We start from the raw sequence: 236064 nt of genomic DNA on the forward strand, positions 1-236064 counted from the left end.
GAACCATGAATTTTAGCCATGGAGATTGACTTGGAGCATTTATACGTGATACAGATTGCATCATAACATTTCAAGGTGCTGTGCCCCAGTTAATCCTATAAATAGGTCTTCCATAGTTGATTCCAGCATTCTTTAATGCCAGTCACTTGGATTTGGTGAGGATGGGATAAGCCTGCTGGCTATCACCACACAGCTTTACCCCATTCACAGGGAGCCGGATTTCTTGGAAGCTACATTCAATGGGATATCATCACGGTCATCATGGCATTCAGGGACTCTGCTGAGATGAGCAGAGGTACGACAGGCAGGAAAAGCAAATCCAAACTCAGAATCAGGGTCTATTGTAGTGAGAACAGAGATCTGCCCTTCCGTGCTGGAAGAAGCCCATGTAATTGGCCTGACTCCAGGCGGCTGTCTGGTGTTTCCCACGTTGCAGTACCACAGCGGGGGCTCAGGTTTGGCAAGTTGAGCAAAGGTGTTAGTCAATCTTGGTGAAGGGAAGCCCGACCATAACTGAGTCCCCTGCCTTGCCCGCTGGCATGGCTGGCAATAGGAGCCGGCTGGCATGGTCAAAGCAGAGCCTGCTGTTCCAATGATTTTGCAGTGGGCCTCTCCTGGAGGGCATTGCATGGGATGATTTTTTTTGTGCTGGGCCCATTTGAAGAGCAGCAGTCCATCCACACACACCCTTCTCCAATCTCCCTGACACTTGTTCCCCATCCTGAGCATCTCTCTGGTGAAGCCACTGACCCTGAGCAGGTATGAACTGAGGTTCTCACGGGAGGCCCTGGCAGGCCAACCATCATGTGTGCTCATCCTCCCCGAGATGATCTTTCTCCTCTATTGCACCTCAGAATGCTCTGAACTGGGCCCCATGTCCACTTCCAGCTCGGGCCAGCACAGTGAACTGTGAGCTCTTTGAGGCTAAGTCTTCTCACCCTCATCAGTTTGCACAGAAAATGCCCAAGGAGCCATGGGGTTGGGTTGAGATAGAGCTAAACATGCTGGAAATGTGAGCAAACTGTGTATGCAACTTACCAATGGTTCCAGGCCCGCTCAGGTCTAGGCCTGAATGTGCTGCCTAATTGATGATGAAGTGAGGATAAGCGTGCCCAACTTTAAGACCACATAGGTCATGTAATACCTTAGTCACGCTGTGCATGATTGGCAACTCAGCTCATGCATGTTTGGTCTTCAGTGGACAGGCTATAAATACCAACAAGAGCTTGACCCCCAGATCCAGGGACCTGCTCTGTGGTTTCCCAACTGGGGCCTCCTTAGTCTCCTTTTGATGTTTCCCCCTAGTGCCCCATAGCCTCATTCAGGGGATCCTGATCCACGGAAGCCACTTGGGGCTCACAGCACCTCTGGTCATCAGAGCCTGGGAGCAGGGTTATCTAGCCTGGGCCACTCTGGGAATTCTCATCTTGTCCTCAGACCCACAGAAAGCTGGCCTCTTTTCAAGTCATCAAGTAAATGGTTTGAATAAGATAATCAAATATGTTGCTTAAAAATCCAAAGAAGGGCTGGGTGCAGTGGCTCACACTTAAAATCCCAGAAGTATCACTTGAACTCAGGAGTTCAAGACAAACCTGGACAACATGGTGAGATACTGTCTCTAAAAAAAAAAAAAAAAAAAAAAAAAAATCCAAGGAAGCCTCGACAGAGTTCAGCCTTCTCCTTAATAGTAAGGAATTTCAATTCTGGATGCCTGGATCTGCAGGAACAACTCCAAGAACACAGGCCCCTTTGAGACTGGAGGATTTATTTCCCACCCTCTGATCCACGTGTGTCTTTTCAAAACAACACAACTTTCTAATCCTGTTTGCTCAGCAATGAAAGCATCACTGTAGTGCCCAGTGTGATGTCTGAGAGGCTGTCCCTTGACTAGCACTCTTCCTTTCCGGGGACACAGATGACTAAATTACCCCAGTTGGTAAAAAGTCCAGTGAGCCAGTGTAAGGAGAAGAGCTGAACACCTCCCTCCAACTTCACACTTACTGGGAGAGCTTCAGAAGCTCCCACTGGGATGTGGAGCGTGGAAAGACACATTTCTAGGGAAATGAGGTCTCACGTATTAGTGTGGAGCTTGGAGCTTGGGGATATCTGATATCTGGTGTCTGCTGCTTGTGTGCTGCTGTTCCCCAGTTTCTAGCATTACTCATGGCCCCTAAGCCACACTCCTCTTTCTACTCGAGGCGTCTGATTATGAAATTCACTCCTCTAAAGCCCATCCAGCATATGTCACAATCATGCAATAGACTTTTACTTAATGTGTGGGGATGGTGGAGGGATGCCTATGTTGTAGCAAAGGCCAGGACAACCTGAAACTAAATATGAGAAATTTCTGCCTCTAAATTCCTGTTATTATACTATGCCAGTAATATCTCTCCAACTCCAGCCTAGATTGACCTGTGGGCCTACATTAGCAGATTCAAAAGCATCCATTAGCAGATAATCCTTATCAATAAGGAACAGATAAGCCCGCAGTTACTTCTCTTATCTATTGTACCACCCAAGGATTCCCAAGAAACTTGTTAGTTTTTGCTTAGCATTTTCACTTTTCCACAAATATAGCACTCTGTAAAGAGGCAGAGACTGGCAGCACTAGTTATTATTTGGGCTCTGACTATACTGAACGTGGGCTTGCTGACTAAATATCAGAGTATTAGAATGGACTTGGTGTGTGAGTAAAATAAGTGAGGGTTAAAAGGAATGAAGTGCTGCATTCATAGATGATAGTATTAGGTTGGTGCAAATCTAATTGTTGTTCTTGCCATTACTTTTAATAGCAAAAAACTCAATTATGTTTGCACCAATCTAATAAAATTTCATAATTAATTTTCCTGAGATGTGGCAGGGGCAAAATTAACAAAAATAATGGGAAATTTAAATAAATTATGGGTGATAAAAACCACCATCCATTTTTAAAGGAAGCAAGGGTTTTGATCAACAGTATTCTTACATTTGTAGTTGACACCAAGGACAATGACATCCCATCCTGATATAGTCCTTGGAACCAAGTTAGAGACAATGCCCTGGGTTGGATAAACCCCATGTCTGAAACCAGATGGGGAGCATCCCGCTGCCTTTTTTTTTTTTTTTTTTTTTTTTGAGACGGAGTCTCGCTCTGTCGCCCAGGCTGGAGTGCAGTGGCCAGATCTCAGCTCACTGCAAGCTCCACCTCCCAGGTTCACGCCATTCTCCTGCCTCAGCTTCCCGAGTAGCTGGGACTACAGGCGCCCGCCACCTCGCCCGGCTAATTTTTTGTATTTTTTAGTAGAGATGGGGTTTCACGTGTTAGCCAGGATGGTCTTGATCTCCTGACCTTGTGATTCACCTGCTTCGGCCTCCCAAAGTGCTGGGATTATAGGCTTGAGCCACCGCGCCTGGCCATCCCACTGCCTTTTAACTAATCTGTCATTGGGCCACCGCTAGAATGTTCTGGGGACTAGGTAGTCTTTGGAGGGTTAGAAGGCAATGCAATACGTGTATCACCCCGCCCTCAGTCCCCAGCCCCTTCTCTGTCTTACTCAGTTGGCTAAACCACAGCCCTTGCTGAATTCACCTCTCCTCCTACTCAGCTACTGCACCTACATGACTGAATGCGTCTGAAAAGAGAGAGAACATCGTGGCGACTGCTTCATTTTAAGTTTATGGCTGCTGACTGGGCAGTTAGAATTCTCTAGCCCCTTGCTTCTCTCTCTTCCTGGATGACTGATTTATTCCTTTTCCTTTTTTCTGAAAACTAGGATGCCTCTTTTTCCATCTTCCCCCTCAGCGGATGCCTTGTTTCCCTATTTCCCTGAGAAGATAGGAGCAATCAGAAGAGAGCTCCCATGGCCGCTCACCAACACAGTCACCTGTCTCCCAGCCTCTGTGCCCCCGGGCTCCGTCTCCTCACCTGCCACGGGGGAGACCAGCCCCATGCCTGCCACAGCCCCTTCTCCAGGGGGTGCACTGAGTGGCTGCCCCTTTGTCTACTTGACAGACACTTCTCCGTTCTCTTTCCTTCACAGTCAGCATTTTCCTCTTTACGGGGTCATTCTTACCAATATGACCCAATCTTAAACAAAATATGTTTTGCTCCAGTGTCATCTCCAGCTGAGACCCGTGTCTGTTTCTCTTCACACAGCCTCTCTGGAATAAATATTTACATTCTTTCCTGTGTTTATCCCTCTCCCAGTCAGGTATCCTCCCACACCCCACCACGCCATCGAGCATGACCCCACGCGGCACGAGAAGCTCATCTGGTTGCCAGGTGTGTGCCAGGCGGGGCGGGTCCCAGATGTGCCTGCCCTGTGGGTTCTCCAAGTCTTCAAGGGCTGCTGGGTGGGGGCTCTGAAGCTTGATCTTACTCCAAGACCACAGTGATCTTCAAGTTGCTACATGCAGTGGTCAATTTTCAGTTTTATGCTGCTTGTGGTCAGCAGCATTGACATAGCAGGACGTTCTCTCCATCTGGAGGCGCCTGCTCCTCTTGGCCATCTGCTCTCGCTGCCTCGGTGACCTCATCCATCTGCATGCTGGTGGCTCCTCAGTGCACGCCCCCTGCCAGAGCTCCACCTTCAATTCCATTTCTCACTGAGCACACCTGATATCTGCACTGGAATCTTCTTGTTTATTCTTTATTTTGTTTATTTATTTATTTTTTGACACAGAGGCTGTCACCCAGACTGGAGTGCAGTGGTGCAATCTCGGCTCATTGCAGCCTCCACCTCCCAGGTTCAAGCGATTCTCCCGCCTCAGCCTCCTGAGTAGCTGGGACTAAAGGCACATGCCAACACGCCTGGCTAATTTTTGTATTTTTAGTAGAGCTGGGGTTTCACCTTGTTGGTCAGGATGGTCTCAATCTCCTGACTTCGTGATCTGCCTGCCTCGGCCTCCCAAAGTACTGGGATTACAGGCGTGAGCCACCAGGCCCAGCCTAGTCTTTATTTTTAATCGACAAATAATCATTGTACATATTTATGGTGTACATAGTGATGCTTCAATAGGTGTGATGTACCGTGATTAGAGGAGGGTGGTTGGTATATCCATCACCTCAAACGCTTATCATTTCTTCATGTTGGGAAAGTTCAATATCCTCCTTCTAGCCATTTTAAGTGATATGATATAAATTCTGATCATCCTGCAGTGGCGTGGAACACAAGGACTTATTCCTCCTGTCTAGCTGTGATCTTGTGTCCTTTCACAAAACCCTCCCTATCCTCTTCCTCCTCCCCTTCCCAGCCTCTAGCATCCTCTGTTCTCTTTTTGCTTCTTTGAGATCCACTTTTTTTTTTAGCTTCCACACATGAGTGAGAACATGCGGCGTTTAACTTTCTCTTCCTGGCTTGTTTAACTTAGCGTAACGTCCTCCAGTTCCACCCATCCTACGGAGCACGCCAGTAGTTCCTTCTGTTTTCTGGCTGGGTCGCATTCCACGGGTATAGACAACTCATTTTCCTCACCCATACCTCTGCCGATGCACACATCGGTTGGTTCCATGTCTTGGTTCCTGTGAATATGCACCGGGATGTTCTGGGGGCTGCTTTAATGTCTCAATTTCTTAACCGGCTTCCTGTGAACACACCCTCCCACCCCGGACCCGCCTCCCCCTCATATTCCCATCGTGTTGAATGAGCACCTTTTACTGCACAGGCCAGAGACCTGGACCCATCTTCTATGCTTGTCCTTTTGTCAAATCTCACATCCAGTCTGCCAGTAAATCCTGTTGACTTTGTTTCCACAACACTCCCCTCATATCTTACCCGGATGTCTTCCTAATTCTGCCTGAAATCCCTTGAAACCATTTTCAACACTGCTGACAGAGCCATCCTAGAATGGAAGTCAGATAATGTCACTCCGAAGTTCTAGTAGCATCCCGTCTCCTCTGGAGGAGGCAAAGTCATGCAGCGGACTATGAGGCCCTGCGACCAGCCCCTAGTCTCTGACTGCAGCTCTCATCCCTCCCTGGCTCACCTCACCCTCACTGAGCTCCTTCATTGCTTTGAACATGTCAGGCAAATTCTGCATCGAGGACTTCACCCAAGGTGCTTTTCCTCCAGGTACACACGTGGCTCACTCCTTCCCCTCTTCAGGGGCTCTATTTAAATGCCGCATTCACAGTGAAACCTCCCCTGTTCACCCTCATTGAAATGGCAACAGACTCAACAATCCCCACCTACTTCCCTGCTTGATTTTTCTCCATGGTATTGGCCAACTTCCATACTACATATCTTTTCATTCTTTTTTTTTTTTTTTTTTTGGTTATTACCTGTGTTGCATGACTAGAATGGAAACCCCATGAGGCCAAGACTTTTACTTGTTTTAGTCACTGCTGTATCCCTTGTGCCTGGAGCGGTGCCCAGCACACAGTGGGCATCAGGAAGTGTTTACTGGAGGAATCACTGAACTGCCGTGTAGTACAAAGAGGACGTGGAAGACCTAGGGCTTATTTTCTGAATTCACTACTCCTGGCTCATACCTTCTTGGGAGATTACTCAACGCATTTTGTGCTGATTTCTTTCCATCTACAAAATGAAAGTCACAATGTCCATTTTCCCAAAATTGTTTGTCAGGATTAAATGAAATAATAAACATGATAAGTACTTTCTAAATTGTATTACAAATGCATTAACAATGCTATTTATAATCATTTGAAAAATGATTTATAATCATTTGAAAAAGGAAGGAGAGGGGTGGACGAACTAGAGTTGTAGACTCTCACTTCTGTCCCTGCAGAAGCTGTTGGCTTTGCCTATCAAGAGATAATTTTTGGACTTTCCTTAGGGGATTTATAGCTTGTTTATTGTAGACCTAGGTGGAGAAGGTAACCTAGATTTCCCCTCAAATTACAAGGTTATTCTTAAACTGAGGGCTGACAGTTGCCTTGGGAGTATGGAAACTCAGGGTTTTCTGTGTCCTCAAATCAGTTAAGTTGTGACATGAGGCCACAGATTGTAGAAAATGGCTAACAAAACAACATGAGTATTTTGAGGGTGGAAACTCTCCTTTACACTTGGGGTATGCCTTCTTTTGTGGCTGCCACTGACCTGCAGTGGGATATTGGTGGGATACTGATTCTCTATTCACTATGTGTTTACTCATAAAGCATACGTCATATGGTATTTTCAGGTTTTTTAAATTCTCTTAAGAAACCTGTAGAGCCTTTCAGAGAACTTTACAATCATTTGAATTAATTCATAATTTCCAAGAAGAATCAAGAAATATTCCACAGATCAATAATTCTGAAACAAAGAAAAATTTACATCTGAAATTGAAATTACCAAGTGACCTAGTTACATCAACCCATCTTCCTTCCTCCACCTTATTTGTCTTCTTTCTGTGATCTGAAGTATGTGCTGAGGAATAAAACTTGTGGTGAGGAGGGCAGCCCAGCACACCACCCAGTGTATGGGTGAAGGAGGCAGTAGTGCGGCCGGAGAGGAGAGCTGGGCTGGGAGCACAGGAAGGTCCCCAGGACTCCGTGGTCATCAGTAAGAGAGGGCCCGCATGTATACGCTGGTGAACAGAAATCTCAACCTTTTCAAAGTCTGACATTTAAGAGAAAAAACTGTGGCTGCTGGTTTGTGGAACAGACACCTTCTTCTTTATTGGTAAGTTTTTTATTTTTGTCTTGGAATTTAGAAAATACTGTATTTCTTTTGTCTCAGTAATTGTTTTATGCTTTGGAGGTAATAGAATATTATAAACGTTTATGTTATCATATAAGTCATGCATTGTAAATATTTATTTATTTAGGCTACTTTAGTCATGCCAAAAAGAAAGAAGAGATGCTAACCTTTGGTGAGTCTATTATGTGACATGCTCTATTCTAGAGACTTCGGTACGTGTTATTTTACGTAATTCTGAAGACAATCCTGGCAGGTAGGTGTTGGGCTACTTTAAAGAGTTAGGGAGGTAAAGTTACACAGCCAGAAGATGGCCGTGGAGGGTTGGGAGGCAGATTTTTCTGATCCTATCTGTGTTCTTTCTATCTCACAAAGACATTCCATACCATCTGCAAGTCACTTTTGACTAGCACTAGAGAAAGAAGTATAGAGACATTGGAAATGATCTAATAGACCACAATCACCTTTGAAAGAGCAGTCATCTCTATGAACCATAACTATAAGGAAGAAATGCAGATCCCACAAACCAAAATGGAACATGCCTCCCAAACTTAGGTTTTGAGCTCACCCTGGGGGCTGTGACTGCTGCAGAACAGGGGGTGCTGGTGGATCTAACATGAACGAGGCTCGGTGGAGGGGCTGGCTGTGTGTAGGGAGGTTGGGATGAACAAGGGCAGCAGGCGGCATCACAGGTGAGGAGGACAGGCCAGGAGGGAGGAAAGAGCCACAGCGTGCTGACAAAGGTGGGGTAGGGGTGAGGTGGGGGAGACACAGACAAGCCCAGAGCCAGCTCCATGGAATGCACAGATGTGTCTGGAACGTATGTCCCTGGATACATGGATGGTTCTGCTTCAAGAGAATTCTTGATGCTGTGATGCATCAGAAGGAGTTCTAGTGATACCATCGCCTCCCAAGTGAAAGTGATAAACAAGTGACAATCAGTTTCACTGTGTTGTGGGTGAATGTATTTATGTCATTTAACAATATTGCGATTCCATTTGCATGACAATCTCAGAGGCACTTGCTTTAATTTTGCATTATGTCTTCCCTAATTAAACATCTGAAACCTCTAAGGCCTGACTTACCTGGAGCTCTCCTATCTAATAATACCAACCTCTAAGGCAGCCTGAGAAAGAGGAAATGAACCCAGAGAGACTCTGCCCCAAAATAGATACCACAAAGCCCGTACCCAAACCTGGTGTGCTTTTCTCCCAGGGGAGACCCTCAGGTGCACATTCACATACACTGGCTCCTATTTTAGGCGCAGTTCTGATAAGGGGGCTGTTTGGTTTCCCAGCGCAGAGCTTATTGGAAGTGGCACATTCAGTGGGACTGTCACCTGCTGGAGTCAGGCATGCTGGAAGTGATGAGGAATGGCAGATGGCCAGGTGCAGTCAAGAGGTGCGCTGGAAGAACCCCAAAACACAGAGAGGGCAACTCAGTCGACCTCACATGAACCCATTTAATGTGGAAGCAGATACAGTAGTTCCAAGTATTGGAAGGATCTCAGTGTGGAACCTGGTGTGCTGCTGCAGATGAGAAAGCACACGTCCCCAGCGGCTCCACGAATGGGGCCCAGGCAGGGTTGGACAATGCCCAGCTCCCCTGGAGACAGCCAGAAATCTCATCATATGTCTTAGCAATATTTTCACCCATCAGGTCCCAAGTTTTAAATGTTTAAAATGATCAGTTGAAAGTTAATTCGGAATAGGCTTCCCCAAGACCAAAATGTTGGTTGGACATTGCTGTGTTACTGAGGAAAATATAGTAAACAGCCAGTGCATCCTTCAGTGTTCAGTTGACTGTCAGAGAGGACGGAGCATCTAGGTAAGACATGCCTTCCTCTTTACTTTTAAAAGCGCTCCTATTTTGGGGGGTGGAATGAGAAGATTGATAGATGAAGAAAGGGAAAATGGAACAAAGAAAGGAGAAAGGGCAGGGCAAGGCAGAGGTTCCAGGATAAAATAGACAGGAGATCTTATGAGCAGAGGTTGTCAGGGTGGGGTGGGGTGGACTGGCCAGCCATGACCCGGGTAGGGGCCAGATCACACAACTATGACAGACGCGGCTCTGGGCTCTGACAACCGCATTGCAGCAGACAGGATCAAGATGCAAAGCAGGGGCTGGGCGTGGTGGCTCACGCCTGTAATCCCAGCACTTTGGGAGGCCGAGGCAGGTGGATCACAAGGTCAGGAGATTGAGACCATCCTTGCTAACATGGTGAAACCCCATCTCTACTAAAAATACAAAAAACTAGCCGGGTGTAGTGGCACGCGCCTGTAGTCCCAGCTACTCGGGAGGCTGAGGCAGGAGAATGGCGTGAACCCGGGAGGCAGAGCTTGCAGTGAGCTGAGATTGCTCCACTGCACTCCAGCCTGGGCGGCAGAGTGAGACTCCATTTAAAAAAAAAAAAGATGCAAAGCAGGGCCCTTCGCCAGCCCGCGCCAGAGACCAAGAGCTGGGTGTGGGAGGTCTCTCTGGCAGCTTCTGTCTCTTCCTCCTCACCTTCCCTTGATTAGGCTCATGTTATGAGGACATCATCCTCCCTGTGCCGTCCCCATCTCCTGCCACACCAGCTGCCTGAGATCCTAGGGGCTGGTGGAGATGGAGGTTTGACGGGTTATAAATCACGTGACTTAGCTGAGAAGGTCTAGCTCCCTCCTGCTCCCAGGTGGTCTTCTGAGCAGTGGTAGACCTCAAGAGGAGTTCAGAATCACAGGACTGCAGGACCCAGCCCTCGTCTACCTAGTCAGAACCTGCATTTGAACCCCAAGGAGAGGCAATTCATTAGCACAGTACACTTGGAAATCCTTCCTCCAGGCATAGGAAACCCCAGTCCAGAGGCATCACTTCATATTTCAGAGGAGTTACTGCCATTGAGTAGCCTAAATTTCAAACCCTGGCACGGAGATGAGCAGGGCCCTCTTCTCTATGCAGAGCTTCCTGGCCGAGGCTTGCTGTGACGGCGGCTGTAACCAGCCTGTGGCTCTGATGTCACTGTGCACACGTCACCTTTTTTCATTTCTGTAGCAGTTTATAAGTCAGTGGGGCTGTTCCCGGCAGACAGTAATGGAAATTAGCACTCTGAATCTGGGTCACTGAGCAGCGCTGTGAATCCCAGGGGAGGCCCCGGCCCTTAGATTTGCGTCCAATGAGGACCTGAGGCGAGAATGTCTTCACAGATCCAAGGGAGGAGGCTTTAGACACATAAATTTGTGTAATTATCCAACTGCAAGATCATTCGATAGGAGGTCCCCAACTTAAAAAGAATGGAGCTTTCAGATTTCTTTCTGGTAGACAAACAGATGTTTTAGTAAATTGAAAAATCAGCCTTGTGAGTGTAATTAAATGACTATGTAATAAAATCAGTCATTTTCCTTTGATCTTTTTGTCAGAATGAGTCTTTTCAGGTTCTGTAAAGAATCTGTCTGCTCCCACATACATCGCCAAGACAGCGGCGGCCTAACGGGGGCTGTGCTGCCCCCTCCTCAGACGCTGGGTGGGGGTCTCACTGGTCCACCCTGACATTGGCTGGCGGGTCAGAGAGTGCGCCAGCCAGACCCCAGTGCCTGGCACCCTCTAGATCTTGTAGAATGGCAAAGGAGGCTTTCTGCGGTCCTCATTCTGTGAGTGGACCTGTCCTTTCTGGCAGTCGAACACAACTTTGTGGAATATGATTGCGAGATTTGTAAGTAAGTCAGAGGAAACCTGATTCTGCTGGAAGTCGGTTTTAGAGCTTTTGAGAGCTACTTCATTAATCATAAAGTCTTGTTGGTTCAACAATAAGTCTTTTTCCACATTCCTGGTGTTTAAGCAGGGTGCCTCGTCCAAAAACCTATATTTTCTATATCTCACTTGAAGCAAAATAGTATTGTACACTGTTCTGGAAACTAACACAGAAAGAAATTGTGACTATGGCCGCACTCAGACAATAGTGTATCTGGAAACATCTAGAAGGTGTTATTTTTCCAGCAGTGAAAATTAGTGATGTCCATAATAGTCACTGTAATTAGTCCTTTTGCTTTCCTTAGAAATTCTGTTTCATTATACAACCAACTTATTTTGTTACTAAATGAAAGCACAAAGAGAAATTTGTAATTATTACATTTCTTACATTTCTACCTCCTTACACAAACCCCATTATGATTTTCATGTCTCTTCTCATACTTGTGTCAGTTTCTCACTTTTATTGCTAAAATTTTGCAAAACTGAGGCTGTATCTAGAATGTCATGGTCAGGGTTGGAAGTTTACATTTGAGACCTCAAAGAAAATTTTTCAAGAGGGATGCTCTGAAGAGCTCCCCATTTTCCTCCTAGTTCAAAGATCCTCAGGCATTATAAAGCGAATGAGTACTGGTGAGGTGGAATTCATTTCTGAAGCCGTAGCTGCCACCAGGAGGGAGCAGCCAGCAGGTGTGGATGAGCATTGTTGTTGTGTCTCCTTTCTTTTTTTTTTTTTTTTTTTTTTTGAGACGGAGTCTCGCTCTGCCGCCCAGGCTGGAGTGCAGTGGCCGGATCTCAGCTCACTGCAAGCTCCGCCTCCCGGGTTCACGCCATTCTCCTGTCTCAGCCTCCCGAGTAGCTGGGACTACAGGCGCCCGCCACCTCGCCCGGCTAGTTTTCTGTATTTTTTAGTAGAGACGGGGTTTCACCGTGTTAGCCAGGATGGTCTCGATCTCCTGACCTCGTGATCCGCCCGTCTCGGCCTCCCAAAGTGCTGGGATTACAGGCTTGAGCCACCGCGCCCGGCCGTGTCTCCTTTCTTGAAAAGCTCCAGGGTTCCACTGCCAGAAGAGATCACGAGAGACGATGCTGAACTCCTCGCTCTGTCTCTGGAGAACATTCCCGAGGTTGTGCTGGAGCAGGACGGAGCGCTTTCTTATGCCGCCGTCTCCTTCCTGAACTCTCCAGAGCCTTGGAGTCTTTCATAGGGGCCTCCCCGCCCTCGCTCCCTCTTGGGAATTCTGTCTTTCCAGCACCCCGGACGCTTTCTGTTTTAGATCAAATTGACCTTTCTGGCTTGACACCCTTTCCTTCAGCACAAGAGGCAGCTGGGCCTTTCTCTGAGGCCTCCTCTCAGCCCACAGCGCGGCAGATCCGTGCCGGGAAACGTGTCCTCCCTCCTCCCAGCCCAAGCCACCTCCTCCCACCTGCATGACTTTTGGCCAGAGTTTTTCTTTTGCTTCAACTGAGAGTAGAGCTGCTATTTCTCCCTGTGGGCACCCTTCACACACCAACGCAGCCGCTCCCGCGGTCTCCCGCTCCACCCCGCCCCTCATTTCCACCGACCCTCTTGCTTTCTCAGGTGTCCGGGCTTCCCGCCTATGCCACCCCCTAGCAGAGAGGCACCCAGGGGTACCCTAACCATTGCAGAAGAGAAGGGCGACCGCCTCCCAATCCTGGACGCCTGCACTTCCACTAGCCCCAGAGTAGTCGGCCTTCCTGCTGTGGCAGCACTGTCCTGATTTTAGCACAGACGTTCCTACTCTCCCGGAAGTCTCTGGAAAACTGGGAGAGTTGGCCCCGTAACCCTGGGAGTCCAACAGGAAGAGCCAGGAGGATAATGCTGCAGGAGATGCTGACCCGTCCCATGGGTGAGGGTTCCCTACCCTCCCGTGGTGGGTGGAGGGTGACTCCTGTCGTCCTCCTGTGGCCGGAGGGCTGTCCATCATCTGTCACTGATTCCTGTCCACTTCTGCGCTGTTCCCGAGGGCTGAGCACAAAACCTTCTTAGAAAACCAGAGTTCTGGGTGCTCAGATGGAAAGTGTCCGAGAATACTGCTGCATCTCCGACCACCACAGCCTCTTTATCCCTCCCCACCACCGTCCCCGCATCCCTCTCCGCCCCAGTCCCCGCATCCCTCCCCACCACCGTCCCCGCATCACTCCCCACCACCGTCCCCGCATCCCTCCCCACCACCGTCCCCGCATCCCTCCCCACCACCGTCCCCGCATCCCTCCCCACCACCGTCCCCGCATCCCTCCCCACCACCGTCCCCGCATCCCTCCCCACCACCGTCCCCGCATCCTTCCCCACCACCGTCCCCGCATCCCTCCACACCACCGTCCCCGCATTCCTCCACACCACCGTCCCCGCATCCCTCCCACCACCGTCCCCGCATCCCTCCCCACCACGGTCCCCGCATCCCTCCACACCACCGTCCCCGCATCCCTCCCCACCACGGTCCCCGCATCCCTCCCCACCACCGTCCCCGCATCCCTCCCCACCACGGTCCCCGCATCCCTCCACACCACCGTCCCCGCATCCCTCCCCACCACCGTCCCCGCATCCCTCCCCGCCCCGGTCCCCGCATCCCTCCCCGCCACAGTCCCCGCATCCCTCCCCACCACAGTCCCACATTCCTCCCCACCACAGTCCCCGCATCCCTCCCCACCACCGTCCCCGCATCCCTCCCCACCACCTTCCCCGCATCTCTCCCCACCACAGTCCCTGCCTGCCTCCCTGCTCACCACTGTCTCTGCATCTCTGCCTACCACAGCTGCATCTTTCATCAGAAGAGTGTTGGAGAGATCTGGGTTGAGGGAAATGGAAGGTGCTACCTGCTTGTTTTCACAGTTAACGAAATAACCTTTCACTTGTGTTTGCTCTCACCATACCTCTATTCTCTTTTTTGAGTCTCCCCGTCAGTCCTTAAACGTTTTCTACCTCTGTGGTCTCTATTCCCTCAATGTAGTCTTCCTTCTTAAACCCTTTAGTTAAGCTTTCACTCGGACATTCTAAGAAATTTTGTCTCAAAGAGCACTGAGAGCAGTAGTGATGAAACACACATGTCACTTTTCAGTCCTCAAATTCTTCGCTCTGCAGGGGGTTTTTTTTTTCTTTAAAGACACTGTACTAATATTTTGGGACCTATCCTCTGGCTGCTTCTGAAGTGTCTCTTTTCCAACTTGAATCTGTCCTTCTGCTTTGTAAACATGAGCCCAACTTCCCAGCGGTTCCATCTGCATCTCTGAGTTTAATTACAACCTCTCCATGCGAGACTGTCCCTGCATCTCTTGCTAAGCCCCTCTTTATGACTCAGTAGCGGTAACTTCCATCCCATCTCCACCACCACCACAATCATCATAGTCACAAAGCTGTCACTGTGCACCTAATGCTGTGTGAGGCATGAACTTTGTCTTTGATCTTCGCATGAATCATTTGCAAATCTAAAATCCTTATGTATTGATTAGAAGACAGACATCTAGAGGTTAACTTGAAAAGTGACTTTCGATTCTTGACATGAATCTAAAGTCATGTCAAGAATCTCCAAGAATTTTCAGTTACACAAAACATCAATCTCTTCACATTCCAGGTACTTCAAATGACATCCGTTTTCTTCCCTCTTAGACCAGTTTCTGTAACTGTTCTTCCGTGTAGAAATAAATTAGTAAATAAAAAGTAAGTTTTCAGTTTGATTTCCGTATTTCTGTCCCGATGTAAAATTTGGCATCATCTTGATTCCCTTTCTGCTTGTTCCTTACTGATATTTTCCAAAATGTCTCCCTAAATCATTTTCTCTTCACATGTATCCCAGAAAGGTATGAACTTTGGATCAGATGACATGGCTTTGAGATTGGCTGCTCAACTTATTGGCATATGAACTTGAAGAAGCTGTGTTTTTCCTCCAAGTTTCAGTTTTCTCATCTGTCACTTAGGGAGGACTATGACAACCTCAGGGCCCCTGGGCCTGTAGGGAGGATTAATGAAACCGAACAGGTGAAATGGCGAGGGTCAGCCCCACATGCTGGACGCCCATGGTCCCGGCTTCCTTCCCTGCTCTGTGACGTCGGGCAGGGCTGCCGCCAGGAGGAGGGTGCACCTGCCCTGTGCCCTGCTCTTCTCCCTACTGTAAACTTGCTCCCCGTCCCTCTACGGCCCACAGACATCTGTGTCTTTGCATTGTCGCCAGCATTCCGGTCCTGCAGTCACCCTCCCCAGTTCCCCACTGAGGGCTGGTGCCCCTACCTGTCCTCACTGCTCTCCACCTTGGTGCCTTTCTGCCTCCCCACCCAGGCTCATGCTGTTTGTCCCCGAATTGCCTTCCTTCCCCTGCCTACCTGGTCAGATCTGAATCACCTTCCTGGTTGAGTCCCAGCCCTTCACTAAGAGCCTGAAGTCCAGGAGGCTGGAGCTGAAGGGGCTCCTGTGTGCTCCCTCCTGTGAACTGGACTCTCCCTGTGGCATTTCTTCACGGATTCATCACACACAGGCTCTCTGTGCATCACATGTTGCTTGTATTGTCATGTATTTAGGCCTCAACTTTCCAACTATATGAATTCCTGAAAGGTGGGAAGCAAATGGCACACTTTTAACTATTTCTGTACCTTGTGTGCTGTACACAGTAATTATCTGAACAAATGATTTGTATCTGAAAAATAATGTATAACAGGTGTTCTCCTGGCTATTTGAGAGAGTAATTTTCAGGCCAGCTACTTTATGGGGTAGAATAACACAGAGTGTCTCCCCAGGCCCGAATGTATTAGCATATGCAGTGAGCATTGAAGGATACACCATTTGACGTCTTTGTAAACTCCAAAATTCAAGGTGTCAGCACAGCTTGTACTTCCTCCTATAAAATGTGTTTTTGTCCCTACTAGAGAATTTGCTGACATAATTTGTTAAGTAGTCTTGTTTTTTACTTTATTGTTGAGAAAAAGATATAGATCCAAACCACGTAACACAGATCCAAGCACTGCTGGGCTCGGTGGTCTATGTTTTTGCAATGTGTGAGCCTGTGGCTGCCTGCCCGCCGTCACTGTTGTAGATTTCTTCTTCCTGTCCCTCCACTCCCAGCACCTGTGCTCACTCTAGGCTTTCCTGGGGAGGGTTTTTAAAAAACACACAAATGAGGCTTTTATTTTAATTTGTTTTGTTTTTTTAAAAAACATGTTCATTACTTCAGAAGTTTTGTGCACACAATGAGAGTAGAAAGCTGTCCCGCTTATTCATTGTTGTTTAGCCACCACCTTGAATCATGGTGGCTTTAACAGTGATTTATTTACAATGTCTCATGGCTCTGAAGGTCAACTGGGCTCGGCTGAGTGCTTCTCAGTTGGGGCCCCCACTGTAGGTACCATCAGAGAATGGGTGGGAACCATGTCATCCGAAGGCTCGATTGGGCTGGGGGGCTCCCCCATGTGGCTGGCACATGGGACACTGCTGTTGCCTGGTATCTCAGCAAGAATTCCCAACCAGTTCACCACATTGACTTCCTCAAAGTCTGTACAGAGTGTTACTTTAGGGGTTAACAAAGCATTTACTGTCTTTTCAACTTTGCTGATAATTTCAAAAGATGACTGACACCCAGATGACCAATGTCCACAACATGGTGTGCCATGGCCTCCAGTGTGTGTGCTGTGGCCTCCAGTGTGTGCAGGACCTGTTTGTGAATTAAAGGCAATCACAAGGAGAAACGGTCATGGTGACCCATTCTGAACCGTACACAGCGTCCTCTGTAGGGTTGTAGCCAGAGGCAGATGACTTTCCTAGAAATGCCTCAACGTGAGTTTTAAAGCAACTCCTTATGACTATTATCTGAATTTATCAAACTGTCCCTGGCTTTTGTTCGGAATGAACTTTTGACATTAATGTGGAATTTTCTGCCTGGAAAATTATTGTTATGAAACATGTGACTGTAAACCACATTTCTTGCCTTTCATGTGCCTCACAGTGTCTATGCAAATGAACGGTGTGATTTTAAACTTGAGGAAGGTTCAATAAGAGTGAGATCTAAGAGGATCTTTAATATGGGGGCATTTTTAGAGAGAGAAAAACCAAATGGGTCTCAGTTTTCTCAGGGTGACATATAATTTGGATTTGACTTGGAACTACAGAAGGAATATGGGGTAAAAGACATGAGAAGCATTGCAGAGGTCAGTGCCATGTGGTGCATCTGCCTCAGCTCTCAAAGGAAAGGCAACCGGTCCAGGCTGGGAGCCAGTCAGCAGCAGGGTCGCAATCTCCATCCACTGCCTTCCCTTCTGGGGCAGGGAGGGAGTCACAGGGAGGAGGCCGCTCTTGGAGACCTCCAGATCCCTGCCTCTGTGCAGTCTAACTGAAGGGGCCCCCACAGTGGCAGTGAATCTCTTTGCTCTGCAAGGAAAGGGGTGTCATTGGGCCTCCTGGGTCCCTCACCCTCTGCGTGGCCACACAACGCGGTTTTGTTCAACACGTTACATTTCTGGTTACTTAATGTTCATTTTTGGTCCCCTGCAGAGTCCAGTCTGTTTTTCGTTTTCTTTCTTTTCTTTCCAGGCAGGCATTGCCAGGGCTAATCATCTATAAAAGGGCTTACTTTCTTACCTTCACACTAAGCAAGACCATCCAAGGGCAGTGTTAGAGGGCACCTGAGAACGCAGGAGGGGTGTTCCCCGGCAGCCTGTTTCTTTCTCCTGTGGGCAGCCCTTCTACAGGAAGCAGAAGCCTCAGGGGAGATGCTGGAAGTGAGGAGAAGGGGATGGAGCTGAGGTAGCAGGGGAGGGGTTGGAAGATCAGAGGGGAGGGTCTTGCTTTGTTCCCCACCCAATAACAAGCAGGTTTCAGGTTGGGGTGAACTACTGGGGAGCAGCGCCCCTGGGCTCCTCTCAGATGGAGGAGGGACAGGCCACCCAGGGTGAAGGAAGTTGTGAGCTCTGTTAGAGGAAAACAGCCAGGACTTAGTTAGGAGAGGCTTTGTTTGGAAGGATTGTTGTAAGGCAGGGAAAGGGATGATGGAAGCAAGAGGATCCCATGACCGTACGTCTGCAAGCGCTTCAAATCGAAAAGGCCCTTCTTTTATCCAGTAAGGAGAAGCCACTGGGGCCAGCAGGGTCTTTGGAGGAGACCCTGTACAAGCCCAGGAAAATGGCCAGTGGGGATGAGCAGAACACAGGTCCTGCTGTGTCCAGCTGGCTCCCCAGAGAGATGACAAGAGGTGCACTCCAGCTTCTCAGGCTCGCTCAGGCTTGGGGACGTGGAGCTCAGGGCTCTGCAGGAAGGAGAGACCCGGATAAGGTGTGGTCAAGACAGAGCAGATCTGGGCAGCAGTCAGTGGGGCCTTGTGGGCAGCCTGGGGTGGGGAGGCACAGTGCACTGGGAGGTGGAGAAAGTGTGAGTCCATCAGCCTGGCTGCGAATTGATCATGAACCTCTAGTCTGTAAAACTTTTGTTATTTCCTGAGATGTGGTTCTCAACAACCCAGGTGTGAACAACCTTATGATTCTAGGGTTCTTTTCTATTGTTTTAATCACTTGCATCTAAAAATAAATTTCTGAGTGACTTGTTGTCAGCTGTTTTTCTTGATATGTCTAATGATGGGGCAGTGACTCCCACTGTCATCCAGAGATTATGTCTCTGTGCCACATGAAGATTAGGTGCCCCGCTTTTGATTGAGGGGCTCATCTTGGTCTCAAAGTATCCGGTAATAATAGCTGATATGCACGGACAGCCACCTCTCCTCCAGGCGCTGTTCCTGGGCTTCCGTGGATGGGCCTGGCTATTTCTCGGAACCTTCTGAGGTTAGAGCTGTCATGGTCTTTCTTCTAAAAGAGGAAACCGAGGCTTGCTGGGGCTCAGTGGCCCTTCTGTGGCTGCACAGCTTTCAGGGTGGAGCCAGTACTGACTGACTCCAAACAAAAGTGCTCCCGACCCAGCTCTTTAACTCACATGGCCTCTTCCAAGCATTCCCGAATATTCCCAGTCGGCTTGCAGACACTCCTTGCTCCCAGGAGATAGTCGGGTAAAGGAGTATGAAAGTTTGGTTACAAACTCATTGCTGCAAATTGAAAACCAACACAAAGGCTGTCTTCCTCTGGGGAGCTACAATGCCTCCCACTTTCTCACCACTTTACCATTGGTAGGGCTTTGATTTCAGGGATCCTACGATTACTCAATACCCTACAGGATATACATGGTTAACCATTTGCATTTGGCAAATAGGCGTTACTTTTCAATAGGAAGTGGCGATCCAGAACTTGCTTTTGGGCAATTCTAGTAGCTCACAGCTTTTTTCTTAATGACCGCTAGAAGCTGCATCTTGTTGACAGATGGTCATCACGTTGGGGACCTGGAATCATCAGATTGTGAGGCTCGGAGTGAGGCTGAAGGGAGTGGATCAGAGTACTGCCTGAGGTGAGCATGCCAAGGCCCCTGAAACTTTTCTTTCAAAAATGTAACCTCTTTGATTCCCCTAGTCTGACAGGAATGGGACTGTTTGACCCATTAATCTTCCAGAATGCTGGCATATGGACTGTGTTTATGCTTAACGACGCAGACCTCCTTTCCTGAAAGCATTGACTTTACGGTTTTAGGAAGCCCCCTTTTCCTCTAAGTGGATAGTAAGGGATTTCATACTCGCTCCCTGCACTGGAGCTTGGGTGATGGTCTGGGCACCTGCTCCTCACACAGGAGATATCCTCAGGGCATCAGTGTGGAGAGGAGTGTGATTCTTTACTTGATCAAATACACTGAAAGATTTTGGAAAACAAAAAAATTAAGCTAAGAAATATTTTGGAGGCAGTAAGTCATTTATGCAATGAAGGCTGATGAGTAGGCATCCAAGGCAGCCTAAGATCGAGCAGGAAGGAGTTTGTGAGGGGGGTTAAGAGAAACTGACAAGGTGGAAATTTCAACAAGTCTTAGTTGCAAAGCTCTCATGAGGGCTGCCAATGCCACTGTGATTATGAAGCCAGTATCTTATGACCAGAAAATAATACACGGTGATATTAAAAGGACCCAGGCTAGGTGCAGTGGCTCACACCTATAATCCCAGCACTTTGGGAGGCCGAGCTGGGTGGATCACCTGAGGTCAGGAGTTCGAGACCAGCCTGGGCAACATGGTGAAACCCCGTCTCTACTAAAAATACAAAAATTAGCCAGGCATTGTGGCATGTGCCTATAATCCCAGCTACTAGGGAGGCTGAGGCAGGAGAATCACTGGAACTTGGGAGGTGGAGGTTGCAGTGAGCCGAGATCACACCATTGCACTCCAGCCGGAGATCAGCTCCAAAGTCCACTTAGCAGCAAGACATAGATATTCTAGAGATCAGCGTTACAAAGAAAAACAAAAATGCAAGGCCGTAACTAAAGCTATCCTTTAAATGGTTAAAGATGTAATTTCTGCAAATAAAACAGAAAACATAAAAGCAAACTTCCAAAGAAATAAAAGGAACTGAAAAAAAAAAAAAAAAAAAAAAAACAACCCACAGAAGCTTAATAAACAAATCACCGGGGGAAAACAAAAAAAAAATCAAACCTCCTGGTCTCCTCCTTAGCCACCCTCATTCAAAAGCAGAAGGAAGTCAGTCTAGAGTTTCAGCTCCACTGATGCTTATCTAAAAAAGCATAAAATGTGGTGTGCCCGTGATTCAAATAAACTTAGAGAACATACACGTATTGAACACCTACCATTATAGTTTGTGAAACTCTGATATCAATAAGATGTTTTAAAATAAACACATTATTTCAGATCTTGTGGGAATTCTGTGGCATTTCACTAAGACCTGCTGGTGGCAAAGTGAATTAGAATGGCGAGTAAGAGACAATAATGGAAGTCTCACCAGGACTCACAGTCCTAGATGAGCTACAGGCTCGCTATCTGTAAAATGGGTATGATGTCTACCTTAAAGGGTTTTGTGAGCTTAAAAGCGATACGCAGCTGTAAACCAGTGATTTTAATGCCCAGCAGGTAACTAGAACTTAATTTACAGCATATGCACACACACACAAACACACACATACACATATGTGTGCATATATACATACATACACGTCCATATGTACACACAGAGTTATACACATACTGCACACACATGCATGTATACACACATGTATGTATACATGCAGGCACCAATATACACCCATGCACACACATGCATACACACACATACACCTGTATACACACATGCGCACACCTATATACACACATACCTATATGCATACATGATGTAAACACATGTATATATGCAGGCATATGCACACTGCACAAACGCACACATGCATATATACATACACACACACACCCCCACATATGAACACATACACACATACTCTAGTTCTTGCTCCTTGTTTTGCAGGGCCAGTACTCTTTATGAAAGTAAGCACAAATTTAAAACTGCCTGACAACTTAATTTTAACGCATTGTTAAGCTAGTTATTAAATGTTTTTAAATTATAAGTTAACACAGTTTTTATTACCAGTAATATTTTGATAACTATTGCTAACGTTTTCCCCATATTGAATTTTCTTGGGCAGAGTCTGTCGTTGGCCAAAGGGATGAACAACGGCAGTCGGTCTGTTGCTTGGTTCCCCCAACCCCTGCTCCTCTTGAGGAGCGCCCCTCCACAGCTCTCACTGGCCCTCTCTCTTTGCTACCACCACAGAGCCAGCCCCAGTACTGGTCTCCCTGAGAGTGTATGCTGCGGCTACCCACCTCTTCTGGGGCCATTTGCCTGTGATTAGAGTTCTCCCAATGCCCTCAAAGTCCAAAAACATAAAAGGTAGAGGCACGGTGGAAGGCCGGAGGGAGATGAGTGTGGCTGTGTTTGGAGAACTGAACACAGCCTTAAATCCTATAGTGGGGGCAGCCCCTCCCTCTTTCCACTGGTTCTGCTTTTTAGCAGAACGTATAATTAGGTATTCTTTTCATTTCTAAATGAATTAATAAATTAACGATTACTTTCTGAGATACGCTCTTGCATATTATACATAATAAAAATTGTACTAGGAAGCCACATTACTTTATTGCAATAAAAATTGAAGTAACCTTTTTAAATGCTATGTTAGAAATATTATTCTGGAATTAAGTTTTTCTTAAAGTAACACTTATAAAAATGTGTGATAACAGGATCTTTGAAGTGTTAAAATTGAAATTCAGAGGCTAAGTTATTACTTACCATGTGCATATATTTAATCTTCATGAGATGTTAGTACATCTGCATTTCATTTAAATGAGCAGGGTGGTGGCTTGTTGTCCCAGCTACTCTAGAGGCTGAGGTGGTAGGATAGCTAGAGACCAGGAGTTTGAGGCTGCAGTGTGCTATTATCGTGCCTGTGAATGGTCACTGCACTATAGCCTGGGCAACATAGCAAGACCCCATCTCTAAAAAATGGTAGTTTATTTATATGATTTCAAGCCTAAAATACAAAATACATATTGAAGTATAGCTTATCATTATTTGCCTCTAAGTAAGGCGAGAAAAAGCCTTTAAAAATATCTTTTAATACAAGTTTGTTTCTAAGTCTAACATATGTCCACAATGAGAAGAGAATCAATCAGATGTGAGGCCTGCACGATTTTGTTTCATGCAATTGCTAGGGGAATGGAGGCACTTCAACTCAGAGGCTGGTGTGGGGACCAGCACACTGTCTAACAATTCCTCCTGTGTTTGCCTTGGTGGCACCCTTTGCCACATTCCCTGGGTCAGGTGATGCCAGCCCTGGGGGGCCTGTGAGCTGCTGCAGTCAGGTGGTGGGTGCATGTAGCCATCTTCTCGTCTTCCCTCTGCTGTTGCCCCGAACAGGGATTGGCCCCTAGGAGCTGCTCAGACCTGTCTTTGGATGAATGAATGAAGAGTCCTCTAGGTCGGTGTTATGCTTTGGCTGTGTCCCCATCCAAATCTCATCTTGAATTGCAGTTCCCATAATCCCCACGTGTTGTGGGAGGGACCAGGTGGAGATAATTGAATCATTGGGTGGTATCCTGTTCTCGTGATAGTGAGTGAGTTCTCATGAGATCTGATGGTTTCACAGGGGGCTTCCCCCTTTGCTATTCTCATTCTTCTCCTTCCTGCCGTCATGTGAGGAAGGATGTGTTTGCTTCCCCTTCTGACGTGACTGTCAGTTTCCTGAGGCCTCCCCAGCCATGCTGAACTGTGAGTCAATTAAACCTCTTTCCTTTATAAATTACTCAGTCTCAAGTATGTCTTTATTAGCAGCGTCAGAACAGACTAATACAGTCGACTTATTGATTATATGGTTTATATAATCATATATATGTGATTATATAGATTATGTAGTCAGATTATATGATTTATATCATCATATAATAAACTACCTTTTTTTTTAAAGAGATGAGGTCTTGCTGTGTTGCCCAGGCTGGAGTACCCTGGCCATTCACAGACATGATAATTGCACACTGCAGCTTGGAACTCCTGGCCTCAAAAATTTCCCAAAGTGTTTCCAAAGAACAGGAACTGAAAAGGTTCTGTGAGTGAGAAGGTTTGGGAAATACTGAGTTATTCCAGCAGGGCTCTGAAGGACCATTGATAAACAAGCTCTAATAGGAATAAACCAGGGAAGGATGTAGTTAGCATCTTATTTATGTCTTAATATACCAGCCACAGAGAAATCATTTCCCACCCCTGTCTGTCTCCCTCCCTTCTTTCTACCCAGAGCATCTCTTGGAACTCACTTTTAGATGCTGGATGCTTGAATTCCCCAAGAAGCAACAGTTCCTAAATTGAAGTATGCATTAGAATAATACAGAGATTGTGTTAATGCAAGGATTTGAATCTTTGAAGCAGACATCCATAGGATCTATAGATCTTACCTAATGTCAAACTTTACTAATGATTCAATAACAAAAACACTAGGCAGAGAGATGCATCCCATGTTGGCTGAGCTGTTCTCGAACTCCTGGCCTCAAGTGATCCACCACCTCAGCCTCCCAAGGTTCTGGGATTACAGGTGTGAGCCACTGCGCCCAGCTATTCTGTGCTTTTATATAGGGGCTCCCAGGCTTCTTTCCCCTAATAAGTACTATTTGCATGTTTACAAGGAGATCTGGTCCTCGCCCAATCCAATCATGGGCAGAGTTTAGTGCTTTGTGACTGTAGGACTGCGATCCTCATATTCACTCTTGGCTGTCAGCAGAGGGCCTTTTTAGCTTCTCAGGGCAACCACATGGCTCAGCTTGTGGTCCCCTCTTCTGTCTGCAACTCCAGCAACAATACATTGAATCTCTCACCTTCGAATCTTTTCTTCTCCCATCTCCGGGGAGAAGGACTCTTCACCTCTAAGGACTTGTGATTGCAGTGGGTCCAACTAGATAACCCAGCATGATCTCTGCCTACCTCCAGGCCCTTAGATCTTTAACTTCATGGCATATGCAAAGTCCCTTTTGCTGTGTAAGGCAACACATGTACAGGTTCTGGTGCCTGTGTCAGGGCCTGGGCATGGAGCCATGATTCTGCCGACAAGTGCTGTCCCCTGTATCAGGAGCCTCTGCACTCTGTGTCTATTATTGGGTGGGAAAGCCTTAGTGACCAGGGTGGAGAGTATCCAGAGGTGAGCAGAGCTGGCTGGCTTTCCGGCTGGCTGCATGTCTGTGGCCACACAGTACTGATTCACCAGCCTCTTGGTGAGCTTACTAGCAAATAAAATTCTTAAGATTTTTGCGGCTGCTGCATTTTCATTTTATATCTGTGTAGTTCCTTATTTATTTTTGTATTTTTATTTTTTATTTTTGATAAGGAGTCTAGCTCTGTCACCCAGGCTGGAGTGCAGTGGCACGATCTCAGCTCTCTGCAACTCCGTCTCCCGGGTTCAAGCGATTCTCTTGCTTCAGCCTCCCAAGTAGCTGGGATTACAGGCGTGCACCACCACAGCTAGCTATTTTCTTTATATTTTTGGTAGAGACAGGGTTTCACCATGTTGGCCATGCTGGTCTCAAACTCCTGTCCTCAAGTGATCCGCCTGCCTTGGCCTCCCAAAGTGCTGGGATTACAGGTGTGAGCCAATGCACCCAGCCTGCTTGTGTAAATCTAAGTGGAGAAGCTTCTATTTTCCCTACTGAATTTTACCACATTAGATTTACCCATTGCTTGATTCTGTCCAGAATATTTGTATGTTGATTCTGTCATCCAATATATTAATTATCTTTTTAGGCTTCTTGACGTTTTTAGACCTAATGAACTTGCCTCCTCTCTTTTTGCCTCTCTCATCAATAGAAGCAATGGGCAGGACACAGCTGAAGGCCGAGATCAGTGCAATGTCAGTAGGGCCTTGTGCCAGCCTGCCAGCAAAGTGGTATCACAGAGCCGATTGTCCAGACACCTAGCAAGCCACCTAATTGTACTTGCACCTGGATCATGGTTCCTCTTCTTGATTGCTTATAAGTTTCAGATTTTATCGTAAGTGTTCAATGTCTGTAACACCTCCCTGATCTGCAGTTTAGTCACTGTGACCACCACGGCTTGGAAATCAGTGTGAGAAGACTGAGTATCACCAAACCCACGCGGACCCCCAAGGGCTCACCACTTCCATTCCAGACGCTCCTGCACCGGCTTAGAATGCCCTCAGCACCCTGCTGGGAACCAACACCCAGCATGTTGGAGGCATTTGTCTTCTTTCTCTCTGCAAATGGGTTTTGAGCTTCCTTGCTCCAGCTCTGTGCTCCTGGACTTCACAGGCACCATTCACTGGAGTCAGGCAACTTCACTGCAACATTCTCTGAGTAGCTTTGAAATGATTTTTTTAAAAAAAGAGTAGAGAGATGCAAAACAGGAATCAAGAAATTCTGCCTTCTCTTGTTTTCAGAACATGTGATAAAGCTCAGCCAACGAGGCATGCCTTCCTGGTGAAGGAGATACTCAGGGGATGTGACATGATGAGTCTCTCATTTGGTGTCAGGCTCTCGTGTACCTGCCCTACAGGGTACCCCAGGGGCCTGAAAGGATTCACAAGTCCTGTGAGAGGCTAACATTCAGATGGGGGGTGCCAATGAGTTACGGGGACAGCAATAATCGACACTTTACTTGAGGCAGCTGAATATTGGAAAAGAAGCCTCTCAACTGCAAAAACAAATTGAGTCAAATGACATTTCTAAAGTGTGTCATTAGATGAGTGTTCCTTAGAGCCCCTGAAACTCCTCCTGCAAAGAACAGTATGCCCTACAGAAGCTCTAGAAGTATTTCTCTGCCCACTTGTTTGGGAATACCTAAATTCCAAAGAGAAGAAAATTACACTTTAAGAATCAGTTGAGCCGAATGTATTTTACATGTGATTTAATGACATCACAGTGAGATCTGGTGAGAATGGTCGTCATGGGGACCACGTGTGAGATAGGAAGTGCTGAACCTCAAAGAGACGGCGTGAGATGGGCTGCAGGGGCTGCTTTGCAAGGGTGGGTTCACTGGTTCCCAGGACTTAGCACATTTCCCTGCATCTCTCATCTGCCACTGGTAGATAACAGGGTATATTGTTCTCAGTTCATTAAAGAAGGAACATAAATATCTACTAAAAAATTTTCTGACTGTCTTCACCATCAAAATTTCCTTAATAGGAAATCTGCAGCCTGTTTCTCCAAGCTGCTGGTGACTGCTGCCCGAGATTTGAGATGATGGAGCAAGTTGTGAACAGGATTCTTTACACGTTGAGGTGACACCCATGCCGATCTGTCACCAACACAATTTCCTTAAAACAATTCACACAATTTTTCCTGTGAAAACAGTGGATTGGGGCAGGCACAGGCCGAATCATTTCCAATGACTGTGGCTGGCATACAAGTAAACTTGACAACCATCTTTTTCATTGAGAATCCTGATTCTTAACCACAGTAACATTAAATTTGTCGTTGTTTATACCTAACAGGTGCATAGCACCATCCTAAGAGATATGGAATTTATAAATTTCGGTTCATTGACGTATTCTGACATGAGAATAAATGAAAGGAAATTAAAGTAGTGTCTTATGAACAGGACAGAGTGGGCCAGCTTGTCATATCTCTGCTGGGAACTTCCTGCCCTGTGGTCTGTGTATCTGGCTCCCTCCGGGCCTCCTTCTCTCAGGGACCCCTCCCTCCGGGCCCCCCTGCCTCCGGGACTCCTCCCTCTGGGACCACCCTTCCTCTGACTCCCTCCCTCTGGGACCTCTCCCTCTAGGACTCCCCTTCCCTCTGGACCCCCTCCCTTTAGGACCCCTCCTTCTGGGACCCCCATCCCTCTGGATCCCCTCTCTCTGGGCCCCCTCCCGACTCCTTCTGCTGACAGGGATCCATCACACAGGCTTCCCAACGCTGGCTTTCTATTCTAGCATGGTACTGTTTTGTAATTATTTGTTTACCTGGCAGGCTTTTGAAGCTCAAGTATGTGTTTGATTCATCTCTGTACTTCAATGCCTCTCCTCAGTAGACAGTTCATAAACATTTGTTGAACTGAGTTAAACTTAAATTCAGAAAACACTGTGTGTCACGGTGCAGTTAAACAAATATTTACCTTAAATGGGGGCCCCGTTGGGCATTGAGTGCATGGCGTGCTGGGCCGTCCCTCTCTTTTTGGCCCCTGCTGCCCTTCCCATCATCATCAACTCAGCCTCCACATGATGGGGAGGTTACTCCCTCCTGTCCCATCCCAGCCCCACTCAACTGGGAACCTGTGCTACTGACCCCACCTTGGCCTGGCATCTGTCCAACCCTCCAGCGGCCGCTCCCCATAGCCCCTGCTCCCTTGTTCTCCAGAGCCGCGCCCCTGCTGCAGGTCTCCCCTTTGCTGTCCCCAAGCCCCTGCCTTCCACCCACACTGCCCACTCCTTCCCACCGTCCTCACCTCAGTCCTTAGGGAGTCCCCAAAAGCTCTTCTTGCCCCAGAACCTCCCATAACCCCTCAGTGCTCAGCAGCAGATCCTTGCTTTGACTGTTTATGGCACTGTCTGTTCCAACACATTTGTATGGAAGAGTATGCAGGTATTTTTAAATTAACTTTATTGAAGCTAATTTATATGCAATAAATGTCACCGATTGAAGGGTACAATTCAACAGGTCTTGACAAGGGCACACAGCCATGTGCCACCCCCACAATCAGGACAGAGGACATTTCTGCCCCCACAAAAGCCCCTTGTGCCGCCCAACCCCAGCCAATCCCTTCTTCCCGTCCTGATGACAATCCCTGATTTTATTCCTGCCACTGTTATTTTGCCTTTTCTAGAAATTTTAGGGATGGAATGATGCAGTGCGTGGCCTCTTCTGTCTGGATTTGTTACCAAGCGAAGGTTTTTAGTCACCCCCATTGGAGCATGCATTAGTCGCCCATTCCTTTTCATGGTTGAGTAGTATATTCTATTGTATGGATACACTTCAACTTGGTTATCTGCTCACCAGTTGACAGACATTTGGGTCTTTTTCAGTTTGGGACGGTTAAGAATAAACCTGCTGGGAATGTTCCAGTGTTAATCCTCCCATGTCTCTTGGGTAGACATGTAGGAGTTGGTTGCAGGTTCCTATGGTGGGTGCATGTTCGGCTGTGCAAGAAAGGACCCCACTGTCTCCTTGGAGTGGCTGTGTGATCTTGAGGTCCCACCAACAAAATGTGAGAGCCCCAGATGCACCATGTCCTCTCCCAGCTTCCTGCCCCCTGTTTAATCGCAGTCCTTCCAGTAGGTGTGAAATGGGATCTCTCTGTCTCTCTCTCTCTCTCTCTCTCTCTCTGTGTGTGTGTGTGTGTGTGTGTGTGTGTATGTGTTTCAGACGGAGTCTCTCTCTGTCACCCAGGCTGGACTGCAGTGGTGTGATCTCAGCTCACTGCAACCTCTGCCTCCTGGGTTCAAGTGATTCTCCTGCCTCAGTCTCCTGAGTAGCTGGGATTACAGGTGCATGCCATCACACCTGGCTAATTTTTGTATTTTTAGTAAAGATGGGGTTTCACCATGTTGGCCAGACTGGTCTCGAACTCCTGGACTTAAGTGGTCCGTCTACCTCGGCCTCCCAAATTGCTGGGATTACAGGCCTGAGCCACTGCGCCCAGCCTTCATTGTGGTTTTAATTTGCATTTTCCTTATGATTAATGGCATTGAGCATCTTTTTTGTGTGTATATTTTTTGTGTGTGTCCATGTGTTTTCTTTGGTGAATTGCCTGTTCACATTTCCCCCTGTTTCTTATTGACTTGTTTATGTTTTTGATAGGGAGTTGTAAAAATTATTTGTATATTCTGGATATAACCTATTATCAGATATAAGCTTTAAAATACTTTTTTGTATTCAATATATATATTTTTCATTTTCTTGAGTGCCTTTCAAAGAGCAGAAAGTTTACATTTTGTACAATCAAGTACAATTTATCAATGTTTTTACAGTTTATTCTTTTTGCAATTTATATAAGAAATTTCTTTTTCCAGGGTCACAAAGATTTTCTCCCGTTTTTCCTTCTAGATATTTTATGCTTTAGCACTCACATTTAGATTTATAACTCATTTGAGTTAACTTTTGTAAATGGTGTGAGGTAAGCAGTAAGGATCAACTTTTTGTTTATGTCATTCCAGGACCAGTTATTGAAGACTGTTCTTTTCCCATGGAGTTACCTTGGCACCTAAGTTAAAAATCAGTCTGCCACCTATATGTGGGTCTATATCTGGACTCTGTTCTGTTCCACCAATTTAGGAATCTGTCCTTTCAGAAATCCAACACTGTCACACTTAGTGTAGCTTCCTTGTCAGCTTTGAGATTGGGTAGTGTGAGTCATCCAATTTTTTTTATCTTTTTCAAAATTGTTTTCACTATTTTAATTTTCTTGAATTCCTATATAAATTTTGGAATTGGCTTGTCAATTTCTCAAAAAAAAAACCCTACCATAATTTTGATTTAGTTTATGTTGTATCTACAGATCGATTTGGGGAGAAATGATATTTTGAAATTGAATCATTGATAAATTTGAACATGAAATGAGTCATTGAAAATTGAACATGATAAATTTCTCCATTAATTTAGGTCTTATTCAATTTCTCCCAACAATGTTTTGTAGTTTTTAGCATATAAATCTCACATACATTTTGTTAGATCTATCCATAACTATTTTACATTTTATGATACAATCATATATGTAATTGTTGATACTATTATGTACATTATATATGATATATGTGTGTATATATAGTTTTAACATCCAAATGCTAATTCCAATTGGTGTATTTTATTTTGCATATTGTATATTTCACCTCCCATACCCTCCACCCCTGCCATGCTCTGCAGCTTAGAAAGAGCGTGTATCATTTCTCACTGTATTTGTTTTCCTCCTGCCAGGAGCCATAATCTCGTGATGCCTAGTGCCAAGGTCTGAAAATTGTTGTTACATTTTGCAGGTTTTTCTGGTTGTTTAATGCAGCAGGGTGCCTTTGGTCTCTGTTAATCCACTGTTAGCTGGAAGCTGAAGTTTAGCAGTGGTGTTCTGATTGCTGTGCTTCTTCGGATTGATATCATTACCTCTTCACGTGCTTTTGCAACACAGGGGTCTATATTATGCTTCTTCTGCATACTCTAAAGCACTCAACTGTATACCTGCTGGGATTACAAAAGTGCAGAGGTGACTCCATGCCTTCCTCCGGCTTTTTAGGTCCAAAGCAGTGACTGAGGGGCAGTGAAGAATTGATCTCTGAGTTGTGACTCCAGGCATCAGGGAAGGAATGGGGTGGAGTAAACAATGAAATGAGAATCAAAATTATGGAAGAAATAGGTTTGGAAAATAATTTAGGGTGAACTTTGTTTTACGTGGGCTTCGTCTCCAAAAGGTCAGTATCCATGTGGACTCGTAAGTGAGGACTGATATGGCACAGTGTGGGGGGCGAGGAGGGGAGTTCTACCTTTTCTGCCTGTGCACCTTGGGCTGCGCTTCCCTAGCTGCTCCCGCTTGGCATGGGCAGGCCCACGTGGTGCAAGAGCAGGGAAAAGAGGAGGAAGATGGGCAATTGGCTGGGAAGCACATCCAACATTAATATCAGAGCATTTCAGGCCATGGATGTTACTGGGGGGCGTCCAGGAGGTGTTAATAAACAGGACGATGGACAATGCTGGAAAGGAGGAGTGAGCCTGAGAATAGCGAAGAGTTTTTCTTTTTTTTAAAGTTTGCTTCAAATGGTGGATTTCAAAGCCCTTCGTCCTCAGGCCCTCCACAACTGCTCCAGCTCTTCCTGGTCTCCTGCTAAACTTCTTCAGCCTGGACCCACGCACGGCCACTGCTGGCATTGCCGGCATGTGGCATACTCCATACGGACCCACGCACGGCCACTGCTGGCATTGCTGGCACGTGGCATACTCCATATGGACCCACACACGGCCACTGCTGGTATTGCTGGCACGTGGCATACTCCATATGGACCCATGCACCGCCACTGTTGGCGTTCCCAGCACATCGTATACTCCATTGTTTCCTAACAATCCAGTTGATTCGGCCAGGCTAGTTGCTCAGCTGTTTCACAAACATAAAGGGCTCATGACTCAGGACTGCTCTTCGGTCTGAGATGAGCTGGTCACTTGAAGGAGATGGCCCTTCTCTGTCAATCACTGGCCCACAGCCTCCCCATTCTCCAAGGACCCTGATTGGAGCCTCCTCCTCCAGGAAGCCTTTCCTAACTGTGCCAGCCTCTACCTTTCCTCTGGCACTTGGATTTCTGATGATTAGGATGCCTCTGCCACAGCGGATTCATGCTTGTGACCTGGAATGTCTACTGGAAAGGTCTGCGGCTGTGGAGAAGCAGGTGCATTTCTCTCCAGCGCCTTCCCAGGCTGGAGCAGCTTGTTCAGTGTGTCTTGAGAACGGCACTCATAGTCAAACTTTAAATTCTACTGGAGATTCTCGCATGCCCATAGGGGTGAACATCTCTGACGTATATTGTGAACGATTGAAAGCCCAGGACTATGAATTATACATTTTCTATGCACATTCACACTTCTATTTGTTGAATGTTTTTAAATTTTGCATTAAGATTTTTGTGTAGATCAAACTTGTGGATTTCTGAGAGCACCTTATTTAAACTATAGATAAAGGGTTGGCAAATTATAGCTTCTAGCCAGCCGAGCCCGGTGAGGCCTGTTCAGTTATGTAATTGTAGATGCTTTCAAGCTCCAAAGGCAGATTTGAGGAGCTGTGACTGAGACCATATGGCCTGCAAAGCCTAAAATATGCACTCTGTGGCCCTTTACAGAAAGAGGTTGCTGATGCTTATTCTCAATAAATATTTGTATGTAAAATAGTGTGCTGTGCACTCTGTTCACACGAGATGGAATGCTGGTCACGTAAGTGTCTGGCTCTCCAGGGATACCTGTGTTAACTGTAGTGCCTTCTGCCTTCTTTCCTTCCTAGAGTCACTTCCACTTTCCTGCTACCACTGCCTGTGAGCTGACGGGGCTGCACCATACCCTCCTTTTTCTACATCCAGCCTGCATGTTTTTGCCCACAATGAGCGGGGTAAGATTTTAATTTTTGGCAAGGAGTATAATTTGGGTTCATTGTGGCTGCTTGAACATTGCACTGCCGCTAACTCTGTCTTTGTTTCCTTTCCAGGAATCAATGAATTTCAGCGATGTTTTCGACTCCAGTGAAGATTATTTTGCGTCAGTCAATACTTCCTATTACACAGTTGATTCTGAAATGTTACTGTGCACCTTGCACGAGGTCAGGCAGTTCTCCAGGCTGTTTGTACCGATCGCCTACTCCTTGATCTGTGTCTTTGGCCTCCTGGGGAATATTCTGGTGGTGATCACTTTTGCTTTTTATAAGAAGGCCAGGTCTATGACAGACGTCTATCTCCTGAACATGGCCATTGCAGACATCCTCTTTGTTCTTACTCTCCCATTCTGGGCAGTGAGTCACGCCACCGGTGCGTGGGTTTTCAGCAATGCCATGTGCAAGTTGATGAAAGGCATCTATGCCATCAACTTTAACTGCGGGATGCTGCTCCTGACTTGCATTAGCATGGACCGGTACATCGCCATCGTACAGGCAACGAAGTCGTTCCGGCTCCGATACAGAACGCTGCTGCGCAGCAAAGTCATCTGCCTTATTGTGTGGGGAGTGTCAGTCATCATCTCCAGCTCAACTTTTATCTTCAACCAGAAATACAACACCCAAGGCAGCGATGTCTGTGAGCCCAAGTACCAGACCGTCTCGGAGCCCATCAAGTGGAAGCTGCTGATGTTGGGGCTTGAGCTACTCTTCGGTTTCTTTATCCCTTTGATGTTCATGATATTTTGTTACATGTTCATTGTCAAAACCTTGGTGCAAGCTCAGAATTCTAAAAGGCACAAAGCCATCCGTGTAATCATAGCCGTGGTGCTTGTGTTTCTGGCTTGTCAGATTCCTCATAACATGGTCCTGCTTGTGACGGCTGCAAATTTGGGTAACATGAATCGATCCTGCCACAGCGTAAAGCTACTTGGCTATACGAAAACTGTCACAGAAATCCTAGCTTTCCTGCACTGCTGCCTGAACCCTGTGCTCTATGCTTTTATTGGGCAGAAGTTCAGAAACTACTTTCTGAAGATCATGAAGGACCTGTGGTGTGTGAGAAGGAAGTACAAGTCCTCGGGCTTCTCCTGTGCGGGGAGGTACTCAGAAAACATTTCCCGGCAGACCAGTGAGACCGCAGATAACGACAATGCATCGTCCTTCACTATGTGATGGGAAGCTGAGTCTCCCTAAGGCATGTGTGAAACATACTCATAGATGTTATACAAAAAAAAGTCTATGGCCAAATATGCATGGAAAATGTGGGAATTAAGCAAAATCAAGCAAGCGTCTCTCTTGCAGAACTTAATGTGCTCATGGGCTGTGTGATCTCTTCAGGGTGGGGTGGTCTCTGATAGGCAGCAGCTTCCAGCACACTTTACAAGGAATGTTTTGTAGCTCTGGGGTATATATCTGCCCGGGCGTTTCACAAAACGGCCTTTGGGAAATGCTGAATTAAAGTGAATTGTTGACAAATGTAAACATTTTCAGAAATACTCAAGAAGCGGTCACAGATCACAGTGTCTTTTGGTTACAACACAAAACGATGGCATGGTTTGAAAAACTAAAACAGAAAAAAACAAACGGAAGCCCGCACATCACTCGTTTTAGGCAAATGTTTAAACGTTTTATCTATCAGAATGTTTATTGTTGCTGGTTATAAGCGGCAGGATTGGCCGGCTGGTGTTTTCTCATTTCCCTTTGATACGGGCAATAATCTGACCCTGTAAAACGGAGGCGGAAAGACAAGCTCAAATGTTCACAACCTGGAAGCGCTTCAGGAAGATGGGGACAATGGCAGAACAAGTGTTGGTGACAATCGTCACCAACTGGATAAAGCAGCTCAGGTTGTAGTGGGCCATTAGGAAAGTGTCAGTTTGCTTTTATTTCCCTGGGAGCTGTTCTCTGTCATGAGTGACTCTTTTCTCAATGTCTGTTAGGCTGAGAGTGCTACGAAGACAGGAGCTAGAATCATCTTGCTCACGGCTGTCCTCTGAGTGCCTAGAGGAGTTCCAGCAAACAAAATGGACTCAACAGAGATTTGATTAATGAATTGTAATGAAATTGGGATTTATTGTACAGTTTAAAATGTTAGATGTTTTTAATTTTTTAAATAAATAGAATACTTTTTTTTTTTTTTTTTAAAGAAAGCAACTGTACTGAGACAATGTAGAAAGAAGTTTTGTTCCATTTCTTTAATGTGGTTGAAGAGTAATGTGTGGCAGAAGACTTTTGTTATAAGGAGCTGCAGATTAGCCAGGGGACAGCTGGAATTATGCTGGCTTCTGATAATGATTTTAAAGGGGTCTGAAGTTTGTGATGGAATCAGATTTTAACAACTCTCTTCAACGACATAGAAAATTCATGGAACTCATGTTTTTAAAGGGCTATGTAAATATATGAACAGTAGAAAAATATCAACTTGTGTTACAAAAATACAAACACGTGTTAGGAAGGTACTGTCATGGGCTAGGCACGGTGGCTCATGCCTGTAATCCCGGCATTTTGGGAAGCTAAGACAGGCAGATCACTTGAGGTCAGGAGTTCAAGACCAGCCTGGCCAACATGATGAAATCCCCTCTCTACTACAAATACAAAAATTTGCCAGGTGTGGTGGTGGGTGCCTATAATCCCAGCTACTTGAGAGGCTGAGGCAGGAGAATTGCTTGAACCCAGGAGGCAGAGGTTGCAGTGAGCTGAGATCACGCCATTGTCCTCCAGCCTGGATGACAGAGCGAGGTTCCGTCTCAAAAAAAAAAGGAAAATAAATACTGTCATGAATTACAAAAATACCGACATGTTTAAACCTGACAATGATGTTATTTGAAACTTTATATTGTTCTCATAAGCTTTAACTGTATCTCTCTTTAAAATGCAAAATAATGTCTTAAGATTCAAAGTCTGTATTTTTAAAGCATGGTTTTGGCTTTGCAAAATAAAAAATGCGTTCTGTACATGAAGTAGGACTCTTCTTTCAGCTTCAAGGTTCAGAGTGAGGGGCCCACTGTCCGGAGACAGTGGTATTCAGGCTTTCTCATGTCCTTCAAATCTGTTAGTGTTTGACTCTAGAAAGCAAAGAAGAGGAGTTGTTACCCAGACACTTCTTTCGGTGTGATCAATGCACTGATGTGATCTAAGAAGATGATTCATGCTTGAAAACTGGCACAGAAACATTTTGCTTATTTGCCAAAACTGGGAAATGACCTTCTCTGCATAATTTAAATGTTCAGATAAGTGAAACTGACTTCTTTAAGAATAACTTTTTAAACATTTTAGCTATGATGTATAAAAATGTTTCTAAAATATACCACATACTGTATTTCTTCTTAAATATAGTACATTAGGTAACATCATTTTTCTTGCTGTCTTGGGCATCAGAACAGGTGCCATGGTAACTTGACACTCTTAGGAGACATTAAGATAGAAGGGGCTGTTCTTCAGTGGTTCCCATTGATTCTCCCCATATCGTTTCGCTTTCATGCTCTGACCGTCTCTTCCTGAGCCTTAACTGTCTGCCGTTAGTCCTCCTCTCCACTCATTGCAAACATTATTCTATATGTTTGGTGGAGAATTTAGCTCTCTGCGCTTGTCAGAATTGTCTGTTAATAGTGGCAATGTGTTAGAACCTCCCAGTATTCAATTATTTCTAGATACGTGAGATCTTACTATATGTAAATCTCAACATCTAGGTTCTTAAGTATTACCTTGCAAATTGTACATGATTTGCTTCTAAGGACAGACAGACTGGATTTTAAATGAGGCCAGGAAAACACAGTATTTTCAAATCCTTTTAAGACTTGTGGTAATGTGTGCAAATGACAGGCATTCTGGAGATATAGGTACAGAGAATGTGGTCTCCATGAATGTAGTATATATGCTAAAGTACGCTAGAACGTTGGTTTGCTGGGGCTGCCCTGACAAAATACCACAGACTGAGTGGCTTGAACAGCACATTTATGTCTCACATTTTTAGAGGCTGGTTAAGGTGTTGGCAGGGTTGGTTTCTCCTGAGGCCTCAAATGGCTTTTCGTCTGTGAGCTGAAACTTCTTATAAGGACACTAGTCAGATTGGATTATAGCCCACCCAAAAGGCCCTTTTCAACTTAATCACTGGTCTAAAATGCTTGTCTGTAAATATCATCACTTTCTGAGATTCCGAGGGTTAGGACTTTGACATATGAATTTTAACGGGACACCATTTGGCCCCTAACATCTATTTCCCTGAAGGTAGGGCATATTTTCCTATTAAAGTTAACCTAGACACGTGAGAATTTCTTTCTACATAGTTTCCTCCTTTCCAATAAGTTATGTTCCAAACATTCATTCCCATTTTGGCTTTTCAGGTGCAGATCTCACAGAGAGACAGCAGAGAAGGGCTGTGGTCCCTGGTGAGACAACACCTGCCTTTCTAACCTGCACAGCCTTGAGCTCCAGCACCCACCCATGCACAGCCTTGAGCTCCGGCACCCACCCATGCACAGCCTTGAGCTCCGGCACCCACCCATGCACAGCCTTGAGCTCCGGCACCCACCCATGCACAGCCTTGAGCTCCGGCACCCACCCATGCACAGCCTTGAGCTCCGGCACCCACCCATGCACAGCCTTGAGCTCCGGCACCCACCCGTGCACAGCCTTGAGCTCCGGCACCCACCCGTGCACAGCCTTGAGCTCCGGCACCCACCCATGCACAGCCTTGAGCTCCGGCACCCACCCGTGCACAGCCTTGAGCTCCGGCACCCACCCGTGCACAGCCTTGAGCTCCAGCACCCACCCGTGGTGCAAGTTTCAGTATCTGATCCCAGTGGTTCACCTCCTGCCTTGGTCCCTGCCCTGAGGGGTAGCATCTCCTCCCCTCCCAGTTCTCTGGCAGGGAAGTGGGGAATTTCCCCAAGTCTGAGTGGCCTCCATATTCAAAGCAGAGACGTCCCCCTCTCAAGGACCTGAGGATGGTGATCTCAGCTGTGACAGCAGAAAGCAGCTGTGATAGTCCGGGGGGGGCCAGGCCCTGTTGTGCCCCCTATTTGTATAAACAGAGCATTCAAGACTCATGACTTCAGGGGGACTCTCTCTTGTCTTAATCTCATTCTTGGGGCACATTCTTCTGTAGGACACAGAAGGAGGTGGCATTTTACATTTACCATTAGACGATTTGAGTCATTGCAGCCTCACAGAGCACAGCTGCCCTAATGCATTCTACATTCTGCTGGCTGCTCTGTGGAGAACCCGACGTGTTCATGGTCTTTGTGCTCAGGGATTTCACGGAATAAAGAGGCTGCAGCATTCGGATGAAGGCCACCCTTGCTCTGGCGTGTTTGCAGAGCTTGGGGTGGTCTGCATGCTACATTCTGCTGGCTGCTCTGAGAACCTGACGCACTCACAATCTTGTGATTTCACAGAATAAAGAGGCTGCAGCATTTGGACGCAGGCCCCTCACTCTGGTGTGTTTGTGGAGCTCAGGGTGGTCTGTTGTGACCTGATTTCATGCTTATGACTCAATATGCACAGCTGCAATCTTCTTCCTTGCACTGCATTTGCCAATAGATGATATTCCTGATGCCTTATTTTAGTAAATTCATATAAGAGCGAAGGCAGGAATGATGATGATATTCCTGTGCCTTATTTAGGTAAATCCATATAAGAGAGAAGGCAGGAATGATTTATATTTTCTACTTCTTGGCTGATTCCTCTCTCGAGTCCAGGTGGACAGCCGGGGATGATGGGCAGAGTACTGTTCTCCTTACCTCAAGGCTGTCCTCAGCCCAAGGGAGCTGCGGTACCTCCTTCCAGCCCATTTCCATTCTAGACAACAAGAAGCAGGATGGGGGAAGCAGGTGGCCTTAAAGACACAACTGGAAAGCTGTGGAAGTCATTTCTGCTCCCAGCGTGGGAGCCTTCACTTAGTCACATGGTTACACCCAGGTGAAAGAAAGTCTGGGACGCTCTTTAGCGGGTGGTCATGTGTCCACGTGCACTCAGTAATCACAAACACACCATGTATGAAGGGCGAGAGATGCTGAGAAAAGCAGTTTCCTGGAGGGGAGGCAGCCGGACTCCTCTCTTTAACCCGAGGGGAGGGCCTGCCTCTCCACAGCAGTAGATGAGTGGTAGCCGAGGCAGCCTACGAGGCCAAGGCCGTTCAGGAGTTACGGCTGGCCCTGTGCAACGAGGCTGGGGTCACCTGGGATGCGCCCTGTACACAGGAGCCTTTTCTCCTGTAGCCCACTAATAATTACCACGGTGCCCGCGGCCGGGCCATCTAAATGTTCAGAACAGTGTATTTAGAATTAGTGTTAACATTTGAAGAAGGTTTCATTTTCCTGCCTAACATTGAAAGAACTGGATTCTTGGATTTCACATGACATTTTGGGTCCCCTTTTCTGAACCTGGAATGTAAACAGATGAGCTCGCACTTCACGCCAGTGGGGAGCAAATGTGATTCCTAAAGTTCTGGCTTTACCAGGAGCCGAGCTCCTGAGCCGGCCGAGAGTGCCCCTGCCCTGGACGGGGTGCTGCTGCCCTCTGGTGCACGAGCCGCCTCCCAGTGCCTGCACCTTTTGCTGGAGTCTCTCACCTTCCTTAGTGGGGAAACTCTACAGCTTATTTTGGATAACAAGTATGTGAAATTAATAGAATCTTATACTAACTTTTTGCACCCGTGGCGAAAAATCTTCAGAAAAATATCCCTGCACTATTGCTCCTGTTCATTTTTTTTCTTTGTTGCTTTTAACATTCGCAATAGTAGATTGGCTCTTTCCTTTTTATTTTATTTTATGTTTTTGCTATGTGAACATATACGTAGCAGAATAAATATATATTTATTCCTGTGTAAATCAGGAAATACAGCCTCTCTATATTTTTATGGCAGATAATGTAGAATGACATTTAGGATATTAAGTTAATAAAAAGAAGATATATAAAATGATGTGATCTCTACTCACCAAGAATTCATTATACAAGTCCAAAATTAAGGAGAAAGGTGAATAATCATTCCAGGCAACCTCTCTTTTCCAGCTTGGTGAATCCTGGCACATAGGACTATTTTCCTCTGATTGTGCACTAGGACGGCAGAGGAGTGCGTGTGGCCCTGGGCGAGCTGGCTTTCATGGTTGTCCTTGCTGTCTTTGGGCCCCCAGGTGTCCGGGTGGGGCGGGAGAGGTGGTTCTGCCTGGAGGCAGCCTCTCCTTAGGAAAAGCCTTCTCAGGACCCCTCTTTCTCTAGTCCTCCGCAGACCTGACTTGACTCTGTCTCACACAAATGCATCAGAGGCCGTGGCCAGGGGTGCCCTCTGAGAACCAGCACCCTGGCCCTGTCCCTCAGCCTCCTGGGCCTCCTCACTCACATTTCTCCAGGGAACGTGACAGAGACAATGTGGCTGTGTGGCGGGGCTGGGGGTGCAACCAGGGAAGTGTTCATGACCTGAGATCTCTCCTATCAGCTGTTTGCTCGGCTCGCCGCTCACTCTAACCAGCTACAGAGCATCTATTTTGCGGCGTGGACAGCTGCCCACCACCCTTGCCTCCTGGGCCCATGGCTGAGCCACCTTGCCCAGCCCCTGGGGACTCTGTGGGGCATGGGACTGAGGTCTGGCCGGAGATGCTTGAACACAGGTGAAATGCATCATTTCCAGGTCTGGTGCTCAGAACCACTCACGGGTGCGCCTGCTGGCTTTCTCCTGATGGCCGGAGGGAGCAGGCCCAGGAGATCTTGGAAGCAGCTGCTGGAAACAGCAGAACCTGAATACACTGACCCTCCACGTGCCTGGTGCTCCTGTGTGAGCAAGAAATGAACTTCTGTTGGGTTTGAGTCAACCTACATTGAATTTTGTTTCATGATTTACTCATCTGAGGCATGGGCCATCGTTCTGAGCTGTCCCCAGGCCTGATGCTCCATGGCTTTGGCCAGGGTCCTTCCACCTGCCCCCCTTCTTCCCCACTCACGTGTGCCCATAGGCCTTGGTGGAAGCTTTGCACAGGAGATGTGGCATTGTAGGGGCTCTGCCATCTTCTGTGGCCAGTTCCAGGGCCCAGGGCTTTGGCTCTCCCCTGATCCTTTGTCGCCAGCTTCAAAGGTAGAAGTCACCCTTCCCAGCAAAGGCCGACCTGGTCTGGGCTTGGATGCACCTGTGGTGCCTGTTGATTGTCCTAAACTCCACTCCCAGTAGCGGTGCTGCCACGCCCACACCCCTGCCCCGGGCCTGCCGTGGGTCAAGTGGAAGATTGTTCCCATCTAATAGTAAAAAGGAAAGTGAGATGGACACAAACTCTGAACCCCACTTCTGTATTCTGCCCTCTCTCCTGGTCTTCTACCTGTTTCCAATGCTCCCATTCACTCTGGAGCCCCTGAAGTTTGGCTCCTGCCCCTATCCCACCAAGCTATCTTCGAGAAGGCTGCCCTGTGCTTTATGCAGCCAATGCAGCAGACGCCTCTCAGCTGCCTCCTGCAGGTAGCACGAGCCCCTCTCCAGGGCCTGGGCAGTGGGCTTTGCTCTCCTCCCTCTTAGGTGGGCAGCTCCATCTCTGCCTCACTTTGGCCCCTCCAACTCTATTTGACCCTGACATGCAGTAGTGGTCCTGATGCCAGGCTGGGTTTCCCTTTCTCCTCTCCCTGCATGCTCTCCCCAGGCCACCCTGTCACCCCTGGACTTCAGGACGGCACATAGGCTGATGGCACCAGCATGTGCACCTCAACTCTAGACCTTCCTCAAAGACCCTGCCAGGCCTGACCCCATGCAGTCCTCACTGCCACACTCATCTCTGGCCCCTTGGCATGGATCAGGTGGGCTCACCCTGTAAGGTTTTACTTGAGGACCCTCCTGCCAATGCTGTACCCTCTTCTTGGCCTCCTTGCTTCACATACACTCGCCTATCTGCCTGTTCATGGATTTGTCCTGTGCATCTTACCTTCCATAGCCTATGTCTCCCATGGAGGTGAAGCAAAGTTAGGGCTGCATTGTGTCATGCAGAGTCATGCACTCAAGACCCATGTCTAGTTAATATGCAGGTAAAGAAAAGGCTGTTAGTACCACTTCAAGGGCCATGTCCATCCAACCATCCTTGACTTCTTGGTTTGGGCTGCACTTCTGTTTCCAATGTGCTTTGTAAATAAATACCACCTAGAGCAATTACAAATGCATCACCTTTATTTTCGTTTGCATGATAGGAGGCCCCTAAAGTGAGTTCTTTGGCAGGGAATAGCTTTTCAACTCTGAGTCCCTAGTTCGTCCATCAGGCATATAATTGTCACTCAGATGTTTCTTCTCTATAAACTCTTCAGTCCAACCTACAGCACCAATATTGCTGTTACAGGCTTGTCTCGGTAAGATGAGTCACAGGGGTGGGTGAGATGTTTTGAGGTTGCATCATGGAATAAGCAGTGAATTTATTAAGCCATGGTTAGTAGTAATAAGTTGAGTGTGAGGTGGGTCAAAGCAACATGTGCTATTATATGAGTCTGTTTTGATGCCAAATTTCTCCGAGAAGCAAATGTGTAACCCTCTTTTTGGGTATTACGTAGATCTTGTCTTTTAAATGGTAGGTTTGGCTTCCTTGACTCTTGTCTGGAGATTTTCAGACCATGTCAATATTTTGCAACTGAAGAAGGGATGCTGGGCCGGCCGGCTGCCAACCACGGCTACCCTGAGGCTCCTGCTGGCTGTTACAGTTGCCATGGTTCAGAGGGCAGCTGGGGCCCCACAGGGTCCCAGTGAGGGTGGGCTGGGCTGAGGGGAGGGTGCCCACCTACCAACCACCAGCGCCCCGTAGGGTCCCTCCATCTGCCGTCTGGATATGAATGGGTGTTGCGCCTGTGGTGGTTCCAGATCAGTCTGTGTCATCTTCTAGTCCCACCCCTCTGCCACCCATGAAGGGTGGTGGGTATCCTCTGCCCCGTCTGCCAATGAAGCTATTTTCATCAGTTCCCTCACCCACACACTCCTTACGTACCAAGCAATTCGATGATGAAGTCACTTGTTGTCAGTATATTTTGCCTACATTTTAATTGTTTCCTTCCTTTGTTTTTTTTTTTTTTTTTTTTTTTTTTTTTTTTAAGCAGGTTTTTATTTGTAACCTTACTATTGGCAAAAGAAACAAGTAATGCATTTTTCTAGACAGCAAGCTCTTAAAATTGTGGGATTCTGGTGTTCGAAATTTTTTGAAATACAAAATGTTTTGGAATACAATAAAAGCTCTAATTGCTTTTAGAGCAATTGTAGGTAAAATAATGCAATCACACGTGTGCTCCAGGCACCGTGGACTCCTTATTATGGAACTGGATTGGAGTCTTTTGAAAACAGATATATGAGGGCTTCAGAGTTTTAGTAAATATGAGAAGAAGGAGTCGTTAAAGACGAGAGTGTTTCCTTTCCCGGAGGAATTCTCCTAGCCACTGATGTGCGCGTTAGAAACCAAATCCCTCCTGGCAGGTTCTGCCAGCAGCACAGAGGGGCCATGTTCCGGCAACACGTTTCCTGCTCTAGAACGTCCAGTGTGCTCCAGCCCAAGTGCCTGCTCTGGTTTAAAGGGGGTTCCTTTTGCCAGTACTTAAAAAAAAAAAAAAAAAAAAAATAATAAATAATAATCACTATTGTTAAATAGATCTTTAATGTGTTTTAAATGGCAAAAGCACTTCACTCAGAATTGGTGATTCATTTCACGCATGTGTTAAGTGGGGATAGGTTTGTGGCGAGAGTTGGCTGCTTTTATCTTGCTGAATGAAGAAAGTATAATATAAATATATAGCTAATAGAGCAATTTGAGTTTCTGGGCCCTGTCCAGAGGTCAATAGGAAATCTGGTGAATTTCCATTTTTTAATAGCACTATACAAATATACGACTGGTGTGGTGTTGCGTGAGAACTGTTTGGTTTTGTGTAGAACAGAGCCATGCCACAGCTCTGGGGGCCACAGAGCACAGCATAGTAGGGGAGTCTGGGGGTCACCATGCTGTGTGATGCGGGGGGCACGGGGAGGGAGGAGAGGAAAGCCTGAAAGTAAGAGGCACAAAGTACACGTGGGTGAGAGAAGCTGGAGGTGGTGAAAATGGAAATGAAGGGGTAAAAGGAAACCTTTTGAAAATCTGCACCACCAGCCATCCCCGAAATCGCTGCCTCTGGTTGCACAGCACATTCCTGACTGTCAGCCGTGGCTCTCCAGGAAGGCAGAATCACAAGTGGTGCATGTAGATTACGGGATTTATTTAAAGGCATTGGTGCCCAAGCTTGAGGCAGGCGAGTCTGAGACCCGTAGGGCAAGCTGGCAGGAGGGAAACTCAAGCGCAGATTGGAGGCGGGATTCCTTCTCCAGGAACCCGCGGATTTTGCTCTTAAAGCCAAGGGATGGGATGAGGCCCACAGGCATTGTGGAGGGTCACCTGCTCTACTCAGAGTCAACTGAGAATAGGCGCTCATCACAGCCGCAGTGAACCTCTGCCGCAGCGTCTAGACTTGCGTCTGACCATCGGGCACCATGGCCCAGCCAGGTTCACTTATGAAATTAAGCATTATACTTCCCAAGGAAGGGACACCAAAATGATGTTTGAAACCCAGTGAGGTGTGGTCCACACACATACATGCCTGCAGGGATGAGGCAGGGACCTGAATGGGAGAAGGGTGAGCACACCCCACCTCTGGGCGCCAGCTCCTCGGCCCAGCCAATGCAGAGCGGGAGTGAGGGCTCAGGGCTTGCAAATCTTCTGGTGTTCAAGAAGAGCTGAAATCTAGCCTTTTAAAAATGCAGAGACTCACTTGAAAAACAAAAACAACTCAACTAAATATAATGTGCACATTTTAAAATTATTTGTGAGCCAATCAAAATTTGTCGGTCAGCTGAATTTAGGCCTTGGACAGCCAGTTAAAGGGTTGTGAGATGAAAGGTATTTAAGTGGCCAATACACAGCCGCCAGCCCGGGAACTTGCTCCCCACCCTAACTGCCAGGTCTGTGACGGCAAAGCAGGTGTTCTGGGTCTAATAGAGAGCGCATGTCTGGGTCTGATGTCTTCTCTCCTTCCCTTTCATCTACTTCCTCCTCCTCCCCCTTCTCCCTCTGTAGACAGAGATGCCTCTTGCCTGGAAGGGCTGCCTTGGCATCTAGGAGCAAAGGGAAACTCTCTGGGGCTGATTTCCATCCCACTCTTGTCTCCAGAAACTGCTAGAGATGTAAAGTGAAAATGGTAGCAGAAATGTCACAGAAGGAAGACTCAATTCCCTTGTTGACTCAAAGTGGCGCATTAAGCAAACTGTCCCTTTTGAATGAAGATGTGGGGAGCATTTTGTTCTCCTTTCTATGGGCTGAGCTGGGCTGACAGAGAGGATTCCCTCATGTGCTCCAAGCGGCCACAGCCTGAGTTGGCAGCCACATCCCAGGGGAGGAGGTTGACACACACAAAGTTAGTGGTCTTGGCCCAACTCATTTCCTTGGCAAACTCAGTTTTTTTGGTCTTTGTATGACTTTTGGAAGCAGGTGGCTGCTGGGAAATGCAGTCCGTAGGTTTCACCAGCAGATAGGAGAGAGGGCAGAGCCATCCCCTAGAGCCTACATCTGGCATTTGAGTCCTAGTCTTGTCCCTTGCTGGTTGTGTGAGTTGGTGTGAGTTATTCCAACCCTCACATTCCCAGTTTTCTTATCTGTAAAATGGGCATTAATGATAGTACTTATCCCATGTGTGTTTAAGATAAATAAATACTGTCTTAGAGTAAATATGTCATAAACATCATCACAATTCAGACAAGAGCATCCTGGGGCCTGCATGGGAAGGTGGGGTGTAGGCAAGAAAGTCAGGGTGGACAGGGTGGAAACTGGTTACCAACTGCTAATGAGCCATGGAGGAGACCCACCCTCTTCCCCAATTCCTACAATTCCTACCATGTTGGACTCAGTTGGCTTAACTTAGGAAACAAGAAGTAGTTTGGGCCCAATATTAATGCTGCTATCCTTTATTGGAATGTTAAATACAACAAAACAACTGTTCCATGTTATTGTATACTTTTGGAAGAAAATCTGTAAAAAAGAAATCCTGCAAAAGAGAAATCTGTAAAAGAGCACTTTTTGGTTGCTCTTACATGTCTAAGTTTTCTTTTCACTTAAAATATTCCCTCAAAATAAACTTAATTTCCCATATCCATAGATGCATTGCTGTTTTATTCACTCATTACAAAAAAGCAGAGTCTGATCCATTGAGGGTGCAGAATTCAGTGTTTCCCAAACATACTTCATCATGGAACTTTCCTGTGGGGCATCTCCAAGGACAAGCGTTGGCATGAACTCATGTTGAAGGAGGCTGCTTTAGCAATTCAATGTTTCCAAGAACCTTACTGGGTACAGATTAGCATGACCTCCCTTTTATAGGCATGAAACAAGGTAGTTATGTGACTTACTGAAGAGTGTAAGTTACAACTGACACATGGAGAACCTGAAACTTTAATCCAAGGATGTCTGGCTCTATGCACCATCTATCTCAGCCTCTTGCCTTGTTTCAGTTCTTTGGAAATCAAAGGCCTTGCCTTTGTCATCCTCCAGTTACTAAATGATAAAGCTGTGAAGCATTTCACTGAGTTTCTTCTGGGTGCCTGGGTTTGGTGACTGTATGGTGGCCTTTAAGAAGATATTTCATGGCAAGATGTTTCCAGGTGCAGGTGATGCATTTGAGTTGACAGCAAGCATGTTGCCAGGGTCAAATGCTGGCCAGGACCACCGGCTTCCGGCACCTTTCCAAGTCCAAGCTCAGCATCTGTTCTCCTTGCCAACACTTGTAGACGGTTTTCTATTGGGGTCTGCAGGCAATTCTTCTTTGGATGCCTTTAATATATTTCAGTTCTATTCTAGTCTTCTATTCTGCACGGGTGACAGCAGGTCAAGAGTGGCAGACACACAGCTCTTGGGGACTTGATGGCACAGCAGAGAAGGGGTCATAGGCAGTGACGTTCTGGAGAGTCGGCTGTGAAATATTTAGAAATTTGGACAGCCAGTTGTTAAAACTGCTGGTAGCTTAACATCAGCCATGCTGGGAGTATATATACAATGGAAACTAGAAAATGCTACTTTTCTACTACTTTCCTTTTTCTACAGAGAGTCGGTTTGCCAGAACACCTCTGGATATAAAGAAAATCAAAATATAAGTGAGCAAACATAAGCCCAAAGACAAAGGTGACAAAGAGGAGAAAAATGGGGTCTATAGTCTGAAGGTTAGTGTTTCCCACAAAATTCATGTTAAAACCTGTGGTGGTAGGATTGGGCATGGTGGCTCATGCCTCTAATCCCAGCACTTCAGGAGGCCGAGGTGGGTAGATCACTTGAGGCCAGGAGTTTGATACCAACTTGGGCAGCATAGCGAAACTCTGTCTCAACTAAAAACACAAAAATTAGCTAGACATGATGGTGTGCACCTGTAATCCCAGCTGTGTGAGGGCACAGCAACATGGTGCCATCTTTGAAGCTGAGAACAGCCCTCACCAGACACTGAATCTGCTGGCACCTTATCTTGGACTTCACAGGCTCCAGAGTTGCAATCAACCCATTTCTGCTATTTATAAATTACCCAGTCTACAGTGTTGTGTTAGAGTAGCCCAAAGAGACTAAGACAAGAGGAGACCACAACATAAGAGCACTGGAGCAGTTCCAGGAGATCTAGGACTGCATCTCGGTTTTGTCATTTAGTGGCCATGCAGGCTTGGCCAAGCTCCTGAGCCTCTTGGAGTATCAGTTTTCTGATCTATAAATGAGGATATTGATACCTTCCTTGCTTATCTCATAGGTTTTGTCAACAACAACTACTTATTATACCACAATACTGGGGCCTTTTGCATTTTGGCTGTGCTGGCTTATGGAAGCAGACATACATAGACTGTCTACACTCTCAAACCATGTGTCTGATTTATGGAAAGGTGTGTCAGTGTATGAGTCCGTTTTCTCTTGCTGTAACTGAATACTACAGACAGGGTAATTTATAAAGAATAGAGGTTGATTTAACTCATGGTTCTGGAGGCTGGGAAGTACAGGATCAGCAGCTGCATCTCATGAGGGCCTTCTTACTATGTTATCTCACAACGGAAGAGTAGAAGGGCAAGCAAGTGTGTGTGAAAGAGAAAGCCCAAGGGGCCCATTCTTGCTATAACTAACCCATTCATTCATGTGGGTGGGGCCCCATGACCTAATCACTTCTTAAAGTCTCACCTCTCGCCCTGTTAGAATGACAATTAAGTTTCACCTTGAGTTTTGGAGGGGACATTCAAATCACAGCAGGCTGATTATGAGGAATCAAGATAAAACAGCCAGGGCCATATAGGAGTGCCTGTCACATTCTCATAAAGGAAGGTCATTAAATGAACTGGGTTTTGAAATGTCAGAGAGTGAAGGAGTAAGGGAGCATTACCTGAAGAGAAAGAAGAAAACAAGAGGGCTGGGCTCTCTGTGTAACAGCAGCATTGCTGCAATGCTGGGAGGAAGAAAGGTGAAAGGGTCCTACCCAAGGAAGACAAAAGAGAAGATCTTTCGCTCTTCTGTTTTCACTGTCCCTTTGTTTTCTCACCACAACCCACAAAATATTTTTTAAGGGTCCCCTTTTTATTGAAAAATCTTGTGCCATTTGTGGAAAGGAGAATGTGGCCTTCTAAGTTACACTGAGGGAAATGCTGATCTCTTCTCTGCATGTTGGGCAGGGTCTGGCCTGCAGGCAGCTGAATCCCCATGGTTGGTTTTGAGTGGTACTTCCATGTGTTTGTTCAGCCGTCTTCACAGTCCCTTGAAGGTGTCACTGTCTTCATTTTTTCAGATAAAAAAGTAGACACCACGTGATGATGTGCCCAAGATGACACAGCTACAGAACAGCAGAGACAAGACCCAAACTAAGGGCCTACAAACTTCCAGTCCAGGGAACCCACAAACCAAAATGTGGAGTATGAGATGAGTGGAGATGCTGCAGTTTCCTGGACTCGAGGCCTGTAGGCCCTTAGTTTGAGTCTTATCGCTGCTGCTTTTTAGCTGTGTGATGGAACAGGAGGTTCAGGCTCCTATTTTAATTGCAGAGCTCGGGGGCATGAGAGGAGATGATCCAATGGCACATGGAGCTGCCACGAGGACACTCTGCTGCTGACCACGGTCATGCTGACAGAATTCCTGGATACACTTGTCCTCTAACTTGCGATTTCAGTGACAAAGGAGACTTAAAAATGGAAATGGCCTGTGATCTCATGGACTAGAGTGTGGTGTGGCCACATTATACACTTATTGTTGGCCTAGTTGTAGTGTCCAGGGTCCAGCTACAGAGATTTCTTCTTAGTTTCTGAAGATACTAAGCATTTCCTGATTTTCAAAGAAGCATTTCTCCACCTCACATCATTAGGAGAGCTACTGTAAAAACAAACAGACAAACAAGCTGGAGAAGAACAAGTGCTGGTGAGGATGTGAAGAAACTGGAACCCTTGTGTGCTGTTGGTGGGAATGCAAAAAGTGCAGCTGCTGTGGAAAACAATATGGCAGTTCCTCAAAACATCAAACATTGAATTGTCATATGACTCAGAAATTCCACTCCTGGGTAAATATGCAAAAGAACTCAAGTAGTTTCCAAGAGATGTTTGTACACCTGTGTTCACAACAGCACTATTTACGACAACCAAAAGGTGGAGATAACCCACGGATGAGTGGATAAGCAGAATGTGGTGTATGCAAGCGGTGGAATATTATTCATCCTTCAAAAAAAGAGGAAATTCTGGCATAGGCTGTCACATGGGTGAGCCTTGAGGATATTATGCTCAGTAGAATAATCTAGCCATAAAAGGAAAATCCTATAGGTTTCCAGTCATAGAAGGAACATGGAGCGGTCAAATCCATAGCGAGAAGAAGTAGAGTGGTTGTTGACGGGGGCCGGGGAAAGGGAAGTCTGGGGTTGCTGTATAATGGGGCAGAGTTTCAGTTTTACCAGCTGAGGAGAGTTCTGGAGGTGGCTGGTGGTGGTGGTTGCACAGCAATGTGAATGTACTTAATGCCAATGAATTGCACTTAAAAATGATGAGAATGATACGTTTTATGTGTCTTTTACCACACATGCTAAAGAGGCATTGTGAGGATGGTTATTATTTGAGGACCTCACAAGCACTTAGTGGAATGTTCTGGAAGCCCCTGAGAGTCTCAAAATGCATTTCACAGTCCCCAGCCATGCCCACAAGCAAATGCAGAGTCCTTTTATTGTCCTGACCTTTAAGAAAATCAAAAGCGTTTATTTTATTACTGGCAGAAATGATCATGAGAAGACAGACGACGAGCTTTCTCTAGCTGTTGCCCAGTAGGTTTTAGAAAGAGAAACAACTAGCGGAGTTTCCTAGCCGATAGCATTGCCTCTGTACGGAGAAGAAATTCATTCCTCCCGTGGAGACTGAAGCTCCCAGCGGTCCTTCCTGGATCTGCCAGAATTCTGACCGTGCTGATTTGCATGGCTCTCAGACATGACGGTGCCCTTGCCTCATCACAACAAGTGAGTCACAGCAGAAAAGAAACTGGAACTTGCTACTGGCAGCAAAACAGTCGTGGTCCTGAGGCTCGCCACTCACCGTCTGTCCACACTTCCCTTTTGAGTCATTTCCTTATTCAGAGACAATAACCTGGAGAAAATAAGACCCTTGCTATCTCATCTCCTTGAAGAAGAAACACCATCTGTGTGCAGTGCTGTGGATGCTCCTTTGATGCTATGGGGCTGGACACGTGAGAAATAGCCCCAGAGGTGGTGGCCACTCACGTGATCCTCAGCCTCCTGAGGGACAAGAAAAGTCCCATTTCATAGATGTGAGAAGCAAAATGAGGCACATGGAAGGACCACAGAAGATCCCAAAAGGATCTGCTACCCAAGAAGAATGATAATCAACCTTTGATTTCACAGAACTTGTCAACTTCCAGTTCATAAAACACCCTTCCCATGCCAGGTTCTGTGTTGAGAATACAGAGGGGAAAACTATGTCCCCAAAGGCCCCACAGTCTGGTTGGGGAAGTAAGCAATGAAAATAGAATTGTGTGATCACTGAAAAACAGCAAATTAGTATTTACTGAACGCTTATGACATACCAGGCTCTGTGCTAAATGTTTTGTGCTATTTTACCTCATCCCCACCATAATCCCACAAGGTACATTTTTATCCCCATTTTACAGAAGGGGAAAGTTGAGAGTAGTGAAGTGATTTGTCCCGGGTCACAGAGCTAAGAAGTGATGGGGCAGGATGTTGTTGCCCAGGCCCTGAGCCACTCACCCGGTGAGTCTCAGACTTGGCTGCCCATGGATAGAATTAATGAGGGGACTTCAGACCTACCAGGGCCCAGGCTCCTCCCCAGGCCAAGTGAACCAGAACACCTGGGGCTGGCCGAGGTATCAGGGCCTCCTAAAAGCTCTGGACCCCCTAGGCTTGCAGCACTGCATCAGGCACACCTGTGAGCAGAGTGGAGGGCGGCCAGCTCCACCCAGGCGATGTTAGAAAGAATTCGAGAGACAGCAGTGTGGAGCTGAGACCTCCCCAGAGACAGGGGATTTCGCCCAAGCTAAAAGTGCATGCAGTGAGGGCAGAGCATACAGAAAGTCGCAGCATGCTGGAGAAAAGACAGTGCACCCCTAGGGAAAAAGGCATAGATCACGGCGTTTGGGAGAGTTGGTAGCCCCATGAAGTCCCCGTGCAGAGTGCTGACCTGCAGAGCCTTTCCTGTGAGTGGAGGGGCGGGCTGTATCCCTCCTGTGGGGGTCTATTCCTGCAGGGCGCCTGTCCCCATCTGTGGGGGTCTGTTCCTACAGGGCGTCTGTCGGGGGGTCTAATCCTACAGGGCGTCTGCCAGGAGGTCAACTCCTACAGGGCGTCTATCGGGGGGTCTAATCCTACAGGGCGTCTGCCAGGGGACCATGCCACTTCACTGCGTGGATTCCACCTGCGCAGAGTTACGGATCTCAACATCCAACAGCAGAAACACAGTTAAGAAACACCCATGGTGTAGACTATTGTGAATGCTTATGGGGGATTTATTATGATATAAAAAATGATTCTGTTAAATGTTAGGTTTTTCAAAGCGGCATTTAAAATTTATATATGCGTTAAGATCAGGGGGAGAAAAACGAAGATATTTCTTTTCTGTTTCAAGGGGAGAAAACAGGCACAGCGTAGAACATGTCCACCTTAAAGAATTTTATTCAGCCATCTCACAACTATCTGGTCACTGTTCCTTTCTTAGCCCTTTGAAATTCTTTTAACTTAGGAGGAAATAAAACCTCAGACAGTAGCAAAGTAATGCTGGTAGAATTCCAAATGATACTCCTTTTGTTAGGCAGATTTTTACATCCTTTCTTAGAACAGGCGGAACCCACTCCAGCATTTCAAATTTGGTTCTGATAAGGAACCTCCCTGGCAAGCCGTCAGCTCTGCAGATGGGAGATTTGCCATTTTCTGTTGCCTAAAGCCATCATTTTTGGCCTCGAATTTGACAGAAAGCTTGGGACTACCCCTGTGGGATAATCGAAGGCATCAAAACACCATAGAACTGATATTTAGTACAAAAGTGTTGTATCGTGTTAGGAGATAAAGAATAGCTTCTGCACACGAATAACAGGAGTGCAGCTGCAGGGAGGCTGAAGGGAGGCTCAGGAGGCCCATGTCGGTGACAAGGCAGGCCTTCCACCTCCTCTGGGCATGGTGGTGACTGCTTTTTGGTCCTAAGCAAACTTCGAGGTTTGAGCAGAGAATGAGAGATAAGGCAACAAGGAAAGTGACTTTGGAAATCTTTTATCATCATCATGAGACTCAGTTTTGGAACACAATTCACAAGGAATGAGATGAAAAGATGGAGCCATTGTAACGGCATCCAGGGGCTGGGGTTGGACACCTGCCCAGCCTCACACTGTGGCCCATGGAACCCTGGCAGGTCCCGTGTACCGTTGTCCACCAGCTGTGCCAGCGGGGTTAGAAATGACCATTTCAAACGCCACAAGATATCTTACATTGTGTACTTCTCCCAGGAGGCATAAAGTTCTGTGACCCTTTTTTCACATCAGGGGAAGCAAAGTACATTTCAAAAGCCTTTTAGGCATTCAAACTTAAAAAGCAGCTCTAGAGGCAAATTCCAGAAATGTATCAGGAAAAAGTTTCTTACAGTAAACTAGAGAACTCACTACATTTTCCTTAACATGATGTATAATCTAGAAAAATGAAGCAAAATTTTATGAAAACAAAAACGTTATGCTCCAAATAAAGCCTAGCATGGACAACAGTACCTTATAGACAGCAGAGCCTCCTTTTAGAACCAGGGCACTTTCTGATGTCGGTCATCCCCAGTCTGCATAGCAGGTGAGAAGAAAACATAGATTTTTTTGCATTTAAAACTGAAGCACAGTAAATGAAAGTGACTTGCTGAGACCAAGTAGAGTTGGAAAGATGCCAGCACCCGGCTTTCTTCTCTTCCTTCACTGATTTAGCAAATTACATTTCTTCAAGTGTGGAGATGCAGTAGCTGCCCGACTTTTCAGTTCAGCGACTGAATCTGCATCATAGTTGGGTAGGAAGAGGTTCTGGCTTGTTCATTTTGATTTGCCACTCTACAAGGTAAAATCACAGAGGACCATCCCGGTCAACAAAGTATAAGACCACACCTGCAGCAACTGTGCTCATGTTTATGCTCTGATCCTTGTATTGCAGTCTCAAGATTTCCTCTTCTTCCAGAATCCCAAAGTAGGAGTGATTATGATTTAGGTCGCAGGTAGTTCCATAAACACGGGTGTTGAGGACGCTGGCTGTTGTCAGGAATAGGAGTCTCTGGGGTCGAAACCTGGGGGCTCTGCTGCCTGCCCTTTGCCTCGGAGGGTGTGGAAGACCCTCCGATAGGAGCTCCTGAAGGTGGGGCTGGAGAAGCAGTACACCACGGGGTTGAGCACACTGTGCAGGTAGGTGAGGCTGTCCGTGACTTCCGAGGTATGAGCCACTGCGCACAGGGCCCTGAAGCTCCCCAGATTTTGGAAGATGTGCATCAGGACTCTGGTCAGGAAGCAGGGCAGAAAGCATAGAGTAAACAGCACCACCACCACGGTGACCAGTGCCTGGGCCCGCCGAAGCTTGGGCTGTTTCTCAGGCTCCCGGAGTCTTTTCTGGAGAGCTCTGATGATGCCTGCATTGCAGAACACGATGAGGCCAAAGGGGAGGACAAACTGAAGGCAGGAGAGTGCTTCCTGCCAGACGACGCTGAAGGAGCCATCTGCCGTGGGGTAGAAACTGTGGCACCTGGTGAAGTTCTGGGCGGCCTCAGAGATGAGCAAGCCTGGGCAGGTGAGGGCGACCATCAGGAGCCAGACGAGGCCCGAGACCCCCAGGGCTGCCCGAGGAGACAGCAGGTTGACCTTAAGCTGACGGTGGACCACACGGAGGTACCGGTCCAAGGCCACGGCGGCTAGGAAGGCCACCCCCACGCCGCGGCTGAGGTCCAGCAGGAAGCGCAGGGCCCAGCAGCCCACGTGGCCCAGATGCCAAGCCTGGAGGCTCAGGTAGAAGATGGCCAGGAACGGCAGACACGAGGCCAACAGCAGGTCAGCCAGGGCCAGGTTGAGCAGGTAGACGGCATACGGCTTCCACACCCTGACCCGGAACAGGAAGGTCCACAGCGCCACCGCGTTGCCCAGCAGACCCAGCCAGCACTCCAGCCCCAGCAGGACACCCACAGCTGTGGCCACCACAGTGTTGGGGGCTGAGCAGTTTGGGAATGGCATCACCTGGCTGTGCTGGGCTGCAGGCACCGCTGGAGCAGATGCAGGAGGAACTCTGTGCTCTTCCTTACAAAATGAAAGAAAAGGCCTTTTCCTGCCACAGAGTAGGCAAGATCTACATTTCCCCATCAAGAACAGTTCCTCAGCCAAACAGGGTTCACAGCAAACCAAAATTCATTTGGGGAAAGAGGACGAGCAGAGGGAAAAGCCCCTTGCTGTTGTGTTCTGTTTTCTTCCACCATAAGAAAGGGGAAATCGTGTTTCGCTTCACATCACCAGGCTGCAAAGCTGAGGAGTAACGTCCTACGACGTCTGGGGGACCAGGGCTTTGCATCCAGTTACGAAAGAAGGAAAAGTTTAACTATGCAAAGACCCCTATGTCTGTATACAATTAAAATAACAATGGAATCAAAAAGATTGTTCTCTACTTTGAGTATGTTTCACGGGGAAATGTTCTTCTTCCTTTTCATACGTAAAGGACGCTTGCTGGAATCCTTCTGCATGGGACTTGATTTTACACACTGGTCAGATGTGGTCTCCCCATTTACTTGAAAGGGGAATTGAGACAACCTGCTCATTCCATAGTCGATGGTTTCATTTGTACTTCTATTTTGTTAAATACAAATTTATCTTATTTTCTCTGCTGGAGTCTTTCCTGCCTAGTATACTACTTGGATTGGGATCTGGACCAGCAGGGCCTGGAGTGGGCTCTGGAAGCATGGAAAAATCAATGGCTTGTAAAGATGCATAGAATCCACTAGAAAGTTAGGTTCGTCAGCCAGGGACATACTCCACATATCCATGTGTCGCTAGTGACAAACGACGCCTGGCACACAGCATTATCAACAGGTATTTCTTGGATGAATAAATGTGTGCAGTCATCATTACCCTCTGGTGACCCTAATACATCTCAGTCCTTATCCATCGATAACACTATTATGCTTGGTTCTCACCCAATGTTGAACCTAATTTACCTTGGTCCTTACCCACTATTGACCCTAATTCATCTTGGTCTTCACTCAACGTTGACCCTACTTCATCTTGATCTTTTCCCACTTTTGATCTTACTGCATCTTGGTCCTTACCCACTGATGATCCTAATTTATCTCAGTCCTAACCATTCTTGATCCTACTTCATCTTGATCCTTACCAACTGGTGACCCTACTTCATCGTGAGTCTTACCCCTGTTGACCCTAATTTATGTTGGTCCTCTCCCACTGTTGACTCTAATTTATCTTGGTTCCATTCAGCCTGGTTTGAATTTTGGAGTTAAGTAAACTTTAGTTATAATTTTTGTTTCTCCACTTATTAGCAGTGTGGTTTTGGGAAAGCAAGTTAACTTCTCTGTACTCCAAGTTCTTCACCTGAGAGGTAAAGATGGTAACACTTCCTTGCAGAGTTCTTTTGAGTAGTCAAGGTACTGTTACGGGTAAAGCACTTAGAGCCATGTCTGGGCATTGTGAGAGCTTGATGCTTCTACTAGAATATTTATTAATGCCTCTCTGAGGCATAGGCTTAAAAAAACTATTCTTATTATCTCCAAACACGATAAAACACTTTTGTATGAAATATCAGTTCTATGGTGTTTTGATGCCTTCAATTATAAGATCCAAATTTAAGACTTTAATAATTATTATTACTAAAGTATACTGCATGTTTATTGCATGTCAATAATTGTTAGTGCTGGCCTAAGTTATTTCAATGAACCAAACAATAGTGAGATGAAGTAGATACAATGTGAAGCTCTATTTTATGAATAAAGAAATGGAGGCATGGTAAGATTAGGTAATTTGCTCAAGGTCACAGGCAGGTAAGTGGTGGGACCAGGACCCTCCCAGCCCAAATTTCAACCAGAACTGGGTTCATAGCTTCCCTATAGTCCTATGGCTAATGGGTTACGCTTCACTCCTTTTCAAGTCCCACAGGGCTGTGAATTTGTATGATATCGAGGTAATTTGACTTGCATTCTTCTTGCTTTCATTATTCTGGTATTTTTTAAAATGAGACTACCAGCCCACATATCATCCCATTTCTGTGTCATACAAATCCGCATGCCTTTTCGTTTTCTAAGGAGGTGAATTTGGAGAGCCCTCCAAGCATCTGGAATTGTGGAAATGTCCCAACTAGTCTCTGCACAGTGACACCTTCTATGAATGAGGATCTCTGGTTGCATGCTCATTACGACTTGGTTCTTGGAGAGCAAGAGGATGGAGCACAGCACTGACCTTTGGGTGGTGTGGTTAGTCTCATTTGGACGAATGTTGTCAGGCACAAAATGACCCTCAGAAAAGCTGGCAGCAAATTCAACTCTTTAGTGCTTAAAGTTTCATAAATGCAGGACAGAAATGGATTGAAATATATCTCTTGCAACACATTAAAAACTTTAACAGACATTAAAAACTACTCCTTAATTTCAGATTTCAGTTTATACCAATAACTTCCTAAATTATAAATATTTTAGCTCAACTGGCATGTGAACATTAATAATTACATATTTTCCTTTTTAAAAACTTCTGCACCTTTTTGAAGTATTTTGATTCATCTTCTTAACTTCTGAAAGACACTAAATTGTTTTTTCAGACCATCTCTTTTAAAGTTATAATATTTGAGCTTCTCCCTTAGGGATTTTGATTTATTAAACCTTATCACCCCTAGAGACTATTTTCAGTCATTACTACTATTTCTTCAATACTCTACTTGTTTAGGAAACTTCTTTGTGCTCATTTCAATTTTTATGATGTATATTTTATTTACACGTGTGCCTAACTTTAAATGAAAACTAAATTATTGCTTAAACCCACATATACATTTAAGAGTTTTTTGTTTGTTTGTTTGTTTAGAGACAGGGTCTTGTTCTGTTGCCCAGACTGGAGTGCAGTGGCACTATCATAGCTCACTGTAATCTCCAACTCCTAGGCTCAAGGGATCCTCCTGCCTCAGCCTCCTGAGTAGTTAAGACTACAGGTGTGTGCCACCAGACTCAGATACAGAAATTTAATTCTCTGCATTTTTCCTTTCTAATTTTTCTGTTATATCTTATAATAATCAGAGAGATGGTTATTCATAAAGACTGAATGAATACTCAGACTTAGATTCTCCTGCTACTTATTGTGAAGTTAGCCCGCTGTGAGGTCTAGGGAGACAATACAGTTCCCACAAGACCACCTTCTGCCTGACATTAACTTAAAGTTTGGGGATCCCCAAGACCACTCTCAGGTTAGATAATTCTCTAGAAGGACTCACAGAACTCACAGGAAGCTGTTACATTCTTAGCCATATCTTTTTTTTACAGTGAAAAGACACAGGTTAAAATCAGCCAAGGGAAGAGGTACATGGAACAGGATAATTGTAAGCATGGGGCTCCCATTGTCCTTTTGCTGTGAGTCAGGACAGTGTTACTTTCTCAGTATTGATGGATGACAGTGCCCAGACCACTACCATGCTGGGAAGCTCACCTGGGTCTCCTCATCCAGAGTCTTTACTGGAGTCCCTCACCTAGGCATAGCTGGCCACCTGTGAGGCTGTCTTTAGTCTCCAGCTGCTCTGGGGGCTGAGCCAAGGCTGCAGGACCAAAGCCCCCACCCTAAACCACATTATTACTGTCTGTCTAGCTGAGGGTCCCCAGGCAAACAAAGACATCTCCATTGGGCGTGACATCCTAAAGCCTGGGAGATGACCTCCTGGCTACTGAGGGCCGGGATCAGACCTCTTTAACGTTGCCTTTTGGGAAAAGTTAAGCTCTTTTCTTATTTACTCAACAAATTTAGAACACATTGCATGTTACTCATTTCATACTGAGGATACAAATGCTTACAGTGTTACCTGAAAGGGGTCCAGATCCAGACCCCAAGAAAAGGTTCTTGGACCTAGTGCAGGAAAGTATTCAGGATGAATTCAGAGTAAAGCGAGAGCAAGTTTATTAAGAAAGTAAAGAATGGCTACTCCATAGGCAGAGCAGCCCCAAGGACTGCTAGTTGGCTATTTTAATGGTTATTTCTTGATTATATGCTAAAAAAGGGGAGGATTATTCATGATTATTCCTCCCCTTTTTAGACCAGATGGGGTAACTTCCTGATACTGCCATGGCATTTGTAAACTGTCATGGCACTGGTGGCAGTGTCTTTTTAGCATGCTAATGCATTATAATGAGCGTATAATGAATAGTGAGGATGAGCAGAGCTCACTTTTGTTACCATCTTGGTTTTGGTAGGTTTTGGCCAGCTTCTTTACCACATTCGTTTATCAGCAAGGTCTCTGCAGCCTGTATCTTGTGCTGACCTCCTATCCCATCCTGTGACTAAGAATGCCTAACCATCTCGGAATGCCGTCCACTAGGTCTCAGCCTTATTTTCCCCAGCGCCTATTCAAGATGGAGTTACTCTGGATCAAACGCCTCTGACAATAGTACACTCTGACTTTAAGGGGCTTATGTTCTAGTGGGAAAGACGAATGTGGGAACAGACTTGTAGAGAACAATATGATACAATTAGCTAGAAGGTGCCCCTGCAGTGGGGGTGGGTGTTATGGAGAGAGGTGTCATGGAGAGAGGAGAATGAAGAGATGTCAGCTAGGGGGCCGAGGGAAAGGGGAAGCTCTGGACAGGGAATGTCCAGTTGGGCATAAGGAAGGAGACCACCCCTCATATCATCTTGTGCCCAATTTCTGCCTCCAAAGAAAGAAGAAGTAAAAACTAAAAGGCAGAAATGAAATCCACAGGCAGACAGCCTGGTGCCACACCCTGAGCCTGGTAGTTAAAGATTGACCCCTGACCTAATCGGTTATGTTATCTATAGATTACAGACATTGTATAGAAATGCACTGTGAAGGCCGGGCGCGGTGGCTCAAGCCTGTAATCCCAGCACTTTGGGAGGCCGAGGCGGGTGGATCACGAGGTCAGGAGATCGAGACTATCCTGGCTAACATGGTGAAACCCCGTCTCTACTAAAAATACAAAAAACTAGCCGGGCGTGGTGGCGGGCGCCTGTAGTCTCAGCTACTTGGGAGGCTGAGGTGGGAGAATGGCATGAACCCGGGAGGCGGAGCTTGCAGTGAGCCGAGATCACGCCACTGCACTCCAGCCTGGGAGACACAGCGAGACTCCGTCTCAAAAAAAAAAAAAAAAAAAAAAAAGAAATGCACTGTGAAAATCCCTATCCTGTTTTGTTCCGATCTAATTACTGGTGCATGCAGCCCCCTGTCACATACCCCCTGCTTGCTCAATCAATCATGACCCCCTCACACGCACCCTCTTCGAGTTGTGAGCCCTTAAAAGGGACAGGAATTGCCCACTCAGGGAGCTTGGCTCTTGAGACAGGAGTCTTGCCGATGCCCCTGGAAGAATAAACCCCTTCCTTCTTTAACTCGGTGTCTGAGGAGTTTTGTCTGTGGCTCACCCTGCTACACTTAGGCAGTATTTGAAGGACTCCTATGGGGATAGGGAACATACTGGGGAAAGGAAAGACACAGTGTTTTTCTTAGAATTTGAAGAAATTTCTGTAATTGTTTTTTGGAAGAAGAAGTAAAGTATGGGACGCCATAATTTAAAATGAGATACTAAATTGTACTCTTTGGTTATAAAAATTAAAACACTCTCATCGTGATGCAGAAATAGGAAGATCCATGGAAGAGAAGAAAAAAGAAAATAAAATTGAGAATGTGGAATATGATAAAGGTGCCTCCACGTGCATTGTACTTGTTTTAAAGAATGTATTCTGCACATTGTTTTCTGTTCCACAATACAGAATTACAGATGCTTTTCCAGGTGGCAGACCTGAGTCAGTCAGGAACTGTCAACCTGGAGATGAGGTACCTCACTGGGTGGCCTGTGCATCATGTGTGATGAGGGAAGTGCCCCTGCTGTCACCCAGCCATGAATTCCTGCACATGGTGGGTTCCAGCAGTCAGCCAGAGGCCATCATCAAAATTGTTTTGCTTTGTATTAAATTAAACTCTAGAAACAGTACCAGGTCAGGAAAGGCAGTCATCAAGGCCATCAACCTCTAGGACTTTACATTTGCTGTGAGTAGACCTTAGTGTGCCAGAAGAAGTTACTCATCGAAACCCAGCTTCCACCAGCAAAGAAAGGAGGAAGCCAAGTCAGGACCAGAGCCCCCTCTCTCCTGCAGATGGAGGATACATTCAGGAACTCAGAACCTGAAAGAGAGGTGAGCGGGGGTTAGCAATGATATGGTTTGGATTTGTGTTCCCTCCCAAATCTCATGTCGAATTGTAATCCTCAATGTTGGAGGAGGGGCCTAGTAGGAGGTGATTGGATCATGGGGGCAGATTTCCCCTTTGGTGCTGTTCTCATGATAGTAAGTGAGTTCTCAGGAGATGTAATTGTTTGAAAGTGTGTGTCCCCTCCCCTTTCTCGTGATAGTGAGTTCTCAGGAGATCCAATTGTTTGAAAGTGTGTAGCCTCTCCCCCTCCTTGTGATAGTGAGTGAGTTCTCACGAGATCTAATTGATTGAAAGTGTGTGGCCCCTCCCCTTTCTCTCTCTTCCTCCTGCTCTGGCCATGTAAGATGTGCCTGCTTCCCCTTCACGTTCCACCATAACTGTAAGTTTCCTGAGGCCTCCCTGCTGCCATGATTCCTGTGCAATCTGTGGAACCGTGAGACAATTAAACCTCTTTTCTTTATAAATTACCCAGTTTCAGGTAGTTATTTATAGCAATGAGAGAATGGACTAACACAGCAATGATGTCTGACATTGCAAATAACTCATAGCTTCCCTTTCCCAGAGAGTGTGCTCCCACAGGAACATAATTCATCAAATGGCACAATTCCTGTGCACTCGATCTCATGGGCTGAGGATTCTGCCACAGCAATTCTTTCTCATGTTTAAACTCACCATTCTGTAACTTAATTTTAAAATTTATAATTGGTTTCTTATTATCAAGGTAATGTATTCTGTTATAGAAAATATAGGAAAGTGTAAAGTGACATAGAAATAATAATCATCATTTGTAATCCTGCTACCTAGAGATAGCTTCTTGCTAAGATTTTAGTAAATTTCCTCCTAGTATTTTATATAAAGAAGCAAATTGGGTGCTACCGCACACATAATTTGCATTGTGACTTTTTCCCCTCCATTTAATCTGTAATCTTATATAACTTATCATATTAATGTTATTTGAAATATTTAGAACATGAAAAATTTAGTACCATAAGCACAGTATAATGCATATCCATTCAGCCACATCTTTGTTTATTTAATTAGCTTTGCTTTATGAAAGATTTCAATAACTGGAATTGTGTGTGAAAGGCTCTAGAAGAATTTTTTGCATGTGTTTGATTTTATTTTTTTCTGTTTGCTTTTAAATAATTAAGTGTAAAGTCAACCAAGAATATTTTACATTCCTTTTGTATTCTTTCTACACTTGCTAGGCTAGGAATTGAGGAAAGAAAATAGTACTTTGGAAGAATTTGCTGAGGAACAACTTAAGATGGATTCTCTGACAATAGAAAATTGTGTCCAGCTACACAGGGCACAGGTGGAGCTCCTTGGTGTAGACGGGCTATGGGGTTGTTTTGTCCATCCATGGGGAATATGTTTGTATCCTGTACAAAGTGTGGCCCTGTCACCTTGTCAGTGGCCTGAAGAGTTGTGGCATGAAGAGGGATGTTTTAAATTCTAATTGAAACTGACTTTCTGTGAGCCTGGATTCCGAGAGGTGCTGCCTGATTTCCATCCAGCTCGAGGCCCTTGGATGCTGCATTTTAGGGACAGGCCCTCATTTTTGTTTCTCTGACTCATGGCTGGCATTTCTTCCCCAAGCTGTGATGCTCCATGAGTCAGGCCCTTGTATGGTTAAGTGGTGGGTTGCCACAGGGGTCAGGAGGAGCCCCAGGGCTTGGAGGTCAGGACAATTTTTAAAGACAATCAGATTTTATCAATCAAATATTCATTTTCATGTATCTATAGTCATACAAAAACTGAAATGACACTCGTACATAAGTCCTCACAGTTTGGGAGGCTCAGGGAGAAGGAGACTCTGACTTGATACTCAGATGGCAGAGAGTGATGTCTGGGGGAGGTGGGCCTGCCCCTAATATGGCCAGCTTCCACAATAGAGAGCTTCACTATGACAGAGGAAAGGAGAGGAGAAGAGGAGCTGGTGCTCCCAGAGGACCTCATGCAGGGCCAGCAGGGCCCCTCAACCTGAGATCTTCCGTGGGGTGGGGGAGTCAAGGGAGCATTTTATATTGTGCCCTAAAATACAACATCTTGGCCACAGTAAACTAGACATTCTCCAGTGCATTTGAAGAATGTTATGATCTGATTTATGAAATTGTTCTTATTGAGGAGATTATAAGGCACAATTACTATATATTATTTTCAGTGTTTTTTCCTCAATGGTCATCCTTAACCACAAATGATCTATTAAATCATAGAATCACAGCTTTTTGGAACTAATTGAGGTCTCAGAAATTAACTGAAATCTCTCACTTTATAGATGAAGAAAACAAACCCTGTGGAGATTTATTGCTTTGACTTTGACCAAGTTCCCTTGATTCATGTCTTTTTTCTCCTTGCATCTTCCTAGAATCCTCGACTGCATCCAATGCTGTGGACAATACTCTCCTGCAATGCCTGGTGCCCTCAGGGCCCGCATGGCCCTGATTCTTCTAATCTGCTGTTTTGTTGGCCAGCCCTCTCTCCTCCTCCAGGTCTATGGTTCCCTGTGGGCAGATCCTTGCCCTGTCCCTCTCTCCTTGTAACTCCAATAACCCGATCTAACTTCTTCCCCTCGACTATCAAACTTGTGCAGCGAGTTGACTCTGTATCTTCAGTATCCTGCTTGTAGCTTAGCTTCGAGCCCACAGTTTCGGATGCTTCCTGCATTAGGGCACCTGGTCAGCCATGCTGCAGACCCAGTGCAACCAAGAGGGGACTCTCCCCTCTGCGGGCCTTTCCTCTGTGCAGCCACTCAGCCTCCTCCTTCCTCTCTGGCTGGAAACGTGAGACCCATCCTGGCCCAGGTGCTTCTTCATCATCATCAGAGCCTCATCGATTTCCGGAACCTCCATTTCTGTCCGCCTAGAGTTAGTAGTGGTGGCTCTTTCTTCATATTTCTGTTCCTTACCATCAGCCATGTTTTCTTAAAGTGTCATTCTTGGCACTTGGTCAGAGTAACTTGGGGCACTTATTCCAAATTCATATTCTCAGCCCAGAACTATTGAATCAGAATTTATGTGGGTAAGGCCTAGGAATGTACATTTAAAAAGAGTTTCTGCTGTAACAAAGTACTGAAACTTAGTGGTTTAAAACAACAATCATATGTTCTCTTACAGTTCTGTATGTCAGAATCCTGGCTGAGTCTCGTGGAGCTACAGATCAGGCCTTGGCAGGCTCGTTCCTTCCAGAGGCTGGAAGTGGGCTCTGCTTTCTTGCCTTTTCTGAGGTTGAGAGCTCCTGGGCTCCTGGTCCCTTCCTCTCTTCAGGCAGAAGTGGAGCCTTCTCAAACCTCTCTTTTCCTTTTTTCTTTCTTCTTCCTTTATTTCTTCTTTCTTTCTTTATTTCTCTCTTTCTCTTTCTTTCTTTTCTTTCTTTCTTTTTCTTTCTTTCCTTTTATTTTCTTTCTTCTTCCTTTTTTATTTCTTCTTTCTTACTTTCTCTCTTTCTTCCTTTCTTCTTTTTCTCTTTCTTCTTTCCCCTTCCCTTCCTTCCTTTCTTTTTCTTTCTTTCTCCTTTTTGTTCCTTCCTTCCTTCCTTCCTTCCTTCCTTCCTTCCTTCCTTCCTTCCTTCCTTCTGTTCTTTCTTTCTTTATTTTCTTTTCTCTCTTTCTTTCTTTCCTTATTTATTTATTGAGACAAGGTCTCACTCGTCTGCCCAGGCTGAAATGCAGCAGCACTATCTTGGCTCACTGCAGCCTCTGCTTCCCAGGCTCAAGTGATCTTCCCACTCCAGCCTCCCAAGTAGCTGGGACTACAGGTGTGCACCACCACACCTGGCTAATTTTTGTATTTTTCATAGAGATGCGGTTTCATCATGTTGGCCAGACTGGTCTTGAACTCCTGGCCTCAAGTCATCCACCCACCTCAGCCTGCCAAACTATTGGGATTACAGGCATGAGCCACCACACCCGGCTGCCCTCCTTTCATTGTCACATTGTCTCTGACTCTGACCCTCTGGCCTCCTTCATGTAAAGACCCTAGTGATGACATTGAGCCCGCCCAGATCATCCAGGATAACCCCTCCATCTCGAGATCCTTGACTTCAGCACCCCACAGTCCCTTTTGTAAGGTGACATATTTCCAAGTTCCAAGGATTACGATGTGGGCATCTCTGGCGACCATTATTCTGTCTATCACACATTTTATGCACTAAATATGTAAACTTGGTAGCTTAGACCTTTTTCCCTCATGACTGGATTACTAAGTGGTTTCCTAACTGGGCTTGGCTTCTCTCTCCTCCTCTTCCAATTTCTTTATATGCTTCTGCCAGAATAGTCTTTTATAATCTACAAATTTCATCATGGTAAACTTAAAACCATTCTGTTGATGACCATGTTAAGTCCAGGTTGAGTGTCTGAATTTTGAAAGGATCATGATCTGAGCCATACTATACCTCCAGGTTTATGTCCTGAAGAACAGCTCCTCTATCATTGGGCCAGTCTTTACACAGCTCCCCACAGGTGAGGAAGCACAGGAGGGGAGGTACAGGTGAGGAGGCACAGGTGACGAGATGTAGGTGAGGTGGCACAGGTGAGGAGGTGCAGGTGAGGAGGCACAGGTGAGGAAGTACAAGTGAGGAGGTGCAGGTGAGGAGGCACAGGTGAGGAGGTGCAGGTGAGGAGGTGCGGGTGAGGAGGCACAGGTGAGGAAGTGCAGGTGAGGAGGTGCAGATGAGGAGGTGCAGGTGAAGAGGTGTGGGTGAGGAGGTGTGGGTGAGGAGGTGCAGGTGAGGAAGCACAGGTGAGGAGGCAGGGTGAGGAAGCACAGGTGAGGAGATGCAGGTGAGGTGGCACAGGTGAGGAGGTGCAGGTGAGAAAGTACAGGTGAGGAGGCACAGGTGAGGAGGCGCAGGTGAGGAGGCGCAGGTGAGGAGGTGCAGGTGAAGAGGTGTGGGTGAGGAGGTGTGGGTGAGGAGGTGCAGGTGAGGAAGCACAGGTGAGGAGGCAGGGTGAGGAAGCACAGGTGAGGAGATGCAGGTGAGGTGGCACAGGTGAGGAGGTGCAGGTGAGAAAGTACAGGTGAGGAGGCACAGGTGAGGAGATGCAGATGAGGTGGCACAGGTGAGGAGGTGCAGGTGAGGAGGTGCAGGTGAGGAGGTGCAGATGAGGAAGTACAGGTGAGGAGGTGCAGGTGAGGAGGTGCAGGTGAGGAGGTGCAGATGAGGAGGTACAGGTGAGGAGGTGCAGGTGAGGAGGCGCAGGTGAGGAGGCACAGGTGAGCAGGCACAGGTGAGGAGGCACAGGTGAGCAGGCACAGGTGAGGAGGCACAGGTGAGGAGGCGCAGGTGAGGAGGCACAGGTGAGGAGGCACAGGTGAGGAGGCGCAGGTGATGAAGCACAGGTGCAGAAACACAGGTGAGGAGGCACCCACTGCTTCCTCCTGGGCTTTGGTTGACCACCTTCCTTTGGAAATATCCCTTCTCTCTCTCTGATTCTACAGAAAGCTGCCTCAGCTCAAGACCTGGAAAGGTGTCCCCTCTTGTGTGAAATATTCTGCTCAGCACCATGCTATTAATATCTAGATGCTAATTGTCCTACTGCAGTCTCTTTGTCTCTCTTACTATGCCCTGACTTCTCAGGCACCCGGGACCACATCTCATACTCGTCTTTAAGCCTTGCAATGGCCTGCACAGTGCTGGGCACTGGAGATTGTCGGTTAGTTTACAGTTAATGAATTAGAATATAACAAGTAACAGAATAGAAACATGTTGCATTGAGCTTTTACCTTCACTGATGACTCAAAAGTCCCATGATTTTGTAGTATTTCGAGACTAATATTATGAGCATTATTTTCATTTTTCTGGCAACTATTTTAGTTATGTCTAACAGAGCTCTGACTGGATAAGTATCAGGTCACAGAATATTTACCATGGGTTCATATGATGGAGTAAACCTGTGTCTTTCATGGGGGCTTTTAGCTAAAGTAGTAATTAGAGGTATCTGTAAGATGAACTCCTTAGCTAATTGTTAAGCTGTACCTGACGTCTCCCGTGAAGACAAGCAGTTAGATCCTGACGTCTCTCATAGTGACGAGCAGTCAGATCCTGACGTCTCCCGTGAAGACAAGCAGTTAGATCCTGACATCTCCCATGGTGACGAGCAGTCAGATCCTGACGTCTCCCGTGATGACGAGCAGTCAGATCCTGAAGTCTCCCGTGGTGATGAGCAGTCAGATCCTGACATCTCCCATGGTGATGAGCAGTCAGATCCTGATGTCTGCCATGGTGACGAGCAGTCAGATCCTGAGGTATCCCGTGGTGACGAGCAGTCAGATCCTGACATCTCCTGTGATGACAAGCAGTCAGATCCTGAGGTCTCCCATGGTGACGAGCAGTCAGATCCTGACGTCTCCCATGGTGATGAGCAGTCAGATCCTGAAATCCATGACGGTGACTTGTGAAAGTCTAATGGATATTCTGCAATGATGTGTCATGAGCCTCTGTCATTTCACCTCACTATCATGCCACAAATTACTACTCACAGCTGAGAGTTTAGACCTAGAAGAGGCAATAAAATTGAGTTCAAATACTGTATTAAGGGACTTGTTCAAAATTACATAATTCTTTTGTGTAAAGGCCAAATTATACAAATCCTTAGATTCTGAGGTCAGAGTTTCTTTTCCTATAACATGTTTCTTCAAACATGGCTGTATCCACATTTCATATCGAGCAGATCCAGGAAAAATCATGAATAATCAGATAGCATGAGATGGACACAAGGTCATGAGCAATAAAGGGTTTGGATAGAGCTATTAGGAAGAGCATGAGGCCCATGAGCAGTAGGAACATTGTTCTATGTATTTATTGGCCTTGTAACTATGGTTTAGAAGTGGTAGGGATCCACAGAGGTATACCTACAGAAAGACTTAAAAGAAGTAAAACTCCCAGCCTCAATGTGGTATCATCCCACCTTAGTACCTCTATCTCAATCTTGGCCTTCATACACATATCAAGAAACTTTCCACTTCTTGTAATACAAGAACTTTCAGATGTTAAAAACCTTCTCGGGATTCTCTCTCCTCTGTGGCCTCTTGAGCACTGGTATTGGAAGCCATGGGTTGATGTTATCTGGCTGCGTGGCTTATCTAGAAATGTCTCCTGACCCCGGTCCCTTTAGGTCTAAGTTAGCTTCTTCCCCTGTCCGCACTCATTCTCAGCTGGTCACTGACTATGTGATATCATTTCTAATCACTTGGGTCCTACTACAAAACAAAATAACACAACATAGAGTAAATACATTATCGGGATGGCTAACAATCATTGGACATTCTTCTCTGTTCATTACCTTGAAGAGTATAATGTGCTCTCCCAATTCGTTTTAAACAAAAAACTTTAGAATGTAATTATTGTAAGTACTCACTAATGTGGATTAAGTAGTTTTTGTATGTTGCCTTATCACCTTGTTTAAAGGGGCAATGTCTTTTCTTATTCTCAATTTTTACAAAATATTGTACAGAGAACATGCTTAAAGAGTGTGTAATCCCAGCACTTTAAGAGGCTGAGGTAGGTGGATCGCATGAGTCCAGAAGTTCAAGACCAGCCAGTGCAGCACCTGAGAGGAGCACAGAAACTAACACAACCCTCACACACCTCAGGACACACACACAACACCTCACACACCTCAGGACACACACAAAACCCTCACATACCTCAGGACACAGACACACACACACACAACTCCTCACACACCTTAGGACTCACACAACCCCTCACACACCTCAGAGACCCACACACAACCACTCACACAGCTCAGGACACACACACAACACCTCACACACCTCAGGACACACACAAAACCCTCACACACCTCAGGACACAGACACACACACACACAACTCCTCACACACCTTAGGACTCACACAACCCCTCACACACCTCAGAGACCCACACACAACCACTCACACAGCTCAGGACACACATACGACCTCTCACACACCTCAGGACACACACACACACCCTCACATACCTCAGGACCCACGCTCCCACGGTTAGAATGACGCTCAGGGACAAAAGTGCCTCTGTTTCCTCTTTGTGGTAGTTTCTTCATTCATTCACGATGTCGGTGTTTACAGCCTATTGCATATGAGTCGCTTGCAGAACTATCCGGGTGACACACAGCATAAGCAGGCTCAGGGGAGCCCCAGGTGTATTTTCCACAGGCAGCATGTGGATGAGAAGGACGGCCAGGGCTTAACAGGAACATGGACTCTCACTTGCTCCTCATTCTCTTCTCTATCACAAAAATCACATGACAATTCAGATGGAGATGCATTTTGTGAAATGATGAAAATTTGAATCCTGTCTCCTATTTAAACTCACATATAGTATTTTCCCTTCATAAAATTTTTTTCTAGTAAGTAATTTGACATCCAAAGAAAGTTTATATTTCTTCAAGAATGTATGCTCAGAGAAATGAGCTCTTACTACACGTTGCATATTGAAGACCTGACATTAAACACATGGTTTTTGTCAATGAGAAGGAGCAGTTTGACTCTTTCCAATGTCCTTTGTGGATGGATGGACTCCACTGACGAGCTTCTTTGTTCGAATTGCAGGTTTGGGATGTTTAATTATTGTCTGAGCTGGTCCAGCGGTGATGCTGAGTGAGACGCTCATGCCCCTTTAAGACAGAAAGTCCGTTGGAACCGTCTGCTGCTCCCTGGTCTCCGGAGATGAGGCGGGAGGACTTGGGGACAGCTGTGGGGACATGGCCCAGATGATCCGGTCCCGGCAGAAGTGACTGGCGGGGATCAGGTGAGGTGATGAGGTCTGGTGTTGGGGCTGAGGGAAGGGGTCTTCCCTGGACTTAGGGGTCACGAGTTTGGGGTCGAGGACACTGGGGTATCCCCTCGGAGGAGCCGGAAAGAAGGAGCTTTCTCAGGGCTGAGGACCCGCCCACTTCCGCAGAAACTGTCCCAGTCCCCGCGGGGAGGGAACGGCCAGGGATCCGCTTACTGGTTGGTCTTGCTCTTGACCTTCGATTCGCTTCCATCAGGAGACTCTCTTTTAAACAGCATTTCTGCGATCACTGTGGTTAAACTGTTCATTCTCAGGTTTGTATACAGTGAGAAGTTTATGAATAAACAGTCGGGGTTTTGTTGGGGTCACTCGCTTCCTAAAACCGAGAGATTGAGGCAGGGGTGGGAGCGACTTTCAGAGAGGACCCTGCGGGCTTGCAGGAAGCTTTGCGTTTTCTCTTTTGTTTTAGTTTTCTGATTGCTGTGAGCTTCCTAGAACTGGCATAAATGCTGTACCTATAAAAAGGTTTCCTTTCCGCGTCTTCACCACGAATTCACAAAAGACATCTGATGGTTCAAGACTTAGACTCAACACAGTGGAGGGCCTGCCTGTGTCCTCACACCCTGTGACCATCCTGCTCACACCCGCTCACACTCTGTGACCATTCCATTCACATCCCACTCACATCTGCTCACACCTGCTCACACTCAGTCCCTCCGTCTGTGGTGTCCTTTCACCTGGTCAGCTTCAGGTTTAGGAATGTGCACAGGACCCCGGGGGAGAAGAGCGGCTGTGGTTCCTGCTCACCCTTAGGTTGAGGTTGGGGCCTTTAGCCCACACTGACAGGGTAGCGGGGGTCCATTCAGGCCTCACTGTAGCCCTTCACTTCCCAACCAGGATGCTGGAGGGTCAGGTCAGTTCGAGGCCGGGGAGCCTAAGGAGGGCACTCACCCGGAGGACCTGTGCCCAGGAGCTGGGGCTGCCATGGATAAGACAGCTGCAGCAGCTGAAGTCCCCAGGGAGGATGGCAATGCCAGGGAGATGCTGGTGAGCTGAGCTTTGTGGGGACAGTCAGTCTCACCAGGCGGGACCCTGATTCCTGTCCCTGAGGCCTGTCATCGGAGTTTCCCTCGCTGGGCCCCTGTAGGAATGATCCACCCTGGGACGCTGATGCTGAACTTCCTCTCCGAGGGGCACGTGGCTCTCTTCCTCTCTGCAACCTTCTCTCTTGGTGGATGGGAGGCAGGGCAGGGAGTTAAAGAAAATATTAACATTCCAGCTTTGCTCCTTTAATCCAGAAGAAGGCACCAGACTTTAAAAACTTCATTAAAGAAAATCAGAAGGTTGATATGCCTCACATCATCCCAGCACCACCTTCCTCACCAGACCCTGTTGGACAGTGCTTGCTCTGATGAAAGTGCCACGGGTCCCTGTGGCCAGGGCCACGCAGTGCAGGGCTGTACCTTTATCACGATCCTGCTTATTATTCAAAAAAGGAAGGAAAAAGAATACCAGCCTCTTATTGCTGTAGTAGTGTTTTAACAAAGAATCATAATTCACTAACCATCTTTATCTGGTTATAGTATGTGGACTAACTCATAATAAACACTACTTAATAAGAATAAAGTTGTGGCCAGGCTTGGTAGCTTATGCCTGTAATCCCAGCACTTTGGAAGACTGAGGTGGGTGGATTGTTTGAGCCCAGGAGTTTGAGATCAGTCTGGGCAACATGGTGAAACCCCATCTCTACTAAAAATGCAAAAGTTAGTCAAGTGTGGTGGTGCATGCCTATAGTCCCAGCTACATCAGAGGCTGAGGCAAAAGGATCACTTAAGCTCATGAAGTTGAAGCTTCAGTGAGCTGAGATCATGCCACTGCACTCCAGCCTGGGTGACAGAGTGAGACCCTGCCTCAAAAAAAAAAAAAAAAGACTGCGATTGTCCTGTTTATCTCATCGGGTATCTTTTTGTCTAGAAAGATGTTGGTCTTACATCAGAGAGGGCTTAAGTATTTTGCAGATGAATGTGCTGGTTGTGTGTCTGAGAGATTTTCTGGTGTTCTTTTCCCAATAACAGCCATTACAGCAGCAGATCACCAGACTCCACCAAGAGCTCGGGAGATAGGAGTCTCTGTGGGCTGATGTTCACAGAAAACTACAGAGTCAAATAGATGCTTTGAGGAAGCAGAACCTGGAGCTCTGAGAAGAGCTGAGAGGTCTGCAGTGGCAGAGTGGAAAGCCAGGAAGAAACCTGCAGTGTCCCGACACGCAGGGCGAGAATCACACACTCTGGTACCAAAAGTGCATTTCCGTTTTTGTGTCGTTTGCATTATGTAAAAATAGCGTCCCCGTAAAGATGTGTATTTTATCGCTGGGTGACGTGGTATCACTCACGCTCCAGGTGGTGGGGGGTTCCCTATCTTTCCATCAACTCCATTTCCCATAAGTTCCCATGATTAAAGAACTGGATACATCAGGCCTCTCAGCTGGCGCTCCAGCAGGCAGAAGCACAGCCGCCTCCAGGCTGCGTGTCTCATGTCTAGAATTCTAAGACATCTCATAATGCTTCAGGGCAACAGCAGCAGACCCTTACTGTGGACTTTACATGGGCTAGGTAGGGAGCTTTACCGTCTTACTCTCTACGACGACCCTATGAAATGGATATTATTACTAACTCCATCACAGTCATGGGCTGGAGAATGCAGAGCTGGGATTCGAACCCAGACTGACTCCAGAGACAGCTCAGGGGCCTGGTGTCCTTCTGTTCATCCACTAGGACAGCTGTGTAGAATGCAATAGAGACCTGTTGAAATGGGAAAAGTTCCCTTGTACTCCTCACAGGGTGTGCGATGCGGGTGTGGCTCGCTTCCTCAGTGTCCCACTGCTCAAACCTCCAGGGGAGCGTAGAGACCGGCAGACTGTGCAGCTCCAACCCCACGGCAGTGTCTCGGGGTGAATGTTTGCAGCTGAAGCCCCAGTGGGCGTGTGTTACAGGGCGCTCTTTCAGTTTAGCTGTCTGTAGGCGGCTTGTGTTTATCAGCTCAGTTAGACCCTCTGCCCTATCACTAGGACAGAGGGCTTTCTGTATCCTGGGTTCTTGCTTTGGTGTACTGGAAAAATAAGATCACATGTGGGCTTGGAGGATGGGTGCAAGGATTTTTACTGGGTGATGGTAGCTCTCAGCAGAAGGGGGAACCAGAATGGAGATGGAGTGGGAAGGTGGTTTTCCCATGGAGTTGGGCTGCCCAGCGGCCGTGCTCTCCTCTGACTGCCCTGACCAATCTCGGTGTCATTCAGCCAGTCAATGGCTTGCTGGCATCTGCCAATGTGTTCCTCTGGATGCCAGCCACTTGTGTCTCTGCCCGCTAGGGTCTTGGGGATTTTATAGGCACAAAATGGGAGTGTGGCAGGCCAGGGTGGTCTTGGGAAATGCAACATTTGGGCACAAAAGCAGAAATGCCTGGGTCCGTGGGCACAGGCCCGGGGGCGGAGCCCTAGCCAGGGACCTGCCCTTCTCTACCCAGGACTTTCCTGCCCCCGTCCTGTGTCATTGTCCTGCTCTCTCCCAAACGAAGAACCAGCATTCTCATGCTGAAGTAGTCAGTGCCTCCCAGCACCCGCCTGCCTTTATAGAACACTGAGCTTTCGAGTTTGATCACATGTGGCTCAAAGACCGAGCCTAAGACAGTGTGAATGTGGCCAGTGTTACCACTGCCTTGTCTGGGCTCTGTTTCCCGCACATGGGTCTAAACAGCTTGAATCATTAAAATTGTATGTACAGGTAACGACACATGGAACCATGTGAACAGCCTCCAAATGTAAGTGGAGATGTTTCTCAGTGGGTTAAGAAAAGTACTAACATTTCCTATCCGCACTTATGGTGTGAACTTTTAAATCAGTACTTCCAGGACTTAGAATAGTTCCTATATGGCACAGTGATTACAACACATGCACACACACACACTCTCTCTCACACACATACACACACACGCGCACACACACGCATGCACACACGCACCCACGCACCCACGCACCCACGCATGCACACGCATGCACATGCACACACGCACACGCATGCACACACGCACACACGTGCACACGCACGCACGCATGCACACACGCACACCCGCACATGCACGCACATACACGCACACATACACACACACATACACACAGGCACCCACGGAATACATTCCAGAGGAGCTTGCTCTGTGGTCGGTTCTCCCAGCATGGCAAGAACAGCCACAAATTCCTCTACAAGAAATTACGGGAAATCTTGGAAGTTACTCCCACTCTTCGGGAGCTCTGCGAGAGCTTTTTCTCCATGGAGATGGCTTCTGTTGCCTCAGAAAGAAAGCGGGTTTAGCCTCTCAGCACAGCAAAGCACCCAGTCCTTCGGTGGAAGGAAGAGTGGAAGCCGGGCAGGCTGTTCCTCCGTCAGAGGTACAGAGGGGGAAATTGCCACAAATACTGGCCGGGATTGTTTGCCTTCTGTGGGGAGACCCTGAAAAGACCCACAGGGACTTTTTTCGCGTATACTGTATGCCAGTTCCTAAAAAATAGCATCTACTGCCCCATTTGCATCATTGTATGTTGGTCGAAATGTTACCATAACAATAACCCCAAGAGTCAATGAAGTCTCATTCTGTCTTCACACTCCCTGCAGTTTTGATCATTCTCTTATTTCAAGACTAGAGTTTGGTGAATTTCCAAATGTTTTTGATTCTGTGCATTGTACTGGCCACCATGGGGCTGTTTATGAGAAGAGGATCTATGCTCACAAGAGCAGACCTGATGTGAAGAAAGAGGACGGGACATGTGAATCCCACACTTCAAATATGCGTAGGTGTATCTGTGTAGTCGCAGTTTTAGGGACTGAGTATCTTAAAGGCTGAGGCACGAGCACCCACGGAACGCGGGCACGGCTGTGTGGGTGAGCCACTCCGGATCTGGTATTAAGGGTTCATTCATAGCAACCCTCTCCCCTTCTCACTCCCTCCTCCTCCTCAGAGGGGACAGCGGGGGATAATTAAACATTCCAGACCAAACACACCTCCTCCCACCTGAAGGATCATGCTGTTCCAGGTCAGTCTGCTGGTAACAGGGAAAGTTGGGAATTTGCATTTCGAATCTTAGACAAGTTACAAAGACAACACTAGAATGAGCATCACACTTTCCTCCTCCGTTACCACATTCCCCGTTGAAGACACAGGAGTCTAAAGGAAGATATGTTGGGTATTGTTGATTCTGTGGCCTTTGGGAGCCTGTGATCATTTTGAAACAGAGAACCACAATAAGAAACACAAAGCAAACATGGGCTCCGCAAAGGTTCCTTCACAAACGCTGGGTAAGGGTTTGTGTTCTTATCAACATGTTAGGGGGAAAACCCAGTCCAAGTCCCCCCACCTTGTACCCTAATATTTTCTAGGACAGTCCAGTTATTTTTGATTGTATTAAAATTTGAATTTATTTTCCCTTCGAAAATGTGAACATTTTCCCTGCATTTTGTCTTTTAGGCATGGGAATCTGCTTTTGGAAAAATTTCATCTCTGTCATTTGATGAGGAGACGATGCCCAAACACATTTGCCACAAGAGTCAGAGTGCCACTGTCCTGAGACAAAGGTCGTCATCTAACAACTTAACTCCTTCAAAGGTGACCCTTCATGCTTATCATCTATAAAGAGCAGCAGAGGTTCTGGACGCAAACACACACACCCCGTCAGCTCCTCACCACACAATCTCACCTCCCTGGGCGAGCATGGTGCTCCCTGGAGTCCCGCGTTCTTCTAAGGACCCGGGTGCATGCCTTTCAAACAAGATCCTAACCCACAGCACTTCCGCTGTAGAGCACATTCCAAGTCCTCCCAGTGGCTTCCCTCTGAGCACTCACAGCAGCAAGTGTCTGGCTGGGGCCAAGTGGACTCAGGGCTTTGCTTCCGTGGATGCCACCCATGGAAGTGACATGCATGGTGCTCTCTCCACACGCCGTGGCCCATGTGTCTTGGGGCTCACAGCCTCCTGAGCTCCCTGCTTCTGCACTGCGGTCTTGCACCTGCTGCTTGTCAGCGTGGACCCCTCAGAATGGGGGCTGTGCTGCTTGCTTGGGAGCCACAGTGCAGGATGCTATTTTGTCTCCATCACATTTTTCCTTGTTAAAATTAGCTCCTCTTTAGAACATTCTGCTGGCCAGTGTGTCTCTTCCCGTCCCAGCTTTGTGTCACCCTCACACTTGGGAGGAAATCTCGTGAGTCCTCAGCCAACAACTGAAACTAGTTGATGTGGATGGAGAAGACAGCCCCCCAACTCCTGAAGATGATTTATCCCCTCGCATTCTTTCCCAAAGCAACTGCTGAGCAGATAATACTTTATTCCCTGAAGGAAGATCAGATCTACTCCAAGCATTTGTCACAAGTAGGAAAATAGCCTTTTCAGATCCTATGAGTACAAAACATCGAAAGTCTCAGGATGGACTGCATATGTCCAGCCTCCTGTGAGATGTGGACTCCTCTCACACTCCCTCATTGACCTGAGTTAATCACACGTGTGCCGGGCAATGTACGAGTAAATAGATAACTGAATGGGTGGCTTATCCACGCCTCGAAACCATGAATTTTTAAACAGCAGAAAAGGTAGAACATTATTTTCATTATGCATTTTTGAATTGAGTTTCAAACACTTTATTTCACTGTTGACTTTATTCTACAATATCAGCCATACAGTTCCTGAATTCCTCAAGAGCGTGGAATGTAAAGTGTAAAATGTAAAATGGGGAATGAGAGACACCAAGTGTGGATGCCTCGTGTGTCCTTCTGTAGGAAACGGGGATAGAATCATCTAGATTCTGTGGTAGCTGGTGTGATGTGTTGCTTAACATTTTAAAATAATATGATGGTTACTAATGCAAAAATATTCCCACATTTATTTTCAGCCAATGAGTTTAAAGACAGAAAGAATTAGCTTGGGGAAAACACCACCACAGGAAGATAGACAGAAAGGTCCTCCTGGGAGACATCAAGACGGAAGTCCGACACCCACTGGAAGGCCGACTTCCGGTGCAGAAAGACGGGGGGTGTCTGAAGACGGAAAGGTGACCTCGGAAACCTGGGTCACTCTACACTGGCCGCATGGAAAATTCAGATTCAGATAAACTTCCACTTAGGTCTATTAAGAGTACTCAATTTGGTATTCAAAATAGACCTAGTATTAACCTAATTATGTTTTTATTTACGTATTAATATAAATAAATAACATTATTTATTAACCTAAATATGTTTCTATAGATAAAACCTTGAATTTCTTCAGACATGTCTTTAATGCTAAAAAACTGAACAACTTGAATTGGGTTTGAAAAATCAATTGCTTTCTCGAGCTCTGGAGTTGGTACATTTCTGCAGAGTCTTTAAAAGAATTGACCTACCTTGTAGTGTGGAGTGCAGGGCTGTTGGGTGAGCCCTGGGTTCTTGCTGGAAACTGTGGATGGCTGAAGATGGCTTCATGCTCCCAGCCTTTGGGCACGAGGCATTGCCGGCTGCAGGGACCTTGTGACAAGGGGGGCCTCTGACTGTCGTTGCCCCAGGTTATGCACCCATCTTCCCGAAGTCCACAGAACTCCAGTGGCAGAAAATCACCAGTGCAGGCTTCCCAGGCCGCCACGCTGCAGGAGCAGACGGCAGCAGCTGGAGGAGCTGGTGAGCAGGGTCGGGGACTCCTGTTTCCATGCTTCCTGTAAAATGTGGGGCTTTCTTGTCGATACGCGTGAGTAGAACATCCTACTATAGCAAGGACATGTCCTTCATGGAGCTGCCTAATTTCTGGCCACTTTTTGTCTGATTCCCTCATTGGGTCCTCACCTGGGAGTCTTGCCGACACCCCCAACTGCCACCCCACACACAGCCCACATGCTGGTCTCCAGGGGCTGTGGCTGCAGATTCCGAATCCTACTGGCTGCTTCCCCCTGAGCACACTCCTAGCAGAAGGCTGGGCCTGGGTGGCCTCAGGGGCTCTGTTCCGTTTTCTCTGTTTGCCTGCGCATGGCATTGCTGCCACCCTGATGGAGTGCCCTCTCATCTGGCACCTGCCTGGCCCCTTTCCCAAGCCCCAGCTCTGTCCATGCAGCCGTGGGTGCTTTCTGCATCAGGGGTCCCAGCAGGAGGAGCCAAGAGTGCCCCTGGGAGAGTAGGGAAAGAATTCCTTCCTCACGTTGCTGCCAGAAAATGACCATAGCAGCTTCACGAACCCCACAGGAAACTATCTTGGTAAAGAAACAGAGGCCTTGTAGTGGGCAAGCCTCAGGTGTGGTCCTTATGCACAACACAGCCCAACCCCGTGGGCACCACATCCCCTGGGCTGCCTGGCACCTGGACTCCTTCCCATCCTTGGCCCAGGCCTGGGTGGCCCTGCAGGGCAGAGCCCAACACTGTTTTCTTCCCAGGTCTGCTCCCTAGGCCTTCTGTCCCCCAGGCTGCTTCATGGCCTCTGCAGGGAGCTTCATAGAGGTGAGGCTGGTGCCATCTATCCGCTTCAGACCACCCCAGGCTCTGCGTGCCCTCACAGTACCCTCTGTGCTCCTCTGCGGGGCAGGGAAGCCCTTCCCATCGGGTCTGCACCAGCCTGGCCACCTTGTTCCTGCCGCCCCTTTCCCTTCAGGTGCCCGGAAAAGACATTAGTTTACTTGCTGGTGCCGGGCAGAACGGGAGGCCTTGTCTCCCACATACCTGCTGGCACCTCCGCAACCTCCAGGCATCATCTCAGCTGCCAGTGAGGCCATCCTGGGGAAGCCCCCGCTGATCCCTGGCTCTCCTGGAAGCCTGTGATGCTCCTTCACCACGGCCCTGTCCCTTCGTAGGTCCCGTAAGCCAGTGGCGCAGGGATCCGGCTTTTCTCTCCTGTGTCTGCCTCCCGCAGGACCAGGAGAAGCTTCAGGGCCGAGGCAGCGCCTTTTCATCCATGAATCACCTGATCCATCAGAATACTCGAAAGAGAGCGAGGCCCAAGAAATACTGACTGAGTGTATTCATTAAAGAAGTAATGTTCCTTACAGGATCACCTGTTGTTGAACTGACCTGACATGTGTATGGTGATCTCATGAACAAGAGAGAACCTGTTCACCCATTCACTTAGCAATTGCATTAGAATAATGATATTTCCACAATATATATGCATTGTCCTTCTAAATTTAACTTTTTGCATTTTAGACGGAAGCTCATCAGTCTTAGAGAGTTCTGAAGGCAGATTTCTCAGCCACGTTCAAGCTGACGAGTTGACCGGTTCTTCCCCAAACATTGAAGAGCTGCAGGTAGGTGAGCTGAGTGGCTTCTGCGAGGGTGGCCAGCCCAGCTCCCCTCAGGGAGACCTGAGAAGGTGACCTTTTCGTCCTGGGGAAGTGAGATTCGGAGCGGGTGTCAAAAGACGGTTGCATCTTCCCATCTTCTCGACAAGAACAGAAAATTAAGATGATTCCAAATGTCTCTTTATTTCCTGAGGTTCAGCCTTTCAAACAGAGACTTTCTTTTAAAGCTTTAAGTTGGTTGCGTTTAGCACATAGTCAAACAAGATTAATATTTTTCATGACTTATGAGTTCCCCATGTCAAAATTTCATTTTTTATCATTTTGATTTACAGTTTTCAGTTGACATTAATAGACTGGAAGGCAAGAATAGCAAACATACTTCTAAGCCCTAGCTAGTGGTCCACTTGTAACATGCTATATTTTACAAAAAAGTGTCTGTAAAATGAAATTATTTTCTCTATGGCAGGAAATTTGGGCTGTGAACTTACATATGATGTAAAAGTAGGCACCTGGCAGAAGCCCACATTCTGTTCTGCCCTTTCCGACATCTTCAGTTGGGGGATAGGTAGGAACATCTTTCTTAGGGTTTTGTTTTGTTTGGAGATCCAGCTAATGAGTTCACCTGGAAGCCTCAGGGCTAATAATCTGCATTTAGAAAGGGCGGTAGCCACGGCAGGTGGTGTCTGTGTGTTGTTTGTATCAGGTGTTGAATGGGGCAGTTGTCACTGTGGCCACCCTGGCCCCAGGGCAAACATACAAGTAGGAGATAAGCACTTTAATAAAACATACAAGTAGGAGACAAGCACTTTAGTAAAACACAAAACATAGTCCAAAGTCCTGGTGCTGATTGTCTGGGGCTCAGCTGCGCCCACCGACTTAGAGGCAGAGGCTGCAAAATGCCAGGGCGAGGTGCATTTCTCCCACCTCATACTGCAGTGTTCATGGAGACCATGGGAGACTAGGATTATGCTCTTTCTGCAGAATCTTCCTGTAAACCCACCCCCTTCCCTAGAAACAGCACAGGCTATGGACACTAAGATGAAAAAGGAGGAAATACAGGAAGAAAAACGACATCCAAATGGCAAGGCAGATGGCAGCCGGTGGTCCGGTTTCCCCGAGTCAATTTCCAGGAGCTCTGCATGCCGCTCCCTCCAGACAGGCCACGGGGCCCTGACCTGGAGGCCAGACATTTCTAGCATTGTTGACTGCCAGTTTATTTCCAGCAAATAAAGCAATACACTTTTCAGGAGGAAAATTTGTTTTAAATACTTAAAAATTCCCCAAAACTATAGCCTCAAGTATCTTCCAGCCACATTTTAGCCCTTGAGGAGAGCTCAGTTCCGGAACACGTCAGTTCCAGACACGTCAGAGTGGCGGTGGTCGGCATTGACTCAGGAAGGGGTTAGAAGAGGCACCGGCTGAGGCTGCAGCCACGGTGTTTTGTGAGCTCTGAGGCGACCCAGTCCTGCTTGGGGCAGCACATCATTGCTGCTTCTTCAGCTCGACAGGTCATTCATCTCGCACCTCTTGTTGGTCTGTTAGAAACTGGAAGTCGGCCTCATGCTTGCTTTGCTGAGTAAACTCTGCCTCAGTGAAGGCGAATTTATGTCTTGCAAGCGCATAAAGCATTTGGACAAGTGAGCAACAGGGAATGCTACTTGCAGTAACAGTTTGAATTCACTGAAATGCTTTTGTCTTTAGTGCAGTGGTTGTAGCAGTTTGTCAGGGGAAAAGGAAACCCACATCATTTGAGTACCTCATCTTGCCGTCTCCATAGGTAGGTCCATGAGACATAAGTGATGTTCCTCCTTGGCTAAGTGCATGGAGGAATCAATCACTCAAGCTCATGAAACTGTAAAGGTGAGGACATAAAAACTAGGTAACGTGCTGTGCCCTCTGCTAGTGCCATCCTTCCCTTCTCCCCACAACCAATGGTCTCCCACCTCTGCCTGCCCCTATGTCCGTGGCTCCCCCACCCTCCCTCCCAGGTCTTCATCATGTTCCTCTTCTCGTGACTCATCTTGCCTCTACTTCTTGTGTATCTTGCACTGGATATGCCAAAGTTCTTTCCGTGTTTTGTTTCTTTTAATAATATAAACTCCAAAATAGATTGTATGATTCTTTTCATGTGGAACGTTTTAAAAATTATTTGTGCTTTATTACTTCTGATTCTTTAAACGATGCTGGAGTTTTTAGTGTTGGTTAAAAATTCACCTTCGGATACAGAACTGAACACATCCTTGCTTCATTCACCGAGTTGGTTTGAGAGTAGGTGAAGGAGTCGTCTTGGTTCAAACCCCATCAAATAGGAGGCTGCTGTCCCGGCCAGCAGGTGGCGCACACCGTCAAGGTTTGTTTGGTGGATGGTTGAAGACAGTTTAAGCAGTCAAGCATTCGCTTTTATTCCCTTTGTGTTTTCTCAGCTGATTTAACGCCTATATTTCTGAGCTATGGTTAAGAGTGACAGTGTGATATAAATAACGAAAACACATTTTGCCATTTGGAATTTTCAAATGCACTTATCTTAACTCCCCAGATCTTGAGACTATTTCTCTCAGATATTTTCTTTTGCTAATTTTCACGAGTAATATTTTCAATGCAAAGACAAAGATATTCTTTCTACATTCCTTGTCAAGCATTATGCATATGAGGTTATATAATATTTGCTGATAGTTAATGAGAATCAATACATCTTTGGGATGGGCCGTAGGAGCATACAGATCAGAAGAATGGGATGAAAAGGAAAGAAAAAGGTGCCAAGAGTAATTTTTACATAGTAATTACCACAATTCCTATGGCCCAGGATTCTAAACTCACCAAGTCACCAGCCATGGATGATCTAGACTGATGGCCACTGTGTGACACAAGCTCATAAAAGACGGATGTTTGTGGGACAGATTGTAGCACTTATTCATTACTGATAACCACCCTCATGGATGGGAATTTGGACCTGATCTATTCCGTTAGTACAATCTGGGGGGAAATATCACAGCTGGTGTCAAGAATGCTATGTAGGCGATAATCATATAACAATTCTGAATAGGAGAAAAAAAAAATGAAACCACAATAATCAGGCTCTACATCATTTTTCATCTTGGAGTTTTTGTGTTTCCATGAAGGTAGGACGGGCACCGAGCGAAGGTTGTGCCATCACCACCTTCCCCGACACCAGCCAGAAGGACCCGAGCATGGATAAGAAGACGACCATCATCCGGTTTTCTAACGGCGACGTGAAGAAGGTCAAACCCGATCAGAGAGTGGTGTGTACAATGGATCTTTTTTTTTTTAAAGAGTCTTTTTTTTAAAGAAATCAAAACTAACTCAGTTATTAGGAACGATTTTGCACGTCCCATACCCCTTTCCTCTGGGTGTTCAGGATGGGTTGAGGGGGAACAGGCAGAGCACAGGCTGTGGAGTCGGGTGAGCCTGTGTGTTAGCCTGGCTGTTCTGCTTCCTCGGTGCACTCAGGCGAGTAAGACCCTGTTGTCAAGACCCTCCAATCTGCGTGGTGACACAAGAGTGCACCAGCACCCCTCCTGGCTCTGAGTTCAGTCATTGTTTTCAGCTTTTCTAAACCTCTGCAAAATGTGGTGGATAATTACGAACTAACTCAACAGATGGCTATGGAAGTTAACTAACATAGTCTACTAAATAAAGTCTCTTCTGCAGAACTCTCTAGAAACACAATGGCAAACACTTAGTAAATGTGCATTGATTGTAGAACTAGCATTAGTATTGCAACAAAGTTAGAGTCAGGAGCTAATCCCTGGTACAAGCTGGAGGTGAGATCCAGGGAGATGGTTTTTACAGCCGGGAGGAGGCACTGTGCCCGGCAGCCACCTCGCAGGTGGAGCAGAAAGCATGGACTTGGGGTTCACAGGCTTGGCCGACTCGCAGCTCTGCCAGACCAGCTGTGCCAACACCAGCCAATTAATTGATCTCATCAATTTCTGCATCGAAAAAAATCAGGAAATATTCCCAGGTCTTCTTCTCAACTGGGGGCAATTATTCTCCCTGCCTTGAGGGCATTTGCAATGTCTGGAGACATATTTGGTTGTCACAACTGGGGGTGGTGTGGGTGCTACTGGCATCTAGATAGTGGGGCCTGGGGATGTTGTTAAATATCCCAATGCCCAGGACAGCCCCCCCAACCCCACAAAGTTATCCTGCCCAAATTGTCAATAGTTCTGAGGCTGGGAAAGCCCCTTGTAGGTTATTATAAGGACCAAAGTTATGCCATGCATGTATTGCTTGGCACACAGCAAGTACTCAGCAGTTGACAGCTGCTGCTACCATGACGATCTTCACTGGTCAAAGCCCATGAGGTGTTTGTGGAAGAAAAGCCGCAGATGACAGTAGTTGGGGCCCACTTGATGCTGAGGAGCTGTGAAGACACTGTGACCCCTGGTTCCCACTACATGTCTCTGTGTGTCCAGGGGTCACAGACGGAAAACACAGACGTTGAGGAGTCTGGAGGGTTTCCAGTCAAGGTCTCCAGGGTGGTAACACTTTTGTCCAGATAATCCAGGGTATAACTTGATTCTAACTGAAGAAAACCTGGGTAATTTACAAAACAGATTGTAAATAAGGTGAGATAAGGGAGGTTAGGGCAGGGCTTGTAGTGCATTGAGAATAGTCTCCTAGTACCCACACATTACCAAATTGTATTCTAAACATTTCCTTCTTTAGAATGATCAATTTCCCTGTTGTTAGCCAAGCTTTGGGTACAAATTTAGAGGCACAGGGTCCAGGAGTTCCAAGAGACTGCAGAGCGCGTCTCTGGTTTTTGTGTTACTTGCTTTAATGAGAGGTGCCTATTTGTGGCTCTGTGATTTTTATCCCAGCTGAGCTTCTCAACCCTTCCTGAGGGTGGATGCTAGAAGCCCTGAGTGTGGACACAGGCGTGGTGTGCCCATCACGTGCTCTTCCACCAACCTGAACTAACTCGCATGCTCCCTTTTTCACAGGGAAATGCAAACAAGGAGAGCTTGGATGACCCCCTTTAGACGGTGGCCTGTGTTATACCACGGCCCAGTGGAGGAATCTGTGATACTGATCTCATAGCCTGCCCCAGCCTTTCATTGTGAGGTCTGGGTTTCTGTCACTTTAGAGTAGGAAATAGCTATTTCTTAGCCAGACATGCAGGTGTAGAGAGTCAGAGTGTGACAATTTAAGAATTGATGAGGTGAGGATGAGTCAGTGGGAGAGAAAAGGGCCTGGCACAGGTCTTGGAAGGACATCCTCGTGTTCCAACCTTTTGCGTAGTCAGAGGTAATGGCCACTGCAGGCTAGTGAGTGTGCACCTCCCCAGGTCTCCTGAGGGCACCTCCATTCCCTTCAAACCTCTCTGGTCTCCTAAGCAAACCTCAACCCCAGCAAGGAGCCAGAGCTTGGACTTGATCATTATTGGAATGATGCAGAATTGAGCATTTGTGGCTTTCTTCTGACATTTGGACAAATTTCCCATGTGAGAAAAATGCCTTTAAAATAATGGCACAGAAATAGTTCCTTCGACTTCAGTGTGGTGGTTTTTCTAAATAAGTCACCTCTCCTATTCTCTCCTGCCTTCTCTCAGCCTTTCTTTGATGGGCAGCGATGCTCTTGCCATGATAGATGCAGACATGCAGTGACCCGCCAGGGTCCCAGAGCTCGGGAGAGAGTGGATGCCTGTCCGTGGTCCCTCTGCAAAATGAACATGTACTTCCCACGGTTTTCTAGTTCTGAATCCTTAATTTTTAAATAATTCCCCCTCCCCTCTTGGATGACTGTCCTCTTCCAAAGCAGCTCTTCCCCTCTTTTTTTCCCCAGTTTATTGGAAACCAGAGGGGGTCACAATGGTGGGAAACTTCACAGTAACATGACAATTCGAGGCACAACCCGGGGACAGTTGATGACTGGAGCATTTATGTTGTTTGGAGCTGCTGGGAGACCCTTGGTCTGTGAGCTGTGGGGTTTGGGTCTTAGGGTCTTAGCTTTAATTTTGAAGATTATATTGATTTCATTTGCTCTTTTTCAAATCCACCAAAAATTTTTTCTCTTTCATTTTTAATTTTTAAAATATTCTACAAACATTTGCCTTATATCTGTTTCTGGTAGCATGATACTTGCTGTCTCGGAGCTCTGTGTGGTGCTGGCTGCCACTGGCTTGTCTCTGCTGGTACTTCCTCATGGTGTTGCATTCCCTCACCTATTTTATGTTTGTGCTGGCAGCTTGTGTTGGTGGCAATCCTATGGGGCCCAGTCTGGGAGATACTATCCAGAAAGCTTTGTGTTTGCTTCTGCCAGGTGGCCCAGGGCACGACCAGCCTGGAATCACTTCACATTAGCTTCTTAGTTTAAGGTGTTCCAGGTACAGGTAGCAGAACTGCAATTGCTGATGGTAAATGAGGGTCACCCGGTAGTGACACATTTTTTGGAAATAGCTCAGAGATAGACAGCCACACTCCTTGTGCTCTCCATCTGCCAGCAGGGAGATATTTTCTAGTTCCCTCTTTCCTTGGGGCTCTAACCTTCAGAGAGTGTCCTCTTTAAGCATGGACGCAGTTTCAATTCCCAGACAAAGCCCTTCATCCTATCCCAGCAGAGCGACTAAGGGCCAAACCTCCTGGAGACTGCAGAGGACAACAGGGCAGTCGCAGGTCAGGTTCGGGTCTGCGTTCCAGCACCCTCTGGGATTTGTGGCCCCTTCCATGAACTTGGGTATTCATTTCCCAGGATTTTTGTGATTTGCTTGAGCATTCCTCAGGATTTGTAGTGGATGTGTGGGTGGGATGTCTGATCTGCCCACTGCAATGGCAGAATCAAGGCCTCTGTGGGTCATCTGCTCCTCTGTGACACAACAAACCTCCAGATGGGCCCTTGAAGCTGCTGAGACTTAGGCTGTCCTACGAGTTCCTGGTTCCCAACCCTTTTTCTTTTTGTCCTAATATTTCAGCCAGTGCAGCTGTGTGTCTTGTTAGAATTTTTGCCGTCATAAACTGTCATTTAGGCTCTGACTGGGTATGTAGCAGCAAAGTGGGCACTAGAGCAATTATTTTCTTGAGTGACCTCCAGCAAACATTCAACAAAGAAAAATTACACTTGCTAGTTTGCAAAGGCCATGCTGAGCGATTGATTAATATTAGTGCCGGTCTTTTGAAAAGTATTTATAGGTCTGTATTTTATTTTTGTTTAAAAGGCCTAAAACTGACTCTCAGCTGGTCCATGTAGAAGGTCTCTGATCAGTTCATTTTCCAGCAGGAATTCTAAGTTCTGTTACTATTCTTGGATATATTTGTCATACGTTCAACAGTTTTGCCTATGGCTGACATTTCCAGAACAGAGTGAAGCAGAAGTGCCATTGTTTCCACTCCTTCCATTTTACAGGTGCAATTGTGTGTGACGTGCATGGTTCTTATACATTCAGTCAAGAGTCGTGCATTGATATGGACCAGGCAGTGAGTGAATTCATTTGCTCTCAGCTGTGGACACAAAGAAGAGCCCCCCGTTTCTCCAGGGTGTTCCATTAATACACAACAGGAAAACAATCTTTTACAATTTTGTGCTAAAAATCATTTTAAGGGGTAGAATTTTTCCTCAGTTGTCAGGTTCTTCACTGTATTCATTTTTCTTAAATATATTTTGTGGGCTGGGCACACACTTAAATATATTTTAGTGTGTGGGCTCACACTAGTTATCCTGGTGCTTTGGGAGGCCACAGTGGGAGGGTCTCTTGAGGCCAGGAGTTAGAGACCACCTGGGAAACATAACAAGACCCTGGTCCTACAAAAAATAAAAAATTAGCTGGGCATCGTGGCATGCTGTTATAGTCCTAGCTACTTGGGAGGCTGAGGCAGGAGGATCACTTGAGCTCTGAGTCTGAGGCTGCAGTGAGCCATGATCACACCACTGCACTCCAGCCTGGGCGACAGAGCGAGGCCTTGTCTCTAAACACACACACACACACACATACACACACACTAAAAAAGAGGCAAATGGATGTTAAAAGAACAAACGGAGGCCGTGCATGGTGGTTCACACTTGTAATCCCAGCACTTTGGGAGGCTGAGGCAGGCAAATAACTTGAGATCAGGAGTTCGAGACCAGCTTGGCCAACATGGTGAAACCCTGTCTCTACTAAAAATACAAAAATTGCCAGGTGTGATGATGTGTGCCTGTAATCCCAGCTATTGGGAGGCTGAGGCAGGAAAATCGCTTGAACCTGGGAGGTGGAGGTTACAGTGAGCTGAGATCACACCACTGCACTCCAGCCTGGGTGACACAGTGAGACTCTGTCTCAATGAAAAAAAGAACAAATGGAAACTCATCAATTAAGTTTAATTTGGCAGCTTTTCTTTTGTTCACAAACACATCAAGCAGCTGTGCATGTACCCCACACGCAGGCACTGTAATCACGTTCCTGTTCCTATAATGAAATAGGCACAGTGCAGCAGTATTTCAGCAGGCTCCACAGCCAGTTCCTCTGCGTCCAAGGGTTCTGTCTCCAGTACAAGGTGAAAATCACTGTTAATCATCCCTGGAAGATACTGTAGAGGGTGAATTGTGGCCCTTTCCTACAATTTATTATCCAGCTGTAAACTGCAAATCAATATGAAAATGTAAAGTTGAATGTTTACCATAGTGAGTCAAAAGCATTCAGAAGCAGAGGGCACTGACTGTGCGGTTAATAATGGACCTTTGACCTCAAACACAGGGACTCAGGGAGTCAGACAGCATATGGGAGGGAAAGGAAAATTTCAGCCAGAGATCACTCAGCAAAGTTGGGAGAATCTAAATTTTGTGTTTTAATGAGACCAAGATCATTCTGCCTACAGCAAGATGTTCAAGTGTAAATAAAAAATGACAGAGCAGGTACAAAACTGCATGTTGAATATCGGTTCTTTATGGCGTGTGCCTTATCCTGTTCAGGCTGCCATAGCAAAATGCCACAGACTGGCTGGCTTGCCAACAACGGTGTTGGGGGCTGGAAGTCCATAATGAAGGTGCCGGCAGCTGCACTGTCTGGTGAGGAGTGCTACCTGGTTCACAGATGGCATCTTCTCTTTGCAGCCTCACATGGTGGAAGGGGCGAGACAGCTCTCTGGGGTCCCTTTAGTAAAGGCGTTAATCCCATTCATGGGGCTCCACCCTCATGACCACATCATCACCCAAAGGCCTCATCTCCCAACACCATTGCTTTGGGGATTAGGTTTCAACACAGGAATTTGGGGAGGGCACAGCATTCAGCCCATGGTAGAGCAGATCACCACAAAATATATTTAAGCAGCTAAGTGACACACAAGTGTCCTGGTTTACAAATACAAATCTACTGAATTTGCAAAGATAGGTGTGTACGTTATTTACATCCTGGTTGAAACAGTGAAACACAGTAAATGCGCTCGCAGATGTTCACACAGTTTTTCTTCTTGAGTATTTTCATATAGTATTGAAGTCCTTAAACTCTTATTATAAGTAGGGTTGCCAGATTTAACAAATAAAGATTCAAGTCCCTCACTGAATTTGAAATATCAGATACACAACAAGTAATTTTTGGTATAAAAGTATGTTCCATGCAATATTTGAAATATACTTATGTTAAAAAGTATTCATCATTTGGCCAGGCACAGTGGCTCACGTCTGTAATCCTAGCACCCTGGGAGGCCGAGGCAGGTGGATCACCCGAGTTCAGGAGTTCAAGACCAGCCTGGCCAACATGGTGAAACCCTGTCTCTATTAAAAATACAAAAATTAGCCAAGCCTGGTGATGCATGCCTGTAATCCCAGCTACTCAGGAGGCTCAGGCAGGAGAATTGCTTGAACTGGGGGGGCAGAGGTTGTAGTGAGCCGAGATCATGCCACTGTACTCCAGCCTGGGCAACAGAGTGAGATTCTGTCTCAAAAAAAATAATAATATAAATAAATTATTCATCATTTATCTAAAATTCAAACTTCACTGGCCATTTTGTATTATACCTGGCAACCCTAGTTATAAAGCCAGATGATTAGAAAATACTCTCTATATAAATCTCAGGAATATTTTATAGATTACTAGGATAGAACATGTTTCTAAACAGATTCAATGTAACATACACTTAAAAACTGCATTCTGCAGAAAAATTTACCCCGATGGCTCCAAAGAAATTGTGTTTCCTGCCGGGACAGTGAAACATCTCAAGGATGGACAGGAAGAGACCTTATTTCCTGATGGGACAATCGTAAGGGTGGAAAGGTCAGTAATGTCAGACAATGCGAACCCGAAACATCCCCAGTTTTTATTTGTGTATTTAATAATTTCCTTATATTAATTTAGATTTTTGCAAACATTTAAGTGCTTGTATAAAAAAATAGAAAATAATGTCATTGACTCTAGAAGTTTTGTCTTATGGCCTTGATTTAAATCCCTTTATAGAGACTGTGGGTTTCAAATGGACTTTTAGGTATTTACTTCACCGACATTAGCTGCCTTTGAATTACAACCGTAAAAATCACTCCAGTTTTCAGTGCCCACTTCAGACCACGTGGTCTAGAAGCCCGAGTCTATTGCAGAACATGTGCAAGCAAATATTTAAGGCACACCAAGGAAGAGCTCATCAGAGCTACAATTTCAATGCTAGTTTGTGCAGAAAGTAAAGATCCACCCAGCTGCCTGAGGGAAAGTGTGGGAAGTTTAGACCTTCCCTTTCTTTCCTGATATCAAAGTGAACACCGAGCGCTGTGGGCTCTGTCTCCTCGCTGCCCCACCTCCACCCTTTCTTTGAGTTCTGCCGTCTCCCCCTCTCACCATTTCTCTCCTGGACAATTACAATAGACTCCCATAGCTTCCTCATGGCAGTCAGAATCTTTTCTGAAATGATTCAACGTGTGTCTCTGTCACTCCCTGTGTCAACCCTGCTGTCCATCTCACCATCAGAGCCAGCTGTCAGCACAGGCTTCAGCCTGCAGGTGAGCAGATGCGACTGACCTCCCGCCCTGACTCCTGGCCCTCCCCACCTGCCCCCTCTCACCCACACTGAGTTTCTGCCAATTCCCTGAGCCCCCCGTGCACCTTTCCTGCCCCTGCCTATGGCCTTCTGCACCCTCATCTAACGAGATTTGGAAGGAAGGCTCCAGACCCGGGTGGGGGCATTATTCTGTGCTCCCTCACCCCCAACTGGCCGCCACACTGGCAGCACTGGCCCTGGTGCAGGCCACCTTACCATGTGTTTCTCCTCTTCTGGGAATGGCGACAAAACCATTGTGCTCACCAATGGGCAGAAAGAAATCCACAAGACCCAGTTCAAGAGAAGGGAGTACCCAGATGACACCGTAAAGACTGTGTATTGCAGCGGCTGTCAGGAAACCAAGTACATCTCCGGGAGGGTAAAGATCAAAGATGAAGCTGGAAACATCATCCTGGGCAAGAAACAGATGAGCCTGCAACACGCAGCATCACATGGGAAATGCCAATTGCAGTGTTTTGCTAAAACAGACGAAAACTAATAACACATTAGCTGCCCTAAATGATCTTGGAGAACCACCAAAACTTTAGGACTACCCAAGTCATCTAGAAATTGCAAAGGAAAAGACATTCTCTCCTCTATTTAGGAAACTTGGTTAGAGCAGCACGCATCGGAGAACAGGAGGCTCACAAAATAATGATTTCCAGTGCCCCCAGCAAGGCTGCACCCTCTTTGATCATGACGGGACATTTCTGCCTTGTGATGAATCCAGGAGGTCTCCGCAGAGCAACTGCCCTTGGAACAGCTGATTCACAAAGTGCTGAGCCCCTCTTCCCTGTGTGGCCCACCCTAGGCATGGCTCATTCCTCCAGCATTACAGAAACTTAGCCCGGAAAGTTCACCTCTGCTCACCGACACCCCTGTCCTCGCTGGGACAAGAGGGAGACAATTCTAGTCACTACAAGGATACTCAAGTGGCGTCCAAGTCAGGTCAGGTCTCCAATAGTGCAGTTATCATGGCCTGTCGCTGCCCGGGGAGCATGTTGCCTCCTGAAACTCGAGATTTTTAAAATCCCGATATAAAAATAATAACCAGTTACTTACTTCTTTTGTTGTTTTGCAGGCCACCTAGAAATATAAAAGCAGACTGGCATTCATCTAATTTTTACACTGAAATGTAGATGCCCCCAAACGTGATTTTGGAAAGAGATAATTTCTTGAAAATCTTATCAGAAGATGCATAGTTTTTTAATTTTTTCCAGTATGTACTCATGTTTTTATGAAATACAATACCATATTTTAGTGCCAGGGATTATTTTAACCTTAAACAATATTGTGCACACATCATCGTAGTCCTCAATATATAGTAATGCTATTTACAGTAACTCAAGAACCATGTGCTACCTGGCTTTGAAGGAAAAAAAAAGAATTCTACTACATTACAGTGGATGGAGGCCTTTTGTTTTCAGATGAATGCTACAGCAATGCGAGGCCATTTGTCAGGCATAACTGGCAAAACAAATCCATTATTAAAAAGCCACTTTGGACTTGCCTATTGCTCTGATTGTTTTAAATCAGCTTATACTAAAAATTGTCACTGAAGCAAACAAAACGATACACGGCTGTACTGAAAAAATGCACTTCTCTTTATCTGTGGGAGATCAGGGAAGAATCAAACATGCAATTTTATCAGGAAGCCGTGCGCAGGCATCAGATCACCTGCCTGACTGGAAGTTTTCATTAAATATCATCTGCAGTACACTCTCCAGTAGTGACGGGTGCAAAATCTGTCATCCAAATAAGATTAATTCAGTGTGCGCATTCGGCGGGAAGCCCTTTGTGGAATATATATTCTGCAATATTGTAAATCAGTACAAGCTTATTAAAACAACATTTCATACTGATTTGCAAAAAGCCAGAATTTACTTTTAGTTCTTAACAATTTCCTGAAGGCTTCTCCTTAGATGTACAATCTGATTTATTACATTAATTTTGAGGAGGGGGGTCTCTATCCAACTATTTGCAAACACGTTTATTTGAAAATCGTACCAAGCATGTTTACTTGTTCAAAAAGGTAGCATTAAGACAATCATAAAACAACGATGGAGTATAAAGAGCTGGAAGATGGGATGAGTCACACCTATCTGGGTCACTGTCTACTGCCACCTTGGAAAAAACCCTCAGCTGTCCCCCACTTCCTTTTCCCTAAGTGGGTGACATTTCATCCCCCGCATGGCTCAGGGATGCTGGGGGATGGATGAGAAGGGACCAGGACAGAGTCGCCCCATCCATTCCACCCAGGTGCTGCTCCTGAAGGGAGTCTTGGATGCAGCCCTCCTCTCTCTGCACATGGAGTCCTGTGGAGCTCCATGTTTTCCTAAGGAGCACAGGCCCTTTCAGAGCACGGGCCCCAAGTTTCATGGCCATCAGGTGCAGCCCCTCCTGCCTCTTCTGTCCTTGCAACAGAGCAAGTCACACAAATATTTTGTTTTCCCAGTGCCTATAAAAGTTTGGTTTATGTTATACTGTAGTCTATTAAGTGTATAATAGCATTATGTCTAAAACACGAACATATCTTAAAAGTACTATATTGTTTATAAAAAGGCTAATGATCATCTGAGCCCTCAGTGAGTTATAATTGTTTTACTGGTGGAGGGCTTTGCCTGGATGTTGATGGCTGCTGACTGATCGGGGTGGAGGTTGCTGAAGGTTGGGGTGACTGTGGCAATATCTGAAATAAGACCACAATGAAGTTGACTGCATTGATTGAATCTTCCTCTCATGAAAGGTTTCTCTGTAGCATGTGATGCTGTTTGATAACATTTTACCCACAGTATGACTTCTTTTAAAATTGAAGTCAATCCCCTCAAACCTTACCCACTGCCTCATCAACTAAGTTTACGGACTATTCGAAATCCTTTGTTGTCATATCAATAATGTTCACAGCATCTTCACCAGGAGTCAATTCTATCTCAAGAAACCACTTTCTTTGCACAACCATAAGAAGCCGCTCCTAATCTGTTCAAATTTTATCCTGATATTGCAGCAATTCAGCCACATTTTTAGGCCCCACTTCTAATTCTAGCTCTTTTGTTATTTCCACCTCATCTACAGTTACTTCCTGCACTGAAGGCTTGAACCCCTCAAAATCATCCATGAGGAATGAAATCGACTTCTTCTAAACTCCTGTTAATGTTGATATTGTTTCTCCTCCCATGAATCATGCATGTTTTTAATGGCATCTAGAATGGTGAATGCTTTCTAGATGGTTTTTAATTGACTGCCCAGATCCATCAGAGGAATCACTATGTATGGCAGTTACAGCCTTTTGAGATGTATTTCTCAAGTAACAAGACTTGAAAGCTGAAATTACTCCTTGATCCATGGGCTGCAGAATGGATGTGGTGTTAGCAGGCATGAAAGCAACATTACTCTCCTTGCACATCTCCAACAGAGCCCTTGGGTGCATTGCCAACGAACAGTAATATTTTGAAAATGGTCTTTTTTCTGAGCAGTAGGTCTAAACAGTGGGCTCAAAATATTTAGTCAACCATTCTGTGAACAGATGTGCTGCCATCCTGGCTTTGTTGTTCTACTTATAGAGCAAAGACAGAGTAGATTTAGCATAATTCTTTTTTTCTTCTTCTTCTTTCCGAGATGGAGTTTCGCTCTTGTTGCCCAGGCTGGAGTGCAATGGCATGATCTTCTCTCACCGCAACCTCTGCCTCCTGGGTTCAAGCAATTCTACTGCCTCAGTCTCCTGAGTAGGTGGGACTATAAGCACGTACCACCATGCCTGGCTAATTTTTGTATTTTTTTTTTTTTTTTAGTAGAGACGGGGTTTCTCCATGTTAGTCAGGCTGGCCTTGAACTCCCAACTTCTGGTGATCCACCCACCTTGGCCTCCAGATTTAGCATAATTCTTAAGGCCCCTAGGATTTTTGGAATAGTAAATGAGATTGGCTGCAAGTTTAAGTCACCAGCTGCATTAGCTCTTAACAAGAGACATCCTGTCCTTTGAAGCTTTGAAGACAGGCATTGACTTTTCCTCTCTAGCTATGAAAGTCCTGGATGGCATCTTCTTCCAACAGAAGGTTGTTTCATCTACACTGACAATCTGTGGTTTGGTGTAGCCACCTCCATCACTTATCTTCACTAGGTCTCTGGATAACTTGCTGCAGCTTCTCCATCAGCACTTGTTGCTTCATCTTGCACTTTTATGTTATGGATATGGTTTATTTTCTTAAACCTAATGAGCCAACCTCTGCCACTTTCAAACTTTTCTTCTGTAGCTTTCTCACTCCTCTTAGCCTTTGTGGAACTGGAGAGAGTTGGGGCTTTACTCTGGAGTAGGCTTTGGCTTGAGGGAATGCTGTGGCTGATTTGATCTTGCATCCAGACTACTCAAACTTTCTTCATATCAGCAATAAGGCTGTTTCACTTTCTTGTCATTAATGTGTTCACGGAAGCAGCACTTTTAATTTTCTTTAAGAGGTTTTTCTTTGCATTCACAACTGGGCTAACTCCTGGGTGCAAAAGGCCTTGCTTTCAGCCTATCTCAACTTTGAACAGGCCTTCTGCACTAAGCTTAATCATCTCTAGCTTTCAATTTAAAGTGAGAGATGTGTGTCTCTTCCTTTCACTTGAACACTTAGGGGCCATTGTGGGTTATTAATGGTATAATTCCACAATTGTGTCTCAGGGAATAGGGAGGCCTGAGGGGAGGGAGAGAGATGGGGGCAGCTGGTCAGTGGAGCACATGGAACACGCCTGACATTTATTATGTTTTCCGTCTTACCTGGGTGTGGTTGTTGGTTCCTCAAAACAATTACAAAGTAAAATCGAAGATCACTAAGTACAGATCACCATGACAGGCATAATTATAATGAGAAAATTCAAAATATTACAAGAATTACCAAAATGTGACACAGAGATATGAAGTGAGCACAAGCTGTTTGAAAATGGGACCCATTCATGTGCCCCAACGGAGTTGCCACAGACTTTCAACTTGTAAAAACAAGTGCAGTATCTGCAAGGCACAATAGAGCAAGGCGCAATAAAACGAGGTCCGCCTGTGCGTGCAAACCCCTCACAGAGGGCTGAAAACACAATGTAGGAACATCATGGAAAAGCCCGTTCTGAGCACCGGGCTACAGGGGGCGCTGTTGGGTAAACAGGTTATTTGGCGGCACAAAGCAGCTCACGGCCCATCTCTGAGGTAACGCGGTCAGATCTACCTTTTCAGCATGTGCCGGGCCACAAACTGGGTCACTGAAAACCGCGGAAGTTCATTCTTCGCCCCCGGACCAGGAGGGCTGCGCCCTCAGGGAGCTGAGCGGTCCCCGTGAGGCCCCTTCGCTGCCCGCGCAATTCAGCTGTGCCGACGCCAGCGCGGCGGTGCCGCGACCTGGTGTGCAGAGGAATCGTGGTGAGAAATGTGCACACGTCGTCCAGACAGACGGTCCCGTGAGTCTCCCGACAGAAAAGAGGACGGCGAGGCGGAGTCCTGAAGGCGAGGCTTGCAGAGGCGGGAGAACCAGGCAGAAGGTCACGGGCCTGCGGGGCTCCCGACGGCGACGAGGGCGGCGCCCCCCACACGCCTGCGCTCCGGGAAGGCGGAGTCTGTCAGCGCCGCCTGCGGGGTGTGGGAGCTGCGCGCTCCTTCCCTGTGGGGCGGAGCTGGCTGGAGCCGCCGCCTGAAGAAACTGGGCTGTGTCCTCCGCTCCGGGGAGGGGAACGTGGCCAGTGGAAGCCGAGTTCCTTCTGTTGCCTCCCGCAGCCCACAGCGAAGTCACTCTGAAGAGCACCTCGCAGGCCTGCGCTTCTGCTTCTCGTCGCTTTCGAGGCGACTCTGACCCTGACACCCCTTTCCTCCTCTTGTCTCCTCGAATCCTACAGTAAGGGAAATGGGGGTCCTGTTTTGAAACAAAATGAGAAAGAACCGTAACCTTCAACTTCAAAACACTTCCAGTCTCCTGAAGATTTTTCACATTCGGAGATCTCCACCCATTTCCCAGGGTCCTTGAAATATTTCCTGGAGCCGCGCCTCTCCCAGTGCTCTGGCTGGAGACAGCAGCGGGGGCTGTCTTCCTCTGCGTCCTCGTGAACACCCAGTTTGGGGTGGAAGAGTCAAAAAGAAAACCCAGGAACGCCCCATCCTGTCGTTCTCAGGGTCCCCCAGATCCCCGGGGCTTCCTCTCTCTGCCCCTGGTCTTCCTGCGTTTGTTTGACGGGCCCTGCCCGAGGTTTCCGGTTGCACCTGCGGGAAGGAGGAAAACGCTCGCCTGTTCCATCTTCCTAGGAGGGGAAATCTGAGGCTTTTTGAATGGCCACCGTATATTGCCTTAATTCTCCTTCACTTTCAGCGGTTTTGTCTGCCCCACCTCAGGAAGACTGTCTGTGTTCTCCATAGCCCGGGCACCGAAGGCACATGCCGTGCCTATAAATTTCCTGTCTGCTGTCAAACTCTAGGTGAGCTCGTTATTTCTTCAGTTTAATCTGCGCACGTTTCACCCTAGGAGAGACACTGCCCAGATACGGCAGCTTTTCTTGACAGATAGCCCGAGGCTATTCTTGCCCTAAAACTTGAAATGCTCACTTAAAATCATCCTTCATAACAACACAGGTTTTCCCATTTCTATGAGGTTGACCTTTACACCTGAAGAGTCATCAAAACCCAGCTGGTGATGAAGAAGTGACGATTTCAAAAAAACGGAGGGAGAATGGAATCTGGTCTGTGGTTTTCAAGTGATTCCAGTTGCTTGATTTGGTCTCATTGGAATGTCTGAGTATTTGTGGAAAAGGCCCTTAACTCGATTTGCCAAACCCCATAAAGCAGGAGCTAAACTGACATTTAAGTCTTTCTTGTGTCCTTTAAATCTTTTCTGGAAAGATTTTTCTCTGGGTTCACTCTTACATTGCATGAAAACAGGCAATGAACAAAGTGTTCATTCCAGTCTCATGTCGAAACCCCTGGAACATGTTTTTTCTCTTGTCTTTTTTTCTGAACTCCTTGCAGGTCAAGTCACAGGCCTTATTATTTTTTTTTTTTTAAAGACAGATTTTCACTCTGTGGCCCAGGCTGGAGTGCAGTGGCGCGATCTCAGCTCACTGCAACCTCCACCTCCCAGGTTCAAGTGATTCTCATGCTTCAGCTTCCCCAGTAGTTGGGATTACGGGCACACCCCCACGCCTGGCTGAGGTCATAGGCTTTGTCAGCTGTACCTCAGCCTCCCTGTGACCCAGCCACGGTTAGAGGTTGCTATATTGACCCTGACAGTGACCCTTGCTCTTTGCAGTTGTGCCGCCCACTCTGCATTCCTATTCGCAGCAGCTCAATCTTGTCTCTTTCAAAATAATTTCAAACAACAATAATTATATATATGTATTAGGTACAATGTGAATATATGTTTTGATATATGTTTGCATTGTGAAATGATAGAATCAAGCTAAATAACATTACTGCACATCTTTTTTTGTGAAGAAAACATTGAAAATCTGTTATTTTAGCAATTTTGAAATATGCAATACAATATGTTGACTATCATCACCATGCTATGCAACAGATCACTAGAGCTTCTTTAAAAAAAAAACACACACTTAACTTTATTTCTTCATTTTTCACTTAAAGCTTGATTTTATAAAACAAGTGTTTTTAAGAATTCTGCATCACAAGACACTAAACAGCAGAAATATTCATTGCTTCACAGGTTCAAGTTATAGAAATTAAATCTGTAAATTTATTCAATATGGAAAGCTAGATGATGAAATAAATGTGAAAAGGTCCCGGTAGAGCAATATTGCTTTGCTTATGGATTATTGGTTACTTTCAGGATTTAAACAAAGATTCTAAGTATTTAGACTTCTTTCATTGTATTTTATATTTAAATATCTCCCTACCTGTACTGAGTTAAGCTACTTGACCAAAATGTCTGATTTAGGGAAGCATTTCATTTTTTCCATCTACAGTTACCATCTGCAATGGAATTTACATTAGGGTGCTGACAAAAACCTCCTGGTTCCTTTTGAACAATGTGCAATGAATTCATTATGTCAACCCCATGGTGAGTCAAACAGGTATCAAAAAACATGGAACAATTACACACAGTTCAGTAAAGTATAATATTGATTTTTCCCATGTAAACATTAACCAATGAAATAAAATGTATCAGCTGTAGTTGACTTGGTTTCAGGAAAACCACATTCGAAAATTACATTATCTTCCTCTTGTCATCCTCAGTCGTTGTGGGCCACCATGCTGTGAGCTGTGTGGATGTAGCAGTAAGTGAACGAAGGCAAATTTCCTCGGATTGGTAATGAACTGAGGTCCTCACTCTTCCATCTTCCAGGTACAACCAGATCTTTGCATAAATCACATATCAAATAAACATGAAAATTCCAACAGTGGCAGAAATGTCATTAACTATGGGGCATCTGATCCCTGGATGGATTGTGTCCTGGATAGCTCTCTGAGGCTTTTCTCAGGGTCCACTGTCGTCTTCTCTCAGGGCACACTGTCTTTTCTCTGGGTTCACTGTCACCTTTTCTCTGGGTGCACTGTCATCTTTTCTCTGGGTTCACTGTTGTACTTTCTGTGAATTCACTGTCGTCTTTGGGTTCACCGTCATCTTTTCTCTGGGTCACTGTTGTCTTTTCTCTGGGTTCACTGTTGTTTTTTCTCTGGGTTCATTGTTGTATTTTCTGTGGGTTCGGTGTCGTCTTTTCTTTGGGTGTACTATCATCTTTTCTCTGGGTTCACTGTTGTCTTTTCTCTGGGTTCACTGTTGTATTTTCTCTGGGTGCACCGTTGTCTTTTCTCTGGGTGAACTGTCATCTTTTCTCTGGGGTCACTGATTTATTTTTTCTGGCTTCTCGTTTTTTCTCTGGGTTCACTCATATTTTCTCTGGGTGCACTGTCGTCCTTTCTCTCGGTGAACTGTTATCTTTTCTCTGGGGTCATTGTCATCTTTTCTCTGGGTTCACCATTGTCCTTTCTCTGAGTGAACTGTCATCTTTTCTCTGGGGTCACTGATGTATTTCTCTGGGTTCACTGTTGTTTTTTCTCTGGTTTCACTGTTACGTTTTCTCTGGATGCACTGTCATCTTTTCTTGAGGTTCACCATTGTCCTTTCTCTGGATTCACTGTCACCTTTTCTCTGGGTGCACTGTCATCTTTTCCCTGGGTGCACCGTTATCTTTTCTCTGGGTTCACCGTTGTATTTTCTCTGGGTTCACTATTGTCTTTTCCCTGAGATCACTATTGTATATTCTCTGGATTCACCATCGTCTTTTCTCTGAATTCACTGTCATCTTTTCTCTGGGTTCACTGTTGTTTTTTCTCTGGTTTCACTGTTACGTTTTCTCTGGATGCACTGTCATCTTTTCTTGAGGTTCACCATTGTCCTTTCTCTGGATTCACTGTCACCTTTTCTCTGGGTGCACTGTCATCTTTTCCCTGGGTGCACCGTTATCTTTTCTCTGGGTTCACCGTTGTATTTTCTCTGGGTTCACTATTGTCTTTTCCCTGAGATCACTATTGTATATTCTCTGGATTCACCATCGTCTTTTCTCTGAATTCACTGTCATCTTTTCTCTGGGTTCACTGTTGTTTTTTCTCTGGTTTCACTGTTACGTTTTCTCTGGATGCACTGTCATCTTTTCTTGAGGTTCACCATTGTCCTTTCTCTGGATTCACTGTCACCTTTTCTCTGGGTGCACTGTCATCTTTTCCCTGGGTGCACCGTTATCTTTTCTCTGGGTTCACCGTTGTATTTTCTCTGGGTTCACTATTGTCTTTTCCCTGAGATCACTATTGTATATTCTCTGGATTCACCATCGTCTTTTCTCTGAATTCACTGTCATCTTTTCTCTGGGTTCACTGTTGTTTTTTCTCTAGGTTCACCATCATCTTTCCTCTGGGTGCATTTTCATCTTTTCTTTGGGTTCATCGTCATCTTTTCTTTGGGTTCACTGCCGTGTTTTCTCTGGGTGCACCGTCATCTTTTCTCTGGGTAAACTGTCATCTTTTCTCTGGGTTCACTGTCGTCTTTTCTCTGGGTTCACTGTCGTCTTTTCTCTGGGTTCACTGTCCTCTTTTCTCTGGGTTCACTGTTGTTTTCTCTGGGTACACTGTCATCTTTTCTCTGGGTGCACCATTGTCTTTTCTCCAGGTTCACCGGCTTCTTTCCTCTGGGTTCACTGTTATCTTTTCTGTGGGTGCACTGTAGTCTTTTCTCTGGGTTCACTGTCATATTTTCTCTGGGTTCACTGCTGTATTTTCTCTTGTTTCACCGTCATCTTTTCTGTGGGTTCACTGTCGTCTTTTCTCTGGGTTCACCGTCGTCTTTTCTCTGGCTTCACTGTCGTCTTTTCTCTGGGTTCTCTGTTGTCTTTTCTCTGGGTTCACTGTTGTATTTTCTCTGGGTTCATGGTTGTCTTTGCTCTGGGTTCACTGTCCAATTTTCTCTATGTTCACCGTCATCCTTTCTCTAAATGCACTGTCATCTTTTCTCTGGGTTCAGTGTTGTCTTTTCTTAGGGTGCACTGTCATCTTTTCTGTGGATTCATGGTCATCTTTTCTCTGGGTTCACTGTCGAATTTTCTCTATGTTCACTGTTGAATTTTCTCTACATTCACCGTCATTCTTTCTGTAAATGCACTGTCATCTTTTCTCTGGGTTCACTGTCGTCTTTTCTCTTGATTATCGTCTCTTCTCTGGTTTCACTGTCATCTTTTCTCTGAGTGCACTATCGTCTTTTCTCTGGGTTCACTATCGTGTTTTTTCTGGGTTCACTGTGGCCTTTTCTCTGTATTCACTGTTGTCATTTCTCTGGGTTCACTGTCCGTTGTCTGATTTCACTATAGTCTTTTCTCTTGGTTCACCGTCGTCTTTTCTCTGGGTTCAGTGTGGCCTTTTTTCTGGGTTCAGTGTGGCCTTTTCTCTGTATTCACTGTTATCTTTTGTCTGGGTTCATTGTTGTATTTTCTGTGGGTTCACTGTAGTATTTTCTCTGAATTCACATCTTTTCTCTGGTTGCACTCTTGTTTTTTCTTGGGGTTCACCTTTGTCTTTTCTCTGGGTTCACTGTTGTATTTTCTCTGGATTCACCATCATCTTTTCTGTGGGTGCACTGCTGTTTTTTTCAGGGTTCACCTTCATCTTTTTTCTGGGTTCACTTGTCTTTTCTCTGGGTTCACTGTTGTCTTTTCTCTAGGTTCACTGTCATCATTCCTCTGGGTTCACTGTCATCATTCCTCTGGGTTCACTGTCATCTTTTATCTAGGTTCACTCTTGTTTTTTCTTTGGGTTCACTGTTATATTTTCTCTGGATTCACTGTCATCTTTCCTCTGGGATCACTGTCATGTTTTCTCTGGGTGCACCATCGTCTTTTCTCTGGGTAAATGTCGTCTTTTCTCTGGGTTCACTGTTGTCTTTTCTTTGGGTGCACTGTCATCTTTTCTCTGGATTCACTGTTGTCTTCTCTGGGTTCACTGTTATATTTTCTCTGGGTGCACCATCATCTTTTCTCTGGGTTCACTGTTGTATTTTCTCTGCGTGCACCATCATCTTTTCTCTGGGTTCACTGTTGTATTTTCTCTGGGTGCACCGTCATCTTTTCTCTGGGTTCACTGTTGTATTTTCTCTGAGTTCACTGTTGTATTTTCTCTGAGTGCACTGTCATCTTTTCTCTGGATTCACTGTTGTATTTTCTCTGGGTGCACTGTCATCTTTTCTCTGGGAGCACCGTCGTCGTTTATCTGTGTTCACTGTATTTTCTCTGGGTCCACTGTCATATTTTCTCTGGGTTCACTGTTGTATTTTCTCTGGGTGCAGTCGTCTTTTCTCTGGGTTCACTGCTGTATTTTCTCTTGGATCACTGTTGTGTTTTCTCTGGGTTCACCATCATCTTTTCTCTGGGTTTACTGTCATGTTTTCTCTGGGTGCACTGTTGTATTTTTTCTGGATTCACTGGTGTATTTTCACTGGGTTCACTGTCATCTTTTCTTTGGGTTTGCTGTCATCTTTTCTCTGGGTTCACTGTTGTATTGTCTCTGGGTGCACTGTCATCTTTTCTCTGGATTCTTTGTCTATTTTCTCTGGGTTCACTGTCATCTTTTCTCTGTGTTCATCGTCATCTTTTCTCTGTGTTCACTGTTGTCTTTTCTCTGGGTTCACTCTCATCTTTTCTCTGGGTTGACTGTCATCTTTTCTCTATGTGAACTGTTGTCTTTTCTCTGGGTTCACTGTTGTATTTTCTCTGGGTTCACTGTCGAATTTTCTCTGGGTTCACTGTCGAATTTTCTCTGTGTTCACCATCGTCCTTTCTCTGAATGCACTATTGTCTTTTCACTGGGTTTACTGTAGTTATTTCTTTTGGTTCACTGTCGTCTTTTCTCTGGGTGTACTTTCATCTTTTCTCTGGGTTCACTGTGGCCTTTTCTCTGGGTCGACTGTTGTTTTTTCTCTGGGTTCATTGTCATATTTCCTGGGGGTTCACAATTGTATTTTCCCTGAATTCACCATCGTCTTTTCTCTGGGTGCACTGTTGCACTGTTGTTTTTTCTCAGGGTTCACCTTTGTCTTTTTTCTGGGTTCACCAATGTCTTTTCTCTGGGTTCACTGTGGCCTTTACTCTGGGTACACTTTTGTCTTTTCTCTGGGTTCACTGTGGCCTTTTCTCTGGGTTCACTGTGGCCTTTTCTCTGGGTTCACTGTTGTCTTTTCTCTGGGTTCACTGTTGTCTTTTCTTTGGGTTCACTGTTGTCTTTTCTCTGGATTCACTGTTGTATTTTCTGTGGGTTCACTATCGTATTTTCTCTGAATTCACCATCGTCTTCTCTCTGGGTTCACTGTCATTTTTTCTCAGGGTTCACCTTCATCTTTTCTCTGGGTTCACTGACATCTTTTCTCTGGGTTCACTGTCATCTTTTCTCTGAGTTCACTGTTGTATTTCCTCTATGTGCACTGTCATATGTTTTCTGGGTTCACTGTCATCTTTTCTCTACGTTCACTGTCGTCTTTTCTCTGTTCTCAGTCGTCTTTTCTCTGGATTCACCATCACCTTTTCTTTGGGTTCACTTTTGTGTTTTCTCTAGGTTAATTTTTTTATCTCTCAGTGTGCTATCATTTTTCCTCTGGGGTCACTACTGTCTTTTCTCTGGGTTCACTGCTGTCTTTTCTCTGTGTTCACAATCGTCATTTCTCTGGGTTCACCGTCATCTTTTTTGGGGGTTTACTGTTGCCTTTTCTTTAGGTTCATTGTCGTTTTTTTCTCTGTGTGCACTGTCATCTTTTCTTTGGGTGCCCTCTAATTTTTTCTCTGGGTTCACTGTCATCTTTTCTTTGGGTGCACTCTCATCTTTTCTCTGGGTGCATGGTCATCTTTTCTCTTGGTTCACTGTTGTATTTTTTCTGGGTACACTTTCATCTTTTGTCTGGGTTCACTATCGTCTTTTCTCTGGGTTCACTGTTATATTTTCTTTGGGTTCATTGTTGTATTTTTTCTGGGTTCACTGTTGTATTTTCTCTGTTCACTGTTATTTTTTCTCTGGGTTCTCTGTTGTTTTTTCTTTGGGTGTGCTGTCGTCTTTTCTCTGGGTGTACCGTCATCTTTTCTCTGGTGTCACTGTCATCTTTTCTCTGGATTCACTGTATTTTCTGTGGGTTCACTGTCGTATTTTCTCTGGCTTCACTATCGTCTCTTCTCTTGGTTCACTGTCATCTTTTCTCTGGGTTCTCTATCGTCTTTCCTCTGGGTGCACCATTATGTTTCTCTGTTGTATTTTTTCTGGGTTCAATGTCGTCTTTTCTCTCGGTGCGTTGTCATCTTTTTTCTGGGTTCACTGTTGTCTTTTTCCTGGGCTTACCATTGTCTTTTTTCTATGTTCACTGTCAAATTTTTTCTAAGTTCACCTTCGTGTTTTCTCTGGGTTCACTGTTATCTTTTGTCTGGGTGTACCGTCGTCTTTCTCTGCATTTCTCTGTTGTATTTTCCCTGTGTTCACTGTTGTATTTTATCTTGATTCACCATTGTCTTTTCCTGTTTCACTGTCATCTTTTCTCTGGTTTCACTGTTGTGTTTTCTGTGAGTTCATCATCTTCTTTCCTCAGGGTTCACCATTGTCTTTTTTTCTAAGTTCACTGTCATCTTTTCTCTGGGTTCACTGTTGTATTTTCTCTGTGTTCACTGTCGTCTTTTTGCTAAGTTCACTGTTTTCTTTTTAGGTTTTGCTGTCATCTTTTCTCTTGGTGCACCATCGTCTTTTCTCTGGGGTCATTGTTGTCTTTTCTCTGGGTTCACTGTATTTTCTCTGGGTTCACTGTATTTTCTCTGGCTTCACTGTCGTGCTTTCTCTGGGTTCTCCATTGTCTTTTTTCTGGGTTCACTGTCTTCTCTGGGTTCAGTGTCGCACTTTCTCTGAGTTCACCATTGTCTATTCTCTGGGTGCACCATCATCTTTCTCTGCATTTCTCTGTTGTATGTTTTCTGGGTTCACTGTCATCTTTTTTCTGGGTGCTCTGTTGTCTTTTCTCTGGGTTTGCTGTCATCTTTCCTCTGGGTTCACTGTCGTCTTATCTCTGAGTTCACTGTCATCTTTTCTGTAGGTTCACTGTTGTCTTTTTTCTGAGTTCACTGTTGTATTTTCTTTAGGTCTGCCATCGTATTTTTTCTGGATGCGCTGTCATCTTTTCTCTGCATGTCTTTTCTCTGGGTTCACTGTTGTCTTTTCTCTGGGTTCACCTTCGTCTTTTCTCTGGCCTCACTGTTTTCTTTTCTCTAGGTTTACTGTCATCTTTTCTCTGGGTTCACTGTTGTCTTTTTTCTGAGTTCACTGTCATGATTTCTCTTAGTTCACTGCTGTCTTTTCTCTGGGTGAACCTTCGCATTTTCTCTTCGTCTACCGTCGTCTTTTCTCTGGGTTCACTGTTTTATATTCTCCGGGTTCACTGTCATCTTTTCTTTGAGTGCACTATTGTCTTTACTCTCGTTTCATTGTCTTTTCTCTGAAAGCAACGTCGTCTTTTCTCTGGGTTCACCATCTGTTTTCTCTGGGTTCACTGTCATATTTTCTCTCGATTCAGTGTCATATTTTCTCTGGGTTCACGTTGTATTTTCTCTGTGTTCTTTTTTGTCTTTTCTGTGGCTCCACCATGTTTTCTCTGGGTGCACTCTCATCTTTTCTCTGGGGTCACTTCTGTATTTTCACTGGACTCACTGTCATCTTTTTTATTGGGTCACTGTCATCTTTTTTTGTGGGTTCACTGTTGTCTTTTCTCTGCGTTCACCATCATCGTTTCTCTGCGTGCACTGTTGTCTTTTATCTGGGGTCACTTTTGTATCTTCACTGATTCACTGTCATCTTTTTTCTTGTGTTACTGTCATCTTTTTTCTGGGTTCACCATTGTGTTTTGTCTGGGTTCATGGTCATCTTTTCTCTTGGTTCACTGTCATCTTTTCTCTGGGGTCGTTGCCTTTTCTTTGGGTACATGCTCCTCTTTTATCTGGGGTCCTGTTGTCTTTTCTCTGGGTTCACTGTCTTATTTTCTCTGGGTTCATCATTGTCTTTTCTCTGGGTTCACTGTCACCTCTTCTCTGGGTTCACTGTCATACTTTCTCTGAGTTCACCGCCATCTTTTCTCTGGGTGCACAGTCATATTTCTCTGCCTTTCTCTGTTGTATTTTTTCTGAATTTACTGTGTTTTTCTCTGAAAGTACTCTCATCTTTCCTCTGGGTTCATTGTCACGTTTTCTCTGGGGTCACTGTTGTATTTGCTCTGGATTCACTGTCTTGTCTTCTCTGGGTTCACTGTCTTCTTTTCCCTTGGTTTACTGTCATCTTTTCTCTGGGTTCATTGTCATCTTTTCTCTGTGTTCATTGTTGTCTTTTCTCTGGGTGCACTGTCATCTTTTCTCTGGGTTCACTGTTATATTTTTCTCTAGGTGAACTGTCGTATTTTTTCTGGGTGCACTGTTGTCTTTTTTCTATATTCACTGTCGTCTTTTTTCTAGGTTCACTGTCATCTTTTCTCTGTGTTCTCAGTTGTCTATTCTCTAGGTTCATCATCATCTTTTCTTTGAGTTCACTTTCATCTTTTTCTAGGTTCATTTTCTTTTCTGTCGGTACACTATCATCTTTTCTCTTGGTACACTATCATCTTCTCTCTGGCTTCACCATTGTCTTTTTTCTGGGTTCACTGTTGTATATTCTCTGTGTGCACTTTTGTCTTTTGTCTGGGTTCACTATCTTTTATCTGGGTTCACTGTTGAATTTTCTTTGGATTCATTGTTGTCTTTTCTCTGGGTTCACTGTTGTAGTTTCTCTTTGTTCACTGTCATCTTTTCTCTGGTTTCACTGTTGTTTTTTCCTCAAGTGCACTGTCATCTTTTCTCTGGGTGCACCATCATGTTTTCTCTGGGGTCACCATCGTCTTTTCTCTGGGTTCACTGTATTTTCTGTAGATTCACTGTCATATTTTCTTTGGCTTCACCATCGTCTATTCTCTGGGTTCACTGTCATCTTTTCTCTTGGGTTCACTGTCCTACTTTCTCTGAGTTCACTGCCATCTTTTCTCTGGGTGCACCATCATGTTTCACTGCGTTTCTCTCTTGTATTTTCTCTGGGTTCACTGTCATCTTTTCTGTGAGTTCACTGTGTATTTTCTCTGGGTTCACTCTCATCTCTTGTCTGCATTCACCATTATCTTTTCTTCAGGTTCACCATTGTCATTTCTCTGACTTCACTGTCATCTTTTTTCTTTGTGCACTATGTCTTTTCTTTGGGTTCACTGTTGTATTTTCTCTGGGTTCACCATCGTCTTTTCTCTTGGTTCACTCTTCTTTTCTGTGGGTGCACCATCCTCTCATCTCTGGGTTCTTTTTTCTCTATTCTTTAGGTTCATTGTTATATTTTCTCTTCATTCATTGTCGTTTTTTCTCTGGCGGCACTGTCGTGATTTCTCTGGGTTCACTGTTGCCTTTTTTCTGCATGCATCTTCTTGTTTTCTCTTGATTCACTATCATCTTTTCTCTGAGTTCACTGTTGTATATTTTCTGGATTCACTATTGTGTTTTCTCTCGGTGTACCGTCATCTTTTTTCTGGGTTTGCTGTCATCTTTTTCCTGGGTTTACCATCGTCTTTTTGCTACATTCACTGTTACATTTTCTCTAAGTTAACCATTGTCTTTTCTCTGGGTTCACTGTCTTCTTTTCTCTGGGTGCACTGTCATCTTTCTCTGTATTTGTCAGTTGTATTTTCTCTGTGTTCATTGTTGTATTTTCTCTTGATTCACTGTTGTCTTTTCTTGATTCACTGTCATAATTTCTCTGGTTTCTCTGTCGTTTTTTCTCTGGGTTCACCATCTTTCCTCTGGGTTCACCATCGTCTTTTCTCTGAGTTCACTGTTGTCTTTTCTCTGGGTTCACTGTTGTATTTTTTTGGGTTCACTGTCTTTTTTTTTCTAAGTTCACTGTTGTTTTCTCTTTGGGTGCACTGTCATCTTTTTTTCTGGGTGCAGTGTTAACTTTTCTCTGGGATCACTGTTGTCTTTTTTCTGGGTTCACTGTGTTTTCTGTGGGTTCACTGTTGTATTTTTTCTGGGTTCACCGTTGTCTTTTCTCTCTGTTCATTGTTGTATTTTCTCTGAGTTCACTGTCGTCTTTTCTCTGGGTGTGCCGCCATCTTTCTCTGCATTTCTCTGTTGTATTTTTTCTGGGTTCACTGTCGTCTTTTCTCTGAGTTCACTGTCATCTTTCCTCTGGCTTTACTGGTGTCTTTTCTCTGGGTTTACTGTCATGTTTTCTCTGGGTTCACTGTCATCTTTTCTCTGAGTTCACTGTTGTATATTCTCTAGGTGCACAATTGTATTTTTTGTAAGTGCACTGTTGTCTTTCTTTACATTCACTGTCGTCTTTTCTCTAGGTTCACTGTTGTCTTTTCTTGGTGTTCACAGTCATCTCTTCTCTGGGTTCACCATCATCTTTACTCTGGGTTCACTGTCATCTTTTCTGTCGGTTCAGTTCGTCTTTTCTCTGAATGAACTATTATCTTTTCTCTGGGTTAACTGTTGTCTTTTCTCTGGGTGAACCTTTGTGCTTTCTCTTGGTCCACCATCATATTTTCTCTGAGTTCACTGTTGTACACTCTCTGGGTGCTCCATTGTTTTTTTCCTCTGCGTTCTCTGTTGTCTTTTTCCTGTGTTCACCATCATTTTCTTCTACATTCAGTGTCGCGTCATGTTTTTTCTAGGTCCACTGTTATCTTTACTCCTGGTGAATCATCATCTTTCTCTGTGTTTCTCTATTGTATTTTGTCTGGGTTCACTGTTGTATTTTCTCTTGATTCACTGTCGTCTTTTCTCTTTTCGCTGTTGCCTTTTCTCTGGTTTCAGTGTTGTGTTTTCTCTGGGTTCACCGTTGTCTTTTCTCTGGGTTTGCTGTTGGTCTTTTCTGTTAGCTCATCGATGCCTTTTTCCGGGTTTATTTTCTGTTCTCTGGGTTAACTGTCGTCTTTTCTCTCAGTTCCCTGTTGTCATTTCTCTGGGTGCACCGTCGTCTTTTCACTGGGTTCACTGTTGTGTTTTCTTTACATTCATTGTTATCTTTTCTCTGCGTGCACTATCATCATGTCTCTGGGTTAGTTGTTGTCTTTTCTTTGTGTGCACCTTCATCTTTTCTCTGGGTTCACTGTCATCTTTTCTCTCAGTTCACTGTCATCTTTTCTCTGATTTCACTGTCGTCTTTTTTTTCTGGGTTCACTGTCATCTTTTCTCTGACTACACTATCATCTTTTCTCTGGGTTCACTATTGTCATTTCTCTGGGAGTACTGATGTCTTTTTTCTGGGTTCACTGTCATCTTTTCTCTATTTGCACCATCATATTTTCTCTGGGTGCACTGTCATCTTTTCTTTATGTTCCCTGTCGTCTTTTCTCTAGGTTCACTGTTGTCTTTTTTCTGTGTTCACAGTCGTCTTTTCTCTGGTTTCACCATCATCTTTTCTTTGAGTTCACTGTCATCTTTTCTCTAGGTTCATTGTTATCTTTTCTCTAAGTGCACTATCATCTTTTCTCAGGATTAACTGTCATCTCTTTTCTGCGTTCTCTGTCATCTTTTCTCTGTGTTCACAGTCGTCTTTTCTATAGATTCACCGTCATGTTTTATTTGGGTTCACCGTCGTCTTTCCTCTCTCTTCATTGTCACCTTTTCTCTGGGTGCACTATCAATTTTTCTCTGGGTGCACTATCATTTGTTCTCTTAGTTCACTGTTGTCTTTCCTCTGTGTTCACAGATGTCTTTGCGCTGGGTTCACTGTCATCTTTTCTTTGGGGTCACTGTCATCTTTTCTCTAGGTTCATTGTCGTCTTTCTTGTGGGTACATTATTATCTTTTCTCTGGGTTCACTGTTGTCTTTTCTCTGGGTTCACCATCATCTTTTCTCTCGGTACACCGTCATCTTTTTCTGTTGTGCACCATCAGCTTTTCTCTGGCTTCACTGTCGTCTTTTCTCCCGGTGCACTGTCATCTTTTCTGTGCGTTCACTGTCATCTTTACTCTGGGTGTACCATTGTCTTTTCTCTGTGTTCACCATCATCTTTTTTGCCGGGTTCACTTTTGTATTTTCTCTGAATTCACTGTCATCTTTTCTCTGGGTGCACTGTCATCTTTTCTCTTAGTTCACAGTCATCTTTACTCTGGGTGTACCATTGTCTTTCCTCTGGGTTCATTATCATCTTATTTCTTGATTCATTGTCATATTTTTTGTGGGTTCACTGTCGTTTTTTCTCTGTGTGCGCAGTCATCTTTTCACTGGGGTCAGTGTTGTCTTTTCTCGGGGTTCACCGTCGTCTTTTCCCTGGGTTCATCATTGTCTTTTCTATGGGTGCGCTGTCATCTTTTCTCTGGGTGCACCATCATCTTTTCTCTTGGTTCAGTTTTATTTTCCATGGGTTTACCATCATCGTTTTTCTGGGTTCACTGTTGTATTTTTTCTGGGTGCACTTTCGTCTTATGTCTGGGTTCATTATCATCTTTTCTCCAGGTTTACTGTTGTATGTTGTTTTGGTTTCATTGTTGTCTTTTCTCTGGGTTCACTGTTGTATTTTTTCTGTGTTCACTATTGTCTTTTCTCTGGGTTCACTGTTGTTTTTTCTTTGGGTGCACTGTCATCTTTTCTCTGGGTGCACCATCATCTTTTCTGTGGGGTCTCTGTCATCTTCTCTGTGGGTTCACTGTATTTTCTGTGGGTTCACTGTTGTATTTTCTCTGGCTTTAACATGGTCTATTCTCTGGGTTCACTGTCATCTTTTCTCTGGGTTCACTGTCATAGTTTCTCTGAGTTCACCGTTGTCTTTTCTCTTGTGTTTCTCTGTTGTATTTTTTTCTGGGTTCACTGTCATCTTTTTCTTGGGTACGCTTTCGTCTTTCTTCTGTGTTCACTGTCATCTTTTTTCTGGGGTCACTGTTGTATTTTCTCTGGATTCACTCTCTTCTCTGGGTTCACTGTCATCTTTTCTGTGAGTTCACTGTTGTATTTTCTCTAGGTTCACTCTCCTCTCTTCTCTGCGTTCACTGTTATCTTTTCTTCAGGTTCACCATCATCATTTCTTTGGGTTCACTGTCTGTTCTCTGGCTTCATTGTCATCTTTTCTCTTTCTTCACTGTTGTGTTTTTTCTTTGTGCACCGTTGGCTTTTTTTTGGTTGCACTGTTGTATTTTCTTGGTGTTCACCATTGTCTTTTCTCTTGGTTCATTTTCGTCTTTTCTGTGGGTGCACCGTCCTCTCATCTCTGGGTTCTTTGTTCTCTATTCTCTAGGTTCACTGTTGTATTTTCTCTTCATTCATTGTCATTTCTTCTCTGGCTTCACTGTCATTATTTCTCTGGGTTCACTGTCGTCTTCTGTCTGGGTGCACCTTCGTGTTTTCTCTTGGTCCACCATTGTCTTTTCTCTGGGTTCACTGTTGTATATTTTCTTTGTTCACTGTTGTCTTTTCTGTCGGTGCACCGTGATCTTTTTTCTGGGTTCACTGTTGTCTTTTTCCTTGGTTTACCCTCATCTTTTTTCTATGTTCACTGTGACATTTTCCCTAAGTTCACCGTCATCTTTTCTGTGGGTTCACTGTCATGTTTTGTCTGGGTGTACTTTCATCTTTCTCTGCATTTCTCTATTGTATTTTCCCTGTGTTTGCTGTTGTATTTTTTCTTGATTCACTGATTTTTTTCTTGGTTCACTGTCATATTTTCTCTGGTTTGACTCATGTTTTCTCTGGGTTCACCATCTTCTTTCTTCTGGGTTCACCGTCATCTTTTCTCTAAGTTCACTGTTGTCTTTTCTCTGGGTTCGATGTTGCATTTTCTTTGGGTTCACTGTTGTGTTTTTTCTAAGTTTACTGTTGTTTTCTGTTTAGGTGCACTGTCATCTTTTCTTTGGGTGCACCGTTATCTTTTTTACTGGGGTCACTATTGTTTTTTCTCTGGGTTCACTGTATTTTCTGTGGGTTCACTGTCATATTTTCTCTAGATTCAACATTGTCTTTTCTGTGGGTTCACTGTCATCTCTTCTTTGGTTTCACTGTCATACTTTCTCTGAGTTTACAGTCATCTTCTCTCTGGGTGCACTGTTATCTTTCTCTGCATTTCTCTGTTGTATTTTTTCTGGGTTCACTGTCATCTTTCTTCTAGGTACACTGTCGTCTTTCCTCTGGGTTCACTGTCATCTTTTCTCTAGGTTCACTGTCGTCTTTTCTCTGGATTCACTGTTATCTTTTCTCTGAGTTCACTGTTGTATTTTCTCTAGGTGCACTGTCCCATCATTTCTGGGGGCACTGTCATCTTTTCTCTACATTCACTGTCATCTTTTCTCTGGATTCCCTGTCATCTTTTCTCTGGGTTAACTGTCGTCTTTTCTCTGTGTTCACTGTTGTTTTTTTCTCTGGGTTCATTGTCGTCTTTTCACTGAGTTCACTGTCGTATTTACTCTGGATTCACCATTGTTGTCTCATCTTTTCTCTAGGTTCATTCTTGTCTTTTCTCTGTGTTCACAGTTGTCTTTTCTCTGGGTTAATCATCGTCTTTTCTCTGGGTTCACTGTCGTCTTTTCTCTAGGTTCACTGTCATCTTTTCTCTGGGTGAGCTATGTTCACCTTCATCTTTTCTCTGGGTTCACTGCTGTCTTTTCTTTGGGTTTACTGTCCTCTTTTCTCTGGGTTCACTGCCATCTTTTCCCTGTGTTTACTGTCGTCTTTTCTCTGCATTCACTCTCGTCTTTTTTCTGGGTGGACCCTCGTCTTCTTCTTGGTGCACTATCTTCTTTTCTCTGGTATCACCGTCATCTTTTCTCTGGATTTACCAGTCTCTTTTCTCTGGGTTCACTGTCGTCTTTTATCTGAGTTCGCTTTCGTCTTTTCTCTGGGTTTACTGTCATCTTTTTTCTGGGTGGACCATCATCTTTTGTCTGGGTGCACTGTCATCTCTTCTCTGGTTTCACCGTCGTCTTTTCTCCAGGTGCAGTGTCATCTTTTTTCTGGGTTAACCATTGACATTTCTCTGGGTTCACTGTCATATTTTCTCTGGGTTCACTGTTGTATTTTCTCTGGGTTCACCATTGTACATTCTCTGGGTTCAGCATCATCTTTTCCCTGGGTTCACTGTCATCTTTTCTCTGGGTTCACCAGAGTCTTTTCTCTGGGTTCACCATCGTCTTTTCTTGGGTTTCCCTTTCATCTTTTTTCTGGGTTCACTGTTGTTTTTTCTCTAGCTGCACCTTCATCTTTTCTCTGGTTGAACTGTCATCTTTTCTCTGGATTCACTGTCATCTTTTCTCTGGGTTAACTGTCGTCTTTTCTCTGTGTTCACTGTTGTTTTTTCTCTGGGTTCATTGTCGTCTTTTACTGAGTTCACTGTCGTATTTACTCTGGATTCACCATTGTTGTCTCTGTCGGTTCATCATCGTCTTTTCTCTGGATTCACTTTTATTTTCTCTGGGTTCACTGTCATCTTTTCACTGGGTTCACTGTAGTGTTTTCTCTGGGTTCACTGTTGTTGATTCTCTGGGTTCACTCTCATATTTTTTCTGGATACACCGTCCTGTATTCTCTGGGTTCTGTTTTATCTTTTCTCTCGGTTCACTGTAGATTTTTCTCTGGGTTCACCATCATTTATTCTCTGGGTTCTGTTTTATCTTTTTTCTGGGTTCACTGTCATCTTTTCTCTGGGTTCACTGTCATCTTTTCTCAGGGTTTCCTGTTGTCTTTTCTCTGGGTTCAGTGGCATCTTTTCTCTGGGTGCACTAAGGTCTTTTCTCTGGGTACCCTGATGTCTTTTCTCTGGGTTCACTCTTGTATTTTCTCTGGATGCACAGTCATCTTTTCTCTGTGTTCACTATCATCTTTTCTCTGGGTCAGTGTCGTATTTTCTCTGTGTTCACCATTGTCTTTTCTCTGGGTTCACAGTCGTCTTTTCTCTGGGTTCACCTTTGTCGCTTCTATGGGTTCACTGTCATATTTTCTCTGGGTGCACTGTGCTGTATTCTCTGGGTTCATTTTCATCTTTTCTCCGGATTCACTGTAGAATTTTCTCTGGGTTCACTGTCGTCTTTTCTCTGGGTTCACCATCGTCTTTGGCTGCACCTTTGTCCTTTCTCTGGCTTCACTGTTGTATTTTCTCTGGGTTCACTGCCGTCTTATCTCTGGATGCACCATCTTTTCTCTGGAATCACTCTTGTCTTTTCTCTGGGATCACTGTTGTATTTCCTCTGGATTCCCGGAGGTCTTTTTTGCTGGTTCACTGTTATCTTTTCTGTGTGTGCACTGTCATGTTTTCTCCGGCTGCACTGTGGTATTTTTCCCAGGTTCCTTGTCATCTTTTCTCTGAGTTTTCTATTGTATTTTGTCTAGGTTCACTGTCATCTATTCACCGAGTTCACTGTCATCTGTTTCCTTGGTTCACCATCATCTTTTCTCTGGGTTCCCTGTCATCTTTTCTCTAGGTTGACAGTCTTTCGCATGAGTGCGCTGTCATCTCTTTTCTGGGTTTATCATCGTCTTTTTTCTGGGTTCACTGTTATATTTTCTTTGGGTTTAACCTCCTCTTTTCTCTGGATTCACTTTGCATTTTCTCTGGGTTCACTGTCATCTGTTTTCTGGGTGGATGATCATCTTTTGTCTCGGTGCACTATCATCTCTTCTCTGGCTTTATCGTCGTTTTTTTCTCTGAGTTTACCATCCTCTTTTCTCAGGGTTCACTGTCATCTTTTCTCTGTGTGGACCGTCATTTTTTGTCTGGGTGCACTATCATTTCTTCTCTGTGTTCACCGTCGTCTTTTCTCTGGGTTCAATGTCATCTCTTCTCTGGATTCACTGTAGTATTTTCTCTGGGTTCACCATTGTTGATTCTCAGGGTTCACTGTCATATTTTCTCTGGGTGTACCATCTTCTATATTCTGGGTTCAGTTTTATCTTTTCTCTGGCTTCACTGTAGAATTTTCTCTTAGTTCACCTTCATCTTTTCTCTGGGTTCACCATCGTCTTTTCTCTGGGTTCACCATCATCTTTTCTCTGGATTTACCGTCATCTTTTCTCTGCATTCACTGTTGTCTTTTCTGTGGGTGCACTATGCTCTTTTCTCTGGGTACACTGATGTCTTTTCTCTGTGTTCTCTGTTGCCTTTTCTCTGGATTCACTGTTGTGTTTTCTCTGGGTGCACCATCGTTTCTTCTCTGTGTTCACTGTCATCTTTTCTCTTGGTCACCACCGTATTTTCTCTGGGTCCACCATTGTCTTTCCTCTGGGTTCACCATCATCTTTTCTCTGGGTTCACTGTCATCTTTTCTCTGGGTTCACTGTCAGATGTTCTCAGGGTGCACTGTCATCTTTTCTCTGGGTTCACAATTGTCTTTTCTTTGGGTTCACTATTGTCAATTCTTTGGGTTCACTTTTTTATTTTCTCTGAATGCACCATCCTCTATTCTCTGGATTCACTTTCATATATTCTCTGGGTTCACCTTAGGTTATTTTCTCTGGGTTCACCTTAGTATTTTCTCTGGGTTCACCACCATCTTTTCTCTGGGTGCAGTATCATTATCTTTTCTTTGGGTTCAACGTTGTCTTTTCTGGGTTCACTGGTGTCCTTTCTCTGGGTGCACTGTCGTCTTTTCTTGGGGTTCATTGTCATCTTTTCTCTGTGTTCGCTGTCGTCTTTTTTCTGGGTTCACTGTCATCTTTCTCTGGGTGCACTGTCATCTTTTCTCTGGGTGCAGTGTCTTTTCTCTGGGTGCAGCGTCTTCTTTGCTATAGATTCACTGTCATATTTTCTCTGGGTTCACCATCGTTTTTTCTGTGGCTTCTCCTGTATTTTCTCTGGGTACATGGTTATCTTTTCTCTGGGTTCACTGTCATCTTTTTTCTGGGTCATTCTCGAATTTTCTCTGGATACCCCATTGTCTTTCTCTGGGTTCACTGTTGTCTTTTCACCGTCATTTTTTTCAGTGGGTTCACTGTTGTCTTTTTTCTAAGTTCGATGTTCTCTGGCTTCACTGTTGTCCTTTCTGTGGGTGCACTTTCTTCTTTTCTGTGAGTTCGCCGTGGTCTCTTCTTTGAGTGCACGGTCATCTTCTTTCTGGGTTCACTGTCATATTTTTCTGGGTTTACTTTTATATTTTCCCTGGGTTCATCATTGTATTGTTTTGGGTTCACTGACATCTTTCCTCAGGGTTCACTGTCATCTTATTTCTGGCTTCACTCTCATCTTTTTTCTGGGTTCTCTGTTGTATTTTCTCTGGGTTCATCGTATTTTCTCTGCGTTCATCATCGTGTTTTTATGGGCTCACTGTTGTATTTTCTCTGGGTTCACTGTCATTTTTTCTCTGTGTTCACCATCATCTTTTCTCTAGTTTGATCATTGTCTTTTCTCTGGGTGCATTGTCGTCTTCTCTGGGTTCACTCTTGTCTTTTCTCTAGGTTCACTATTTCTCTGGGTTCACTATCTTTTTTCTTCTTTCCCTGTCATATTTTCTCTGGATTTATTGTCATCTTTTCTCTGGGTTCACTATCATCTTTTCTCGGGGTTCATTTTCATGTTTTCTCTGGGTTCACTGTCGTGTTTTCTTTGGTTTCACCATCGTCTTTTCTCTAGGTTCCCTGTTGTCTTTTCTTTGGGTGCACTATTATCTTTTTTCTTGATTCCATGTTGTATTTTCTCTGGGTTCACTGTCATCTTTTCTCTGGGTTCAACATCATCTTTTCTGTGGGTTCACTGTAGTCTTTTCTCTGATTTCACTCTCTTTTCTCTGGGTACACTGTCATCTTTTCTCTAGGTTCACTGTTGTATTTTCTCTAGGTTCACTGTTGCCTTTTCTCTGGGTTCACTTATGTATTTCCTCTGGTTACACTATCATCTTTCCTCTGGGTTCACTGTCGTCCTTTCTTTGGGTTCACTGTCATCTTTTCTCCGGTTTCTCCATCATCCCTTCTCTGGGTTCACTACCTTATTTTCTCTTGGTTCACCATCATCTTTTCTCTGAGTGCACTGTCATCTTTCTCTGCGTTTCTCTGTTGTATTTTTTTCTGGGTTCACCATCATCTTTTCTCTGGGTCCAATGTTGTCTTTTCTCTGGGTTCACTGTTATCTTTTCTCTTTGTTCACTGTTGTATTATCTCTGGGGTCACTGTCATCTTTTCTCTGGGGTCACTGTCGTCCTTTCTTTGGGTTCACTTGCATCTTTTCTCTTACTTAACTGTCATTATTTCTCTTGGTTCATTGTCATATTTTCTCTGGGTTCACTGCCATCTTTTCTGTGGGTGCACCATCATCTTTTCTCTGAATTCTCTGTCATATTTACTGTGGGTTCACTGTTTAATTTTCTGTGGGTTAACCGTCATCTTTCCTGTGGGTTCACTGTGGTCTTTCTTTGGGTGCCCTGTCATCTTTTCTCTGGATTCACTGTCATCTTATCTCTGGACTCACTGTTGTCTTTTCTCTGAGTGTACCATCGTCTTTTCTCTGGGTGCACTGTCATTTTTTCTTTGGGTACTTAGTTGTCTTTTCTCTGGGTAAACTGTCTTGTTTTCTCTGGGTTCACAGTCATCATTTCTCTGGGTTCACCATCGTCTTTTCTCTGGGTTCACTGTTTTTTTCTTTTGGTTCACAGTCATCTTCTCCTTGCTTTCGTTGTCATCTTTTCTCTAGATTCACTCTCATCTTTTCCTTGACTGCACCGTCATCTTTTCTTTGGGTGCACCATCCTCTTTTCTTTGGGTGCACCGTCATCTTTTCTTTGGGTGCATCGTCATCTTTTCTCTGTGTTCACTGTCATCGTCTTTGGGTCACTATCGAATTTTCTCTGGGTTCATCGTCTTTTTTTCTCTCGTTTCACCACTGTTTTTTCTCTGGGTTCACCGTCATCTTTTCTCTCGGTTCTCCATTGTCTTTTCTCTGGGTTGACTGTCGTCTTTCCTCTGGGTTCCCTGTTGTCTTTTCTCTGGATTCACCATTGTCTTTTCTCTGGCTTCACCGACATCTTTTCTTTGGGTGCACTATCATCTTTCCTCTGATTTCACCATCATCTTTTCCCTGTATTCACTGTCTTTTTTTCACTGGTTCACTGTCGTCTTTTCTTTAAGTTCACTATTCTCTGGCTTTACTGTTGTCTTTACTCTGGGTGCACTTTCTTCTTTTCTGGGAGTTTACCATCATCTTTTCTTTGGGTGCATGGTTGTCTTTTCTCTGGGTTCACTGTTGTATTTTTTTTGGGTGCAGCATCATTTTCTTTCTGGGTTCACTGTCATCCTTTCTCTTGTTTCACTGTCATCTTTCCTCTGGGTTCACCGTCGTATTTTCTCTGGGTTCTCTGTCGTCTTTTTTGGGTGGTTCACTGTCAATTTTAGTTTCCCTGTCGTCTTTTCTCTGGGTTCTCTGTTGTCGTTTTCTGGTTTCACCATCATCTTTTCTCTGGGTGCCCTGTCATCTTTTCTGAGGTTCACTCTTGCATTTTCCCTGGGTTCACTGTTGTATTTTCTCTGCGTTCACTGTTGTATTTTCTCTGGGTTTACTGTTGTATTTCCTCTGGGTGCACCTTCATCTTTTCTTTGGTTTCATCGTCATCTTTTCTCTGGTTTCTCCACTGTCCCTTCTCAGGGTTCGTGGTCTTATATTCTCGGGGTTCACCGTCATGATTTCTCTGAGTGCACTGTCATCTTTCTCTGCGTTTCTCTGTTGTATTTTTTCTGGGTTTACTGTCGTCATTTGTCTGGGTGCACCATCCTCTTTTCTCTGAGTTTACCATCATCTGTTTTCTGGGGTCACTGTTTTACTTTCTCTGGATTCACTGTTGTCTTTCCTACGTGTTCACTGTCATGTTTTCTTGTAATTCACTGTCGTCTTTTCTCTGGGTTCACCATCTTTTCTCTGGTTTAACTGTCATCTTTTTTTCTGGGTGCACTGCCTTCTTTTCCCCAGATGTACCGTCGTCTTTTCTCTGAGTTAACTGTCATCTTTTCTCTGTGGTCACCTTTTTCTTTTCTGTTGATTGACTGTCGTATATTCTCTGGGTTCACTGTCATATGTTCTCTGGGTTCACTGTCATTTTTTCTCTAGGTTCAGGGTCATCTTTTCTCTAGAGTCACTGCCATCTTTTCTCTGGCATCACTGTTGTCTTTTCTCTTGGTTCACTGTCATCTTTCTCTGCATTTCTCTGTTGTTTTCTGGGGTGGGGGAGTCACTATTGTCTTTTCTCTGAGTTAACCATCATCTTTTCTCTGGTTTCACCATTGTCTTTTCTCTGTGTGCATTGTCCTCTTTTCTTAGAGTTCACTCTTGTCTTTTCTCTGGGTTCACTATTTCTGTGGATTCACTATCTTTTCTTTTCTTTCTGTGTCATATTCTTTCTTGGTTCACTGTTGTCTTTTCTCTGGTTTCACCGTCATCTTTTGCCTGGGTGCCCCATCGTCTTTTCTCTGGGTTCACTGTCGTATTTTCTCTAGGTTCACTGTCATCTTTTCTCTGGGTACACCATCGTCTTTTCTCTGAGTTCATCGTATTCTTTTCTCTGATTTAACTGTCATCTTTTCCTGGTTTCACCATCATCTTTTCTCTGGCTGCCCTATCATCTTTTCTCTAAGTTCACTTTTGTACTTTCTCTGGGTTCACTGTTGTATTTCCTTTGAGTGCACCCTCGTCTTTTGTTTTGGTTCACTGTCATCTTTTTTCTGGTTTCCCCATCATCCCTTCTCAGGGTTCATGGTCTTATATTCTCGGGGTTCACGGTCATCTTATCTCTTAGTGCACTCTCATCTTTCTCTGCATTTCTCTGTTGTGTTTTTTCTTGGTTTACTGTCATCATTTCTCTGGGTGCACCATCCTCTTTTCTTTGGGTTCTCTATCGTCTTTTTTCTAGGGTCACTGTTTTATTTTCTCTGGATTCACTGTTTTTCTCTGTGCTCACTGTCATGTTTTCTTGTAATTCACTGTCGTCTTTTCTTTGGGTTCACTGTCATCTTTTCTCTGGTTTCACCATCGTATTTTCTCTGGGTTCACTGCTGTCTTTTTCTTGCGTTAACTGTCGTTTTTTCTTTGGGTTCATTGTCATCTTTTCTCTGGATTCACGATCGTCTTTTCTCTGGATGCACCATCTTTTTTTCTCTGGGTTCACTGTCATCTTTTCTCTTTGTTCATTGTTTTTGTTGTTGTTGTTGTTGTTTTTTCTGGATTCACTGTCATCTCTTCTTTGGGTACACCATTGTGTTTTTTCTGAATTCAATGTCATATTTTTCTCTGGCTTCTCTGTTTTATTTTCTCTGGGTTCACTATCATGTTTTCTCTGTGATTACTGTTGTCTTTTTCTGGGTGCACCGTCATCTTTTCTCTGGGTTCACTGTTGTCTTTTCTCTGGTTTCACTAGTCATCTTTTCTCTGGGTGCACCATCGTCTTTTCTCTGGGTTCACTGATGTCTTTTCTTTGGGTGTACCATTGTCTTCTCTCTGGGTAAACTGTCATCTTTTTTCTGGGTTCACTGTTGTCATTTCTCTTGGTTCACTATCGTCTTTTCTCTGAGTTCACTGTTGTATTTTCTTTGGGTGTACCATCATCTTTTCTCTTGGTTCACTGTCATCCTTTCTCTTGTTTCACTGTCATCTTTTGTCTAGGTTCACCGTTGCATTTTCTCTGTGTTCACTGTTGTCTTTTGTGGGGATTCACTGTCAATTATAGTTTCACTGTTGTCTTTTCTCTGGCTTCATCTTCATCTTTTCTCTGGATTCACTGTCGTCTTTTCTCTGCGTGCGCTGTCGTCTTTTCTCTGGGTTCACTGTTGTCTTTTTGTTCACTTTTTTTTTTTCTGGATTCACTCTCATCTTTTCTCTGGGTGCATCATTGTCTTTGCTCTGAATTCACTGTCATATTTACTCTTGGTTCACTGTTTTATTTTTTCTGGGTTCACTGCTGTCTTTTCTGTGCATTCAGTGTCATCTGTTTCTGGGTGCACTGTCATCTTTTCTCTGGGTTCCCTGTTGTCTTTTCTCTGTGTGCAGTGTCGTCTTTTCACTGGGTGCACCATGGTCTTTTCTCTATTTCTTTGGGTGCACCATTGTCTTTTCTCTGGGCAAACTGTCATCTTTTCTCTGGGTTCACTATCGTCATTTCGGTGGGTTCGCTATCGTTTTTTCTCTTGGTGCGCTGTGGTCTTTTCTCTGAGTGCACCGTTGTCTTTTCTCTGGGTTCACTGCCGTCATTCCTCTGTGTTCACTGTCGTCATATCTCTGGGTTCACCATCGTCTTTTCTCTGGGTTCACTGTTGTATTTTCTCTTTGTGTACCTTCATCTTTTTCTGGGTTCACTGTTGTTTTTTCTCTCTGTTCACCATCATCTTTTCTCTGGATTCACTGTCATCTTTCTTCTGGTTTAACTGTCATCTTTTTTCTGGGTGCATTACCTTCTTTTCTCTGGATGCACCATTGTCTTTTCTCTGAGTTCACTGTCATATTTTCTCTGCATTCACCATCGTCTTTTCTTTTGGTTCACTGTCGTATTTTCCATGGGTTCACTGTCATCTTTTCCCTGGGTTCACTGCCGTCTTTTCTCTGGCATCACTGCCATCTTTTTTCTCGGTTCACCATCATCTTTCTCTGCATTTCTCCGTTATTTTTTCAGGGGTTTCACTGTCATCTTTTTTTCTGGGTTAACCATCATCTTTCCTCTGGTTTCACCATTCTCTTTTCTCTGGGTACATTGTCCTCTTTTCTTAGGGTTCACTCTTGTCTTTCTCTGGTTTCACTATTTCTGTGGGTTCGCTATCTTTTCTTTTGTTTCCATGTCATATTCTTTCTTGGTTCACTGTTGTCTTTTCTCTGGTTGCTCTGTCATCTTTTCTTTGGGTTCACTGTCCTATTTTCTCTGGGTTCACTGTCGTGTTTTCTCTGTGTACACCATCATCTTTTATCTGGTTTCACTGTCGTCTTTTTCTGGTTTTACCATCGTGGTTTTTTGGGTGCCTTGTCACCTTTTCTCTAGGTTCACTGTTGTATTTTCTCTGCATTCACTGTCACCTTTTCTCTGAGTTCACTGTTGTATTTCCTCTGGTGCACTGTTGTCTTTTCTTTGAGTTCACTGTAATCTTTTCTCTGGTTTCTCCATCGTCCCTTCTCAGGGTTCATTGTCTTATATAATTCTCTGGGTTCACTATCATCTTTACTCTGAGTGCGCTGTTATCCTTCTCTGCATTTCTTTGTTGTATTTTTTCTGGGTTTACCGTCATCATTTCCCTGGGTGCACCATTCTCTTCTCTCTGGGTTTTCTGTCATCTTTTTCCTGGGGTCGCTGTTTTTTTTTTTTTTTTTTTTTTCCTCTGGATTCACTGTTGTCTTTTCTCTGTGTTCACTGTCATCTTTTCTTGTAACTCAGTGTTGTCTTTTCTCTGGGTTCACTGTTGTCTTTTCTCTGATTGCAGCATTGTCTTTTATCTGTGTTTACTGTCACCTTTTCTCTTTGTTCACTGTTGTATTATCTTTGGTTGCACATCATCTTTTCTCTGGGTTCTCAGTTACCTTTTCTCTGGTTTCACTGCTGTATTTTTTGGGGGTTCACCATCATCTTTTCTCTGCATGCACTGACTTCTCTGGGATCACTGTTGCTATTTCTCTGGGTTCATTGTCATCTTTTTTCTGGGTGCACTGTGGTCTTTTCACTGTGTTCACCATCATCTTTTCCTTGGACTCACCATCATCTTTTCTCTTGTTTCACTGTCATATGTTCTCGGGGGTCACTGACACCTTTTTTGGGGGTTCACTGTCCTCTTTCCTTTACTTTTACTGTCATCTTTTCTCTGGGTTAATTGTCATCTTTTCTCTGGATTCACTGTCATCTTTTTCTCTGGGTGCACCATCGTCTTTTCTCTGGGTTCACTGTCATCTTTTCTCTTTTGTTCACCTTTTTAATTTTTTTCTTCTGGTATCACTGTCATCTTTTCTCTAGGTGCACCATCATCTTTTCTCTGAATTCAATGTCATATTTTCTCGGGTTCTCTGTTTTATTTTCTCTGGGTTCACTGTCTTCTTTTCTCTGTGATCACTATCGTCTTTTTCTGGATGCATCGTCATCTTTCCTCTGGGTTATTGTTGTCTTTTCTCTACGTTCACTGTTGTCTTTTCTCTGGGTGCACCATCATCTTTTCTCTGGGTTCACTGTTGTCTTTTCTTTGGGTGCACCATTGTCTTTTCTCTGGGTAAACTGTCATCTTTTTACTGGGTTCACTGTTGTCATATCTTTGGGTTCACTATCATCTTTTCTCTGGGTTCACATTTTATTTTCTTTGGGTGTACCATCATCTTTTCTCTTGGTTCACCGTCATCTTTTCTCTTGTTTCACTGTCGTCATTTCTCTGGGTTCACTGTCGTCTTTTCGTTCACTGTCCCTTTTTTTTTTTCTGGATTCACTGATGTCTTTGGGTGCAACATCATCTTTGCTCTGAATTCACTCTCATATTTACTCTGGGTTTATTGTTTTATTTTCCTTGGATTCACCATCACCTTTTATCTGTGTTCACTGTCATCGTCTTTTTTCTGGGTGCACCATCATCTTTTCTCTGGGTTCACTGTTGTCTCTTTTCTGGGTGCACTCTCATCTTTTCTCTGTGTGCACCATTGTCTTTTCTCTAGATTCATTTTTTTTTTTTTTTTTTTTTTTTTTGTAGGTGTACCATTGTCTTTTCTCTGGGTAACTGTCATGTTTTCTCTGGATTCACTGTTGTCATTTCTCTGGGTTCACCATTGTCTTTTCTGTGGGTTCACTGTTGTATTTTCTCTTTGTGTACTATCATCTTTTCCCTGTGTTCACTGTCGTTTTTTCTCTTTGTTCACCATTGTCTTTTCTCTGGGTTCGTCATTGTCTTTTCTCTGGGTTCACTGTCATCTTTTGTCTGGTTTAAGTGTCATCTTGTTTCTGGGTTCACTACCTTTTTTTCTCTGGATGCACCGTCGTCTTTTCTCTGAGTTCACTGTCACCTTTTCTCTGCATTCACCATCGTCTTTTCTTTTGGTTCACTGTCGTGTATTCTCTGGGTTCACTGTCGTCTTTTCTCTGGCATCCCTGTCGTCTTTTCTCTCGGTTCACCATCATCTTTCTCTGCATTTCTCTGTTGTTTTGGGGTGGTGGGATCACTATTGTCTTTTCTCTGGGTCAACCATAATCTTATCTCTGGTTTCACCATTGTCTTTTCTCTGGGTGCATTGTCCTCTTTCCTCAGGGTTCACACCTGTCTTTTCTCTGGGTTTACTATTTCTGTGGGTTCACTATCTTGTCTTTTGTTTTCAAGTCATATTCTTCCTCGGTTCATTGTCGTCTTTTCTCTGGTTTCACCATCATCTTTTCTCCCGTTGCCCTGTTGACTTTTCTCTGGGTTCACTGTTATATTTTCTCTGGGTTCACTGTCATCTTTTCTCTGGGTTCATTGTAGTCTTTTCTCTGATTTGACTCTCATCTTTTTCTGTTTTCACCAACATCTTCTCTCTGGGTGCCCTGTTATCTTTTCTCTAGGTTCACTGTTGTATTTCCTCTGGGTGCGCGGTCGTCTTTTCTTTGGGTTCACTGTCATCTTTTCTCTGATTTCTCCATCGTCCCTTCTCAGGGTTCACGGTCTTATATGCTCTGGATTCACCATCATCTTTTCTCTGGGTACACTGTCATCTTTCTCTACGTTTCTCTGCTGTATTTTTTTCTGGGTTTGTTGTTGTCACTTCTCTGGGTGCACCATCCTCTTTTCTCTGGCTTCTCTGTCGCCTTTTTTCTGGGGTCACTGTTTTATTTTCTCTGGATTCATTGTTGTCTTTTCTATGTGTTCACTGTCATAGTTTCTTGTAATTCATTGTCATCTTTTTTTGGGGTTACTGTCATCTTTTCTCTCAGTTCACTGTCATATTTTCTTTGGGTTCACTGTCTTTTCTTGGGTTCACTGTCATCTTTTCTTTGGTTTCACTGTCGTCCTTTTTCTGGGTTCATCGTCATCTTTTCTCTGGGTTCACTGTCATCTTTTCTCTTTGTTCACAGTTGTTTTGTTTGTTTATTTATTTTTCTGGATTCACTGTCATCCTTTCTCTGGGTGCAGCATCGTCTTTTCTCTGAATTCAATGTCATATTTTTTCTGGGTTCTCTGTTTTCTTTTCTCTGGGTGCACTGTCATCTTTCTCTGGGTGCACCATCATCTTTTCTCTTGGTTCGCTGTTGTCTTTTCTCTGGGTTCACCATCGTATTTTCTCTTGGTTTACTGTCATCTTTTTTGAGTGTTCACTGTCATCTTTAGTTTCACTGTCATCTTTTCTCTGGTTCATTGTCACCTTTTCTCTGGATTCACTGATTTTTTCTCTGGGTGCATCATTGTCTTTTCTCTGGGTTCTCTCTCATTTTTCTCTCGGTTCACTGTTTTTTTTTTTTTTTTTTCTTTTTTCTGCATTCACTCTCATCTTGTCTCTGTGTGCACCATTGTCTTTGCTCTGAATTCACTGTCATATTTTCTCTGGGATCACTGTCCTACTTTCTCTGAGTTCACTGCCATCTTTTCTCTGGGTGCACCATCATGTTTCTCTGCGTTTCTCTCTTGTATTTTTTCTGGGTTCACTGTCATCTTTTCTCTGGGTATACTTTCTTTTTTCTGTGTTCACTGTTGTCTTTTCTCTGGGGTCACTCTTTAATTTTTGGATTCACTGTATTCTTTTCTCTGGGTTCACTGTTGTCTTTTCTCTAGGTTCACTGTCATCTTTTCTGTGAGTTCACTGTTGTATTTTCTCTGGGTTCACTCTCATCTCTTCTCTGCGTTCCCCGTTATCTTTTCTTCAGGTTCACCATTGTCATTTCGCTGGGTTCACTGTCTGTTCTCTGGCTTCACTGTCACCTTTTCTCTGGTCGCTGTCATCTTTTTTCTTTGTGCACCATGCCTTTTCTTTGGGTTCACTGTTGTATTTTCTCTGGGTTCACCATCATCTTTTCTTTGGGTTCACTGTTGTATTTTCTCTGGGTTCACCATCATCTTTTCTTTGGGTTCACTGTTGTATTTTCTCTGGGTTCACCATCGTCTTTTCTCTTGGTTCACTCTCTTCTGTGGGTGCACCATCCTCTCATCTGTGGGTTCTTTTTTCTCTATTCTTTAGGTTCATTGTTATATTTTCTCTTCATTCCTCGTCATTTTTTCTCTGGCGGCACTGTTGTCATTTCTCTGGGTTCACTGTTGCCTTTTTTCTGCGTGCATCTTCATGTTTTCTCTTCATTCACTATCATCTTTTCTCTGAGTTCACTGTTGTATATTTTCTGGGTTCACTATCATGTTTTCTCTCGGTGTACCGTCATCTTTTTTCTGGGTTCACTGTCATCTTTTTCCTGGGTTTACCATCGTCTTTTTGCTACATTCACTGTTACATTTTCTCTACGTTAATCATTGTCTTTTCTCTGGGTTCACTGTCTTGTTTTCTCTGGGTGCACTGTCATCTTTCTCTGCATTTCTCGATTGTATTTTCTCTGTGTTCATTGTTATGCTTTCTCTTGATTCACTGTTGTCTTTTCTTGACTCACTGTCATAATTTCTCTGGTTTCTCTGTCGTGTTTTCTCTGGGTTCATCATCTTTCCTCTGGGTTCACCATTGTCTTTTCTCTAAGTTCACTGTTGTCTTTTTTCTGGGTTCGCTGTTGTATTTTTCTGGGCTCACTGTCTTCTTTTTTCTAAGTTCACTATTGTTTTCTCTTTGGGTGCACTGTCATCTTTTTTCTGGGTGCAGTGTTAACTTTTCTTTGGGATCACTGTTGTCTTTTCTCTGGGTTCACTGTATTTTCTGTGGGTTCACTGTTGTATTTTTTCTGGGTTCACCATTGTCTTTTCTCTCTTTTCACTGTCGTACTTTCTCTGAGTTCATTGTCGTCTTTTCTCTGGGTGTACCGCCATCTTTCTCTGCATTTCTCTGTTGTATTTTTTCTGGGTTCACTGTCGTCTTTTCTCTGAGTTCACTGTCATCTTTCCTCTGGCTTCACTGGCGTCTTTTCTCTGGATTCACTGTCGTGTTTTCTCTGGGTTCACTGTCATCTTTTCTCAGAGTTCACTGTTGTATATTCTCTAGGTGCACAATCGTATTTTTTCTAAGTGCACTGTCGTCTTTTCTTTACATTCACTGTCATCTTTTCTCTAGGTTCACTGTTGTCTTTTCTTGGTGTTCACAGTCATCTTTTCTCTGGGTTCACCATTGTCTTTACTCTGGGTTCACTGTCATCTTTTCTGTCGGTTCACTGTCATCTTTTCTCTGAATGAACTATTATCTTTTCTCTGGGTTAACTGTTGTCTTTTCTCTTGGTGAACCTTTGCGCTTTCTCTTGGTCCACCATCATATTTTCTCTGAGTTCACTGTTGTATCCTCTCTGGGTGTACCATCGTTTTTTTTTCTCTGGGTTCTCTGTTGTCTTTTTCCTGTGTTCACCATCATTTTTCTTCTACGTTCACTGTTGCGTTTTCTCTCAGTTCGGTGTCGTGTTTTTTCTAGGTCCACTGTTATCTTTACTCCTGGTGAACCATCCTCTTTCTCTGTGTTTCTCTATTGTATTTTGTCTGGGTTCACTGTCGTCTTTTCTCTTGTTTCACTGTTGTCTTTTCTCTGGTTTCACTGTTGTCTTTTCTCTGGTTTCAGTGTTGTGCTCTCTCTGGGTTCACCGTCATCTTTTCTCTGGGTTTGCTGTGGGTCTTTTCTGTTAGCTCATCGATGCATTTTTCCGGGATTGTTTTCTGTTCTCTGGGTTAACTGTCGTCTTTCTCTCAGTTCCCTGTTGTCATTTCTTTGGGTGCACCGTCGTCTTTTCACTGGGTTCGCTGTTGTGTTTTCTTTACATTCATTGTTATCTTTTCTCTGCGTGCACTGTCGTCATGTCTCTGGGTTAGTTGTTGTCTTTTCTTTGTGTGCACCTTCATCTTTTCTCTGGGTTCACCTTCGTCTTTTCTCTGGGTTCACTGTCATCTTTTCTCTCGGTTCACTGTCATCTTTTCTCTGATTTCACTGTCGTCTTTTTTTTCTGGGTTCACTGTCATCTTTTCTCTGACTACACTATCATCTTTTCTCTGGGTACACTATTGTCATTTCTCTAGGAGTACTGATGTCTTTTTTCTGGGTTCACTGTCATCTTTTCTCAATTTGCACCATCATATTTTTTCTGGGTGCACTGTCATCTTTTCTTTACGTTCCCTGTCGTCTTTTCTCTAGGTTCACTGTTGTCTTTTTTCTGTGTTCACAGTCGTCTTTACTCTGGTTTCACCATCATCTTTTCTTTGGGTTCACTGTCATCTTTTCGCTAGGTTCATTGTCGTCTTTTCTCTAAGTGCACTATCGTCTTTTCTCTGGATTAACTGTTGTCTCTTTTCTGGGTTCTCTGTTGTCTTTTCTCTGTGTTCACCGTCTTCTTTTCCATGGAATCACCATCATGTTTTATTTGGGTTCGCTGTCATCTTTCCTCTGTCTTCATTGTCATCTCTGGGTGCAATATCAGTTTTTCTCTGGGTGCACTATCATCTGTTCTCTGAGTTCACTGTTGTCTTTTCTCTGTGTTCACAGATGTCTTTGCGCTGGGTTCACTGTCATCTTTTCTTTGGGGTCACTGTCATCTTTTCTCTAGGTTCATTGTCGTCTTTCTTGTGGGTACATTATTATCTTTTCTCTGGGTTCACTGTTGTCTTTTCTCTGGGTTCACCATCATCTTTTCTCTCGGTACACCGTCGTCTTTTTCTGTTGTGCACCATCAGCTTTTCTCTGGCTTCACTGTCGTCTTTTCTCCCGGTGCACTGTCATCTTTTCTGTGTGTTCACTGTCATCTTTACTCTGGGTGTACCATCGTCTTTTCTCTGTGTTCACCATCATCTTTTTTGCCGGGTTCACTTTTGTATTTTCTCTGAATTCACTGTCATCTTTTCTCTTAGTTCATGGTCATCTTTACTCTGGGTGCCGTCGTCTTTTCTCTGGGTTCATTATCATCTTATCTCTTGATTCACTGTCATATTTTTTCTGGGTTCACTGTTGTCTTTTCTCTGTGTGCGCAGGCATCTTTTCACTGGGGTCAGTGTGGTATATTCTCTGGGTTCACTGTTGTCTTTTCTCTGGGTTCACCATCGTCTTTTCTCTGGGTTCACCGTCGTCTTTTCTCTGGGTTCACCGTTGTCTTTTCTATGGGCGCACTGTCATCTTTTCTCTGGGTGCACCATCATCTTTTCTCTTGGTTCACTGTTTTATTTTCCATGGGTTTTAACGCCATCTTTTTTCTGGGTTCACGGTTGTATTTTTTCTGGGTGCACTTTTGTCTTATGTCTGGGTTCATCATCATCTTTTCTCCAGCTTTACTGTTGTGTGTTTTTTTGGTTTCATTGTTGTCTTTTGTCTGGGTTCACAGTTGTATATTTTCTGTGTTCACTGTTTTTTCTCTGAGTTCATTGTTGGTTTTTCTTTGGGTGCACTGTCATCTTTTCTCTGGGTGCACCATCATCTTTTCTGTGGGGTCTCTGTCATTTTTTCTCTGGGTTCACTGTATTTTCTGTGGGTTCACTGTTGTATTTTCTCTGGCTTTAACATGGTCTATTCTCTGGGTTCACTGTCATCTTTTCTCTGGGTTCACTGTCATCTTTTCTCTGAGTTCACTGTTGTATTTTCTCTAGGTGCACTGTCTCATCATTTCTGGGGGCACTGTCATCTTTTCTCTGTGTTCACTGTTGTTTTTTCTCTGGGTTCATTGTCATGTTTTCACTGAGTTCACTGTCGTATTTACTCTGGATTCACCATTGTTGTCTCTGTGGGTTCATCATCGTCTTTTCTCTGGATTCACTTTTATTTTCTCTGGGTTCACTGTCATCTTTTCACTGGGTTCACTGTAGTGTTTTCTCTGGGTTCACTGTTGTTGATTCTCTGGGTTCACTCTCATATTTTTTCTGGATACACCGTCCTGTATTCTCTGGGTTCTGTTTTATCTTTTCTCTCGGTTCACTGTAGATTTTTCTCTGGGTTCACCATTTTTTCTCTGGGTTCTGTTTTATCTTTTCTCTGGGTTCACTGTCATCTTTTCTCTGGGTTCACTGTCATCTTTTCTCAGGGTTTCCTGTTGTCTTTTCTCTGGGTTCAGTGGCATCTTTTCTCTGGGTGCACTAAGGTCTTTTCTCTGGGTACCCTGATGTCTTTTCTCTGGGTTCACTCTTATATTTTCTCTGGATGCACAGTCATCTTTTCTCTGTGTTCACTATCATCTTTTCTCTGGGTCAGTGTCATATTTTCTCTGTGTTCACCATTGTCTTTTCTCTGGGTCACAGTCGTCTTTTCTTTGGGTTCACCTTTGTCGATTCTCTGGGTTCACTGTCATATTTTCTCTGGGTGCACCGTGCTCTAGTCTCTGGATTCATTTTCATTTTTTCTCCGGATTTACTGTAGAATTTTCTCTGGGTTCACTGTCATCTTTTCTCTGGGTTCACCATCGTCTTTGGCTGCACCTTTGTCCTTTCTCTGGGTTCACTGTTGTATTTTCTCTGGGTTTACTGCTGTCTTATCTCTGGATGCACCATCTTCTTTTCTCTGGAATCACTCTTGTCTTTTCTCTGGGATCACTGTTGTATTTCCTCTGGATTCCCGGAGGTCTTTTTTGCTGGTTCACTGTTATCTTTTCTGTGTGTGCACTGTCATGTTTTCTCCGGCTGCACTGTGGTATTTTTCCCAGGTTCCCTGTCACCTTTTCTCTGAGTTTTCTATTGTATTTTGTCTAGGTTCACTGTCATCTATTCACCGAGTTCACTGTCATCTGTTTCCTTGGTTCACCATCATCTTTTCTCTGGGTTCCCTGTCATCTTTCCTCTGGGTTGACAGTCGTCTTTCGTCTGGGTGCACTGTCATCTCTTTTCTGGGTTTATCATCGTCTTTTTTCTGGGTTCACTGTTATATTTTCTTTGGGTTTAACCTCCTCTTTTCTCTGGATTCACTTTGCATTTTCTCTGGGTTCACTGTCATCTGTTTTCTGGGTGGATGATCATCTTTGGTCTCGGTGCACTATCATCTCTTCTCTGGCTTCATCGTCGTTTTTTCTCTGAGTTTACCGTCCTCTTTCCTCAGGGTTTACTGTCATCTTTTCTCTGGGTAGACCGTCGTCTTTTGTCTGGGTGCACTGTCATTTCTTCTCTGGGTTCAATGTCATCTCTTCTCTGGATTCACTGTAGTATTTTCTCTGGGTTCACCGTTGTCGATTCTCAGGGTTCACTGTCATATTTTCTCTGGGTGTACCATCTTCTATTTTCAGGGTTCAGTTTTATCTTTTCTCTGGCTTCACTGTAGAATTTTCTCTTAGTTCACCTTCATCTTTTCTCTGGGTTCACCATCGTCTTTTCTCTGGGTTCACCATCATCTTTTCTCTGCATTCACTGTTGTCTTTTCTGTGGGTGCACTATGCTCTTTTCTCTGGGTACACTGACGTCTTCTCTCTGTGTTCTCTGTTGCCCTTTCTCTGGATTCGCTGTTGTGTTTTCTCTGGGTGCACCGTCGTTTTTTTTCTGTGTTCACTGTCATCTTTTCTCTGGGTCACCATCGTATTTTCTCTGGGTTCACCATTGTCTTTCCTCTGGGTTCACCATCATCTTTTCTCTGGGTTCACTGTCATCTTTTCTCTGGGTTCACTGTCGAATTTTCTCTGGGTGCACTGTCATCTTTTCTCTGGGTTCACCATTGTCTTTTCTTTGGGTTCACTGTTGTCAATTCTATGGGTTCACTTTTATATTTTCTCTAAATGCACCATCCTCTATTCTCTGGGTTCACTTTCATATATTCTCTGGGTTCACCTTAGTATTTTCTCTGAGTTCACCACCATCTTTTCTCTGGGTGCAGTATCATCTTTTCTTTGGGTTCAACGTTGTCTTTTCTGGGTTCACTGGTGTCCTTTCTCTGGGTGCACTGTCATCTTTTCTTGAGGTTCATCGTCATCTTTTCTCTGTGTTTGCTGTCTTTTTTCTGGGTTCACTGTCATCTTTTCTCTGGGTGCACTGTCATCTTTTCTCTGGGTGCAGAGTCTTCTTTTCTATAGATTCACTGTCATATTTTCTCTGGGTTCACCATTGTTTTTTCTATGGCTTCTTCTGTTGTATTTTCTCTGGGTGCATGGTCGTCTTTTCTCTGGGTTCACTGTCATCTTTTTTCTGGCTTATTCTCGAATTTTCTCTGGATGCCCTGTTGTCTTTTCTCTGGGTTCACTGTCGTCTTTTCTCTGGGATCACTGTCTTCTTTTCACCGTCATTTTTTTCCGTGGGTTCACTGTTGTCTTTTCTCTAAGTTCACTGTTCTCTGGCTTCACTGTTGTCTTTTCTGTGGGTGCACTTTCTTCTTTTCTGTGAGTTCGCCATGGTCTCTTCTTTGAGTGCACAGTCATCTTCTCTCTGGGTTCACTGTCATATTTTTCTGGGTTTACTTTTATATTTTCCCTGGGTTCATCATTGTATTGTTTTGGGTTCACTGACGTCTTTCCTCAGGGTTCACTGTCATCTTATTTCTGGCTTCACTCTCATCTTTTCTCTGGGTTCTCTGTCGTATTTTCTCCGGGTTCATCGTATTTTCTCTGCGTTCATCATCGTGTTTTTATGGGCTCACTGTTGTATTTTCTCTGGGTTCACTGTCATTTTTTCTCTGGGTTCACTGTTATCTTTTCTCTAGTTTGATCATTGTCTTTTCTCTGCGCACATTGTTCTCTTCTCTGGGTTCACTCTTGTCTTTTCTCTAGGTTCACTATTTCTCTGGATTCTCTATCTTTTTTCTTCTTTCCCTGTCATATTTTCTCTGGGTTCATTGTCATCTTTTCTCTGGGTTCACTATCATCTTTTCTCTGGGTTCATTTTCATCTTTTCTCTGGGTTCACTGTCATGTTTTCTCTGGTTTCACCATCGTCTTTTCTCTGGGTTCCCTGTTGTCTTTTCTTTGGGTGCACTGTCATCTTTTTTCTTGATTCCGTGTTGTATTTTCTCTGGGTTCACTGTCATCTTTTCTCTGGGTTCAACATCATCTTTTCTGTGGGTTCACTGTAGTCTTTTCTCTGATTTCACTATCTTTTCTCTGGGTGCACTGTCATCTTTTCTCTGGGTTCACTGTTGTATTTTCTCTAGGTTCACTGTCACCTTTTCTCTGGGTTCACTTATGTATTTCTTCTGGTTACACTATCATCTTTCCTCTGGGTTTACTGTCGTCCTTTCTTTGGGTCCACTGTCATCTTTTCTCTGGTTTCTCCATCATCCCTTCTCTGGGTTCACTACCTTATTTTCTCTTGGTTCAGCATCATCTTTTCTCTGAGTGCATTGTCATCTTTCTCTGCATTTCTCTGTTATATTTTTTTCTGGGTTCTCCATCATCTTTTCTCTGGGTCCAATGTTGTCTTTTCTCTGGGTTCACTGTCATCTTTATTCTTTGTTCACTGTCATATTATCTCTGGGTGCACTGTCATCTTTTCTCTGGCTTCTCTGTTATCTTTTCTCTGGTTTCACTGTTGTATTTTTTCTGCATTCACCATCATCTTTTCTGTGCGTGCACTGTTGTACTTTCTCTGGGGTCACTGTCATCTTTTCTCTGGGGTCACTGTCGTGCTTTCTTTGGGTTCACTTGCATCTTTTCTCTTACTTAACTGTCATTATTTCTCTTGGTTCATTGTCATATTTTCTCTGGGTTCACTGCCATCTTTTCTGTGGGTGCATCATCATCTTTTCTCTGAATTCTCTGTCATATTTACTCTGGGTTCACTGTTTTATTTTCTGTGGGTTAACCGTCATCTCTTCTGTGGGTTCACTGTGGTCTTTCTTTGGGTGCCCTCTCCTCTTTTCTCTGGATTCACTGTCATCTTTTCTCTGGATTCACTGTTGTCTTTTCTCTGAGTGCACCATCGTCTTTTCTCTGGGTGCAGTGTCATTTTTTCTTTGGGTACACTGTCGTCTTTTCTCTGGGTAAACTGTCTTGTTTTCTCTGGGTTCACAGTCGTCATTTCTCTGGGGTCAGCATCGTCTTTTCTCTGGGGTCACTGTTTTTTTTTTCTTTTGGTTCACAGTTGTCTTCTCCTCGGTTTCATCGTCATCTTTTCTCTAGATTCACTCTCATCTTTTCCTTGGCTGCATCGTCATGTTTTCTTTGGGTGCACCATCATCTTTTCTTTGGGTGCACCGTCATCTTTTCTTTGGGTGCATCGTCAAGTTTTCTCTGTGTTCACTGTCATCGTCTTTCTGGGTCACTCTCAAATTTTCTCTGGGTTCATCGTCTTTTTTTCTCTCGTTTCACCACTGTTTTTTCTCTGGGTTCAGTGTCGTCTTTTCTCTGGGTTCCCCATTGTCTTTTCTCTGGGTTGACTGTCGTCTTTCCTCTGGGTTCCCTGTTGTCTTTTCTCTGGGTTCACCATTGTCTTTTCTCTGGGTTGACTGTCGTCTTTCCTCTGGGTTCCCTGTTGTCTTTTCTCTGGGTTCACCATTGTCTTTTCTCTGGGTTCACCGTCATCTTTTCTTTGGGTGCACTATCATCTTTCTTCTGATTTCACCATCATTTTTCCCCTGTATTTACTGTCTTTTTTTCACTGATTCACTGTCGTCTTTTCTTTAAGTTCACTAGTCTCTGACTTTGCTGTTGTCTTTACTCTGGGTGCACTTTCTTCTTTTCTGGGAGTTCACCATCATCTTTTCTTTGGATGTCTTTTCTCTGGGTTCACTGTTGTATTTTTCTTGGTTTACTTTCATATTTTCCCTGGGTTCATTGTTGTATTTTTTGGGCGTTTAGTGTCATCTTTTCTCAGGGTTCACCATTGTCTTGTCTTTGGGTGCTCCATCGTCTTTTCTCTGGGTTCACTCTCATCTTTTCTCTCGGTTCACTGCAGTATTTTCCTGGGTTCGTTATAGTATTTTGTCTGTGTTCACTCTCATCTTTTTTTCTTGGTTCACTATTGTATTTTCTCTGGGTTCTCTGTAATATTTTCTCTGGATTCTTTGTTGTATTTTCTCTGGTTTTACCCTCATCTATTCTCTGGGTTCTCCATTGTCTTTTCTGTAAGTTCATTGTTGTCTTTTCTCTGTGTTCACTGTCATTTTTTTCTTTCTTCATCATTGTCTTTTCTCTGTGTTCATTGTGTCTTTTCTCTGGGTTATTGCTGTCTTTTCTCTGGGTGCACTGTCCTCTTTTCTCTGGGTGCACCATTGTCTTTTCTCTGAATTCAGTGTCATATTTCCTCTGTATTCTCTGTTTTATTTTCTCTGGGTTCACCGTAGTCTTTTCTCTGTGATCACTGTCATCTTTTCTCTGGGTTATTGTTGTCTTTTCTCTGGATTCACTGTCATCTTTTCTCTGGGTGCACCATCATCTTTTCCCTGAGTTCACTGTTGTATTTTCTTTGGGTGCACCATCATTTTCTTTCTGGGTTTACTGTCATTCTTTCTCTTGTTTCACTGTCATCTTTCCTCTGGGTTCACCATCGTATTTTCTCTGGGTTCTCTGTCATCTTTTTTGGGGGGTTCACTGTCAATTTTAGTTTCACTGTCGTCTTTTCTCTGGGTGCCCTGTCATCTTTTCTCTAGGTTCACTCTTGTATTTTCTCTGGGTTCACTGTTGTATTTCCTCTGGGTGCACCTTCATCTTTTCTTTAGTTTCATCGTCATCTTTTCTCTGGTTTCTCCACTGTCCCTTCTCAGGGTTCGTGGTCTTATATTCTCGGGGTTCACCGTCATGATTTCTCTGAGTGCACTGTCATCTTTCTCTGCGTTTCTCTGTTGTATTTTTTCTGGGTTTACTGTCGTCATTTGTCTGGGTGCACCATCCTCTTTTCTCTGAGTTTACCATCATCTGTTTTCTGGGGTCACTGTTTTACTTTCTCTGGATTCACTGTTGTCTTTTCTATGTGGTCACTGTCATGTTTTCTTGTAATTCACTGTCGTCCTTTCTCTGGGTTCACCGTCTTTTCTCTGGTTTAACTGTCATCATTTTTCTGGGTGCACTGCCTTCTTTTCCCCAGATGTACCGTCGTCTTTTCTCTGAGTTAACTGTCATCTTTTCTCTGCGGTCACCTTTTTCTTTTCTGTTGGTTCACTGTTGTATATTCTCTGGGTTCACTGTCATTTTTTCTCTAGGTTCACGGTCATCTTTTCTCTGGAGTCACTGCCATCTTTTCTCTGGCATCACTGTTGTCTTTTCTCTTGGTTCACTGTCATCTTTCTCTGCATTTCTCTGTTGTTTTCTGGGGTGGGGGTGGGGGAGTCACTATTGTCTTTTCTCTGAGTTAACCATCATCTTTTCTCTGGTTTCACCATTGTCTTTTCTCTGTGTGCATTGTCCTCTTTTCTTAGAGTTCACTCTTGTCTTTTCTCTGGGTTCACTATTTCTGTGGGTTCACTATCTTTTCTTTTCTTTCCATGTCATGTTCTTTCTTGGTTCACTGTCATCTTTTCTCTGGTTTCACCATCACCTTTTCTCTGGGTGCCCCATCGTCTTTTCTTTGGGTTCACTGTCGTATTTTCTCTAGGTTCACTGTCATCTTTTCTCTGGGTACACCATCGTCTTTTCTCTGAGTTCATCGTATTCTTTTCTCTGATTTAATTGTCATCTTTTCCTGGTTTCACCATCATCTTTTCTCTGGCCACCCTATCATCTTTTCTCTAAGTTCACTCTTGTACTTTCTCTGGGTTCACTGTTGTATTTCCTTTGAGTGCACCCTCATCTTTTGTTTTGGTTCACTGTCATCTTTTTTCTGGTTTCTCCATCATCCCTTCTCAGGGTTCATGGTCTTATATTCTCAGGGTTCACCGTCATCTTTTCTCTGAGTGCACTCTCATCTTTCTCTGCATTTCTCTATTGTGTTTTTTTCTTGGTTTATTGTCATCATTTCTCTGGGTGCACCATCCTCTTTTCTTTGGGTTCTCTATCGTCTTTTTTCTAGGGTCACTGTTTTATTTTCTCTGGATTCACTGTTTTTCTCTGTGCTCACTGTCATGTTTTCTTGTAATTCACTGTCGTCTTTTCTTTGGGTTCACTGTCATCTTTTCTCTGGTTTCACCATCGTATTTTCTCTGGGTTCACTGCCGTCTTTTTCTTGCGTTAACTGTCGTTTTTTCTTTGGGTTCATCGTCATCTTTTCTCTGGATTCACAGTCGTCTTTTCTCTGATGCACTGTCTTTTTTTTCCTGAGTTCACTGTCATCTTTTCTCTTTGTTAATTGTTTTTGTTGTTGTTGCTGTTGCTGTTGTTTCTGGATTCACTGTCATCTCTTCTTTGGGTGCACCATTGTATTTTCTCTGAATTCAATGTCATATTTTCTCTGGCTTCTCTGTTTTATTTTCTCTGAGTTCACCATCATGTTTTCTCTGTGATTACTGTTGTCTTTTTCTGGGTGCAATGTCATCTTTTCTCTGGGTTCACTGTTGTCTTTTCTCTGGTTTCACTAGTCATATTTTCTCTGGGTGCACCATCGTCTTTTCTCTGGGTTCACTGATGTCTTTTCTTTGGGTGTACCATTGTCTTCTCTCTGGGTAAACTGTCATCTTTTTTCTGGGTTCACTGTTGTCATTTTTCTTGGTTCACTATCGTCTTTTCTCTGAGTTCACTGTTGTATTTTCTTTGGGTGTACCATCATCTTTTCTCTTGGTTCACTGTCATCCTTTCTCTTGTTTCACTGTCATCTTTTGTCTAGGTTCACTGTTGCATTTTCTCTGTGTTCCCTGTTGTCTTTTGTGGGGATTCACTGTCAATTATAGTTTCACTGTTGTGTTTTCTCTGGCTTCATCGTCATCTTTTCTCTGGATTCACTGTCGTCTTTTCTCTGCGTGCATCATCATCTTTTCTCTGGGTTCACTGTCGTCTTTTCTCTTTGTTCACTTTTTTTTTTCTGGATTCACTCTCATCTTTTCTCTGGGTGCATCATTGTCTTTGCTCTGAATTCACTGTCATATTTACTCTTGGTTCACTGTTTTATTTTTTCTGGGTTCACTGTTGTCTTTTCTCTGCATTCAGTGTCGTCTGTTTCTGGGTGCACTGTCATCTTTTCTCTGGGTTCCCTGTTGTCTTTTCTCTGTGTGCAGTGTCGTCTTTTCACTGGGTGCATCATAGTCTTTTCTCTATTTCTTTGGGTGCACCATTGTCTTTTCTCTGGGCAAACTGTCATCTTTTCTCTGGGTTCACTATCGTCATTTCGGTGGGTTCGCTATCGTTTTTTCTCTTGGTGCACTGTGGTCTTTTCTCTGAGTGCACCGTTGCCTTTTCTCTGGGTTCACTGTCGTCATTTCTCTGGGCTCATTGTCATCATATCTCTGGGTTCACCATCGTCTTTTCTCTGGGTTCACTGTTGTATTTTCTCTTTGTGTACCCTCATCTTTTTCTGGGTTCACTGTTGTTTTTTCTCTCTGTTCACCATTGTCTTTTCTCTGGATTCACTGTTGTCTTTTTTCTTGTTTAACTGTCATCTTTTTTCTGAGTGCATTACCTTCTTTTCTCTGGATGCACCGTCGTCTTTTCTCTGAATTCACTGTCATATTTTCTCTGCATTCACCATCGTCTTTTCTTTTGGTTCACTGTCATATTTTCTCTGGGTTCACTGTCATCTTTTCCCTGGGTTCACTGCTGTCTTTTCTCTGGCATCACTGCCATCTTTTTTCTCGGTTCACCATCATCTTTCTCTGCATTTCTCTGTTATTTTTTCAGGGGTTTCACTGTCATCTTTTTTCTGGGCTAACCATTATCTTTCCTCTGGTTTTACCATTCTCTTTTCTCTGGGTACATTGTCCTTTTTTCTTAGGGTTCACTCTTGTCTTTCTCTGGTTTCACTATTTCTGTGGGTTCACTATCTTTTCTTTTGTTTGCATGTCATATTCTTTCTTGATTCACTGTTGTGTTTTCTCTGGTTGCCCTGTCATCTTTTCTTTGGATTCACTGTCCTATTGTCTCTGGATTCGCTGTCGTGTTTTCTCTGTGTACACCATCATCTTTTATCTGGTTTCACTGTCGTCTTTTTCTGGTTTCACCATCGTGGTTTTTTGGGTGCCTTGTCATCTTTTCTCTAGGTTCACTATTGTATTTTCTCTGCGTTCACTGTCGCCTTTTCTCTGGGTTCACTGTTGTATTTCCTCTGGTGCACCGTTGTCTTTTCCTTGAGTTTGCTGTAATCTTTTCTCTGGTTTCTCCATCATCCCTTCTCAGGGTTCATTGTTTTATATACTTCTCTGGGTTCACCATCATCTTTACTCTGAGTGCACTGTTACCTTTCTCTGCATTTCTTTGTTGTATTTTTTTTTGGGTTTACCATCTTCATTTCCCTGGGTGCACCATCCTCTTCTCTCTGGGTTTTCTGTCGTCTTTTTCCTGGGGTCACTGTTTTTTTTTCCCACCCCCCCTCCCCCCCGCTCTGGAGTCACTGTTGTCTTTTCTACGTGTTCACTCTCATCTTTTCTTGTAATTCACTGTTGTCTTTTCTGTGAGTTCATTGTTGTCTTTTCTCTGATTGCAGCATTGTCTTTTATCAGTGTTTACTGTCACCTTTTCTCTTTGTTCACTGTTGTATTATCTTTGGTTGCACATCATCTTTTCTCTGGTTTCTCAGTTACCTTTTCTCTGGTTTCACTGCTATATTTTTTGGGGGTTCACCATCATCTTTTCTCTGTATGCACTGACATCTTTTCTCTGGGATCACTGTTGCTATTTCTCTGGGTTCATTGTCATCTTTTTTCTGGGTGCACTATGGTCTTTTCACTGTGTTCACCATCATCTTTTCTTTGGACTCACCATCATCTTTTCTCTTTTTTTACTGTCATATGTTCTCTGGAGTCACTGTCACCTTTTTTGGGGGTTCACTGTCATCTTTCCTTTAGTTTTACTGTCATCTTTTCTCTGGGTTAATTGTCATCTTTTCTCTGAGTTCATTGTCACCTTTTCTCTGGATTCACTGTCATCTTTTCTCTGGGTGCATCATTGTCTTTTCTCTGGGTTCTCTCTCATTTTTCTCTTGGTTCACTGTTTTTTTTTTTTTCTTTTTTCTGCATTCACTCTCATTTGTCTCTGTGTGCACCATTGTCTTTGCTCTGAATTCACTGTCATATTTTCTCTGGGTTCACTGTTTTATTTTCTCTGAGTTCATCGTCATTTTTTCTCTGTATTCACAGTAATCCTTTTCTGGGTGTACTGTCATCTTTTCTGTGGGTTCACTGTTGTCTTTTCTCTGGCTGCACTTTCATGTTCTCTGTGGGTGCACCATCGTCTTATCTCTATGTCCACTGTTGTCTTTTTTTGGGGTGCACCTTTGTCTTTTCTCTGCATAACTGTCACCTTTTTTCTGGGTTCACCATTGTCATTTCTCTGGGTTCACTATCTTTTCTCTGAGTTCACTGTTGTATTTTCTTTAGGTGCACCATCATTTTTTCTCTGGGTTCACTGTCATCTTTTCTCTTGTTTCAATGTCATATTTTCTCTGGGTTCACCATCATATTATCTCTAGGTTTACTGTCGTCTTTTTTTTTTTATTTGTGGTTCACCATCATCTTTTCTTTTGTTTCACTGTCGTCTTTCCTCTGGGTTCGTGGGTTCATCATCACCTTTTCTCTGGAATCACTGTGGTCTTTTCTCTGGGTGCACTGTCATCTTTTCTCTGGGTTCACTATTTTTTTTTGGATTCACTGTCATCTTTTCTAGGGTGCATCATCATCTTTTCTCTGAATTCAATGTTGTCTTCTCTCTGGGTTCACTGCCATCTTTTGTCTTTGTTCACTTTTTTTTTTTTTCCTGGATTCACTGTCATCTTTTCTCTGGGTGTACCATTGTCTTTTCTCTGAATTCACTGTCATATTTCCTCTGGGTTCACTGTTTTATATTCTCTGGGTTCCCTATCATCTTTCCTCTGGGTTCACCATCGTCTTTTCACTGAATTCAATGTTGTCTTATCTCTGGGTTCACTGTTGTCTTTCCTCTTTGTTCAGTGTTTTCTTTTTTCTTTTCTTTTTTTTTTTTTTCTGGATTCGCTGTCATCTTTTCTCTGTGTGCACCATCATCTTTTCTCTGAATTCCATGTCATAGTTTCTCTGGGTTCACTGTTTTATTTTCTCTGGGTTCACTGTTGTCTTTTCTCTGGGGGCCCTGTCATCTTTTCTCAGGGTGCACCATCATCTTTTCTCTATTTCTTTGGGTGCACCATTGTCTTTTCTTTGGGTAAACTGTCATCTTTTCTGTGGGTCACTGTTGTCATTTCACTGGGTTCACTATCATGTTTTCTCTTGGTGCACTGTGGTCTTTTCTCTGAGTGCACCATTGTCTTTTCTCTGGGTTCAATGTCATCATTTCTCTGGGTTCACCATTGTCTTTTCTCTAGGTTCACTGTTTTATTTTCTCTTCATGTACCATCATCTTTTCTCTGGGTTCACTGTCATTTTTTCTCTGTTCACCATCGTCTTGTCTCTGGGTTCACCGTCATCTTTTCTCTGGTTTAACTGTCATCTTTTTTCTGGGTACACTACCTTCTTTTCTCTGGATTCACCATCATCTTTTCTGTGAGTTCACTGTCATCTTTTCTCTGTGTTCACCATCGTCTTTTCTTTTGGTTCACTGTCATATTTTCTCTGGGTTCACTGTTGTTTTTTCTTTGGGTTCACTGTCATCTTTTCTCTGGGTTCACTGCCATCTTTTCTCTGGCATCACTCTCATCTTTTCTGTCCATTCACCATCATCTTTCTCTGCGATTCTCTGGCTTTTGCGGGGGTTTCACTGTCTTTTCTCTGGCTTAACAGTCATCTTTTCTCTGGTTTCACCATTGTCTTTTCTCTGTGTGCATTGTCCTCTTAGGGTTCACTCTTCTCTTTTCTCTGGGTTCACTATTTCTGTGGGTTCACTATCTTTTCTTTTCTTTCCATGTCATATTCTTTCTTTGTTCACTATTGTCTTTTCTCTGGTTTCACCATCGTCTTTTCTCTGGGCGTCCTGTTGTCTTTTCTGTGGGTTCGCTGTCATATTTTCTCTGGTTTCACTGTCATCTTTTTCTGGTTTCACCATCATCTTTTCTCTGGGTGCCCTGTCATCTTTGCTCTAGGTTCATTCTTGTATTTTCTGTGGGTTCACTGTCATCTTTTCTCTGGGTTCACTGCCGTCTTTTCTCTCATTTCACCGTCCTGTTTCTCTGCATTTCTCTGTTGTTTTCTAGGGGGATTCACTATCATCTTTTCTCTGGGCTAACCGTCATCTTTTCTCTGGTTTCACCCTTGTCTTTTCTCTGGGTGCATTGTCCTCTTTTCTAGGGGTTCACTCTTGTCTTTTCTCTGGGTTCACTATTTCTGTGGGTTCACTATTTTTTCTTTTGTTTCCATGTCATATTCTTTCTTAGTTCACTGTCATCTTTTCTCTGGTTTCACCGTTGTCTTTTCTCTGGGTGCTCTGTCATCTTTTCTTTGGGTTCACTGTCATATTTTCTCTGGGTTTACTGTCGTCTTTTCTCTGGGTACACTATCATCTTTTATCTGGGTTCATTGTGGTATTTTCTCTGATTTCACTATCGCCTTTTTCTGGTTTCACCATCATCTTCTCTCTGGGTGCCCTGTCATCTTTTCTCTAGTTTCACTGTTGTATTTTCTCTGGGTTCACTGTTGTATTTCCTCTGGGTGCACCGTCATCTTTTCTTTGGGTTCACTGTCATCTATTCTCTGGTTTCTCCATCATCCCTTCTCAGGGTTCACAGTCTTATATTCTCGGGGTTCACCGTCATCTTTTCTCTGAGTGTGCTGTCATCTTCCTCTGATTTCTATGTTGTATTTTTTCTTGGTTTCCTGTCATCATTTCTCTGTGTGCACCACCTTCTTTTCTCTGGTTTCCCTGTCATCTTTTTTCTGGGGTCACTGTTTTATTTTCTCTGGATTCACTGTTGTCTTTTCTACGTGTTCACTGTCATCTTTTCTTGTAATTCACTGTCGTCTTTTCTCTGGGTTCACCGTCATCTTTTCTCTGGTTGCACTGTTGTCTTTTCTCTGGGTTCACCGTCGTATTTTCTCTGGGTTCACTGTCATCTTTCTCTTGGGTTTACTGTCATCTTTTTTTTTGTTTCACTGTCGTCCTTTGTCTTTTCTCTGGTTTCATCGTCATCTTTTCTTTGGTTTCACTGTCATCTTTTCTCTGGATGCACCATCATCTTTCCTCTGGGTTCACTGTCATCTTTTCTCTTTGTTCACTGTTTTTGTTTTGTTTTGTTTCTGGATTCACTGTTGTCTTTTCTTTGGGTGCATCATCTTTTCTCTGAATTCAGTGTCATATTTTCTTTGGGTTCTCTGTTTTATTTTCTCTGGGTTCACTTCACCATCATCTTTTCTCTGTGATCACTGCCATCTTTTTCTAGCTGCACCGCCATCTTTCCTCTGGGTTCACTGTTGTCTTTTCTCTGGGTGCACTGTCGTATTTTCTCTGGGTGCACCATCGTCTTTCCTCTGGTTTCACTGTTGTCTTTTTTTTGGATGCACCATTGTCTTTTCTCTGGGTATACCGTCATCTTTTTGCTGGGTTCACTGTTGTCATTTCTCTGAGTTCGCTGTTGTCTTTTCTCTGGGTTCACTGTTTTACTTTCTTTGGGTGCACCATCATCTTTTCTCTTGGTTCACTGTCATCTTTTCTCTTGTTTTGCTGTCATCTTTTCTCTGTGTTCCCTGTCATATTTTCTCTTGGTTCACTGTTGTCTTTTTTGGGGGTTCACTGCCATCTTTAGTTTCACTGTCGTCTTTTCTCCAGGTTCATCTTCATCTTTTCTCTGGATTCACTGCATCTTTTCTCTGGTTTCTCCATTGTCTTTTCTCAGGGTTCACGGTCTTATATTCTCTGGGTTCACTGTCATCATTACTCTGAGTGCGCTGTCATATTCCTCTGCATTTCTCTGTTGTATTTTTTCTTGGTTTCCTGTCATCATTTCTCTGAGTGCACCGTCCTCTTTTCTCTGGGTTGTCTGTCATCTTTTTTCTGGGGTCACTGTTTTATTTTCTCTGGATTCACTGTTGTCTTTTCTAAGTGTTCACTGTCATCTTTTCTTGTATTTCACTGTTGTCTTTTCTCTGGGTTCACCATCGTCTTTTCTTTGGTTGCACCGTCTTCTTTTCTCTGGGTTCACTGTTGTCTTTTCTCTGGGTTCACCATTGTATTTTCTCTGGGTTCACTGTCATCTTTTTCTTGGGTTTACTGTCATTTTTTCTTTAGTTTCAGTGTCGTCTTTTCTCTGAGTTCCTCGTCACCTTTTCTCTGGTTTCACTATCGTCTTTGTCTGGGTGCACCATCATCTTTTCTCTGGGTATACTGTCATCTTTTCTCTTTGTTCACTTTTTTTTTTTTTTCTGGATTCACTATCGTCTTTTTTTGGGTGCACCATCTTGTATCTGGATTCACTGTTGTCTTTTCTCTGGGTGCACTGTCATCTTTTCTCTGGGTGCACCATCATCGTTTCTCTGGGTTCACTGTTGTCTTTTTTTGGGTGTACCATTGTCTCTTCTCTGGGTAACTGTCATCTTTTCCCTGGGTTCACTGTCATCATTTCTCTGGGTTCACTATCATCTTTTGTCTGGGTTCACTGTTGTATTTTATTTGCTTCCACCATCGTTTTTTCTCTGGGTTCATTGTCATCTTTTCTCTTATTTCACTGTCATATTTTCTCTGGGTTCACCATCATATTTTCTCTTGGTTCACTGTCATCTTTTTTGGGAGATCACTGACATCTTTTCTTTTGTTTCACTGTTGTCTTTTCTCTGGATTCATGGTCATCTTTTCTCTGGATTCACTGTGGTCTTTTCTCTGTGTGCACCATCCTCTTTTTTCTGGGTTCACTGTTGTCTTTTCTCTTTGTTCACTGTTTTTTTTTTTTTTTTTTTTTTTTTTTTTCTGGATTCACAGTCGTTTTTGTTTTTGCATGCACCGTCATCTTTTCTCTGGATTCACTGCTGTCTTTTCTCAGGGTGCACTGTCATCTTTTCTCTGGGTGCACCATGGTCTTTTTTCTGGGTTCACTTTTGTCTTTTCTTTGGGCCATTGTCTTTTCTCTGGGTAAACTGTCATCTTTTCTCTGGATTCACTGTTGTCATTTCTGTGGGTTCGGTATCATCTTTTCTCTGGGTGCACCATCATCCTTGCTCTAAATTCACTATCATGTTTACTCTGGGTTTACTGCTTTATTTTCTCTGGGTTCACCATCGTTTTTTTCTCTGTGTTTACTGTCGTGTTTTTCTCGGTGCACCGTCATCTTTTCTATGGGTTCACTGTTGTCTCTTCCCTGGGTGCACTCTCATCTTTTCCTGGGTGCACCGTCGTCTTTTCTCTGGGTTCACTGTTTTTTTTGGGGGGGGGTGCACCATTGTATTTTCTCTGGGTAATTGTCATCCTTTCTCTGGGTTCACTGTTGTCATTTCTCTGGGCTCACCATCATCTTTTCTCTGGTTCACTGTTGTATTTTCTCTTCATGTACCATCATCTTTTCTCTGGGTTCACTGTCGTTTTTCCCTCTGGGTTCACTGTCATCTTTTCTGTGGCATCACTGTCGTCTTTTCTCTCGATTCACCATCATCTTTCTCGGCATTTGTCTTTTGCTTTTTTAGGGTGTTCGCTATCATCTTTTTCTAGGTTAACCATCATCTTTTCTCTGGTTTCACCATTGTCTTTTTATCTGGGTGCATTGTCCTCTTTTCTCAGGGTTCATTCTTGTCTTTTCTCTGGGTTCACTGTTTCTCTGGGTTCACTGTCTTTTCTTTTGTTTGCATGTTATATTCTTTCTTGGTTCACTGTGGTCTTTTCTCTGGTTTCACCATCATCTTTTCTCTGGATTCCCTGTCATCTTTTCTTTCGGTTCACTGTCATCTCTTCTCTTGGTTCAGTGTTGTGTATTCTTGGGTTCACTGTCGTCTTTTCTCTGGGTACACCATCGTCTTTTCTCTGGGTTCATTGTAGTCTTTTCTGTGGTTTCACTGTCATCTTTTTCTGGTTTCACTATCATCTTTTCTCTGGATGCCATGTCAACTTTTCTCTAGGTTCACCCTTGTATTTTCTCTGGGTTCACTGTCGCCTTTTCTCTGGGTTCACTGTCGCCTCTTCTCTGGGTTCACTGTTGTATTATCTCCAGGTGCACCATCATCTTTTCACTGGGTTCTCTATTATCTTTTCTCTGGTTTCAATGTCCTATTTTTGGGAGTTTCATCATCGTCTTTCCTCTGCGTGCACTGTAATCTTTTCTCTAGGTGCATCGTCATCTTTTCTCTAGATTTACTGTGATCTTTTCTCTGGGTGCACCATCGTCTTTTCTCTGGGTTCATTGTCATCTTTTCTCTTTGTTCACTGCTTTTGTTTTTGTTTTTTTCTGGATTCCTTGTCATCTTTTCTCTGGGTGCACCATCGTCTTTTCTCTGGGTGCACCATTGTCTTTTCTCTTTGTTCACTTTGTTTTTTTTTTTTCTTTCTGGATTCACTGTCTTCTTTTTTTGGGTGCACCATCATCTTTTATCTGGATTCACTGTTGTCTTTTCTCTGGGTACACTGTCATCTTTTCTCTGGGTGCACCATTGTCTTTTCTCTGGGTTCACTGTTGTCTTTTTTTGGGTACACCATTGTCTTTTCTCTGGGTAACTGTCATTTTTTCCCTGGGTTCACTGTCGTCATTTCTCTGGATTCACCATTGTCTTTTCTCTGGGTTCACTGTTGTATTTTCTATGGTTGCACCATCATTTTTTGTCTGTGTTCCGTGTTATATTTTCTCTTGTTTCACTGTCGTATTTTCTCTGGATTCACCGTTGTATTGTCTCTGGGTTCACTGTCATCTTTTTTGGGGGTTCACTGTCATCTTTTCTTTTGTTTGACTGTCATCTTTTCTCTGGTTTCATCATCATCTTTTCTCTAGATTCACTGTCGTCATTTCTCTGGGTTCACCATTGTCTTTTCTCTTGTTTCACTGTTGTATTTTCTATGGTTGCACCATCATTTTTTGTCTGTGTTCCGTGTTATATTTTCTCTTGTTTCACTGTCGTATTTTCTCTGGATTCACCATTGTATTGTCTCTGGGTTCACTGTCATCTTTTTTGGGGGTTCACTGTCATCTTTTCTTTTGTTTCACTGTCATCTTTTCTCTGGTTTCATCATCATCTTTTCTCTGGGTTCACTGTGGTCTTTTCTCTGGGTGCACCATTGTCTTTTCTCTGGGTTCACTGTTGTCTTTTCTCTTTGTTCACTGTTTTGTTTTCTTTTGTTTTGTTTTTTTCCTGGATCCACTGTCATCTTTTCTCTGGGTGCACCATTGGCTTTTATCTGAGTACACCATGGTCTGTTCTCTCGGTTCATTGTCATCTTTTCTCTGTTCAATTTTTGGCTTTTTTTTTTTTTTTTCCTGGATTTCCTGTCGTCTATTTTTGGGTGCACTGTCATCTTTTCTCTGGTTTCACCATCGTCTTTTTTCTGGGTTCACTGTTGTCTTTTGTTTGGGTTCATCATTGTCTTTTCTCTGAGTAAATGCTCATCTTTGCTCTGGGTTCACTATCGTCTTTTCTCTGGGTTTACTCTTGTGTTTTCTTTGTGTGCACCATCATTTTTTCTCTGGGTTCACTGTCGTATTTTCTTTGGGTTCACTGTCATCTTTTTTTGGGGTTCACTCTCATCTTTTTTTATTTCACTGTCTTTCTTCTGGGTTCATCGTCATCTTTTCTCTGGATTAACTGTAGTCTTTTCTCTGGATTCACTGTGGTCTTTTCTTGGGTACACCATCGTCTTTTCTCTGGGTTCACTGTCATCTTTTTCTGGGTGCTCCATCATGTTTTCTCTGTGTTCACTGTTGTCTTTTCTCTGTGTGCACTGTCATCTTTTCTCTGGGTGCACCATCATCTTTTCTGTTGGTTCACTGTTGTCTTTTCTTTGGGTGCACCATTGTCTTTTCTCTGGGTAAACTGTCATCTTTTCTCTTGGTTCATTATTGTCTTTTCTCTGGGTTCACTCTTGTATTTTCTCTGGGTGAACCATTATCCTTTCTCTGGGTTCCCTGTTACATTTTCTCTGGTTTCACCTTCATATTTTTTCTGGGCTCACCATCGTCTTTTCTCTGCATGCACTGTCGGCTTTTCTCTGGGTTCACTTTCATCTTTGAGATCACTGTTGTTATTTCTTTGTGTTCACTTTAGTCTTTTTTTCTGTGTTCACTATCGTCTTTTCTCTACTTTCGTCTTTTCTCTGGGTTCACCCTTGTCTTTCCTCTGGGTCCATCATCGTCTTTTCTATGGGTTCACTGTCATCTTTTCTCTCGTTTCACCGTCATCTTTTTTCTATGTGCACTGTCTTCTTTTCTCTTGATGCACCATTGTCTTTTCTCTGAGTTCACTGTCTTCTTTTCTCTCGGTTCACCAATGTCTTTTTTCTGAGTTCACTGTTGTCTTTTCTCTGGGTTCACTGTCATCTTTCCTCTAGGTTCACTATCGTCTTTTCTCTGGGATCCCCATCTTCTTTTCTGTGGGTGCGCCATTATCTTTCTCTGCATTTCTCTATTGTATTATTTCTGGGTTCACTGTCATCTTTTATCTTGGTGAACCATCATTTTTCTCTGGTTTCACCATCCTCTTTTCTCTGGGTTCACTATTTCTCTGCATTCACCATCTTTTCTTTGGTTTCCATGTTGTATTTTGTATCATTTCACTGTTGTCTTTTCTCTGGGTTCACCATCATCTTTTCTCTTTGTTCATTGTCGTGTTTTCTCCTTGTTCGCTGTCATCTTTTGTCTGGTTTCACCATCGTCTTTTCTCTTGGTGCCCTGTCATCTTTTCTCTGGGTTCACTGTCATCTTTTGTTTTGGTTTATTTTCATCTTTTCTCTGGTTTCACTGTTGTCTTTTCTCTGGGTGCACTGTCATCTTTTCTCTAGGTTTACTCTTGTATTTCCTCTCGCTTCATTGTCATATTTTTTCTGGGTTCACTTTTGTATTTTCTCTGGGTGCAGTGTCATCTTTTCTCTCAGTGCACTGTCATCCTTTCTCTGTGTGCACCATTGTCTTTTCTCTGTGTGCACCATCGTCTTTTCTCTGGGTGCACTGTCATCTTTTCTCTGGGTGCACTGTCATCTTTTTTTGAGGTTCACTGCCATATTTTCTCTGGGCGTACTATTGTATTTTCTCTGGGTTCACCATTGTCTTTTCTCTGGGTGCACTATTATCTTTTCTCTAGGTGCCCTGTCATATTTTTTCTGTTTGCATTCATTTTTACTCTGGATTCACTGTCGGGTTTTCTTTGAATTCACCATCGTCTTTTCTGTGGGTCTACTGTCATCTTTTCTCTGGATGCAGTGTCATCTTTTTTCTTGGTTCACTCTCGTCTTTTCTGTGGGTTCACTGTCGTCTTTTCTCCAGGTTCAACATTGTCTTTTCTCTCATTTCACTGTCGTTTTTTTCTCTGGGTACACTATCACCTTTTTTCTGCGTGTACCATCATCTTTTCTCTGGGTGCACTGTCGTCTTATCTCTGGTTGTACCATCGTCTTTTATCTGGATTCACTGTCATCTTTTCTCTGGATTTACTGTTGTATTTCTCTGGTCTCACGTTCGTCTTTTCTCTGGGTTCACTGTCATCTTTTCTCTGTGTTTTGTTGTTTTTTCTCTGTGTTCACCATCATCTCTTCTCTGGGTGCCCCGTTGTCTTTTCTCTGGGTTCCCCATCGTTGTTTGTCTGGGTTCGTTGTTGTTATTTTCTCTGAGTTCACCATTGTCTTTTCTCTGGGTTCACTGTCATCTTTTCTCTGGGTTCACTGTCGAATTTTTTCTTGGTTCACCACCATCTTTTTTTTGGGGGTGCACTGTTGTCTTTTCTCTGGGTTCAGTGTTATATTGTTTCTGGGTTGACTATTGTATATTCTGTTGGTTCACCATTGTCTTTTCTCTGGGTTCACCATCGTCTTTTCTTCGGGTTCACTGTCTGTTTTCTTGGTTCACGGTCGTGTTTTGTCTGGGTGCACTGTCATGTTTTCTCTGGGTTTACCGTCGTCTTTTTTCTGCGTTCCCCCTTCATCTTTTCTCTGCATTTATTTTTGTCGATTCTTTGGATTCACTGTCATATTTTCCCTGGGTGACCCATTCTCTATTCCCTGGGTTCACTGGCATTTTTTTTTTGAGTTCACTGTTGAATTATCTCTGAGTTCACCGTTGTCTTTTCTCTGGGTTCACTGTTGTGTTCCTGGATACAGGAAATGTGGTATCTACTCTCTTAAGCTGAGTTTAGCCTAACACTGCCTCCTTGTAAGTTGGGTCTAAAGGATTCTTCATTCACAGTGAGCTGTCAGCTAATGGGAGGGTAAACAGACTATAACTTAACTGTTGTACTAAACACCAACTAGTGATTAATACACTACTAATCAGCCAATCACAGGCAGCCAAGTGCTCAAACCATGTTCAAAAAAGACAAACACCGTGTTGTAACAATGAGGAGGTTCTGTACCTCACTTCCATTTTTTGTGCATCACTTTCCTTTTTCTCTCCATGAATTCTCGCCCACCTGGAAACAGTGTGGGGTCTTTGAACCTGTTCTGGTTTGGGGACTGCCAAATTTGTCAAGAGTTCTTGCTTAAACTCTGTTACTTTTAATTTATCTAAGGTTTTTCTTTTAACAATGAAATACTTCGGCCAAATTAAATTTACAGTAGTTTAATTGAGCAATGAATGATTCATGAATCGTACAGCCCCCAGAGTCACAGCATATTCAGAGATACTCCAGAGGTGCCTCGTCATCAGAACAAATTTAGAGATATAAAAAGTAAAGTGACATATAGAAATCGGGAGTGAGGTACAGAAATAGCTGGATTGGTTACAGGTTGCTGTTTGCCTTATTTGAACACGGTTTGAACACTCAGCAGTGTATGCATGGTTGAAGTACGGCTGCTGGGATTGGCCAGGACTCAGCGATTGTTACAGGTGCACACTTCTAAGTTGGGGTTGCAATCTTGTCTACCTGTTAAGTTGGGTTACGGTTCATCCACAAGGGCTCAAATATAGAAGTACAGAGCCCTTCTCAGGCCATATTTACTTCACTTTATCACTATTCAGCCACAAAACAGAATGAAATCCTATCATTCATGTCATCATGGATGGAACTGGAGAACATTATGTAAAGTGAAATAAGCTGAGAACAGAAAGTTAAACACCGCATGTTCTTACTCCTATATGGAAGCTAAAAAAACAGTGTATCTAATTGAAGTAACAAGCACAACAGAGGATTCTAGAAGCTGGGAAGGCTAGGAGAAGGGGGCATAGGGAGACATATTTTAAAGCACACAAAGTCACATCCACACGGGAGGAAGGAGTCCTAGTGATCTACGCCACTGCAGGGTGACCAGGGTTAACAGTGGTGTAATATATAATAGTTTCAAATAGCTGGAAGGAGGATATTGAACATCCCCACCACAGGAAATGATAAATATTTGAGACAATGGATACGCTAATTACTCTGATCAGATCGCTATACAATATATATGACAAAACTTCACTAGGTACCCTATGAATATATACAATTATTATTTTTCAGTTAAGAAAATAAAATAATGAAAATAAAGGGAAAATGACACTCATTTGTATTGAGTACCTCTTGGAAAGCAAAGTCGTGCAGGAAGAGGAAGGGGCACCAGTGCACCATGACCTCACCCTGTGTTCTCCCAGCACAGCCAGGGAGCAACTGGGTCTAGCTGACGATGAACTGAGCTGCAGACTTTCCCTGTTGGGTGCTGTTGAGCCCTGCAGTGTTGCGCACTGCAGAAGGGATCACGGGAATGCCTGTGCTGCCCTCCAGGGTCTCGGGCTGAGCTTCCATCCCGAACACTCTCCCTCACTGCCCTTTTTGGTCCTGAGGCCTGTGTAATTTGGGAAATGTCCATTGGCTGCCTTGCTGGCTGAAAATACGAGGCCACGGGTGTCCTTTTAATCTGTGTTCCTGGAAATGGTTCCCTCATGTTTGTGGAATAAGTAAATGAATGAACCAACACACCAAAGTGCAGGGAGGGAAGGACACAAGGGTCTAGATCTTTAAATTAATGGAGTAAAACATTTTGTATATTGTTTTCTGTGTGTGTGTGTATGTGTGTGTGTGTGTGTGTGTGTGTGTGATGGATTTTCACTTTTGTCCCCCAGACCCAAGTGCAGTGGCACACTCTGCTCCCTGCAACCTCCCCCTGCCTGGTTCAAGCGATTCTCCTGCCTCAGCCTCCCAAGTAGCTTGAGTTACTGGTGTGCATCACCATGCCTGGCTAATCTTTTCTTTGTATTTTTAATAGAGGCAGGGTTTCGCCATGTCAGTCAGGCTGCTTTCAAACTCCTGACCTCAGGTGATCCACCTGCCTTGGCCTCCCAAAGTGCTAGGATTACAGGCATTAGCCACCTTGCCTGGCCAGTACATTGTTTTCATTTCAACCATTGAAAAACCATACTGAGTACAAGTAATACAGATACACGATTCTCATTCCATTGCTCATATCTGCCTAAAATTCTTCCTCCATTGTTATAACATCTGTTATCTAGGTCAGAAGCCAAGGAAATTTATGGCTAACTTAACCCTCTTGGCTCTGAACCCAAAATTCAGTGGAATATCTACTCCCAATAAAAACAAACATCACAAAACCTGACATTTTACCAAATAGAGTGAGTCCTACACTTTTACCCTCAGTGCTTAAATCAGTGTGTGTGTTGCATGTATGTGTATATATCACATCTGGGTGTGTGTGTGTGTATATATATATGTGTGTGTATATATGTGTATATATATATATACACACACACAATCATTTATATAATATAAAATATGCCTTTGGATATTTGGACTTTTAGCCTATAATACATCAGATGTGCTAGTAGGAAATTGGTAAGATGGTGATAGAACCAGACAAGAATGACTGCTAGCATAATAAAATTCATGAAGGATACAAATAACATAAAACCACAGTGGTCTGAGGCACCTGATTGCAGAGGCTGGGTCCTGGCTAGGCCCTGAAGGCATCCAGCAGCCTTTTCATTGGGCATTGGTTGCGAGGGTGGCTTCCATGGATCTCTGTGTAGCAGCTGCAGTGCCCAGTTGAAATGCACGGAGGCTGGAGGGAGTGCTGGTTGCCTGATGATGCAGGGCCTGCTCTCCTCACAAAGGGGAGGCCAGTCATAGACTCAGGGCGGGGCCCACAGCATGGGGATCCTTTAGGGACAGGAACCCAGCTTTAGCCAAAGCTTAAAATCAATCATTTAAATTATCTAGAGAAAATTAAATTAGGTTCACAGTACTCAGATTAAGAAGGCAAAGGAGCGTGTAATATGGTACAAATGTACTATACAAATATACAAATATATTACAACAAAATTATAATGTGAAATTATGAATTATCTAATAATATTTGCCACTTATTTGGGGCAGAGTCTGGGACACCTGTCAATTTAACCAACCCTGTCTTGAGCATAGATGGAAAAACCCAATTAAAAGACCTCTTAGGGCCTACAAGCTTTATCTGAAAAGAAGGCATTTAACATTCTCTCAAAATGTTGACAAACTGTATTTGGGTTTTCAGGGCCTCAGTGAGGGTTTTCAGCCTCACTGGGAAGTCACACTGTTGAGTCATGATAGTCTCTGAAGTGGCAAAAGTGTAATTTTTGTAATATATGTAATATGTTACATATGTAAACTACTAAGCAACTTTCTGATTATATCAGCAACGTCATGATCTCCACCTTGCACCACCAAAAGCTTCCCGAGGTGGGAGGCTGTGTTTCAGGTGTGGTCCATGGGAGGGGTTCTGCGAGCAGGTCCTCAAGGAGGCTGGGGCCACAGAGGGAGGGTTGGGCCCTTTGAACTGCAGACATTGAAAGTGCTCTTTTGTCAATGAGGCCTACTATATAAAGAGTCCCTGCCTGGGAATCCCAGGAGAGTCTAGTCAGACCTTCACATAGAAGCTTCCAGAAGGAAAGTAGAGCACATCTGAGCTATTCCCCCAACCAGTGTCCTTTTAGGGAGGGGGAGTGCACGCCCAGACAGTGGAGGCCCTTGTGCCCGTTTCCATAGGTAGGGAAAGCCCTGCCCAGAATCTCACTATCACTGGTGAAGAACCCAGTACCTAGAACAAGGAAACACATACGGCATCTTCCACCATGCAGCCAACAGAGAGTCACTTTGAAGCCAGCACAGCTCTTCCCTCTTCAGGGCTAGAACACCCGTCAGTGTCATCAGGGCACAGACAGCATTCTAATGAGCAGGAGCCACCTGATTCTCTAGCTCCCACAGTCAAAATGTTAGTAAGTCATTATTATAATTGTGGAGATTTATGAACTCTTTGAGTCCGGTTCAGCCCTGGCTACAGACTCTCCTGGCATAGGAAGGAAGAAAGGGCCCTCCTTTTCCATACCTTGATGATATTCCCGGGTGTACGGGGTCCCACAGCAAGGAAGTCGGCCAAAAACAATGTATTCCATCAGTGCGGGATCCTGATCCCTAGATCAGGGCCCACTGCTTTCCCCAGAAGACTGATGGACAATAGGATGCAGTAGTAAAGAATGACTCCCAGGGACCAGCAGCCTCCTTAGACAACAGCTCCTAGTTTTGGTGCTTTCTTCTATCCAAGACAGACTCTGCAAAAATAACTGCGAGTCCAGGCTTTTTATTCACATTTTACCTTGTTAGCACATTCAAGACTTAAAGCACAGACAGCCCAGCATGAAAGCCCACTCCTTCTTGAAGCCCTTCCTTTCCCCCACTGGGGGGATTCTCTTTTCCCCCTGGGGGTCCATACCACTTCACACTTACCCTATGGAAACAATTATGCTCAGCCCTAAATTACAGCCATGTGTGTTTCCCAGGTGATCCAGTTCAGTCTCATAACCCTAGCATCTGTCACAGCTCCCAGAACACAGCGGCCATTCAATCGCTTTTGGTTGAATTCAGTTGAATTTCCTGTACCCACTATGGGATGTGTTTAACTTACACTCCCCTCCTTTAGTAACTTCAGTCTCAGAATTGGGTCTACTTCATGCCCTGTTATATAACTGGCACCTCAGTCCGCAGGAGGCACTGGACACCATAGGAACTTTTTGGATTGAAAAAGTACATGACTTCATACAACCCTGGACTGCTTTTCCTTTGAGGGAGTGTGAAGGGCTGACTACCAATTGCCCTGGGGGTCCCAATGCACACTCGCTGCTCCTAGCGACCCCGGCCCCTGTGCTCTCAGGAAGGAGCTAGTCCTTGGACTGAGACGTGCTCAGGGATACCCTCCCATCCTGCGTGTCACCTCCTAGGCTTACCCCAGTGCCTGGCTTGGTGTGGAGGAACGCAGGTCGGGCCTTCTCATCAGGCGCTGGTTCCAGGGGTGGCTTCTGTGGGTTTCTCTGCAGCAGCTGCAGCGCCCAGTTGAAATGCTCAGGAGGCTGGAGGGAGTGCTGGTTGCCTGGTGATGCAGGGCCTGCTGTCCTCACAAAGGGGAGGCCAGTCATAGACTCAGGGCGGGGCCCAGAGCATCAGAACCCCTTAGGGACAGGGATGTAGCTTTAATCAAAGCTTAAAATCAATAAATTATCTAGAGAAGATTAAATTAAGATCACAGTACTCAGATTAAGAAGGCAAAGGAGCATGTAATATGATGCAAATGTACTATACAAATATACAAATATATTACAACAAAATTATAATGTGAAATTATGAACTATTTAACAATTTTTGACACTTATTTGGGGCAGAATCTGGGACACCTGTCAATTTAACCAACCCAGTCTTAAACTCGAGCATAGATGGAACAGTCCAATTAAAAGGCCTCTGAGGGCCTACAAGCTTTATCTGAAAAGAAGTCATTTAACATTCTCTCAAAAATGTTGACAAACTGTATTTGGGTTTTCAGGGCCTCAGTGAGGGTTTTCAGCCTCACGGGGAAGTCACACTGTTGAGTCATGATAGTCTCTGAAGTGGTAAAAGTGTAATTTTGCGAATAATATGTAAACAACCAAGAAACTTTCTGATTATATCAGCAACGTCATGATCTCCACCTTGCACCGCCAAAAGCTTCCCGAGGTGGGAGGCTGGGTTTCAGGTGTGGTCCATGGGAGGGATTCTGTGAGCAGGTCCTTAATGAGGCTGGGGCCACAGAGGGAGGGTTGGGCCCTTTGAACTGCAGACACTGAAAGTGCTCTTTTGTCAATGAGGCCTAGTACATAAAGAGTCCGCGGCTGGGCATCCCAGGAGAGTGCGGTCAGACCTCCACATAGAAGCTTCCAGAAGGAAACTAGAGCACGTCTGAGCTATTCCCCCAACCAGTGTTCAGGAAGGGAGGGGGGAGTGCACGCCCAGACAGTGGAGGGCCTTGTGCCCGTTTCCATAGGTAGGGAAAGCCCTGCCCAGAATCTCACTATCACTGGCGAAGCACCCAGTACCAAGCTCAGAGAATGTAAACTCTGGGATCCTGGAGATTAAAAAGTCATTGCCACACCACAGCCTACAACAGCAGGCAATGTAGGTGAATGTCCCCTTTGTGTATGTCAGACTCTGTTACTGTGAAATGCCACTCGCTAAAAACTCCTGAGGTCAGAGTCCTCATCTGGAAGGAAAATACCACCCACCATTCAGTACTGAGCCACCATTTAACCCAACTGCATATGCACCTAGAACAAGGAAACACATATGGCATCTTCCACCATGCAGCCAACAGAGAGTCACTGAGAAGCCAGCACAGCTCTTCCCTCCTCAAGGGCTAGAACACCCGTCAATGTCATCAGGGCACAGACAGCATTCTAATGAGCAGGAGCCACCTGATTCTCTAGGAGCCACAGTCAAAATGTTAGTAAGTCATTATTATAATTGTGGAGATTTATGAACTCTTTGAGTCCGGTTCAGCCCTGGCTACAGACTCTCCTGGCATAGGAAGAAAGAAAGGGCCCTCCTTTTCCATACCTTGATGATATTCCCGAGTGTACAGGGTCCCACAGCAAGGAAGTCGGCCAAAAACAATGTATTCCATCAGTGCGGGATCCTGATCCCTAGATCAGGGCCCACTGCTTTCCCCAGAAGACTGATGGACAACAGGATGCAGTAGTAAAGAATGACTCCCAGGGACCAGCAGCCTCCTTAGACAACAGCTCCTAGTTTTGGTGCTTTCTTCTGTCCAAGACAGACTCTGCAAAAATAACCGTGAGTCCAGGCTTTTTGTTCACATTTTAACCTTTTTAGCACATTCAATGCTTAAAGGACAGACAGCCCCAGGGCAACTTTCTGTATGACCCGGGATCCAGCTGAAGTGTTAAACTATTTGATTCAACACTAGGAATTTCCACCAATAATGAACTGAAATGAGGAGAAAATATTTTGGAGTAAGGGACAGGGGCCCTTCTTAGGGCCCTAATTTTACAGATGCTGTAAAAGCACTTTTCCCCAAGGTAGAGAACCAAATAAACATTGGCCAATGAATAGGCAGTGCTGCTCTTTACCGCTTACATGTGCAAAAGATAGAAAGACAACAGTACGGTTTTTATATAAAAAGAGCTATACTTTTAGAATTTCAAACATTAATTACAAAAGCATCTTCCTGCCTTACTCAGAATTCCTAGAGGCTCACCATATATAACCTGCATGTTTCCATGTCTCTTGAGCAAATATGCACCACAGCACTCCAGCCTAGGTGACAGAGTGAGACTTCGTCTAAAAAAAAAAAAAAATTGCAACTGCTTCCCTCTTATTGACCTTCCTTTTTTTTTTCCCCCTTTCCTCTTTTCCCCAATGCCCACTCTTTTCCCTTTACTTATTAAGGTCCCCAGACCCTCTTCAGGAGAAAAAGCATAAGCCACGGCCTTTTCCTGTGGTTCTGTGTTCTTTTTCCTGGGTGTGTCCTTAACCTTGGCACTTAAACTTCTTAAATGATTGAGATTTGCCTTCGCCAATTTCTTTGATTTACATTGTCTACCAGCGGCATCCAGTCTTTTGGCTTCCCTGGGCCACATTGGAAGAAGAATTGTCTTGGGCTACACATAAAATAAACACACTAATGGCAACTGATGAGCTAAAAACAAAAAAACAAAAAACAAAAATCGCAAATAAACTCATGATGTTTTAAGAAAGTTTACAAATTTGGGTTGGGTCACATTCAAAGCTCTCCTGGGTTACATGAGACCCGAGGGCTTGGTGGACAAGCTTGGTGCAGACATACAAAATATTCCACCTTATTGGGTAGGAACACGCAGTAGCTGCAGGCCTTGTGCAGGATTGTTCTAGGTCAGTGAAACCATGTGTGGATACCAGTTGCCCTCAAGCACTTGGCCTGTAAATGGTCAACATCCTGCTGGTCACCTTTCCTGATGCATAGTTGACAGCTGTGGCTTACGGTTTATATGGAATGTAGAATGCTTCTCACTCCAAGTACACACGAGACAGTCCCGTTTTTTAAGTTGGCCAACTTAAAAAACTTCTTACATAAATATTCTTTTGAATAAAAGTTTGTATTGCTTGAAACCAAGAGTAATTATTTTATTATCAAACCAGAGACCATGCACTATTTTTTTCTGTTAATTATCAGGAAAGTTCTTTTTTCTTAAGAAAGTTCTAAGGTACTGGAGGCCAAAGATCACATGTGTACGCTCAGCCCCGAGACACCCAGAGTAGCCTCTTTTCCAACAAACCTGGGGTAGACTGAGCTGCTTGAAATGCAAACGCCATCACTAGCCCAAGTTGGGAGAGCTGACTTTGCCTCTTTGCAGACGGGAGATGGGCAGGTGTGGTCTCTTCCCTCACCGTGACCTGTGCCTGTGGTGTGGAGGCCACAGGCCGGCATGCACTCAGGGCCTTACACCCATCCTCGGCCACTGTTCGGCCTGTCACATCCCGCTTCCCGCTCACGTGTGACAACAGGAGCCCAGTGCTTCAGCCCACCCTCCTCAGCCTCAAAGACCCCCAGAGCCCCTGAGTTTCTGCCGACGGAAGCCGCCTCTCCCAGGAAGCCCAGCATGAATGTCCCTCCTCCTCGGAGCCCTTCCTTTCCCCCACTGGGGGGTTCTCTTTTCACCCGGGGGGTCCACACCACTTCACACTTACCCTATGGAAACAATTATGCTTGGCCCTAAATTACAGCCATGTGTTTCCCAGGTGATCCCGATCAGTCTCATAACCCCAGCATCTGTCACAGCTCCCAGAACACAGCAGCCTTCAATCGGTTTTGGTTGAATTCAGTTGAATTTCCTGTACCCACTATGAGATGCATTTAACTTACACTCCCCTCCTTTGGTAACTTCAGTCTCAGAATTGGGTCTACTTCATGCCCTCTTACATAACTGGCACCTCAGCCCGCAGGAGGCACTGGACACCATACGAACTTTTTGGATTGAAAATTACCTGACTTCATACAACCCTGGACTGCTTTTCCTTTGAGGGAGTATGAAGGGCTGACTACCAATTGCCCCGGGGGTCCCAGTGCACACTTGCTGCTCCTAGCGACCCCGGCCCCTGTGCTCTCGGGAAGGGGCTGGTCTTAGGATGGAGGCTCAGGGCCACCCTCCCATTCTGCATGTCTCCTCCTGGGTTTACCCCGGCCCCTGGGTTGGTGTGGAGGAACACAGGTCAGGCCTCACTGGGTGCTGGTTCCGAGGGTGGCTTCTGTGGGTCTCTGTGTAGCAGCTGCCACGCCCAACTGAAATGAGCGGGAGGCTGGAGGGAGCGCTGGTTGCCTGGTGATGCAGGGCCTGCTCTCCTCACAAAGGGGAGGCCAGTCATGAACTCAGGGCGGGGCCCAGAGTGTCAGGACCCCTTAGGGACAGGGACCCAGGCTTCATCACACCTTCCTTCCTCCAAGCTTCAGCGTTCTCTCTCCGCCCCAGCAGGCCTTTTGCCAGTCCCCATGCCTGAGGCCTCACAGGGCAATGCACAGGGGGCAGGCCTGGTGGGCTGCCTGGTGGGGAGGCGCCTGTTCTTCCTGGGGTCTCCTGTCACTTTACCCACATAGAATCTTAAAATATTTTATTTCTACAAAAAACAGTCGAGTTTCCAAAATGAATGTGTATCTTTTTGTTTAAGCCAGATTTGCACCAGAGATCCCAGTTGGACCCCTCCTTCCAGCTCCCACCATGTGCCTGCCACCCCTGCAGTTCAGCACTACAGGAACTGGAGAGGCCTTCCCCGCATCTCAGAGTTGTAGACTCTCTACCCTCAGGCTGTGTCAGCTCTGGCAAGTGGCTGCCTCTGTGGATGACATTCGAATGTTTTATTGCCATCTATTCAATTACAGGCATCGCCGTCATCTTCCAGAAACAATCAGTTGCTTCACGTAACTGTATAAAACTGCACAACAAGCCACTGAAGAGGTTGCCCAAGTTCTGTCAAGCACAGGGAAACATGGCTAATTTCCTCATCCGCAAAGGCGAAGGGATCACGAGGTCAGGGGATCGAGACCATCCTGGCTAGTACTGCGAAACTCCGTCTCTACTAAAAATACAAAAAATTAGCTGGACGTGGTGGCGGGTGCCTGTGGTCCCAGCTACTCGGGAGGCTGAGGCAGGAGAAGGGCATGAACCCGGGAGGCAGAGCTTGCAGTGAGCCGAGATCAGGCCACTGCACTCCAGCCTGGGTGACAGAGTGAGACCCTGTCTCAAAAAAAAAAAAAGTAATTCATAATACATAATCTGAAAGGCATTTTTCTTTTTCCATTTGACATGTTCATGCACGGTTAATTATTTATTGTTTTCCTCCCAGCACATGTGAGGATAAATTTTCTAAAAATGAAGTGAAATGAGGTTCTTCCACCAGGACTGTCTTCCTGAGCGTCATGTGAGGAAGAGTGGGTGGATGGGGTTTATTTATTTATTTTTGGAGATAGAGTCTCGCTCTGTCACCCAGGCTGGAGTGCAGTGGCTCGATCTCCACTCACTGCAAGCTCCACCCCCCGGGTTCACACCATTCTCCCGCCTCACCCTCCCGTGTAGCTGGGACTATAGGCGCCCGCCATCACGCCTGGCTAATTTTTTGTATTTTTAGTAGAGACAGGGTTTCACAGTGTTAGCCAGGATGGTCTCGATCTTCTGACCTCATGATCTGCCCATCTCGGCCTCCCAAAGTGCTGGGATTACAGGCGTGAGCCACTGCGCCCGGCCAGGTGGGGTTATTTTATCTGGGCTTCCTGCACTACCAGGGAAGGCAGTCCTGGCACAGGTAAGAGCCCCTGGGCTCGGATCACTGGTGTGTGGATTTGTAAATCCTGCGTTCACTCAGCCATGTTTCGTCTGTCCCTTCCACTGGAGATGTTGCACCTGCACCTCCGAGACTTCATGCTAACTCTCTGCTTGGGAATCTGGCAGAGGAAGGGCAAAGCTATCCAGACAAAAGGAGACTGCTAAGGGCACTTCGGCAAGAAAGATATGCAGTGTGCATTTTTTATAAAAATGTGATTTTTCCTAAAGTGAGCACTAGACGCAAACACATTTCCCCAAACCATTTGTCATTCCCTTTGATTATCTCCCTGATTTCACATGGGGCTCAGTTCTCTCCTTGGCTTCAGTTCTCCATGAGACTCCTGGTTACCAGACATAGAAAGGCTTGGAGATGGGTTTTGCACCTCCTGGTGACTGACCACACAGATTTTGGATTTTGACGTCAGAGACCCAACCCAGAGGAGCCCTGCATCCCACCACAGGGTTGGTCCAGCGTCTCCTCCCGCCCTGGCTTCGTGCTGCAGTCAACGTGCTTGGGGGGTCTCTACATTCTGTTGTGTGGACCTCACAAATGCCCACTATTATGGCATAAATCTCTCCCCAGCTTCCCACTCTTGGCACCAGGACACACTTATTTTACATGCCTCCCTGATGGGATCAAGAGGAGGATAGATTTATTATGATGTTTACATCTATAATTTTGGCAAAGTGCAAGAAAACTCTGTACCGATATGAAGAATTTTCTCCGTTTTATGACACCCCTATCCTATCCTTCAACTGAGCACCAAGACTTGCATCCCAGGTGGTTGATGGAAGAAGAACCACTGAGAGAGAAAGACTTAAAAACAGCATGACTTAAGGGAACTCGGGGGGTCTTCTGTGCCTCCCAAAGATCTTCCCAACCCAGTGGCCAAACTCTAGACTTTTTTCCAGTTAGCATTCCCCAAGAACCCTACAAGGAGCACAGTACCTGATTCATTGGGGGGGGATATTAAATATTAACTGAGAAAGGACCTTTATTACCATCTCTACTTCAGTACTGTTTGAAGGACTATAATGAACATGATACTTTCATAATAAATGTTAAGACAGAGATACATTGAATTAAGTGCATAAACCAAGCCTCCCATTTTGGAAGCTGTTGCCTTAGGGGAAGTGGTGGCGAGGGGTCCCCAGGGTCTCGGCTGGTAACCCTGATGTTCTATGACTTGGTCTGGGTGCTGGTTACATAAGTGTGTTCTGTGTAAAATGCTTCCATCTCTACATGTGCACAGTAGTGCCCCCCTAATTCATGGTTTTGCTTTCTGTAGTCTGAATATAGGTGAGTGCAGCACAATAAGATATGATAAGGCTGAGACTTAACTCTTTTCACAGTATGTTATAATTGTTCCATTTTATTGTTAGTTTTATTGTTAACCTCTTACTGTGCGTAGTTTTTTTTATTTTTTATTATTTTTTATTTTACTTTAAGTTCTGGGATATATGTACTGAACATGCGGGTTTGTTACATAGCTATACATGTGCCATGGTGGTTTGCTGCACCTATCAACCCGTCATCTAGGTTTTAAGCCCCGCATGCATTGGGTATGTGTTCTAATGCTCTCCCTCCCCTTTCCCCCTACTCCCAGTCAGGCCCTAGTGTGTGATGTTCCCCTCCCTGTGTCCATGTGTTCACATTGTTCAACTCCTACTTATGAGTGAGAACATGCAGTATTTGGTTTTCTGTTCCTGTGTTAGTTTGCTAAGGATGATGGTTTCTGAAGGGGTGGCCTGCTCCTCCACACCTGTGAGTATATCTTGTCAGGTGGGATGAGAGACTGAGAAAAGAAATAAGACACAGAGACAAAGTATAGAGAAACAACAGTGGGCCCAGGAGACCGACACTCAGCATACGGAGGACCTGCACCGGCACCAGTCTCTGAATTCCCTCAGTTTTTATCAATTACTATTTTCAGTATCTCAGCAAGAGGAATGCAGTAGGAGAGCAGGGTGATAACAGGGAGAAGGTCAACAACAACAACAAAAAAAAAACAAAAAAAAACCATGTGAGCAAAGGAACCTGTGTCACAAATAAGTTCAAGGGGAGGTACTATTCCTGGATGTGCACGTGGGCCAAATTTATGCTTCTCTCCACCCAAACATCTCAGGGTAGTAAAGAATAACAGAGCAACATTGTCGCCAGCATATCTCACCTTGAGCCACAGGGCGGTTTTCTCCTATCTCAGAATAGAATGAAGGTACAATCGGGTTTTATACCAAGACATTCGTTCCCAGGGGCATGCAGGAGACAGAGGCCTTCCTCTTATCTCAACCACAAGAGGCTTTCCTCTTTTACTAATCCTCCTCAGCACAGACCCTTCCTGGGTGTCGGGCCCACCAGGTCATATCTCAGGCTGTCTCAGTGGGGAGAAACCTTGGACAATACCCGGCTTTCCTGGGCAGAGGTCCCTGTGGCTCTCTGCAGTGCATTGTGCCCCTGGTTAATCTAGAATGGAAAATGGCAATGACTTTTACCAAGCATACTGCCTGTAAACATATTGTTAACAAAGCACATCCCGCACAGCCCTAGATCCCTTAAACCTTGATTCCATACAACACATGTTTCTGTGAGCACAAGTTTGGGGTTAAAGTTGCAGATTAACAGCCTCTCAAAGCAAAACAACTATTCAGGGTACAGATCAAAATGGAGTACCTTATGTCTTCCTTTTCTACATGGTCACAGTAACAGTCTGATCTCTCTCTTCCCTGTAGTTTCCAACTTCATTCATGTCCCCGCAAAGGACATTAACTCATTCTTTTTTATGGCTGCATAGTATTCCATGGTGTATATATGCCACATTTTCTTTATCCAGTCTATAATTGATGGACATTTGGGTTGGTCCCAAGTCTTTGCTATTGTAAATAGTGCTGCAGTAAACATTAAGGACTAACTACCAGGTGCCCCCAGGGGTCCCAATGCATACCACTGCTCCTAGTGACCCCAGTCCCTGTGCTCTTTGGAAGCGGCTGGTCCTGGGACAAGGCATGCATGGGGCCACTCTCCCATCTTTGGCTTGAGTTCTCCATGCAATTCCAGGTTATCAGACATAGAAAGGCTTGGTGATGGGCCTTTGTGTGCATGTGTGCCTGTGCCTTTACAGTAGAATAATTTATAATTTTGTGGGTATATACCCAGTAACCCATTGCTGGGTCAAATGATATTTCTGGTTCTAGATCCTTAAGGAATCTCTACACTGTCTTCCACAGTGGTTGAATTAATTTACACTCTCACCAATAGTGTAAAAGTGTTCCTATTTATCTGCATCCTTGCCAGCATCCGTTGTTTCCAGACATTTTAATGATCACCATTCTAACTGGCAATGCTAAATGAAATATCTCATTGTGGTTTTGATTTTTATTTCTCTAATGACCAGTGATGATGAGCTTTTCTTCATGCTTCTTGACCGCATAAATGTCTTCTTTTGAGAAGTGTCTGTTCATATCCTTCACCCACTTTCTGATGGGGTTGTTTTTTTCTCATAAATTTGTTTATGTTCCTTGTAGATACTTAATATTAGACCTTTGTCAGATGGATAGATTGCAAAAATTTTCCAGTATTCTGTAGGTTGCCTGTTTACTTCTTTTGCTGAGCAGAAGCTCTTCAGTTTGATTAGATCCCATTTGTCAATTCTGGCTTTTGTTGCAATTGCTTTTGGTGTTTTCATCATAAAGTCTTTGCCCATGCCTATGTCCTGAATGGTATTGCCTAGATTTTCTTCTAGGGTTTTTATTCTTTTGGGTTTTACATTTAAGTCTTTAATTCATCTTGAGTTAAGTTTTGTATATAGTGTAAGGAAGGGGTCCAGTTTCTGTTTTCTGCATATGGCTAGCCAGTTTTCCCAGCACCATTTATTAGATAGAGAATCCTTTCCACATTGCTTGTTTTTGGCAGATGTGTCAAAGATCAGATGGTTATAGATGTGTGGTGTTATTTCTGAGGCCTCTGTTCTGTTCCATTCGTCTCTTATATCTGTTTTGGTACCAGTATCATGCTGTTTTGGTTACTGTAGCCTTGTAGTATAGTTTGACATCAGGTAGCGTGATGCCTCCCGCTTTGTTCTTTTTGCTTAGGATCGTCTTGGCCATACGGGCTCTTTTTTCGTTCCATATGAAATTTAAAGTAGTTGTTTTTAGTTCTGTGAAGAAAGTCAATGGTAGCTTGATGGGAATAGCCTTGAACCTATAAATTACTTTGTGCAGTATGACCATTTTCACGATATTGATTTTTCCTGTCCATAAGCATGGAATTTTTTTCCATTTATTTGTGTCCTCTCTTATTTCTTTGAACAGTGGTTTGTAGTTCTCCTTGAAGAGGTCCTTCACATCCCTTGTAAGTTGTATTCCTAGGTGTTTTATTTTCTTCATAGCAATTTTGAATGGGAGTTCACTTGTGATTTGGCTCTCTGCTTGTCTATAATTGGTGTGTAGGAATGCTTGTGACTTTTACACATTAATTTTGTATCCTGAGGCTTTGCTGAAGTTGTTTATCAGCTTAAGAAGTTTTCGGGCTGAGACAATGGGGTTTTCTAAATATATAATCATGTCATCTGCAAACAGAGACAATTCAACTTCCTCTCTTCCTATTCGAATACGCTTTATTTCTCTTGCCTGATTGCTCTAGCCAGAACTTCCAATACTATGTTGAATAAGAGTGGTGAGAGAGGGCATCATTATCTTGTGCCAGTTTTCAAAGGGAATGCTTCCAGCTTTGGCCCATTCACTATGATATTGGCTATGGCTTTGTTATAAATAGCTCTTATTATTTTGAGACATGTTCCATCACTACCTATTTTATTAAGAGTTTTTAGCATGAAGGGGTGTTGAATTTCACCAAAGGTCTTTTCTGCATCTATTGAGATAATCATGTGGTTTTTGTCATTGGTTCTGTTTATGTGATGGATTATGTTTATTGATTTGCGTATGTTAAACCAGCCTTGTTTCCCAGCAAGCTCACTTGATCATGGTGAATAAGTTTTTGATATGCTACTGGATTTGGTTTGCTCAGTATTTTACTGAGGATTTTTGCATCGATGTTCATTAGGGATATTGGCCTGACATTTTCTTTCTTTGTTGTGTCTCTGCCAGCGTTTGGAATCAGGATGATGCTGGCCTAATAAAATGAGTTAGGGAGAAGTCCCTCTTTTTTTTTTATTGTTTGGAGTAGTTTCAGAAGGAATGGTACCAGTTCCTCTTTGTACCTCTGGTAGAATTTGGCAGTGAGTCTGTCTAGTCCTGGGCTTTTTTTGGTTGTTAGACTATTAATTACTGCCTCATTTTCAGAACTGTTTATTCACTATTTATAGATTCAAATTCTTCCTGGTTTTGCCTTGGGAGAACGTATGTGTCTAGGAATTTATCCATTTCTTCTAGATTTTCTGGTTCATTGTGTAGAGGTGTTTATAATATTATCTAATGGTAGTTTGTATTTCTGTGGGATCAGTAGTGATATCCCCTTTAACATTTTTTATTGTGTCTATTTCATTCGTCTCTCTTTTCTTCTTTCCCAGTCTGGCTAGTGGTCTGTCTATTTTGTTAATCATTTCAAAAAACCAGCTCTTGGATTCATTGATTTTTTGAAGGGTTTTTCTTGTCTCTCTCTCCCCTGCACTTCTGCTCTAATCTCAGTTATTTCTTGTCTCCTGCTAGGTTTTGAATTTTTTGCTCTTGCTTCTCTAGTTCTTTTAATTGTGATGTTAGAGTGTCAATTTTAGATCCTTCTTGCTTTCTGATGTGGGCATTTAGTATTATACGTTTTTCTCAGAATCTCTGTGTCCCAGAGATTCTGGTACATTGTCTCTTTGTTCTCATTTGTTTCAAAGAACTTTGTTATTTCTGCCTTAATTTCATTATTTACCCAGTAGTCATTTAGGAGCACGTTGTTTGATTTCCATGTAGTTGTGAGATTTTGAGTGAGTTTCTTAATCCTGAGTTCTAATTTGATTGCACTGTAGTCTGAGAGGCTGTTTGCTATAATTTCAGTTCTTTTGCATTTGCTAAAGAGTGTTTTACTTCCAATTATGCAGTCGATTTTAGAATAAGTGCTATATGGTGCTGAGAAGAATGTATATTCTGTTGATTTGGGGTGGAGAGTTCTATAGATGTCTATTAAGTCTGCTTCATTCAGAGCTGAGTTCAAGTCCTGAATATCCTTGTTAATTTTCTGTCTCGTTGATCTGCCTGATGTTGACAATGAGGTGTTAAAGTTTCCCACTATTATTATTCGGGAGTCTATGTCTCTTTTTACTTGTTTTCTGAATCTGGGTGCCCCGTATTGGGTGCATATATATTTATGATAGTTAGCTCTTCTTGTTGCATTGATTCCTTTACCTTATTGCATTGATCCTTTTACCATTATGTAATGCCCTTCTTTGTCTTTTTTGATCTTTGTTAGTTTAAAGTCTGTTTTATCAGAGACCAGGATTGCAACCCTGCTTTTTTTGCTTTCCATTAGCTTGGTAAATATTTCTCCATCCCTTTATTATCTCACATGTCTTTGCATGTGAGATGTGTCTCCTAAATACAGCACACTGATGGGTCTTGACTCTGTATCCAATTTGCCAGTCTGTGTCTTTTAATTGGGGCATTTAGCCCATTTACATTTAAGGTTAATATTGTTATGTGTGAATTTGATCCTGTCATCATGCTGCTAGTTGGTTATTTTGCACACTAGTTGATGCAATTTCTTCATGGTGTCGTTGGTCTTTATATTTTGGTGTGTTTTTTGCAGTGGCTGCTAATGGTTTTTTTCTTTTTATATTTAGTGCTTCCTTCAGGAGCTCTTGTAAGACAGGCCTAGTGGTGACAAAATCCCTCAGCATTTGCTTGTGTGTAAAGGATTTTATTCATTGTGAAACTTAGTTTGGCTGGATATGAAATTCTGGATTGAAAATGCTTTTCTTTAAGAATGTTGAATATTGGCCCCCACTCTTTTCTGGGTTGTATGGTTTCTGCAGAGACATCCACTGTTAGTCTGATGAGCTTCCCTTTGCATATAACCTGACTTTTTTCTCTGGCTGCCCTTAACAGTTTTTCCTTTGTTTCAAATTTGGAGAATCTGACAATCGTGTGTTTTGTTGTTGCTCTTCTCGAGGAGTATCTTAGTTGTGTTTTTAGTATTTTCTGAATGTGAATGTTGGCCTTTCTTGTTAGGTTGGGGAAGTTCTCCTGGATAATATCTTGAAGTATGTTTTCCAACTTGGTTCCATTTTCCCCATCACTTTCAGGGACCCCAATTAGTTGTAGGTTTGATCTTTTCACATAGTCTGATATTTCTTGGGGCTTTGTTTGTTCCTTTTCATTATTTTCTCTAATCTTATCTTCTGGCCTTATTTTATTAAGTTGATCTTCGATCTCTGATATCCTTTCTTCTGCTTGATCAATTCAGCTATTGATACTTGTGTATGCTTCACGAAGTTCTTGTGCTGTGTTTTTCAGCTCCATCAGGTCATTTATGTTCCTCTCTAACCTGGTTATTTTAATTAGCAGTTCCTGTAACCTTTTGTGAAGGTTCTTGGTTTCCTTGCATTGGGATAGAACATGATCCTTTAGCTCAGAGGAGTTTGTTATTACCCACCTACTGAAGCCTACTTCTGTCAATTCATCAGACTCATTCTCTGTCCAATTTTGTGCCCTTGCTGAAGAGGAGGTGTGACCATTGGGAGAAGAAGAGAGGCATTCTGGATTTTGGAATTTTTGACATTTTTGTTCTGTTTTTTTCCTGATCTTTGTGGATTTATCTACCTTTGATCTTTGAGGCTCATGACTTTTGGATGGGGTTTTTCTGTTGATGTTGTTGTTGCACTTTCTGTTTGTTAGTTTTTCTTCTAACAGCCAGGCTCCTCTTCTGCAGGTCTGCTGCAGTTTGCTAGAGGCCCACTCCAGTCTCTCTTTGCCTGGGTATCAGCAGCAGAGGCTGCAGAACAGCAAAGATTGCTGCCTGATCCTTCCTCTGGAAGCTTCATCCCAGAGGGGCACCGGCCTGATGCCAGCCAGAGCTCTCCTGCATGAGGTGTCTGTCAACCACTGTTGGGAGGTCTCTCCCAGCCAGGAGGCATGAGGGTCAGGAACCCACTTGAGGAGGCAGTCTGTCCCTTAGCAGAGCTTGAACTCTGTGCTTTGAGAACCTCCTTGTCAGGATCCGCTGCTTTCTTCTGAGCCAGCAGGCAGGAATGTTTAAGTCCGCTGAAGCCATGCCCATAGCCACCTCTTCTTCCAGTTGCTCTGTCCCAGGGAAATGGGAGTTTTATCTATAAAGCCCTGACTGGGACTGCTGCCTTTCTTTCAGAGATGCCCTGCCCAGTGAAGAGGAACCTAGAGAGGCAGTCTGGCCACAGCCTCTTTGCCACACTGTGTTGAGTTTTGCCCAGTCCTTAGTACTGTGAGGGGAAAAACCACCTACTGAAGCCTCAGTAATGGCGGATGCCCCTCCCCCCACCAAGCTCCAGTGCCCCAGGTCGACTTCAGATTGCTGTGCTGGCAGCAAGAATTTCAAGCCAGTGCTTCTCAGCTTGCTGTGGGGGTGGGACCTGCTGAGCGAGACCACTTGGCTCCCTGGCTTTGGCCCCCTTTCCAGGGGAGTGAGCAGTTCTATCTCGCTGTGGTTCCAGTCACCACTGGGGTATGAAAAAAAAACCTTCTGCAGCTAGCCCAGTGTCTGCCTGAACAGCTGCCCATTTTTGTGCTTGGAACCCAGGGCTCTGGTGGTATAGACACACGAGGGAGTCTCCTGGCCTGCAGATTACAAAAGTCATGAGAGAAGCATAGTATCTGGGCCAGCAGCACAGTGCCTCATGGCTTCCCTTGGCTGGGAAAGGGAGGCCCCCCACTCCTTGCACTTCCCAGGTGACGTGATACCCCACCGTGTTTCTGCTCGCCCTCTGTGGGCTACATCCACTGCCTAACCAGCCCCAGTGAGATGAGCAGGGTACCTAAGTTGGAAATGCGGAAATCGCCCACCTTCTGCGTTGGTCTCACTGGGAGCTGCAGACCAGAGCTGTTCCTATTCGGCCATCTTGCCGGATCTATCCTGCTTAGTTTTTAAACTAAACTTTGTCATAGGCGTGCATGCCTGAGAAATGTCATAGTGCATGCAGGGTTTGGTACTTTCTGTGGTTTCAGGCATTTTACTGAGGGTCTTGGACTGTGTCCCTGAAGGATAAGGGGCGGTATAATTGTGCATTTTCTGTATCAGTGTTATAATTCAATAACAAGTTTCAAAACTGAAGTGCACGCATGGCAGGTGAAGAGCATTTGGAGTTATTACTACTAACTAGCGTATTAGTAGAAAAGTATCTTGGCCAGCAGTTATGAAACAGATTCCAGTCCCGTGTCTTCCACTAGCCAGCTGTGTGACCCAAACAAGCCACTAACCTGCATGAATATTCTAGCGTTCCTCGTCAATATCATGTAAGTAATTTGAACTACAATTAGTGTAATGCCCGGTCCTTCCCAATCCCCAAATCTCTCCCTGGGTCAGGACCTCCACATTGCACTCCAGCTGCTGCCTCCTTTCTGGGAAACCCTCCAGGAGGGGCTGGGCACCCTCACCAGCTGCACTTTTTCTCTGGTCTCTTTAGGCCACTCGATTCAGGTCTTCATCCCCAAAAACTCCATTGAGCTGCTCTGGCCGTGGATGCCAGTGACTTGATCCCTGCTAGACCCATGATTCACCCTCAGTTCACGTCTAAGCAGACACGCCAGCAGCAACTGATGCTGTCGCCAAGTCAGTCTTTCTGGGATCACCTCTATCTGGGCCCTGGGCTGACACGAACTCTTAGGTCTTCATTTACCTCACTGGTTGTGTTTCTGGCTCCTCCCCGTCTTCCTGACCTCTAAAGACGGGAAGGACGGAGGATTCCGATGTCCACACTTTGCTCTCCTCCATCCTCACTCATCACAGCTGGTCTCTTGACTTCCAGTTTCCTATCTCTCCAGATGGAATCTCCAATAGATTCCAGTCCTATGGATCTAACTGCCCCTCAGTAAAACTACCTGACTGTCTGCTCACATGCAGAAATTAACTTTCCCAGCCCCAAACCTTGATTTCTTTACCCCACAAACCTGTTCCTCTCCCAGGCTTCCTCAGTCTGAGTAAACGACTTCCTCGTTCTTCCAGGTCTTTGTTAGAGCAAAGGCCTGGAGCTTTCCTTGGCCATCTCTCTCTACACTGGCGTCTCCCTAGACTTTACCTTTAAAGAACATCCAAAATCTGACCACTTCTCAGCACCTCCCCTGCCACCATGACCACCTTGGTGTGAGCTGATGTTATTTCTTGCTGAGGTGATTTGACAGCTTCTTAACTCAGCCTTTTTGTCTTACTCCTGGGCTGATGGTGTCTTCTCCGTCTTGTAGCTAGAATGATCTTTTTATAAAGAAGTCACTTCATGCCACTCCTCTGATTAAGGCCTTCTAGTGGGTTCTGTACTGGGCTCAACAGTGTCCCCCAAAATTCATGTCTTCGCTGAACCTCGGGCTGTGACCTTTGGAAATGGGGTTGTTGCAGATGTGGTTAATCCAATACGACTGGAGTCCTTCTGTGGACACCAGTGACATGAAGTTCCTGTTCTTAGAGGAACTAGGCACAGAGACACAGAGAGGAGGAGGCTGAGCAAAGTCACAGACACATGGGGAAGAGGCCGCGTGGAGATGGCGGCAGAGATTGGAGGGGTCCATCTATAGGCCAAGGAACACTGGGGATGGCTCGCAGCTCCGGAAGCTGAAGAGCCAGGAAGGATGCTCCCTGAGGGTTTCAGAAAGGCCTGGCCCTACTGCCATCTTGATAGACTTCTGGCCTCTAAACTGTGGGAAAATGAATGAATTCCTGCTGTTTTTGCCACCCAACTGTGTGGTGCTTTATTATGACATCCTGGGAAACGAATATGGGTTCCCATGTGGCTCAGAATAAAGCTTAAGGGCCTTACCTTGGTGCTGGGCCCTGTGCGATCTGGGCCCCTCCGTGGGCCTCCTCTCTGACTCCAGCTCCGCTTTACCTCCCTGGCTTTCCTGCTGGGCGCTCCAGCCTCTCCCACCAGCTTGTCAGAGGAAGCGGCGTTTCCGCCCTGCACACAGCTGCGCCATGCCCGTCCTCACACCCTCGCCCTATTCCATTGCTCTTCCTGCCTCTGGCCACCCACAAACTGATTTTACATTTTTTCTGTAGAATAGAAACTTACTGAGAACAAAACATTGCTGTTTAATGCCTGCTTCATTGACTATATCTATGTCAATGTGTGGCACTTAGCAAATGTTTGATATTAAGTACATACTTCTTGGATGAATGAATAAATATCCTAATTTGCTTATTAGATAATTTTCTTGTGTGATGAGAATGAGACCTGCTTGGAATTTGTCGGGGTTAAGGATGGAAGTTGAACAGATAGATGAGGTCTCAGGAAAGGTTGCTGCAAGAACAGAAATCACAATTGCCTTCTGCAGGACTGGGCAGGTGAGGGAGGAGTGAGGGGAGGGCCCTCCAAGGGGGCTGGCCTGGCGGGAAGGCCTGGGAAGGAGGGACAGGGATGCTGAGTGGGGCTTTCTTCCCTGCTTGGAGGCCAAGTGAGATCCATGGCTAAGTACTGAATGTGATGTTCCCAAATCTGCTTCTCTTCAAGGCCGCTGTGCTCTCCTTGGAGCGGAGTGTGTGGACTGTGCAGCTCATCGGATGTGCCCACAAACACACTGGTGCCCACGGGCACACTTCCAAGTTGAACAGGTAAACCCTCTGGGTTGCAGGGTCGTATTTTCAAAGGCCCACCGTGTCATCGGTGGCCTTGTAGGGCCATGGCTGGAGATGAAGCAAAGCCCGCACTGCCAGCAGTGGGCGGGAAAGAAGCATTCCCTGAGGAAGGAGGCTTCCTGTTGCCCACACGCATCAGGACAGGCAGACGGAGGCGTCATGGGAGATAAATAACTTGCTTTGCGCTCCTGGTGTGAGACTTTACCTTCCAAAGCAGACTGGTGGAACGCCTCTGTAGATTTTTGTTTTGTCTTATTTTTGCAAACAGAATGACTAAGGAAAGGGAGGGAGTCAGGGACTCAGGGAGGGACCGTCGCATTGGGAGTCAGAGGACTAAGGAAAAGGGAGGGAGTCAGGGACTCAGGGAGGGACCCTTGCGTTGGGAGTCAGAGGACTAAGGAAAAGGGAGGGAGTCAGGGACTCAGGGAGGGACCGTCGTGTTGGGAGTCAGAGGACTAAGGAAAAGGGAGGGAGTCAGGGACTCAGGGAGGGACCCTTGCGTTGGGAGTCAGACGGACGCTCTCCGGACAAGGATGGTGAATCAGGCACAGGCCGGAGGGAGCAGGGAATGGGACATTTGCAACGTGGGTAGGATCGGGGCTTTACAGTCACCAGGGGAATCCCACGGAGGCGTCTGTCTTTCCCCATAGAGACTGTTCTCTGTGCATGCACGTTCCTTGAGGCCACGGTGACAGCCCCTGTCCACCAGGGCACCACGTCCCCCGCCACTGCTCCTTTGTGTGCTGGTCTGGCCGAGCAGGGGCCTGGGCAGGTGGTCTCGGAGAAGGAGTGTGGCTGGCCCCGTGGCACCTGCAGCTCTCTCAAGCGCCATTCCCACCGCACACGCGCTTCCTTCTGGATTTCTTGCCCCTTCCAGGGCGCTGACCCCATGGGAGGAAAGGAAGAAGGAGGAAGGAAGACAAAGCTTCCTGATTCTTGCCCCAGACTCAGACCTTCTTTCAGCGGGTGTGATCTGCCCTGGGGACCCTAGGAGAAGGTGGGTCGGGAACTTCTGAGAGAAAGAACATTCTGGAGGGACTGGAGTGGGATCCCGGGGACTCAGGCAGTTTTGACTTGGGCCTGGAAATGAACTTGGGAAGAGAAAGTAATGTCTGTTCCTTATTTGACTGTGAAGCTGGAACAGACTCAAGTACCTTTACAAAGGCCAGACACCTCAGTGCGCTGGAGCTCTCCTGTGGGTTACCTATCTCGGTGTCATGGCTTTCACTGGGGTAAGGTAGCAATGGCTCTGCCTCACTGACTAAACAGACCCAGACTGGGTGGGTGCTACAGAGGCCCCGAGCCCAGGCATGGAAGGCTCTCATCTCAGGAGGGTGCACACTCATGGTCTCATTAGCAGACCTCACTCACACACGTTCAGAGAATCACGTTCCAATGGGAGCACTGCTGTTATCAAAGATCACAATCACAATCAGCCATAACAACCCATCAGAGAAGAGTGTCCACTACACTCACTCCATGCTTTTTGGCTGGGGACCCACATGAAAATCCCCTTACATTTTGGCACCTAGAAAACAAATCTCTTTGCTGATGCTGACAGGCCTCTTTTTTATCAAAACTGACTATTTTATAATTTGCATTTATTTTTCTGCCATGGCTGCCAGGAAGCTCAGCAAGCTCTAATCTTAGAATGCGATAGTAACCGCAGACGGGAAACAGGTCTGGGTCAGCGGCACCCTCCCTCTCTCTTCATTGTATGCTCTTAACTTTTTAATTTCTGTATTTAAGGGCTTTCTTATAGATAAATTTTTGGATTTTAGAAAATTCTGTATAATATATTGTGGCATACATTATATTTTTAAAAATCTTGCCTTCATTAAATCTCTGATCAAGTAAAAACAGTGCATATTTGTCTCTGAGTCCTGGGAGCTGGGCCATGGAGACTTAAGACTGATGAATGACATGTTATGAAAGCTTAGAAGAGCTCATTGCGTTTAGGGATTGACTAAAAAGCACTGCATTTTAAGCTTGGTCTAGGGAATGACCATTCTTATTGCTCCATTGTATAGCTCTTGATAGCATTTTATGATACACACAGTTTTAATTATTGTGAAGTAGGAATATTCCCATTTTACACACTGAATACTGAAAAAGAGCGAGGATAACTAATTTGCTTTGACACAATGGAAAGGGAGGCTCCTATTAAGAGTTTCACAAATTGGACCCTTAACCTGGAGACTGGTTAGAAGTTTTGTGATCAAAGTGACCTGGACGCACTAGCAGTCACGTGAAAACTGGAGAGAGAAACTTTTTTTTTCTGTGGTGTTTAGGTGATCTGATTGAAATAAATGCTATCTGGAGACCCCAAAAACCAAAAATTTGCTTTGAAGGCCCATTACTGTGCAACTTTCCAACTAAGTACGTGCTGGGCTGGCAATACTGATATGACCCAGGGACCCAGCCATACATCTTTCCCCCCAGGACCAGGAAGAGATCGGAATCTGGTTTGCTCTCTTTCTCTAGGCTCTCACCAGGGCACTTAGGCACATCCACAAATGCTTCATAAGTTCCAAAACGCAAAGGATGAAGAAATCAGAAAAGTCCCGAATGCCACCGGCCACCTTCAGGGAGAGCCTGGATGTCCAGACAAGTCACTGGTCAGGTGCACAGCAGTGGGGAAATGCTGTATGTTGACGACATCTGTGTAGCTCCAGCCGGCTGCTCCTCATGGACTCCCAACAACCAGACCCTCCATCGAGCTCGACTGAACCCCTCCAGTGACTCAGAGGAGGCTTGGGCTCCTGTCACACAGAGCCTGGCACTTTCCTGTAAGCATTGATAGCAGCAGAATCCGATCATGGCCCAGTCTCTGAGCAGAATTCTGATGATCTTGCCACCTCAAGTGGACTCTTCTAAAGTAGCAAGTGCTCTGTCCCCAGAGTACTTGGAGAGGCTGCCCTGCCCCACCTCACTTCTGAAATGGAAATAGATCCTTGCTCCCTGTCACTGGGGTAAGGTTGGTCTTTGAGCCTGGAGTTCAAGATGGGGCCTCTCTACATGCTCCTCATGTTTGAGTGTCTGCCACAGTGTGTCAGAAAAATACCAATGGGCCAGGGGATTCCCAGCATTGAAATCCAGTCTCAGAGACTGAGTATCTCCCACAACAGCACTGACCACTCCCGCCCTCTTTTAAGCCAGGTCATTCCACCCTGCAGCTCACTCCAACGTCTAGTAGCAAGCCACCCAAGCACTAGGAAACGTCCAGGGTTGAAGATCGATGAGGGCTCCTCCCAGCCTCCCTTTAAAACAATTACAATAATAATCAAGACTGCTTCTCACACTCCCCTCTGCCTCTGGGCCCTGAACCCTGGGACTGGTTTGGACACGTGCACACGCACTCTCCAACTCCTCTCAGCTCTGGGTCCTTGCCTTCAGCCTGTGGCCCAGGGCTCACTCCTTAGTGCCCCACACACCTCATGAGCAGGCCTAGTTCATTGTCTCCAAGACATTCTGCAAAGGCCTCACTACCCCCGAAAGTTTAAGGAGTTCCTACTGACTTAGGGTTTACAGGGTTCAAAATGCTCTGAGCAGACTGAGAAACCAAAGACCAGTTCCAAATAGGACTTATCCTGAGGAGCACCAGGAGTGCCCATCATCAATTTACAAAATCCTAAACCTCCAAGTGGAGGGGATGTGATATGTCACCTCGCCCTCAGTGAAGGCCCTCTACACAAATACGCTAGCCAGTCTCAACTCCTTTTGACATGACTGGAGCTCTGTGTTGTGGGAGATGCAAAGACTGTCATCGATCCCACAAACAGTAATGGTGCTGGGCAAGATGGCCATGGATCCCACAGCTAGGGATGGTGCCAGGCAGCCAGTGGCACATGGGGGGAAAGGGGAGGGCAAAGCAGGGCAGGGATTAGAGAGCGCAGAGGCCTAGCTTTAGGAAGATGGTTGAAACCTGCAAAGAGTTAACAGCATTCCAGTGGGTCTGGGAGGGTAAACGTGGTTTGGATAGAGACACAGGAGCAGCATGAGCTAAGGGCCTACAAGGGAAGGACCTCGGTATTTAAAGAGACATTGGATAGAAAAGTCTAGTGAAATGGACAGAAGGCTAGAGAGGTAGCTGGGATTAACTCACGGAGGCCTGGACTGTCCCGGCCAGGAGGTAAGTTTGTGCTCTTTAGACGGACGCTGGAGGGTGAAGTGTCCTGTGTTTAGCAAAATCCCTCTCTTGATAGCCTGGAAGGAGGCGAGGACGAGCCCTGCAGGGAGGCCAGTGAACCAGGAAGCAACCGAGAGGAGGAATGGCAGAACCTGCTCCCTGATCAGTCAAGCAAGGGAGAGGGTGGCATGTCCCACATGAAGAGCACGTGAGCCTGGGTGACAAGAAGGTGGCTGCTGGTGGTCAGAGACACTGGGCTACCAGGGAAATTCTAACAGGTAAGAGAAAATGTGCAGCTCGATGTGGGGCAGCTCGAGAGGCCAGGAAACATTAGCTTGTGGCAGCTGCACTTTCTCTGCCTTTGATCGTTGCCCATCTGGGCAGCTGGCTGACACTGACTGGAAGGAGAAAGGGCCAGGAGGCATTTACTTCCCCTCCCACGGCCAGAGGCGGCCAGCGTCCTAATGAATGAGGGTGAGTGAAGGAAGCATTTGGAATTTCACAGAGAGGCCCATTTCCTTCCGCACATATGAAGCACCTGCTAGTGCTGTGTACTAGACGCTGGAAAACTGAAGTTCCAGGAGGAGGGGACGCTCGTAGAAACAATAAACGAACAACATGCAGGTGGGAGAGCCACACACAGGACCCAGAAGGTCTAGAAGAAGCCGCGGTGTGAACCAAAGAGGAAGGGGAGGAAGAGGAAGAGGAAGGGGAAGGAAGCAGCTTAAGGGGAAGGAAGCAGCTTAGGATTAAAGGAACAAAAGAGAAATGAAGCTCTAGGCACACAGGCTGGGAAGGGCTGGGGAGGCTGGGGAAAGGCCAGGGAGAGGCCAGGAAGGGCTGGGAAGTGAGGGGAGGGTAGGAGAGGGGCAGGGAGGTGGCTGAGGGTGCCGGGGGAGGACCTGGGAGGGAGATATGTGGGTGGAGGACTGAAGGGGGCCACTGAGGAGGGGTGCTGGAGAGGGTGCTGGGGAGGGAGGGGGCTGGGAAGGGCTGGGGAGGGTCAGAGGACCCGAGCATATTGGACAAGAAAGAAGCCTTGGAGATGGGCAGTCGACAGCGCTGCTAGGAGGAACAAGGGAGAGAGGAGACCAGGTGCCAAGGGACCAGACGGTGACTGAGACGGGCAAATATCGCCCAACCCACTGCCGGTACCATTTTCCACATGAACAGGCACATGTAGCATCTCTGTGTGAAATGCTCTCAAAAGTCTACGAAGTCCACAGCACGCTAAAGCACTGATGCGATGAAGCGTGTGTGTGTGTCCGCGTGAGTATTTAGCACAACAGTACTTGGGCAGGAGGAGAGTCCGTTAAATAACTTCCTTTATTTAGAAACGCAGACCCCACACGTTTCAAGAATCCTGAGCCCCAGTCTGACTTTGTCACCCCCTGACTCTGTGGGGTTGAGTCAGCTGACTTGTCAGGAGGTTTTAATCCAAGTAGAGTTAGAAGTTTAAAAGTTTGCCCATTTGTAAAATTGTGGGGTTAGTCTACATTGTTTTAAGCCGTCTTCCAATTCTTAAAAACAACTACAGCAATAAAACTAGGGTGAATCTATGATTTCAGGCAAATTCTAATCAGCTGATTGTACATTAGACCTTTATCTTTTGTATCTAAAATCAAATTAACTGATACATTCATGTATACACTTCATCTCTGTTGATAAGATGGTGGACTAAAAATTTGTTAGAATAGAAAAAAATACATAAAGAGTGAAATAATATGATATCTTCACAATGGCCAAATTGTACTGAGATGGTGATGAGGCGCCGCTCCATGTCCCGAGGCATCTTCTAAGAAAACTTTCTGGCTGGTGCTTTCTGAGTTCATCCTCCTCGGACCTCACTGCTCTCACATTTTTGTTCGTATTTCTTCATCTTCTGCTTGGTTCGCCTGTCCTGCAGCGTGGGGTCTGATCGCGTTCTTGGATTCCACACACTCCACAAGCCCATGTGCCACCATGGTCAGGCTCAGGACCCCCAGCAGAATGTAGAGCTTGACTCGCACACACAAAAATGTGCTGTACCCAAAGGCAATGACGTATCCCAGGGCCTCCCACAGGCGGTCATTGGCGAAGGCAGCTTCCTTGCTCTTCTCAAACAGAACGCCGTAGAGAGCTGCAGAGGAGAGAGCGGAGTGAGAGCTCTGCCCTGGGCCCCACAGTGACCCTGTTCATGAAAAGAGCACAACGGCTTTCCCACTGCCCCATTTTCTCCCCAAAATCAGAAACTAAAAAAAAAGAAAAAAGAAAAAAGACACAGAGTGGTTTCACATTGTGGATGACAGCAAGTCAGTGGCAAGTCAGTGGCATGCCCAGCAGGGGACAGTCATCATCCCCGTGTGAAGCAGAACCCAGGAGACCCCGGCCCTGGGAGGAGTCTCAGCCCCTCCCCTCACTCTGCAGGCAAGGGGAACACAGCCCCGAGGAAGCTCACCTGAGGTGGGTTGTGGCTGCCTACCAGCCTCCAAAAGCAACAGCAAACTCAGGTAACAATCACACGGGTAAAGACACTCCTCCTTTCCCTTAGGGAATGTCATCCGATATGTGTACGGCACCTTAGCAGAGAAGTGATTTTTACCTCCAAATTTTCAGATCACTGCAGCAGAGTCAGCAAAATCACTGCTGGGTGGGAGTTTCCTTCCCATGCGGAGACTTGAAGAGCAAAGTCTGTTCCCTAAGCACAGCTTCCACATCAAGGGACTCCTACCTGTGCCTAAAAGAAAGGTCTAATGTCTATTAAATGAGCCCTGGAGGAATGTTAAAGACCCCTCAGGTGGTTGCCTTCAGGTCTGGGGAGAAATGACCTAAGTCTGTGCCACAGGCTGAATCCTGTCTCCCCAGATTCACAGAGTGAAGTCCTAGCCCCCAGTTCCTCAGGATGTGGCAGTGTTTGGAGACAGGGGTTTTGCAGAGGTGGTTCTGTTGAATGAAGCCTTCGGGGGGGCCCTGTCTGGTTTGCCAGGCTTGTGACTTCCAGCCTCCAGCCCTGCGGGACAGGTCTGTGGTGTAAGCCGTCCATCTGCGGTACTTGTTTTGGCAGCCCAGGCTGACTCACACAGTCTGATCGATACCTGTAAGTAAAGGCAAGTTAATGTTTCTGTCCTATTTGCTGTGTGGTCATATTTTGAGATACCTGGATGAGAACAGCTAGAGATGGCTGGGTAGTGACCATACCTGGAAGGGCTGACGGTCCTACAAGGGACCCTCCGGAGCATCCGGTACATCCTCAGCCCCCTCCACCAAGGACCCCCTTCACCTCCTGAGCATGGCAGGCTCCTCCCCACGTGCCTGCCTCCTTCCCACCATGCCCAGAAAGGCCCCTGCATGGCGGGTGATCCCCTTGTCCCCTCCAGGGCTTTACACTGTCCCCTCAAGCCCCTCTCATGTAGCCTCCCCCTAGCCCAGAAGCAGGCCAGCTGAGTGCCAGCCTTTCCTTTCCTCCTCCCCTCCCTGTCTCTGACATTTCAAAGCACAGGAGAGAGGATGTGGGGGAGGAATGGCCCCACCAGCACTGAAGAGCCGGGTCATTCCAGCCCCTTCTGCCCATGCAAGCCAGGCCACAGCACACAGAGGAGCCGTGTCCGAGGCAACACCAGAGCCTGGAAGGCTGGGGGCGAGGCCCTATGCACCCCACTGCAGGAAGATGAGCATCCACTCTGGGCAACCTGAGCTTGTTGCAGTCTCCACCCCACAGCTTCACGCCCTCACCCTTTAGAAAGGGGAGACACCCAGTGGGAAGGCCCCACCCTCAGCATTAACTCAGCAGCCGGCACTGGCACACGTCGGGGGTCCCTGCAGGCTGCTGAAGGCCCGGTGGCCCCCATAGGCAGGCACAACCCCCCAGTGAGGGACCGCAGGAGAAGCAGCCTCTTGCCTGTGATTTAAACGCAGTGGCCCCTTTTGGGGCTCCCCCCAGGTGGCCAGCCACACAGACCCAGGAAAACCCTCCACAGGCTGAGGCCAAGTGGGCGGACGGAGCAAGGACAGAAACAGGGTCAGCAGCAGTCGAGGCTCTGGCCGGCCAGGGTATGTGGGGACTGCACGCGGGCAGAAGCATGCGGTTCCCAAGAGGATTCCAGACTGGGGTCCTTGAGGCAGGAAGGATTTTGTTTAACTTTGTAAGCTCCACGGCACCTGGCTCAGTGCGAGGCACACAGTGAGTGCCGAGAGAACCATCTTCCCAAAGACAAGCTCTGCTCGTCCCTCCTTAGTCCTGGAGATGATGCCGTATGCAGAGAGGCACAGCACGGCCTGTGCTTGGCGTGGGCGCCTGCTCAGCTGTGGCTTCAGGGAGGGCAATGACAAGGGCTATGAAACACAGCCTGGGAAGTCACCTCCCCAGCCGCAGGGCCCTGCACCTGGAAGAGCCTGAGGGGAATGAAGTCCGGTCTCTCCCAGACAAACAGATGATGTCACTGAGAGAGGGATTCCCTCCAACAAGGAAAGTGTCAGATAAACACCCCCGGAACACAGGCGCTCACCTTCCTGGGGGCCGGCCTGCTCCTTTCAACAGCACGGTTAAGGTTACGGATGTCCTGTGAACAAGGCCCCAGGGATATTCCACTCCCATCCACAGAGGTGGTTTTTTTTTTTTTCCTTTTTTTAAAAAGCTTTTCTTTGGATTTAAAGAAAGTGATAAAAAGCAGCTGGTCCCAGGGTTTGTTAATTGGTTTTATATTAAACAACTCACATTATGAATATTCCTCTACTGCTGAGGACCAACACAGATGTGCTTACAGTCAGGGAGCCCCCACTTAGAACCCCAAGATTCACGTTTTAAACAGGTTATGAGCATTCGGGAAACAGCAAGCTCTTTGGAACCCTCAGGAGAAGGCGCCCTTCTTGTCCCACAGTTCATAGTGTCCACCTTAATGAAAGTAACAACCCAAAGAGAATCAAGTAACCAAATTTAGATGTAGTTGGCTTCTAAGACTATTCCAAACACCTCTTGTCTTTTTTTTTGTTTTGTTTTGTTTTGTTTTGTTTTTGAGGGTAACTCTTAGCACTGGATCCCAAACCAAGGTTTAGGGAAGAAAATGCAAGTTGAGACACCGTGGCTACAAGTGGTAGATGACGCCACGTTCTGTGGCTAAAATCTCCCGGCTGCACCCCAGGCAGGTCAGAGAACCAGAGCCAATGGATCCAGATTATAATATGCTAGTAATACAGGCAACTGTAATTTTAAGCTAACTTTTTGGGAATATGGGTTGGTGTCTTTCAAAGATTTAAAGATGAAATTTAGACTGTGCTGCCATGATTAGAAATCGCTGTCTTCCAAGAAAGGGACTCATCTCCCTTCATCAAGTTCTGGTTGGTTCAAGGCCAGCTCAGCTTCCTCCTAAGCAGACAGATGCTGTGCAGCCCTCTGAGCCTATGAACTTAAACTTCCTGGGCCCTCAATGCCTCATATGTGTCACATGAAGAACTTCACATTGTTGGAGTCTGGTTCCAAAATCTTGCCCTAAAGGGGAGATCCACGGCAAAGAGAGAAAGAGCTAGACGTCTGCTAGCTCACATACTTGTGTTCAAAATTGTCTGGATGTGTTTGGGAGACAGTAGGGTCCCCAGCATGGAGGACTTGGGACCCAGAAGGTGGCTGGAAAGTGGGCTGTCCCCTGGCCACAAAACAGAACTGAGGAGGCCGAATAAGACGGGAGTGGCCCCAGACAGAGGTGACACCCTCACTCCTGCCTGTCTCCTAACACAGCTCTACCCACAGAAGCAGGGTCCACGCCTACAGAGGGAGACGCCAAGGACCGGGACGATGCCACTGGAACTGCCTTTGGGAAAACGAGGAGGAGGAATGGGGGAAGCCATTCGCCCCACTTGGGAAAGCGGAAGCCACGTGTGTGAATGACATCAGCTCAGTCTAGGGGAGGAGAGGCCAATGCCAGTCATAACTAAAGTCGGGTTTTTCAGGGAATTACTCAAGATTTGGTTCCTATTTTAATCCAAACATAAAGCAATGCATTTATTGTTTCGAATTGCATGGAACTACACACAGCTAAGGACATAGTGGGGAAAGACATTTTTTAGAAAGGAAAGTAGACTGAAAACGGTATTTCAACAATCCTGAAATAACTGTACGCGTGTACAAGATTGAACACATAAGGAAGGGTCATACCTGGTGGGAACCAGGCTTCTGGCTGCCAGAGAAAGGAGTGACAGCTACGCAGTGGGGGTCAGAATAAGCCCCGTGGTCCTGGATGGGGCCAGGCATCTGTATGAACTCACGTGCACTGCAATGCAAAAGCAGCTGGAGACAGACATGAACACAGATGTGTGTACAGAGGCAGAACACAGGCAGGTGTCTCCTCCCTCCATCCCTGAGGGCCTGGAGACTATGGCACCTCAGCAGCCAAAGAGCACAGCCCGCAATCAAATCTTGGCTTCTAATATAATTTTCCAACAAAACAAATGTGGGTTCCTCTGAGAAATGCTGATTCTTGCCCTTAAGAAGGGGGAAAAAAAAGATAAGCGTGGAATACATTCTAGTGCTAGAAAGTAAGAACACACTGGAAAGAAAATCCATATACACATGTCTATATCTGTTTATGGCCCATCAGAAGGACACAAGAGCCAATGGGAAAGAGCTCGAAGTGGCCACAGAAGAAATAATGTAGCGTTGGATGGTGACCCAAAGTGCAAAGTAAATATACGAGCCCATGCTGATGCAGTTCAATGATTGAGTAAGCAAATACATCGGGGAGAAGGGACAGGTATTTTTTGTGGAAGAATTACAGTGTACACATAGACGTTCCTCAGGGTGGAGATTAGCTGCTCTCTCCTTGACTGCTGGCTCCCTGGGCAGTCGCTCCTGCAGAACCGCATGTGGAAAGGGAAGGTGGAGAGTTTGCAGTGGAGAGATGTGGCTGGCACCACGGTGCCCACGGGATCAAGGTTAACATCGCTGGTGAGGAGGCCTGTCCCTCTTCTATATCCCCCATATGATGGGACAGGGAAGCACCTCACCAGGGGATTGTCCTCCCCAAACCCTCAGCCCCAGCCTAATCATGAGAAAACAGCAAACAAACCAAAGTTAAGGGACAGCCTACAAACTACAGTGCTCTTCCAAAGGGTCCAGGTCATGAAAAACAAGGAAAATGAAAAGCTGCCACAGAGCAGCCAGAAGATATGATGACTGAGTCCAACAGGAAGTCCAGGACAGGATCCTGGCACAGAAAAAAGAACGCTCGTGGGAAACCTGGAGGAACCCGAATAAAGGCTGTCCCTCCACTAACTGTCACATGGCAGCGTTACTTCTGAGCTGTACCAACGTGCCGTGGCTGTGGGAGATGCTCAGCGTTTGGAGAAGCAGGCACAGGCCTATGGGGTAAATGCATTGGGTCTATAGGTTGGTAGCTTGCAAGGGGACTCTCTACATTTTCAACTTTTCTGTAAATCTAAAACTATTTCAAAATAACAAGTGTATTTAAAAAGACAAAGCATTGCTCTCAGCCTGGCCTGTCAGCCTCCTCTTCCTAGGTGGCCCAGGGTTAAAGAGACCAGGATGTGGCTCCTGTCCTCAAACACTGGGATGTGGATGAGAAGTCTAGCAATGTTGTTTGGTCGAAGAAGATCTTTAAGTGAGTGGGACATTGAAGAGAAGTCAGATTTTCTGAGTTTATCGGCCTGAAAACAGCCAAAAGGGCAAAAGAGTGTATTTATTTATTTATTTATTTATTTATTTTGAGACGGAGTCTCGCTCTGTTGCCCAGGCTGGAGTGCAGTGGACCGATCTGGACTCACTGCAAGCTCCGCCTCCTGGGTTCATGCCATTCTCCTGCCTCAGCCTTCCGAGGAGCTGGGACTACAGGCGCCCGCCACCATGTCTGGCTAATTTTTTGTATTTTTAGTAGAGACGGGGTTTTGCTATGTTAGCCAGGATGGTCTCGATCTCCTGACCTGGTGATCCACCCACCTCGGCCTCCCAAAGTGCTGGGATTACAGGCATGAGCCACTGTGCCCGGCTGCAAAAGAGTATTTTTAGATTAGACATTCTGTATCTTCACCGCAGTGCATTGGTGAGGAAGCGTTGCCGTGGCAACCGCACCCATCTTTCATTAGCTGTCAGAGGGAATAAGCAGAGAGGAGTGCCTGGCACAGATCTCCCTTTGCAGAGGCCGGGGATCACTGGAGCCCAGTGGGACAGGGAGCCGCAGAGCCTCAGTTCTGCCCCAGGAAGGAGGGGCTTGAATGGTGTTCTCTGACTTACTTCTAAGCAGGAGACTGTAATGATCAGTCTTTAAATTGAGCAGTGATGACTGAAAGGTGAAGGCAAACTGCATTGGGTTTTATTTAGTGTCATTAATTAGGAAAGTACGTGTCCCACATATTTTCTTTTTCTTTCTTTTTTTTGGAGACAGAGTTTCACTCTTGTTGCCCAGGCTGGAGTGCAATGGCGCGATCTCAGCTCACTGCAACCTCTGCTTCCGGGGTTCAAGTGATTCTCCTGCCTCAGCCTCCTGAGTGCTGGGATTCCAAGCATGCGCCACCACATCTGGCTAATTTTATATTTTTAGTAGAGACAGAGTTTCTCCATGTTGGTCAGGCTGGTCTTAAACTCCCGACCTCAGGTGATATGCCCGCCTCAGCCTTCCAAAGTGCTGGGATTACAGGTGTGAGCCACTGTGCCTGGCCTACACTTTTTCTTTTTCTTTCTCTCTCTTTCTTTCTTTCTTTCTTTCTTTCTTTCTTTCTTTCTTTCTTTCTTTCTTTCTTTCTTTCTTTCTTTCTCTCTCTCTCTCTCTTTCTTCCTTTCTTTCTTTCTTTCTTTCTTTCTTTCTTTCTTTCTTTCTTTCTTTCTTTCTTTCTTTCTTTCTTTCTTTCTTTCTTTCTCTTTCTTTCTTTCTTTCTTTCTTTCTTTCTTTCTTTCTTTCTTTCTTTCTTTCTTTCTTTCTTTTTCTTCCTTCCTTCCTTCCTTTCCTTCCTTCCTTCCTTCTTTCCTTCCTTCCTTCCTTCTTCCCTCCCTCCCTCCCTCCCTCCCTTCCTTCCTTCTTTCCTTCTTCTTTCTTTCTTTTCCTTTCTTTTTTTCTTTTTTCTTTTTCTTTTTCTTTTCTTTTTTTTTTTTGTGAGACAAAGTCTTGCTCTGTCGCCCAGGCTGGAGTGTAGTGGCATGATCTTGGCTCATTGCAATCTTTGCCTCCCGGGTTCAAGCGATTCTTGTGCCTCCGCCTCTACAGTAGCTGGGATTACAGGTGCCTGCCACCACACTTGGCTAATTTTTTGGATTTTTAGTAGAGACAGGGTTTCACCATGTTAGCCAGGCTGGTCTCGAACTCCTGACCTCAGGTGATCCACCCGCCTCAGCCTCCCAAAGTGGGAGGGAAAGATTACAGGCATCCCACATATTTCCTTAAAAGAAAGCACACATTCGGGGAGAATAGAATTAGAAATCTAACTTGCTATTTAGCAAAACAAAAATGAGAGAGAGCTGTTCTTGAGATGTAGCCAAAGCTACATAAAAAATTTCCAGTTTTTTCAAAAAGTATAGAACAGAGACCTTGTGTGTGGGCTGTGCTGCATGGAGAGCCAGCCTGCTAGGAGTGCACGAACGTGGTACTAGAATGCCACTCATACATGATGATTGCAAGAATAAAGTCCACAGGAGCTTCTCAAGTATATGAAAATATTTTCCCCAACATTTTTTTTTGTGAGACAGAGTCTTGCTCTGTTACCCAGGCTGCAGTGCAATGACGTGATCTCAATTCACTGCAACCTCTGCCTCCTGGGTTCAAGTGATTCTCCAGCTTCAGCCTCCCTAGTAGCTGAGACTACAGGCATGTGCCACCACGCTGGGCTAATTTTTGTATTTTTAGTAGAGATGAGGTTTTACCATGTTGACCAGGCTGGTCTCGAACTCCTGAGCTCAAGTGATCTGCCTGGCTCAGCCTCCCAAAGTGGTGGGATTACAGGGGTGAGCCACCGCACCCGGCCAATTTGGTTTATTTTTGAAAAAAATTACTTTTTCCTGTACAGAAAGACATAAATAATTTCAATTTAAGTTAGCATCCCTTATTAAAAGGAGTCTTTATTCCAGTCATTCACTGGACTTGGACATTCATACTCTTTGTCCTTAGGTAACTTTGTTTGCACAGTTCAACAAGACCTTCCCTGAGAGTACCGTGTGTCCATGTAAGGAAAAGGAGAGTTAAGTCCACTATTCACATAGCTCAGGAAGAACAGAAATTGAATATGAATTATCATATTCATTGGGAGCATTTAAAGAATTATGGAATATTGTGGGGATATTTGTCTCAGTGTTTTTCTTTTAATGTGTAAATACCTTTTTAAATCAAGTAAGTTCAGATAAGTCACTGTGCACTTCTCGTAATGGGATGTGCATTTGGGGAGCTCAGTAAAACACCGGCTCTGCCACACGTCCTGGGGATGGTTGAAATCAATGGTGTGATGCTTATTGGTAACGTAGCTAGGAGCCCTGCAGGCGACATGACACACCGCTAGCTTTTAATTCTGCACTGCCAAAAATACCAAAGTGAGCTGCTGTTTGCTCCCCTCCATTAAATCAGTATTTGTTCTGTTAAGCAATGCCCTGGCCTGGCCTCGGGTCCAGTCTACCCCTTCCAGGCTTCCGGCCTTGATCCCGACAAGCCAGAGCATGGCGCTGGGCCAAGCACACACTCATTTTGGTGAAGAGCTTCACTACGTCCACCTGCATTCCTGGGGCAGCAGAAAGGACTGTGAAACACGGCTCCTTAAATCCAACAGTGCGGGTTTGTTCAATGATGATTCTCAGCTGTCCTGTGGATGGCAACCCACCAGGAAGACAAGAAAGGACGTGGCTGGAGTGTTCGGTCCATGATCTGAGGTCACATGTGCTCTTTATCCTCAGTGCGGGACAGCAGCCAGGTCCGTCATCTCAGAAACATTGGCCTGTACTTCCTTCGTGGGTTTCCTTTTTCCATTTTCTAAGGCCTGAGTGTTTGCCAGATAAAGGCAGAATGTTGATGTCTCTCCTGGAGGGAAGAGGGTCTCATGTGAGCCATGCTCACCTCCAAGAGGACCCTTCATCTTGCCTCATCGGCATCTCTTAGACACGCAGTCTTGCCTCTTTGGGCCTCTGACACCCCTTGGGGCCTTAGATGGGATTTGTGGGAATCTCAGCGTTCCCACCCTAAGCCCTCATCTCTGTCATTTTCAACACCACCCAGTACGCACACCCTCCAGTGAGCAGCCACACACACTGACCCAGCTTCCTTCTCTCCCTAATGACCTTCCTCCAAAACCCTGTCGTGCATCTCCTTGTGGAAAACATGGCCAGCCAGCACAAAGCACCTCAGGGCATGTCAACAAGGGCCTTGTCCCCTCCCAGCTGGGCTTGCCTGCCTTCAGTCCTCTCTTGTGCTGCTGCCTGAGCCTGGAGCTGCTTCCTTCTGGCTCCTCCTGGCTCCTGGGCTCCTGCTCATCAGCCGTCCAAGCCCTTGACCTGGTCCTCAGCTCTCAGCAGCCCTCAGGGAGAGGCTTCTTTCTTTGTGCACACAGTGGTTTGGCAGGTCCTGGAACCTGTAGCCCAATGCGGCTGGTGGAGACGGGCAGGCATGCACCACCGAGAGGGTGTCCCCATCACCGGGGATGCTGGGGTGCCTGACCCAGACCTCAGCTCCAGGGCGGGGTGGGGAGAAGGAGGTGACGTCCAAATTGAAAGCCGAATGAGAATTTGGAGGCCTGCAGCTAGAAAGGTTGAGAGGAAGCGGTAGCTGCAGGGGAGGTGCCACAAATGGGTGTCCTTGGTCCCCAGGCAAGGGGACCTAGTCCAGACCAGGGCAAGACTCATGGAAACCCTTAGGAACAAGGCCCTGTCTTCCCACTGGGGCTGCTGAGCTCTGAGGAGGGAGCCTGGGGATGCGTACGCCTCATTGGGGCTTGAAAGCAAAGCTAACCACATAGAAGCCTTTGATTCATGGAGAGAGGTGGGCTCGGCTCCTCAGTGTGGCAGGCACCCAGCCATCCCTGAGTCATTTCTATCTACACACTCCGTACTGCTTGTGCAGGTCCTGACTAGCAGAGACAGCTGTCCCCGTGGCTAGAGGGTTAAAGCATGTCTGCTTCCTCCCAGTCAATAGGCTGGGGTGGGGCTGGGACACAGGATGGAGAGGGGGCTGGGGGAGTGTTCCACACCCCTGGGACCCTGCTGAGTGAGAGGTCTGGCCCTCCTGCATCTCCAGTCTTTTGAGGAAGAAGGACTCACACCACGTGACAGCAGGTCCCACTGCCACCAGTCCAGGCAGGAGGTGTGTGAAGTGCTGGTGGGGTGTGGGCCACATCTCCTCCCTGTGCTATGAGTCCTGCCATCACAGCCTGAGAGGAGGGACCCCCGGCAGCTCCTAGGCCCCTCCAGCCCCCTTCCTCTGGCTTCCAACTCCAGAGGCCAATTTTCAGACAGGGGCTGAGCCACAGGGGATCCGCTGAAACCGGTTCCTAGGCTGACCCCAGGGGAGCTGTCGTGCCAAGACAGCAGGGTCCCCTTCTGCAGGCAGGTGAGCTTTCTAAGGAAAAAGGGCTACTGACCTGTCCACATCCTTGAGCCCCGCTCCTTCCAGAAAGTGCACTTCAACCACATTCAACATGTGCTCACTTCAACCCAACAATAAAACAGGCATTTCACTCACACCAGCATTCTGTGACAACAACACAAAGTTCTGGGCGAAGCGAGGACTCCAAACGTAATGAACCATCGCGGCAAGAAAAGAGACTGTGTTCCCTTCCACTTAACTTTGAGAGTCACCGTTGGCTGCCATTTTATCCTCTGTGTAAGCCTGATCAGAAATAGGACCAGATAGGAGTTCAGCAAAAGGAAACATTACTTGAGAATTCAGGACTGGATTCCAGCTTCATTGGCAACCCAGGAGTCCCAAGTCTTTGTACAACAGTGAGAGCAGAAACCTCGGATTCTGAGCTCCTGGGTGTGCTTTTCCGGTTCTGTACTATGCACACAGGAGGTGCCCAATTCTTGTTCTTCATTGACAAGCCATGTAAGACCACACTAATTTGTCATCAGAAGCTCTGAAATGTTTCGTTATGTGACCACCCCAGGCCACAGGGTATGACACTGTGGCAATGAATAACCGGGGGAGTAACAATAGCCCCACTTCCTGACCAGCCGCTGGAATTCCCTGGAATTCAGACTGGAATCCAGGTAAAGATCAGACTTGAAATGTAACCAGCTTGGGAAAAATATGTCAGGTCTATCTCTAGATGCACATGATGAACGCTGCAGCCTTTCAGAGAATGCCGTTCAGCTTTTTCGTGGGCCCACAGGCCTGTGGAGGAGAGCATGCCATAAGGAGTTCAAAGTATAGAGAGACCATGTTGTCAAAGTTCACAGTTTTGCTTAGAGTAGACTTGGAATCTATACGTTCTAGTGACATTTGATAAATTCACATGGCTGCCCCTAACCACAAAGCCAAGGGCATGCAATCATAAAATTCACAATGACTTTTCCTGTATCTCTTTTTAACCACCCAAAGGCAAAGAATGTCCCAACAAATCACGATCCCAAGACCCCTGCTGTCCTTGTCGAAGATCAACGCGTGCCTCGTTGTTGTCCAATCCTATTGAGACGTGAGTGGGAACTGCTCGCTGTAGGACTGCATCTGAGAACCACTGTTCGTTTTAAAGGATTTGGTGCTGAGTGAAAAAGAAACACCAGGTGAATTAGACATTTCAGATTTCCAATTCATTATTGTCTGTGACCACAGGGATTCTTGGAGGCCAAGAGCTGTTCAGAAGTTCAGATAACGTGATGACTGGACACGTGCACCTACAGGCTCTGCAGACCTCCATAGGCTATAAAGAGAAGCAGGAACCAAATGAAACCACAAGGATGTTCTCTCTCTCTTTTTTTTTTTTTTTTTTTTTTTTTTTTGAGACAGTGTCTTGTTCTGTCACCCAGGCTGGAGTGCAGTGGTACGATCTCGGCTCACTGCAATCTCCACCTCTTGGGTTGAACCGATTCTCCTGCCTCAGACTCCCAAGTAGCGGTACTACAGTGACGCAGCACCACGCCTGGCTAATTTTTTGTATTTTTAGTAGAGACAGGATTTCACCATGTTAGCCAGGATGGTCTCAATCTTCTGACCTCATGACTGGCCCACCTTGGCCTCCCAAAGTGCTGGGATTACAGGCGTGAGCCACTGCGCCTGGCCTGGATGTTCATTCGACTTCTGTCCATTGTGCTGGCTGAAAACGTCAATCATCAGTGGACAGGTACATTTGTAGCTCCCTAAAAGAAACCAATTGAGGCACAGGAAAACAGTCAGTACCAAGAAGTCCCATTCTCTCTTTCATCTGAGCTAGAGGTGAAATGTTAGAGGTGTGTTAGTCATTAAACCTGTCACTCGTTAATGAACTCGGTTATCACTGGTCCCATGAAGCACAAGGGAGCGCTGCTACTCATTCACCTTGTCTGTGATCCGCAACATCCACTTTCTATGGGGCAAAAGGTCATGACTCTTACCAGCCTCTAGGTAATTGTGCTTTTTCCTATTAAATTCTAACCGACATGGTCCAAAATGGTAAAGTGATAAATTTCACTTTTTATATGTGTATAGAATAGAACCTTTCACAGTACGAGAAACTGTCAGAAATTGTCAGTGGTGCAGAATGTGGCCTTCAGTCTTAACAAAGCAAAAATGTCAACTTCAAGATACATAGTTCAACTTCTGAAAAAATACTAATGTGAATACAGGATCCTGGGGCCAAAGTCTTCATATTGCAAAGACTCTACGTTTTCACAACACTGCAATAATTAAAAAACAACTTACATGAGGATAGTTCTTTACCATTTGCAAAGTATTTCATGCATTATTTCATGTTACCAACAACTGTGCTAGGATAATGATCATTATAAATCTTAGCCCCATTATAAAACAGGAAACTGAGCTTCAGAAAAGTTAAATGATTTAGTATTTTGGTCTGGGGCAGTGTTGTCCAGTATGGTAGCCACTCACCACATGTGACTATTGAGTTTCTGAAATGTGGCAAGTGCAACTGATGAACTGAGTTCATAAATGCATTGTCTTGGCCGGGCGCGGTGGCTCAAGCCTGTAATCCCAGCACTTTGGGAGGCCGAGACGGGTGGATCACAAGGTCAGGAGATCGAGACCATCCTGGCTAACCCGGTGAAACCCCGTCTCTACTAAAAAATACAAAAAACTAGCCGGGCGAGGTGGCGGGCGCCTGTAGTCCCAGCTACTCGGGAGGCTGAGGCAGGAGAATGGCATGAACCCGGGAGGCGGAGCTTGCAGTGAGCTGAGATCCGGCCACTGCACTCCAGCCTGGGTGACAGAGCGAGACCCCGTCTCAAAAAAAAAAAAAAAAAAAAAAAAAAAAATGCATTGTCTTTTAGTTAATTAAAATTTAAATTTAAATAGCCAGTGTGGTTAGAGACTACTGTATCAGAGCAAATCTAGAGCTTTAAACAACTTACCCCAAACGTCATAGCTAATAAGCAAGAAAAACCACTTTTTTAGTCAATTGAAAGTAAAATTGATGTTTGCAGATTGTTTCCAAAGTTCTGTGAAGTCAGCCGTTTCTGTCCAGTTTGGATCTACAAAGCAAATCTCACAGGTAAATCTAATGTCCTGGCAACACTGCTCAGGGAAGCTTGCTAGACCATCTGAAGATTATGGCCAATGATAAATGGGGTAAAGTTCTTGCCCCTTAACGTACTCCAGTGAAAATGGAAGTTTTATGAAAACAATAGCTTTTTACATTGACTAAACATGGACTATCATGCTTACACAGACACAAGAGCCACACAGTCTTGCAAAGGGATTCTGAGCATGGAAACAGACGAGCTCCATGGGTTCACATCCTAATCCTGTAATTTCTTGGCTAGGTGATCTCAGGTGGGTCAATGACTCACTGAACCTGTTTCCTTTTTAAAAAGGAGGGTTGCAAAAGTTCAAGACTTGGATAATTTTGAAAGCCCCTGGAATAGCCCCTGATACATTGCATAAATGTGAACTTCAAGATACACAGTTGAGCTTCACCAATAAATGTTATCACCAATAAATGTTAATATACTAAGATGACATTTTGGCATTCAGAGAAAATACAAGTTGGAGCCATATGTAAAGACATTAGGATAACGTGGAATTCTTCACACTAACCTTGTTTTCAATGAATCAACTTGGACCTTATTTTTATTTTTTGGCAACACTTTACTTCAATTCTGGCCTGTCTGTAATTTCCACGAATGACCTGTGTTTTGATATTAGAAGACCTTCATGATATTTTATTGCACTGTCTGCTGGTCTTTCTCCCTTAGTTGCTTCATCTCACCAGCCCCATCCTCTAGGACTAGCTCTCTGGCTCTGGGGGCTGTTTCCAGAGACTGCTCGTCCCCTCCCCCTCCGCAGCCTGTGTCTCCTGAGGAGCTTCCCGTTGTGCACAAATAAACCTGGTCTGTTTCCATCCTTCTGAGCCACACCCTCCCTGTCCCTCCAGCACTTCTGCTGGGATTGAATTTCTGAAACCATGGCTTCATCTGCTTTTTCTCCCCTTTTCTCCCAGTTCCTCATTTTAATCTATGTTCAAATGGATTTTTTTTAATGACCAGTAATATTTCACTCTCTGCCTTTTCTCTGTAGCGGAATAAAATGCTTCTTAGAGGAGATAGCTCCCAGCACCTCTCAGTGTTCCTGTGACCAGAGCAGGTCTTAGACGCGGTCGCCCAGTGGTCTCATCATAAGGAAAGCGAGGCTCTTATTTTACCCGACCCCTGAGCCTGGCTTTCCCCGCAGCCTACACATTCCTGCAGACATAGAGTTGCCTGAGGGAGGAGAATGCAATCTCTAGAAATCCAGAGCTGGCTTGGCTCTCAGAGCTGGTTTTGGCATGATGAGCTGTGTGTGTGTACTGGAGCCATGACCTGGCCCAGGGCTGACCTGCCAAAGGCCAAAGACGTGTACGTGTAAAGCATTTAAAAGGTGTCAATAGCCATTTCAATCCTTCAAATTAACATATGGACTCTATCAGCTTGAGAAAAGAGTGATTCTGTAGATCTGCTCGAACCTGCAGGTCATTCGGTGGACATTAAAATGACAGATACCCCTGGTGATACAAAGCTCAGAGCACGCGTGTTCTGGAGAACCGAGACTTCACCAGCCACTAGATGGCACTGTTTTGCTACCGCTGAATTCACCACAGACTCCATGCGGTCTTAGTACTGTAGAATCACGTTTTAAATCAGCAAACTTCCGGTTAAAAGGTCAAAGATTAATTTAAGGGAAGTCTAATCAATGGTTTGCTTTTTTAAGGAACCTACTCGTGTAAGCAAATTAATGTCAATTTTCTTGACATTTACATCTGAAATATTTCTTAATAAAAGCAATACCAAATAAATTCAAATGTATCTTATACCTTTTTATCCACATAAAGATGAAGAATGTATCTATAGAGAGTAGAATGAGTTCTTGTCTAGGGAATTTCACACTTTGGAAAGAAATGTACTCAAGCTGTGTGTGTGTATGTGAGAGAGAAGAACAATTTGTATTAGCACAACCATGGGTTCAGAAAGTGTTTTCTCTTAGCCAGTGTTCCAAAGCATCTAAAATCTTGGCAGGGGCTGACCACTCCCCCTTCCCCTGGCTAGACAGGCCACCTCCTGAGCTGAGCAGGGCATTCCAGACTCCAGCTTCTTCCTCCCCCAAGGCGAACCCAGAGAGCCAATCAGATAAAAAGTTTTGGGGCAAGTTGGCTGTGTCAGGTCCTCAGCCAAGACCCTTAGCTAATTTCCATTACTCATCAGAGAGGGCAGACCCACTGAGGGGTCTGGAAAGCAAGTCTGGAGGAAATACTCCCATCCTCACACCATTTGTGAATCCTCCCAGCCTCCATGGCGTGGTTGAAGTTGCTGGTGATGTCCTGGGATTCTGGATCTTTCTCTCAGGCCACGTCTCCCACCTGGGACATTTGAGTGGCCTGACTAGCCAGCCAAGACCGTCGAGGGTCTGCAGGGCCCCTGACCAACAGCATCTGATTGGGCTAAGGCACCCCCATTTTGCGCCAGAGTGAAGAAGAGCGGCAACTCTGTGAATGATCACTGCCTTCCACTCTTTGTCAGGGCGGCAATGCTAGGTGAGTCCGAGTGCAGAGAATCTGGCCTGTCCCACTCTCACAGTCAGGCAGATCATGGAGGTCCTGGTTCAGAACACACTCGTGTGCATGGTACACACACTCACACATGCACACAAGCATGCACACACACACCAGCACACAAGCATGCACACACACACACACCCTTTTTATTTTCCAAGTTCATAGGTCTTTTTCCTTTCCCATGAGCCCTCTGCAGCCTGGGATACAGCATCCACTTCTAAAGCCATCACACTATTTATTGACCATCTACCCTGGGCCAGGCATGCTTCCTAAGGTACCGGGGTACCACACTGATAAAAGGGCCGGGGATCTCCATTCTCATAGAAGCCTAGTTCTAGTGGAGGAAACAGACAGTGAACAACTAAGCAAAACAGAGAATTCAAATTCTCATGGAGAGAAGTGCGATCCCAAAATTAGAGCAGCAGATGGGATGATAGGGAGTATGGGGCAGGTAGACACGCTATCCACACTGCATCTACACACGGGTGACAGAGCAGCACCCGGCTTTGGAGAGAGCAGCTCGGCAGCACACAGGCATCACCAGGTCTGCAGCTCAGCAGCCGTTTCCTCCAGCCCCGCAAACTGGAGCAAGTGGCCCTTTGGGTGGAAAAGATTCAGCTGAGTGCAGAGATTAGCCAAGGAAGCTGGGCTGTGATTGGACAGCTGAGCACCAAGTACGGCTGTGATTGGAGAGCCAAGGAAGCCGGGCTGTGATGGGCTGTGATTGGACAGCTGAGCACCAGGTACCTCTTTGTCACCTGTGCCTGGATGAGGGGCAGAAAGTGCTGATGCTACTGGAATTTTCTAGGCATTTTTTTCTATCAATTATTTTTGTCTCTACAGACAAAGACACAGTGATAGGAAATTCTGTCCAAAAATCTCCAAAGATAATTTTGTGCCTTTGCTCCCACAACCACAAACATCCATACAATTTGAACTTTGTCCTCAAGCGAGATAATGCCACCCTGGGTGATGTGACCTATTTGTAGTCCCTTCACTCCAGGGGCTATCTAAAATCTCAGCGAGTGTCAGCAGGTGAGACTGAGGCATTTTCCTAGTTTGTTTCCGCTACGGTGCAATGACGCGTCTTTTCAGTGGTCCCTTGAGAAGGCATCCTGTCGCTTCTTCCCTGTCAGTGGGCGGCAAGGCCTGTGTGTGCAGTGTGGGTCTCTCAGCAGCTGCTCCTGCTGGAAACTTCCCCACTGTCTTTGGAAAGAATTTGCTGGAAAGCTGTAGAAAGACAGACTGGAAAGGTACTTGAGAACATCTTGTAAAGACAAACTTTGAAGGTTATTGCTTAAGTTTTGAATAAAAATAGCATGTATGAAAAATCGTATACATATGCATATGTATAAATGAATATAAATAGATACATGTATATATGGACATGCATATATATAAAATATAGGCTCAGTGTCAAACTCTTCTCTAGATAATTAAATTTCTGGGAGGAAAGGGGCATGCATCCTTTTTTTTACTGGATGCACCTATATACTATTTGTGTATTTTGTTTTGTTTTGGAGACAGAGTCTCCCACTGTCTCCCAGGCTGGAATACAGTGGCGCGATCTCAGCTCACCGCAGCCTCTGCCTCCAGGCTTCAAGCGATTCTCCTGCCTCAGCCTCCCGAGTAGCTCGGACTACAGTGCCCCAGCACACTCGGCTAATCTTTCTGTATTTTTAGTAGAGTCAGGGTTTCACTATGTTGGCCAGGCTGGTTGGACTCCTGTTGGCCACTATGTTGGACTCCTGACCTCGTGATCCGCCTGCCTTGGCCTCCCAAAGTGCTGGGATTACAGGCCTGAGCCACCACGCCTGGCCTATTTCTATATTTTTAAGAACAACATCTAATTTAAGAAAGAACAAAATTTTTAAGAAAAACTATACTTCTATAAAGGAATTTTCTACAAGGAACTCTTATCAGGTAAGCTAAGCCCCACTTGCCCTCTGGGCTGCCCGTTCTCATGATTGAGCTGCTTCCCCAGGCGGCCCTCCAAAACTCGCCGTGGTGGTTGTAAAAAAAATCGTGAATGGAAGCTCAGGCACCAGACACTGCCACCTGAGACGACAGCAGAGGCAGGGAAGCCGCTTCCACCGCCCCGGCTAACTCTCATCCCCTCCGGCCCCACAAGCCTAATCAGGCTGCAATCCAGTGTGATTCCCAGCTTGCCCCCAGTCATTTAGGCCCTGGCTCGCATCCCCCCTTGGCTGGGCAACTCCTTTTGTCCTGACCGGTTTATGATGAGCTGTAAAGAAGCACATGGTGGGGTTGGGACCTGGGATGAACCCTGGCGGACAGCTGGGCACATGGCAATCCTGCCTTCAGAAGTATTTCTTGAATTCTGCACATTAGACACAGGGAGACGTGTGACAAATGCCAGCCACGGCCCCTCCCCTTGGCCTAAACGCCATGGTTCAGGGCCGGCCTGCGTGGCAGGGGGTGCACCTGGGCATGGTGTCCCAGGTGGTCAGCCGCCCTCCCTCGGGCAGGTAACCACACACCTACGTGTCCCACTCAGTCCTGCCCTCTGCAGTGGTGCCACCTGGCAGGGCCCAAAGGCCCAGATGGCGTGGGAAGAAACAGGTTGCCTCATGCTGGCTCAGCCGAGGAGAAAATCAAGCTGATGATGTGTTTTGAGAACTGGAGAGGATTATGGAGGATTACAAGGCGAGTAAGAGTTCTGTGCTTACAGCGTGATAACATCAGGGGTCTGGGGTTGGTGGGCTGTGTGTGCTGTGTCCAGCGTTCCCAAGGTAAGGACCCACGGACCTCTGTAGCAAGATCTCCCGGTGTTCTCAAGCAGCCATGATTTGTCAACACACCCACCTGTGGCAACCGCCCTCAGAGTCCCAGACTGGGGTCTGCACCGCGGACACTGGACCAGGCCATTCTCAGAAAGGGGCTGTGTGTGGGCACTGCAGGCAAACTGTGTTTTTCCAAGGAATCCCCAATATCCTGTGTTTTTCTTACCCAGTGTGTTCAGTTAATGAATGATATTGAGCTGTGTATTTCCAGTGGCACAAAAGCCATGATCAGTATCTACTCAAGGGGGCAGCATGAGCTCTGTGTGGAGAAACCTAATGAAAAGTGCTTAGCGGAGAGGGTGGGCGTGCCTGGCCTCCGCTCTCTAGTCCTCCTCTCCTCTGTCCCCCACCCCTCCCCCGGCCGGGGTGTTCGGAAGTTGTTTCTAAACCACTTTTCCCCACTGCCTTCACGCTGCATCTCTTATTTTTTAGGAACTGAGTATCTTGACTTATCTACTCATCAGCTATTAATTAACACCGACTGCATGTCATGCACTGGGCCAGACAGTTTCTGGAAGTTCACACAACTGTTATCTTTGTGATCTACGAAGAAAAATGTCACATAAAGTTAAAAAAAATAAATACGTAGAAGAAAGATCCCATGCTGCAGTAGAGGGTCTGTAAGTGCTCCTGTGCCCATAGGGTTCCGATAAAATCTCCCCCATCCCTAGTGTTGTGAAGATGGAACAAGGCTTGTTCTGTGGGGCTGCCCCAGGCCCAGAAGTGAGCAGGAGCCCCAGAGCATTTTGCCCTGGGTTTTGCACTTGTTTGCATTCAGCAAGTATTTGTTGGATTTTCGTAGAATGTACAGAGTCTACCAAAATAAGAGAAAGTTGGACCCTGAGTATGAACCTTCCCAGAGGAGATTTAACATGCTGTGAGCCCCTGACTCTAGGAAAGCGTTTATTGAAATGCCCACATGCCAGGAGGACTCAATTTATCTTTGATACGTCTACAAATTTCTTTCTTTTTACCATCCGTGAGCCCCGAAAATCTGAGACAGGCCTCAGTTAAGTTAGAAGGCTGATTTTGCCCAGGTTGAGGACACGCCCATGACGCAGCCTCAGGAGGTCTTGATGACATGTTCCCAAGGTGGCCGGAGCACAGCTCTTTTTCTACATTTTAGGGAGACATGAGACATCAATCAATATATGCAAGAAGTACATTGGTTCAGTCTGGAAAGGGAGGACAACCTGAAGTTTCTCAGGATAGAGATAAGTTTGTACCCCTTTTTGTTACCGACACAGTAAGTTCAAGTTAAGGGCTTGTTGATGGGCATTTCCAGTACCTTGATCCAGTCAGGTACCTGATTCAGTATTGCAGTATTGCCTTAACAATGAAGCATGTATTTCTTCCCCTAATTTCATTCATAAGGAAAAAGTGCCTCAATTCTCTGACAGTTCCAAAGCACAATTCTTAGGAAAGGAAGAGGCAGATTGTGGTCAGTTTGAGCTGTCTATCCCCCCAGGCTAATTCACCTGGTGTAGGACGTGCTCAGAGGCCACCAACATGGACTGGGTAGGAACAATGTGCAAAACACGGGGGCATTGTCTTGGACCTGCCACAGGGACACCCTCTGCAAATGGACTTGGTGAAAATTCCACCCTGAGCCCTGTAGCTATTCTCTTTTCTGTGTGAGGCCAGCAGGGATCAGCTTCCTTCTGCGAAAGGAAAGTAAAATCTCGGGAACCCGTTCACTACGCCAAAAGGAAAAGTTAAGGCTGGAAGCTGAGTCATGCAAGAAACTGCTTTTCCTTTTGTTCCTAAGCAGATAGCCTCAGATAGAAGGCCAGGTGTCTGCACAGGCAGCTGCTCTATGGTCACTTTATCTTAGGTAAAGTGCTGACTTCCTGAGCATGAATACGTAACTGAGTGTTCCTCATCCCCACCTTTTCACACACAACATGTGGATTCAGTCAGTCTAATCAAAGCCTCACAAGAACGTGACCCTACCCTCCCTCTTTCCCTTCCTGCCCACTTTTCCTCTTTAAATAATGAAGCCCCAAAATGCTCTTAGGAAAAAGCCCAGATCTCAGATGTTCCTGAGGTTTTGTGTTCCCTTGTCCCAGGCACATCCTCAGACTCGACAAAATAAACCTCTACACTGATTGGGACCAGCCTCAGGCGCTTTTTGGTTTAGACGTCCTGGGAAGCGGTGCTGTTGGATCTCTGTGGAGTCACTGTTTGTTACGCCAGTTCTTTCTTTGTTTATCATTCACATACCGGTGAGAGAGATGACTGAGTCCGGTTTGGTTTATATTTTTGAACTCTGAAAACATAATGTCGATTTACTTGCAGTATAACTTTGACACAGAGCAAATTTACATTATAAAAAGAGTTTTTCTTGTAATTGTGAGTTCTCCATCATGGGCCTGTAGCAGGACGAGCCACAGACAAAACCTCTCAGACACTGAGTTGTAGAAGGAAGGGCTTTATTCGGCTGGGAGCATCAGCAAGCTGCTGCCTTAAAATCCGAGCTCCCCGAGTGCACAATTTCTGTCCCTTTTAAGGGCTCACAACACTAAAGATTTCACATGAAAGCGTCGTGATTGATTTGAGCAAGCAGGGGGTACGTGACAGGGGCTGCATGCACCGGTGGTCAGAGAGAAACAGAACAGGGCCGGGAGTTTCACAGTGTTCTTCTATACAATGTCTGGAATCTATGAATAACGTCGGTTTCTAAGTTATGAGTTGATTTTTAACTGCTGGGTTTAGACCAGGCAGGCTTGGGCCTGGCGCTGGGCTACCTGTCTTTGGTTTTACTTCCTTGGTTTTTTCTTAAAACAGGTACTGAGTATAAAACAATATAAAATAATATGAGAGGGTCTCTCTCTTTGCTCAGGCCCATACTCAATATTCCCATCAAATCCAACCTGCTCACACAGCCTGTTATCCTAGGCACTAACTTTCATCAGAAGCCTCATTTTCGTCTCTTATCTGAAGCCAACTGCATTCTGTTGTCCTGGGGTCCTGTTGGCAGCCACTTCTCCTCCTATAACCATAAGATGCTGTGCAAATTGTGTCCTTTGCTTTGCTCCCCTCATCACTGGCGGACTTGAGATTGTCAGCTGAAATTAAGGCTGATGAGGCAGAAATAATTTTGTCAAAGTTTATTGAAAGCCAAGTGTGAGGTTGGACCTGGGAAGACACACCCACGGAGTTGAGAGCGTTCTAGAGTCTGTCACAAGGCCAGAGGTTTTTGCAGGGAAGTTTAAGCAAGTCATCTTTTTTTCTGTTTTTTTTTTTTTTTTGAGGATGCAACACAGAGGTCACAATTATTAGCTACAGATTATGACACGCAGGCTAACAATGTCCACATGAAGACAAATCAGTAAAACTTCATGCTTCGGCTCATCTTAAATTAACAGTGCCCTCTCCAGTGTCAGCAAGTTATATGCTGGTCTCTACACCAATCATTTGAGGAACTTATGGTAAGACAGGGGGCCCGCCCCCTGCAAGCTCTGACCTCTGGCTCTAGGGGCCCTTATTCATCCAGTGCAGAAAAATGAGAGCCCCGGGTTGGGCCCTGCCATGTTCAGGCCTGGGACGCTAGGTCAGGAGGCACTCAGGAACTTCAGCCCTTGTTCTTCCCAGGAGGCCGGTTCCAGCCAGCACAGGGACCCACAAAGGGAGCCGCTCCGGGTGACCTAGACTCTCCAGGTGACCTAGACGGAGCAGCCTCGGGGTTTGTGTCTGACTCTCTAAGGACTGAGACATCCATAATTCTTTTTAAATTGTCCATGAAAACAGCAGGACAAAAAATGCACAGGGCCTCCTCGTGCCTGGGTGAATGTGCTCATCCCTCTTTGAAGAGAAACCTCAAGGATAGGGACGTGAAAGCTTTGAAAGACAGTTCTATTTAGATGGAAGGGTGCCTATTTCCTAACAGCAAGTAGGATGCTGTTGTAATGAATTTAGCATTTTCCCTTGAAAGCACACAGCATTTTCCCCCTCATTAACACATGTGCTCCTCCCTCCCCTCCCCCAGCCTCTACAAAGGATCTGAGGGCACCATCTGAGCTCAGGGGGTGCCTGCAGGGGGTAGGAGCCACTCTCAAGGCAGGTGGCCAGCTTTGCTGATCCTGAGATCTCATCCTTGGCTTTTGAGTATCTAATATACAGTGACATCTGTGCCTTGAAACACGAGATTGGGTTTTGAGATCTCAAACTAATACGCATCAATAAAAGGCCAGTGATAGGAGCTGAAGAGGAGGCAAGGACGCTGGAATTCTCCCACAGCAAGTTATGTTCTTGTGCTCATGGACTTCCTTAAGAATATCATTTATTACACAATCTCACAGTGAATTGTGGATTGCCTGGTATTGTCTTCTAAGTATTTCATGCAATCTTGTTTTCCCAGCTGGACTCTACTGAAATTCAGACTAAATTCAACTAACCATCCTATGTCAGGCAGTCCTAAGATCTTTCAGACCTGCCTACTTCTTTTATTCTCCAAGGATAAGTGTCTGGCGTCTTTGTGGATTTTTCTGTTGCACTGCTCTGTTTGATACAAAATATACATATATTTTTCTCTGGAAAATTCCACAAGTATTGCACACTTCATCTATGGTCACACTCAACTGAATCAAGGAAAGAATATGTTTTCTGATTCCTGGAAGCCCATTCTCACTCACATAGAACAAAATATAAGCAATGGGTTAAAAATATAAACAGAGAGACTGATTTGAATAATAATAAAACTCTGGTCTCCCGCACAGCTGGCTCTGCGTAAATTACTCTTTCTCTACTGCAGTTCCCCTGTCTTGATAAATCGGCTCTGTGTAGGCAGTGGGCAAGGTGAACCCCTTGGGCAGTTACAAATGTGTGGGTTCATCCGGGATTGCCCTTGTGGCTGCCTGCCCATGGTTCAATAGCCCCCCACTCCAGCGATGGATCCTGAGGCCAGACCAAGCGGCCACGTAGTTCTCTTGGACTGGGGGCTAACTGTGGTATTCTCTCTGCTGGTGGGGCACTGCCGACGCAACGTACATGGATTTAATTGCAATAGAGTTATATTCCTGGGGAGACATCCCTTAACTGTAGGCCTATCCCCCTGGTGGGGTATCTGTCTGTAACCTCACTGCAGGGTGTCTGGGTTGGTGAGTATCCTAGGCGTTGCCAACGCCTCCTTCCTTCTGGTGACTGGTTCTGTATCTTCTGGGGGGGTGTCTGTAGCCCCACTGAGGGATGTCAGTTGTGGCTCCACCATGGGGTGTCTGTACCCCAGTTCGGGGTGTCTGTCTCAGTTTGGCTCCCCAGGGTCTCAGTTGGCTCTTTCTTTTATTTTTATTTTTATTTTTTGAGACAGAGTCTCCCGCTGCACCCAGGCTGGAGTGCAGTGGCACAGTCTTGGCTCGCTGCAACCTCTGCCTCCTGTGTTGGATTCAGGCAATTCTCCTGCCTTGGCCTCCTGAGTAGCTGGGACTATAGGCGTGCACCACCATGCCCGGCTAGTTTTTGCATTTTTTAATAGAGATGGGGTTTTACCACATTGGCCAGGCTGGTCTCGAACTTCTGTCCTCAAGTGACCCTCCCACCTTGGCCCCCCAAAGTGCTGGGAATACAGGCGTGAGCCACTGCACCCAGCCTCAGTTGGCTCTTTCTAACTAGTAGAAAGAGCCTTGGTTTGGGAGACTTCTCCTCAATCAGGAAGATCTCGAGGAGATTTCTCAGATGGAGAATAGCAGGACAGTTTGGAAGGGATACTCTTGGAGTTCTTGGTTAGGGATCTGATTTGGAAGGCCCTGTGTTCGTCTTGTCTTTATGTGTGTTTGTATATGTGGAAGGGATTTCAGAGGGAATTGCTGATGGACGTTCAGCAGGCCTAACTCAGAGAACCCTCCTTATTTGTCTGGTCACATTCAGTGAGCCCTGAAAAATGCTCAGCAGGCCTGTCTCAGGGTGACTATCCACTCTTCGCCTTGCCCAGAGACCCCATTGTGAATTACCCTTTGGAGGTTGTCCCACCCAACCTGGGGTGGATCAAAGACAACAAGGACCAACGGGAGAAAGCTTGGGCTTTGCCAGGCTGATACTGGGTGCTGAATGAGGTGACTGATGTCGGTTTTGTCATGTATATTTTGCTGGGATGGAAAATGTTAACTGGGTTCCCCACGCAGCCCGTTGGGCAGCATCTTGCAAATCACGAATCTTGTCTATGGTTCCATAAAACAGAAAGGGATGATTTTCTCTTGTAAAGTGGTTTGAACCCCACAGCCATGGCACAAGCAAGCAGGGTCATCAGAGCTGCTCCATTCTTCTGGAAGCTGCAGAGAAAGGGAGCCTGGAAACCTGGTATGCCAGCAAAAAGGGTAAGAAGTTCTTACTAGCCAAGTTTCTGGTCTCTCCCTCTCTCTTTCTCTGTCTGTGTAAATGGTAAACATCACTATTTGTCTCTCTGCAAGAGTTTGATTAATAGACAAGGAATTTGTGAGACTATTCTTAGGTTATAGCAAATCTGGTGTACTTTGTGCTGAGAATTTGTTTTTCTGTTTTTTCTGATGGAGAGAGGGATATCATAGGATAGAACGTGGGTTTAGGACCCCATAAGCCTGCATTACAAGCCAGCCCAGCAGGCTGGTCAGTTACAAATTTTGCTGTGGGTTCCTGAAACCAATACCTGATGAAATATCTCTGTCTTGTTTTGTGTCCTTAAGAGCTTAACCTTGTGACCATGTGTGGACACTTCCTCTTGGTTTGGACAGGAATTTTAGAGCTCATGTCACAACCCTAACCATTTTCTTGACCAGTTAAAAGCCTTGGCAAGCTTGAAATTGGCTTCTCTAGGATCCTTCTGGGTAAAGCAATAAAAATTGCTCAATGCTATAACTCAGTAGCTAAGGCTTTGCCTTTTGATGATGGTGGCCTGGGTTCAATTCTTGGTTTCTGGAATTATTCCTTTCTGATTTGTTATTTGTGTAATTTTGCCATTTATTGAGTTGTGCTGTGTTTTGTTTTGTTTTGTTTTCCCAGGGAGTTTCTGATTTCCTCTCTTGAATTTTCTTTTCTCTGAACTACCTTGGGGAGATTCTAAATCTTGCAAAAAAGAAACTGCTTACCATGTCTTTGAAGCACCTGGGAGGTCACCTTTGGTAAAGTTCAAAAGCCAGAAATATTGGCTGCCTGGCTAAAGTCGGGTAGTAAGAAATTTAAAAGAACTTTTTTTTAAGAGCACTCTGGTTAAAAGTCAGCTTGATTAAAAATGGATAATCAAGCTATAGGTATATTTAAAAGGCATTTATGTTGTTCTGTTCTTGGATCTTGTTTTTCTGGAAAAAGGTTTCTTTTCTTCTCAGTCGACTGCGTTATTTTTCTCCATTTTTGTATTTCTAACCTTAATGCACACATGAGAGGTCCTGAGATAACTTCTGGTAGCCTGGGACTCCTTAGAAAAAACCGGAGGCACTACAGACCCTGTTTTGGACAAAAGCTGTCTTTTCCTCATGAAACCCTAGGAACTAAAAGCTGATAGATCCCTCTCAAAATCAAAAGCTCTGTTCTGTTTTGCATTGTGTTATCTGACAGTTTTGAGTTCTGGGGGTTTTAAGAAACTACTTCTCATTATGAGGGAGCTTTGATGTGTAATAACTAGGTAGGAAATACTTTAGGGGATGGCTAGCAGTAGTTATGGAGGGATACTTGACTCTCTGCACACTTGGATCAGAGAAGCTTATGGACACCTGGAAGGCATGGAAACGTCCCCACCCTCCACTGAGAGATGAGGCTCCTGTGGGAGATGGACTGATTGGCTTTGGGCAGCCTTGCCATGAAATGTGGATAGAGGCATCGCACTGTCTTCTCCTATAGGATTTTCCTCCTTTTGAGGATTCAGGATCCAGTATAAAAGGGCTGCCTTAACACTGGGGATCTGTTTTTGCCTTCAACTGTTCCTGCTTATTTGGCCCTAGAAATGCATGCTTTCCTGACTCTGTTCCTTCAAGGGCTCCACCCTGGAGTCAGTAATCCAATTAAGAAAACTGGCAAATGAAAAATGTTACAAGTGCTAAATCTTCTGTCTTTCTGTCTGTGTGTTTATACGTGTTGTGTGGGTGATGTTTATATATAAAACAGCTCTGATTATTGGCTTAGAAAAATAAGCATGTCAATAAAATATTTTGTCAGAAAAATAAAAACTTTAATGCCTTTTTGTTCACGTGGCTTTAGAAATCTTTTGGAAATAAAGACGGTTTTAAAGATTATTGGTAAAATAACATGTCTTGAAAATGTAGGCATTTGGTCTAAATTAAGGTCAGATATCAGATTTGCTAAATGCTTTAAGGTCAAACTGTTTCCTTTGGAAAAATTGTTCAGTTTACCTACTTTAGAGCATTAGATTACAGACGAGGCCTGGGGACCTGAGGAGAGCCATGCCCCTAGCTATGAGGAAAAGAGTCAGACCCTATCTTCACTTCTGTCTGATGTCCTAGGCTTCACCCCAGTACATAATTAAAATCATTTACTTATCAGGGTATTCACTAAAAACAAAAGCTGCTAAGAATTAACGATGTAACATGAAATTGAGACCACTGGAGAAACAGTTTTATATACATGGTGTGTAGGGAATGTGTTTTTGGTAAAAGATTTTAAGAAGGTATGGGAATATGGCTTCTGCTAAAGGAAATGTAATTTTGTCTGGTTCAGAAGGTTTTAAAGATTGTGTTAACTAAAAGAGAGTAACGGGACAAAAAAGTTTACTCAAACTGAAAAGGGTTTGTAAAGGGTTGATCTTAAAAAAAAAAAAAAATCTGTGGGTATAGACAAGTTGGCTAAGATTTGAAAGAAATTATTTAGCTTTTCTCCATAGGTTAAAACTTTAAAATCATACTGATATGGGGCCAGAGCCTGGACCCATGTGTCCGATTAATAGGGTTTGCTTAGAAAATTGATCTGCTGTTTGATGGAAAATTGTAAAGGGTTCTAGAAAGTTCATGAAAATCTTATCTTATGGTCAAACTAATTAAAACTGGATAGATACATAAAATTTTATTTAAAAACTAGCTTTAGCATTAAAGATACACTAATGCAAACATGAAATTTGGTTTTCTTTTTTGAAGACGATTTTTATGTAATATTAAAGGATAATGAAAGGGTTTTATTTCCTCTTTTAGGTAAATGGCAGGGAAAAGGGGAGGAGAGAGAAAAGACAGACTCAGTTGGTTTCATGCTATCTTCATTGGGTCCTGTTTGGAAAGCTAAGTCTCCTCTATCTGAGTAAAGATTTTTCCTTTTTAAAATTTTTGGAGTTATCATTTTGGCCAAATGAATGACTTATGGTGACCTGGGATGCTATTTTGTGATATCTAGTGTTTTAAACCTTTGATATTTGACACACTTTCCGAAACCAAATTATAAATTATGTCTCTCTTTAACCTAACTTTTAGATATTAGATTCTTCAAAGTCCAAAAATGACATTTGGCTTATCTGGTATAAAAATCACACAGAAAGCATTGCCAAATATGAAATGGTGTTTGGCTTTCTTTGGGCTATATTTGCGTAAATATGTTATTGATATATATTTCAAAATTATGTAAAACTCCTATAATTCTAATATGACTTAGTATATGTTATCAGTAATAATTATAATTATTATGTTAAATGACTGTGTGCCACAGAGGTAACAGATTTCCTTGCCAATTGTGTCTTTAACTGTGGCTGCCCTAAAATGTTTTTGTCATCCACAGACAATTGTCTCATTTTGGTCCTTTTTTTTTTTTTTGAGGTGGAGTTTCGCTCTTGTCGCCGAGGCTGGAGTACAATGGCATGATCTCGGCTGACTGCAACCTCTCTGCCTGCTGGGTTCAAGCAATTCTCCTGCCTCAGCCTCCCGAGCAGCTGGGATTACAGGTGCCCGCCACCATGCTTGGCTAATTTTTGTATTATTAATAGAGACGGGGTTTCACCATGTTGGCTAGGCTGGTCTCGAAATCCTGACCTCAGGTGATCCACTCACCTCAGTCCCCCAAAATGCTGGGATTACAAGTGTGAGCCACTGCACCTGGCCAGTCCTCTTTAGGATGGTTTTATAATCAGCTATAAAATTTAACAGGTGCTCTTCAATGCAGGTTTCTGATTAATAACTCTGGAGATTATGACATTAGAATAGAGAAAAAACTTTCAAATAGAAGAGTGAATGGTGTTTGGTTTTCTTTGGACCGTATTTGTATAGATATGTTATTAGTGTGTGTTCCAAAATTATGGGAAACTTCTCTAATTCTGATATAATTTAGTGTACGTTATTAATAATTATAATTTTTATACAAAATTGTTGTATGCCACAGAAGTAACCAAAATTCCTAGTCAATTGTAGTTTTAATAGTGGCTATCTTAAGACTTCTATCATACACAGATGTTTTGTCTTGCTTTGGCAGTTTATAATCAGGTGTAAGTCTCCTGGGGAATCCGACCTCATACTTCTTCTACACAGTTCCTGTACAAGGTTCCTGACCTGTGGTAAATAATGAATGTTACTTAGATAGCCCCAAGTTATCTTTGGACCTCAAGAGGAGAGGAATTTACCCAACTCATAGGTATTCAAGGGTACAAACTGATGGCTGGGCTCGGCTTTAAAAAAGTCGTATCTGAGATTTCTCATGGAACAGAATTCCATCAAAGTCCATTAAAAAGAACCTAAGTATCGCTGGGCTTGATGGCTCATGCCTATAATCCCAGCACTTTGGGAGCCTGAGGCAGGTGAATCACAAGGTCAGGAGTTCAAGACCAGACTGGCCAACGTGGTAAAACCCTGTCTCTACTAAAAATACAAAAAATTAGCGGGTGTAGTGGCGGGCGCCTGTAGTCTCAGCTACTCGGGAGGCTGAGGCAGGAGAATAGCTTGAACCTGGGATGCAGAGGTTGCAGTGAGGAGAGATCACTCCACTGCACTTCAGCCTGGGTGACAGAGCGAGACTCTGTCTCAAAAACAAACAAACAAACAAACAAAAACAAACAAAAAAAGAGGCCAAGTGAAAAATAATTATTCTTGCTGCACTTTATGCAAATAATCAGGCCAAGTAGAAGAAAACTAAAGTTATTTTGCTAACAAATCAGTTCTATCATGATTTGTTTTTAATAAAAATGGGGGCTGAAGGGAGAAAAATTATATTTCAAAAGAAAGCTATAGAAAGCTATAGTACACCTATTGTTAGCTGTTACTGAGTTTTTTCTGCAGTTTGGATTAAATCCTAAATTCTTTGTGGGTTAGAAGTCCCCAAACTCATGCTTTCTAATCATTGCTTTTAAAATTGGGAATTGTACTCCTCATCCTAGGACTTGTTATTTACCGTATGGTGCACTGTTCAGTTAAATACTGTACTGAAACTATAGATGAGGGTCTGAATGCTTTTACCACGCAAGACTTGGAAGACCAGCCAGACCTGCAGGAGTCACTCAGACAGCAGCAAATTGGTTCACTTCTCTCTCCTTAGGGTTCACTCCCATTCCCACTACACCCCTGTCAGCAGGAAGATGCCAGAGCAATCCATGGTCTTTTCCCATCTTCCTAGGCTAACCTTAAGATTAAGGTGTTCTGTGGAGAGGATGTGGAGAAATAGGAATACTTTTACACTGTTGGTGGGATTGTAAACTAGTTCAACCATTATGGAAAACAGTATGGCGATTCCTCAAGGATCTAGAACTAGAAGTACCATATGACCCAGCCATCCCATTACTGGGTATTTACCCAAAGGATTATAAATCATGCAGCTATAAAGACACATGCACACGTATGTTCAGTGCGGCACTATTCACAATAGCAAAGACTTGGAATCAACCCAAATGTCCATCAGTGACAGACTGGATTAAGAAAATGTGGCACATATACACCATGGAATACTATGCCATAAAAAAGGATGAGTTTGTGTCCTTTGTAGGGACATGGATGCAGCTAGAAACCATCATTCTCAGCAAACTATTGCAAGAACAGGAAACCAAACACCACGTGTTCTCACTCATAGGTGGGAACTGAACAATGAGATCACTTGGACTCGGGAAGGGGAACATCACACACCGGGGCTTATTATGCGGAGGGGGGAGGGGGGAGGGATTGCATTGGGAGTTATACCTGATGTAAATGACAAGTTGATGGGTGCTGACGAGTTGATGGGTGCAGCACACCAACATGGCACAAGTATACATGTGTAACAAACCTGCACGTTATGCACATGTACCCTAGAACTTAAAGTATAATTTAAAAAAATAAAAATTAAATTAAAAAAAAAAAGATTGAGGTGTTATAAAACACAAAGGGAGGGATTGAAACCACCTTTGCAAAATGATGACGGAGACAGTGAAAGAGATCTAAATTAATTCACTCCATCTTGCTTCTAACCTGTAAACTGTCCTTGTCCATTCTTTTTTTTTTTTTTTTTTTTTTTTTTTTTGAGACGGAGTCTCACTCTGTCGCCCAGGCTGGAGTGCAGTGGCCGGATCTCAGCTCACTGCAAGCTCCACCTCCTGGATTTATTCCATTCTCCTGCCTCAGCCTCCCGAGTAGCTGGGACTACAGGCGCCCACCACCACGCCCGGCTAGTTTTTGTATTTTTAGTAGAGATGGGGTTTCACTGTGTTAGCCAGGATGGTCTCGATCTCCTGACCTCGTGATCGGCCCGTCTCGGCCTCCCAAAGTGCTGGGATTACAGGCTTAAGCCACCGCGCCCAGCCCCTTGTCCATTCTTGCACATAGACTGAATTAACCTTGGGAGAAACTTAATTTATAGTTTAAATCAAAGACGATAACAGCCCTTTCCCAAAGCAGACCTCCTTCTCGCCTGAGGACTAAATTGCCTTTGTAGGGCTAATAATAACCACAAGATAAGAAATTATGGTTGAGGAGTCATGTAGCTGGAGGGTACAAGATTCTGACCCTCCCTAAACTGCTCCTGAGATCAGTGCTTGAGATATTTTGCAGACCCTGCATGTGATGGATCAGCAGACACCACCCAGATGGATACACTGGCTCATCTGACTTATGGCCCCCACCCAGGATCTGACTCAGTGCGAGAAGACAGCTTTGACTCCCTGGGATTTCATCACTGGCCAATCAGCACTCCCCGCTCACCGGCTTCCCACGCACACACCAAGATTTCCTTAAAACTTCTGCTCCCCAGATGCTCAGGAACATTGATTTGGATAATAAAAAAATTCTGGTCTCTTGCAAATTAAAAAATCTAAACAGTACAGCATGTTCTTTATCTCTGTATATTATCTGAAAGATAATTTTCAGAAAAAGGTAAAATCATGACTTGCACCAAGATATTAAAATGCACAAGTGTTAAATATTTTATTTTACACATATGTTAGGAGGGAACTAGGCAGAGGTCACAAATAGTTTAAAGGAAAAGCGAAAATGATACAAATTTATATGGAGTAAAGGAATTTTGAAATGAACTGCACATGGAAAGAAAACTGTTTTTCATTTATTTTTTAAATTTTTTACAGGACAAAGAATCCAGTAAAAATCACTACTATACAGGGTAGAATATAGATAGACAGACAGACAGACAGATAGATAGACAGATTGATCGATCTATGTCTATATATCTCCATCAGTTACCTGCAATTTGCAAAGAATTGTAAAACAGTTCAAAGACAATTAACAGTCTAGATTATGTGCTATAGTTTTCCATTGAAACACATTTTTTAAAACATATCTAATAGGTATGTCTTAACTAGCGAATTCACACCACTCTTCAGTGAAAGGACTATTTATTGATCATCTGCCCGTGTGTTGCAGGTTGCTGTCTACTTTTCAAAATTTGAAGAAAGATTTTCATTAAAAGATTTTCACTAGAAGTAATTAAAAATCAAAACCCAAATCAAAACAGAACACACAGGAAGCTGTGCTCCTCACATGGATGACGACGTTTCCTGGCGATTACAGCTCTCAGGGTGACATCCGTGTAGATGGTTCTGTAACTCTGTTACAATGAAAACCTGCCGCCCTGTGGGAACAGAGCCGGGTGAGTCCTGGCTTCCGCACAGTGCCACCCTGAGAAGGTGAGGTCTCCGCAGCATCTGTCTGCCGTGCAGCCGGGGCAGAGGAATGAAGTGTCACAGCAGGAAGCAGATGGCTGCATTTGCAGATAATCAGTCTAGAGACTTGCAGCCCTGAGTTAAGTAGCACCCTGTTGCTGGAAGGCATCTAATGAACTAAGCTATTCGTGTTCTTGCTTGTCAGATAGCCCTGAAACACTGTATGGTTTTTTTTGTTTGTTTGTTTGTTTTTGTTTTTGTTTTGAGACGAGTTTCTCTCTGTGGCCCAGGCTGGAGTGCAGTGGCGCGATCTTGGCTCACTGTAACCTCCGCCCCTCCAGACTTAAGCAATTCTCTGCCTCAGCCTCCAGAATAGCTGGGATTACAGACGCCTGCCACCAAGCCCGGCTAATGTTTTTTTTTTTTTTTTGTATTTTTAGTAGAGACGGGGTTTCACCATCTTGGCCAGGCTGAGCTTGAAGTCCTGACCTTGTGATCTACCTGCCTCGGCCTCCCAAAGTGCTGGGATAACAGGCGTTAGCCACTGTGCCCGGCCGGAACACTGTATGGAATTTATAATCATTTTCTTGAGACTGACAAAGTCTAAATTCTTGCTGATCATTGACAAGTCTAAATTCTAAAGAATGCTACCCATGGATGGAACTTTTTGCTAAAACTTGAGAAAAAGAGGAGAAGTAACAGCAGTGGTGCCCCGTAAAGGTTTCCCAAACATGGAGGAATCCTGGTATAAACCATGCCTTTGACCCACAGCGGAAGGAGGAGCACAGCACAGCTGGGATCAGGAGGACTCTGAAGTCTCCTGGATGTGGCAGGAGCAGGCTCAGCCACTGTGTGCAGCATGTGTCCTTGAGCAGGTCAGCTAAACTTCTTGGGTCTCACATCCCTGCCATTCATGGTGTCAGGGCTTGCCCTGACTTTGTGCCAAGATCAGAGCCCGGGCCCACAGCAGGGAGAACCCAGGCAGCGGGAGCAGGCACTTCCAAGCCTGCAAGGGGAGGCGGGGCCTTCCCTGCTCCCAAGACTGCAGGGATGCCAGAGGCTGCAGTGGCAAATTTGGGCAACTGCAGGTGCACAGGGTGGGGGCTCCTGCCTACTCCGTCGAGCTGGTGGCCCCGGTCTGCAGCCTGGGTTCCGGCGGCTTCCGCAAGCGCAGCAGCACCTAGAAGCATGCAGGGCTCCGGCCTACTCTCAGCCCTCCAAGAGCAAACAGAGGCTCGTGTCTACCGCCCCAACTTGGACAGCTGCAGACGCGTGGGAGAGACTGGGGGTGCTGCTGCCTGCTACTGGCTCCCATCCATCCCGTGGAGCACACACCCCAACTGTGACCCCTCGCAGCCTGAGGCAGGGGCTCCAGATCCTTGCTGGGCCCAGGCCAGCATCCAGGGCAGGGGCAACATGGCCACGAGCTCCCCCTGTTGCCCAGTACTCAAGGGTGGCCCCGGGCAGAGTGGATCGCGGGCCCCTGGCCCCGCCGTCGGGAATGACAGGTTTGGCAGTCACCCCGACGCCAGGCAGATTCCAGGGATAAGGTCTGGGCAGCCCCCACGCAGAGCCTCCTCCCGTGGCCCGAGAACCCGGCACCCTCCGTGGGGTGGGCACAGTGGCTGCCCAGCTGGCCAAGTCCCCTAAGCGGGTGTGACTATCACTTCCTGCCCCGGATCCCCGATTGCCACCCAGCTCCTCATCAGGCCCCTTTCTGCCCCGAGGAGCTACTCCCCCAGTGCGCCCTTGCCCCAGGGCAGTGGGCGAACTGGACCCGGCCTAGCTCCACCCCGGCGGCCCCCAGGGCAACGAGTGGAGGGAGGGGACTGTCCACCTCTTCCCTGCACAGCCCTGCAGCAGCCTGCGCGAGGGCCGTGGCCAGGCCGAACCAGATGGCCCTCTGCTGCCATCACAGGCACTAACAGGAATCAGCCTTCTGCATCCAGGCCTTGTGTTAATGTGTGAATGACAGAGCAAAAGACCCCAGGGTGTGAGGCAGGAATTTGGACATCAGAAGGAGGAGAAACAGGATGAAGCTCCCCGAAGGAATAACCATCCCCGCTGTGTCCTACACACACCTAGAACCCTTTAGCCAGGAGAAGGGAGAACAGACTGACTGTGGAATACATAGGATTTTTCTGTTAACCTGAATGTACCACCAGATGGAAGGAGGTTCAAGAACATAAGTCTGTGCCTTGAAGAGTAAACTCTGACCTTTTTCTTCTCCTGCCCAAATTCCTACCTAAGGGGCCTGGGGAGGTCGCCCTACAAACCACAAAGTCTCATCGGAGGGGCCCTACCCTGTGTAATGTGGCTCTTTCCAACCTGACTCTGGCATAACTTCACATGACAGATAAGGAAGAAAATAAAAATATTTTAACCCTAAATACGTTTCTTGGCCATATCTTGAAATGTCCCTGCAAAGCTGTTTCTTGTGGGAAAAGGGTCCATTCTGTAGAGAATCCTGTTCCCTTTCCAGGCCTTTTTCCTGATCCAGGACAGAGTCCACTAAGTTTCTGGCACCTTTTAAGTCTCATAAACATTTACCATCGATTCTCTCTAAGCCTGCCACCTGGAGGCTGCATCAGCTTAGTAAGGACCTTGGTCTCCACAACCGCTTGTCCTAACCCAGACATTTCCTTTCTATTGGTTCCAGGTCTTTAGATGAACTCTCAGCCAACTGCCAGTCAGAAAATCTGTGAATCCGCCTGTGACCTGGAAGCCCCTGCTTCCAGTTGTCCCACCTTTCTGGTCTGAACTGATGTACACCTGAAATGTACTGACTGATACCTTATGCCCCATAGAATACAGGAAGCCTAGCTGTGCCCTGACCACCTGGGCCACATGTTCTCTGGGTCTCCTGAGGACTGTGTCACGGGCCATGGTCACTCACGTTTGGCTCAGAATAAATCTCCTCCAGTATTTTACAGAGTTTGGCTCTTTTTATTGACAACCTTTTAAAATGTCAAGTCAGGATAGGATCTCACCACACATGGCACCCAAAGCCGTGCTGGCTGCCCACTGACTATTCCAGTCGACAGAGCCAGGTACAGGGGTCAGAGCCACAGCAGCTCCCGTGGGCCAGTGAGGAGGCCCAGCTCGGGAGGAGGCTCCGTCTCTCCACACCCAATGGAGGCAGCTCTGCTCCTGAGCTCAGGGTGGGCTTCACCTGGAGTTAGGAGTCGGGGGCCTGAGTCCTGCTTCCTCATGGCTCTGGTGCCCAAAAGGATGAGCAGTCACAGTGAGACGGGGCCTGACCCAGCGTGCACAAGCCCGGGAAGGAAAGGAGTGAAAGGACCTGCTTCCCCAGGGACCAGAGCAAAGAGGAGAAAGAGAGTAAGTGATTGATGTCGCCTGGGTTAGAAGGAGGCAGTAGAGAGGGGCAAGTTAGCGTTAGGGGCTTACCTGGGCAGTCACAAAGGGCTCCACAGGCAGACGAGCCTGTAAACCAAAAATACATTTCTAAGGTCCCCCAACGGATACGGAATGGATGGGTTCCTGACTAAACTCCGCCTTCTAGCCTAGAACTTTGGCCCTAAGTGAAAACAGCTGACTCGTTTGCCTTTTTGGCCCTCCTTGTTTCCTATCCTGTGCCCATAAAAAGACTTCAGCTGGCAGAGCAAAGAAGCTGCTGAGGCAAGCAGTCAGAGATGTAAGCTGCTGAGTGGTGAGGATGCAAGGGGCTGAGTGGCAGAGACTACCGATAGACAGCGCTAACTTCAGATGGTGTCGTTTTCCGTGGGGAGCCCAGCCGGGGATGGTGGGGCTTCAGGGCAAGATCACCTTCTTTCCACACCATCCCCTTTCCAGTTCTGCCTTTGTCATCATTCAAACAGTCTGTGTGACCTGATTCTTCCCAACACTGAACAAGAACTTGGGTGTCAAAAAGGGCAGGTGCAGAAGGCTGTGACCCTGACCCTTTGCTGGGCTTTGAACACTTAGCTGTCCATAGACTGTACGCTGAGTGAAATGAGCCACTACAGTTTCTTCCCCACAAAGGGGGTCAAGGTCAAAGGAAAAATCCCATCTCACAACCATCTGAATGGATTTTCTCCTTGGCCAGGACACTCTTAAATTTAACCTAAAAGACTGGTTCAGGCCATGACAGAAAGTGGGGTTAAGACAGGCCTCATATACCTCTCCAGCGTCAACATCAACACACACCCCCACCCAGACCTCTATACGGCCGCTGGGCAGGTGTCCTATGTTCTAACTTCTCAGCTCTCTAGCAGGGCCGGCTGCAGAATTTAGGGGCCCAGGGCAAAACTCAAACGCAGGGCCACTCACACGTTCCTCTCAGTCACACGTCGGGCCCCTCCTGCCGCCTCATCCTGGTCCCAGTGGGCCACCAGGTAAAAGTGTCACCCTTCAAAATCTTCAATTGCTGCAATTTCATTTTTAAAGTTTGTTTTCTCTGTCCCTGCACAAAAGGGTTGTTTTCAAAGTTACGCTGATTAGACAGAAGTGGACCTTTGTCCCGGCTGAGGCCCTCCCATGGGTACCCACCCCTTGAATGGCTGATGCTAGACGGCAACAGTGTTGACCGAATCCAGGCAGTTTCAGGCCACAGCCAACTGGGCAGACAGCAATGAGTGTTGGACGGTTGGGGTCCTCTCGGCCCCGCCATGAAACCTGAACTAACTAGACAACTTTATCCAGAGCTGGACATGACCCTTTGGGCCATGCAGCTCGGTGGTCACCATTGGCCTAGCGGTCAGGCCCAGCTTCAGCCTGTGGCTTCCCCGGCTACCAGATATGGAACCTGGGACCAGACACTGAGGCTGATTAAAGTTTTCACCTCAAACAGCCTTACGGTTGTGTGTACCGAGAAGGTGGCAGAAACCAGACAGCAAGTGCCTGCTGCACAGAGAGCGATTAATGAAAGTGTGTGTGTGTGTGTGTGACTGGTGCATATATGTACACACTTATTTTAATTTAGGAAAAAGTGTTTTCTTTCTCTCTCTCCTTTCTTCCTCTCTCTGTCTTTCTCTCTCTCCTTCTCTCTCTCTCTTTCTCTCTGTCTTTCTCTCTCTGTCTCTCTCTCTCTCTCCTCTCTCTCATTCTCTTCTTTCTTTCACAGGGTCTCCCTGTGTCAGACAGGCTGGAGTACAGTGGTGCAATCATGGTTCACTGCAGCCTCAACTTCCTGGGCTCAAGAGATCCTTCCACCTCAGCCTCCTAAGTAGCTTGGACTACAGGCATGCAACACTGTACCTGGCTTTATTATTATTATTGTTATTATTATTTTGTAGAAATAGGTTCTCACTATGCTGCCTAGGCTGGTCTCCAACTCCTGAACTAGAGTGAGCCTCACTCCTTGGCCTCCCAAAGTGCTGGATCGACAGGCATGAACCACTGTGCCCAGCCCCCACACACATTTTTTAGTCATTGCTGACGGGGTTTGGTCCTGGGTGTGTTGCTGGGTCTGACGAGAACTTCCTCAACAGGTTCCTGATGCAAAACCCCGCGTTTCTCCCTTGAAAGGGGGCACCCAGCTTCGAGGTTGCTCTCATCTCTGAGACAGACCTCTGTGTTTCTACCCTTCTGCTATCACCTTGTTGAAGAGGGCCCTGCTCTGAGGGCTGCCAGAGGGGCCTGGGCCTGCGGTATACCTGCTCCCCGCACATCTCAGAAGCAAAGGCTGTGCACAGCCGCTCAGGCCACCCGAGTGGCTTCTGCCCCTGGTAGGAGTCCTCCTGTGCTTCCGGGAGCCGGTGCCACAGCTTGTCTCTGACTGAACGCGCACTGGCAGAGGCGTAGAATGATGAGCTCTTAGAGTGTGACCGCAGTTAGGGTCCAGCCAGGGAAAGGCTTCGTCCTCCTAATGATTGTGGGACTCAGTACGTCTGTCATTAGAGGAGGCCTGATCGACAGGCTCAGCCGCCCTGGTGTTCTGACTCTTCTTCCGCTCACTGCACAGAATGAAGCTGGAGGAATACTGCTACAAAAGAATGATCATGGCAGGAGGCGGGGTAGAGCAATGTCAGGTCACGGTGCTTCTTGCACTGAAATATTAAGGCAGTTGTAATGATCTTTATCTCACACAAATGAACAGAGTGATGAAGAAGACTCAGAGAAAGGCAGCTGAGAAGAGCAACAAGGTAGAAAGGCTGACTTAAAGTAGAAAAATAAAAATTCATCCAGCACCTCCTAAGGTCAGACATTGGTCAAGAAGCACCCAAATAGTTCAGGTCATTTAACTTTGCTCAAATGCCTCAAGGCAAGTATCACAACTCCTCTTGCTTTAGACATGAGAACGCCAAGGCTCCTGAGGGCTGAGTAAGGAGCCCTGGTTTGTGTGAGTACAGCTAACACAACAGGTGTTAAAGCCCAATCTTCAGGGGTTTAATCCAAGAGAAGTTAACTTTCGCTTAGAAAAAGTTCAGCACCACAGTTCCTGGTGGATAAGCCACTTCCCACGAGCTCATTCCCAGGCTGTCTCTGTGTCTCCCCATCCTGTCCACCTCCGAGGGCTTCAAGTCCTCAGAAGGTTCTGGATCCAGCCTGCATGGAGTGCAGGGCCCCACTGCTCATTTCCATTGCTGAGCCCTACAGGAGATGCTGGGATTGGAGCTCGCCTTGCACCCAGGATGGAAGGGAAGTGTGTTTGGTGAACACATAGCACCCAGGCCAGGTACCCAAAGCCACACAGCTCTAGCAGCAGCCTACAGTCCGACACGGGTCAGGCAGCGAAGTCCAACCTCATGCTTTCTCTGACTTGAGTTTACTGAACCTCAGAGTCCTCTCCTGCAGAATGGGGAAAACGTCTACTTCACAGGATTGCCAGGAGAATGAGCAGAGAAAATGCCTGTGGAGGAGGCTCCTGGATGCTTAGTTATGGACAAGCACCAGGAGAAAGGGTGGTGTTGGAGTCTCTCCTTAGCTCTCAGAGATCATCACGAAGAGGGTCCTGCTTCCGGCCCATGGCAGAGTGTGTCCGAGAGGCCACCTCTCACCTCCCTCCCCAGCCTCACACACGCAGTCGGGACTGGACTTCTGATGGCAATTCAGTGATGCTCAATCAAAAACCAGCAGGGCAGAACAGGAGATGGGAGCAAACTAAGCTATAATTTCACTAACTTCAGGGGAGCCTGACACGGAAATATGTATACATTGTTTGCCTTAAAGTGAACAATAGAGAATAACTACCCTATCTTCAAAGCAGCTTTCCAAGATCAAATCCGTTGCATCCGGAATGCCTTTCTTTGATCTTGGAATCTCCAGAAGTGGCCAGGACTCCCCCACAGAGCACATGCAGCGTTGCCTAGAAGCCGGTAGCTCTCCCGTAGAACGCTGGGAAGCAGCCAGCTGTTGATGTGGGAGTGTCAGCGTGCGTTCCTTTGTCAACGTCCTGCAAGACAGAAAAGGCAAGAACGTCAGCGATGGCTCCACTGACTGATTAAGGCAAAGAAAGTCGCCACTGTGCGTGATCACCCTGACTACGCTGGACAGAAACAGGGCATTTGCCCAAGTCCCCCAGCAGCTGTCTTTGTTTCCCACTTCGATTTGCTAACGGGCAATGGGGCTCGAGCTCACTCTGCTCCTTCAGGGAGTGGCTTGGAGACCAGGTAAGACTTCAGTGTCTCCAGGAGCCTGTGAACCCGGCGCAAGGCTCTTCAGACTCAGGGAGGATGACACACAGTCTTCAGACTTGGAACTCAGGCTGTCAGTGGTGGGGAGTAAGTGAAAAACCCCACAGGCCCTGCACTGTGTCCACACATGTTATTGATCTTAGCAGTGTGGCCCAGAGAACACAAGCTCTTACAGCCTCTGCCCAGGGGCAGCCCAGGAAGCTGCCGGGGATGAGTGATTCCCTTCCCTTTCCAGAACCTGAGATGGGCGCAATTACCTCCATGGCTGAGAACCACTGTTCTGATCCCTTGCTTGACTTCAAATCATCGTATTTCAGACTTAAGATGTCTGGACCCAGCTGATTAATCAGCCTTTCCCTGGAGCCGTCTGCAGGGTAGGATCAGAGGAACCCCAGAAATGTTCTGCCCACTGGGAAGATTTCATTTCACTGCTGTCTTTCAGGGATGTCCTAGAGAGGGGCCACAGTGCTGCAGCTGTCCACTTCGAGTGGTGCCTGCATATCGTGCAGAACCATCTGTGAACCAGGCCCTCGTCTTCTCTTCGTCTGTCAACTGCTCACGGGAACTCCCCATGAGGCCATCGGTGCAGGCTGGGGAGAGACGGCAGGTGGCAGGAGTGGAGACCATGGGCATTTGAGCCACTTCCTTGTTTAACTTACTTGTGCCTTCAGGACCTGCTTGAGCCCGATCACATATATACCCCTTCCATTGGATGCTAGAACACTGCTGTGCACGACCCACTTTATGGCGATGGGTCAGAAAGCACCCAGTTCACGATAGACGGTTCAGGTCGCATGGTGACTTGATGACCCACAGTCAAACGTTCAGTTTCCACCGAAGCCCAGTACCAGGCCAATAGCTGTCTCTCAAAAGGAGAGTAGTTATCTGCAGAAGATGGCAGGGCCCTGTTCCAAAATCCTAGAGACCACCACTGTGATTCACCTATGGGAGCCTGCCAAAGGCTCTAACAGCATCCCTGTCTGCCACTGACACGTCAACTACCATTGGATCTGCTGGGTCATATGGCCCAAGTAGCAGAGCAGCTTGCACAGCAGCCTGGACCTATTGCAGAGCCTTCTCCTGTTCTCGACCACACTAAAACCTAGCAGCCTTTTGAGTCACTCGATAAATGGCCCAGAGTAACAAACCCAAATGAGAAATGTATTTTGCCTCCAAAACCCATACCTTCTTAAAATGAGTTGTCCATTTGTAACCCGCTAATTTCTCTGGGGGATTGTCCCCATAAACTTTTTATAAAGCGTTAATGATGTCACCATTATTCCACCCAAGCTTCACCATAAATTTAATGTTTTTTCTTGCTTTCATTTTAGCAGAATTCATGTTGCTCTGATAGAGGCTTTTTTCAAACTGATATCTTATCCTTCTCAGTACTTCAAACTAGATCCTGTTCAGACGTGTTAAAATTAGTGTGAATTTATTTTTGTGCAAAAAAAGTTGATATCCATGCACTATTTTATTTTATTTTTTTTGAGATGGAGTCTCGCTCTGTCACCCAGGCTGGAGTGCAGTGGCGCGATCTCGGCTGACTGCAAGCTCCGTCTCCTGGGTTCATGCCATTCTCCTGCCTCAGCCTCCTGAGTAGCTGGGACTACCGGCGTCCGCCACCACACCCGGCTAAGTTTTTGTATTTTTAGTAGAGACGGGGTTTCACCATGTTAGCCAGGATGGTCTCGATCTCCTGACCTCGTGATCCGCCCGTCTCGGCCTCCCAAAGTGCTGGGATTACAGGTGTGAGACACCGCGCCCGGCCTTCCATGCACTATTTTTTATATAATATGTATTTTCCATGAATTTTTTGAAGTCCCCTTGTATGTCTTCCTACAAAAAAAATAAAATGTAACTCAGTGCATTTGCCAACCTACAAAGGAAAAAACATAGAGGCCTAAAATGTGACCCCTTGCAATGATCTGATCAGGTAATAGTCATATTTAAAAGGTAAATGTGAAAGTCGACTGAGTTGAAATTAGAATGAAAGCTTTTCAATATGCTAATTATTTTAATTCCCATGTCTCCTGAAATCCAGTGTAAAGGCAGTTTGTGTGGACACCAGAAAAAAATTGTACAACACAGAGGAATGGAGAAAACGTCATGCTGCTTTGTGCGGGGCCTGAGCCTTGGGTACCTCACCATCCTGCTTTGTGTGAAGTCGCTGATGGAGGAAGGGTGCTGGTTTCCCCTCCCTGTGAGCTGAGCCTTGGGTACCATGCCATCCTCTTCGTGCAGGGCTGCTGATGGAGGAGGGGTGCTGGTTTCCCCTCCCTGTGAGCTGAGCCTTGGGTACTGTGCCGGCATAGTACATATGCCTGAAGCTCACTGCTTCCAAAGAAACCTGATTCCAACAGCTTCTGGGTCTTGTTGCAGTTTTTAAAGTGGTATTTTTGGCTTCCCTTCTGAGGCTGAAAATGTGCTGGGAGAACAGACGGGTCAGATCTTCCTCATTAGCTGGGATGGATTTACATTTAAAGGCATTTTTAAAGTTGCTCATCATTAGCAATGTAACAGAAAAGATCTTGACAAGTATTCAGAATTCAGCCTGACAGGCTTATCTGATAAAAGGAGGAAATGAGGATGGAAGGGAGGGAGGAAGGAAAATACTTGAAGTGTAGCTAAATGTAATCCCCTGTGTAAAGACTAGATAATTCTGTCTTGGAAAATAGTGTCTATGCAATCAGAGACCTGTGCTGTGTCTCTCAACCAGCAGCAAGCAGAAGGCAGACAAAGGGAGATCTCTGAGCCCAGGGCAGGAAAATAAGATGCTAGAAACAAAAAGTAAAATCTAAGCCTCTCAACTGCCTGAATGGAGCCCCATCTGTGCCCAAGGGACCCCACAGAAACCTGAAACACTGAATTCCTGGCCGTGATGGGAAGGGGAGTCAGACACACCTTGTTATGCCTCCCTCGCCACTTTTGAAGTTTTGAAACAACTGACCAATATTAACATGAAAATAGAGACCATCAGACTGACAAAACCCACTCTTAGTGGTAATAAGATGCCAGATTCCAACCTGACTCTGGTATAGTGCTCTGAGAGGTGCCCCTTGTGAGACTTCATCTACATAGCAAGAACCTTGGCTTCTACAACCCGCCCCCCGCCCCGCCCACACCCTGCTTTTCTTGCTCAAGCATTTCAACTGACTTCTTAAATCTTTAGACAAAGCTTAATCTTCCAACCAATTGCCAATCAGGAAAATCTTTGAATCCACATGCTTCAAGATATCTCACATCTTTAGACTAAACCAACGTACACCTTCCATGTATTGATTTATGTCCTTGCTGGTAACTCCTGCCTCTCTAAATGTATAAAACCAAACTGCAGCCTGACCACCTTGGGCACACCTTCTCAGGACCTCTTGAGACTGTATCCAGGCCATAGTCATTCATGCTAGCTAAGAATAAACCTTTTTATATATTTTACAGAGTTTGGCTTTTTCATCAACATGGCAGAAACACCTTTCCCCTTTCTCTAGAGACCCAATGTATCAATGTGGCTGTTGGAAGATAAACACTTTAATGAAAATAATGAGACAGTCATAAGTTCCTCAAGCCTGCTGTGTTTTAATGTCTCTTGACAGATGCCCTGGATCTGTTCCTAAAGGATTACAGCTTGAAGAAAAATAATGTGGGTAGCCGGGCTTCATTTTAGCAACACGAGCACCTCATTTTGGCTTTCAGTTTGTCTTTTAATGAACACATGTGTTGGAATGTTTGGGTCTCTAGTTTTTACTCCCATTTCTACCATCCTGCCCTGGGGATGAGGTGGAGCTGGGATTGATAAAAAATTCCTATTCTCCAGCCAGGCACAGTGGCTCACGCCTGTAATCCCAGCACTTTGGGAGGCTGAGGCCGGTGGATCACCTGAGGTCAGGAGTTTGAGACCAGCCTGGCCAACATGGTGAAACCGGTCCCTAATAAAAATACAACAAAAAGTTAGCTGGGTGTGGTGGCAGGTGCCTGTAATCTCAGCTACTTGGAAGCTGAGGCAGGAGAATAACTTGAACCTGGGAGGTGGAGGTTGCAGTGAGCCGAGACCATGCCATTGCACTGGTCAATAAGAAAGAAACTCTGTCTCAAAAAAAAAAAAAAAAAAAAAAAAAAAATCCTATTCTCCATGGGGCCCAAGTCCCTTATTACCTCCACCTCCTGGATATGCAGCAATTAAGTGATTCACAGAGGTGCAGTGAGGCGAAGATTCCAAGCAGCCACAGGTTGGAAGAAACAAGTACTGTTGGCATCAACTTTGTCAGCTTGAAGCAGACCTTCTAGAACCCATACTGCCAGGACAAGCTTTCTAGATGGCAGAACAGGTTAGCCTATTTGGTGTGAATGAAAGACACCCAGGTGATACCTTCTACCCCTTCAAGGTAGGCGCTTAGCTGAAATAGTACAATGAAGAAAGAGCACTGAGCTGGAAACCGTAAGGCCTGGCTCCAACACTAATAACCATGCACACTTGAACAAATCATTTCTCTCTGAAACTCAGCTTCCCCATCTGTGAAGCAGGGATGGTGCTACTTTCCCAGGTGTGATTGATTAGATTATTGATCCCAGTTCTTCCAACCCCTTAGAAAGGGTTGCACATCCACCCTTGCCATGTGACGGGCAGAGTCCGCCCCACAACCTAAGATTCTGTATCCCCACCATTGATACTAGCCATGGGCGTGGGACTTGCCTTGCTAGTGGAATGTGGGCAGAAGTATCCATGCGCCAGCTCTGGGTCCCTGCATGCTTTTGCTAACTCTCTTGTGTGTGGATGGTCCCTCAAGAAAATAAGATGACCCAAGCAGCTATGCTCCTTCAGCCCCAGAATAACATACGTGTGACAGACCAGGATTCAGCTCACAGCCTGGAGCCAGGACACCACCCGACCCAGATGAACCTGCGTGGATCACCTGAGCCACTAGTGACCTAGAGATCCTGAGAGTGAGAAACATGCATGGTCCTATACACCACTGAGTTTTGGGATGACTTGTTACTTAGCATTATTATGACAATTGCTGACTAATATACCAGGCTTCTGGAAGATTTGTTATGAGGTTCTCATAAAATGATGAATGTGAAATTGCTTTGTAAACTGCTTTTTAAAAAGGTACTTAGCTAGAGTGAAAGCTCCACAAAGGCAGAAATTGTTTTGCTACTGTAACTACATGAGTTCCTGGAAGAAAATAGTAGCTCAATAAATACAATATTAATTGAATTGGATGAATGGATGGATACATATATCCATATATATATGTGTGTGTGTGTGTATATATATATGTATATATATAAACAAACCTTGGAACTTTTATCATAGGCGTTTTTCCTTGGGTTTAAACTATTAATTTTTCTTAAGTACAAATATCCCCTGAGAAAGCTAAAACGCTGTATTGTTTATCACAACACTTTTGTTTCATGATAGTTAATGCCAGACACCTGGAGTAATTATAGAAATTGTAGAGAACAAGAGGTGAGGGGTGCGAGATCTAAGAAATGGGTTTTCCAGTTTTGCCCATGGCTACTTTGTGTAGCACCTTTGACAAAAGCTTTGGGAGTTTTCCTGAAACTAGCATTCGGCCCCCCATGCACTTATTTCTTCCTTCCCCAGGGTGCTGTGTCTGCATTTCTGCGGCACAACATGGAGGGTAAACAGATTCCAGAGCAAGTCTCCACTTCCACTCGTCTCAGTCTTTGGAGAGGATTTAAAAGAGCAGGAGAGGGGCTGCCTGTGTCCTGGGAAATTTTCAGGATAGAAGAGGCTGGCCCCATGCAGTAGGCGCAGAGCAGGCACCCGACCTTCAGGGCCAGCAATGACTCCCAGGCCTGGCAGGAACAAGGATGTGGCTCCTCGTGGAGGGCTGTGCCAACTGTGTGTCCGACCCAGAGCACACAGCCATTGCCCCACCAGGGCTTTTCGGTGGAACCGAGTGTCCCCACACAAGCTTTGTCTCCGGATGTACAGGAGTAGATTCTACAGCACAACGGAGCCGATTAAGTCATTACAGCTTTCCAGAGGGAAAAGAGAATTTAGGACATGTAGAAACTAAGTCTTTGCCCACAATCAAGTTTCCATTCAAATTATGAAAAGGAAGCGATTGAATGAGAATGTGATGACCTTTCCCTTCCCCCATGAATCTGTCTCCCTCTGGCTCCCTCTGCTCCTGACGCAAGCACTGCACCAAGGCAAGGGCCCTGGGCGCCCGGGCTGACTCCTGCGCTCGGGCGCTGACCTCACGGCCGGGCTGACTCCTGCACTCGGGCGCTGACCTCACGGCCGGGCTGACTCCTGCACTCGGGCGCTGACCTCACGGCCGGGCTGACTCCTGCGCTCGGACTGACCTCACGGCCGGGCTGACTCCTGCGCTCAGGCGCTGACCTCACGGCCGGGCTGACTCCTGCGCTCGGGCGCTGACCTCACGGCCGGGCTGACTCCTGCACTCGGGCGCTGACCTCACGGCCGGGCTGACTCCTGCACTCGGGCGCTGACCTCACGGCCGGGCTGACTCCTGCGCTCGGACGCTGACCTCACGGCCAGGCTGACTCCTGCGCTCAGGCGCTGACCTCACGGCCGGGCTGACTCCTGCGCTCGGGCGCTGACCTCACGGCCGGGCTGACTCCTGCACTCGGACGCTGGGCTCACGACTGGGTCTGAAGAACTCCGGTTCTGCGCATGCCCCACGTCAAAACAGGCAAGTCTTCAGGTGTGGGATTTCCCAAGCCAAAAGAATTTTCATAGAATTGTATTTCAATATTTACATTCTCTTTTAAAGAAAGTCCAGCTAAAAATCAAAACTAAATAAAAATGTTAAAACTAACCCCAGAGAGAAGTAGGGTCTACTTGAATGCAATGCAAGATGAAGTGGACATCTGGGCACCCGTCCTCCAGGGCTCCGCATGCCCCAGGGGCTCAGGGGCTTGGGAGGGGCAGCTCCTCATGGCGGCGGGGAGGGAGGGTGTCCCCAGGTTCTTGGTCAGGCAGGTGCAGGCCTTCAGGACACTAGTTGAAGGAGGCAGAGCTGGCCGCTGTGTGTGGAGTGGCTTATTCTAATTCAAACTCCCCTCTTTTCTTCCTCTTCCTTTTGGGGGAACTCATCCCTCTGAGACCTCAGACAGCTGTGCGCCAGGCTATGGGTGGGGGTAGTGCAGGGCGGGCAGGGCTGTGCGGGAGAAGCATTCTGCTCTTTTCTGCAGTAAGGTAAATATCGTGGCCGTCGTCTGTTCCGCCTCCGCCCTGCTGTCTGGCTTCCTTAGTGCAGGTCAAGAGCATAGGTCAGTGCCCTGGAGGCTCAAGAGTGTTCAGGATGACCTTAGCAGAAGTTTCCGTGCCATGAAGGGAACCCAGCCTTGCTACCTGCTCCAGGCTTGGTGCCCAGCACCCCAAGGGCACACAGAAACCACTGCGGTGTGAGTCATGCTGGAGCAGCAGACAGAGGCCATTGTTGTTGGGAGGTGGTGGCCGCCAGGCTGCGAAAGCCGTTCTGGAGCGTGGGGGAGTCCCACCAGCTTGCGTGTTTTCTTCCTTAGCACCTGCCCTTCAGAAGCAATAGGGGACTTTCCCCAGTGTCACCTCTGCTGAGTCCATGCCGGGGAATGGCTGAGAAACAACTTCCTGCCAGAATCCTGTCAATCTAAGTCTCTACAAAATTCTAGGAACCAAGAAATTATAAACTAAAAGCTCTTAATGAGAAGCTCTCTGCGGGCAATGATCTGGGCTCTGCAGGGAGCTCCAGTAGCAGCCAGAGGGAAATAAATGTGGACAAGAACAACCTGAGGCTGCTCTGCTGAAGACCGGAGCATGGGGACTGCCCTAAACTCTCACTCATGGTGCAGGGAGCTTCCCAGGAAGTCTCAACTCACCTGCAGCCTTCGAACCAGGAGAGGCTCCATGAAAGATCAGGTGCATGGATTGGCTGCAGGAGTCAAGAAAACTGATTCCGTGAATGATTCCAGATGAGCAGCCTCCATTGTCCTGAAATACCCCCATTCCCTTCAGAAAGGGTGTGGGTTGGGAAGGTGCCTGGGACCTGGGCCTCCCCATGGTGAGTCACCTTCTGCCCAGGAGGTGCTGGCACCAGGCCACAAAATGGGACGTGCCGGGGAGGGATGGTCCCTGAGCTACCACTGCAGCCTAGACACATCTCCACCTGGAGACAAACACCAGCTTAGGCCTGGGGGGCACCTCTGCAGCCAACAGCTCCAGGTGCACTGTCTCATTGCCGTTTGTCCAGTCTCAATGGCTTTGATTTGTTCTGCCCACACCTGTGAACACAGCTGCCCATGACAAATATTCCTGCAGGATCATCCTAATAGGTCCCAGGGACCTGGTGCTTCCTCTTCCAAAGCCCCAAACTCTTATGTGGATCACCTTTCTCCTCGTCTGTCCCCAGGATGCTTGGGGTCTGGCCTCAACCCTGTCATCATTGTCCATCCTGTGGCTCCTCCTTCCAGGGAGGCTGGGCAGAAGAGCAACAGGAGCAGGTGCTCAGGGACAGCAGGTTCTCAGGAACAACAGGCGCTCAGGAGGCAGCAGGTGCTCAGGGGACAGAAGGTGCCAGGAGGCAGCAGGTGTTCAGAGGGTAGCAGGTGTTCAGAGGGTAGCAGGTGTTCAGGGGGCGGCAGGTGTTCAGAGGGTAGCAGGTGTTCAGGCGGCAGCAGGTGTTCAGGGGGCGGCAGGTGTTCAGGGGGCGGCAGGTGTTCAGCGGGCGGCAGGTGTTCAGGGAGCGGCAGGTGTTCAGGGGGCGGCAGGTGTTCAGGGGTGGCAGGTGTTCAGGGGGCGGCAGGTGTTCAGCGGGCGGCAGGTGTTCAGGGGGCGGCAGGTGTTCAGGGGGTGGCAGGTGTTCAGGGGGTGGCAGGTGTTCAGGGGGTGGCAGGTGTTCAGGGGGTGGCAGGTGTTCAGGGGTGGCAGGTGTTCAGGGGGCGGCAGGTGTTCAGGGGTGGCAGGTGTTCAGGAGGCAGCAGGTGCTCAAAGGCAGTACAGCAGACAGGAGCAGGTCATTTCTAAATAAGTTTTAAAATGGAAATATGAATTACTAATCATGAGTTTAAAGTTTATATCCTTTGACATCGTGTTTTTACATGGTATAGAGAAGCTGAATGTATTTGGTTCTATTAATAATCATGAAAATTGGCCGGGTGCAGTGGCTCACACCTGTAATCCCAGCACTTTGAGAGGTTGAGGAGGGCAGATAGCTTGAACCTGGGAGTTTGAGACCATCCCGGGCAATATAGTGAAACTTTGTCTTTACAAAATTACAAAAATTAGCCAGTCATGGTGGCTCCAGTTTTGGCTCCAAGGATGGACCCCTGAAAATGCCTGAGACTTCAGAGGATGACCCCTAGACCCAGCAGTTTCTCTTTCTATAATCGATCATGTCATTTGATGGTTATGAGAGTTGATTCAAGACTGAGAGATGGAAATTAGGCTGTTATTACTCGGGGTCATTTCCTAAAGTAAATCATAACTTATAGATGTGGGTCACACAGGCTTTGATATTCCAATACAATTAGTGCAAACATTTAGGAGATGGATTGGCCTCCATTCCAAGGTAACCAAACGAATCCTTTTTTTAAGAATTGAGAATACTGTAAAACAAAGATGCAAAAATATCCAAAATTGATCAATAAGGATCACACAGATATTTATTTTTTAAAGACAATACTAACATTTCAAATGTAGGAAATACTATTTTACACTTTAAACAGGGACATTTAGTCTTGAGTTCTAGTTTTAATTCCCTAACCTGGTTTATCCATAAGGCAGAGAGAGGCTAGTGCATAAATTCATGTGGTGCAGCCAATCTTACTCATTTTTTTTTCTCAGGGGACAGTTAAAATCAGAATGAACAAAGCCCGAAATTTGTTAACAGAGCTTCCAGGGAAGGTGTAGTGGTTTCAAGGCATTTTTACTAATCCGTTGATAAGTCACCCTGATGTGAGAGGTGGATTTAGTGACTTGCTTATGTCAAGTAGCGTATGGCAAAAGTAATGATATTTCACTACTGCATGTATCTGCAAAGGGCATGGCAGCTCCCTCTTGCTTCCTTTCTGGAGGCACTCACTCTGGAGCAAGCCAGGCCTGTGTCATGAAGACACTCAAGCAGCCTTATGGAGAGGCCCAGGTGTAAGAAATAATCAGTGAGGAACTGAGGTCTCCTGCCATGAGCCATGTGAGTGCGCCATCTTGGAGGTGGGTCCTCTAGCCCCTGTCAAGCAGTCAGATGATGCAGCCCCAGTCACATGCAATCAAGTCTAGGTTCTTGATATTCTAGTTACTTAAAAATTGTCCAGAGAGAAGACATTTCTTCCCCTGGCTATGCTATTCAAAGATTCATGAATCTTTTGGATTTTGTATATTTTAGAAATTCCAGAATGTATCAGTAGGAACCAGAAATAGAATATCCAGCAGGAATGACATGAGGTATACAAAAATATAGCCCTTTTTGTATATTCCCCTCTTCCATTATTCTCACTGTATCTACCTTCAAATCTCACCTAAGATTTCAGGAATAGACCCTTTACCTCAAAGATAATGAAACCCATCACATTACAATTTTTTTTTGTTATGAACAATTCCCTTCCTTAATATTTCTCCAACTGAATGTTGTAATCTACTTCAAAGAGTCATCCAAGGAAGGCATGGTGATCGATGAGCTTCAAATAACTATCAAATACATACATTTATCCTAAAAACCTTGACAGTAATGATAGAAGTACTCATTTTTTAAATTCTTGAATTCTGATACATAGTTGTATTTTAAAGTCCTGAAATGCCAGTTTTTTTTTATTGGTATGCTACAATTATACCACTATTTTTTGAAACTAAGGTCTGAATTATTAACTTCTTTTTTTTTTTTGAGATGAGGTGTCATCTGTTGTTGTTCAGGCTGGAGTGCAGTGGTGCAATCACGGCTCCCTGCAGCCTCAGATCCCTGGGCTCAAAGCAATCCTGTGAGCATGACACCGTACCCAGCTGATTTTTTAATGGTTTGTAGAGACAGGGCTTTGTTTTGTTGCTCAGGCTGGTCTCAAACTCCTAGTATCAAGCAATCCTCCTGCCTTGGCCTCCCAAACTGCTAGGATTATAGGTGTGAGTCACCTGCCCAGCCTTTATTTATCTCTTAAAATAAAAGTCATTGACTAAGCTATTCAATTTTGTGTCCCCCCCCAAAAAAAAGATGAACTAATGTGCAGTCTCAAAACTGATAGGATTATTCTGGAAAATTTTGTACACACGCACAAAAAAAGAAGCATTGATAACTTTTGTTAAAAACACCAAATAATATGCCATTTAAATGTTTATGAATGATTAATTTTTTTTTTCATTATAATGCTTAGCCGATTATTTTTAGGAACACTTGATTTTTGTTCGTGTGCTAATCCATTAGGCTGCGATACAGTTTGGATATTTGTCCCCACCCACATCTCATGGTGAGTTGTAATCCCCAATGCCAGAAGTGGGGCCTGGTGGGAGATGTTTAGGTTATCGGGGTGGGTCCCTCATGACTTGATGCTGTCTTCTTGATACTGAGCTCTCATCAGATCTGGTTATTTAAAAGTGGGTGGCGCCTCCCTGTCCACTGTCTCTCACTTGCTCCTGCTCCTGCCATGTGACGTGCCTGCTCCCCCTTTGCCTTCCGCCATAATTGAAGCTTTCTGAGGCCTCCCCAGAAGTAGACGCCGCCATGCTTCCTGTATAGCCTATAGAACCACAAGCCAATTTAACTCTTTTTTTAATGAATTACCCAGTCTCAGCTATTTCTTTATAGTAATGCAAGAATGGCATAACACAGGATGATAATATGTTGAAGGTTTATAGTTTCAAAAAATGTATTTTAGTTCATTTAAAAAATAACTTAAGAAACACATGATAAATATTCAATTACATTTGTGAAATACACTAAATCCCTACCTGGTTATTTCCTAGCTGGGCTGCTGTAACACAGTGCCACAGACTGGGTGGCTTTTATTGCTCACAGTTCTGGAGACGTGGACACTTACAATGAAGACAGATTAGGTCCAGTTTCCTGATTCACAGATGGGGCCTCCCGCTGTGTCCTCACATGGCAGAGGGACAAACAGTCTCCCTCCGGTCTCTTTTATATGGGCACTGATCCCATACATGAGGGGTCCATTCTCGGGACCAAATCACCCCCTTGAGACCACACCTCTCAATACTATCACCATGAGGATTAGCCTTCAGCATCTGAATGTGTGGGGAGGAAGTGCAAACATTTAGACCACAGCACCCTGTCCCTCGTTTCCCAAAATTCATGTCTTCCTCACATGAAAAGTACATTCATTCCATCCCAACAGCCCTACAAGTCTTAACTCATTCCAGCATCAACTCAAAAGTGTAAAGTCCAGAGTCTCATTTAAACATCATCTAAATCAAATACGGGTGTGATTTAAGGTAAAAGTCATTGTGAGGCAAATGCTCTTCAGCTGTGAGCCTGTCAAATCAAACATGTTATGTGCTTCCAAATTCAATGGTAGGTGTTATGGTTTGGACCTGTGTCCGCACCCAAATCTCATTCAATTATAATCCCTGGTTTTGGAGGTGGGACCTGGTGGGAGGTGATTGGATCATGGGCCGGAGTTCTCAAGAATGGTTTGGTACCATCTCCCTTGGTACTGCATAGTGCGTGAGTTCTCATGAAATCCAGTCGTTTAAAAGTATATAGCACCTATCCCTCTCTCTCTCTCCCTCCTGCTCCAGCCATGTAAGATGCCTGCTTCCCCTTTGCTTTCCACCATGACTGTAAGTTTCCTGAGGCCTCCCCAGAAGCTGAGCAGATGCCAGCATCATGCTTCCTATACAACCAGTGGAACTATGAGCCAATCAAAAAATATTTTCCTTATAAATTACCCAGTGTCAGGTATTTCTTTTCAGCAGTGTGAGAATGAACTAATACAGCAGGATAGGCACAGGATAGACATTCCCATTCCAAAAGAAACAATAGGAAAAAAGGAAGGGGAATGGGTCCTAAGTTCAAAAGCTGAAGGCTGAAGAATAATCTTTTCGATTCAATGTTCTGCCTTCTGTTCACGCTTGGTTGGGGGCTGGGTCCCCAGGTCTCTGGGAAGCCCCATCCCCATGGCTTTGGTAGGCACTGGCAACTCTTATGGGTTGGAGTCAAATGCCTGTGGCTCTTCCAGACTGGAATTCCATGCTGGTGGCTCTACTAGGCTGGGGTCATGGGGGCAGCCCCATTGTATTTAGCATTTCCCTATGGTGGACATCTGCAGTCGATTCACCGTTGAGGTGAGCCTCTGCCTGGGTCATGTGTCTGAGGCTCTGGGTGGCTCCAGCTTTTGAAATCAAGGTGGAGGTAGCCATGCCACTGTAACTCATGTGCTCTGTGCACCAGCAGAGATAGCACCATATGGACACTGCCAAGTTTTACAGCCTTTGACCCCTAGAGGAGTGGCAACAGCTCCCATACCACCTGGGGCATCAAAGAGCACTCTGCTGGGATGTAGGGAGCAGAGCTTTGAAGTTATTCTGCCCCTCAGGACCTAACACTCTGAGTCTGTAATGAGAGGGGAAGTGCCAGGAATCTGAAATGCTGCTAGGGTCATTCTTCCACTGTCTTCATGAATATCTCCTGGTTGATCTGCACCAATCTTCTTACCTAATGATTGCTTTGTTATACTCTTGGTGCTCTCTCCCAAAAGCACTTTCTCATTTTTTTTTACAATATGAAAAGGCTAAGAATTTCCAAATTGTAAGTTCTGCTTCCCTTTTGATGAAAAAAAAAAAAATCTGTCCTTAAGTCATTTCTCTCTTTTTACGTTTTACTATAAGCTTTCAGGAGAAGCCGAGGCATGTCTTTAACGCTTAGCTTAGAAATTTCTTCAGCCAAATATTCTATCTAATCTCTCTAATGTTCTATCTTCCACAAAACACCAGGGCACAAACAATTTAGCCAAGCTCATTGCCACTTTATAACAGGCATTGCTGTTCCTCCAGTATCCAACAGTGTGTTACTCATTTCCATCTGAGACCTCCTCAGAACGGCTTTTACTGTCCTTTGCTATGGACATTCTGATGACAACCACTTGGACCAGCTCTCAGACGACTCGGACTTTCTCTACAGCTCTCCTTATCTCCTCAGAGCCTTCCCAGAATCCCCTTTAGTGATCTATTCATGGCCATGCAGGCTTTTCCCAGCAAAATTCTTCTAGGCTTTCCCCATCACCCAGTTCCACTTCTGCCTTTTAGGTATTGGTTGCAGCAGTACCCCAGTCCTCAATGCCAACTTCCTTAGTCTGTTTGGGCTTCTGTAATAATACACCATCAGCTGAGTGCATTATAAAGAGAAGGAATTTATTTCTCACAGTTCTGGAGGCTGAGAAGTCCAAGGTCAGGGAAGAATTGGTGTCTAATAAGGCCCCATTTTCTGATTTGTGCATGTAGCCTTTTTGTTGCATCCTCACATGGCAGAAGTGACAAAAGGCCTCCCTCCAGTTTATTTTATAAGGGAACTAATTCCATTCATGAAGTTCTTCACTCATCACCTAATCAGCTCCCAAAGGGCCCATCTTTCCACACCATCTCACATTGGGTATCAGATTTCAATATACACACTTTGAGGGGACATAGACATTCAGATCACAGCAGTCATTTTTCTTTAGTGGAGAAAGAAACTCCTAAGTGTGTCCCTCAAGAGATTGTTTAATCACCTAGACACTTTGCCTGCAATTAAGATACACTCTCACCAGGGATCATTATAGTCCAGGCAGCTATTTCTCCATAGGTGTTGCTACCACCAGGAAATTCAGTTACACTTACATCTCTTTTAATGAGAATATATCTCAAGAACACAAAGTTATTCTGATGCTGCTAAATGTAAAACAGTAGGTCACTTGTCCACACTCACCTGAGACTGAGGCAGTACCACGCTGGACCCAAGTGTCTTTCATTTCCTGGTATCAGACTTTGAGCCATTAGAACCGTGAGCAGCTGCAGTGTGTCCTCAGTGGGCCCAGCTTTCTGGGGTTTCCAGCTGCAAGGTGGCGAGGATTCAGCTTGCCTCTAAAGAGCCTTCGTCTTGCTTTCAGGAGGTGACGGCCAACAGCACAATGGCCAAAAGCTACTTACCTCTGAAGAGGAATCAAGGGCTCAGATCTGTGACATAGCCCTTGAAAACTGAAATTTGGCTTTTTGCCCCCTTACGGATTTAGCTTGAATGTCTTCTGTAGTCTAAGGATATGTTTTCATGATGATGATGATACTGATGGAGGGAACAATTACAGCTTCTATTTATTGAGGGTTGACCATATGTCACGCGCTGTTTTGCTTTCATCATCAGTAGTTGATTATTACTAGTAATTACTTGTATAACTTTCTAGAGGGTTTGCCTTAATATATTCAAATAAATACACATTTCTATTTCTCTTTTACTTAAATGGTAGCATACTACACACACTGTTCCATACCTTGCTTTTTTCTCAACAGTTTACCATGGAGTACTTTTCTCATTAACGTACAAGGAGGGTTTTTTTTTTTTTCCTTTTGAGACCAAGTCTCTGTTGCTCAGGCTAGAAGGCAGTGGTGCAATATCGGCTCACTGCAACCCCTGCCTCCCAGGTTCAAACGATTCTCTTGCCTCAGCCACCCAAGTAGCTGGGATCACAGGCATGCCTTTCTTAAAAAGAAAAAAAAAAAAAACCAACAATTGTATAATGTTCTCCTGTAAGGAAGTGACATTTATTTAACCAATCCCCTACTGAAAGGTATACCTGTTGTTTCCGATCTTGCTAGTACACACCGTGCTGTAGTGAATGCCTCATGAAACTGTATACATCACATAGGGACAGATGTATGTCTGCCATTGTGATAGGCTGTGACAATCTGCACTTTTGAGCAATACATAAAAACACTTAGTAGATGCTTCCCCGCACCCACTCCAGTATTACTAACAAACTTTTGAATCTTTCCCAGTGCTGTAAACATATCCTGTCATTTAATTCTCACACGAACCTGTGAACTGGCTGTACGATTGCCATGGTTCAGAACTGTGCTGTGAGCTCACCTGGCTGAGAAAGGGCTGGTTCTCAAGCAATGGTGTTATGCTGCATTCCCAGTAATCCCTTTATCTTAAATTTGGTTAGGATGTTTCTTTTATCAGATGTGTAGAAGGTTATCATTTTATTCAATTATATATATGTATACATGTATAAATATATACACACACATACACCCTGCCTCTTATAGTATATTTATTCAACCTGACTTTTGAAAGGTTGAAAATAAATTTGTAGCACCTACATATCCCTACTAAAGTACTAAAACTTCCATTTATTAATGGGGTTTCCTTTGTTTCTTGGCTGTGAATTTTTAAATAGTTACCTTTAACGTATGATCAATTTCTGTCTTGATTCCAGGTAATCAGATGTTGTAAGTAAGAAAATATAGGGGGAGGGGCCAAGATGGCCGAACAGGAAAACTTCTGGTCTGTAGCTTCCAGCGAGACCAAGGTGGAAGGTGGGTGGTTTCTGCATTTCCAACTGAGGTACCCAGTTCATCTCATTGGGACTTAAGCAGTGGTCCCAACCCTCAGAGGGGGAGCAGGAACAGAGTAGGGCATCGCTTCACCCGGGAAGTGCAAGGAGCTGGGGGACCTCCCTCTCCCAGCCAAGGGAAGCTGTGAGCAGCGACTATACTACCCAACCCAGATACTACACTTTTCCCCTGGTTTTTGCAATCTGCAGATCAGGAGATTCCCTCTCGTGCCTACACCACAAGGGCCCTGGGTTTCAAGCGGCTGTTTGGGCAGACACTGAGTTAGCTGCAGGATTTTTTTCATACCCCAGTGGTGACTGGAACCCCAGGAAGACAGAACCATTCACTCCCCTGGAAATGGGGCTGAATCCAGACAGCCAAGTGGTCTCGCTCAGCAGGTCCCACTCCCACGGAGCCCCGCAAGCTAAGAACCACTGGCTTGAAATTCTTGCTGCCAGCACAACAATTTGGAGTTGACCTGAGACAATCAAACTTGGTGGGAAGAGGGGCATCTGCCATTACTGAGGCTTCGGTAGGTGGTTTTCCCCTGACAGTACTCGGGAGGCTGGGAGGTCTGCACTGGGAAGAATTCACCAGTGTGGCACAGCAGCTGTGGCCAGACTGCCTCTCTAGATTCCTCCTCCATGGGCAGGGCATCTTGAAGGAGGGTAACAACCCCAGTCAGGGGCTTACAGACAAAACCCCCATCTTCCGGGGACAGAGCACCTGGGGGAAGGAGCAGCTGTGGCCACAGCTTCAGTGGATTTAATCATTCCTGCCTGACTGCTCTGAAGTGAGCAGCTGATCCCTGACAAGAGGGATTCTCCCAGCACAACACACCAGCTCTGCTAAGGGACAGACTGCTTCCTCAAGTGTGTCCCTGACCCCTGTGCCTCCTGACTGGGAGAGACCTCCCAACAGGGGTCGACAGAC

General features: G+C 45.4%; 3 protein-coding genes, 4 long non-coding RNA genes and 1 pseudogene across 18 annotated transcripts; 4 read left to right on the forward strand and 4 right to left on the reverse strand.

Moving 5' to 3' along the window:
- The first annotated feature begins 7338 nt into the window (after window positions 1–7338).
- On the forward strand, window positions 7339–34942 carry CCR6 (C-C motif chemokine receptor 6). 4 transcript variants are annotated; one of them, XM_050787059.1, is made up of 4 exons: window positions 7339–7601; window positions 19624–19728; window positions 32661–32765; window positions 32862–34942. In XM_050787059.1, exons 3-4 carry the CDS (start codon window positions 32742–32744, stop codon window positions 33975–33977), a joined length of 1140 nt encoding a protein of 379 aa, XP_050643016.1. In that variant the 5' UTR covers window positions 7339–7601; window positions 19624–19728; window positions 32661–32741; the 3' UTR covers window positions 33978–34942. The 4 variants fall into 4 exon arrangements, with proteins under 4 accessions (XP_050643016.1, XP_050643018.1, XP_050643015.1 ...); XM_050787061.1 differs by having other exon boundaries at window positions 19644–19728; XM_050787058.1 differs by lacking the exon at window positions 19624–19728.
- A 16990-nt stretch (window positions 34943–51932) lies between these two features.
- GPR31 (G protein-coupled receptor 31) lies at window positions 51933–54655 on the reverse strand. Its single transcript, XM_050786374.1, has one exon. The coding sequence runs from the start codon at window positions 54635–54637 to the stop codon at window positions 53552–53554; it is 1086 nt and encodes a 361-aa protein (XP_050642331.1). The 5' UTR covers window positions 54638–54655; the 3' UTR covers window positions 51933–53551.
- A 5381-nt stretch (window positions 54656–60036) lies between these two features.
- LOC126952457 (uncharacterized) lies at window positions 60037–69385 on the reverse strand. The gene is made up of 3 exons (XR_007724895.1): window positions 68653–69385; window positions 66666–67184; window positions 60037–60662 (listed from the first exon to the last, which is right to left on the reverse strand). It is a non-coding gene; the product is annotated as an uncharacterized LOC126952457 (long non-coding RNA).
- Window positions 69369–80719, forward strand: LOC126952454 (putative T-complex protein 10A homolog; annotated as a pseudogene).
- Window positions 80720–80722: 3 nt separating this feature from the next.
- Window positions 80723–81973, forward strand: LOC126952459 (uncharacterized). The gene is made up of 2 exons (XR_007724897.1): window positions 80723–81063; window positions 81833–81973. It is a non-coding gene; the product is annotated as an uncharacterized LOC126952459 (long non-coding RNA).
- Window positions 81974–94384: 12411 nt separating this feature from the next.
- On the reverse strand, window positions 94385–96039 carry LOC126953478 (uncharacterized). The gene is made up of 2 exons (XM_050788884.1): window positions 96013–96039; window positions 94385–95787 (listed from the first exon to the last, which is right to left on the reverse strand). The coding sequence occupies exons 1-2, from the start codon at window positions 96037–96039 to the stop codon at window positions 94918–94920; spliced, it is 897 nt and encodes a 298-aa protein (XP_050644841.1). The 3' UTR covers window positions 94385–94917.
- A 1380-nt stretch (window positions 96040–97419) lies between these two features.
- LOC126952455 (uncharacterized) lies at window positions 97420–153763 on the reverse strand. 9 transcript variants are annotated; one of them, XR_007724893.1, is made up of 6 exons: window positions 153469–153763; window positions 146120–152270; window positions 142949–145773; window positions 132965–142133; window positions 115500–117697; window positions 97420–102503 (listed from the first exon to the last, which is right to left on the reverse strand). It is a non-coding gene; the product is annotated as an uncharacterized LOC126952455 (long non-coding RNA). The 9 variants fall into 9 exon arrangements; XR_007724892.1 differs by having other exon boundaries at window positions 115500–118132; window positions 128833–142133; window positions 153469–153761; XR_007724889.1 differs by lacking the exon at window positions 115500–117697 and having other exon boundaries at window positions 97420–99644; window positions 102389–107716; window positions 126450–142133; window positions 153469–153759.
- Window positions 153764–203279: 49516 nt separating this feature from the next.
- LOC126952460 (uncharacterized) lies at window positions 203280–214019 on the forward strand. The gene is made up of 4 exons (XR_007724898.1): window positions 203280–203377; window positions 206786–206910; window positions 207435–207516; window positions 213695–214019. It is a non-coding gene; the product is annotated as an uncharacterized LOC126952460 (long non-coding RNA).
- The last annotated feature ends 22045 nt before the right edge of the window (window positions 214020–236064 follow it).

Source organism: Macaca thibetana, chromosome 4 (assembly GCF_024542745.1).
Source record: "Macaca thibetana thibetana isolate TM-01 chromosome 4, ASM2454274v1, whole genome shotgun sequence".
NCBI lineage: Eukaryota > Metazoa > Chordata > Mammalia > Primates > Cercopithecidae > Macaca > Macaca thibetana.

What these genes read in the sequence shown, in the direction of transcription:
- CCR6 (XM_050787059.1), top strand. Translation starts at nt 32,742, where the DNA reads ATGTTTTTGCCCACAATGAGCGGG. An exon ending in TTTTGCCCACAATGAGCGGG is followed by an intron (nt 32,766 to 32,861) that starts GTAAGATTTTAA and finishes TTTCCTTTCCAG; the next exon opens with GAATCAATGAATTTCAGCGA.
- GPR31 (XM_050786374.1), bottom strand. Translation starts at nt 54,637, where the DNA reads ATGGGGAAATGTAGATCTTGCCTACTCTGTGGCAGGAAAAGGCCTTTT.
- LOC126953478 (XM_050788884.1), bottom strand. Translation starts at nt 96,039, where the DNA reads ATGGAGAACACAGACAGTCTTCCTGAG. An exon ending in ACACAGACAGTCTTCCTGAG is followed by an intron (nt 95,788 to 96,012) that starts GTGGGGCAGACA and finishes TGAGAACGACAG; the next exon opens with GATGGGGCGTTCCTGGGTTT.